The 288,358-nt window shown below is 39.2% G+C and overlaps 1 protein-coding gene, 1 non-coding gene and 1 pseudogene across 5 annotated transcripts; 2 read left to right on the top strand and 1 right to left on the bottom strand.

Annotated features, from left to right (window-relative positions):
* Nucleotides 1-69,337: 69,337 nt before the first annotated feature.
* Nucleotides 69,338-198,015, top strand: ERCC6L2 (ERCC excision repair 6 like 2). 4 transcript variants are annotated; one of them, XM_032840485.1, is made up of 19 exons: nucleotides 69,338-69,616; nucleotides 74,826-75,250; nucleotides 95,017-95,136; nucleotides 110,979-111,172; nucleotides 121,482-121,643; nucleotides 122,046-122,253; nucleotides 125,786-125,926; nucleotides 126,947-127,060; nucleotides 127,979-128,098; nucleotides 133,629-133,700; nucleotides 134,322-134,467; nucleotides 136,969-137,064; nucleotides 147,532-147,631; nucleotides 157,158-157,310; nucleotides 161,844-161,924; nucleotides 163,252-164,416; nucleotides 168,156-168,310; nucleotides 190,068-190,249; nucleotides 196,752-198,015. In XM_032840485.1, the coding sequence occupies exons 1-19, from the start codon at nucleotides 69,571-69,573 to the stop codon at nucleotides 197,716-197,718; spliced, it is 4,647 nt and encodes a 1,548-aa protein (XP_032696376.1). In that variant the 5' UTR covers nucleotides 69,338-69,570; the 3' UTR covers nucleotides 197,719-198,015. The 4 variants fall into 4 exon arrangements, 3 of the variants coding, with proteins under 3 accessions (XP_032696376.1, XP_032696375.1, XP_032696377.1); XR_004380637.1 differs by lacking the exon at nucleotides 196,752-198,015 and adding an exon at nucleotides 181,063-181,169 and having other exon boundaries at nucleotides 69,455-69,616; nucleotides 190,068-190,153; XM_032840484.1 differs by lacking the exon at nucleotides 157,158-157,310 and having other exon boundaries at nucleotides 69,455-69,616.
* Nucleotides 73,132-73,305, bottom strand: LOC116856881 (annotated as a pseudogene).
* Nucleotides 161,630-161,736, top strand: LOC116856883. The gene has a single exon (XR_004380644.1). It is a non-coding gene; the product is annotated as a U6 spliceosomal RNA (small nuclear RNA).
* Nucleotides 198,016-288,358: the final 90,343 nt, after the last annotated feature.

Below are 288,358 nucleotides of genomic sequence, written 5' to 3'. Positions count from 1 at the left end.
CCTTCAACTTGACAACAGCCCCAGATATTTTGGGTATGGTACTAAGGCATAGTTTTTTGGCCTTTGTCCAAGTTCAAGTATAACTCTTACCAAGAAGTCCTGGAATCTAAAAAACCAAGTTTAGAACTTCAGCAGAACCCCCTTCCTCGTGTTCTTTTGCTGCCAACACTGCTAATCACCCCCCCGCCCTGACCCCTCTGAGCCCCTGCCAGGGAATTCTGGGAAGTCAACTCACCTTGGCATATTTTATTATTACGAGATGAAAGCATTGCAGGGAGGTCATCTGCCCAAAAATGGGTGGACACTGGTCCACTATTGTCAGTCTCATTCTCCCCTCAGTTATCTTTCCTAAATTCTAGTACAGTTTTGGATGATTGAATAACCAGTGTGGTCTGATGAAAGCTTGTCACCTGAGAGTAGCCAAGGAGAGCAGAGTGAAGATCACTGCTTCTCACTGGGGCTGATATGAAGCTAAACCAGTCAGTGCTGCTTCCTAAAACACACACACACACACACACACACACACACACACGCACACCCCCAAACAGCAACACAAAATCCATATTTGATCATTTCAATCTGGCTATTGATAAAAATTTTGAAAAAAATTTAATGTAAGGAAATTAAGAGTTGAATTCCAGGGAATGTAGGCAGGCATTTCTAAACAGAAGTGTCTTTGAAATTTGTGCTTTTTAATTTGCAATTATCACCACACATTTCTGAACCCATGCTAGGTGTCAGCTGCCACATACACAGATGACTAATGACAAAACAAGGTAAAACACATTAGCCAACAGGAAGTGAGGGGGGACAGTAGAGAGGTAGGGAGTTTACTTATACCTTCAAGAAAGGATAGCTTATATACTGATAAAAAGGAGTAGGCGAGCAGCGTGTGCAAAGGGGTGCACTGATTCTAAATTGTGGTGGAGCTGGAAGGTCAACTTAAGGTATTTGGACATCTTGAAGGCATTGGGAAACCACAGGTTTCTGCTATTGTTTAGGTGTGTGAGTCTGCTTAGGGAGGAGGGGAAATGTGATAGACACATGATTCATCTGACCATGACGTGTGATGGATTAGAATGGAGAGGCCTGGGGGTCAGGGACCAGCAGGCTCAGCATGAGGAAATGAGAAAGGCCCTCAGTGATGAAGCACACTACAGGCCATGTGAGCTCACCACTCCACACTGTTGTTGAGTAATTCTCCCAGCACCCCATGGAGTAGGTATCTGGCTCCATCTTTCAGATCAGTAAAGTCCAAAGTCACGTAACGAGCAAACGACACAGAGGGGATTTGAACTCATTTGTTTTCTGACGTCAAAGTCTTTGTTCTTTCTATTCATCATAACACATCAGATTTGGTTTTTTGTTTCCATCAAAGATTTTATTTTTCAGTAATCTCCACACCCAACACGGGGCTCAAACTCACAACCTTGAGATCAAGAGGCGCGTGCTCTACTGACAGAGCCAGCCAGGCAACCCCAGCCTCTTGTTTTTAATAGTGGTTAAATATATAAATATAATTATAACCTAATTATAGGTGGTGACAGAGGACAGGGAAGGGGAACCTACCTATGACAGGGCTGTCCTCGCGGCCTCAGTGCCATGATTTCATAACTCAATATCCTCGTATTTCCCCTTAAGAGTTGTGTGTGGGGGAAATGTGGGGGGTTGTGGGAGGGAGCCATTCCATGGTGCAGGAGTCTCCCTGCCAGCCAATGGCTGGGATCACCCAGAGACGGAAAGCGAGCAGTGAAACACGCTTCAGGTTTGTGGGAAATTGCGAAGGACAAGACAGAAATCATAAAGGTGCAATTGAATTACGTTGTGTCGTGGCCCCTGGGATAACAGCTGTTTTCCAGGCCTACGATTGTTCTCATTAGGAAATTAAAAACGTGAAGCTCCGGGGCCCAGCCCTGCCAGCTCAGGCCACGTGGTGACAGGAAGCCCTGTGTTTGCACAGGTGGGGGAGTGAGCAGCCTCGCGAAGTGGGTGGCTGAAGGCCCTGCCCGGAGCGCAGGTGGGCTATTGGAAGAAAAGCAAACCCAGGAAGAGGCTTGTGTGTTCTGGTGTTGTCAGCTTCCCTCTGCGGAGGGAGGAGTGGTCCAGCAGGCCTCTCCACGTTGGTGGGTCAGCTCAGGGCCAGAGCCAACTGATGGTTTGGGGCCCCTCCAGCCCCCACCCAGGCCCCCGAGGCAGAAGGATTCTGTCCTGGCGCACAGTCAGTTCCCCTCTCTGCGCTGCTCCTTGGAAAATGACCTACAACTTGATACTTTTATCCACAAATAAGAACAACCCAAACTGTGTCTTTTGAGAACATACGAGGAATGTCGTCGATTGCAGAAAAGACGGCTGTTGCAGACAAAGGAACAAGCAGCAGAGGACTCAGGAGAGTGGCCACCGCAGGTCTGGGGCTCAGGGAGCCAAGGGGTTGGGATGGGCCAGCAAGCTAGATCTTTCTCTCTCTGTCTCTTTTTTTAAGATTTTATTTATTTATTTGAGAGAGAAATAGAGAACACAAGTAGGCAGAGGAGCAGGCAGAGGGAGAGGGAGAAGCAGGCTCTCCACTGAGCTGGGAACCCCATGTGGGGCTCAATCCCAGGACCCTGAGATCATGACCTGAGCCAAAGGCAGCCACTTAACCGATTGAGCCACCCAGGTGCCCCAGCAAGCTAGTTTCTGGGTGGGGTGGTGACGTCATGCAAGTTGATGCAATTATTATTATTTTTTTTTATTTATTTGACAGAGAGAGACAGCGAGAGAGGGAACACAAGCAGGGCCAGTGGTAGAGGGAGAAGCAGGTTTCCCGCTGAGCAGGGAGCCCAATGCAGGGCTCGATCACAGGACCCTGGGATCATGACCTGAGCTGAAGGCAGACGCTTAATGACTGAGCCACCCAGGCACCCAAGTTGATGCAAATTATTAAAACCACATCTACATACAGACCACAGAAGGGCAAGCGTGGACCAATGAGGAGAGTAGGTCAAGAACCGAAGATGTCTGTCCACCTGAGGTGCAGAGAGAACAAGAGTACAGCAGATGTGACATCACTACCACTCTGCCAAGACACCCCTAGGATGAGACACCTGGGCTCCCCTCTTACCTTGCTGAAGGCCCTGCTGTGCTGCCCAATGACCTGACACCTGACCTCTGCAGCCTTCCTGGTGTGCAGCGCCCCCTGATCTCCACGCACAGAAATACCACGGTCCTTGACTCCAAGACTGTGCAGTGAGCCATGGTAGAAAACGTCACTGAAAATGAACATGGAGGATGGTAATGATACCAGACTCTATTGGAAATTTAGATGTCAATCAGCATTTCTTCCAATTAAAGGATATTTTAATATCAGAGAGAAAGTAAAAAATGTTGAATTTTTACACCTGGCCTACAAGCAATCAGCTTTGTGACCTCAAGAGATTACTTTCCATGTCAGGGGCTAGAAGGACTCAAGTACACCTTTTATCATTCCCTTCCCCATTTCTCCTCCCCTTCCCCCATGCACCCTTCCCTCCTCTCTATTTCTAACCTGAAACATTCTTTCCTCCCTGAGAGAACAAAAGATCTTATGAGTTTGGCCCAGCTGATATCCAAGGTGCCTCTGGGTTTGACATCCCTCCTGCTGTATGGGTGTGACAAGGCACTGGGGTCAGGGGGCGGGACATGGGGCAGCTGCCACCTCCTCCAGCTGAAATGGTCCAGCCCAGTGTGAATTAGAGCATCACTCTGATACCTCCTAAGACTTGTTTCTCTCTCCAAAGTCAGAAAACTACCTTTAACTTCTTCCTACCTCGAATGCTTGAGGCCCAGAGTTGGAGTCATTGCAAAGTGGAGAGAAAGAGGGAAAAGAAGGCAGAGAGATTAAGCTTAATGGGAATGCATGGCTGTCTGAGAAAGGCTGAGTGACCACAGTGAAAACACAATGGTGTAGTTCCAAATGTGTTCTCTGAACTCTTCTCGAAATGGCATTCATAGAATTAAAACGTGCTCCTGGTGTGATGGACAGCATGTGTGGTATCGGTGAGGAATAAATTAACAAAAGTGTCCTGAGGAATAGCTATGTGCCCTCAAGTGTGTTAGGCCCCAAGGTCAAAGAAATGGCCACGCCCAGTGGTCCTCGCCCTGGAGGAACTTGTATGGGGACAACAACAAACACCTGCATCTAAGTGACTATACTCCATAACTTGGGTGGAGAGGGTGCTTTGAGGTGGAAAGTCTTCAGCATGTGGGGTGGCAGGGACTGTGTGGATTTGTTGGTCACAGAAGGCTTCTGCGGTGGGGAGACGGGAGACCTGAGTTAAGGAGAGAGGCAGTCGAGTGAATGGGTCACGGGGCGCCTTCTTGGAAGCAGGAATGGGTAGCACCTGGCCTATGGCTGCAGCCTGAGTGGGCTTGTGCCTGGCCCATGTGCAGACCAGAGGAGGCTCGTATGCCTGCTGTGAGAGTGCTACATGATTTGGGAGACCCAGTGCAAAATGAAAATGCAGGGCCCCTGGTTCAAAAATTATTAAAACGTCCCAAACAGCAATAGCAGAGCGCTGAACCAAGTGTGGGGCCCTTCAAAGCTCAGGGCCTGGGCACCTGCACACGGCAGCCCTGCTGGCCCTGCCTGAAGAGGGAAAGGAAGTTTGAGAAATATTTGAGCTGGCTGTGGATGGTCTTGGAAGCTGTTGTAGGGACCTTAGATGTTACTCCAAGTATAACAGGAAACCAATGCAGGTTCTGAGTAGGACAGCAGTGTGGCCTGGCTGTTTCCAGAAGGATTTCTGACACTTTTATGAAGGTGAATCTCAGGAGCCCACATGTGACAGTAAGGAGGCCAGGGAGTTGGCCAAGGAATTGGAACGATGACAATAAATGAAGAACTAACTCAGCATGCCCATCTTTTGTCATAACTGGATACAATATTGTCTTCACCAACTCCCCCATTTGGAATATTCTGTGTTCTTTGGCTCCAGTAATGAATGAAACTGCTCTGGTGCCTGGAGCAGATTCGAGTAATGTGCTCAGAGAACTTAGGCAGAAAGAGAAGTCAGGCTGAACGTGTCCTCTACCTTCTCTGGATGCCTTTCCTCAATTGATTTGACATCAGGTGGGGACGGGAAGTAGAAAGAACAGAAACACATACTTCAGAAAAATTCCATCCCGTGGGTCCCTGATCTGGAATTCCATTTCACTTTATTTAAAGGAAAAGGAAATTCCTGAGGGCTTAAAGAATGTCTGTCAATGGCTTCCACAGGTGTCACCAGAAGGGAGTGTTGGAATTCTAACAGAGCCAGAAAGGAGGGGCCGGCTCTTAGGCATGATGGAGTTGGTGGCCTCTGCAAGGGGCAATGGCGATGGGCATCCTCTTTTTCTTCCCCAAGCCATTGAGGAGCATCCTGGAGAGTCCACTTTCTGAATGATGGCTTTAGGAGCAGAGATTGATGGAATTATGGCAGGGGGATTGAGGGTGATCCTGACCCCCTCAATTACCTCCCTGAGAAAGGAGGTAAAGGTAGCTAAGAAAACAAGGAAGAGGATTAAAACTAGCCACCTGTTTATGAACACTGATGCACTCTAACATGGATGAGTGCCTACCCATAGCAACCTGTGGTGCGGTGAGGAAGAGGTCAGGTTGGTTGCCTAAGGTCAGCCATTTAGAAATGGAGGAATGAGGATTCAAAACCCAGCTCATATTTTTCCCTTCTTGCCAAAACCCTAATAGTGGTAGTTCTCAAAAGCAGTCACTCACTGACTCCTCCCCTTGAATCTGTGTGGGCTTACGAGGGTTTTACACAATACGTATGGCAGAAATGATGCTATATGACTTCCAAGACTAGATCAGAAAAGGCCAGGCAGCTTCCATCTGATTCTCTTGGAACCCTTGCTCTGGGAATGCTTGTGTTTGCAATGTTCCCTTTTGGATCCTATCGGCTATGCTGTGAGAAGTCATGGCACATGGAGGAGCAACATAAAGCACCTGGGTCAAGACCCCAGGGAGCCTAGCTCTGAGCAGCCCAGCCCCAGAGCCAGACAGGGATGCAAAGAAGCAATCTTGGAGTTGAACCCTTCGGGCGAGGCTCTTACAGTCTTCCCTGCTGAGGTCACAGACATCGTAAAGCCCTCATATGCCCATGATTTTCTGGGCCCTTTCCATATTTTCAACCCATAGAATTCATAAACATAATCTAAGGATGGTTGTTTTCTGCCATTAAGTTTGGGATAGTTGGTTATGCAGAGAAAGACAACGTACCTAATGGTTTGGCTGTGGGCTAACTTGATGGTATAAATGGACCTAAGATCACAAGTCGAATAGGAATGAGCACTATGTGCCATGGTTCTGAAATATACGGACTACAGAAACAACAAATTAATTCTTTATTTCTTATCACCTGTGGTCCAGGTCCCGAGGAATGTTATGCATTCTCTTAAATCCTGTCATTTAAGTGACAGGTGTCTGAAATGAGAGGTTCTTGGACCAAACAATCAATATATCTCTCTATATAAAGTTTAAATAAAGTCTTTCTGGTTTACATAAGATCATTAAAGTCTCCTTTATCCCAATAGTTCCATGCTCTGTAATCTGTAGAGTTATTTGGAATAGCATGGCAAATGACATTCATAAATCAATCTCTGGTGGGAGCTATTTTAAATCAAAGTACTTGAATAACTTCATTTTTTTTTCAAAAGTAGTATGTTTTAGGCTACATCTCATATATGAGGAGGCTTTGTCAAATTTGTATTTATTCATGTACCCAAACCATATCCAGATTACACTCGAGCCCCCTCCGAGACCCCTATGTACTATTTAATTGCTTTTGACAGGCATGATAGCCCATAAAAGATATGACTTTCCTCTGAAAACCTCCTTCAGCTAAAAATACATTGTATTGAAAATAAAGTGGTTACGTCATCTAAATTTGATTCTCTGTAGCATTTTGTAAAATCTCATGACCATAGAGAATGAGCTCTTAAACCTGATTTCAGGGTGTCTGGAACAAGACATGGGCATGAGGACAGGAGTGCACTGCCCTCATGCCTGGGAACCAGGAAGCACTTTCAAGTCCCTTTTTCCAGGCTCCAAGCACACCAATGTTTGGGCTTTCTGAAGGAAAATCATTCCTGAGGAACAACTTTTGGGGGGGGGAAACTGAAGTTCTTGGAGCAGAGCGTGGGCAAACATCTGGGGCAGAACCAAGAGATAGGAGAACATGTCGTAGCTAAAAAGAAGGCATTTGTCAAGAGCTAAGAATGGGGACCGGAGAAGAAAGCAGTGGGTGACTGAAGTCACGCCAGGAGCTCTGAATATTCTTGTCACCAGGGCACCTATCTTTTGCCTGATGGTGAAAACTGCATGGTTTTCCTGGCCGTCCATCTGCCTCCCGGGGCCTGCTTGTTGCCCGGATCCCGCGAACTCCAGATTCCTTCTGGGAGTGTGCAGGAAGGACTGTGGCAGAAACCACATGAAAGACTTGGGTTTTGGCAGTGATAAATCTTCTGAAAGATGAAATGGCTCTGATGACTTGCATGCTGCCATCTGGACTGTGGTCATTTGGGAGGTTAACTCTTTCCTTGTTGCAGTTGATGTGGCCAGCACTGCTTGTGTTGTTCGATTAAAGATAAAACAAGGGAACCCACCTCACCGCCACAAAGTTATGGCCTGAACACAGCTAGAGGTCTGCCTGTGAGCTTGTCAGGAATGACTCATCAGGCTCCTTGAAGCCAGAGGCTCCAGTAAATCTAAACATTTGATAATGGTTGTTTTTGTTTAATTTATGAGGCAAGGCCAAATAGTCAAACCTACTGCCAGGCATGAGGGCAGGAAGCTTTTTGTAAAAACAGAGGGTGTGTCCTCAGGATTCCAAGAACACCTGTGTCATCTTGCTGTTTCTAGACTTCTGGAGGTTTACTTCGCAATGGGAAACACGTATAGAGCTTCAAATCACGTTCAGCTTGGTTGAAAGGGCGTTGAGAATTGATGCTGAGTTTTATACATGTTCATACACCCACAGAGTAAATATGCTTGTAAGGTCAGGCTCTCCAGAAGTCACTCTCTGAGGTGAGGATTTGAATGCGAGGGGTTTATTAAGGAAGTACTTGTGGGAAGACCCATCTGGAGAGAGGGAAGCAGAACATTAAAGGGAGGGAGCCAAATGGGGGAGCTATTTCAGGCTGAGGTCTGAGGGCGTGGCATCAGCCTGATGCAGTAGGGGACTTTAGTGCATGGTCCATCATGTTTGCCCCAACTGACAGCAAAGAAATGGAGCAGTCCCACTCTCTAGGTATAGAGCCCCTGGGAAATAAGACCAATAAAAATTTTCTAGTGCGAATATAATTTGGTGAGACTAGGATTTGGTGAGCCCATTTTTTTGTCAGCTGCCATAGAATATAGATGTTCCAATATGGTAAAGTGTGAGTGAGCGTCTTAGTTTCTGTTATGAATCAACGGTCTGCAATGCTAAGGCCCTCTCTTCTCACAGGAAGTTGAGGAATAATTTGAGATCAGACTGAGAAGGTTCGACATGGCCTCGTTTTCCCAGAAAATGGCACTTCTCACATTTCCAGTTATTATTAGTGCTTTCCATGGCAACAATCCTGCCTTCCATAGTACAAGGGAATCAAAAGAAACAAGATCCAGTCTATACGGAATGACTAGGTTTCCACTCGTTTGGCCACCAGTTCAACAAATATATATTGTGTGCCTGCTATGGTCCACGACTCGTGGTAAGTTTTGGAGATACAAAGCAACAAAAGATATATCTGTAAATGGGTCAACATCCTTGGAACAGAGGCTAGGAAGGACGGAGGGAGATACGAAACTGGAAAGGTAAGCAGGAACTATTTCAGGGAGCTTCTTGAAAACTATGTTAAATGCAATGAATTTTTATTGGTCATATTTCCTGGAGCTCATCTGCTTTGAAAAATATTATCAGCTTTCTAATTTCCCCCTCTCCCCATTCTAGGAAAATCAGAGACCACATGATGCAAATATATCCAGATGCCCCCCCCTCCAGTTCCAAATCAAGATTTCCATGTAAACTACCCCTCCAGGGCACAGATTTTACAGAGTATAGATGATTATATTCTTTCATGTTTCTGTCTTCTTTTCTGCCTCTTTTCCTGAATACTTTAAGCTTCTGGGCATGTGACACATAAAATAATCAGAAAACAGATTAAAATTTTAAACTATTTTAGGAATCTTCTTCCTCTTCTAACTTGAATCATGTAAACTTTTGTATTGGCATGGACAGTCTTAAACTTCTTAATTAGCTACATGTTGGCATTTCATTATTGATATGCAAAAGAAGTATTTTGTAATTATAAGAATGCAATCCCTAAAAAAGAGAGAGAATAGTTGTAAGAATGACATTCCTGAATTGAATTAAGAGCCCCTACTTGGGTTTGGCACTATAGAAACAGGTTTTTTTCAGTCTCCTTATCTCTCTAGAATTCTAATTACCTGAGTGGTATGAATCTTAACTCCTTTTTTTTTTTTTTTGATGAGTTTAAATTTTCTGGTTCAAACTAACACCCACCAGATCTCCTGGTGGGGGGAGGGGAGGATGGCCGAACTATGGAAAGCCAGTTAAAGAGCCCAGCCATATTTTTGCATCACCTATGAGCCCAGAATGTGCTCCCACTGACTGTATCCTTCACTGATGGGACACTGTGAGGCACCAGCTTGTTCAGGTATGTTTGAGGTGTGTTATCTACTAAGGATCCCCACATGAAAGAGTGAACTCTACATCCTGGATGGTAAAAAAGAGGGATCATAAATAGGCCCCAAGCAAAAGGTGATTGTAAGAATGAATAATAGCCCAAATTTATCACACTCAGCTATATGGTACTATTTCTACAACGTAAGAGAGATAATGAATGACTTAACAAAACTATCAATAACTTAACACACTAAAAAAAAATCCAAACTGAAACATTGATGCCACCACTTAAGAATATGTAACTTAAAATCAAAATATCAAGGTTTGAGTCTAACTGTATGATTCTGAGCAAGTTGTTTAGTCTTTGTTTTGTAAAATGTAAATAACAGACAAAACAGGAATAATAATAATAATAATAATAATGAGAGGGGGGAAGAGGAGGAGGAGGAGGAGAAGATGATGATATGTTGGAGTCTTCACCCCCAGCACTTGTGGATTTGACAATCTTTGGAAATAAGGTCCTTGCAGATATAATCAAGTTAGGATGAAGTCATCAAGGTGGGTCTAATTCAATATTACTGGTATTCTTATTCAAAGAGGAGAATAGACCCAGGGACAGACACACAAGGAGACTGCCATGTGAAAACAGAACAGAAATGACAATGAAACATCCACAAGTCAAGGCAAGGACAAGCAGGGATTTCTGGTGACATCAGAAGCTAGCAAAAGGCATGGCCAAGATTCTTTCCTAGAAGCAACAGAGAAAGCATGGCTCTGCTCTCAGAGAGATGGTTTGGATGAACCAGAGAGGTGGTTTAGATCCAAAATCATGGATCCAAAATCCATGATTTTGGATGTCTAGTTTCCAGAACCATGAGAGAATAAATTTGTCCTGTTTTAAGCCCCTTGTCTGTGGTACTCTGTTACAGCAGCCCTAGGAAACCAATACAATTAATATCTGTCCCACCTTTCTTCATGCAAACTGTATATGGGTGCCCTTTGTAAAGTTTGTAAGTTACTGGTCAGGACACTTTCTTTTTCAAGAAAACAGAAAATTAAACTAGAAAGTGAAAAATGGAAATTTCCTGACTCAAGGAGTAGAACTCAGGGAAAGGACTCTTATATCTCAGTTCAGAATATTTCATCTTTTTCTAAGAAATCCTGTAATGGTACTTCTAGTCCCAGACACATATCTTCTCAGGTCAAGTTCAGGTGAAAAAGGAGGTGACTTCCTGTAGCTTCCAAAGAAGCTCTGGGTGTACCAACTCAAGGCACGTGCCCATTTCTAAACCAATCAGTGTATGATGTTCCATTTGGTCAAGTTGGGTCATAGCCCCCTTGCCATGCCCCCCCTACCCCCTGCCAAAATAAGGGTTGAGCCTCTCTTGAACCACATGTGGTGAGATGGGACAAGAATGGTTTCTTGAAAAAAGTTAATGGCGTTACTAGAAGAAAAGAAATGTCCCATGTTTTCCTCCAGCTTCTGTCCTATTTCTTTGCTCATCTTCAGCAAAATGTCTCAAAAGAATTGCCTATTATCACAGCCTCAGCCTCTTATAATCTACTGGGTGGGCTTCTGCTCCATTGCCCCACAGATGGGCATCTCTAAGGTTACCAATGGCTTCTGATGGATTCCAGCATGCAAAGCCAGATCACAGTCTGTCCTTGAGGGTCTCAGCATCTCACCAGATGACCTAGAACCACTCCCTCCTCCATAAGCATGGGCATCTTATCTGTCAATCACTGCTTGCTCCTGCCTTCCTTGCTTGCTCCTCTCTGTCTATAAGGAGGCCACCATCCATCCTTTAGCTGTACTTTCCCTGGATGATTGAGGCATTAAATACAAAATGCTTGCCAAGGGCTCCCAAATGGAAACCCCCCAATACTGATTTCTCCCCTGGGCTCCAGATCTGCTTTTCACTCTTGTGGATTTTACCTTTACTGGCTTGGCTCTCCAGGCTCTGTCTGATACCTTGACCTCATCTCAGCCACTGCAATGGTTCACCTGGCCTCCTGCTTCAGCCTCTCACTCAACTCCCTGCTTCTACTGCTGCTAACATGACTGTGTTAGAAACCACAATGAAATTGAAGGTACTCTTCTTCTCCATCCCCTCCACTGGCTTTCCTCAGCACTTGACATTAAAGTAAAATAAAATCCCAAATCCTTACCCCAAGCTTCCAAAGTTGTATATGCTCCAATCCTGCCTGCCCCAAGGACCAAGTGAGGGGAGTAGTCAGCTTTGGATGTGGACAGGAAGAGGATGCATTTGCCACAGAAGACCTAAAAATCATGGTAAAACGCAGTTACTCTGCCTTCTAATATCAGCATGAACTAGCAATTCCAAAGTATCTAAATGCTAAAAATACTCTTGTGAAAAAAGCACTTGTTGGTCTGAGTTCCAAACAACTGTAGAAAGGATGTAGAGTTTTGATGACATATAGGTAATCTGTAAATGAGCATATTTTCATCCCTTATTCTTTAATGAACTTTGTATTTTACATGGAAGTTAATTGGGAGTTCTCCCAGATATAGTAGTTAGGGAAGACTCAGCCACACACATATGCTTGTTCCAAGAGTGAATTTTTAACAGTTTGAGATCATTCAAGCTCTCTTTGGACAATGTATGTAGCCAACCCAATGAGACATAAATGCTTATAAAGATGAAAACTAGGCATTGACTTGCTTCAGTTCTGTTTTCTACTGCGTCTACTTGAAGCTTTTATTTGTATTCAAAATGTAAAATCAAAATTTCTTCTTCTTTAATTGCCAATGATTTAATAACTTAAGAATGAATAAAATGATTCTTCTGGATTGCTGCATAATTCTTATAGAAAACCATTTGTCATATAGAGGGAGCAAGTGTTAAAAACATCTCTTGACCTGGCTTCGGTAGGTTGGACCCTGTAAGCTTGATCATAACTGAGCCTTTACTCCTGCTCAGTGGCTCTCAAACACAATTCTGCCCCCAGGGGACATTTGGCAAAGTCTGGAGACATTCTGATTGCCCTAAGTGCGGGTAGGGTGAGGAAGCTGCTACGAGTATTTAGTAGGTAGTACGGGGGGATGCTGCTAAGTAAGCATCCTACCGCGCATAGGACAGTCGCCCAAAAGAAAGAATTATCCAGACCAAAATGTCAACAGTGCCATGATTGAGTCACCTGCTGTTCTCTCTGCCTCAAAATGCCCTTCCCTCAGAGCTTCTCATGGCTCATTCCGTGGCACTCAAGTCTCTGAATAAGAGTCACCTCCTTGTGGAGCCTTCTTCTGACCACCCATCTGGAATATAGCCTCTCTGATCACTCACCCTCATATCACCTTATTTTATTTTCTTCATAACACTTTTCACCACCCAAGATTAACTTTCTTGCTCATGAGTTTGCTGTTCGTTGCTCATTTCTCTTCTGTGAATGGAAGCACACTTCTCTAAGCACAAGGCCTTGCTCACTGTTGTATCCCCTGAGCTTAGAGAAGTAAATGACACTGAATATGAGCTCAATAACAATGTGTATAGTGAACGAATGGACAAGAATAAGACAACAGATGTCTACTAAATTCATACAGAAATGCAAGTTATAGCTTCACTGTTTTTCTCTATTTATTGGGGGCTTCTCACTTTGCTTTACTCAACAGGCATTCACATACCTACAGATCAGAATCACACTTCTGATTGTCCCAAGTCAGGATGGAAATACGCTTTTTGACATAGACACTCAGTGTTCTTTTTTTTTTTTTTTTCATGTCAATATTCCAGTCAAGGGAGGAGTCAAGATGGCGGAGAAGTAGCAGGCTGAGACTACTTCTAGCAGGAGATCAGCTAGATAGCTTATCTAAAGATTGCAAACACCTACAAATCCAATGGGCGATCGAAGAGAAGAAGAACAGCAATTCTAGAAACAGAAAATCAACCACTTTCTGAAAGGTAGGACTGGCGGAGAAGTGAATCCAAAGCGACGGGAAGATAGACCGTGGGGGGAGGGGCCGGCTCCCGGCAAGCGGCGGAGCAATGGAACACAAAATCAGGACTTTTAAAAGTCTGTTCCGCTGAGGGACATCGCTCCACAGGCTTAACCGGGGTGAAGCCCATGCGGGGTCAGCGTGGCCTCAGGTCCCGCAGGGTCATGGAAGGATCGGGGGTGTCTGAGTGTCGCAGAGCTTACAGGTATTAGAATGGGAAAGCCGGCTACAGAGACAGAGCCGAGGAGTGAGCTCTAAGCTCGGGGTTACCTTGAACCGGTCGCAGGCTCGGTCAGCGCGGAGCGCGGCCGGAGGTCAGGCAGACGGGAGTAAATCGGCGCTGTTCTCTGAGGGCGCAGTGAGGAGTGGGGCCCTGAGCTCTCAGCTCCTCCGGGCCGGAGACCGGGAGGCCGCCATTTTCATTCCTGTCCTAAACTCTACGGAAAGCGCTCAGGGAACAAAAATCCCGAAAGCAAACTCGAGAGGATTACTCAGCCCAGCCCCTGGTAAGGGCGGTGCAATTCTGCCTGGGGCAAAGACACTTGAGAATCACTACAACAGGCCCCTCCCCCAGAAGATCAACAAGAAATCCAGCCAGAACCAAGTTCACCTACCAAGGAGTGCAGGTTCAATACCAAGGAGAGAGGCGGAATTCCAGAGGAGGAGAAAGCAAAGCACGGAACTCATGGCTTTCTCCCCATGATTCTTTAGTCTTGCAGTTAATTTAATTTTTTTTTCTTTTTCAATTTTTTTTCTCTTCTAATGCTAAATTTTTTAAACTTTTACCCTATTCTTTTTTTAACGTTTTTAACTAGTTTATCTAATGTGTGTGTATATATATATATACACACACACACACATATATATATATATATTCTTTTCTTTTTTATCTTTTTTCTTTATTCGTTTTCTTTTTTAAATTGTTTTTTTTTTTTTTTTTTTCTTTCTGAACCTCTTTTTATCCCCTTTCTCCCCCCTCATGATTTGGGATCTCTTCTGATTTGGTTAAAGCATATTTTCCTGGGGTCTTTGCCACCCTTTTAGTATTTTACTTGCTTTTTCATATACTCTTATCTGGACAAAATGACAAGGCGGAAAAATTCACCACAAAAAAAAGAACAAGAGGCAGTACCAAAGGCTAGGGACCTAATCAATACAGACATTGGTAATATGTCAGATCTAGAGTTCAGAATGACGATTCTCAAGATTCTAGCCAGGCTCGAAAAAGGCATGGAAGATATTAGAGAAACCCTCTCGGGAGATATAAAAGCCCCTTCTGGAGAAATAAAAGAACTAACATCTAACCAAGCTGAAATCAAAAAAGCTATTAATGAGGTGCAATAAAAAATGGAGGCTCTCACTGATAGGATAAATGAGGCAGAAGAAAGAATTAGCGATATAGAAGACCAAATGACAGAGAATAAAGAAGCTGAGCAAAAGAGGGACAAACAGCTACTGGACCATGAGGGCAGAATTCGAGAGATAAGTGACACCATAAGATGAAACAGCATTAGAATAATTGGGATTCCAGAAGAAGAAGGAGAGAGGGGAGCAGAAGGTATATTGAAGAGAATTATTGGAGAGAATTTCCTCAATATGGCAAAAGGAACAAGCATCAAAATCCAGGAGGTGCAGAGAATCCCCCTCAAAATCAATAAGAATAGGTCCACACCCCGTCACCTAATAGTAAAATTTACAAGTCTTAGTGACAAAGAGAAAATCCTGAAAGTAGCCCCGGAAAAGATGTCTGTAACATACAATGGTAAAAATATTAGATTGGCAGCAGACTTATCCACAGAGACCTGGCAGGCCAGAAAGAGCTGGCATGATATATTCAGAGCACTAAACGAGAAAAACATGCAGCCAAGAATACTATATCCAGCTAGGCTATCATTGAAAATAGAAGGAGAGATTAAAAGCTTCCAGGACAAACAAAAACTGAAAGAATTTGCAAACACCAAACCAGCTCTGCAGGAAATATTGAAAGGGGTCCTCTAAGCAAAGAGAGAGCCTAAAAGTAGTAGATCAGAAAGGAACAGAGACAATATACAGTAACAGTCACCTTACAGGCAATACAATGGCACTAAATTCATCTCTCTCAATAGTTACCCCGAATGTTAATGGACTAAATGCCCCAATCAAAAGACACAGGGTATCAGAATGGTTAAAAAAACAAAACCCATCTATATGTTGCTTACAAGAAACTCATTTTAGACCCGAAGACACCTCCAGAATTAAAGTGAGGGGGTGGAAAACAATGTACCATGCTAATGGACATCAGAAGAAAGCAGGAGTGGCAATCCTTATATCAGATCAATTAGATTTTAAGCCAAAGACTATAATAAGAGATGAGGAAGGACACTATATCATACTGAAAGGATCTGTGCAACAAGAAGATCTAACAATTTTAAATATCTATGCCCCTAACGTGGGAGCAGCCAATTATATAAACCAATTAATAACAAAATCAAAGAAACACATCAACAATAATACAATAATAGTAGGGGACTTTAACACTCCCCTCACTGAAATGGACAGATCATCCAAGCAAAAGATCAACAAGGAAATAAAGGCCTTGAATGACACACTGGACCAGATGGACATCACAGATATATTCAGAACATTTCATCCCAAAGCAACAGAATACACATTCTTCTCTAGTGCACATGGAACATTCCCCAGAATAGATCACATCCTGGGTCCTAAATCAGGTCTCAACTGGTATCAAAAGATTGGGATCATTCCTTGCATATTTTCAGACCACAATGCTATGAAGCTAGAGCTCAATAACAAGAGGAAATTTGGAAAGAACCCAAATACATTAGCATCCTTCTAAAGAATGAATGGGTCAACCAGGAAATTAAAGAAGAATTGAAAAAAATTCATGGAAACAAATGATAATGAAAACACAATGGTTCAAAATCTGTGGGACACAACAAAGGCAGTCCTGAGAAGAAAATATATAGCGGTACAAGCCTTTCTCAAGAAACAAGAAAGGTCTCAGGTACACAACCTAACCCTACACCTAAAGGAGCTGGAGAAAGAACAAGAAAGAAACCCTAAACCCAGCAGGAGAAGAGAAATCATAAAGATCCGAGCAGAAATCAATGAAATAGAAACCAAAAAAAACAATAGAACAAATCAACGAAACTAGGAGCTGGTTCTCTGAAAGAATTAATAAGATTGATAAACCCCTGGCCAGACTTATCAAAAAGAAAAGAGAAAGGACCCAAATAAATAAAATCATGAATGAAAGAGGAGAGATTACAACTAACACCAAAGATATACAGACAATTATAAGAACATACTATGAGCAACTCTACGCCAACAAATTTGACAATCTGGAAGAAATGGATACATTCCTAGAGACATATAAACTACCACAACTGAACCAGGAAGAAATCGAAAACCTGAACAGACCCATAACCAGTAAGGAGATTGAAACAGTCATCAAAAAACTCCAAACAAACAAAAGCCCAGGGCCAGACGGCTTCCCGGGGGAATTCTACCAAACATTTAAAGAAGAACTAATTCCTATTCTCCTGAAACTGTTTCAAAAAATAGAAATGGAAGGAAAACTTCCACACTCATTTTATGAGGCCAGCATCACCTTGATCCCAAAACCAGACAAGGATCCCATCAAAAAAGAGAACTACAGACCAATATCCTTGATGAACACAGATGCAAAAATTCTCACCAAAATACTAGCCAATAGGATTCAACAGTACATTAAAAGGATTATTCACCACGACCAAGTGGGATTTATTCCAGGGCTGCAAGGTTGGTTCAACATCCGCAAATCAATCAATGTGATACAACACATTAATAAAAGAAAGAACAAGAACCGTATGATACTCTCAATAGATGCTGAAAAAGCATTTAACAAAGTACAGCATCCCTTCCTGATCAAAACTCTTCAAAGTGTAGGGATAGAGGGTACGTACCTCAATATTATCAAAGCCATCTATGAAAAACCCACCGCAAATATCATTCTCAATGGAGAAAAACTGAAAGCTTTTCCGCTAAGGTCAGGAACACGGCAGGGATGTCCGTTATCACCACTGCTATTCAACATAGCACTAGAAGTCCTAGCCTCAGCAATCAGACAACAAAAAGAAATTAAAGGCATCCAAATCGGCAAAGAAGAAGTCAAACTATCACTCTTCGCAGATGATATGATACTATATCTGGAAAACCCAAAAGACTCCACTCCAAAACTGCTAGAACTTGTCCAGGAATTCAGTAAAGTGTCAGGATATAAAATCAATGCACAGAAATCAGTTGCATTTCTCTACACCAACAACAAGACAGAAGAAAGAGAAATTAAGGAGTCCATCCCATTTACAATTGCACCCAAAACTATAAGATACCTAGGAATAAACCTAACCAAAGAGGCTAAGAATCTATACACAGAAAACTATAAAGTACTCATGAAAGAAATTGAGGAAGACACAAAGAAATGGAAAAATGTTCCATGCTCCTGGATTGGAAGAATAAATATTGTGAAAATGTCTATGCTACCTAAAGCAATCTACACATTTAATGCAATTCCTATCAAAATCCCATCCATTTTTTTCAAAGAAATGGAACAAATAATCCTAAAATTTATATGCAACCAGGAAAGACCTCGAATAGCCAAAGGAATATTGAAAAAGAAAGCCAAAGTTGGTGGCATCACAATTCCGCACTTCAAGCTCTATTACAAAGCTGTCATCATCAAGACAGCATGGTACTGGCACAAAAACAGACACATAGATCAAATGAACAGAATAGAGAGCCCAGAAATAGAACCTCAACTCTATGGTCAACTAATCTTCGACAAAGCAGGAAAGAATGTCCAATGGAAAAAAGACAGCCTCTTCAATAAATGGTGTGGGGAAAATTGGACAGCCACATGCAGAAAAATGAAATTGGACCACTTCCTTACACCACACACGAAAATAGACTCAAAATGGATGAAGGACCTCAATGTGAGAAAGGAATCTATTAAAATCCTTGGAAGAGAACACAGGCAGCAACCTCTTCGACCTCAGCCACAGCAACATCTTCCTAGGAACATCGCCAAAGGCAAGGGAAGCAAGGGCAAAAATGAACTATTGGGATTTTATCAAGATCAAAAGCTTTTGCACAGCAAAGGAAAGAGTTACCAAAACCAAAAGACAACTCACAGAATGGGAGAAGATATTTGCAAATGCCATATCAGATAAAGGGCTAGTGTCCAAAATCTATAAAGAACTTAGCAAACTCAACACCCAAAGAACAAATAATCCAATCAAGAAATGGGCAGAAGACATGAACAGACATTTCTGCAAAGAAGACATCCAGATGGCCAACAGACACATGAAAAAGTGCTCTATATCACTCGGCATCAGGGAAATACAAATCAAAACCACAATGAGATACCACCTTACACCAGTCAGAATGGCTAAAATTAACAAGTCAGGAAATGACAGATGCTGTTGAGGATGTGGAGAAAGGGGAACCCTTCTAGACTGTTGGTGGGAATGAAAGCTGGTGCAACCACTCTGGAAAACAGCATGGAGGTTCCTCAAAATGTTGAAAATAGAATTACCCTATGACCCAGCAATTGCACTACTGGGTATTTACTCTAAAGATACAAACGTAGTGATCCGAAGGGGCACGTGCACCCGAATGTTTATAGCAGCAATGTCTACAATAGCCAAACTATGGAAAGAACCTAGATGTCCATCAACAGATGAATGGATAAAGAAGATGTGGTATATATACACAATGGAATACTATGCAGCCATCAAAAGAAATGAAATCTTGCCATTTGTGACAACGTGGATGGAACTAGAGAGTATCATGTTAGCGAAATAAGTCAATCAGAGAAAGAGAACTATCATATGATCTCCCTGATATGAGGAAGTGGAGATGCAACATGGGGGGTTAAGGGGGTAGGAGAAGAATAAATGAAACAAGATGGGATTGGGAGGGAGACAAACCATAAGTGACTCTTAATCTCACAAAACAAACTGAGGGTTGCTGTGGGGAGGAAGGTTGGGAGAAGGGGGGTGGGGTTATGGACATTGGGGAGGGTATGTGCTATGGTGAGTGCTGTGAAGTGTGTAAACCTGGCGATTCACAGAACTGTACCCCTGGGGATAAAAATATATGTTTATAAAAAATAAAAATAAATTTAAAAAAAATACTCTAGTCAACTGGGTAGTTCTTTCTTGACCATATTGAACTGCTTCTCTACCCCTTTTGGGCATATAGTTTTAGACCTGAGCAAGAGTGATAAATACTAAATGCAAGAAGGTAATTTTCTCATTGATCTCTCAGACATCCTGCAATCCTTGATTATGCCTATGATTATATCTGCTTTTTAAATGATATTCATATATTATTTGGGCAAGTTACATTGTTATTCACTATGATAAACTTATTTTGGTGGTAGAAGAGGGAGAATTATACAGAGTCATTTCTTCTAAATATTTATTTTTAAAGATTTTTAAAAATTTATTTGATAGAGAAAGAGGAGAAGCAGGGGGAGCAGCAGAGGGAGAGGGAAAAGCAGGCTCCCTACTGGGAGGCAGGGAGCCCAACACAGGGCTCAATTCCAGGACCCTGGGTTCATGACCCGTACCAAAGGCAAACACTTAATTGATTGAACCATGCAGGTGCCCCTTAAATATTTTTTAATTGTCAACATTCCTCCCATAGTAGGAGTGAGATGCCATACAAATACTGGTGTAGATGGGTACCAGGAAGTAAAGCATGGCCCCTGGGGGAGCTTCCAAGAATTGACAGTCCTATTACAGGGAGGATATCAATCAGCTATGACACAACCTATACAACATTCCATCCCTTGGGAGTGGTGTAGCTGAAATGTCCCTGAAGTCCAGCTGTTAGATTGGTAGAACATGGAAGACTCTGTGGAGAGGGTGGAAGGGAGTTGGGCTGTGAAGGCGGGGATGGATTCAGATGTGGAATGCAGGGGTGGGGTGAGGGGGAAAAGGACCAAGAGCAATGTAACCTGAGTGTGTTTCATGAGCCAAGCCACAAAACCCAATGCACATAGTGTACAGCAAACAGCAAGTATTTTGATTTGATCAGAATAGGGATACAGAGGAGGAGTAACAGAAAAGAAAGTTAAAATGGTGGTGGGGGACACTGTAGAACTCCCTGATGAGGCACTGGTTGAGCTGTGAGTGGGAAATCCACGGAGGTTGGGAACATGATGGTGAGATGACAAGAACTTTGGGAGATGCAGTCTTGCAAGGCTGGATAAGAAGAGTCAGAGCAGGCTGGTGGCAAGCCATAGCTGGCCTCTGGAGGAGAGGCTGGAGGGGCCAGAATCAGCTTGGCCTGGTAGATTGGGGGTTGAGGTGAGAGTGGGCAAGCCCACGGCATCCATCTTACTTGCTTTTCAGTAGTTGCTCCTCTACATTTATCTAACGGAGAATCAAAGTGCTCTGTGGTGGAAGAAGAGAGAAGGTGATGTGGTGGCAGAGCTAGAGTTCTTCAGGGAATGCTAGGGCCTTTTAGAAGGCAAATTACTGACCATCTTTTTCTCCTTGAGCTTACCTGTGGTTGGGTCTCCCCTGGTCCACCCTACATCCTGGCCATGCATCATAGCATCCTTGAGGAGTCCGGACAAGTACACTGGTCCATTGGGATATTTCCAAAGTAGTTCAGTGCCTTTATCTCTTGGCAGCTTGCACTTCGCACACCTCTCCAAGTGTCCCACGTCTTGATCCAGATCTGGAATGAGAGGATGAAATATTATGGAACGGTCTGCTTCACCCCTAAATAGCACTTGTTCTTGGGTATGACTTTGAGTAAATTCAACCAGTTACTGCTAATGCCCATCTCCTTTTGACTATGAAATTCCTTTAAAAAAAAAAAAAAGAATTGTTTCTCCATGTCAGTATCCTCTGAACCTCTTTTCAAATAGCTGGGAATTATCTGAAAATGTAATGAATCTGTGCTATTTCTTCAGTGTCTCTGACTAATAAGGTCAATGCTAAGATAAGGCCAAATCATGCAGAAACTGCACTACAAGAAGGTCAAAGAAGAGAAACAGGGATTTGACATGTTGAAATTTAAATCCATATTTCTTGTCGATGCTGAATTTACTTGTCAGTTAAAGATCTAATTTCTGGGAGGAAGAATGGATCTGGGTTGCTGGGGTCAAGAGAGCTCTTCCTGATTCACCCTAATAGATCCATTCCTTGATAGCAAGATGCAAAATCCTTCTTCCACTGGGTAGAACTACCCTGTTGAAGGGTCAAGTATCGTGAGGACACCAGTCAGTCTCCCTTGCAGAGTGCTCCATCCACTCGGGTCCCCCACCCAATCAGACTCACCACAGCTCTGTCTCATGCAGTCCCAGTCTAGAGCAGCCATGCCACCCAGACTGCCACAGCTCCAGCCCTGGTGGCTGACACACAGGCCTTCTCCAGCAAGGAGACTAATTCATGTCTCCTGTCAAAGTCACGGTAGTCAATCCCCAGGCACTGTCTGCTACTGCTGCTAACCCTGCTGTTACTATCTTCAGAGACTGCAGAACCAGCAACCAGGCGTCGCGGTCATGGCTCCAGGGGTACTTCTAAATGCTGCTGGGCCACTGGGGCCAATGCTCGTGATGCCCATAGCAGCCTTAGTGGACAGCTTCTTGTTTTCCTACTCTTTTCATACAGCACCTGCTTAATATTACTCAGGCCTGAGCCCAGGGAACCGATGAGAGGAAAATCTGTGAGACAGACACCATGCTATACTTGGGATCATCGTTCTCACCAAGCCCTGCTTCTCCAGCTTCCCTTGACCCTGTCTGCTCCCTAGTCTTGCTGGATAGAAAGCCCCATGCATCCTCACCTCATCTCTAGCACCAACAAGTGGCTGCCTGGCAAATTCAAGCACTGAGAAAGAAGAGGTAGAAAGAGGGAATAAATTTAACCAAGGAGGTTAAAGACCCGTATTCTGAAAACTTATGGACATTGATGAAAGACATTGAAAGTCATAAATAAATGGAAAGATATTCCATGCTCATGGATTGGAAAAAATAGTATTGTTGAAATGTCCCTACTACCCAAAGCAATGTACAAATTCAATGCAATTGTTATCAAAATTCCAATGGCATTTTTCACAAAAATAAAACAATCCTAAATTGTGTATAGAACCATAAAAGATCCCAAATAGTGCAAGCAATCTTGAGAAAGAACAAACCTGGAGACATCACTCTCCCTGTTTCCAAACTATGTTACAAACTATAGTAATCAAAACAGTATGGTATTGTCATAAAAACAGGTACATAAATCAATGGAACAGAATAGAGTGCCCAGGAATAAGCCCATGCATATATGCTCAACTGATTTACAACAAAGGAACCAAGAATCTTATAAATGGGGAAAGGGTGTTCTCCTCAATAAATGATATTGGGAAAACTGGACATTTGCATACAGAATGGAACTGGACCACTTTCTTACACCATACTAAAAATAATTTCAAAATGGGTTAGAGACCTAAGTGTGAGACATGCAACTATAAAAATCTTAGAAGAGAACACAGGTAGCAACCTCATTTGCATTTTTTCCAATAACACTCATTCAACAGATTCATTTTTTCTCATCATATGTACTAGATATTATTAAAAACCATGACATTAGCATGTTGCATTAGTATATGGATTTAGGCTTAACAGAAAGGAGAGTTAGGAGAGTGTCCTAATTTTATACCACTTAAGATTAGAATCGAATTTTTATTTTTTCTGATCTGCAGGCTTCTACTGGGGTTTAATCATAAAGGCTTTGACAGAATATTTGTAATCTGGAATCTTCTAAAATCATATGACTTAGCCTATGGCATCAGACTAATAAACACTGAAAAACATTTCAAGTACCTTCTCAGTAAGAAAAAGCTGAGTATAGAAAAGGTCTGTTGGTAACTTGGTGTCACTAAATAAAGTCTGCTGGGTCTCCTACAAAAACATCAGATGGAGACCCCTCCAGCATGGGGATGTGGATGGGCTGTGTCGTGTGCCTGAGGAAGACGGAGGGTGGCTCTTCTGAAAATAAGATGGGGGTACCTGCTAAGGTCACCTTGAAGGAATGATACCTGCTGTTTCATTACAATAAACAGTTACGGAAGATTCAGGCCCATAGCAGGATTTAAACATCTGAAGGCATAAAGATCTTTCCGGAATGGCATTTCCCGAACTACCACTAATAACCATTTGTAATCACATGGAGGAGAAAGTTACCAGATTCTAATGGTGAAACACTGAATCTCATGTTGGATCCCTATCATGCAGCCCTGTGGTGCCATGTCTTCATTTATTGGTTGCCTATGCAGCTGTCTCCCGCTGAGATTTAATTTATTTCTATTTTTTAAAGACCAGTTTATTTTCCAAATTAAGTGGATATTTGTTTGTTTTTGAGAATTTTAGTTAAGATGCTGTCTTTCTTATTTGGTCAGACTATTTGTCCCAGCAGTGTCTTAAACCAAAGGCAGGGCTGCTAGGCATGGGGTAGTCACAGCTGTTTCAAACTGTCTCTTAAGCTGTCCATTACCATGGCTTGTAAGGAAATTGTTCCAACAAAATAGCTGAGTCAAGGCTCATGAATTCTTTGTTCCACCAAATAAGTTTTATGAACTTCATGACATCCTCACTTTATTTTGGTTTCATTAACACTTGTATTTATTCAACATACATGATTAGTTAGACTTAGGAACCTGAATGTCCTGGGTTATTTTAAGTAGGAATTGATGCTTTTGCTGTCTTGTTTATTGGTTAATTATAAATCATCCCTAAATCTGTTCTCTTAATGAGAGATGACAGAAGTCCCCTTGCACTTCTCCGCCAATGAACAGTATTACTTGTGATTACACATGAATTGGTAGTGTTCTCTTGCCTGACTTGTCCTTTTCTGACTCTTAACTTAGTTTTTCAATTTAGATTATTTGTTGGTAGATGAGCAGAACCATTGCCCAAATTAGTAAGGTTTAGAAGATTGCTTGCCCAGGATGCCTCCAACCCGATGTGAGCATGGTATTTCTGCAGTTTCAGTGTCTTAACTCCAAGAAGACACAGAAATGAAAGATAGTCACTAACTTCAAATTGTTATTGAAAGATATGTTACAGATAATTTTATAAAAGTCAACTAGGTAACGTGCAGTTGCTCTCCAGGCAATGGCTAAGATTAAAGTGTATTCTTTGAAGTCTGTTAGCATTTCAACTTTTTGTCTTTTACGTTTAACTGGGAGGAGTGAAGTAATAAAAGTATGTGTCTCCAGGGGTGATTAGAAAAGAGTAAACATGTTTCTTTGTTGGAGAAGGGCCAACAGTTTTACTTTCCTAGGAAATCCAAAGCTTGAGCAATCAAATCAATAAGATATTTTAAATAAAATAACAGAAAAATACTTGGATGGGAAACTCCAGTTGGTGGTTAGTTTTACCCCAAATTGTTAAGTATGTGGATGTTGTCTTTGAGGTCCCCTTGCTTTCCACCCCCTCCAAATGATGATAATTAGAATGTCTGCAATTGACCACAAAACACTTGCCGAGAGCCTAGCACTCCCAGTTGCTCTAACCAAAACCCCCCATCTAGGATGGTGAGCTTGCATCCTACCAGAGAGGACTTGCTCAGAGGCCATTCCTGGACCAACATGTGGAGCTTTTCTAATTAGCATAGTGAATGTCAAAAATGAGATTTTATTGATGAAAATAGTAGTCTGTTGACTGTCGTGAAAATCACTAGAAACTTCAAATGTTAAATTTAAAGGTATTCAAGATGCATGGATTAACTAAAAGTTGTTTTTGGTTTTGTTTTTTAATTTCAATGTTTCCCCCCATTGAATGTAAAGGATGTAAGACTCTAGTGAGTCTGTAGCTTGTGCCCTATGCCATGGTCTTCATGCTTGATCCCTAAACAGTCCTATGTCCAGGCATTGGTTAAGGGTCTGATGAGGTTAACTAGTAAGGTTAATAGAATCCTGCTTCTGGAATACTGTTGCATTTTTCTCAGATGAGCCCCTCATGAAAGGCAGTGGTCAGAGCGCCTAAAAGGGTAGGAGGCTGGGACCTTGTGGGGCCAACGAAACAGGTGGTAAGAAATGTTTGGGGTCTCCTTGCCTGCATATGTGTGTTTGATAAATATTTGGAAGGCAGCAGAATTTGTGAGACTTGCTTTCATTATAACCTGACAGTGAGTTTGTGGGGGGAAGTCACTAACCCTTACCGCAGAAAACTTCTTCCTCACCGCTTTCACCAAAATCCAAAGGGAACCTAAGAGTGGTACATGGCCAGACTGGCTTGGGTTATTTTGGAACACATCTTTTCTTCTCTTCCAATAGCCTTTCCTTTTATCCCTCTGTGTATCTTCTTCAAACCATACAGGTTTTGCAAGGATCCTGTGCTCTCCGTGCTCACCTCTCTTGGTCCTCTCCTTTCCTCTGTCTTCTCCCATCACCCACACACCCAAGAACAAACTATTAGCTTATTGTTAAGACTCAGTTGCTGAAAGTCTCCAGGGAATTCTCTTTTAAGCCCAAGAAACGAAATTTAACAACAGAATTTCAGGCAGCAAGAAGAGAATAAAGGAGGGGTTTTAGGTCTGTTGTCATCCAGCTACTTTTATCCAGTACATTAAGTTCAGCCCCAGGCAGTGGCAGGCAATTATTGGAGAGCGCCAAGGGGAGATGGGGACAGTTCTGGGAAAAGCTGGCACTGGAGTGCCATTTGTATTCTGTCCTCTGTGTACCGCACTCAGAATTCCAGGCTCAGAACTTCTCCAATTTCTTGTACTGTGAAACCTCCTTTTACTTACTGACTCCTTAGCATCCAATGTCCTGAAAACTCATCACTGCACCAATATCAGGGATATTTGTGGGCTCATGTAGTATTTTTAACTAATCTACTTGATCATCATCACAGCCTTGCAGGTTCCAAATCCAGAGGGAGAACCAATGCGGGAGATGTTAGGGATCAGAAAGTCCAGAGGAGAAGGTGATTTTAAGTAGAGGTCTTTGCCTGTCTCCCTAGTTGTTTAATGTGCCTACCTGTCAGCTTCAGTTTCACAGACTGCTGGTCTCCCGCAGTGACATTCTACTTAAAAAAAAAAAAAACTATTTTTCCGCTAAGGAAGTGTTTTTTTCTTTTGCTCCTCTTGCTCTCCAAATTCACGGGTTGCAATTGTTCATAATCATTTTAACAGTGATAACAATAATACAATGAGTGAATATCTTGCCTGCATTGGAATGTCAAACATTTATATATAAAAAAATATAATTACATGTTCACCTGAAATTAATGTAACATTGTGTGTCAGCTAAAAATTAGAAAACAGATATATAATTAATAAATAGACATATGTCAACATTTATATATTTACATGAGAACATTTCCATGAAGTTAAAGTGAAATGAGATGGTAGATGTTTTTATTTTTATTTTATAAAGCAACTAGCAGGTGCTGTTGGTGCCCCACCTATATTCCTGGGTCCTGGGGCTTCAGCACCAATGGTGATCTCCTCCCTGAGGATAGACAATGTTTCTCTTCCCTGCTTACTAGAAGCAGAAGCATCATGGGAAATCATCCACCCCCCACCCAGACACCTTTCCAATGATTGACTGAATGGATATATAAATGTCCCAGCTCACTCCACTCTGTAGCTATACCTCTGTAGTGTATTATACCTTTGCGGTGTGTCCTGTACCATTGCCTACAGTTTCTTCCCAGAATTAAGTTCCAGCTTTAGTCCAGGAGACAACAGGCATATATGAACGTGCCCTTAACAATGTGTCTGTGGCGCGCTTGTGTGGCTCCTTCCGTGAAGCGTCTGCCTTTGGCATCTGCCTTTGGCTCAGGTCATGATCCACCGTCTGGGATTGAGTCCCAAGTAAGGCTCCTTGATACAACCCTGCTTTTCCCTCTCCGGCTCTCTTTGTCTCTCCCTACGCTAGTGCATGCTCGCTGGCTTTCTTCTGTTTGCTCTACCTCCTCTCTCAAATAGACAAATAAAATCTTTAAAAAAAATAATAATAATGTGTCTCTTGCCTGTCTTACTGCTCCCCTCTACTGTGTATCCTATACTAATGGTGCTCACTCACAGCATAAAAGAAACAGAAAACAGCCCTGATGTTTAGCACTTGCTGATTTCCTTGGTGTAAATGCTCCTGCCACCGCCTATCTCAAGCTCTCTGTATGCTGTCACCAAACTCGGACGTGAGAAGAGATGTGTCTGGGCAGCTCTCCCAGCCAGTAGGAGCTGCCTCCTGCATCCCACCCACTGTGAGTCCAAAGTAAGGGCTTCCCCTCAGATCTGAGCTTTTCCTTAAAAAAAAAAAAAAAAAAAAAAAAGTCACTAAAACACATTTAGAACTTCATAACTTTTGAGAACACTGCCTTGAAGTCACTTCTCTAAATGTTTTCCACTGCCAAGAAATTCCAAGCAACACAAATCCTTTTGCTTTTCCTTTGCAACATGGGTTCCATATTGCCAAGCACATGAAGCCTGATCTGCAAGCATCTCTAGTGTGCAAAATAAAAGGATTTCAACTCTCAGGCACATTCCGTCTTGGCCTCCTGCAAAAATGGGTCAGTGTGCCAAATATGATATGTGATATGAATTGGATGCTAAGAGAAACTTGCATGACTGATTCATACATGGCTCTTGGTATTTCTACCAGTCTTAAGAACTGTTCCACACTCCTTGGGTAGAGTCAGACAGGAGTTTCGGAGGTCAACAGTATGGAAGCAATTCCTTCAACTCTACTGACCCTACCTGCAGATCTTAACGTCTCCTTTACTGTGTGTGTATTCATGGCTCTATCAATATCCTCTTTGATTTAAATAGCTCTTTGAATTATATTCTACTTAGTAGATTGTACCAACATTGCTTACCTTCCACCTGAAGAGCACAGGACTAAAAAGACTTCATGATTATTAATGCACTGATCTACGTGTGATTTTGGGGCACAGAAAAAATACTGGGTCTAATTATGCAAATTATGAGTGAATAAATTGCAGACCATGCCATTAGAAGACTGCTTAGGCCTGGGAAGAGACATGATCTTTTAGTTCATTCAGAAAACCATCTATCAACTTGTACTGGGTACTGGACATGCTAAGAGCATTCTAATGGATCCAGAGAAGCTGACAACTTACTGCTTTTGTTTGTGTGTTTGTTTGTTTGTTTGCTGAAAATTAGTCAATGTTTTGCTTGTATCTCTCACATAACATTTTATTTCCATGTCTTGCATTTATTAATTTGTGTATTTATCTTTCCCCCTTCATTGGATTGTAAGCACTTTCACGACAACGCTTGGTCTTATTTATATACCATTTGCCTAAGTGCCTCGTTAAAAAAAAAAATACTCAAGGAAAATTGCTAACCTGAACTGAGAGGTCAATGCCTTCTTTTTTAGCCTGTGCTTGAGCTAGCAACACAATTTAGGACTCCTGACTTCACATTCTTAGCTTCTTTCCCCTCTATTTATAATTCATACATAATTTGTGATATAAATGCCTTGGTGTCTGAAGAGTTTATTATTAATGGGACCACATGAGTGGTCCATATGAATGGACCATATGAATGCCTATTTGGATAATATTTTTTAAATTGTTAGAATTTATTCTGACTCAGCAGATTATCTCTTTCACTGGCTTCTATAAATGGGGCACAAGGTTGTGGGTGGCAAAAATGCAGCCTGTGGACCACATGTGTTCTCTAGGCCATATTCAAAACATGGAGAATTCTTGAATTCTAGATGCAACCCAGGCTTTGGGTACAACTGAGGCATGGCCTTAAAACAGCCATGCCTCAGAGATTCTGAGCCAGTGATGGCTTCAGTCCCTGAAAAATACATTGCGCCCCCAGCCCCACCTCCGCCCCCACACAGAGTCTTTAACTTTCAACCCAGTTCTCAAGCTTTGGCCTGCTTTTAATTGAATCCTTGGGAATTCACAAGAAATCTTAGCACACACTTTTCTATTTGTCACTCTTCTCTCCAACTTGATCCTGTCAGCTTTTGCCCTTGTCTTTATTCTGATCCTCTTCTCTCCTCCCCCATTCTACCACCTCAACACCCTCCTCCAACCCCCACAAGGGAAAAACCTACACCCTGGCCTGGTTGAACAACATCAACTTGAACAACAACAACTTTGGCTGAAGCCTAGCACCAAATAGTTCTAATCCTGTGATATGGATTGAATTCAAGTGCAAGAATGAGATTGTACTATAAAATGGATATAACAAGAAAGAGATCAAAACCATTCAACCTTGTGGATGATAAACATGTGACATTTACGCTTTCAGCTGACCCTCCAGTGTCGATGATGTGCACTGGTACTTTCCTAAAGTTCTTTCCCACTGAGCCTGGACATGATTAAAGAATCCTGAACACCATATCTACCACCTTCAAACAGAACTGGTCCACAATTTGGAATATATATATATATTTTTTTTTTAAAGATTTTTTATTTATTTGACAGAGAGATCACAAGTAGGCAGAGAGGCAGGCAGATAGAAATGGGGAAGCAGGCTCCCCGCTGAGCAGAGAACCCAACGTGGGGCTCGATCCCAAGACCCTGAGATCATGACCTGAGCTGAAGGCAAAGGCTTAACCCTCTGAGCCACCCAGGTGCCCCTGGAATATATATTTTTAAATCCTCCTTTGAATACCTTTTCTTGTTGGGTGAGAAGAATTCATCTTTAAAGGAAGGTTACTTCAAGTGTGGTTTCTAAGCCAGCAGCATGAACATCACCTGGGAGTTTGTTAGAAATGAAAGTTCTCTGACTCTCACCCAGATCTAGTCAAATCCTCTGGGGATAGAGCCTAGGAACCCATGAGTTGTTGTTGTTTTTATTGTCGCAAAATATGCATAATATAAATATACCCTTTAACAATTTGTATAGTATACAATTCAGTAGCATTAAATGCAGTGTTACTGTAGTGTAGCTATTACCATGATCCATTTCTAGAACCTTTTCATCGTCCTAAACAGGAACTCTGTAACCGTTAAATAGTAACTCCCCATTACTCCCACCCATTTCCAGTCCCTGGTTACTTCTACTTTCTATCTCTCTGTATTTGCCTATTCTTTATACCTCATATAATGCAATCATATGACATTTTTCTTTCTGTATCTGGCTTATTTCCCTTAGCATAATGCTTTTAAGGTTCATCAATGTTATAGCATGTACCTGAATTTCATTGGTTTTTTATTTTTTACAGCTGGATAATATTCCATTGCATGTATAGACCACATTTTGTTTAGTTTTTGCTCTACTGATGAATATCTGAGTTGTTTCAAACTTTTAGCTTTTATGGGTAATACTGCTATAAACATTGGTGAACAGCATACCTTTGAGTCCTTGTTTTTATTTATTTTTAGATTTTACTTATTTATTCTGAGAGAGAGAGAGAGAGATCGATCCTGTGTGAGAGAGAGTCAAGGGAGGGGCAGAGGCAGAAGGAGAGAAAGAATCTCAAGCAGGCTCTATGGAGCCTGACTTGGGGCTTGATCCCATGACCCTGAGATCATGATCAGAGCTAAAATCAAGAGCCAGATGCTTAACTGACTGAGCCACACAGTCCTTTTAATTCCTGTGAGTATTAGTAAGTGGACTTACTGGATCATTTGGTAATTCTATGTTAACTCTCTAAGGAACTGCCAAACTGTTTTCCATAGTGGTTGCACTATTTTGCATTCTTACCAGCAACATACAAGGTTCTAATTTCTCCACATCATTGCTAACACTTGCTGCTTATATATATATATTTTTTTTTAAATTAAATTTAATTTATTTATTTGACAGTGAGAGAGAGATCACAAGTAGGCAGAGAGGCAGCCAGAGAGAGAGGAGGAAGCAGGCCCCCTGCTGAGCAAAGAGCCCGATGTGGGACTCGATCCCAGGACCCTGAGATCATGACCTGAGCCGAAGGCAGAGGCTTTAACCCACTGAGCCACCCAGGCGTCCCTCTTTTAATTTTTTATTTCTTATTAACATATAATGTATTATTAGCCCCAGGGGTACAGGTCTGTGAATTGTCAACCCAAGACTAAAATTTTTAAAAGCTTACCTATATTTTATATTAAAGCTTGGCTTGATCCATGCTAAACTGGTACTTAGTTTTCATGTATTAATGAAAAAAGAGACTAGCACATTATAAATAAATCTATTTACAGTATAGTTAATTTTTTTTTTTTTTTTGTATAGTTGGCTTATATACAGCCAAGCTAAACCAGCCGCATTTAAATGTACCCATGAGGGATGCCTGCGTAGCTCAATGGGTTAAGTGTCTGCCTTTGGCTCAGGTCATGATCCCAGGTTCTGGGATCGAGTCCTGCATCAGGTTTCTTTCTCAGCAGGGAGCCTGCTTCTCCCTTGGGTTGCTGCACTCCCTGCTTGTGCTCTCTCTCTTTCTCTCTGACAAACAAATAAATAAATAATCTTAAAAAAGTAAAATAAATGTACCCATGATATACATGTCCAAGCTTTGTAGCAGTCCCTAGAAATTTATCTTCAATACAGTCCTAGAAGAAAAATAGTTACATGAAGCTGCCAAACATTTTAAAATTCAGTGACACAGATTGATTTCTACTTATTACTTAGATATCCAGGCTTATTTAATTGACAAATTAGACTTTATATCTTAGTTAACTGTATCTTTCAGTGATCGGTCATCATCCAACCCTGCAATAAATGTTAGTTGATTAAAGTAGTAAAGGTTAAAACGTTAAAACCACATGCTGCGGTTCTCAAAAACCAAGTCAACATGTGTAAAGGGAAGAATTATTAGAGGATTTATGAAATCTGGCCTGAACAAATTAATTCATCAGTTTAGCCAAAGGTCTGTCAATGAATTCAATAATCTTTTCAAAAAGGGAAACATCTGTTGCAATTTAAGTTTCTGTTTTTAAGTGAATGTTGTGGATTATTCTTTCTGAAAAAGGATACAACAGTTCATACAAATGTATTTGAAAGTTAATTTGAAATTACTCTTGTGTCTTTGGGGATCATGGGGTAGTCTTAGGGGATTTGTACTATTACGGTATTCTCCAGCCTTTCTTGGTTATAGAAGGTAATGTGAACCTCATTGGGACCGAAAGATGTTGCAACAAATCATGATTCCAACTGTCCAGGAAGAGATCATTGTCTAGATGAGTCCACAAAGCCTCTACCTACCTGTGTGGGATCTATTGCAATGATGTACATAATGGGAGATTTAAAGGTACTTCCAAACATATACACATATATCATATTATACACCGTATATACATATATATATTTCTGCCTTACGCATTTACTTAGAACATAGACTTCAAGTTAGAAGGGCCCCACCATATTTTGAACTGGGTATGACAGGAATTATGCACACATAATAGATAAGAAAACTAAAGCTCACAATCATTGCATGAATTTGTTCCAGAATGCACATCAAGCAAGTGGCAGGACTTCAACTTACACTAATGTCATTTGATACTGGGGCATGGCTCTTCCTGTTGCAACATATTACCTTCCCAGCTGTTTTCATAAATAATGAGGGTTCATCGGAGGTCCCCTACCCCTGCTACTTAAACTGTCATCTGTAGACCAGCAGTACAGCATGTCTTGAGAGCTTGTGAAAATGCAGAATCTCAGGCCCCTCTCAGACCTAATGGATCAGAATCTACATTTTTATAAGATCCCCAGGTACAGTTTTAGAACTCTTTTTGGGAAATCAATGTTACAATTTACACACTAATAAAGACTTGCTGAAACCCTTAAGATTTAATTTCAAATTTTCAAAACAATAATTTTCTATATTTCAAAGATGCATAATGATTTATTTTTGTGGAATTTATTCCAGACTTATTAAAAGACAGAAGATTCACTAACTATTATGGGTTTGAGACTAATTCTTTAATTTTTATTTAGGAATCAGTTCAATGCTACACGGAAAGAAGTTGAGCAATTTCCTATTGAAAACAGTCTTTAAATCATGAATAAAGCTTTAAAAAAGATATTCTTACTTAAGTTTAAAACTCATGATATTCCCTTTAGCTATTTGTTATATACTCTGTGTGTTCTTGATAAGACTTATAGTTTTTCATAATTAACTGCGGAAAATTCATAGTTTTAATTTGCCCAAAGAATGGGGGGGGGGTCTCAGTTCAATATACTGATCAGCAGTATGCATGAGTACTTCACTTGGAAAAAACTTCATTTCAAATTAAGCCAATTCTCTCTATAATTAACTTTTATTACCTTCCTAAAACTGAAATCATCCCTAGGCAAAAGTATATTTTTATAAGCACAAAGTTGCAAGACAACTTCTCTTATCAAAAGGTCTTCATGAAGTCTGTGGCTTCACAATAACCAGTTTCAATAGCAGAGGTTGATGTCAGATAACCACTCAATAGTTAAATTTTGGTCTTGGAGGTTGTTGTGAACTGCAAATTCTAACTGGCTTTTAGAAGAAACCCATAGCCATGTCAAAGAGGAGTTAATTCCTATCTCTGGTATTTTCTGTTCAATGAAAACCCACAGGATCATATCTCAAAACTTTTTAATTGTGCCTCTGCCTTACCTAAAGTGTAGCAGAGTCCCAGCCTGAGACAGGGCCATACTCACTATGCAACTTGGGCATAACTAATATATCAAGAAGCCTTGCTGGGCTCCCAGGGGTCTGTTCACACAGGAACCCAAGGTACTTTGGCGGGAAGTTGAGTGTTGGCATTTAGTTCTTTCTTGACTACCTTCCCAGGTAGCTGGAGCAGAAGGATACAGTGTTGAGTACCCTGAAAGCTGGAGTGGGATTTCCTTGATAGACCTGGCAAAGAGCAACAGGCATAAAGTAGAGGGAAAATATAAGCCAAATGCCTTCAGAAAGCAAGAATTATATAGTTGAGTGTCTCTTATGGTTTGCCTCCATTAATAATATACTTTATGTTAACTAAATTGAATTTAAGTAAAAAATTTAGAAAGACACAGAAAGAGAGAGAGAGAGAGAAAGAAAGAAGAATTTTAGATTAATAAATCCAAAATGAAGGGACTTAAATAGAAGATAAATACAGCATGGAATGAAGATGTGCTCAGTATCATTGATCATCTGACATGATGTAATACCATCACACACAAAGCAGAATGGCTAAAATGAAAAGATTAGCAGCTCCAAGAGCTAGTGAGCATGTGAATCAACCAGAACTCTGAAGGTAGTGTATATTGGTACAAGCACTTTGGAAAACTCTCCATCAGTGTCAGCATACATGAATGTTTCACGACACAACAATTCCATTCCTGGGTGACAAAAATAAGTGCATATCCCAGTTTCCAGTCTAGAATATAAGAAGCATGGAAGTCATCACTCCATCCTAACAAGGTAAACAAGCAGAAAAATCAACAACTCTTCTTAGATCTGTCAGAGAAGTGAAATCATAGGGGTAAGTGCTGCCCCACAAATTGGAGAGGCAAATAAGCAAATAAGAGTCACAATTTTTATTGCAGCTGAAACCCATGAGCAAAAATCTCTATGGGAACCAGTACCAAGGTAGGAAAACCCGAAATGTAACCAACAAATAGCTGGAAACTCAGCGTGGACATGTGTGTGACTTAAAACCTCGGGAGGGGGAGTTCTGGAAGGAGGGATACTTTTGTGAGTTTTGGCTCTAGGACTCTAACAGATTCTCATGGTGAACATCAGAGAAAAATCCTTTCATGCTTTTCAGCAAGGGAGAGGAGAAAAGAAACCATTTTGAAATAACCCAGAACATTCCATTCTTCTTAGAAAAGTCTGACCTCAAGAGCAACTGTTTTACCAGGACCCTAACCTGTTGAGTTTTGTCAGAGCCTAACTGATTTGGAAGAAGAGAAATATGCAACTCCAACTCATTCTAGACATCTCAGCCTGCCTTAGGAAGGTCAGGGGAGAACTGAGAAACACTTGTGAAGTTCACAGCCCAGGGACACTGCTCACTAAAACACTCAGACATAATCACAAGATGGTAAGTAGAATGCTTCCCTTCCTTTGACACCACAACACTAATGCCCTGTTTGCTGAGGTTCCTTATATCTAGCACATCATGTCCCGCTATCAAGAAAAAATTACAAAGCATACCAAAAGGAAAAAAAAAAAAAACAGTTTGAAGAAATAGAGCAAGCAACAGAACCAGATTCAGCTACGGCAGGGATGTTGGAAATATCAGACGATGAATTTAAAACAATTGTGATTAATATGCTAAAGGCTTAAAGGAAAATTATTTCTCTACTTTCAATATTTCTAACACCACATGTGTAGATTTACACACTGACCAATTCTCCAATTCTCTGTGGACACCAACTGGGCATCCTGCAATTGAATTCAATTCTGACCTTGACTACCCAGAGTTAGCACAGACGGTCATAGGTTAAGGACCCAGTCCCACAAGATTGTTCTCCACTTCACATGCTAATTGCAAGCAGTGGGTCCAAGGTTGTCTGACTCCCATACAAATCGGGAGTTCCCACAACCCTCTCCTTCAGCTTGGTTATTTGCTGTAACAGCTCACAGAACTCAGGGGAACACTTTACTTACATTTACTGGTTTATTTTGAAGGATACAAATTAATAGCCAAATGAAGAGGTACATAGAGTGATGTTCAGAAGGGTCCCAAGCACAGGAGTTTCTGTGCCAATAGCGTTTGGGATGTGTCACACTGCCAGCATGCAGATACATTTACTGATCTGGAAGCTCTTCAAATCACATCATTTAGGATTCTTATGGAGTTTCCATTAGGTAGGCATGATTGACTAAGTCATTAGTCATTGGTGATTAACTGAGTCTCCAGCCCCTCTCCCTTCCCTGGAGTTCAGGGCAGGGTGGGGGTAGGGAGAGTGGAAGGGTATTGAAATTCCAGCCTTCTAATCACATAGGGGTTCCTCTGACAGCCAGTCCTCATCTTCCAAGAGTTACCTTATTTCCCTAAACTCCTGTATGGTTGAAAGGGGCTTGTTATTAATAATAAAAGATGTTGCTATCACCCCTATCATTCTAGAATTTATAAGTTTCAGAAACTCTACCAGGAACAAGATGTGAAGATAAAATATGTATTTCTTATTGTATAACAGTATTGCAGTGTTCTGTTGGAAAAGTAAACAGCATAGAGGAGCAGATGAGTAATGTGAGCAGACAGATGAAAATTCTAAAAACCAACACGTAATGCTAAAGATAGGAAAACAAGAATCACTATAACAGAAATGAAGAATGCCTTTGACAGACTTATTAGTAGACTGGACATGACTAAGGAAAGAATCTCTGAGCTTGAGGATAGATTGATAGAAACTTTCAAAACTTTCAAAACAGGAGAGACTGAAAAAAAAAAAAAATCAGAATATCCAAGAACTGTGGGGCAACTAAAAAAGATGTAACATATGCGCAACAGGAATACAAGAAGAAAAAGAGAAAGAAACAGAATTAATCAGACACCAAACCACAGATACAGATACAGAAAGCCCAGAGAACACCAAATAGGATAAATGCCAAAAACAAACAAACAAAAAACACACATGAAAACAAACACAAAACCCAACACCTATGCATATCACATTCAAACTTCAGAAAATCAAAGGTAAAGAAAACATTCTGAAAAAAGCTAGAGGAAAAATACACCTTACCTATAAAGTAACAAAGATAAAAACTGTAATGATAACTAACTAACTAGAGAACTAATTATTCCTATCAGATACAATGCAAGCAAGAAGAAAGTGGAGTGAAATATTTTATGTTTTGAGAGAAAAAACCCACCAACTCAATTCTATATCCTGTGAAATTATCTTTCAGAAGTGAGAGAAAAATAAAGACTTTTCCACACATAAATCATATAGGAAATATGATACCAGTAGATCTTACAAGAAATGTTAAAACAAATTCTTTAGAGAGAAGGAAAATAATATATGTCACATATTGGAATCTACATAAAGTAAGGAGAAGTACTGGAGAAGAAATAAGTGAAGGTAAAAAAAAAATCTCTCATTTTCTGATTTTTTATTGATCTAACAGATAGTAGTTTGTTCAAAATAGTAATAGCAACAATGTATTCAATAATGTATGCTTATATGTATATGTGTGTGTATATAAGTGAAATGAATAACAGCAATGATACAAGAAGTGGGAGAGGGAATTACTACTATTTTGATATTAAAATGTATTTTCACTATACCTTGGGTGATATAGTGTTATTTGAAAGTAGACTTGGATTAGTTGTAAATATATATTCCAAACTCTAGAGCACCAATTAAAAAAGTTAAAAAGAGTGATAATCAATACACTAAGAAAGGAGAGAAAATGAAACCATGTAAAATACTCAATTACAACAACAAAATGTGGAAAAATAATGGAATGTAAAGATAGGAACAAAGTGAAAGTTGCTAAGATAGTAGATCTTAGAAGTCCTCATCACAAGAAAAGAAAATGCAACTATTTATGGGGACAGATATTAACTAGACTTATTGTGGTGATCATTTTGCAACATAAACAAATCAAATCATTATGTGTACACCTGAAACCAATATAATGTTAAATGTTAACTATACCTCGATAAAAAAATAGAAACAAAGAACAAGGCAACAAATTGAGAATAGTAACAAATATGGTAGATATTAATCCAGCTATGTCAATAACTCTAAAACCAATATCCTAAACATACTATTTTTTTTTGTAAATGTGACCTTATTTTTATTTTTTACAGTGTTATATTAGTTTCAGGTATACAAAATAGTGATTCATATACTATTATGAATAGTAATATGGATCAAAAAACAACACTCAACTAAATATTGTGTACAAGAAAACCACCTTAAATACAAAGACATTTATAGATAAAAAGTAAATGGATGGAGAAAGATATACTATCCTAACACTAATCAAGAGGAGTAGCTATATTAATGTCACACAGAGCAGATTTCAGAGCAAAGGAATGTATCAGGAATTAAAAAAGGCATTCCATAATAATAAAGGGATCAATTCCCCAAGAAGACATATGATCCTTAATGTGTATGCACCTAACAACAGGGTTGCAAAATACATGAGGCAAAAACTGGTAGACACACAAGGAGAAATAAGTGACTCCATTATTATGTTTGGAGATTTCAGTACTCTCTATCAGAAATGGACAGATCTAGCAGGCAGAAAACAGTGAAGGACAGAGCTGAATTCAATAGAACCATCAATCAAATGTATATAATTAACATCTTTAGGCTACTTTGTCAACAACAAAAGAATAAGCTCACATGGAACATCCACTAAGACAGACCACATTATGGGACATGAAAATCACCTTAATAAGTTTAAAAGAAGAGAGATCATTTAATGTCTGCTCTCAGACCACAGAATTAAACTGGAAATCAGTAATAGAAAGGTAGCTAGAAAATCTCCAAATACTTGGAGATTAAGCAATACTCCTTTAAATAAAACACAGGTCAAAGAAGAAGTCTCAAGAGAACTTAAAAAATAATTTTAATTAAATGAAAGTGAAAATAGGACTTACCAAATTAGTGGGATTCAGCAAAAAATGTACTTAGAGGAAAATTTATAGCATTGGATTGCATACATTAGAAAAAGAAGAAAGATCCAAAATCAATAATCTATGCTTACATCTTAGGAAACTAGAATGAAAGAGCAAATTAAATCTAAAGTAAGCAGAAGAAAAGAAATAATAAAAATTAAAGCAGAAATCAATGACATTTAAATAGGAAAACAATACAGAAGATCAATGAAACCAAAAACTGATTCTTTGAAAAGATCAGTGAAATTGATAAGCCTCCAGTTGTGCTAAGAAAACACGAGAGAAGATATAAATCACTAATATCAGAAATAGGAGACATCACTGCTGATCCCATGGAAATTAAAAAATAATGAAGAAATATTTATGAACAACTGTATGCAATCAAATATGATTACCTAGATTTAATGAGCCAGTTCCTTTAAAGACACAATTTGTCAAATATACACAATAAAAAATAGACTATCTGAATAGGCCTACATATATGAAATAAATTAAATCAATAATAACCTTCTAAAACCGAAAGCATCAGGCCTGGAAGGATTCACTGGTGAATTTTACTAAACATGTAAAGAGGAATTATACCAACTCTGTATAATCTTTTCCAGAATGTAAAAGCAAAAGTAATACTTCCTAAATTATTCTATGAGGCTAGCATTACACTAACACCCAAAGCAGACAAAGGCATTATAATGAAACTATAGACCAATAACCCTCATAAACATAGATGCAAACAGCCTCAAGAAATTATTAGCAAATTTAATCCAACAATATATAAAAAAAATTATATACCACAACTACATGGTATTTATCCCACATATGCAAGACTGTTTCAACATTTAAAATCTCATTAAAGTAATTCATCACATCACCAGGCTAAAAAGAAAAATTACATGATCATATCAGTAGATTCAGAAAAAGCATTTGACAAAATCCAACACCAGTTTATGATAAAAACTCTCAGCAAACTAGGAATAGAGTGAATCTTCCCCAACTTGGTAAGGAACACCTACAAAAACCACACTGCTAACATCATACTGAATGGTGAAAAACTAGAAACTCCTGCTACGAACAAGACCAAGGCAAGAATGTTGCCTCTCAAACTCCTTTATAACACTGTACTTGAAGTATCAACTAATGTGATAAGAAAAGAAAAGGAAATACCAGTTATACAGATTGGGAAGGAAAAATAAAACTGTCTTTTTTGTAGACATGATGGTCTATGAAGAAAATCTGAAAGAACTGACAAAAGCACTCCTGAAACTAATAAGTAGTTGTAACAAGGTGGGAGGATACAATGTTGATACACAAAAGTTGATCACTTTCCTATATCCCACCATGAACAAATAGAATTTGAAATTAAAAATAATACCATTAACATTAGAACCCTCCAAATGAAATACTTAAGTACCAGTCTAATATATATGTACAAGATCTATATGAGGAGAACTATAAAACTCTGATGAAAGAAATCAAACAAGAACTAAACAGATACTTTTCATGTTCACATGTTCACAGATAGGAAAATTTAATGTCATCAAGATGCCAGTTCTTCCCAACTCAGTCTAATAGAGTCAACACAACCATAGTCAAGATCCTAGCAAATTATTTCATGGATATCAACAAACTGACTCTAAAGTGTTTATTAAGATCAAAACATGCAGAATAACCAACATGATATTGAAGGAGAGGAATAAAGTCACAGAACTGACACTACTAGACTTCAGGACCTCCTGTAAAGCTCTAGTAATCAAGTGTGGTACTGGTGAGTAGACAGATAGAATTGACAAACAGATCAATAGAACAGAATAGAAACCTCAGAAATAGTCCCACACAAATATAAAAAACTGACCTTTGACAAAGGAGCAAAGGCAATACAATAGAGAAAAAGATAGTCTTTTCAACAAATGGAATATCTAGATAACTAGAACAAATGGACATCCACATGAAGAAAAATCTAGACACAGACTTTGCCCTTCACAAAAATTAAAAACTGGATCATAGAACTAAATTTAAAATGAAAAACTATACAATCCTAGAAAATAACATATGAGAAAATGTGAGTGACCTTAGGTATGATGATGACTTTTTAGATACAAGGCACAATCTGTGAAAGAAACAGAACTCCCTAAAATAAAACTTGAGATGAACACTGCTTACCATAAACAAGTTTAAGATCAGTTTGGTAAAAATATTTTAAGAGTATTTGTTAGGAAACTGTATTAAAATTAAAAATGTCAGGGGCTCCTGGTTAAGCACCCAACTCTTGATTTTAGCTCAGGTCATGATCTCAGGGTTGTGAGATGTCAGACTCCATGCGTGGAGCCTGCTTAAGATTCTCTCTCTCCCCATCCTTCTCCCCCGCCAACAACACGAGTGCTCTCTCTCTCAAAAAAAAAAAAAAAAAAAAAAAATTAAATTAAAAACTTCTGTTCTGTAAAAGACACTCTTAAGAGAATGAAGAGATAAGCAACAGACTGTGAAAATGTATTTGTAAAAGACTCATCTGGTAAATATACAAAGAATTCTCAAAAATCAACAATAAGAAAACAAACAACCTGATTTAAAAATAGGCCGCAGACTCTGACACTTTGCCAAGGAAGACATATAGATGGTAAATGAGCATATAGAAGATGTAGAAGATGGTCTAAAACATATATCATTAGAAAAATGCAAATTAAAAATAACAAGTTACCACTACACACATATTAGAATGGCCAAAATCCAGAACACCAACACCACCAAATGTTGATGAGGAGCAGCAGAAGACCTCATTCATTGCTGGTGGGAATGCAAAATTGTACAACCATTTTGGAAGACAGTTGGCAGTTTCTTACAAAACTAAACATACTCTCACCATACAATCCGGCTATTGTGCTTTATAGAATGTACCCAAATGAGCTGAAAACTCTGTTCTCACAAACAACTGCACATAAATGTGTAGAGCAGCCTTATTCATAAATGCCAAAAGTTAGAAGTAAGCAAGACGTCCTTCAGTAGGTGACTGGGGAAATAAAGTGGAACATTCCGACAATGGGATAATATTCAGTCCTGAAAAGTTCTAAGTTAGTTATCAATTCATAAGAAAACGTGGACGAAATTTACATGCATATTACTATGTAAAAGAAGTTAATCTGAAATGGCTCTATATGGTTCTATATGGTTCCAACCATATGACATTCTAGAAAAAGCAAAAGTAAGGAGATAGTAAGAACCAGTGGTTGCCCGGGATTAGTGGGGGAGGAGGAGATGAATAAGCAGAGCACAGAGGAATTTTAGAGTAGGGAAAATATTCTGTATGATATTATGACGGTGGATACATGTCACTATACACTTGTTAAAACCCATAGAATGTAAAACACCAGGACAAAAAGCTAATATAAACTATGGATTTAGGATGATTATGTATCAGTATAGGTTCATTGATTATAACAAACTACCACCCTAGTGGGGGACGTTGATAGTGGAATGGCTGAACATATGTGGGGGCAGGGTATATATGGGAAATCTCTATACCTTCTGTCCAGCTTTGCTGTGAACCTAAAACTACTCTATAAAAAAAAAATCCAATAAAACAAAACAAAGTGCTTTGTTCATCAAAAGACCTATTTTGCAACAATCAAAGCAGCAGAATGGAAATATGAATGATGCCATTTTCATACACTATATAGGGCAATGAAAAAGAACAACAAGGTAGACAATTTGCATTTTATGTCTCACATAATAGGCAGGAGAGAGTACATATTTTATTGTTATATTTACATGAAGTCATTTCTAAGGTGATAGAAATTAGGATCATGACTATCTTTCGGTGGGGGTGTATCTTGAACTAGGAGGAAGCATGAAAGAATCTTCTGAGTACTGAAAATATTCTATATTTTAGATCTTTGCACTTTGTGGGGTGCGTGAGTAGCTCAGTCTTTAAGCATCTGCCTTCAGCTCATGTCATGACCCCAGGGTCCTGGGATTAAGCCCCGCATTGGGTTCCCTGTTCAGCAGGAAGCCTTCGTCTCTCTTTCCCACTCCCACTTCTTGTGTTCCCTCTCTGTGTTTCTGTCAAAAAAAAAAAAAAAAAAAAAGATTTGTGCACTTTGCTATACAGCAATGAATCTTTCCTTCAGATTGTCCTTCAGGTTAGTCCCCATGTCTTCATGCCTGGGTCCCAGGATGAAGGATATATGGAGCTCATCAGTTGAAATTGTGTGGGACATTGAGAGCTGAAGGTGGTGGCAGCTTTGGTAATAACAAGGTGTAGTACCACCAGCAGCGATGGAGAGGAGGATCCTTTGTATGGAAAGGAATATCCTCCACAGCTTTGGTTCCCACATCAACAGCAGGAGCAGTACCTTCCATTATAGCTGTTGTACCATTGGGGCATCTCAACTGTTTTTTATATTTTCTGCGACTGGAGATTTTAGCACTGAGGTGGAAGGGGAAAATGGAGGCAACTTTGTAGGAGCCAAGAGAACCAGTTTGTGGAGTCTACTTCTCCTGGAGACTGCTGACACACAAAGAGACCAATGCATTAACACCCTTGTCTTCCACTACAGTTCTGAGCCATTTGAGATAGAAAGTGGAACCAGAGAGATGACAAAGAAAATGTCAGCTTCATTTTTGATAGAGCATGGGGAGAAGGTATACAAACAATGGAAGAATGAGATTCCTGATACTTAACTTCAGGATGAGACAGGTTTACTCATCCACTGGAAAACCACAGTCCCTTGGTCCCCCACAATAGCTCATAGTTACCTCATGGTCAAGAACAGCCTAAAGCACATGACTTCTGCATGCAAACAGACTCCAGTTAATAAAGGAGGGAGGACTAAGCTGTAAGTGTTCATTTCATTATCCCAAGCTCCCTACTCAGATAAGTACTACCTTCCAAAGGAGAAAGTCAGGGAGCACTATGCAACATGAACAGATGTTCTCTACCTGGAAACGTCCGGAATGGAATGAGTGCCTTCCAACAACTGCCCCAAATATCTAGCAGGAATATGAGAATCTTGAGTTCCCAGACAAGGATTTGTGATTACCACTATGATCTATTTTTAGCGAGATGGTGTGGCCTTGGAATTATGTTGCAAAGGAATGGCATACCCTGAATTTAGGGTATTTTATGATGACATCTGGAGGTCATCATCTTATGTCAGGGTCCTGAGAGAGTATCAGGAGACAACAGGAGAAAGATGATATTTTTTGGTCTGCTTATGAGAATGAAAATAAAGCAGCTTCAGATTTGAGTCAGAATGTAATTATCATAATTCCAAATTCCTCTTGCACCAAGGTGACCTGAAAAGGAGTATTCTTCTTCACAGGTGGGCCTGTGGGGAATAGGAGATCTATCTCTGGAGGTCTTTCCTCTGGACAGCCAGAGGCCCCATGAAGAGGTCAAACCCAACCTCTCTCTATTCTAAAATAGGAGGAGTCTGTTCAGATTTCTGGGGCAGGGCTCCAGTTATAAGGAAGGGAAAATCTCAGTGTGTTCATAAAGTTGCACATTTTCATACAAAAAATAAATTTAAGTTCAAGATCATTTCGAGTTGAGAGAAAGTGAACTAAATTGCTATAGTTTAAAAAGTAAAGATAAAGAATTGCCACAATTATGTGAACAATGTGTAGAAAGTACCAAAGTTCAAGTACTTTACAAAAATTGGGCCTAAGACATCTTATTTTCAGTTATCACGATCTAGTATTTTCTTAATGTTTTGGAAATTATTAATATTTTTTAGAATCATTCATATTTTTACCTATAAGAGTTCATTTAAATATATGATTTTAACAGCTGCTGCAGTAAGCCTTATCTAGACACTAAAATTACTTTCAGGATAATATATGTCTAATTTTATAATGAAAGTCAACAACCACATCACAAAATAGAATTCACTGGAAAGATATGCTTTAATTTTTTTTTAAACCAAAATTCTAGGACTCCCTAAGCAACTGCTCCATGAAAGAAAAATACAGGGTTTCAAATCATCTGCTGGGCGGATTATCAAGCCAGACATTAAGTGCATCCTTGAGACAGCAGAGAAATTGTGAAGGAATCAGAGAAGATTCTGGGGATCACAGAGGGGATATTACCCAAAGGGACATCAGCCAGGGAGGGAAAGGAATGACAAGAGCAACCACAAGGAAGGAAGGAGGCAAAGTTGTTACAAACTGCCCCTATTTCATAATTTTGCAAAAGAATTGGGTCTAAACTTCTAGCAAATCAGGATAGAAGATATGTAAAACCATAATTGTATACGTAAGGGCAATTCTTCAAGTTTGACTTTAATCTTTGGCATAATCTCCTCTATTTTCTGGATTATTAGAATCTGCAGACAGAAGACAGTCTTGTAGAAACAAGGAAATAAATGATTCTCTTTTATATTGGCACTATATTTTTCTCCCTGATACATTCCTTTGTGGGCTTCTTCAGCTGTCCTGAGTCTGTGGGAAAGGACATTTACCAGAAAGTCATTGAATACTTATTTATACCCCTCTCTGCTCTACTGATCAGGAGAAGAAAACTTTTCAACTTCTTAAAAATCCATTTTAGATGTTCCTTAAATGACTCAGTTGACATGTTCCTTGGTGATAAGCAATCTCGTGATGACTAAACCAGCTTCTACTTTTGACATTGTCCAGTAGAAGAAATGAGTTGCTGTGTAGAAGTTTCCCTTCAGGTGGCCTTTACCTCAATTTTAACAAATAACCACTTCTATATTAGGAAACTTTCTTTTCAAGAGATGAGAATGTTATATTAATGCAAAGTGCTTATTGCTGCCTTTCTGCTGCTGTAGAGCTCTTTTTAAAGAGTTCTTTATTTGGAACCCAAGAATAATACTTTTTTTCTTGTGCTTCAGATTTTTAGAAAAATAAGAACATTCCTCCTAAGAAACAGGCACCAGCAGTCTCTGAATGCAGCTGATTGAAAAGTGGGCTTCTGCATGCAAGGCGGAAATCTACATTCAGTTTAAGGTAACTAGAAAGCTAATATTTAATATTAGGTTGCTGTGAGAGGCAGGTCCTCTCTTCCTAACATTCCTGAAAACCTTCTTTATTATTCATGGTGGGTTTAAAAAGCATACTTGGGTTATCAAGGCACTTGAGAAGGGTTGGCAGGGACACTGTAGGGGGTAGACTGGGTTTGAGAAAAGAAAGGAGGGACCATGACTCAGTACTTATCAATGTACTCAGCTTGTTGGAAACAACAGGATATCATGATAGATTTTCCAAACATATTTAAAGTGAAGAGAAAAATCAAAGAAAACCGAAAGGTATGCAGGGTAGTAGAATAAGATGAACAGAAAAAAAAAAAAAGGAGTAATTGAGTATTAATTGCAGAGTGAATAGCAAGGACAATTAAAATTATGTGGCATCAATTATTTAATGATAGATCTTTCATGCTAATTTAGATCACAGTGTATGATGTAGTTTGTGCATGAACTTTATTTTAAATTATATAATTATTATTACATTTTGTCAACAGCCCCTAAATTAATAAATAACTTACCCCCGATCCCACTGCTTAGTATTGTCTCAATGTCAATGCCAGATATTAAGGGAGTAATTTTTATCACCATTGTATAACACTAACAGATATTTCTTTAGCGTAATGTTTCACTTTTATATTTAACAGGTAGACTGGTTTGCTACTCAGTTTGTTTCTCCAGCCTGGGCTGTAAAAAAAAAAAAAAAAAAAAAGCATCCTCTGGGGAAGTCCTTTCCACTTAATCCAGTAATTCAGAGATGCCAAGAAACAATTTCAGCGAGAACCACGCTTACTCTGGTAAACTCACTCATTCATGTGCTATGTTAGCTAAATAGTATAATATTCACCTAGTTGTTATGCTTACAAAGATTGTTAGATTTTATACTAAGAATTTCATCTGACTCTTACATAAAATTTCTGTAAAGTTTAGATATCTATCATAGCAAAGATAATTAATATGCTGACTTCTCTGAGCTTAAAGTTATGTAGCGCTCTAAGCCATAGGCATATTTCTTTATCCTGAGAACATACTTAATATTTAGAAACAGATAATTGATATTGTAAGGCCAACTGCCTATGTCTTAAGGATGATTACCATTATTTTCTTGGCATTTTATTTAGTAACAAACCAATTGCATTCTTTGTAAAGAGTGCTTGTTCACTCTTGAGCTTAGCTTTCTATATTTCATAGAGAATTCCTTTAGATCCTTTTTTAAAAATTCCAAAAGGAACTTCTATTATAAATGCTTAAATAATCTTTGTTTTTTTAACTTTTTATTATGAATATTTTTAAGCATATAGAAAGTTTGAATGAAAATTACAACAAACACTCATATCACTCATATACCTACCATCTAGATTCAACAGTTGTTAACATTTTGCCATAGAGGCTTGTGTGCATATTGTGTGTATATTTGTTGAATCCATTTCAAAATAAGTTGCAGACTTCACAATACTCTTCCCTAAATATTTCAGCTGTGTCTCTTAAAAATTGGCATTCCACTGCATGATCATATCATTAACACAACTCAAAAAAATTAACAGTAATTGTATATTATCCAATACCCAGACCATATGCCAATTTCTTCATTTCTTGCCCAAATATATTTTATGTAATATATTGTATAGCTGTTTTTTTTTGGTGTCTCTTTAATCTCTTTTAATTTAGAACAGAGCTTTCCCCAGTACTCCCCACTCAACACACGTTTTCTTTTCTTTGCCATTGAACTTGTAAAGTGTCCAGGCCAGTTGTTTTGTGCAACGCTCTACATTCCAGATCTGTTTGATTATTTCTTCTTAGTGTTAAACTTGTTTACCTCTCCTGTGTATTTCTTGTGAATTGTGAGTCTTTAGATCCATTTTAAACATTTTATCCAAGTTACAGCCACTCAGATTGGCTTTTTTTTTTTAAATCATTGTTTGTACATAGATAGGACTTGGCTTTACTCAATAGACTAAAGGTTATCTGATTTCATAAAATATAAGCGGCATTAAGTAAGACCTCTTTCCTATGACTTATAATTTCTTAGCGAAATATATACTACACATTTGCCAGTTGAATCATGTCATTCATATTCAAGTCCTTTGCATTCTTGTAAGTCATCCAAACATTTTCATTGAGAATGTGGTGTATTATACTAAAAATTAGTCTTTTTCTGTCAGTGTGCGATCTTTTTTTCTCAGTAATCTGTGACTTTTAATTAAATAAACTTTTCTGTCCTGATAGGCAGTAGGTCCTAGAATTATCTAGACTGCAGGTTATCTGCTTCTGGAGTAATAATACATAATGTGAATATATGAAAAATACAATTTATAAAAATAACTGTTTAGTGTTCCAACTAAGTGTGAGGGAAGCTATATGGTACATCTATAACATGTAATGGCTAACATGAAGTCTCTAAAGAATTGTGACATTTTAATTAATCCAAGTACCTGGAAAACTTATGTCTGGAAGGTTTCAGAGTGACTGCACATTAAACCAATTATGAATCTATTACAATTGATGTTAGTTCTTCAAGCTCTTCTCAAATAAGATGAAAGCAGAATTTTTATTTATGACTGAGTGACTTTTTATGCACAATACCTCTTTTAGGGCCACATTTCAGTCTTTTCAAAATTTCCTCTTAACGAGATACTGAGAGGAAATTAGCCTTTTATAGATAAATATATATCTTGCTGGTCCAGAGGGCATAAATTCAGTTATAAAAAGACATAGCAAATTGTACAGTATGAATTACCATTCAGCATCTTGCATCCCAAAATCATTATATATAGTGTAGAAAAGACTTATAACCAGAAAAGGAGATATTTTTTATCTGTTCAATTAGTCATTTAAGTTGAAAATTAAATAGACAGCTAATATGACCTTGAGGTATATTATCTGATGATAGAGGAGGGCAGTATTTTAAAAATCAGTTTATTAAAAGTTAATTTACTAATTTGCCAAAAATCAATTTTAATTGATGTTCTTCTTGAATATATTTGCCCACTAGAAATAAATTATTCTTGTACATATTCAAGTGATTCATTCAACAAATATTTATTGAGTGCCTACTATGTCCAAGAGTGTTGTATGTGCTGTGCCCATAACAGGGAGCATCAATAGCAAGAAGTCACTGCCCTCATGGTGCTTAAAGGAGATGGACAATGAACACATAAAACATAAAATGTAATATCAGGTAAAGTTAGGTGCTGTAAAGTCCCACCCATACCTCCTCTTCCTTTCATTACTGATTAGATGTTAATGGTCTGGATCTGGTATCCAACCCCTGGTAAAGAGCCAAGAAAGCGAAGAAAGTGACCCTGCCAAAGTCACTTAAGGATCCATGGTCCCTACCCTGGATGAGTGATGGGAGTGTTCTTTTTAAACAGATGGATTCAGTGAAGCATCTGACAATGTGGCATTTCAACAGAAATCAGAATAAACTTGGACTGTGAGCCCTGAGACTATCTAGGGGAAAAATAGTCAAGCTGAAGGAAGGGCAAATACAGAGTCTAAGGACAAATTCCTTGATCAATACTTAAAAATCTAGATTAGAAGAAAATGATTGTAAGTACACTAGACTGCCTATAGCCTCACTTGCTGCGACAAGTTGAATATTCCTTAAAATGATCCCATGAACACATATATTCATGAATATGTGTATTCAATATAATCAAGTATTTTTGAATGTCAAGTGATCTTATCACTATTTCTCCATTTATTTCTACCTTTGTATCTTATCACTGGGCTTGAAAACTTTGCCATAGAGAGCTTGCATATTATTTTAAAAGTTTATTACCAGACACTAGCATAGTTTCTATTATGTTTTCTAGATACTCATTGCTGGTACAGAGAAATACTACTGACTTTTAAAAATTGACCTTGTGCCCAGCATCTTCGCTAAACATCCTGATTTGCTTTACTTTATTGATCTTTATATCTATCTATCATCTATCTATATAATGTTGCTCTTTGCTTTTTATAATATTTTGCCTTGAATTCTCTTCTGATAGATAAGATTGGTAGTTTAGTCTTTTTTATGATCATTTTTTATATTTCCCTACTAGTATATTTTCCCACCAGTATATTCCCTACTAGTATATTTTTTCAATTCCACCTTGTAAATTCCACCTTTCTGTATCTTTTTGTTTTAGATGTCTCTTATTTTTACATCTAGCATTTTGTTTTGTAATCCAGTATTTTGTTTTGTAATCCAGCATTTTGTTTTGTAATCCATCTTTTACATTTCCTGTAATTACTGTTATACCAGGATTTATTTCTGCATTTCATACTTCCTCTTTGTATTCTTTCCTTCTTCTGAACAGATAAAAATTTCTTTTGCTGGTTTGAGATTGACATTCTAACTTTATTCTTCTAATGTGTTATCCCTAACTTAGTAAGACCTATTGTTATATTTTTTCTAATTTTTCTATTTCCTAAGTTTATCAGTATCTATACCTTTCCCCAAACACTACAAATCATTTAGTGTTCTCTCATCTCTTTCCAGCCCCTCTCTGAAATGTTTTAGTTTATATTATCTAGAAATTCAGTTTTGGACTGTTATGTGTTTTTCCCCATTTTTCCCCTCTTTTTTTCCTTTTCATTCTTTATTTTTTATTCTAACAAAAAATTTATTTTTTTAGGCAATAATGAATTTTAAAAATTACTTGCTCACTCTTTCTTCCCATATTTATTAACACTATGCTGAATTTCTCTTTTTAGAGTTCTTCCAGAAGTTTTATATATATTTTAATTGTGGTAAAATATACATGACATAAAATTTATCATTTTAACAATTTTTATTTTTAGTTGTGAAAAAGTACACATAACACAAAATTTACCAGGTAACCATTTTTAGGTGTACAATTCAGTAGTGTTAAGTATATTCTCATTTTTGTGCAACCATTTCTACTCTCCCACTCAGGAACATTTTTCATCTTCTTAATCTGAAACTCTGTACCCATTAAATAGTTCCTATTCCCTCCTGCCACCAGCCCCTGTCTAACACTATTCTAATTTCTGTCTCCACAGATTTGGCTACTCTAACTGTCTCATCTAAGTGGAGTCATATACTATTTGTTCTTTTGTGTCTGGCTTATTTCATTTAGTAAAATGTCTTCAAAGTTCATCCATGTTACAGCATGCATCAGAATTTCCTTCCTTTTTAAGGCTGAATAATATCCTATGGTGTATATACCACATTTTGTTTATCCATTCATGCAATGATGGACACTTGGATTGCTTCACCTTCTGGCTATTTTGAATGATGTTGCCATGAACATGAGTACACAAATATCTGAGTTTGTACTTTTAATTCTTTTGGGAATATACACAGAACTGGAATTGCTGGATCTATGATAATTCTAGAATCTAGAAGTCTAGAATCTTACAATAATTCTATGTTTAAGTTTTTGAGGAACTGATAAACTGTTTTACATAGTATTTGTACCACTTTACATCTATAGTCCCACCACCAATGCACAGGCTTCCAATTTCTCCACATCCTAACACTTGATGTCTTCTAGGTTTTTTTAAATTTGTTTTTAATAGCCTTTCTAAAGGGTGTCATGTGAAGTAGCTCATTGTGGTTTTGACTTGTCTTTCCCTAATGATTAGTGCTGTTGAGCATCTTTTCATTATTTACTGGACATTTGCATCCTGTCTTTGGGGAGATATCTATAAAAATCCTTTGACCATTTTTGAATTGCTTTGTTTATTCAGACTGTCCACTGCTTGTGTACATATATGCAACTGATTTTTGCATTTTGACTTTGTATCCTGCTACCTTGCTGAATTCATTTATTAGTTGTTGTTGCTATTGTTGTTGTTTTAAGTAGGCTCTCTGCCCAGCGTGGAGTCCAATGTGGGGCTTGAACTCAACACCTTGAGATCAAGACCAGAGCTGAGATCAAGAGTCAGGTGCTCAACTGAATGAGGCACCCAGGCACCCCTTCATTCATTGTTCTAACACCTTTTTTGAGTGTGTATGTAGTCTTTAGGAGTTTCTACATATAAAATTATATCATCTACAAATAGAGATAATCTTACTTCTTCTCTTCCAATTTGGATTCACTTTATTTCTTTTTCATACCTAATTCCTCTGGCTAGGACTTCCAGTACTATGTTAAATTCCTATTTAACATGCTAGATATACATGCTTTATTCCTGATCTTAGAGGAAAAGCACTCAGTCTTTCACCATTAAATATGATTTTTGGTGTAGGTTTTCCATAAAGGAGCTTTATTATGTTAAAATACTTTCTTTCTGTCCCTAGTTTGTGTTTTTCATCATAAAAGGGTAATGAATTTTGTCAGATGCTTTTCTGCATCAGTTGATCATGTTTTGTTTTACTTTTTCCTTCATTTTGCTTATATGGTCTGCTACATTGATTATTGTATGTTGAGCCACCCTTGCACTCAAGATTAAGTCTCATTTAGTCATAGTATATAATCTTTTGAATATATTGTTGAATTTATGGGGTGCCTGGGTGGCTCAGTCAGTTGGGTGGCTGACTTTTGATTTCAGCTCCAGTCATGATCTAGGGTCCTGGGATGGAACCATGTGTTCACACTCTGCATTCAATGGGGAGCCTGCTTCAGTATTCTCTCTCTTCCTCTGTCCCTTCCCTTGTTCTCTCTAAAATAAATAAATCTTTAAAAAAAAAATATGCTACTGAAATGGTTTGCTAGTACTTTGTTGAGGCCTTTATTTCTAAGAAATATTGATGGATCGTTTTCTTAGTTTAATGTAGTTCAGGATAATGCTGGCCTCATAAAATGAGTTAGGAAGTGTTCCTCCTCTTCAAAATTTTGGAAATGTTTGAGATGGATTGATACTAATTCTTCTTTAAATATTTAGTAGAATTCATCACCAGTGAAGCCATCTGGTCCTGGGTTTTTGTTTGTTGACCCCTGTGATTTCTGATTCAATTTCCTTAACTAGACTATTCAGATTTTCTGCTTCTTCATCATTCGGTCTTGGTAGGGTATAGGTGTGTTGGAATTTTCCATCTTATCTAGGTTATTGAATTCATTGGTGTACAGTTGTTTATAGCACTCTCTCAAAATTCTTTTTATTTCTGTAATGTCAGTAGTAATATCTTCCTTTTCATTTCTGATTTTAGTTATTTCTGTCTACATTTTTTTTAGTCAAAATAAGATAAATCAATTTTGTTGATTTTTTTTTAAAGAACTCTTGGTTTCATTTTCTCTATTGTTTTTCTATTCTCTATTTATTCTGCTCTAGTCTTTGTTATTTCCTTTCTTTTGCTAGCTTTGGATTTAATTTGTTCTTCTTGTTTTAGTTCCTTAAGTTGTAAAGTTAGGCTGTTGATTTGAGATCTTTTGTCTTTAATATGTTTACAGCTATAAATTTCCTACTTGGTACTACTTTTGCTGCAACACATAAGTTTCTGTTGTGTTTTCATTTTCATTTTTCTCAGATTTCAATTTCCCTTATGATTTCTTCTTTGGCCTATGGGTTATTTAAGAGTTTGTTGTTTAATGTCTATATATTTATGAATTTTCTAGTTTCCCTCCTGCTGTTGATTTCTTGTTTCATTTCATTATGATTGGAAAAGACACTTTGTATGATTTCAGTCTTTTAATATTTATTAGGTCTTGTTTTGTGGCCTAACATATGGTCTATATTGGAGAAATTCCTTGTGTACTTGAGAAAAACGTGTATTATATTGTAGCTGGAAGGAGAGTTCTCTGTATGTTTGTTAGGTCCAGTTTGTCCACAGTGTTGTTCAGGTATAATCTTTTTTTTTTATTGGTCTTCCATCTAGTTATTCTATCCATTATTGAAAGTGGTGACCTAAAGTCTCCTACTATTATTGTTCTCAAGAGTGTTTTTTTTCTTATTTAAAGAGGTTGTTTGTGTAGCAAAGTTTCTGAGGCCTTAAATGGTAGAGTGTTGTTGTTTTTTTTTTTTTTATAATTGCACTCTCTTCTTTATATGACAGTCTAGATAAGTGTGCAAAATACTAGCTTTGGAGATTTGCCTCCCCTTCAGTAGTAAAAATGTATATACAACTTAGTTGTCCTCTTACAGAAGTTTTTGAAGTATCTAAAATGAATATTATCTATTCACATGTGAGTGATCTGCTATCTCTCTCTAGAAGTTTTTCTTTATTTTGATATTCTTAAATTTTACTGTAAGGGGTCTGATTATAAAATTTTTCCAAAAATAGCAATCTGTGTTAATTAACTATGTGGGAGTCTATGCGATCTTCATTTTAGCTTACAATTTTGGAGAGGTTGTCGACTTTTAATTTTATGAGGGCAGGGACCATGTCTTTGTGGTTCATGGGTATATATTCAGTGCCTAGCAAGGTTTCTGACATATGGTAGGTGTTCTATATAAATATGTGCTGAAAGAATGACTAAATAAATAGACACTAAGGGAACTGCCAACTTTTCTAAGATTTTATAAAATTTACTAATATTTCTTTTGTCATCTCTCTCAATAGTTAGAGAATTTTTTAAAGATTTTTATTATTTTTAAAATTTATTTGAGAGAGAGAGAGAAAGTGAATGGGGGAAGGAGCAGAGGGAGAGAGGGACAAGCAGACTACATGCTAAGGATGGAGCCTGGCACAAGGCTCAGTCTCACAGCCCTGAGATCATAACCTGAGCTGAAATAAAAAGTTGGGCACTCAACTGATTGAGCCACCCACATGCCCCAATAGCTAGAGAGTTTTTATGGCAGAAAAGAAATAGGCATTTAATAGAATTTAAACTGAGTTAGTCCATTAAAATGGTCTACGGATTATATATGATGTAAAAAAAAACACATAGTTAGGAAAAGAATCATTCAAGTTATCATTAGTCTATATATTTATATTTGGAGCCTGAAAGACATTAGTTTCAGTAGAAAATGTAGCAACCCTTTGTACACATCATTTATCACATTATAGTTCGTCTACAGACATTTCTCCCCTATTAAACTATGATCAGCTTGGAGGGATGACGTGTTTTGAATAATGTAGATGGAAAGATTTGCACTATACTCCATTAGACTAGTAATATTTATCACTATATAATAATTAAAATTCTTAAAAGTGGAAAGAAGTGATAGTTTTCTTTTTTTTCCTTCAAGAATATCCATTTGGGATGTAGTGTACAACACGGTGATCATAGTTAATAGTACCATATTGTATATTTACAAGTTGCTAAAAGGGTAGATCTTAAAAGCTTTCATCACAAGAAAAGAAATTTTATAGCTACACATAGATGACAGATGTTAACCATACTGTGGTGATCATTTCACAATATATACAAATATTGTGTCATTATGTTGTACACCTGAAACTAACAGAATGTTACATGTCAATTATATCTCAATAAACAAAAAAAGAATATCCATGCATATGAATGAATGCTAAGTTTTTTAAGACGTGGAGGAGAGAATGGGGGCTTTGTTGGCTTAAATCACCTTTGTTCTGGTTTTAGGCTTATTTTGCTTAGTCATATAATTTTTTTCTAATAATAAACAACCATGTATGAGCCCAAAATCATATTCTCTGCTTCTCCTAATTGCCTTCTGAAATAACAGGAATAATGTCCCACTTTAACAGATATGTAAATTGTCACAGACTTAGGAACTGATACAATCTTTCTTGAAGAAATGCAATAAAAAGGTTGATAGAAAAAAAAAGATCCTGTCATGATTGTGAATATGGAAAGACTCAGGACAATTCACAGCTACAAGAGGCATTATTGTAACAACAATGATAAATGCAAGAAAACCTTAAGAAAATGCAATTATTGCAGGCTGTTAGATATTGAGAATATGTTTGTAAAAATGAACTATATAAATAACTAACAGTAAGAAAAATAAAGCCCATGTTTTTCTACAGAAATTGAATGAAATCTTGAAATTTGAGAAGGTGCTAACAGTCTTGAAAATATGAATTCTTTGGGTTTTTCATTTCTACTGTGCAAAAGTGGAATGGAATATTTCAACCAGTCTGTCAAATAACCTATGCATAAATTGGAGAGAGCAGTTCCCCTGAAAGAGTTGCTTTATATTAACAAAAATAGTATCCAGTTTAAAAATAAACTCATTTAACTTTTACACGCTTTTCATATTTCCCTGTTTTAATTAGTTCCTCGGGTAAATTTCTTACTAACCAAACACTGTCAATTCCCAGATCATGCTATCTCATTCAAATATATTGATGAATATAGGGCAATGTGCTAAAATGATACTTACGAAGGAAGCACAGTATTATTTGCTTTCGGAATAAATTCCCATTCAAGTCTACACATCCTGTAATGACCACAGAATTCCCTTTTACCATTGTTTCATGATTCCTAAGGTGTCACTCCCTTCGGAAACATATTTGAAGAGTTAAACTTTTGCAACCCTCTTTATTAAGTACATAGGCATACTTTAAAAAATGTGATTTTTTATATTTTAAACCATGTATATAGATTCTCTTTTGAAACGGTTGCCTTGTTTAAAGAATTTAAGCAATGAAATCCAGGTAAAGTAAAAAATAATGAAGCGATGTGGTCTAAAGTAACTTAGGGAAAAATTTTCTTTTACAGAAATCACATTGAATTTTAGACTTGAAATGAACCCCACAAAGCATATAATCTGAAAATATTTTTCATCCTAGGGTAAAAACTGGAAACATTTTTCAACCTACAATTTTTAATGTAAGCCAGATATTTAAAATTTCTATCTTGCTTTGTGAAAGTAAATCTACATTTTTTGCATTATCTAGACATTATTCAAATGTAATTCCCATTACTTTAATTGGAATCTTTTGGGAAAAAAGATTCTATTATGAATATGTAATGGATTTTTAGAGTTTACTTAATTCCTTGGAATAATACATCTTCATTAGTATTTTTCTGGTTGGGCAAAAAGTTTTCTATGGTACTTCTATCAGCTAATTTACTATGCTGCCACACTTGGGTAAATGAGTGAAGGGAGATAGTCTAAATATTAATGAGATCTTATTAATATATAATGTCCTTTGTCTCTTGTAACTTTTTTGATTTTAAGTCTATTTTGTCAGATATTAGCATAACCTTTCCTTCCCCAACCTTCTGTTTACTGTTTGCATAGAATATCTTTTTCTATCCTTTAGCTTTTAACCCGTGCCTTTGTTTTTTGTTTTATTTATTTATTTATTTATTTGACAGAGAGAGGGAGAGAAAGGGAGAGAGCAAGGACAAGCATGGGGGATCGCAGGCAAGAAGCAGGCTCCCTGCTCACTAAAGAGCCTGATGTGGGCTTGATCCCAGCACCTGGGATTATGACCTGAGCTGAAGGCAGTCACTTAACCAGCTGAGCAACCCAGGCACCCCTTAACTTGTGTCTTTGAATATCACATGAGTCTACTGCAGACAGCATATGGTTGGTTCATGTGTTTTTTTTTTATTAATCATTTTTTTAAATTTATTTTCAGCATAACAGTATTCATTGTTTTTGTACCACACCCAGTGCTCCATGCAGTCCGTGCCCTCTCTAATACCCACCACCTGGTTCCCCCAACCTCCCACCCCCCACCTCTTCAAACCCTTCAGATTGTTTTTCAGAGTCCATAGTCTCTCATTGTTCACCTCCCCTTCCAATTTCCCCCAACTGCCTTCTCCTAACTCCCCATGTCCTCCATGCTATTTGTTATGCTCCACAAATAAGTGAAACCATATGATAATTGACTCTCTCTGCTTGACTTATTTCACTCAGCATAATCTCTTCCAGTCCCGTCCATGTTGCTACAAAACTTGGGTATTCATCCTTTCTGATGGAGGCATAATACTCCATAGTGTATATGAACCACATCTTCCTTATCCATTCGTCCATTGAAGGGCATCTTGGTTCTTTCCACAGTTTGGCAACCGTGACCATTGCTGCTATAAACATTGGGGTACAGATGGCCCTTCTTTTCACTACATCTGTATCTTTGGGGTAAATACCCAGTAGTGCAATTGCAGGGTCACAGGGAAGTTCTATTTTTAATTTCTTGAGGAATCTCCACACTGTTCTCCACACTGTTCTCTCCAAAGAGGCTGCGCCAACTTGCATTCCCACCAACAGTGTAAGAGGGTTCCCCTTTCTCCATATCCCCTCCAACACATGTTGTTTCCTATCTTGCTAATTTTGGTTCATGTGTTTTTCTCCATTCTACCAATCTCTGCCTTTTAACTGGAGTTTAATTCATTTACATTAAAATAGTTAATGACAAGGAGGGACTTATTCTGCCATTGTGCTATTTATTTTCCATATGCCAATAGCTTTTTTTTGTCCCTCATTTCCTGCATTACTGTCTTCTTTTGTGTTTAAATGACTTTTTTTTTTTTTGAAATGAAATGTTTAAATTCCTTTCTCATATCCTTTTGTTTATACTCTACAGCTATTTTCTTTGTTGGTTACTATGGGTATTACATTTAACATCCTTAAGTTATAATACTTTAATTTGAATTGATACAAGCTTAATTTCAATAATATAAAAAACTTCTTCTTTATAGCTCTGTCCACACTCCTTTTATTTTTTGATGTCACAAAATTATACACTGATACATTGTGTGCCCACACATATAAATAATTCTTTTAAATGAATTAGTCTCCTCAATTATGTAGAAAATACAACTTGGACTTATAAACAAAGGTTACAGTAAAACTAGCATTTATAACTAATGATTTTTTCTTTAAATATATTAGTTTCCTCAATCATGTAGAAAACAAACAAAACATAATTATGAACTATTGTTACAATAATACTAGCTTCTATAATTTCCCCTGTACACACCTTTATTGATAACTTTATTTTGCCATAAGCCTTTGAGTTACTGTCTTATGCCCTTTCATTTCATCTTGCAAGATTCCATTAAGCATTTATAGCAGAGCAGGTCTAATGGTTATAAACCTGCTTTTCTTTATCTGGGATTGTCATTTCTTCACTTTTGAAGGATAGTTTTGGCAGTTTTTGTCAACAGTTTTTTTTTTTTTTCTTTTTGCACTTTGAATATATGGGCTCAGTGTCTTCTGGCCTCCAAGCTTTCCGATGAGAAATCTGCTAAAGATCTTGAGGATCCCTTGTATGTCATGATTTACTTCTCTCTTGTTGCTTTCAAGAGTCTCTCTTTACCTTTGGCTTTTGAAAGTTTGATTATGATAAGTCTTGGTGTAGGTCTCTTTGAGTTCACCTTCTTAGAGTTCACTGAGCTTCTTGGATGTTTATATTTATGTTTTTCATCAAATTTGGGACATTTTCAACCATTAGTTCTTCAAATATTCTTTCTGCCCTTTCTCTCTCTCACTCTTCCTCTGGGACTCCCACTATGTATATACTGGTCCACTTTATTGTGTCCCCAGGCCCCTCAGGTTCTGCTCAATTTTCTTCAATCTTTTTATCTTTCTGTTCCTCAGTCTCAATAATTTCCATTCTCCTATCTACAAATTCACTTATTCTTCTGCCTGCTCAAATTTGTTTTTGAATTCTTCTGGTGAGTTTTTGATTTTAGTTATTATGCTTTTCAGCTCCAGCATTTCGTTTTGCATTTTCTTTCTAGTTTTTCTGTCTCTTTAATTTCCATTTTGTTCCACATCATTTTCTTGACTTTCTCCATATCTTCCTACAGTTCCTTGAGCATTTTTAAAGACAGTTTTAAAAAAGTCTGTATCTAGTATATCTGCCATTATTTTTTTCAGGTACAGTTATTGCAGATTTGTTTTTTCTTTTGAGTGGGTCATACTTTCCTGTTTCTTTGTATGTCTTGTGGTCTTTTTGACTGGACATTGGACATTTGAATTTAATAATGCAGTAACTAAGGATATCAGATTCTTACCTTCACCAGAACTTGCTGTTTTTGTTAATTGCTTTTGTTTTTATTTGTTGTAGGCTGTCTCTGTGCCTAGGAACACCTTGAAGTGTAAATGTAGTGTTTTCTTATGTCTCTTCTGAGACTTTCTCTGGGCATGTGTGGTCACTTTCTAATTTTCCCCATGTATGCAGTTTTTTCCCCAAATGTCCTACTCTTTAATGTCTGGCTCCCAAATGAAAAAAAGGCAAAAAATATAGAAGGGGAAAAAGGGTGGCTGTCCCTTTAAATACCCTGGTTATCACTTCAGCCAGAGAGGGAAGGGCTTGCAACAATAGGGGTAGGCCCAACAATGGCTGCTTCCTCTTTGTGTTTCTGTGATTGGAAGCAGTAATCAGCAATGGGAACACAGATTCTTTCTGTCCACTCTATAGTTTACACAGCTTTGTGCAAGCTACTTGAGGGACACACCCACAACTACCAATTAGTGGCTGGGGGTGGTGGATAGGTTGCTGCTACTGTGCCTCCATCTGAAATTAACCAAAATTAACCACAAGTCACTGTCTCAAGTCTTCTCCTAGAAATTGCAAGCCTTCAACAAACTCTGGAGTTCCAAAACAGTTATATTAGACAGGTTCTACCAGTTCAATTATTGCCTAGGTGGGGAGACAGATTCCTGGTGCTTCCTATCCCACCATTTACTCAGAATCTTTTCCTAAATAATAGCAGTTTTGATTCTTCCTTTCTAATATCTATAATTTGTATCTAGTTTTCTTTTATTATTGAAATGACTAGGATCAATGTTGAACAGATGTGGTAATAAGAGATATCTTTGTGTTCATGGTTTTAAAAGGAGTGTTGTGTACCATTTTGCCATTTAGTGTTTCCTACAGGTTTGGAATTGACACCTTTATTAAGTTAAGAAAGTTTACTTCTATCGCTATTTTGCAACATTAATATTTGGTTGAATATTATAAAATGAGTTTTTCATCTCTTGAGATTATCTTACAATTTTTCTCCTTTAATCTGTTGATCAATTACACTATTAGATTTTCCTATTTGAAACTATACTTGCATTCCTGAGATAAACTTAACTTGGTCATGATGCATTATGATTAATGTTATAGTTGTTATTCAAAGTTAGATTTGATTCACTAGTATTTCATTTAGAATTTTTGCATCAGTCATCATAACTACAGTGGGCTTGTAATTTTCAATTGTCATGCTGTCCTTATTAGATTTTGCTGTCAAGATTTCACTAAGTTGATAAAATAAGTTGGGGAGATTTTCCTCCATTCTCTGTAAGAGTTTATTTATTACTGAATGTATCTATTCTCTTAACTATTTGGTAGAATTTGCCTATCTAACCATGTGGATCTGGTCTTTCCTTGGAGGGACATTTTCAACTACTGACTCAAGTTATTTCTTAACAGTTATAGTCTCATTCGGGGCCTCTTCCTTTTTGACATATTTTTAAGGAAATATGCATTTACAATTTTGGCATGAAATTGATTAGCGTATATTCCCATATTTTTCTAATCTTTGAATTGGCTTTAGTTTTGCCCCATTTTTCATTCCTAATATTTATTTGTATTTTTTCTTCTTTTTCTTGATGCATTTTACCAGTGTCTTGCCTACTTTATTTTTCTTTTCAGAGTTGACTTATCGCTTTGTTTATTACTACTATTGTATTTTTAAAATTACTCTTTCATTAATTTCTGTTCATTATTTTTCTTCTATTTTCTTTAGGACTAATTGTTCTTTTGTAAGTTACATTGGAAATATAGATCATTTAGCCTTTCTTCTTTCTCATATAAGTATTTTCTTACTCCCTAAGTACTAATTTCTTACTAACTTTGATGTGCAGTATTTCTATTATTCCATCCTAATGGATGTTGAAAAAGTAGAACCCATGAGATGAAATTAGAATAGAAATTCATTTACTTGCTGCACTGTCCATTCAAACCCACTTTGAGGGCTAGTTTTTCTCCATACTCTTGAAAGGAAATTAGGAAAAATCACAAGTCTTCTTCCATAAAAAAACCTATGGTCACTTTGAGCAACTAGACAAATATAGCAGAAAGTCTCAGTTTAGCAGTTAAGCTAAAGTGATATTAAAATTAAGATTTCAAAACTCATTCAAACTTAAAGTTCTTCCTCTACCAGAGTTCATATCTGCTACAGGTGAGTTGTGTGCAGTGAAAAAAGTAGGAATGACTGCTTCTTTTTAAAAAAATTAAGCCTCTGCCTTCCTCTCCCACTTACTAGGCTGTTTCTAACTTTTCCAGGATTAATCTTGGGAAAAAGAGATAAAGTAAGGAACAGGAAAGGTCTTATTTAACTGTAATGAAGTTGCAAAGGCTCTCCTTAAACATCTTTCTCTCACAGGGTGCTTTCCTGTGGTCTTCAGTCAGTACTTTACTCCTAGGCATCCAGCTATCCAGGTCCCTGATTAGGGTCATCTTGAAATGGCTGCTGGCTTCCTCTCACCTAACATCTACATCTGCTCCAGGGAGAAGTGCATCCTTTTGTCATCCTTTGTAAGGTGGTCCCCAATGCATCAACTTGTCTTACTCAACTTCAGAGCAGTTAGCCAGGCATAGAATTTGTCCTTCAGATTTCTAAGGTTTGAGGCAAATGGCCCATGATGTCCCACAAATTCCAAGGGTTGCATATTAAACTTTCCAAGTGATCCTTCTAAAGCCTCTTGCTTGTCTAGAAGTGTGGGATTTAGCACTACTATAGCTTTATCAGTCTCTTCTTCTAATCTCCCATTCTCAGTCCTCTAATCCTGCTCATTCCACCCTTTTTATCCTCAATGTAGATGAGGAGTTAGGAACCTAAAATCTATGTTGTTGACTTCCTTTGGAAATATTATATGGAAGACTATCTTATATTAAAACATGAGGTTTGTCATTTTAGGACTGCAAGCTGAAAGAGCCTAAAAACATATTTTTAACTCTGCTTCACAATTATTTTCTAATTTCCATCATGATTTCTTAAACTCTGACCCCTAAGTTATTTAGAAGTGTTTCTAAATTTCCAAATATATAATCTTTTATTTTTTTAAAAGAATTTATTTATTTATTTGACAGAGATCACAAGTAGGCAGAGAGGCAGGCAGAGAGAGAGAGTGGAGGAAGCAGGCTTCCTGCTGAGCAGAGAGCCTGATGTGGGGCTTGATCCCAGGATGCTGGGATCATGACCTGGGCCCAAGGCAGAGGCTTTAACCCACTGAGCCACCCAGGTGCCCCAGTAATCTTTTAAAAATAATTTTAAAATGTTGACTTCTAACTTAATTCATGGTATCAGAGAACATCATCTGTATGAATCAGATTGCTGGAAAGCTGTTGAGAATTGCTTTATGACACAGATCATGGTCAATTTTTTTAATGTTCCCTATGTACTTGTGAAGATGTTTATTCTCTAACAATGGAATGGAGTAGTCTACGTATGTCTACTAGATCAAGACTGCTAATTGTGTGGCTCAATTCCACTTTTCTTCTTAGTCTTACAATTCCTGTGAAGAATATTAAAAATTCCTATCATGTTTGTGGACTTATCATTTACCCCTTGAAATTCTGACAACTTTCATAAATATTTGGGACTGTTACTAGTGGTGGTAAGTAGAAAACTTTTTACCTCCCTGGCAACCTAAGACTTTTATCATTTATGTGGTTAATTTCTTTACACTTACTGCATTTTACATTAAAGCTTGTTTTGTCTGATGTTAATATTCTTAGCATTTCTATTAAGAACTTACACATTCTTTCAATATTCCATTTACATATACTGACAGTTAATGAGAATACTCTGCTTAGTAAAGGTTATCTCTGCTCTTCTCTTTCCAACAGAAATATCTCAAATACCTTAAAGTCTTCCACTATTATCACATTTTTTAAGTTATTTCTGTCCAGTGTTTTAATTGCCCTTACATTTTTTATATTCCTGAATTACATCATTGTTGTTAAAGTTTTATACAGTCAATGGTTATTTTTTCATTTTTTAAGGCTTACTCATTCTTACATTTCACTTTTTTTTGCTAGTTCAAAATCCTTAAAAAGGTCTTGTGAACCCATTGGTGTTATGTTTTTAGTTTTGTCTGAAAATATTCTTATTTTGCTCTTATTATAGTTCAGCTGATTATAAAATTTTAGGTTGGTAGTTATTTTCTCTGATAGTTATTTTCTTTGCACTTGGAAGTTACTATCCAAGTTCTTCTGACTTTCCTGTTACTATTAACCATTATCAGTTAACTTTTACCAGTTAAATTGTTATTCTATTCTACACAGGTAATCTGTCTTAGAAAATGGCTGCTTTCAAGATTCTTTGTTGCTTCTGTAATTTTACTTCAACATGTCCAAATACTGATATATATTATTATATATTGCTATTATTTTAAATGATTTTATTATTTTTTATTATTTATTTATTATTATTATTTTTTGTATTATACTTAATTCATTATGATTTCTGAATCTGAGATTTCAGGTATCATTTCTTTCAACATTTTTACCCTCAGTGGCTCTATTCATTATTTCTGGAAATTCAATTCTACCCTCCATTTCTCTTAACCTTTCTTTTATATTTTCCATCCACTTGACTTTCTGCTCTCATTTGGAGTTATTTCTTTAGATATTTCAGTTTATGAATTCTCTGTTAGGGTGTATTTAATCTGCTGTTTAACTTACCAGAGTTTTTAATTTCAATAATTAAGGTTTTCTTTTCCAGAAGTTCTGGTTCTTTTAACAAATCTATTTGCTGTTTTCTGACAGTGTCTTTCTTTCTCATATTTTCAGTTCCACTTAAAAAAAAAATCAGTAAATATTTAACCACACACAAACACTTTTATCTAATACTTCTGTTAACAGAAATCACTAAGAGTCTATTTCTCTTGCATGTTTTCCCTGCTTGCTTTTGTTCATGGTGGCTTGTTTTAAGCATTTTTTTTTCTTTTTATAGTTTGGGAATTATGAATTGTTTGGGATTTATTTCTGGAAACTTTGGGGAATCTTTGTTTTAACATGTTTTCCTTTAGAGAAGATGAGCTTGCTTCCTTCTTCCAACCTGGATGCAATTATTCTGACACTACATTATGTTATTATCTTGGCTTGGGGTTTCCCAGACCCTCACATCCCAAGTCCATTTGAGGATATGGTAGTGGTTTCAAAATGTTAAAGGAAACTGACACATATACATACATACACACAATACACACACACAATACATACACACACAGGCACAACCCTGTCCATAGAGCCCAAGCCACACCAGACAAAGTCTCTCTTCTTCATCCTCCCCCTTTTCTGCTTTCCAGATTTTTATCTACCCAGTAATTTCACTGAGGGTGTTGCCTTTCAGGATTTCTGATTTCAGATGAGGGTCTCAGTTCCAATTTGTGACCTTGTAAGAGCTTAATACCATGTCTTCTGTCCCCATAAGACAGACAAAACTCAGACCTTTCTGTAACTGAGATGGACAAATACCTCCAGTACAGTAGTAGAAGGTTAGTAAGCTGTTTTTCAGTTTTCTCCTTATTTTTGGCCTGTGAGTATTTTAACTTTTTTTTTTTTTTTTTTGCTTAGCGATTCATTTTGGATATTTTTATAATAGTATTTCAACCTGCAGATCTTGGTGTTTTGTTGCAGGATTTTTAGGCTTATAATATGACATGAGATGGAATATTACAAGAAGTAGAATCATAGGTTTTAATTTTTCAAATTTAAAAATATCTTCTATGAAATAATATTTTTATACATCTATCACATTGGACTGAGAATGAGAAATCGTATTCTAATCCTGGTTTTGTTATTTTCTATTTGTGACCTTGGGAAAATAAGCTAATATTTCTCAAACTATCTTAATTATCTTTAGAGCATTGGATTGCGGACCTCTGAGATTTCTTCAAGTTTTAATGTTCAGTGAGTCTGTGAAGTAAAAATAGCATTGATGAAGGTTCAAGATGTAATTAATCACACAGTCCTAGCACTAAACTGCCATTCACTATGTATCTTTCACTACACTTGGCTCAAGCTTTAAACAGTCCTTTTGTTGACCCTTCTTGGTTTGTTTTTTAACTGTAGTAAACACACACACACACACACACACACACACACAATTTACCTTCTTAATTATTTTTAAGTGTACAGTTCAGAAATGTTAAATATATTCATACTGTTGAATAATGCTGCCTTTTAAACTATAGATTGATAAAAGACACATCTATTTCTACCATGTCTACCTTGCTCTTACTCATCTATTCTTCCTTTCTTTCCCTTGACACAGTGGCTGGTACATTTTATCAAGGGAGAAATGCTACAACCTAAAATTATCTAACTAAGAAGTTTTCAAAGTTCAAAGTTTTCATATTGCTATGATCTGAATGTTCGTGTCCTCTCAAAATTAATATGCTGAAATCCTAGTGCCCAAAGTGATGACATACACACATGTGGAGCCCTCATGAACAGAATTAGTGTTCTTAAAGACATACCACAGAGTTCTCTAGTCCCTTGCACTGTATGAGGACACATCAAGAAGGTGCCAGCTATGAATCAGGAAGAGGGGTCTCACCAGAACACAACCATGCTGATGCCTTGATCTTGGATTTCCCAGCCTCCAGAACTATGAGAAAGATTACTGTTGTTTATAAATTACCCATTCTGTGGTATTATTATAGAAGCCCAAATGAACTGAAATACATACCTATTTTTTTTCTTGAGCTTTCCTGTTGAATTACCATACAACTTTGGAGGTCTATGAACCACATATAAATATATATTTGATTTTTGCAGTGCATACACAAAAAAATTTCTTTGGTAAAATATAAGAATCATTTTTCTCAAGGGTCTCCTTGATATTTAAGTAATATTCTTTGAAATGTCTATGCTATCATCCTCTGTGTTTCTTGTCTTTTTGTAGTTTTAATAATTTAATTTTGCTAGCTTTTCTTTTGCCAATGGTTTTGCACATGTTCTAGTTATCCAAGATCATTTATATTGACTTTAGGAATTCCCAACCTTCATTCAATTCCCATCCTTCAACCAGATGACCTCTTTCATTTAAATAAAATTTACTTCTAATTTTGTTTTATCACTTCTATTTAGATTTCAGCCCTTAAAGATCAAGGTCTTGGGGTGCCTGGGTGGTTCAGTCAGTTAAGCATCTGCTTTAGGCGTAGGTGATGATTCCAGGTTCCCTGCTAAGTGGGGAGCCTGCTTCTTCCTCTCCCTCTGTCCCCTACCTCAAGCTCACTCTCTTAAACAAAAACAAAAACAAAAAACAAACAAACAAACAAAACTTTAAAAAAATAAAAATCAAGGTCTTAAATTAGACCTCTGGAAAAATAAGACAATATTACAGAACTAGTTATTTTAGTGTGTGTGTGGGGAAATAATCAAACCTTTCTGGTAGTTGTAAAAAAGTAAGCTTGGTTGAAATTTCCAACTGCCATTAATTTTGGAGACAATGTGAAAAGAGTTTATGTAAAACAGATATATTTCATCAATTCCAAGAAGCAGATTTTTTCTCCCATACATTTAAAAATTTCCTGTATCAGGATGCATGTTAAAAATCAGAAGTTGCAATTTATATAATGAGCAGTTTTTCCTTTTTTTCAGTTGTACCTAAATAATATGCCAAACAATCTATAGTGTTTTAAGTTAGAATGTAGTCTAAAATCCTAATCTAAGTAATAATGTACTATCAACTAGCCAAAATATTAAAAAATGAAGCAATGGTTATATAGAATGCAACTTTCAAGTGGATGCATTCCATTGATAACAACAGTAATAGCAATCCACATATTTCTTCCTACAACCAGGTACTGTTTTAGATGTTTTACTTAACCTATTTAATTCTTACAACAACACTTTTTTATGTAGGTTACTGTTACTTGCTTCTTTGTTGTCATGGTTGAGGACACTGAAGCAATGAGGTTAAATGACATAACCTCTCAACCATGTGTGAGGGCCAACATCGCACACATAGTGAGTGAATTAGATGTTTTTCTTAGATACGGAGTTTCTACCTGTTGGTAAACAGAAACAAGTACTATTCTAGACAAAGGATTTTATGAAAGCATACTGCTAATTGTTCGTTTCTCTCAAAGAATAGATACCCATTGGCAGCAAACAGATATAGTTTTCCTCATTTAGACCAGTTGGTAGGTTGAATAAGCCCCTAAAGATATTCACATCCTAATCCTTGGAACCCATGAATATATTACTTTACCTGGCAAAGGGACTTTGCTGATATAATTGAGGGCACAGACCTTCAAATGGGAAGGTTATCCTGGATTATTCAAGTAGACCCAATCTGGTAAGATCAAAGTATCCTACCCAGCTGCAATCTGAGGAAGATGTGACTATGGAAGTCTCAGAGAGAGGCAAGGCTGGCTTTGAAGACAGAGGGAAGGTGGCCATGAGCCAAGGAATATGTAGAAAGGCAAGGAAATGGATTCTACTGGAGAGCCTTCAGAAAAGAATGTAGCCCAGCTGATTCCTTGGTTTTAGCCTAATGAGACCCACGTAAGAATTCGGACTTACAGAACTGTGCGATAATAAATTTGTGTTATCCCTAATACTTTTGTGTTCTAAGCCACTAAAATTTGTGGTAATTTGTTACAGCAGCAATAGGAAACCAGTACAAGCCCATTCAAGCAATCCAGTTCAATGAAATATCCCACAGTACATGAAAACATTTCAACAAGTGCAGAAACCATTTTTGGATGAATCAATGTATGAGGCCTGGCGAAGTATTAGATAAGTAATGTCTATTAAGTTGTGAGTAGTGTGTTCTGATGATGCTTGAACAAAAACAGCCCGACCACCTGCATAGTGTTTTCCCGTAATGTCACACAAACCACTGTTAACCGTAGATGGTACACGGAAAAACACTTTAAATTTTCGTAGTATTTTTACCTTTATCTTCCATTTATGGCACGTATTGCTGGTTTGCACTCACAGGAGTCGTTTTTGACTGTATTTTAGTGTGTGACCACTGTTTCCTCAGCCACCCGTTGAGCGTCGTGAAGCGCTGGCTTCCGGGTGGGTGTCCCACCCCGCTGAGACAGCGCTCCAGGAGGGAGTCATTGGACTCAAGTTCCTGGGCAGGCGCTACACGAGGGACACGAGAAGTACCAAATATAAACCAGCAGGCCGTGAGCCCACGGGTATCCTCGCGCCTCCACGTTGTCTGCAATATCGGCACCAGGCAGGCCGGCGACATCAAACTTCGCGACATTTGTAAGTGCCGCAGACCTTTGTGTTACCGGCATCTGGGGCGAAGATGGCAGGAACACGACTCCGCCCATGTGAACCAAGATTTTGTTATCGCGAGATCGCAATGACAGTTCAGGCGGCGGATCTCGCGGGATTTTCCGAGACAGGGCTGAAAGTTGCAGGGAAGGTAGGAGTAGGGTCTGCTCTGAAAGAGAGGGGAAGGGGTCCGTCCATTTGCAGGCTTGCTTCCTCCCCTGGCGATCGCGGGATGACTAGGTGAGCGCCGTCTTGCCAGTCTCCACAGCGCTCTCCAGCTCTGCCGCTGCCTGAGACGCCGCCTCCCTTCTCCCTGGATCCTCTCGGGCTCCACCTGGGTTCCCCTCGGCCGCTGGCGTCGCGCTTCAGGGGGGCGATGTACGCAGGGCTGCAGGAAGTGGCGTTGGCCTCAGTCTTCCCGCCCGCCTCGTCCTCCAGGTCCTCGGCCGCCTGTCGAGTGTCGTACGCAGCCAGGCTGCCCGGCCCCTCCCCCTGGCCAGATGGATCCCTCTGCCCCCAAGCCTCGCGCGGAAACCGCCGGCAAAGGTACAAGCTCGGTGCTCGTCTGTCAGCCCAGGGAGCTGTCTACTACGCTGGGTTGGACCCATTCCTGCCAGTTCTCTTGGGGTTGGGGTTTTACCTTGTGGGCTCTTCTGAATGACAGCTGGAGTCTGGGCGCAAGTTCTTTGGGATTCAATGTTGAGAACTTGGATTCTGGAGTCAGACTGGATCTAGTGCTGGCTCTGACAGTTACTTGCTGAGAAACTGGGCAGTTTCCTCATCTGTAAAACTGAGACCATTGCTGAGTTTTTGTGATTACGAAATGTGACGGTGGATGCAAAGCACTTATGTGACCCAGCTTCTGGTCCATATTAAGCCCTCACTAAATGTATAGTATGTTTATTCTTTATCCTTCTATGCCCCAGTTCTTAGCGAATGGTAGAAGTTTGTTGTTACATAGGTGAATAAAGGTTAGATATTCAGTTCACATTATTTGATGGCACAAAGACCTTAGCATATGATGTCCTGAATCAGGGCCTTACAGTCAACCTTTATTGGCTCCTCAAGACGGGGTTTAAGGAGTGTGTGGTTGTCTAACACAAGTCAAGTGGAATGCCTTCTTGCCCCCAAATTAATAGCTTCCATTATTAAAAGTGATATAATAACAATTCCCAGATATTGAGTGCTTGTTCTGTGCCCAGAAATATGCTGCTTGTTTATCTCCATGCTTTCCTTTGAGGAAGGTATCCATCTCATTAAATAGATGAAGAATTCAGAGCTAAAATTTAGAGAAGTCATGTAATAAGACTCAACTCTGAAGGCTAGGAATTGATGACACTCTAACTCAGGGATCATGAATATAACTACCCATAGAAGGCTGGCAGGTGAAATAAGTAGTGAAGCTGCTGAGTGGGGATTGTAGTGGCTGTGGTGCTCAGACCTCAGTTAAAAGGAAGAGGGACTACTCAGTTTCCGGGACTTGTTTATTCCTGTGTGCATGGTACAGTAGTGTAGCTATAAGGTCAGATAGCTTGGTTCAAATCCTGGATCTGCCATTTGTAACCATGGGCAAGCTGGTTAACCTTTCTCTGTTTCACCATTTGTTTTGTTTTGTTTTTTAAAGATTTTATTTATTTATTTATTTGATGGACAGGTCACAAGTAGGCAGAGAGGCAGGCAGAGAGAGAGGAAGGGAAGCAGGTTCCCCGCTGAGCAGAGAGCCCGAAGTGGGGCTCCATCCCAGGACCCTGAGATCATGACCTGAGCCGAAGGCAAAGGCTTTAACCCACTGAGCCACCCAGGCCCCCTGTTTCACCATTTGTAAAATGGAACTAATAATATTACATGAAGTCATGAAAGGATGGTGGCAAGGCTTACATGAAATTAAGCACATGCCTGGCACACATAAGTCTTCAAATATTAGCTCTATATAAATATTTGTTAGTCCTACAAGTATTTGAGTTTCAATCATTGTTCTAGGTTCCCAGGATATAAGAGCGAACAAAGTAAGTCCTTGCTCTAGGGAGCTAAGTTGAGATAAACAGTAACAGATATTTCATATTTTTCTTTGAAAGTGGAATTAAGCAGGGTAAAGGAAGAGTGGCAGGGAGTGCTATTTTAGACTGAGTGGTCAGAGAAAACACCTCTGAGAAGATGCCATTGGAGCAGAGACCTGAATGAAGTGCAAGGATCAGTCATTTGGGTGTTTAGGGAGAGTGTTGATGGAAGGAATAGAAAACTCAGGGACCCTTAGGTGGGAGCATGCTTGCCATGGTTGACCAATAGCAAGGAAGCCAGTCTGGAATGAAGGAGGAAAGGAAGTGACATTAAAGAGGACATGCCATTCAACCCCAGAGGAAATCCTCCCAATTTAAGATATTTGTTCTAGAATTCGATACAGAGACATTCCAGCCTTTGCTCAAACTTAACTGAATCTCTTTAGTTCTAGAAATTATTCAAACTTAAGGAACCAAATAGATTTCCAGAATTGTTGTGTGAAGCCCATAGGGCTTTTGCACATGCTGTGTGCTTAGAGATCCTCTTCTTAGATCTTCTTCCCCTTTAAATTACGTTTCTTCAATACTTTTTTTCGTAGTACTCTGTTCTTATCTTCTGAAGCACTTTTTACAATTTTGTGTTTGTGAACTTTTTAGTATCTGTCTCCCTCACTAGATATCTAGGATCTCTGAGATAAAGGATGTGTTTGTTAATAAATTCAGCACATTTATTGAGTGCCTATCGAGTGCTGATGCTGGGGATAAAACTTGAAAAATACAGACATTTTTCTGGAAAGGAAATTACTCTCTAGTGGGAAAGACAGATAAAAACAAATAAATGTAGTTATTAAACATTGTGATATGAGTTATGGAGGCAGTAAAATACTGAGATACAGAATAAAAGGGTACGCTACTTTAAATAAGGTGAGAAGATGACAAAAACAGCTGAGAGAAGACTTGCTTAGCATGTTTGAGTACAGGGGAAAAGTGAGATTGAGTTGGAGAGGTAAGTATTGGCAGATCATGCTGGGACTTAAAGGCCATAGTAAGGAGTTTATACTTTATTCTTTATGTAATGATAACTATTGAAAAGTTTTAAATTAAAGATTTACTAGTAATTTTTAATTTTTTAAAAAATATTTATTTATTTTAAAGAGAGAACAGGCAGGCAGGGGGAGGGGTAGAGAGAGGGGAAGAGAATCCTCAAGCAGATACCCCACTGAGCATGGAGCCTGACGCAAGGCTGGATCCCAGGACCCAGAGATCATGACCTGAGCTGAAATCAAGAGTTGGATGCATAACTGACTGAGCCCAGTAGGCACCCAGTAATTTATATTTTGAAATAGTATTGCTGCTATGTGTAAAATGGATTGTAGGGATGGCAGCAGAGAGAATGGTTAAGAGTTTATAGTGGTAATTTAGGAGAAAGCCATAGGTGGTATACTTTAGGGCAGAGAACAGCAAACTACGGGCCCGGGCCAAATTCAGCCTGATACTTATTGTAGATAAAGTTTTATTGGAACACAGCCATGCCCATTTGTTTATGTGTTCTCTGTCCCTTCTCTTGTGTTACAAGGGTAAGAGACTGTATAGCCTGCAAAACTAAAATAATAAATAGCTAAAATCTGACTCTTTGCAGAAAAAGTTTGCCAACAGTTGTTTTGGAAAGATGGTAGCATAATGGAGGGAGAATGAGCAGGACTTTCTGATGGATTGGATGTAGGGAGGAATATAAAACGAGGAATAAGGGCTGGCTAAAGGTTTTCTATCGTGAAAAGTGGCTAGATGATGATGCCATTTAATGAGATTTGGAAAGACTAGTTCAGAGCAAGTTTTAATCATTATCATTTTTACTTTTTTTTTTCATTTTATACCTATTGTGGTACATACAATATTTGGTAGGTAAAAACATATATGTTGAATAATAGCACATTAGTGACTTAAGTGTTTAAAAATTGGAAGGCATTTTCTGGATAGGCAAACAGATCATGTGAAACAGAAATAATGTATTAAGAATTGCTATAAGGGTTAATTCAGGTCCTAAGGCTCAAATGGTACGGTTATGAAAATAGGGCCCACTGATCTGTTATCCCTGTACAGTGGATCAAGTTTTTAGTTTCTTGTTAATACTTTGTCTTTTAGAATTGTGTGACAGTTCTTGAACAGTTTGGATCCAATTAGCAATAATCGCGCCTCGGATAAACCTCATTGGCTATGATACTGCCACTGCGCAAAGCTAACAGTTTGGATCCAAAGATTAGAGTAGGAGAATAGATTTTTCTTGGCGTACTTCTAATTGTTATGCAAAATAACCTTACCATAGTTAGTGGGAATAATGGTTTTACTTTTGAGGCACAACTGCTGAGAAATAGCACAATGAGTTATTTGTGCTTAAGACAGTATAGATACACTAGTCATATTATAATCACAAATGTTATAAAAACCTAATGAGGAATCATTGGAAAGATCCTAAGAAAGTACCAGTGGTCACCTGATCTCAATAAGAAATATGTGAGAAAAATAATTCCTAGTATTCTTATATCTGTAGCCATATAACTCTTCTGTAATTCTTGCTATATGAAATTCCATATAGCAAATATTTTTATTTAATATCCTCTATTTGGTATCTTTTAATTATACTAGTTGTATGCTATAAAGATATTCCCCTCCCTATTCGTAGTGCTATATTTTCTGAATAGAAAATAAAACAGATAGGGTGCCCAGGTGGCTCAGTGGGTTAAGCTGCCCTCAGCTCCGGTCATGATCCCAGGGTCCTGGGGTTCATCCTTGCATCGGGCTCCCTGTTCAGTGGGGGGCCTGCTTGTCTCCCTCCCTCTGCTGCTCCCCTGCTTGTGTTTTTGCTCTCACTGTCAAATAAATTTAAAAAATCTTTAAAAAAAAAGAAAATAAAATAGAAAGCTATACAATTAAGCACTTAATAAATACATATAGAGAAAGGGGTCAGACTTTTCAAATAATAGAATATTAGCAGAAAGAGATCTTAGAATTCATTTCTTTTTTAAGAACTGCAACCCTTTAAAAACTGGAGGGGAAAAAAGCTATGACAGAGCTGACACACGTTACTCTGTGGTTGAATTAGAGATTCCCTTGGTTAGTTGTATACAAATTCAAGAAACAGTTTAGAAGCAGCAATACTAAAAAAAAAAATTTTTCAAGTTAAAAAAAATAGTAGCGGTATTGACAAGAAGGAACAGCTGTCTATAGAGAAAGGAGATAAAAGCAGACAGGAGAATCACAAAAGCATTGCTGTCTAGAGGATTTTAGCTTACTTATTATCAAGTCCCATTTACTATTACTCTACCATATCATGAATAATATACATAATGTTCATGAATCATCATGACTATCTAAATCAGTAGTTCTCAGCCGTGGCTGTGAATCAGAATGGCCGTTTGAATTCAACAATATCCACCAAACAAAGTAATAAAACCAGATGCCTATGGCCCGTAGCCACTGAACCACAATCAACAGAGATAGTGTCCAAGCATGAATGAGGAGATTATGACACACAGCCAGGGTGAGAACAACTGGAAGTAAATTATATACCCTTTATTCTGCTTATTAATCTGACAATATGTTTTAGGAGAATATCTATACATGTTATAATTTATCTTGTTTCAGTAATTTGGAAAGGGTATTCGTGTGAGATACATTTTTTTTTCTCATTGCAGTGGATAAATGGGGGGTTACTTTATAAGTTAGATTTGGAAATTTTATTATCTTCTTTATTATTACAGACATATGGCATCCAGGAGAAAGATGTCTTGCCCCTTCTCCAGATAATGGGACACTTTGTGAAGCAAGCGTAAAATCTGTCACAGTGGATGAAAATGGGAAGTCCTTTGCAATCATCTTATATTCAGATTTTCAAGAAAGAAAAGTACCTCTTAAAAGACTTCAAGAAATAAAATCCATTAAAGATTGCTCCAGGAATTTTATATTTGATGATGAAGATTTGGAAAAACCTTATTTCCCAGACCGAAAATTTCCATCATCTGCTGTTGCTTTTCCATTATCTGAAGATGGGGACTCTATTCCTTATACTATTAATAGGTATTTGAGAGACTACCAAAGGGAAGGAGCCCAGTTTCTCTATGCACACTTCATTCAAGGAAAAGGATGTATTCTTGGTGATGACATGGGACTTGGAAAAACAGTACAGGTATTTCTTTTAATTACTTTACAATTGAAATTCATTAAAGTCATTTTATTATGTACATGAATGGATACCATATACAAATCTCTATTTGTACGCCCAACTCTTACAGTAGCTATTTTGTGTGTGTGTATGTGTGTTTTGCACCCACTGAACAGGAAAGTCCTCAAAATTAGGATGGTGTATAGTCATTATTTTATCCTCAGTACTTATTTAGTATCTGAAATATGTTATTCAGAGTAATATTTTGGTATAACTTGGCTTGACTTTACTTTTGGTAATACTAGTACTAAGATATCAGGTATATTTAAAGTAGTTTAACTTTCTTAGCAATACTGTATGGAAGGAAAGTATTCTGCCATTTGTTAAGCTACATAGCATGGTTAAATTGATTTCTTGCGGGCATTTTGTGTATATTGTTTAGGATTTATCATATCAGAAGTTTCTTAATCTGGGATCCCTGAACCACTAGGAATTCTACTGATGGACTTCAGAGAGGTTTCCTATTTCCCTAAAATGTGTGCCAGAAGTCTTGAGAGGAAGTGCTAGTTATCTATTGCTGTATAAGAAATTATTCCAAACTTAAGCAGCTTACAACAGAATGCATTTATCATATTACAGTTTCTGTGGGTCAGAAATCCAGGTACAGATTAGCTGGGTCGTCTGGCTCAGGCTCTCACAAGGCAGCAGTCCTCTCAAGGTTGGACTAGGGTGGATTCCCTTCCTGGCCACATGATTGTTGGCAAGATTCAGTTCCTTGTGGGATGTTAGACTGAGGCCTCAGTTTCTCGTGAGCTATTTATTGGTGAAGGGCTCCCTTGGTTCCTTGCTGTAGGAGCCTCTTAATGGAGTTTCTTATAATATGGCAGCATACTTTCTCAGGGAGAGCAAGTGAGAGGGTAGGAGAGAGCACAAGTAAGAGGGAACTCATGGCCTTTGGTAACCTAATCACAGAAGAGACAGCCCTTCACTTTTGCCATATTTGCTTCTTTAGAAGCAAGTTTCTAGGGGCACCTGGGTGGCTCAGTGGGTTAAAGCCTCTGCCTTCGGCTCAGGTCATGATCCCAGGGTTCTGGGATCGAGCCCCACATCGGGCTCTCTGCTCAGCAGGGAGACTGCTTCCTCCTCTCTCTCTGCCTGCCTCTCTGCCTACTTTGCGATCTCTGTCAAATAAATAAATAAAATCTTTAAAAAAAAAAAAAGAAGAAGCAAGTTTCTAGGTTCAGCTCTTACTCAAAGGGGAAGATTAAACAGGGCTATGGATACCAATAGGTGGGGATTATTGGGAGCCCTGTCAGAAGCTGCTTATCACAAAGTTTTGTGATCTAAAAAGATTAGAGTTCAGAAACCAGACTTTATACCATACAATCACTCTGGATTTTCAGGAGTGTTTGTCTAGTTTCTGATTACCTTCTGTGTTTCCTTCATTATAATTGAATTTAAGCCATTTTATTCTTCATGACACCTCAATTGTTAGTGGAACGCAAAGGTAAGTGAAAAACTAATTTTAACATTTAAAAATTGTCTAGGTGCGCCTGGGTGGCTCAGTGGGTTAAGGGTCATACTCTTGGTTTCCGCTCAGGTCATGATCTCAGGGTTGGGAGATTGAATCCCACATCAGGGCTCCCTGCCCAGAGTCTGCTTCGGATTCTCTTTCTCCATCTCCTCCTCTCTCCACCCTTCTCCTTGCTCACCGGTGTGTGTGCTCTCACTCTCTCAAATAAATAAATAAAATCTTAAAAAAATAGTCGAGAAGTGCAATTATGTATAGGCTCTGATGTAAAAATCTAGAGTGAAACTTAATCATTCAATAATCATGGTCTATCACCATTAGCCATACTGTTTGTCCCTTTAAGCCTAGGCAATGCACATAGTTCGAAACTTGCACACTGAAGGTGCTAAATAATTGCTTATGGAGTAAATAAATTTACTTTCTCAGGAGAATAGGTGGCAAGAATATAGAAAGGAGCCTTTAGGAAACTATCATCTGTGACCAAGGTATATGGATGAATACTAGAGGAAAATAAATAACTATCTATAACTATAAATAACTAATATGACTATATTTACATATAGTTTTATTGCTTTTGCCTATGCTAGAATGTCCTCCCACCAATGCCTGCTAATCTGCAAAATCAGAAAAATCAGGGTGCTACAAAAAGTGACCTTTTTGGGAACTAGTTGGGAGTCTCCTCCCATCAAAACTACCAAATACAATTCAAATTCTTATGCATGTTGTAGGCTCAAATATAGCTTTCATCTCTGAAGTCCATGTATAAAATTATTCCCTTTATTTTGTGTTGTATTTTTTAAAGTGATTTTACTGCACAATTTTATAATACCTGACACAGTGAAATCCTTGGAACACTTTTAATTGTGTTACGAATGTGCTTTGAAAGTCCTGAGAGCTTATCTAACGAAGGTTAGGACATAGTTTCTACACTAGTTTTGATACTTGGCTGGATTTTTCTGATCCTTGGGGACCTACATCTCTAGTTATTATTCTTATAGCTCAGAGAATAAGTTCTACATAAATAGGGGGTTTGGGAGATCCATTTAAGGTGGAACTTCTATAAATACAGTGACTAAACCAATTAAAGAAATGTGGACAATAGTTAATAAGTTTAATAGAATTTCAAAATACAGTAGAATTAGGTAAAAATGGTCTATGAAAATTTACTTTTGGCATTTATTACCATTGGCATTTACCATTTGGACTGTAGTATAATTTTTTTTTTAAAGATTTTATTTATTTATTTGACAGAGAGAGACACAGAGAGGGAACACAAGCAGGGGTGGAGCAGGAGAGGGAGAAGCAGGCTCCCCTTGGAGCAGGGAGCCTGATGTGGGCCTCGATCCCAGGACCTGGGATCATGACCCGAGCCGAAGGCAGCTGCTTAATGACTGAGCCATCCAGGTGCCCCTATAATCTTACTAATTTTTTTCCTTTTTTCTGATAACATCCCTTAAGTTTTCCCCGTCTCACATTCTGACTTGACCGTAGTATGAAATTGAGCTTTTCTTTTTAAAAAAGCTTCAGTTACATACCAAATGAAGTTTGTTTCTCTCATTTCAAATTTTAAAATGTCAGTTTAATATTTTACATTCTTCAAGGGATGAGGATTTTAAAATGTACATTTGATCTAGTGACATTGGAAATTTTTATTTATTTATTTATTTATTTGACAGACAGGGATCACAAATAGGCAGAGAGAGAGAGAGGAGGAAGCAGGCTCCTTGCTTAGCAGAGTGCCTGATGTGGGGCTCGATCCCAGGACCCTGGGACCATGACCCAAGCCGAAGGCAGAGGCTTTAACCCACTGAGCCACCCAGGTGCCCTAGAAATTATTGGTTTCTTGAACAGGAGCTATTTTGCTGGAATTTGTGGGGGCACAAGCCAGACGAAGTAGGTGAAGGCATAGACAAGGGAAGTATGCTTACCTCTTTAAGAAATGTGGCTTTGAAAGGAACAAAAGTGACCTAGTAGCTGAAGGAGGTTGGAATTTTGAGGAAGTTTCTTTTTTGTTTGTTTGTATCATTTGGGAATAGGAGGAACTTGAGTATTCTTTTTTTTTTTTTTTAAAGATTTTTTATTTATTTATTTGACAGAGAGAGATCACAAGTAGGCAGAGAGGCAGGCAGAGAGAGAGGAGGAAGCAGGCTCCCTGCCGAGAAGAGAGCCCGATACGGGGCTCGATCCCAGAACCCTGAGATCATGACCTGAGCCGAAGGCAGAGGCTTTAACCCACTGAGCCACCCAGGTGCCCCAGAACTTGAGTATTCTTTAAGTGAATTGGAAGGATCTATCTTATTGAGAGGGAGCAGTTGAATATACAACATACATAAACATATGTATGCATATATTTTATATATGTCGGTCCACGAATATACAGACATAAATAAATGTGCAAAAATGGAGTCACTGCTGTCTTACAAACTGATTTTTCCCCAAGATCTTACTATAAAACTTTTCAAATATATAGAAGAGCTGGAAGAATTATAAAATGAATACCCATTTATCCACCACCTAGATTCTTTCAACATGTCATTATACATGGGTTTATCACTTATCTATCCATCCATCAAACCATGTTTTGTTGCATTTTAAAGTAGCAGACATTAATATATCCTATCCCCAAACACTTGAACATATGTGCCATTAGCTAATTAGTATTTATTTACAATTCTTTTTTTTTTTTTTTTCATTTTGAAGTAAAATTTAAAGTGAAATGCACAAGTCTTAAGGGTACCCATCATTCCATGAGCTTTGACATCAGTGAAAGCCAAATAAACCCTTTCAAGATACAGGACATTGTCATCACTCCAGAAGAGGTCATTCTGTTTCTTCCTGGTCTTCCACCACCCCAAGAGGCAATCACTGTTCTGCTTTTTTATATCATAGATTAGTTTTGTATTTACATATAAGTAAGATCATACATGTGTACTCTGTGTCAAGCTTCTTTCACTTAGCATAATATTTTGAGTTTCATCTATGTTATTAATTGCATAAGTAGTTTGTTCCTTTTTATCACTGGTAGTTATTCCATTCTATAGATGCTGCATTTTGTATATTCTCCAGCTGGTGGGCATATGAGCTGTTTCCAGTTTTTAATTGTCATGAATAAAACTGCTAGAACTCTCTTGAACAATTTTTTATGTATTCACTTTTCTTGAGTAAATAATTAGGAATGGAATTGCTTGGTCATAAACTAACCTATGCTTACTTTTTGAAGAAATTGCCAAACCTTTTCCAAAATGTTTGTACCATTCTGCATTCCTGCCAACAATGTATGAAATTATGGTTGCTTCATGTTCTTACAAAATTTGATTTTGTCAGTCTTACTAGTTTTAGCAGACTTACTGGTTGTATGTGTATATATACATTTGTGTGTGTGTATGTACTTTTTAAAGATAAAATTGATATACAGTGAAGTGCATAAATTTACAGTATATGGTTTGGTAAGTTTTACATATATATGCACCCAACAAATGATACCTACAATACCACAATCAAGATAATGAATATATCTATCACCCCAGAGGTCTCCTTGTGTACATTTGTGCCCAAGATGTGTTCAACACCAATAATTCATCTATTTTCACTTTTAGTTTTTAGTTGGACTAAGAATTTAAAATTGGGAATGAATACAAAATCCTAGATTTTTATTAAAATTTCCTAATATTTTATAGAATTCTCAAATTCATGGAATTTGACAAATTAAGTTAAAATTAAGATTTTCATCATCTTGGGTAAATGAACAGATTGAATTATGAACTATCATAATTAAGAATATAGTTTTCTTGGGGCGCCTGGGTGGCTCCGTGGGTTAAAGCCTCTGCCTTTGGCTCAGCTCATGATCCCGGGTCCTGGGATCGAGCCCCACATCGGGCTCTCTGCTCAGCAGGGAGCCTGCTTCTTCCTCTCTCTCTGCCTGGCTCTCTGCCTACTTGTGATCTCTGTCTGTCAAATAAATAAATAAACAAAATCTTAAAAAAAAAAAAAGAATATAGTTTTCTTATAATGAAACAATCCATAGATGAATTTAGAGGAAAGCAGTGGATTGATATCTTTTGGTATCTTTTCTGCCTTTTTAGTAGCCTTTGAGGACCAGTTTCCCTGTAATTCAAAAGAATATATGTATCTGTGTGTGTGTATGTGTGTGTGTGATTCTGTCTTTAATTACAAACAGTAAAATGCATGGATCAAAAGTATACAGTTATGCATATTCAACTCATATATATGTATACATATAACCACCACTCTAATAAGATATAGAACATTTCCCTCACTGTATAGTCTCCTCATGTCCCATTGTAGTCAATATCCAGTTGCCTAAACTTTTCGTTATTGACCTCTGTCATTTGTGAAACATTCTTTCCACCTCCTTTAGTCTGAGTTCTGCATCAGCCATTTTACTCATATTCATCTCTTCTGAATTTAATAACTATTTTCTGCTCCTCAGTTTTTTTCTCAGCCATGCTTCCTCAACTCATCTCCTTTCCCACTGCGCCCCACCCTCAAGTGAACTGGATTTTGAACTGCTGGCAGCTAGGAATAAGCATTTCATTTAAAGTTTTCTAGCGCCTAGCACAGCACCTGGCATGTATTAGGTAGTGAATATATTTTTATTGAATAGACTAATGAATTTTAAGTTGGATTAGGTAATCATGTGTTATAGCTTATGTTTAACGATCCCTGTATTGTTAGGCTCTATGACAGGCATTTTCTGTTAAGCATACATGTTAATTAGGCATTATTGCCCCCATTTTATTGATGAAAAAATTGAAATCTATTGACACATTATGTAAATTGCCCAAGTTCACATAGTTAGTATAAAACTGGTTGGTCAGACTCCAAACTCCTGCATTACACTGCCTTATATAATATGGGTTAGGAATGCAAATTTTGTTAGAATATTTTAAAACGCAGCACAAATTTTGACCATTCTTATATATCAGTATTTTATAATCTTTTAGATAACATAATTTGCTGAAAAATCTACTTTATTTATTGTGATATATGAGATTGTGTACAAATCTCCTTATCTCAGTAGAATGATGCTGACAATAACAGCTCCTGCTTATTAAATCATTGATGTGTATTAACTTGACATTTCACATTTTTTTCAACTTTTTAAAGAATGAAAATAATGCTGATTATATCTTAAATGTACAAACGTCTCTCATAAAAATGTAAAGTATAATTTAAAAAATTTTTTTAAAAGATTATTTATTTATTTGACAGAGAGAGAGAGAGGTCACAAGTAGGCAGAGAGGCAGGCAGAGAGAGAGGGGGAAGCAGGCTCCCCGCCGAGTGGAGAGCCCGATGCGGGGTTCGATCCCAGGACCCTGAGACCATGACCTGAGCTGAAGGCAGAGGCTTAAACCACTGAGCCACCCAGGTGCCCCCATAATTTAAAATTTTTTTATTGAGGCAAAATTCACATAACATAAATTAACCATTTTATTTTATTTTTAAGAGATTTTTAAAATTTATTTGCTAGAGAGAGAGAGAGAGCGAGCATGAGCACACAAGCGGGCAGAGTGGCAGGCAGAGATGGAGAGAGAAGCAGGCTCCCTGACAAGCAAGGAGCGCAGTGCGGGTCTGGATCATGACCTGAGCCGAAGGCAGCGGCTTAACCAACTGAGCCACCCAGGCATCCCTAAATTAACCATTTTAAAATATACAAGTCATTTAGTGCATTCACAATGTTATGCAACCCCATCTCTCTCTGTTTTAAAATTTTCATCAGCACAGAACACCCCAGAAGTAATTACCCTCATTTCCCTGACAACCACTAATTGGCCTTTTGTCTATGTGGATTTGCCTTTCCTGAATATTTCATGTAAAAGGAATCATAAAATTGTGACCATTTGAACCTGGCTTCTTTCATTCATCTAGTATGATGTTATCAAGGCTCAACCAAGCTGTAGCATATATCAGTACTTCGTTCCTTTTATGGCTAAGGAATATTCTATTGTATGTAAATACCACAATTTGCTTTTCTATTCATCCTTTGGTAGACATTTGGATTGTTTCCACTTTTTGGCTGTTATGAAAAATGCTGCTATCATGTACAGGATTCTGTGATGGCTTTCATTTGTTTATTTACCTAGTAGTAGAATTACTAGATCACATGATATTTCTTTGTTTATTTTTCTGGGGAACTGCTGTACCATTTTCCACAGTGGCTATACCATTTTACATTCCCATCAGCAATGTGTAAGTTTTCCTATTTTTGCACATTCTTGTCAATACTTTAATTAGACTTTCTTCATTATAGCCATTCTAGTGCATGTGAAGTGGTATCTCATTGTGCTTTTGATTTGCATTTTTATAATGACCAGTGATGTTGAACAACTTTCCATGTGCTTTTTGGCCATATCTATCTATCTATCTAGTTAGCTAGCTAGCTATCTTCTTTGGAGAAGTATATATTCAAGTTGATATGTAGACTGAATATTTGTGTCCCCCCAGAATGTATGTGTTGAGACTCTAATCCCCAATGTGATAGTATTATTTGGAGGTGGGGTCTTTGAGGAGTAATTCAGGTTGATATTAGTGACATTGTAAGAAGAGATAGGAGAAAGGTTGCTTCCTGTCTCTGTTTTCTGTCATCTGAGGTTACAAGAAGAAGACTGCAAGTCATCTGTAAACCAGAAATAGGTCTCTCACCAGACCAGATCTGCCAGAACTTTGATCCTGAACTTCCTAGACTGTAGAACTGTGAGAATGTTGTTTAAGCCATGCAGTCTATGATAATTTGCTATAGTGCTCCAAAGCAATTAAGACGCAAGTCCTTTGTCCATCTTTAAACTGAGTTGTTTGTCTATGTATGTAAGTAATTAACACAAAATTGAGTATGAGGATAGTCAGACTGAACAATGGTATAGAACAAAATGATGACAATGGTCTTGTTTGGTTTGACTAATCTAATACTCAATTTTGTGTTATTACTTTCTTTTTATATCTTGTGTATCTTTATGTAATCCTTTATATTTTGAAGTAAAGTTCTAATCAATGTGTCAAGTTCCCTGAACATATCTTTTTAGGATTTTATTAGGGTTATGGAGTTCAATTATGTTGAATTTATGGAACACTTTGGGGAGAATTAACATGGAACGATAGCTCCATTAATTTAGGTCTTTAATTTAAATTGTCTCAGCAGGGCTTTATAGTTGTGTATATATACACATATTTTGTTATATGTAATTATATATTTTTGATCTATTGTTAGTGGAACTTTTAAATTTAATATCCTGATTTTTTGCTGGTAGTATATAAAAGTCAAATTTATTTTTATATATTGAGCTCATATCCTGCTACCTTGCTAAATTCATCACTTGCTAGTTCAAGTAGTTGTTTGTTAGATGCCTTAGGATTTTCTATGTAAGCAGTATATGTCATCCTACTTCTTTAATTTTTATCTTTTATTTCTATTTCTTGCCTTATTTCACTGGCTAGGTAGGATTCTAGGACAATGTGAATAGAAGCAGTGACATCCTTATCTCATTCCTATTTTAGAAAAAATTCAATATTTTAACATTAAGTATATTAGCTGTAGGATTTTCATACTATCTTTTATCAGATGCAGGATATTTCCTTCTATTCCTAATTTCTAAGGTTTTTTTTTTTCATAGTTACTATGTATTGAATTTTATCAAATACGTTTTCTGCATTCATTGAGATCAATTTTTCTCCTTTTCTCTGTTAACATACTATATGAATCAATGTGATTTATATTCATTGTTTTTTTTTAATCTTAAACTAGTTTTGTATTTTTGAGATAAACTCAATTTGATCATGAGGTGTTGTTTTTATATTTGCTGGATTTAATTGGCTAATATTTTAAGAATTTTTGCCTCTATATTATGTATATTGGTCTATAGTTTTCTCATATTATGTTTGTCTGGTTTTGGTTTTGAAGTTATGCAGACCTCATAAAATAAATTGAGAAATGTTTCTTCCTCCTCTTTTTTTCTAAAATAATCGCGTAAAGTTTCTGTTATTTTATACTTGAATATTTGATAGAATTTACTAGTAATGTCTTTTGGACCTGGAGTTTTCTTTGAGGGAAGGTTTTTGATAATGGTTTCAGTTCCATTAATAGATATGAAGCTATTAAGATTTTTTGCTTCTTGCTGTGTAAGTTTGGTAAATTGTATTTTTCAAGGAATTTATCCATTTCATCTAAGTTGTCAAATTGATAAAGATTTCCATGATACTCCTTTTCACTCTTTCAGTGTTCGTAGGATCTGAGTGATACCTCTGCATTTTTAATGTGAATATCTTATATTCTGTTTTATTATGTTTTTTAAAAAGATTTTATTTATTTCATAGAGACAGAGTGCGTGTGTGCATGAGTTGGGGGAAGGGTAGAGGCAGAGGGAGAAGCAGACTCCCTGCTGAGCTGCGATCCCTATGCCTGGATTTGATCCCAGAATTCTGGGATGATGACCCAAGTCCAAGGCAGACTCATAACTGACTGAGCCACCCAGGCACCCCTCTGTTTTATTCTTGATAGCCTAACAAGGTTTATTGATCTTGTTGATCTTTTCAAAGAACCAACTTTTAGCTTTGTTAATTTTATCTGTTGTTTCTTTGGTATTTCATTGATTTCTGCAATTATTTCTATTGTTTTGCTTCTACTTATTTTGGATGTATTTCACTCTTCAGTTTCTAGCTTGTTAAAGTAGAACCTTAGGTCATTAATTTCATACCTATCTTCTGATGCCCTATTTTTGTGTTTGAACTTTGCTTTATCTGTGTTCTATAAATTTTGATGTGTTACATTTTCATTTTCATATAATTCAAATTATTTTCTAATTTTTCCTGAGATTTTTTTTTCCTTTGGTTCTTGAGTTAGTTACAAGCATGCTTGATTTGCCAATATTTATTTTTTTCCTAGATATTTCATCATTAATGATTTCTAATTCCATAGTGGTTAGAGAATACATTTTATAAGACTTCAATATTTTGAAAAATTTATTGATTTTTTTTCTATGGCCCATTTTATTGAACATTCTATATGTACATCTTAAAAGAATATGTATTCTGCAATTGGTTGTAGTGTTCTATAAATATCAATTAGTAGATCAAGTTAATTGATAATGTTCAGATTTTCTATGTTCTTAGTATTACTGAAAGAAGGAAGTTAAAGTCTACTGTGTTTGGGGGTTTATCTATTTCTCCCTTTAATTTTGTCGGTTTCACTTTCATGTATTTTGAGATTCTGTTATTATAGTCATAAATATTTATAATCACTATGTCTTCAATGAGGAATTGACCCTGCTATTATTATGAAATGCTCTCTATTTCTGGTATAATACTTGAAATCTACTTTATCTGATATTAAGATAGTCACTCTGATATTCTTATACTTGCTGTTTGCAAGGTATGCTTTTTTGCATTCCTTTATTTCAAGCTCTGTGTCTTAATACTTAAAGTGTGTCTTGTGTAGCAGAAATAAACAAAATGGAAAGTAAACAAACAAACAAAAATCAATAGAACAGATCAGTGAAACCAGAAGTTGGTTCTTTGAAAAGACCAACAAAATTGAAACACCTTTAATCAGATACATTAAAAAAAAAAAAAAGAAAGAAAGAAAAGAAAAAAGAGGACTCAATCAGAAATGAAAGCAGAGAAATAACAGCTAATACCACAGAAATGCAAAGGATTGTAAGAGATTATTATGAACTAGAAAAAAATGGATAAATTCCTAGAAATATAATCTCCCAAAGCTGAATCAGGAAGGAATAGAAAATTTGAACAGACTGATTATCAGCAATGAAATTGAATCAGTAATGAAAAAACTCCCAACAAACAAAGGTTCAGGACTGAACAGCTTCACAGTTGAATTCAACCAAACATTTAAAAAAGAGTTAATACCCATTCTTCTCAAACTATTCCAAAAAATAGAAGAGGAAGGAAAACTTCCAGATCCATTCTATGAAGCCAGGATTACTGTGATACTAGAATGAGGTAAAAACACTACAGAAATGAGAACTATAGGCCAGTATCTCTGATGAACTTGGATGCAAAAAATTCTAAAAGAAACTAGCAAACCACATTTAACAATACATTTAAAAAAACCACAATCAAGTGGGATTTATTCCCAGGATGCAAGTGGTTCCATATTTACAAATCAACCATGATACATCATATCAATAAGAGAAAGGATAAAAGTCATATGATCATTTAATAGACACAGTAAAAGTATTTAACAAAGTAGAACATCCATTCATGGTAAAAACCCTCAACAAAATAGTTCTGAAGGGAACATACCTCAACATAATAAAGGCCATATGTGAAAAACCCACAACTAACAGCAGACTCAATGGTGAAAAACTGAGAGCTTTTCCCCTAAGGTCAAGAACAAGACAAGGATGTCCATATTCACCACTTTTATTCAACATCATTACCAGAAGTTCTAACCAGAACAATGAGACAAGAAAAAGGATTAAAAGACTTCCAAATTGGTAAGAGGAAGTAAAATTTTCACTATTTGCAGATGACATGATACATAAAAAAACCCTAAAGATTCCACCAAAAACTACTAGAATTGATAAAGGAATTCAATAAGGTTGCAGGATACAAAATCAATATACAGAAATCTGTCACATTTCTATACACTAATAATGAAGCAACAGAAAAAGAAATTAAGAAAATGAACCAATTTATAACTGCACCAAAAATAATAGAATATCTAGGAATAAGCTTAACCAAGGAGGTGGAAGGATGTGTACTCTGAAAACTATAAAACATAGATGGAAGAAATTGAAGATGATATAAACAAATGGAAAGACATTCCATGCTCATGGACTGGAAGAAAAAAATTGTTAAAATGTCCATACTACCTGGGGCGCCTGGGTGGCTCAGTGGAATAAGCCTCTACCTTTAGCTCAGGTCATGGTCTCAGGGTTCTGGGATCAAGCTCTTTGCCCAATGGGAAGCCTGCCCCCTTCCCCACGCCTACCTCTCTGCCTACTTGTGATCTCTCTCTCTCTGTCAAATAAATTAAAAAAAAAAAAAAAAAGTCCATACTACCCAAAGCAATAAACAGATTTAATGCAATCCCTATCAAAATACCAACAGCATTTTTCACAAAACTAGAACAAACAATCCCAAAATTTGTATGGAATGACAAAAGACCCCAAATAGCCAAAGCAACCTTGAAAAATAAAAATAAAGCTGTAGGCATCACAATTCCATATTTCAAGTAATACTACAAAGCTATAGTAATCAAACAGTATGGTGCTGGAACAAAAATAGACAGATCAATGGAACAGGATAGAAAACCCAGAAACAAACTCACAGTTATGTGGTCAATTAACCTTTCACAAAGGAGGCAAGAACATACAATGTGAAAAAGTCTCTTCAACAAATAGTGCTGGGAATCTGGACAGCTATGTGCAAAACTGGACCAGTTTTTTACACTATATACAAACATAAACTCAATGAATTAAAGACCTATGAAGCCATAAAAACTCTAGAAGACAGCACAGATAGTAATTTCTCTGATACTGGTTGTAACAATATTTTTCTAGATATACCTCCTGAGGCAAGGGAAACAAGCAAAAATAAAATAGTGGGACTACATAAAAATAAAAAAACTTCTGCACAGCAAAGGAAATAGTCAACAAAAGTAAAAGACAATCACTTAATGGGAGGAGAAGATATTTGCAAATGACATTTGATAAAAGGTCTGTATCCAAAATATATAAACTTACAGGAACACACACATACACAAAAAAATATGATTAAAATGGTCAGAAGATATGAACAGACATTTCTCCAAAGAAGACATTCAAATGGCCAACAAACACATAAAATATGCTCAACATCACTCATCATCAGGGAAATCAAATCCTCATCGGTGGCTCAAGTAAAAAACACAAAAGTAAACAAGTGTTAGCGAGAATGTGGAGAAAAAGGAACCCTTGTGCACCATTGATGGGAATGAAAACTGGTACAGCCATTGTGGAAAGCAGTATGGAGGTTCCTCAAAAAATTAAACATGGAATTACCCTATGATCTAGTAATTGCACTACTGGGTATTTACCTAAAGAATACAAAAACACTAATTCAAAAGACTATATGCACCCCTATTTTTATTGCACCATTATTTACAATAGCCAAATTATGGAAGCAGCCCAAATGTCTGTCAATAGATAAATGGATGAAGAAGATATGGTATCTATATCTATATAGATATGTATAGATATATCTACACACACACACACACACACATACACACACACACACACACACTGGAATTTTATTCAGCCATAAAGAAAAATGCAGTCTTGACATTTGCAACAACATGGCAATCAAAGTAATCAGCCAGAGAAAGATAAATACCATACGATTTCACTCACATGCGGAATTTAAGAAACAAAGGGGGAATAAAAAGAGAGAGAGAGAGACAAAACAAAAAACAGACTCTTAACTATAGAGAACAAACAAGTGGGTTACCAGAGGGGAAGTGGGTGGGCAGATGAGTGGAATAGGTGAAGATTAAGAAGACACTCATCTTGATGATCACTGAATAATACATAGAATTGTTGAATCACTATGTTATACACCTGAAAATAATACAACACTGTATGGGAGCTATACTGGAATTAAAATTTAAAAAAAAAAAAAGTAGACAAACCATAAGTGACTCTTAATCTCACAAAACAAACTGAGGGTTGCTGGGCAGAGGGGGGTTGGGGGGGGTTATGGACATTGGGTAGGGTATGTGCTATGGTGAGTGCTGTGAAGTTTGTAAACGTGGAGATTCACAGACCTGTACCCCTGGGGGGAAAAAAATATATATATATATATATATGTTTATAAAAAATAAAGTTATTAAAAAAAAAAAAAAAAAAAAATCCAAAAAACAGAAAAAAAAAAAAAGTATGTCTCTTGTAGAAAACTCTTTATCCATTTTGCCAATCTTGATATTTAATTGGAGTGTTTAGTCCATTTACATTTAATGTAATTTCTTTTATATTTGAATTTGTACATACCATTTTATTATTTGGTTTTTTGTTTGTTTGTTTGTTTGAACAGACTGTTTTCTGTCTTATTCTTCCTCCATTCCTGCTTGCTTTTGGGTTGCTAGGATATTTTTAAAAATTTCAGTTCTCCTATTGGCTTTTTAACTATTTACATTTTTTTTTATTGGTTGCTCTAGTGATAAAAAAAATACATTCCCAACTTTTCACAGTGTGCTTAAATTTAATAATGTAGCACTTCATGTAAAATGTATCATGATGAAATGGGTTGTCCTATTATTTTAAGGAAACTAATGTTAGGAAAGTTACGTATAATACCTAATATCCATACAATATCTAAATTTTGAAAATTAAACCAAACTTACATGCCCAGAATCAGCCCAACTTGATTTTAGTATATATTTCTTTTTTATATTTCTGTGTTATATTTGCTAATATTTTAAGGGATTTAATTTAATATTTGCTTCTGAGTAAGAAAAATTGGCCTATAAATCTCCTGCCTATAATATGCTTGTCATATTTTCTTATCAAGATTATGTCAAACTCATAAAATGAGTTGAGACCATTTCGCCCTTTCGTAAAATCTGAAACAGTTTAAGACTGGCATTATATCTTATCTTATCTTATCTTATCTTATCTTATCTTATCTTATCTTACCTGACCTTACCTTACCTTACCTTATCATCATTTCCTTTCCTCTCTCCTCTCTTCTCCTCTCCTCTCCTCTCCTTTCCTTTCCCTCTCCTTTTCTTTTTTCTTTTGTCTTTTTTCTTTCATCTTTTTTTAAAAAGATTTTATTTATTTATTTGACAGAGAGAGACACAGCAAGGGAAGGAACACAAGCAGGGGAGTGGGAGAGGGAGAAGCACACTCCCCACTGAACCGGGAGCCCAATGTGGGGCTCGATCCCAGGACCCTGGGATCAGGACCTGAGCCGAAGGCAGATGCCCAATTAGTGAGCCACCCAGATGCCCTGGTTTTGTTTGTTTGTTTTGTTTTGTTTTTTAAGTAGGCTCCAAACCTAGTGTGGAGCCCAACATGGGGCTTGAATTCAAACCCTGAGATCAAGACCTGAGGTGAGATCAAGAGTTGGATGCTTAACTCAGTGAGCCACCCAGGCACTCCAAGACTGGCATTATATCTTTCTTAAGCATTGGTAGACTTTATTGGTGAAGCCATTTGACTTTTAGTTTTCTTTGTGTAAGATCTATAATTATGTATTGAGATTTAATATTTTATGAAAATGTAAATTTTATGGGTTTTTTTTTGTGTCAGTATAGATAAGTTCTGTTCTACATTTCTTCCAAATTTTTAGTTATTGGCATGACATTATTTATTATGTCCTTTGTGTGTATGTGTGTGTGAGTATTTACCTCTTCTTGTAGTTTTTCTTCTTCATTAATTACCTAGGGGCTTTATCACTTTTTAAAACCCTCACTAGAATGATCATTTGGCTTTGTTGATCCTTCTTATTATATGCTTTTCCACTTATACATTTTGTTTATAATTCTGTTTTTTTGTGTTTTCTGTATTTTTATTAATTTTTGAAATAGATTCTTAGATACTTTATTAGCAGCTTCTTTTCTTCCTAATATAGGCATTAAGTCCCTAAAACATGATCTTAGGTATAGTCCACAAGTTTAATATGTAATTATTACTTATTATTGTTAATCTCAAAATATATTCTAATCTTAATACTGAAATTAGAAGTATATTCTAATATACTTTATTTTATATATGTATTTTTATTTATTTTTTATTTATTATTGTTTTTAAAGATTTTATTTATTTGACAGAGATCACAAGTAGGCAGAAAGGCAGGCAGAGAGAGAGAGAGGAGGAAGCAGGCTCCCCGCTGAGCAGAGAGCCAGATGTGGGGCTCGATCCCAGGACCCTGGGATCATGACCTGAGCCGAAAGCAGAGGCTTTAACCCACTGAGCCACCGAGGTGCCCCTATATATGTATTTTTAAAGATTTTATTTATTTGAGAGAAAGAGAGAGAGGATGGGAGGTGGGTCGGGGCACAGGGAGAGGGAGAGGGAGAAGCAGAGGTTTGATCCCAGGACCCTGAGATCATGACCTGAGCTGAAGGTAGTTACTTAACCAACTGAGCCACCGAGTCACCCGTTATTCTAATATGCTTTAAAATATATTTCTTATTTGGGTCACCTGAGTGGCTCAGTCCTTGGGCACCTGAGTGGCTCAGTCGTTAGGTGTCTGCCTTTGGCTGAGGTCATGATCCCAGGGTCCTGGGACTGAGCCCGGCATCAAGCTCTCTGCTCACCTGGAAGCCTGCTTCTCCCTCCCTGCCCTGCCCGCCCCCCCCCCACAACCCCAGCTTGTGTTCCCTCTCTTACTGTCTCTATGTCAAATAAATAAAATCTTTAAAAAAAAATTAAAAAAATTATTTCTTCTTTGAACTATATCTCTTACTTTATAAATATTTGTGGATTTTCTTCTTAAACTTTTGTTATTTCTAGTTTCTCACATTAAAGAACATATTCTATATTTCTGCTGAACCATATTGAGATTTGCTCCATGACCTTATATGGTGCTTTGATAAATATTTCATGTTTATGTTATTAGTTTTTTAAAAGATTTTATTTATTTATTTGAGAGAAAGCATAACTAGGGAGGGTGCGTAGGGGTAGAAGGAGAGGGAGAGGTGACTCCCTACTGAGTAGGGAACCCACGCAAGGCTCATTCCCAGGATCCTGAGATCATGACCTGAGTGAAGGCAGACGTTAAACTGACTGAGCCAGCTAGGCACCCCTCTTATGTATTTTAAATGAAACTATGTTTTGCAGTAGTGTGCAGTGTTTAATCAAATGTTCATTAGGTCAAGTTTGCTAACCATGTGATTCAAATATTCTGCTTCTTTACTGATTATTTTGTTTCTTACTGAGTCATTATGCTATGGATTTGTCTACTTTTATTTCAGTAAGCTGTTTTTTCTTTGCTTAACAATTTACACTAGTTATAACTTCCACATGAAGTAATTTTTTAATCAATATCAAGCTTGAGGTGTATCTTTTTAATTTAGTAATGTTTTTGCCTTAGAGTTTAATAAGACAGCTATGTCAACTTTCTTTTGGTTTTTGTTCATATGTCTTTTCATTTTTTTACTTAACAACTTTTCCTATTCCTTGTTTTAAATGTTTGTGTGTGTGTGTGTGTGTGTGTGTAAATGGCATACATATTTTATGGACCTGTTGATCTTTGTCTTTTAATTGTAACATTTAGTCCCCTCCATGGAATGTGCTTTCTAATATATATGGATTTAAATCTACTATTTTATTATTGCTCTTTATTTGTTGTATGTTACCTCTGTTTATTTTCTTCTTCTTTTTTGCCTCCTTTTGGATAGATTATTTCATATTATTCTGTTACCTCTTACTTAATAGGTTACTACTTACACATTGATGTATTTTCCTTCTAGTGGTTACCCAAGAGATTACAACAAACATTCTTGACTTATCAAAAATTCTAATATAAACTAGTACTTTTATTCCCTCCTGGACAGTGTAAGGACACCAGAATATTATAATTACACTGGGCCCTTTCAGACTCAACTGCATGTGTTGTCATATCTTTTAATGCTTTTATTTAATTTCAAGAAGATAGTTTTGTTCAATAATGTTTACATATTTATATTTTCTGTATATTTACCATTTTTGTTGCTCTTAAGTTTTTCCTGCATCACTGAGCATCTACATCATATAATTTTCCTTGTGCCTGAAAACATTCATTAATTATTTCCTATACTGTGCTCTTTTGATGAGGATTTTGTTCAGTTTTTGTTTGTCTGAAAATATCCCCATCTTTATTCTTGAATAGTATCTTTACTGGGTATAAAACTAGGTTACTTTTATTTTCTTTACCATCTTGAAAATATCATTCGACATATAGTGTCTTTGTTGTTTTTGCTGCCAGATTAGCTATTTGTCCAGTTGTTGCTTTTTGGTAGGTAATCTATTGTGTTTTCCTTGTGCTACTTTTAAGATTTTCTTTTTGGTCTCTGGTTTTGAGCAGTTTTTCTATGCAACACCTACTTGTGGGTTGATAATTTATTTATTTACTTATTTATTGGTTTGATGTTCTTAGTGGATCGGGAATATATGGCTTGACTCTTTTTTTTAAATCAGCTTTTAGAAGTTTTCAGCTTTTATCTCTTCAAATACTTCTCTTACACCATTCTTTGACATTTGGGATTGAGATTGTAGGTAACCATTCTTTTTTAATTTAATTTATTTTTTTTTAAGATTTTATTCATTTATTCATGAGAGACAGAGAGAGGGAGAGGCAGAGGGAAAAGCAGGCTCTTCACTGAGCAGGTAGCCTGATGCTGGACTTGATCCCAGGATCCCAGGATCATGACCTGAGCTGAAGGCAGATGCTTAACCATCTGAGTCACCCAGTTGACCCCATTCTCATTTTAAAAACACTGTTTGTTTGTTTTTTTTAATTTTTCCAATCTCATATTTTTTTCTTTAGGTTTTAATATTTATATGATTTATTTTTCTAAAGTAATGATTCTTCCCCAATATGGATACCTCAAATACTTTCCCCAATCTTTAAAATAACTCTGCAAATATTTATTTTTGCTATTTTCATGTATTTTTACAGTTATTCAAAAAGGTTAACTCACCTAAGTTTACATAACTGCCAAGCAACTAAGGCGGAAATTTGAACCAAAGTCCAATTGATTAAATATTTCTTGCTCTGCATTATGTGAGGTTATATTTCCTTTATTATGTCTCTTTGTCTTTCTTACTTGGTATTTAGACAGTAGCTGTTATTCCAAGTGGTGTGTGTATTGATGAATTGTCTTAGTCTATCTTTAAATAACATTCTATCATTCCATCTATAATTATTAGATGAACCGAAGTATACAACAGGGAAAAAAGAATGCATATAGTTTCTTCTAATAGAATATATGAAGAAATAGTTTCTGTGGAGAGAGACAAATAAGAAGGTAATGTCCCAACTGATGAGATCAAGAAAGAATTCATTGAGTAGGTAAACTTACCATGGAAGTGATAGCCATGTGAGAATTCTTTTTCACTGTGCTCAGGGGTAAGGTGTACCGTACATTTGTTAATATATATAAAGAAAACCAATACTACTATTTCTTGTTGTTTATCCCTGTAACGAATCTATTTGTATATACTCAAATTTTCACTAATTGGGTAGTCAATCATGTAAGCCATAACATTTTGTCCATCTTGAAACATTTACACAGTAACTAAAAAGTTTTTTTTTCTCCCAGGTTATTTCATTTTTGGCTGCAGTTTTGCATAAAAAGGGAACTCGTGAAGATATTGAAAACAACATGCCGGAATTTTTACTAAGAAGTATGAAAAAGGAGCCTCCTTCTATAGCAAAAAAAGTAAGATGTTTAGGAATATAAAGCTCATGAAGCTGGTATTGGAAATTTATATAGGAACTTGTACACAGCATACATTATAGTATAAATTCAAAACACATAAATTAAAGACACTATTAAAATATTTGTTTTGTAGACCTAATTTTTAAAGGATTATCAGTTTCATCCTCAAATTAAGTATGATTGACTCAAAATGGCAAAATACAATTTTAGCTTGAATTTTTTTGGAGGTTTTCAGTCTTTTTCTTGGCTGGATTTATATGACTTACTTTCATTAATTTGTTAAATTTCCATAAATGTGTATGTAAAGTTAATCAAAGTCCATTACATTGTTTTTTTATTTATGTGAGAATGAAAGGGAGACATTGATATTAATAAAAAAGGTATGTCATTGATAAGGTTGTTCAGGAGAATAATTACATCCTCAAACTCTGAAACAAATTCTTCCTACATGAGGACTGTTGAAGTTGGAATTAGAAAGACTAAGGTCTAGGCGTGTCTTTGTTTCTGCTCCTGTCATTATGAATGCTATTCATGTCTATATTTCAGCTTTCTCTGTTGTAAATACATGTTTATAAATATCTCATGTATGACTCATAAAAAATAAGAGATTTCTAATAAAATAATGAAATGCAAGAAAAAGTATACTTTTGTGTCTGATTTTTATATCCTCAGAAAACTGGATAGAAATAAAGATGAAGTGATTTTATGAAATCTTTATTTTCTTATGGTAATGAAATCACTTTCTACAAGTCAAGTTTTAAATAGTCTCATCTATACTAGAGTCTTATACATAAGATTGGTGAGGCCAATTTACTATTGTCAATCATTGGGGCATTTTAGTGCAAAATTTTGAGAATTATTGGCTTATAAAATTATTATTGCTTTAAAATTTTTTATAATTTTTAATATTATAAACATATCCTATATCAAATTTAATTTGATCCTAAAGAAGTATTTAATTCTTTTTTAAGCATTTTTTTGACCCGAGTCATTTTATTTTATTTTTATTTTATTATTTTTTTTGAAATTCAGTTAACATATAGTATATTATTAGTTTCACAGGTAGAGTTCAATGATTGATCAGTCTTATACCCAGTGCTCATTACATCATATGCCCTCCTTAATGTCCATCATTCAGTTACCATGTCCCCCATCTCACTTCCTCCCCAGCAACCCTCAGTTTGTTTCCTATAATTAAGAGTCTCTTGTGGTTTGTCTCCTCTCTGGTTTTGTCTTGTTTTATCTTTCCTTCCCTTCCCCTTTAAAGGATATTCTTAATGTATCTTTAAATCTTCTCAAGTTCAAGGACTGTTTGTAGTCCTATTTTCAGTTGTTATTTGATTCTAAATGTCACTGCAGAATTTATTAATATTTTATGTCAGTTCTGGTAATTAACAGGGCAGAGAAAGCAGGGAAAATTAATATTTTAAATAGGTAAAGATATTAATATATAATATATATTTATAATATATATTTATTTACATTTATATATGTATATGGGCACATATGCATATATATGTATAATTTCTTGTCATAATAAACAGTGCAATTTTTCTATCTCTTTCAGTTCAATTCTATTTATTTATTTATTTATGATTTTATCTATTAATTTAATTGATAAAGATGGAGACAGCAAGAGAGGGAACACAAGTAGGGGGAGTGGGAGAGGGATAGAAGCAGGCTTTCAGCCTAGCATGAAGCCCTATGTAGGGCTCCATCCCAGGACTCTTGGGATCATGACCTGAGCCAAAGCAGATGCTTAAGGACTGAGCCACCCAGGCGCCCCCTTCAGTTCAATTCTTAAGTATTTATTTATTTATTTATTTATTTTTATTAATAAATTTTATTTTTTTTAAAACATATAATATATTTTTATCCCCAGGGGTACAGGTCTGTGAATTGCCAGGTTTACACATTTCACAGCACTCACCATAGCACATACCCTCCCCAATGTCCATAACCCTACCCCCCCTCTCCCAACCCCCCTCCCCCCATCAACCCTCAGTTTGTTTTGTGAGATTAAGAGTCACTTATGGTTTGTCTCCCTCCCAATCCCATCTTGTTTCATTTACTCTTCTCCTACCCCCTTAACCCCCCATGTTGCATCTCCTCTCCCTCTTATCAGGGAGATCATATAATTGTCTTTCTCCGATTGACTTACTTCGCTAAGCATGATACCCTCTAGTTCCATCCACATCGTTGCAAATGGCAAGATTTCATTTCTTTTGATGGCTGCATAGTATTCCATTGTGTATATATACCACATTTTCTTTATCCATTCGTCTGTTGATGGACATCTAGGTTCTTTCCATAGTTTGGCTATTGTAGACATTGCTGCTATAAACATTCGGGTGCACGTGCCCCTTCGGATCACTACGTTTGTATCTTTAGGGTAAATACCCAGTAGTGCAATTGCTGGGTCATAGGGTAGTTCTATTTTCAACATTTTGAGGAACCGCTAAGGTTAAGTATTTATTTTTAATCTTTCTTATATTCTAATAAATTTCACTTAAGTTGTATATGTTTTTTTGAGTACCACTGTGGCTGCATTTCATAGTTTTCATTAGGTGGGCTTTTCATTATTGTTTTCTAAATTATCTGTGGCTCTACAGTTTTTCTCTTATACTCAAGTACTATTAAAAGTGAAGTTTAAAATTTCCAAGTGAATAGATATTATTGGGGTATGGAGAATAATAGGAGTATTTCGCCTTTGTTGTTGATTTCTACTTTGTTGTTCAGGTAATACTGGCTTTATTTTTATTTTTACTTCTATTTTATTTTATTTTTTTGTGGCTAAATCCCTGGTCAGGTATTTTTATTTTTATTTTTTTTTTTTAAAGATTTTATTTATTGATTTGACAGAGATCACAAGTAGACAGAGAGGCAGGCAGAGAGAGAGAGAGAGAGAGAGGGAAGCAGGCTCCCTGCTGAGCAGAGAGCCTGATGCGGGACTCGATCCCAGGACCCTGAGATCATGACCCGAGCCGAAGGCAGCAGCTTAACCCACTGAGCCACCCAGGCGCCCTGGTCAGGTATTTTTAATGCTGTGGTGTTACATAGTCTCAGTTATTTAAAAAATTTTGCAAGGATTTTGCACATTATTTGTTATTATGGCCATATAGATTTAAATATATATCTGTTTAATCAGGATAATTTGATAATTGTAGTGTTCAAATTCTTAATAATATTTTGTTTTGTTTTTGTTCTATTTGAGCAATTAAATTCTGAGAGAATATATTACATTTTCCTACTATGTCTTTTCAGTTTTCTCATTTCTTCTTGTGTTTGTACCACTTTTTGCTAATTTTAACAACTTCAATTAATTGTGTCTAAAGTTTTATGTACTTCTATATTACTGTCATACTGGGTTGATAGTTTATCGGTATGTAGAATTCTAAGTTAAAAATCTTCTTTCAAACTTCACCAAAATAATTTTATTTTCTTCTGTCACTCCATATTGTAGATGAGGTTCCAATACTTAACTGATATTTTCCTTGGATAGGAAATTTTCTTTTTGTTTCAAAGTGATTGGGACTTTTTCTTCAACCTTGAAATTTATAAATTTCCTCAGCCCCAACACTCACTATGATTTCTGAAGAAATTGTGCTTTGGAAAAGTATACATAGTACTTATATAGGGGAAGTGGAGTGCTGCTTCTCTGAAGCAGATGATGGGCCTAATTGTTTCCCCTTTAATTACTCTGCCATTACTTTGCATTGTTTTCTTAATTTCCTTTTCTTATAAGTCATGCTAATATATTAAAACACAGCTGATTTTAATATATTGATTTTGTGTCCTGCATATTTACTGACTTTATTTTACTGAGTTCTAAGAGGTATTTGTTTTCATTTATGGCACCTTCAGGGTTTTCTACCTGTAATGTCATGTCATCTGCAAACAGTTTTATGTTTACCTTTCCAATTTTACCTTTCCAATTCCAAATACCTTTCCAATTTCCAATGTATTTCCAATTCTTTTATTTCTTTATTTACCTAATTGCTCTGACGAGGACTTCCAGTCCTATGTGGAATAAGCTTGTTACTGATCTGAGAGGAAAAGTATGAAACTTTTGACTGTTGAATGTGATATTAACTGTGCGTTTGTCATATGTGGTCTTTATTATGTTGAAGTATGTATTCTCTATGTCCAGTTTGTTGGAAGTTTTTTATATAAAAGGATGTTAAATTTTGTCAAAATTTTTTTTGCATCTATTGAGATATGATTTTTACCCTTCATTTTGTTAATATGATTTATCACATTTTTTGATTTGCATATGTTGAACTATCAATTCATCTAAGGAATAAATCCCACTTTGATCATGGTATATGGTCCTTTTACTGTTGAATCTGTTTGTTCCATATTTTGTTGAAGATATTTGTGTTTCTATTCATCAAGGATATTAACCTTTAATTTTCTTTTCTTGTGATACCCTTGTCTTTGATACCAGGGTAACATTGGCCTTGAAAAATGAGATTGGGATTGTTGAGAAGGATTGACATTATTTTTCACATGTTTGGTAGAATTCACTAGTGATGCTGTCTGGCCCTGGACTTTTCTGTGCTGGGGGGTGTGTTACTGATTCAGTCTCTTTACTACTGATTTGTTCAGATCTTCTTTCTTCATGATTCAGTCTTGTTGGGTTATATTTTTCTGTTACTGTATCCATTTCTTTTAGGTTATCTAATTTCTTGGTATAGAATTACATAATTTCATATGGTCCTTTGTATTTCTTATCACTTGTTATGTCTCCTCTTTCATTTCTAATTTTATTTGAATGTTTTCTCTTTTTTTTTCCTATTCTAGTTAAACGTTTGCCAACTTTATCTATTCAAAGAACCAGCTCTTAATCTCAGTGATCTTTTCTAGTGTTTTTCTAGTCTCTATTTCTTTCATTTCCACTACGATATTTGTGATTGCCTTCTACTAACTTTGGGCTTAATTTGTTCTTCTTCTTTTTTTTTTTTTTCTTAAGGTTTATTTATTTTAGAGAGAGAGAGAGAGAGCATGCATGAACAGGGGTGGGGATGGGCAGAGGGATAATGAGAGTCAGTCCCAAGCAGACTCCACACTGTGTGTGGAGCCTGACTGGGGGCTTGATCTCACAACCCAGAGATCACAACCCGAGCCAAAACCAAGAATTGGACACTCCATTGACTGCACCACCCAGGTGTTCCTTGTTCTTTTTATAGTTTCTTGAGGTATAAAGTTAGGCTGTTTATTTGTGATTTTTCTTTTTTCTTAATGTGAGTCTTTGTCACTAAAAATTTCTTTTTAGAACTCCTTTTGTTACATCCTGTAAGTTTTGGTTTGTTGTGTTTCAATTTTTATTTGTCTCAAGATATTTTTTTGGTTTCCTTTTTGATTCCATCTCTGACACCTTTGGTTGTCAGGAGCATATTGTTTAATATCCACATATATGTGGATTTTTTAGTTTTCCTCTTGTCATTGATTTCTAGTTTCACACCATTGTGGTCAGAAAATATGTTTGATATGATTTAGATCAAACATTTATTAAGACTTGTTTTGTGGCCTAAAATATTATCTGTTCTAGAGAAAGTTCTATACGTGCTTAAGAAGAATATGTATTCTACTGCTATTAGGTGAAATCTTGTATATATGTCTCTTAGGTCCATCTGGTCTAATGTGTAGTTTAAGTCCGATATTTCTTTACTGATTTTCTATCTGGATGAGCTATCTGTTGTTGAAAGTAGGGTGTTGGAGGTCCCCCATTATTATTATATTGCTGTCATTTTCTCTCTTCATATCTGTTAAGTTTTATAGTTAGATGTTCTGATGTTGAATATAATATTTATATTTGTTATATTCTGTTAATGAATTGATCCCTTTATTATGATCTGATGACTTTCTTTGTCTCTTGTTACAGTGTTTGGCTTAAAGTCTATTTCTAGGAAAATTTGCATTTTTGTTTTTTGGAGAAGTTTTCTTTTACATAGGTATAGGATGGATTCCTCAGTTCTTCAAGTATGTCCGTTTTCATCTACTCTTACACAGTTCTGGTTATCTGGCAGCACCACTTCCAAGCATTTTACACTATTATGATTTATTTTTATATTTGTTCTTTTGTTTCAGTTGGCATCAATAAATATATTTGTTTAGTTAATCATTTGAACTGGAATTTCATAAAGCTTTTGATAGGATTACCAGTGACATCCTAAATTAATTCCTCAGAAGGAAATTCAAACAAATACTCTATTTTTATGTGATGAAATTCTTAAAAGATAAATTTGTATTCATCCAGTTAAAATTTTGTGCATTTTTAAAAGATAGCCTATGAAATAGCTAGAAAGGAAATAAATTCCTTTATATTTATTGTTAATGCCAGAATCGCAATGGAATCCTGAAAAATTAATGTTGGAACTCCTTGAAAAACAAATCCTTTTAATGAATCAAATGTTACAAATTAAGGATTGGTGGATTTGAGGTATGTGCATGTTATATGATACATCTTACATATATTTTGAAACTTTTCAAGTGTGAACAAATCATCTAAAAATGCATGCAATAGATGTTTCTTGCCAGGAATAAATTCCGAAAAGACACAAAGTATGCATTTCAAATATTAAATCTTGGAATGAGTCTTTGGATTTAGGCCTTTAGGATTGGAATTCAGTCTTTAAGAAAATCAAAGTAAATTAATGTTAAAATATTGCTCTCTCATATGATAAAGCTTTAAAGAGTCTATGAAAATTCATAATCAGTATTAATGCATAGGAGAATTTTTCTAGTATTCATATTATCAGTTTCAGTGGTGATTGAACAAAAATATGTTTCTAGCATCTTATTTACTATATACTATTTAGTTTCTGATGTATACCAAGAGTATTATCTTGCAAATGATGCTCCTGTGAAAATCCTCATGCATATATCTTGCAACTTTTGCCATTATAACTATAGGATAAATTCTTGGTACTGGAATCACACAGTCTGTGGTACTAAAATTATGGGCATATTACATCTGACAGATACAAATTGCCTTTCAAGAGCTTGTGTCAGTTTGTATCCTCACCAATAGTGTAAAATTATGTCTGTTTCCCACCTTTTCATTTATCCTAGGCGTTAAAAAATAAAAATTATGTCAGAGATGTAGAAAAAGTATACCTTGCTTTGCTTTCTATTGCTTTATTATGAGTGAGGTCAAATATCTTTTAAAAGACTTTTAATAGCTTTTTAAAACATCAAGTTCTAGTTTTAATCATTTCTTAATAGTCCTTAATCATATGTTCTACATACTGATCTTTTGTTCATTATATATTCTGTAAATATTTCTTTCCTACTTTTTTCAGGGTCAGCTTTTGATTTATTTATTATATTTTTAAAAAATTTAGGTAGTTAAAAATATCTATATTTATAGGTTCTAAGTTTTATGCCTGCCTAGAAAAATCTTCTGTACCTAAGACTGTAAGTTCACCCATGATTCTTTTATAATGTGTATGACTTTATTTTACACCTTTACATCTCTGTATCAGCCTAAATTTATTTTTCTATAAGGAATGATCAATTAAACTGGCATTATTTTTTCAACTGGTTAGCCAATTATTTTATTGTCATATATTGAGTAAGCCTTTTTTCCCACAGTATTAGAAGGGTCACTTTTGATTAAAATGAAGCTCATTTATATATGTGTGGGTATATTTCTAGATATATTGTTCTGTCCTATTGATTTATTTGTTCATTTATCTTTCAGTGCTAAACAGTTCTAATTTTTTTGGATTTATAATATGTTTTAATATTTGGTAGGGTTAGTTTGTCTTCAAATTTCTCAATTTTCTCCTAAAAGGCTATTGATATTTTAGTTAATATTACATTGAATTTATTGACTTATGTAGGGAGAATGAACATATTTACACTGTAAATACTGCATATCCAAGAGTAGTTGTATCATTTGCTTAAATCTTATTTCTTGCCCTTCAGAATTTCTAGCTTTCTTCATGTGACCTAGTTTCTTATTCATTAAGTTTAACTAGGTATTCTTTCTTTTCGGTTGCTATTACAAATGGAACTTTTAAAATTTTATGTTGTAACTGGTCATGTTTTTATATATATTAAAGCTACATGCTTTTTTAGGCCTTTTCTGAAGTATTAATGACATAATAGTTTCAGGTGTGTAACATAATGACTTGATATCTGTATACATTGCAAAATGGTCACTACAGTAAATAAATCTAGTTAACATCTATCACCATACCTAGTTAGAAAAAAAATTTTTTTCTTGTAATGAGGACTTTTAAGATCTACTGTATTAGCAACTTTAAAATATGCAATACAGTATTAACTGTAGTCACCATGGTGTACATTACATCTTCATGAATTATTTATTTTATAACTGGATGCATGTTACATACCATACTAATGCTCTAGCAACCATCAATTTGTTCTCTGTAGTGATGAGCTTATTTTTTTGGTTTATTTTATTTAGTAGATTCCAAATATAAGTGAAATCAAATATTTCTCTTTCTTGGTATGACTTGTTTCACTTAGCATGATGCCCTCAAGGTCCATCCGTGTTATCACAAATGGCAGGATTTCATTCTTTTTTATGGCTGAATAGTATTCCATGTATGTGTTTGTGTGTGTGATATATATAGAGATGTATATCACATCTTCTTTATCACCCGTTACTGGACACTTAAGTTGTTCCCATATCTTGGCTATTGTAAATAATGCTGCAATGAATATGGGGGTACATAAATCTTTTCAAATTAGTGTTTTTTGTTTCCTTCAGATAAATACCCTGAAGTGGAAATCCTGGATCATATGGTAGTTCTATTTTTTTAAATTTAACTTAATTTTTTCTTCACTGTTCCAAGATTCATTGTTTATGCACCACACCCAGTGCTCCATGTAATACGTGCCCTCCTTAATACCCACCACCAGGCTCACCCAACCCCCTCCAAAACCCTGTTTGTTTCTCAGAGTCCACAGTCTCTCATGGTTCATCTCCCCCTCTGATTTCCCCCAGTAATTGTTTGTTTTTCATAGTGGCTGCACTAATTTAAATTCCTATCAATAGTGCATAAGGGTTTTCTTTTCTTCAGATTGTGGCTAGCACTTGTTATTTCTTGCCGTTTTGAATATAGGCAGTCTAACAGATGTGAGGTGATATCTCATTATGGTTTTGATTAGCATTTCCCTGATGATCAGTGGTATTTTTCATGTGCCTGTTGGCTGTCTCCTTTTCTTCTTTAGAAAAACGTCTATCCAGATTCTCTATCCATTTTTAAATTTGGATTTTTTTTTGTCTATTAAATTGTATGTGTTTGTTAATATTTTGGATATTAAACACTTAACAGAAACTTTTTAGTTTGTTGTAGTCCCGTCTGTATGGCAAATGATATCATCAACAAAATGAAAAGAAACCAACTAAATAGGTGAAAATATTTGCAAATCATACATCTGATAATGGGTTAATATCCAAAAATAAATAAGTTTTTGTTTTTATTGCCTTTGCTCTTGGAGTTACATTAAAAAAAAAAAATCACCAAGACCATAGTCAAGGAGCTTACTTGTATTCTTGTATACTTCTTACTTGTATACAGGAGCCTATATATTCTTCTAGGAGCTTTATAGTTTCAGGTCTTACATTCAAGTCTTTAATCCATTTTGAGTTTTGTGTGTTGTGTAAAATAGTAGTTTCATTCTTTTGCTGTGGTTGTATAGTTTCCCCAACACCATTCATTGACATGACTGTCCTTTCTCATTGGATATTTTTGCCTCCTGTATCATAAATAAATTGGCCATGTAAGTATGGATTACTCATATTTTGTTCAAGTGATCTATGTGTCTCTTGTTATGTAGTAGCATAGGTTTGATTACTATAGCTATGTAAAACAGTTTCAAATCAGGGAGTATAATTCAGCTTTGTTGTTCTTTCTCAAGACTGCTTTGACTATTTTTGGTCTTTTATGGTTCTATCTATACAAATTTTAGGATTGTTATATTTCTATGAAAAATGTCATTGGAATTTTATAGGGATTGAATTGAATCTGTAGATTGCTTCGGGTAGTATGTACATTTTAACAATATTTGTTCTTCCAAACCATAGAATGGAGTATTTTTCCATTTTTTGTGTCTTCTGTAGTTTCTTTCTAAAAAAGATTTATTTATTTAATACACTGAGCCTGGAGTCTGATGCTGGGCTCAGTCTCAGGACCCTGAGATCATGACCTGAGCCAAAATCAAATTGTTCACTCCACTAACTGAGCTACCCAGGTGCCCCTTCTGTGGTTTAGCAGTGGCTTGTAGTTTTCAGTGTCCAGGTCTTTTACCTCCTTGGTTAATTTATCCCTAGGTATTTTACTCATTTTGATGTAATTATAAGTGAGATTATTTTTTCGTTGCTGTTTCTGATAGTTTGTTGTTAGTATATAGAAAAGTAACAGATTTTTGTATATTAATATTGTTTCTTGCAACTGTACTGAACTTGCTTATTCTAACAGGTTTGTTTGTTTGTTTTTGTGGAGTCCTTAGTGTTCTCTATATGCAATATCATCTCATAAGCAAAAATTGACAGTTTTCTTATTTTGCAACTTGGATTTCCTTCCTTTCTTCCTTTCCCCCTTCCCTCCCTTCTTCCTTCCTTCCTTCCTTCCTTCCCTTCTTCCTTCCTTTCTTCCTTCCTCCCTCCCTTCCTCCTTTCCTCCCTCCCTCCCTTCCTCCCTTCGTAATTGGTCTTCCTAGGACTTCCAAGATTATGTTGAATAAAAGTGGTAAGAGTGAGCATTCTTGTCTTGTTCTTGATCTTAGAGGAAAAGTTTTTATCGTTCACCATTGAGTATAATATTAGTTGTGGCTTGTTATATGGCTTTTATTATGTTGAAGAACTCTCCCTCTATACTTACTTTGTTGAGAGTTTTTAATCATAAATGGTTGTTGAATTTTGTCATCTATTAAGATGATCATGTGATCTTTATTCTTCATTTTGTTAATGTGGTGTATCATGTGATTGATTTGCAGATGTTGAACAATATTAACATTCCATCCTTGCATCCCTGGAACAAAAACCACTTGATCATGGTGTATGATCCTTTCGATTATTTCTGAATTGACTTTGTTGATATTTTGTTGAGGATTTTTGCACCTATGTTCATCAAGGATATTGACTTTTAGTTTTCCTTTGTTGTGGTGTCCTTGTCTGGTTTTGGTATCAGGGTAACGATGGACTTGTAAAATGAATTTTCTCCTATTTTTTAGAAAAGTTTGAGGAGAAAAAAAAAAAGAAAAGTTTGAGGAGGATTTGTATTGACTCTTCTTTGAATATTTGGTAGAATTTTCTATTGAACCACCTGTTACAGGATTTTGTTTGTGTTTTGTTTTGATTACTGATCAAAAACAAAACACAAACAAAAAAATCAGTAGTAATTCATCTTACTAGTAATTGGTATATTCAGATTCTCTTTTTCTTTATGATTCACTCAGGGAGTGAATTTTAGAAAATAGCCATTACTTTTAGGTTTTCCAATTTGTTAGCACATAATGGTTCATAGTACTCTCTTTTGAGTCTTTGTATGTATGTAATATCAGTCAGTAATATCTCCTTCATTTCTGATTTTATTTATTTGAGCCCTCTCTCCTTTTTCTTGGTGAGTCTAGCTAAAGTTTTATCAGTTTTATATTTTCAAAGAAGCAGCTCCTAGTTTTACTGATTTTTTAAATGTCTTTTTAGTTTCTATTTTATTTATTTCCATTCTGATCTTTTTCTTTCTTCTACCAAATTTGGGCTTTGATATTCTTCCTAGTTCTTTGAGATGTAAAGCCAGGTTGTTTATTTGAGATTTTCTTATTTTTGGGGGGTAGGCATAGATTGCTGTGAAATTCTCTTACAGAACTACTTTTCTACATCCTATATATTTGCTATGTTTTATTTCCATTTTCATTTGTCTCAAGATATTTTTTTATTTCTCTGTTGACCTTTTGGTTGTTCAATAGCATATTGTTTGTTTTTTAAAATCTTTATTTAAATTCTTTTTAGTTAACATACAGTGTAATGCTGATTTCAGGTGTATAGTATAGTAATTCAACACTTCCATACAATACCCTGTGCTTATTACAGCAAGTGCTCTCCTTCTCTATCACCTGTTTACTGTTCAGTTTATTGTTTTACTTATATTTTCTACAAATTTGTTTACTTGTCATTTCCATTTTCATCCCTTATTTACTTTTCTTGTTTAATTGAAAGGTTTTATATTTATTGGTTTTCTGTCCATTAATTTAACTGATATTGGCCTATAATTTTCTATTTTTGAAGAATGTCTGGGTTTGGTATAATTTTTATGCTGCTTTTCTAAAAAAATGATTTAGATAAATCCATAACTAGAATGGATTCTAAACTTCAATTCCCATATGTTAAATAGCCACAGCATTCCAAAAGGAAAAGTTACCAGTTATACATATTAGTGTTTAAATTAATTACTTTTGGCATTTTTAAAAGAATTAACATTATAGAGGTAATTATGGGAATATTTTTTAGAACTTTGAGTTATATAGCAAAAATTTCAATTTTATAGTCTATAATTTCTCTCTATATAAAGATACATATTATTTTTCACTTTAATATCTCACTTCCTCCTGTGTGAGACCTTTGCTTTCATCCTGCTTGTCTGTTGTTATTCTCTGAATATACACTGTTGTTCCTAACCTGGCACTGACATGCATGGTTGCATTTATTATTTAATTTATCACTTGAATTTTGAGCCACGAATGTATAAATCAGGAATGTACATCAGACCAGCGTCAAAACCCACAACTTCTTTTTCATAGGTGGGCTGCTCCTATGATAGCTAGGCTTATCCCCCAATAAAGTTTTTTGAAGGCTTTGGTGTTTCAGTTTCTTATTTTACGTTTTCAGACTAAAAGCAGCCTGCCAGGAGCAGTGTTGAGTGGGCGCCGTACTTGGAGTCTGCTAGAAAGGCTTTGAACATTTTGACTGGTTTCTTCTCAGGAAACTCTGTGCTCTAACAGTATGCCCCTACTTTGCCCCCACCCCCCAAGCGGTAGTGATGTGTGTTCTACCAGGAACTGGGGATTTGAAAACAGCTTGTTTTTAATAAAAGTTTGTGTGTACCTCTCCATATTTAATTTATATGATCAAATAGGAGGCGGAGAGAATCTGAACCGTTAACTGTCGTATGTTTTTGTTGTTGACCTGTGGCCACAATAAAATTCACTTGTAAAAAAAAAAATTGTTTTCTAAATGTGATACAAAGGTCTGGAATTGCAGTGGTAAATGAGAGCTATATTTCTCAGTCATGTACTTTCTGAATTATATAGTACCAACATGATAAATAATGGTGGTTACAGGTTTTGGAATTAGACAGACATGGGTTTGAATACTTATTTTGCCACCTAATAGCAATATGATCTTGGGTGTGTTATTTAACATCTCTACATCTCAGTTTTTTCATCTCATCTCATCCTCTAGAAAGGAAATACTAAATATTTCTACTAGAATGCATTTCTTTGTAAAGTCCTTGAATTAATATTTGTCAACTACTTTGCCCAGCCCTTGGCACACAGCAAGTACTCAATAATGGTATGATAATTATTGTGAATACTATAACTTTTCTACCATAAAAATCATTGCATGTGAAAACCATCTTTAGGTATTTTGTACAGTCCACATCACATCATCCTCCTAAGACCATAGTGCATGAAGAATCAAACTTTAAAATCATGGCTTTCAGTAATTGAGATAGATTTGTTGAAAGAGATAAAAGTAATTCAGTATTCTCTAGTTGAACAATTAAATGTGGCCTCTGTTGATTTTACTAACATTTAAGTGAGAAATTTTTAATTATGTTTGTATTAAATTTTAGATCTAGTTTTATAAAATTGTTTCTTAGCTTCAGAATAACAAATACAGTTGCTTTGTGTGCAGTGATTTAGCAACTGGACACTGCTTTCCATTTTATTGTTTTGGCATCTTTTGCTTAAATAAAGCTTGTTAAATGAAATATTCACAGCATGGTAGTGAATACTTTACATTCTTCTTCTTATACACTTTCTCTGGACTTTGTACATGGCAAACTCAGTTCTCTGACTTTTTCTAGTATTAAAACAAGTTACTGAACCATTTTATTTATGTTTTGCAATTTCAAAGACCAATAATAAGAAATGTCTTAATTTTAAAACTTTTTGAATCTTAGGGCTGATTCTAGAGTCTTTAGATTCATTGCCAACTTTGATGAATGATACCTGAAGTGGGAAACAGCTCAAAGTGAGCAATGGAGTTTGGACCCATCATTTTCATCTTGAGGGGAGGGAATGAGACTATACTTGGATTAAGTACTTGGATCTCAAATTTTGTATTTTTGAAGGTAGGGGAGTAATGGAATTCATAGGATAAACTCCAAGCCAAAAGGCAGAAGTATTTGAGGTGAATCAAGTATGACAAGAAGTATTCATGTGTGTTTGATGATAGGGTGGAAAAAGGAACTTTCACACCGAGTCCATTAATCTTTTGTTCTTTTTTTTTTTTCCTCTTTCTCTTTCCAAAAGAGTCAGATTTGACTTCTTACAGCTGTCAAATGGCCTACCTGAAATATTTCACAGAAGCAAGAGCAGTATTTAGACTAGTATTGTGTTATTTAATTTTTTCCTAAACTGAAAATTTTCGGTGTATTTAATTGGTTCATCTTTATCAAGTAGGACAAATATAAAGCTTTAAGGAAGAAACTTGTAACATTATTAAATATAATAGCTCAGAAGTAGTGATAACAGTGAGAAATAAAAACATTAAAAAATTAAAATGGGTAATGACCACAGGATTTGGGGTTAGTTTACGGGGAAGATCACTGGAACCCCAACATTCATTCAAGACTAAACAGATACATATAGTTAATCTTGATAAGGACTACTTTGATTGGAGGGATTAGGACAGAAGTCATTTATATGAATTCAATAGAGAACAGGAGGAAAGGAGCAATTAAGTATTGATAATTCCTGAGTATCATTGCTAGAAAGGCAATAAGGTTAATGGGGAATAGCTAAAGAGAGATGTAAGGTTAAGGAAGGGGATTTGGGTATTGTTTTGTTTTTTTTTTTAACCCTGGAAATATTAGGACTTACTAGCTTGTAGATGGATATGGTTCATTAAAAGGGGAAAGTTAGATACATAAGGGAGATTCGAGCAATTTTTCCAGCATTAACTTTAGATTGACAAGAAGTGATGGCAGCCACTGTATAAGTTTAGGGTTTGTCTTTAGATAAGAACATGGTTAGTTGATCCATGGTAATGTGTAGGAGAGCAGAATGTTTGCAAATAAATATAGATAGATTACTGATCTAATGAGAAAAGAGGTAGGGGATTTCTTTGAATTGCTTTAATTTTTTAATGAGTTTTCGAGGTCTTCAACTGACAGTATCTGAGAAAAGGAGAGAGGAATTGTACTAAGGGTGTACAAAGGAAAGAGAGCTTCAGAAAACCTTATATTTCAAGAAAAAAACCTGGCCTGCTTTACATATTTGTATTACCCACTTGGCTCTTGAAGTTATTATTTGGGTCCTGATTAAACTCTTTTCTCTGTTTTGGTGAATTGTTTCTCTCTAACCTCTCAGCTCCTTTTTCCGGGGGGGTGGAGGAGGGGAATAAAAAGTTTTTTCTTTGGACAAAGTTAGATATCTGTTTTATTCTAATAAAAAGATAAACAACAAAATATTTTTTGATGTTTTTTTTTATATTCACATATATCCAGTCACTAAGTTGTATTTATTTTTATTAATTGCAGTGTCAAAAATGAAAGAAAAGGACTGTTGATATTCCAGATTTCACTTTTTTCCATTTTTTACAAAAATATATCATAATTTTGTTTTTCTTCTTCATTTAGATGTTCTTAATAGTTGCTCCTCTTTCTGTCCTCTACAACTGGAGGGATGAATTGGACACCTGGGGATATTTCAGAGTCACTATTTTACATGGTAACAAAAAAGACAATGAACTGATTCGTGTAAAGCAAAGGAAATGTGAAATTGCTCTAACAACTTATGAAACACTACGTTTATGTCTGGAGGAACTTAACAGGTAATGGGAATAATGGAAATAAGTGCATTAATATTCTGTTTATACCCATTGTATTTATACCTTTATATAGTGATTTTTTAAAAAGTTCTAAATATTCCTTAGTATAATTTCATTCATTTCAGAATTACTGAAATACTTTATAATAACTTATTCTCTAAAAGGGAAAAACCTGTGGGGTGCCTGGGTGGTTCAGTCAAATAAGCATCCCACTCTTGAATTTGGCTCAGATCATGATCTCAGAGTCGTGGGATTGAGCCCCATGTCATGCTCTATGTGGGTGTGGAGCCTGCTTAATATTCTTTCTGTCTCTCTCCAGCCATCTCCCACCCTGTCTCAAAACAAAACAAAACAAAACAAAACCTGCATCAGATTTTATACAGTCTGTTCTATTTCCTTTATTCTATCTCCAAATAATGCATGTTAAAGAGGGGTAATACTGTCCTAAATTTTATGCATATGTTACCTCTAGACTAAGACAGCAATTTTCATGAATGATTTTAATTATGGGAATCTGTTGTGAATGTTGAGTGGCAAAAAATACATATACATATTGAGAATCAGGGTTCCAGGACTATAAGTACCCAAAAGAAATGAACTGGCTTATGTCCACCTGAGTCTTGAGATTTTAATGAGGCATCTAGAGCTGCAACTATAAAGCCATGTGAGTGTTATAATATGTAACAGAGGATGTTGTGGGAGCACATAAGGGACCTAACTTTGTTGCAGTGAGTAGAGTTGTCAGGGAGCTTCCCAGAGAAGATGACCTATGAGCTGAGTAAGAATTGAATTATGGTAAGAGTTGAAGAGTAGAAGGGTAATGCAGGAAGAAGGAGCAAAGAGCATTTGCAGAGGCCTTCAGCCCACAAACATCATGGCCCACTTTTGAATAAATGAAAGCAGTTCTGATGCTTTCTGTATCTCATGGCTGCAGCATACGTGTAAGAGGGAAGTGGCTGGGAGACAACAACTGTGTGGTAAGCAAGAACAGATTATAAAAGATATTGAAAGCTGTCTGGAAATTAGAGGTCTTTATTCTTAGTAGTAAAATGTCCTAGAGATGTTTCCAATGAATTACTAATAAAAATGGTCAGATTTGCATTTTGTAACCTATCTGCTGTGTGTGCAGACAGAGGAGAACCAAACTAAATGGATCAAGTTAATTTAGGAGGCTTATGATGAGCTAAATTGTGTCCCCTCCAAACGTGCATGTGCAAGTCCCAACCCCAAGGACATCAGAATGTAACTGTATTTGGAGATAATATTTTTAAAGAAGGTATTATGTTAAAATGAGGCCATTAAGGTAGCCTAGTCCAATCTCTCTGGGGTCCTTAGAAGAGAAACAGATACTAAGAATTTGAGTGCATAGAGGACGGGATACATAGGGACACAACAAGAAGGCAGCCATCTATAAGCCAAGGAGAGAGGCCTCAGAAGAAACCAAAGCTCCCAACACTTTTGTCTAGAGACTGGAATTGTTGTGTCTGGCACATCATAATATTTTTGTTCATCATAGTATTTTTGAGATTCATCCATGATATCGGATGCATCTGTGATTGTTCTTTTTTAATGCTGAGGTGTATTGCATTTTATGAATATATCACATTTTGTTACCCATTAATTTGAGGATACATATTTATATTTGGGTTTTCCAGTTTTTGGTTATTATAAGTAAAACTAAGGACTATTATTGTAGAAGCCTTTTTTAAAGCATACATTTTCATTTATCTTGGGTAGACATATTTGCATTTTCTGGGAGTAGAATTGTTGGGTTATATAAGTGTAGGTTTAACTTAGAAGAAACTGCCAAACCACTTTCCTGAGTAGTTGTACCATTCTATTCCAACTAGCAATCTATGGAACTTCAGTTGCTTCATATATTCACCAGCATTTGGCATTGTCAGTCTTTTAGTTTTTAGATAATTTAGTGTGTCTGTAATAGTACTTTGTTGTATAATTTGCATTTTTCTGAATGATGTCTACATGAAAAAATATTTATTCTACAGTTATTCTATAATCTATAAATATCAATAAAGTCAAGTTGGTTAGGAGTCGTTCTTAAGTGTTTTTTGTCTTTACTAATTTTCCGTGGTTTTATAATTTCTGAGAGAAAAGTGTTGTAATATTCAATTATGCTTATATATTTTTAAATTCTTTTGAGTTCTGTCAGCTTTTAGTTCATATATTTTGAAGCTCTTATTGGGTATACACACATTTAAGATTAATATTTTTTCTTATGATTAATCCTTTTATTTTAAAAAATGTTCCTTTTTACATCTTGAAGTTTTATCTGATATCAATGTAGATAATACAGTCTTCTTATACTTAATGAATGTTTATCATTTTCTGTCTTTCTATTTGAATATATTGGTTCTTTATATTTAAAGTGATCCATTGTGGTTAATGATAGCTCTTGCTTTTTTATCCATTCTGATAACCTCCCTTTTATTTGGAGTATTTAGTCCATTTACATTTTATATAATTATTAGTAAGGGGGGCTTCCATTTTTCTCAGCTCTAGAATTTGATTTCACCTCACTTAGAAGCTAATAGCCTGCTCATGTTTTATGGATGTGATCAGAAAGATAAGTGTAATCTGAGGTGTGGAGAAGTAGCATAGCTCACCAAAGCCTACATGACATGAAATTTAAACTTTGACTAATTAACTCCAGAACTTATGCTCTTATTTAATATTTTATATGACCCCCAAAAGATGTTCTGCACTTACATAAATGTCAGTGAGATATTCATTCATCATAACATCAATCATATTTTAATTTTTAATTGCCCTTTTAGACTGTGAGGACTTTGGTGTAGGATAATTTCTGTATTTCAGTGCTTATTATACTTCCAACACATAATACTTGTTGCATAAATATTTGTTAAGTAGTTATTTTCTGTGATTGTTACAAATATTAAATAAGAATTCTGAAGTGGCGTTTTCTGGGTATGTGTCCCAGATTTCTGTGTAAAATTGAAAAATTAAATGTTACAGTGTTTATTATATATAGCATTCTGTTATTTGTTCAAATGGCTTCATTTTGACAAATGTTCAAAATAATTTATATTTCATTTGAGTAAATATTAAGTAATCCTGTTTTAGAGTTGCTGAAGTCTGGTTTCTTCTTTTTTTTTTTTTTTTCTTTCTGAAACTTTTTATCCCCTTTCTCCCCCCTCACGATTTGGGATCTCTTCTGATTTGGTTAAAGCATATTTTCCTGGGGTTGTTGCCACCCTTTTAGTATTTTACTTGCTCCTTCATATACTCTTATCTGGACAAAATGACAAGGTGGAAAAATTCACCACAAAAAAAAGAACAAGAGGCAGTACCAAAGGCTAGGGACCTAATCAATACAGACATTGGTAATATGTCAGATCTAGAGTTCAGAATGACGATTCTCAAGGTTCTAGCTGGGCTCGAAAAAGGCATGGAAGATATTAGAGAAACCCTCTCGGGAGATATAAAAGCCCTTTCTGGAGAAATAAAAGAACTAACATCTAACCAAGTTGAAATAAAAAAAGCTATTAATGAGGTGCAATAAAAAATGGAGGCTCTCACTGCTAGGATAAATGAGGCAGAAGAAAGAATTAGCGATATAGAAGACCAAATGACAGAGAATAAAGAAGCTGAGCAAAAGAGGGACAAACAGCTACTGGACCACGAGGGGAGAATTTGAGAGATAAGTGACACCATAAGATGAAACAACATTAGAATAATTGGGATTCCAGAAGAAGAAGAAAGAGAGAGGGGAGCAGAAGGTATATTGGAGAGAATTATTAGAATTTCCCCAATATGGCAAAGGGAACAAGCATCAAAATCCAGGAGGTTCAGAGAACCCCCCTCAAAATCAATAAGAATAGGTCCATACCCCGTCACCTAATAGTAAAATTTTCGAGTCTTAGTGACAAAGACAAAATCCTGAAAGCAGCCCGGGAAAAGAATTCTGTAACATACAATGGTAAAAATATTAGATTGGCAGCAGACTTATCCACAGAGACCTGGCAGGCCAGAAAGAGCTGGCATGATATATTCAGAGCACTAAACGAGAAGAACATGCAGCCAAAAATATTATATCCAGCTAGGCTATCATTGAAAATAGAAGGAGAGATTAAAAGCTTCCAGGACAAACAAAAACTGAAAGAATTTGCAAACACCAAACCAGCTCTGCAGGAAATATTGAAAGGGGTCCTCTAAGCAAAGAGAGACCCTAAAAGTAATAGATCAGAAAGGAACAGAGACAATATACAATAACAGTCACCTTACAGGCAATACAATGGCACTAAATTCATATCTCTCAATAGTTACCCTGAATGTTAATGGGCTAAATGCCCCCAATCAAAAGACACAGGGTATCAGAATGGATAAGAAAACAAAACTCATCTATATGTTGCCTACAAGAAACTCATTTTAAACCTGAAGACCCCTCCAGATTTAAAGTGAGGGGGTGGAAAACAATGTACCATGCTAATGGACATCAGAAGAAAGCACGAGTGGCAATCCTTATATCAGATCAATTAGATTTTAAGCCAAAGACTGTAATAAGAGATGAGGAAGGACACTATATCATACTGAAAGGATCTGTACAACAAGAAGATCTAACAATTTTAAATATCTATGCCCCTAACGTGGGAGCAGCCAATTATATAAACCAATTAATAACAAAATCAAAGAAACACATCAACAATAATACAATAATAGTAGGGGACTTTAACACTCCTCTCACTGAAATGGACAGATCATCCAAGCAAAAGATCAACAAGGAAATAAAGGCCTTGAATGACACACTGGACCAGATGGACATCACAGATATATTCAGAACATTTCATCCCAAAGCAACAGAATACACATTCTTCTCTAGTGCACATGGAACATTCCCCAGAATAGATCACATCCTGGGTCCTAAATCAGGTCTCAACCGGTATCAAAAGATAGGGATCATTCCCTGCATATTTTCAGACCACAATGCTCTGAAGCTAGAACTTAATCACAAGAGGAAATTTGGAAAGAACCCAAATACATGGAGACTAAGCAGCATCCTTCTAAAGAATGAATGGGTCAACCAGGAAATTAAAGAAGAATTGAAAAAAATTCATGGAAACAAATGATAATGAAAACACAACAGTTCAAAATCTGTGGGACACAACAAAGGCAGTCCTGAGAAGAAAATATATAGCGGTACAAGCCTTTTTCAAGAAACAAGAAAGGTCTCAGGTACACAACCTAACCCTACACCTAAAGGAGCTGGAGAAAGAACAAGAAAGAAACCCTAAACCCAGCAGGAGAAGAGAAATCATAAAGATCAGAGCAGAAATCAATGAAATAGAAACCAAAAAAACAATAGAACAAATCAATGAAACTAGGAGCTGGTTCTTTAAAAGAATTAATAACATTGATAAACCCCTGGCCAGACTTATCAAAAAGAAAAGAGAAAGGACCCAAATAAATAAAATCATGAATGAAAGAGGAGAGATCACGACTAACACCAAAGAAATACAGACAATTATAAGAACACTATGAGCAACTCTACACCAACAAATTTGACAATCTGGAAGAAATGGATGCATTCCTAGAGACATAAAAACTAGCACAACTGAACCAGGAAGAAATCGAAAGCCTGAACAGACCCATAACCAGTAAGGAGATTGAAACAGTCATCAAAAATTTCCAAACAAACAAAAGCCCAGGGCCAGACGGCTTCCCGGGGGAATTCTACCAAACATTTAAAGAAGAACTAATTCCTATTCTCCTGAAACTGTTTCAAAAAATAGAAATGGAAGGAAAACTTCCACACTCATTTTATGAGGCCAGCATCACCTTGATCCCAAAACCAGACAAGGATCCCATCAAAAAAGAGAACTACAGACCAATATCCTTGATGAACACAGATGCAAAAATTCTCACCAAAATACTAGCCAATAGGATTCAACAGTACATTAAAAGGATTATTCACCACGACCAAGTGGGATTTATTCCAGGGCTGCAAGGTTGGTTCAACATCCGCAAATCAATCAATGTGATACAACACATTAATAAAAGAAAGAACAAGAACCGTATGATACTCTCAATAGATGCTGAAAAAGCATTTAACAAAGTACAGCATCCCTTCCTGATCAAAACTCTTCAAAGTGTAGGGATAGAGGGCACATACCTCAATATTATCAAAGCCATCTATGAAAAACCCACCGCAAATATCATTCTCACTGGTTTCTTTTTTTTGAAGTATAGTTGGCATACATGTTATATTAGTTTCAGGTGTACAACATAGTGATTCAACACGTTTATATATTATGCTATGCTCAAGTATTAAATACTTTTGTGAGAATAGCACTTTGTGATAGAATAGGATTAAACATTGATCATAGGTAATCCAGAGTAAACACACTATATGAGTGAGCTGTATCTCTTTTTATTATTATTATTATATTTTGCTTTACTTTTATTTTTATCAGTTATATATGTATATTATTTAAAGAGCCAAATATGAAAAAACTGCAATTTATTCTTTCTGCCACCTCTATAAACCCTTCTTCAGACACAACTAACTTCAATTCTTTTACTTATCTTCCTCCTTTTACCTCCATATCTCTAAAGAACATTTTTATACTATAACTTTTAATTTTAATTTAATTTAATTTTAATTTTAATTTTAGTTTTCAGCACACCTGCTGATTTCTTCTTAAGAAAATGAGGATTTTGCCCTCTTTTGCTTACTGTTTTATGGAGTAGGGACTACTATCTAGGAGATCCAATTGCTTCTTAGACTTGAACATTTACATAACTCCAATTTCCAGAGGCATCTGGTACCACCAATTCCTAGCTTTTTAAGACCTCAATAATATGAATCAGATTGCTTTATGGCTCTCTCCACTACTGACATAGGCTACTGCTCTCTCTGCTTTTGTAAGTCATCTTGTACATCTTCTTCCCAGGCACTAAAATTTTGTGGTCATTTTTTCCTTTTTCTTTGTTCTTTTGTTCTTTTTCAAACTTTATATTAAGAAATTATCAAACCTATAGAAAAATTGAAGTAACAGAATACGAACATCTATATACTTACCACCTATATTCACCAGTTGTGTGTGTGTGTGTGTGTGTGTGTGTATTCAAATGTTGGCAAAATATGTTAATACATGTGTTTCTAAGTCTATGTACAGTGGTGGTACTGAGTCATTTCAGGAAGTTGTATATAACATGACAATATTATCTCTAAATATTTTAGCATAGATTTCCTAAAACTAGTTATATTTTTTCTTGTACCACATTGTCATTGTCACGCCTAAGAAAATTAACAGCAATTTAAAATTCCTTACTGATCTTCAAAATATTATTAAAATCTAGTATTTCCAGGTGCCTATGTGGTTTAGTGGGTTAAAGCCTCTGCCTTCAGCTCAGGTCATGATCCCAGGATCCTGGGATCAAGCCCCACATTGGGCTCTCTGCTCCGTGGGGAGCCTGCTTCCTCCTCTCTCTGCCTGCCTCTCTGCCTACGTGCGATCTCTGTCTGTCAGATAAATAAATAAAATCTTAAAGTAAAATAAAATCCAGTATTTCCAAAGCAGGGTTTAATAAATGTTCAAATGATGGATTTGTTGATTAAGTCTATTTAGTCCCTTCTAATCTGGGACATTCCCCCAACTTCACTTTTTTATTATACAATATTTTGAGGGGATTAGGCCAGTTGTCTTTTAGGGTATCCCAAATATTAGCTTCATCTATTTACTTTCTCAAGGAATAGTGTATTCCTTTAGCATCTGTGTTTCTATAAGCTGATTTTGGTCAAGTCTTAATTAGATTCAGATTAAACATTTTTTTTAAAGATTTTATTTATTTATTTGACAGACAGAGATCACAAGTAGGCAGAGCAGCAGGCAGAGAGAGAGGGGGTAGCAGGCTCCCTGCTGAGCAGAGAGCCCAATGCGGGGCTCAATCCCAGGACCCTGAGATCATGACCTGAGCCGAAGGCAGAGGCTTCAACCCACTGAGCCACCCAGGCGCCCCAAGGTTAAACATTTTTGATAAGAATACTTCATAAGTGAGGCTGTGGGCTTCATGTTACATTACTTCAGGAGATATTAATGTCAGCTTGTTTCACTATTAATGGTGCCAAGTTTGTCCTACAGGCTAAAGAAATGGTCATCAGAGATTATAAAGTTATGTTTTTCCTTTTACAATTAGAAGTAATTTGTGTGGTGATACTTTGCCAGTATTTGAATATTCTGATCCTTCAGTCCTTTTGTTTAGTGGTATTAGCATACAAAAATTATTCTTGCTTCAATCAGTTATTTTATTGGGTTTTGCAAAATAATGTTTTCCTAAATTTATAATTTCTTCTACACTTATTAACTGGCAGTCTCCTTTAATAAGGAATTAACTATAATATCAACAAAAAAGCAAGGCAAATGCTTGATTCTTTGGCCAACTTTCAGACTAAGATATTGCTGTAATGGTCATCTGTAATAATACCAAAGTTTTCCTTCCATCTCCCCCTTTTTTGAGTGTCACTGTGGATTAATGGATTAATGAAGTAGATTTGACATACCATAGAATATACCCAGTCTAAGTATAGAATAATTTTTAGTAAATTTATATGGTTGCGATTATCACCACTGTCCAGTTTTAGAACATCTCTATCACCCCAAAACGTTTTTTGGTTCGAGTCAATCTGTGTTCCCATTTCCAGTTTCAAGCAATGCAATCTGTTTCCTGTCTCTGTAATAGATTTGCCTTTTCTGGAAATCTGATATAAATGGAATCACTCACTATGTAGTCTTCTGTGTTTGGTTTCCTTCACTTAACATCATAGGTCCATCATGTTGTAGCATGTTTCAATAGTTTGTTGCTTTTTATTGCTTAAGAGTACTATTATATGTATATACCTCATTTTGTTTATCTGTTCATCAGTGCATGGACATTTGGATTGTTTCCAATTTTTGGCTGTCATGAATAATGCTGCTGTGAACATTTATGTACAAGTCTTTGTGTGGATATAAATTTTCTGTCTTTTTTTTTTTTTTACACATACTTAGGAATGGAATTGCTGGGTGTTAGGAGATATTTAATTTTTTAAGAAACTGTCAAATTGTTTTAGAAAAGTAGCTGCACCAAAAAAAAAAAAAAAAAAAGAAAAGAAAAAAGTAACTACACTTTACCAAAAACAGTGTATGAGGTTTCATTTCTCCATATCCTTGTCAACACTTGATATTGTCAATCTTTTTTTGATTATAGCCATTCAAATGGGTTTTTAGCAGTATCTTATGATTTTAATTTGCATTTTTCTAATGACCAAAGAAGTTGAGAATCTTTTATGTACTTATATGTCCTTTGTATTTCTTCTTTGGTTAGCTATTAAAATATCTTGCTCATTTTTAAAATTGGATTGTTTTAACTTGTGTTGAGTTGTAATAATTTTATATATTATGTGTATAAACTCTTTACCAGATTATGATTTGCGAATATTTTCTCCCAGTCTGTAGCATGTCTTTCATTTTCCTGTGGTTTCTTGAGAAGAACAGAGGTTTTTAACTTTAATAAAGTCCAACTTATCAAAAATTTTTTGTTGGTGTAATATATAAGAAACTTATGCCTAACCCAGAATCCACAAGATTTTTTCCCTCTGTTTTATAAGTTTTAAAGTTTTGACTTTTGTTTTGACTTTGTTTTTTGACTTTGTACAAACTTTTGTACTTTGACTTGTACAAAGTTTTGACTTTGTGTTCTGTTTTGAGTTTATTTTTGTTTATAGTGTGAGGTTAGGATCTAAATTAATTTTTTTTCCTAGAATTTTGGGGGTTTTATTTATTCAGTGTTTTATATTGAGTTACAATAGTTATTCTTAATGATGCTCAAATTTTCCAATTAGTTTGGCTTTTGTGTCCTTTGGACATTCCCTCATTTGTCTATGGATACATCTGTGTTTTCTGGCTCTTCACTATTTCCTCTGCTGCATGTCTGAAATCAATCATTTCTCCATGGGGCTTTGTTTTGTTTTGTTTTAGTGGACTCACTACTATGGAAGCTCATTGCTACTGGGGTAACAATTGATTCTAAACATTCATTTTAGTGATGTTTAAATGACTTTTTCGTTCCACCATCATTAAACAGAATCTATGCCCTTTTGTCTCCCTACACATTTTATTTTTATGGGCTGTCCAAACCCACAACCGTTGCCCTAATGGAGAATCCTATGGAGTCATCACAGAGTGAATAGGGAAAAAACTCTACAGCTTTGGTAGAGAAGCTGCTCTCTAAAAATGATACAGAGTAAGAAAGAGAAATTTTCTCAACATTTCCCCACTTTTTTCTCACCTTGCAGTTTGGAATGGTCGGCTGTTATTGTAGATGAAGCTCACAGAATCAAGAATCCAAAGGCTCGAATAACAGAAGTTATGAAAGCTTTGAAATGTAATGTCCGCATTGGTCTCACTGGAACCATTCTTCAGAACAACATGAAAGAACTGTGGTGTGTTATGGACTGGTGAGTGAAAAGTAATTTGTCCATTTTGGAAAATTTTTCATATTTCTTTAACTTAATATTACCTTGTTTGCTAATTAATAGTTTCTAAAAAAATTGTGTTTGTTTATGGATGTGTTTATCCCAAACACAGTATACAGAGTAGAGTGTCCTATGAATGCCTATCTTTATATATTATTCTTTGTCCCTGAGGTAAATAGCTGAACTTATTTACCAATTCTGTCATCTTAAAGTTATTTTCTGAAATGTCATAAAGAAAAAACATTCTCTTTCCTTACATTTTGTTATTGTTATCACTCATGAACAAGTGACTTAGTATATTTCTTAGAAGCAAAAAGAAGTCATTGTGTGTCTTTTTAGATAATTTAATAAAGCTGTCATATTTTTTTAATTGTCTTTATAAAGGGCTGTGCCAGGACTTTTAGGTAGTAGGATCCACTTCAAGAAGCAGTTTTCTGACCCAGTAGAACATGGTCAGAGACACACAGCAACAAAAAGAGAACTAGCCACTGGCCGAAAGGCCATGCAAAGGCTTGCGCAAAAGATGTCTGGGTGGTTTCTCAGGCGTACCAAGGCTCTAATCAAGGATCAGTTGCCTAAGAAGGAAGACCGGGTGAGAATTGCATTTGTTTAAATTATTAACTTATCATCATTTAATTATTAATTTCTCATGTTTTATTTTTTTCTGAAAAAAAATTTAAGAGGAAATCTATCTCCTGTGGTATTTTACGAATATAGTTTTTTGCCTTTTACTCAGTGTGGAAAAAAATTATTATATGCAAATTCAGCCCCATCTAACAGGTTAGCTAACAGGTTTTTTGTTAGTATACATTAAATTCATTTCTCTTATTTTATAAGAATGCTTTTGGTATAATTCTTTCTCACTGAAGAAAGAAGAACTCTCTCCCTAATTTATTTTCTGTTCATATTTTGCCCTTCATATATTTTGACCAGTGAATTTTTTGAGACCTTAATAATAGCTATAGGACTGCAGTGATTAAAAACTTTTATGGGTTTGTTTCTTTTAGAATGTTATCTATAGTTATACAATTAACTTAATTTGAAGAATTTTAGGAAAGTTACAATTAAATTCTGTCAATTGTTTAAAAATATAGTGGTCCTCTTTTATAGTTTTTAATCTTGTGGTTCTTCTAACTCAGGTAATGGAATAAAGGTTCTATAAATTACTATGAACAAAGCTTAATTAATGTCCCAAATATGGGCAATACTATTAGAGACTCTCTAATCCAAGGGTATCCCATTTATTATTACTTTAAAAAGTAGATTTGAAAGGAAAATATACTGATATACAAGTTGGGGAAGTTGACTCTTTGATCTAAAGAAAATGTTACTATTTAATTAGAGTCCTTAATGAACACCCATTTTAAAAAATATTTTGTATAACTTTACATATATTATTTAGTTATCTGTCCAGTAGGAGCAATAACTATAAATATATGAAGAGAGAATTGTATTCAAAGTGTTTAGAACTTGGGCTCTGAAATGAAATAATGTAGACTTGAATCCTGGCTCCCCTACTTAGGAGTTTTGTGACCTTGAGCAATTTGCTAAGTCTCCCAAACCTTGGTTTCTTTACCTGTTAAATAAGAATAATGACGGGTGCCTGGGTGGCTCAGTGGGTTAAAGCCTCTGCCTTTGGCTGGTCATGATCTCAGGGTCCTGGCATCGAGCCCTGTATCGGGCTCTCTGCTCAGCAGGGAGCCTGCTTCCTTCCCCTCTCTCTCTCTGCCTGCCTCTCTGCCTACTTGTGATCTCTCTCTCTGTTAAATAAATAAATAAAATATTTTTTTAAAATGATGATAGCAGTGTCTGCCTTACGTGGTTGCTCTGAAGTGTGTGGCATGTGAGAATTGTTTAGTAAATGTTACTACATGTTTTAAGGTACTTAGGAATAAATTTAACCAAGGAGGTGAAAGACCTAAACACTGAAAACTGTGAAGATGAAAGAAATTGAAAAAGACACCAAAAAATGAAAGGATACCCATGTTCATGGATTGGAAGAATTAATATTGCTAAAATATCCATCTACCCAAAGCCATGTATAGATTCGGTGCAATCCCTGTCAAAATTCCTGTGGCATATTTTTACAGGAATAGAAAAAACTTTCCTAAAATGTGTATGGAAGCACAGTAGATCCCAAAAGAGACAGAGCAATCCTGAGAAAGGACAGCAAAGTTGGCAGGCATCACATTTCCTGATTTCACACTATGTTACAAAGCTATAATAATCAAAACAGTATGGTACTGGCATAAATACAGACACATAAATCAGCAGAGTAGAATAGAGAACCCAGAAACAAACCCACACATATACAGTCAACTAATATTTGACAAGGGAGCCAAGAATACTCAGTGAGTGAGACAGGAGGATACTCTTTTCAATAAGTGGTGGGAAAATTGGATATTCATATGCAAAAGAATGCAGTTGGACACCAGTCTTATACCACTTACAAAATTAACTGGAAATGCATTAAAGATTAAAACACAAGTCATAATCGTATAAAACTCCTAGAAGAAAACAAGGAAGGAGCTCCTTGACACTGGTCTTGGTCATGAGTTTTTGAATATGACATAAAAAGTATAAGCAACAAAACCAAAATTAAGAAGTGAGACTATGGAGCGCTCGGATGGTGCCGTTGGTTAAGTGTCCGACTCTTGGTTTCAGCTCAGGTCATGATCTCAGGGTCATGATACCGAGCTGAGCTGAACTGTGTCAGCCTCAGTGCTCAGTGTGGAGTCTGTTTAACACTCTTTATCTCTCTCCCTTTGCCCCTCACTATCCCCCAGCCCTGCTCTCTCTTTCTCTAAAATAATTAATCTTTTTTTTTAAAGTGAGACTACATCAAACTTCAAAGCTTCTGTTACCTGAGGGTGCTCAGTCGTTAAGCGTCTGCCTTCAGCTCTGGTCATGATCCCATGGTCTTGGGATTGAGTCCTGCATCAGGCTCACTGCTTAGTGGAGAGCCTGCCTCTCCCTCTCCCTCTGCTGTTCCCCTGCTTGTGCGCATGTGCGCTCTCTCTCTCTCTCTCTCTCTCTCTCTCGCTGTCTCTCTTTGTCAAATAAATAAATAAATAAAATCTTAAAAAAAAAAAAGCTCCTGTACACCAAAAGAAACAATCAAAAGAATTTGTCATTTTTTTTTACAATAGCCTGTTTTAGTGATATAAACATAAAAATATTTATAAAAAGAAGGCTTTTCCTTTTTATTCACATTTTTCAAAATCTTATTATGGGTTTTATGACCTGGTTACATACAGCTACATCTAGAAGACTTTTACCAATTTCTGGTGCTACTAGAAATGTAAGGTAAATTATATCCTGTATAACTTAGTGGCATGATTTTATCAAATTTTCTTTTTTTTTGAATTTCGGTACAAAATAGAAACTCATAGTTGCTTTTATGTGTATTTTCCTAATTCTTACCTTTATTAATCTTAGGAATTTATAGTAGGATATCAAATACAAATTATAGTACAAATGGTAATAATTAAGTTTTAAATTTTTTTCTAAGTTTTTAAGGAATTGAGTAAGTACTATTTATACTGTTCTAAAGTTTTCCCTTTTCTTCTTATCCAGGTTTTTTTTTTTTTTAAGAGATATTTTATTTATTTATTTATTTGAGGGAGAGAGAGAGAGCACAAGTAGAGGAGAGAGGTAAAGGGGGAGGGAAAGCAGACTTCCCGCTAAGCAGGGAGCCTGGGGGCTCTATCCCAGGACCCTATGATCATGACCTGAGCTGAAGGCAGACATGCTTAACCAATTGAGCCCCCAGGCACCCCTCCCTATCTAGTTTTTTTATTTGACCTTAACCGTAGTAATTTACTTGCATTATGGGCTAATAGTATGAAGCCCTGAAAAGACCCAGAATATATTTAGAAATTTGTAAGGAAAACACTTGTTTTTTCATATTTTGATTCTTTCAATTGAAAAGCAAACTCTATGAGATTTATTTGAAAATAGAGTTATTTATATAGTTTAGGGTAGGGTGTCATAATAATATATCTAAAAGAATAATAGTTTATAAGCAGTTTTCACTCTTACAGTCTTTAAAATCTGGTGTACATTGTGATTATTAACTGCTATTTAAAAAAGTACCAATAATTCTTTGTGTTTCATCTTGGCAGATGGTATACTGTTCTCTGACAGATTTTCAGAAAGCTGTCTATCAAACAGTATTAGAAACAAAAGATATGACTTTGATACTTCAGTCTTCTGAGCCTTGTAGCTGCAGCAGTGGCCGGAAAAGGAGAAATTGTTGTTATAAGGCAAGCATTTCTGGGTGGTTATCTTCACATCTTGCTTTTGATTACATTGTTCTCTATTCCAGTGTCAGAGGTAAGGAGCAGATAAAATAACTTTCCCTCAGTTCTTTATCTTTAGAAGCCACAAGTTAATAAAAAGGAATAGTTTTCAAAAGTATTTTGCAATATCAAATAGTAGTCATAGCAAAATATAATATTCAAATATCTTCCCAATAAACTGGTTTTTCAGTAGCTCTCAGAAACTAGTACCTTCAATTTGATATCCTCCCTTTCAGCTTTTATTGAGAAGTAGCCTACTTCATTTTGAGATTTCATCTTATTCCCAGAAGTTTCTCAATAATAAACTTAATCTTTGACATCAGGCTTAAAATACTGTTCTGATAGATTGTTAATTAATCAAAATTGTGTATTAGTATAATAAAGTTTTATTTTTATTTAGCAACAAATATTAGTTTATATTTTTTTAACTTTCTATCTGTATTTCCTGCCCTTTTTTCCACCTCTCTGTTTTAGTATCAAGATATCTATCAAATATCCATGTACATCGAGGGACCCTGAATAAATATTTATCTAGATTGATATTTATTTCATCTCTCATTTGCTTTGCTGTTTTTTAACCACGTCACTTTTTCATAATAGCACAGTTTCTTCGGACACCTTGGAATATAAAGAAGAGGATAGAGAAGGGACAGTGAAGTATGACCCTGCCCCTGTGCCATTTTTTATTACCAGGAACCTCTTATGGCAGCATTCTCTATCACTGTGTATCATGAGGGTAGATGCTTTCTGGAATGAGGACTTTCTCCCCTCTTTTATTAAAAATATCACCAAAAGTATGAGTCTACATGAAGTGATTCATTAATTTTTTTACATAATGGCAGACCATCATTTTCTCAGAAGGTGTTGTGCCAGTAGTGACCAGATGATAAACATTAGTGTGAGCGATAGAGTTTATGAAGTCACTTGTTACATAGCCATGTTAGTCTCTTGCCTGTTTTTATTTTCTCTTTTTTCTGGTTACAGACCAATTCACATGGTGAAACAGTGAAAACCTTGTATTTCAGTTACCTTGCCGTCCTTCAGAAGGTAGCCAACCATGTTGCACTACTGCAGTCTACTGGCACCTCCAAACACCAGGTTTGAGTGGGCTTTGTACATTTCTTTATGATGCTATTTGGTATAAGGATTTTGTATTTGCTATAAAATGCCGTAGCCAAGTATCTTTAAGTTATTTTTGTATGCAGTTGAAGAGGAAACTAACTTGCTCATGTTTTAATTTAGGTGTCAAAGAAGTATATGCTCTTAAGTTTTTTAAAGAGAAAACTGAAGCCTAAGTCAAAATAATAACCGTTTTTTATTCCTCTGTTAGTGTTGCTGTATTTGTTTTCCTAACATGTTTTGATACAATTACTAAGTAAGCTATTTGATGAGTCAGTCACATTCCATTAATAGTGTATCTAACTTCATTTATCCAACCTACTGGATTAAAATGCGTTTACAGTAATCTGTATATTAAATATTAAGAATATATCCCAAGTTGGCGAAAATTAGCAATTTCAAAGTTTAGAAATAAATACAATCATATACTTTGATCATTTCAATTGTATCTTATTCTAGAGCACACGTAAATAAAAAGAAATCTTTAAGGCTTATTTTTTATTGTTTTTTAAGTCTTTTTAAATATAATTTTATATTTTCTTTTTGTGTTACAGTTTTCATGCTGTTCAAATATAATTTTAAAATCTAATAAACATTTAATATTGTTCTTTGATAGTACTGTTTGCTCTTTGGGAAGTATTTGAGTCCTTGACTTAGAGATTATAAAAGAATAATGATAAAATTATTAGTCCTATCATTTCAGAACTCATCAAAGCCATATATAATTAACATTATCACTTTAAGTTTTTCTAAATTATTAGTCTGACTTAGAGAAGATAATATCTTCAAAGTAATATATTCCTTCTAAATCGAATGTTTTCATAAACAATCTCAATTTATATATATATATAAATGTGTTCGGTTGAAATTTCTTTTCTTCTATCTTTTCCTCCTAAGGAAACACTTATCAAAAGAATATGTGATCAGGTATTTTCCAAGTTCCCAGATTTTGTGCAGAAAAGCAAAGATGCAGCTTTTGAAACCCTATCTGATCCAAAATACAGTGGGAAAATGAAGGTAAGTACTCTTCTTTCAGGCTGCACACACATAAGCGTGATACACAAAATATTTATCAGTGGTATGATGGAGACACTAACTAATCAGAACAGATACCCAATCAATCAGAAGAGACTGTGGCCAAAGACAACTGATGTAGCCGTATCAGCATTTACTAGCTTACAATGAACCATGCATGCAGTAGGTTCTCAATTAGTACTTACATCAAATATACTTCAGACTTTCCTTATTGATTTATGAGATGTACGCCCTCCTAAAAATGTATGTTGTTTGCCACATATATAATAGCTTAGCTTCAAATGTTTAAGGAGATTATCTATCAGAAATATAAATTCTCATTCCAAATACAAGGATGAGGATAGGCAATAGCTCAGAATTAGAGAAAGAAACTTCTTAAGAGTTCAAGGTAGACAAGACCTCTATGTCTAGACTGAATTTTCTGCCAATCTGTATTGGAAAGTTGCTAAGTGTCAGTTGTAGCAAGGGAGCATTTATTGTACACTAGGAAACTGACCTGTAGATGCTGTTCTACTGAGGGAGGGTGGGAAAAATAAGGCTAGGTTCTCCAGTCATGACCCAGGCCTTGGGACATTGCCTGTGACAGCTGCATGAATTGCTGATAGCTTCCAGCCTTTTTGCAGTCACTTTGTTTAACTCTTTAGTAACTATAAAGAATCTTTATTTATGGATTCAGAGATTATTACCAAACAATTCCCAGCATTATAGTTTAATTAAGAAGAAAGTAAGTTATTTCTTTTGGCTAAATAAATAAGCGATTTTAAGTAGTCAGGTGGTCATTTTCTTAGAATCTTGGAAATATTTTTAGCAGTTAATCTATATAAACTCATAGTTTAGTTTGCTTGGACCTCTAAATTCAATGAAATAAAATAAAAACCAAGATTACCTTAAAAACTTGCGTATGTATTTTTTTATTGAGATAAAATTGACATATAACTATGTTAGTTTTAGGTGTATAGCATAATGATTTGATATGAGTATATGGCAAAATGATTATCACAATACATTTAGTTAATATCCATCTCCACACATAGTCTTTTTTATTGTGATGAGAGCTTTTAAGATCTACTCTCAGTAACATCCAAATATGTAATACAGCGTTGTACATTCAAATATGTAATACAGTTGCTGTACATTACATCCCCAGGACTTACAACTGGAAATTTGTACCTTTTGACCACCTTCACCCATTTGCCCGCCTTCACCCCTGCTTCTGGCAACCGCCAATCTATTCTCTGTACTTATAAATACAAGCATTTTTTTTTTTTTAAGATTCCACATATAAGTGAGATCATAGGGTATTTGTTTTTCTTTCTTCTATTTCATTTAGCATAAATGCCCTTCATGTTGTTGCAAATGCCAGGATTTCCTTCCTTTTTATGTCTCAATATTCCATTATATATGTATATATCACATTTTCTTCATCCGTTTATCTGTCAACAGGCATTTAACAATTTTTTCCACGTCTTGGCTGTTATAAACAATGTGCAGTAAATATGGGGGTGCAGATGTCTTACTGAGACCTGTTTCATTCTTTTGCATAAGGCTTCCCAGTACCATTTATTGAAGAGACTGTCTTTTCCCCCATTGTATATTCTTAGTTCCTTTGTCATTAATTAGTTGACTATATATATGTGAGTTTATTTCTGGGCTTTCTATTTTGTTTCATTGATCTGTATCTGTTCTATAATAGCATACTGTTTTGATTACAATAACTTTGTGGTATAGTTTGAAATTGGGAAGTGTGATGCCTCCAGTTTTTTGCTGTTTCTCAAGATTGCTTTGACTATTTGGGTTTTTTTGTGGTTCCATGCAAATTTTAGTATTGTTTGTCATATTTCTGTGGAAAATGCTGTTGGAATTTTGATGGTGATTATACTGAATCTATAGAAGCTTTGAACAGTGTGGACATTTTACAACATTAGTTCCCAACCTATGAACACTGAATACCTTTTTATTTAATTGTGTCTTCTTTAATGTCTTATAATTTTCAGTGTACAGGTCTTTCACCTCCTTGGTTAAATGTATTCTTAGTTACTTTATTCTTTTTGATACAGTTGTAAATGGGATTGTTTTCTTAATTTCTTCTTCTGATATTTCCTTATTAGTATGCAATGAATTTTTGTAGACTGATTTTGTATTGTACAACTTCATTGAATTTATTAGTTCTAACAGTTTTTTTGGTGGAGTCTTGAGGGTTTTCTGTATATAAGATCATGCTATTTATAAATAGGAAGAGTTTTTCTTCTTCCTTTCCCATTTGAATGCTTTTATTTCTTTTTCTTGCCTAATTGCTCTGGCTGGGACTTCTAGTACTATGTTGAATAATAGCAGTAAGAGGAGGCATCCTTGATTTGTTCCTGAGCTTGGAGGGAAAGCTTTCAGTTTTTGTCAGTGGGTGTTATGTTAGCTGTAGGCTTGTCATATATGGCCTTTATTATGTTGAGGTGTATTTTCTCTATACCCACTTAGTTAAAGAGTTGTATATTTTTAAAATAAGTCTGTGTTAGTGAGAATATTCTATGATTTATTATCATAATAAATAATTCAAACCTAACAATAGTAAATTTCCTAACAATCTTTCCTAAGAATAGTTAATCTATTTTTATCATCCATTTTGCTGACTTTATTTTTAAATAAAACAATGTAAAAAGCTCAATTAATTTGGATCTGAGCACTTATTATCCCCTTGTTTCCCAGGCCAGAAATCATGGCCTCCTATGAAAACTGTATTATCTGTTGTTATATATTTAAATTGCATTTTTTATGACTCTTCACTAAAAAGTTACTCTTGATATTAAATGAATTTTATAACTCTAATTTTATATTCTTATACTCAACATATGATTTAAAATGTACTATTGGAGTTGTCTGATTAAAATAATTATTACATTTAATTTTTGTTATGCTTTTTAGAAAGGAAAAAGCAAGCATGAATTGTTGCTAGAGGCTGGGTGGGTGTCTGTATATGTGAAAGAAGCCTGTAATTTATTTGTTTGTGAGAGAACACCAACAAGATGGAGACTGATAGTAATAATCTAGGGTTATATTCTTAAGATTGTGTATCATCATCTGATTGTCAACATCATCTGATGATTTAGTGATACAAAATGTTAAAGCATATAACCTATTGCCTGTGGGGAGGGTTAAAAAATCCAAGTTGCATGTATGTCTTGAATTCAGGTGATACTAGTTCTGCTTTTCTTATTATTCATCAGCCTGCAGCTGATGAATAATAAGATTTATTACATTTGTTGATGTAATGCTTATTGTACCCTTCATGCCCTCAAAGCTACACTCATGAACTCAACCTCTTTCTCTTATATGTGAAGGTCTTTTTTCTTTTTCTTTTTTTAATCTCAACTACTATTCCAATGGATGGTCACAAGTTGAACTTACTCCCCTGATAAGAATCCTCATTTTCCCTTCCCTTGGGAAATACCACAGGGCCACTTACTGTGAGGGAGTGGGGAAAAAGACTCAGGAAACCCAATTTAGTGCTGTTGAGATCATATAGGGGTCATGTTCATCTCTAGGCCTGACTAATTTGAGAAGAGTTAGGCCCAAGATTTCTTAGCTGTGAACATTGTTATTTACAACACTCCTTGGTATTTACCCAAATGAGTTAAAAATCTCACGCAAGAGCCTATACCCAGATATTTATAGCAGTTTTATTTATAACTGCCAAAACTTGGAAGCAAACAAGATGTACTTCAGTAGGTAAATAGATAAATTGCGGTATATTCAGACAATAGAATACTATTCAGTAATAGAAAGAAATGAACTATCAAGCTACAAAAAGACACGAGGCACTTTAATTGCATATTGCTAAATGAAAGAAGCCAGTCTAAAAGGCTACTACATACTGTATGATTCCAACTATATGACATTCTGGAAAATGCAAAACTGTAGAAAAAGTAAAATGATAAGTGGTTGCCGGGGGTTTGAAAGGAGGGATGCATAGAGAGAGTACAGGGAATTTTTAGGGCAGTGAAACTGTTCTGTGTAATACTGTAATGATGAATACATGTCATTGTATATTTGTAAAAAATCATGAAATGTACAACACAATGAATGAACCCTAATGTAGGTAAATAGACTTTAGTTAATAATAATAGTTAATGATTTAATAATAATAATTAATGATTATATATTAATAATAATTTATTCATTCATCAGTTGTTAACAAATGTACCACCCTAATGCAAAATGTTAATAATAGGAAAAGCTGGGTTCAGGGGAGGGGCAGAAGTGCAAGATGGGGGAATGGAGTCTGTGGGAGTTCTCTACTCCATTCTTCTGTAAATCCAAAGTTGCTCTAAAAAGTAAAGTTTTTTAATTTTAAAAAGCTAATGTATTATGTGAAACTCTAATGCACATACTTTATATAGAATCAGTTGTTTTATTAAAAAATAAAGTAAATGCAAAGCTTATTTTGTAAATAAATGCAAAGCTTACTTTGTAAGTTCTGTGAGTATTTAAATTATGTTTACCTGATCTGTGACATTTTTATTCACCATTTGATTAGTTATCTGAGTACCTTTCTTTTTAACTCTATGGCTTTTTCCGAGGGATTGGACGGCGGGGGTCAGAGTTAGCACAGTGTCTTCTCTTAGTCGACTATTGAGTGTTTCTTATATTGCTTATAATTTTTATGTTTCTTATGTTTCTTATATTGCTTATAATTTTTTATTTTAAGTTTAAATGCTTATCAGTGAATAAACAAAATTACTGAAGTGTTTGTTGCATAATTCAGAAAAATTTTAAGTTCAGTTCAGAAAATTCCTTTTCTTTCCTTTGTGGATTACTTTTCCACAGTGTTCTGGAACTGTCATTGCCAGACGTGGAAATGCCTGTTTTAAAAATAACAGTATTACTATTATAAATAGGCTTTGGATTATTTGCTCCATCCCTAAAAGCACTGTGTATGGGGGCAAATTATTGACATTTTGAGGTCAAAATCAAATCTGGAATTCAGGGCTTACTGTAAATAGAGAAGCAGAAGGGATAAAATGAGAAGAGGTGTATATGTGACTGATTATTTTAAGAAAATAAATATCAAGACTTTTAGAACTTAAATGTAATTAAACACATTTTATTACATCTATCTAGAAAAAACTTAAATATTTCCTAAAAGGAATGCTGTTCTGTAATTTAGTTTCTGAACATATTGTAGGTATAAAGAAAGTGTGCTTTAGAAATTAAATTAATTCATTTAAATGCATCCCATAATCTAAAATGCTTCCTTTTTATTAAAACCAGATGAGATGAAACAAAAGTCTTTGGGAACCTTACCTCATTATTGACAATATGATGATGAATAACATCTCATGTAATATCTAATACTTTATTTCTCTAAGTTGGCAAAAATGAAGGAAATTAGGAAAGAGGAGTGAGGTTATATTGTATAAAAATAATTTTTAAGAAATTCTCAAGTGATGTTTATATGTATAAAGTGTGCTTTTAGTTGGAACTGTTTCACTGGTGGTTGATTTCTGTGGTTCATTTGCAGGTCCTTCAGCAGCTTTTAAATCATTGCAGGAAAAACAAAGATAAAATACTTCTTTTCTCCTTTTCCACCAAGGTGAGTTTCTTCTGAAGTATATTCGTGATTGGCCCAGCACTAACTCTGAGGCACAAAGCCCAAGAGACATATGTGTCCAGCCACATTTTCTCTCGTATACATACTATAGGAAATGATAGTGAGATAAGCAACTTTTAAAACAGAAGACGCTTAAATCTCAAAGATATCAAGGTTATTATCAAATAGCAGATTCAAAGATAGATTTTTAATTCTCTGTTGATGTTTTTGCTATAATTAAAATATACAAGACATTTAAGAGATTTTAGAACCTGGAAAATAGCACAAATAATGAAAGTCATTTACATAAATTGGCCAATATTTTTCTTTTTATTTAGTTTTAGTTTAAAAAAATAAAGTTTGATTTCTTTTTGTTCCTAAAAGGTTGATTTTTTTCTTTCTTTTATTTTTTAAGACAAGCATTGGTGAACTTTAGAGTCAGTTTCAGGATAATAGGAAGAAATACATGAGCCAGAAGCCAGGAAAATATTTGTTGCTCTTATAATTGTAAGAAAGAATTTGTAAGCAGCAATTATTAATACTTAGTAAATCTTATCTCTATAATTGTACGAAACTTATTACACCATGAATTTGTCTTTGCCTTTCTTCATATCTTTTCTGTAGTTGCTTGATGTTCTGCAGCAATACTGTATGGCGGCTGGACTTGATTACCGACGACTTGATGGAAGTACGAAATCAGAGGAAAGACTCAAGATTGTGAAAGAGTTCAACAGTACACAAGACGTTAACATTTGCCTAGTATCCACAATGTAAGAAAATAAAATTTGATAACTTGATTTTTATCTAATTGCTTTTAAGATTTAGGGTAATTTAAAAATCATTACTGGATTAATTTTCAGTGGTTATGCTTGTATTGCTTTGTTTTATTTGGCTTTAAGGAGAAGCAGCAAAAATGCTGTTAATTATGACTGAAATAACAGTATCTTGAGTTTTACCTAAACTTTTCTCTCAATTTTCTTATCATCACTGAATTCTCCTTATATGTCTAGGTTTATAAAGATAACAATCAAAAGAAATGGATGTTTCCTCCCAGGAATTTTCTGTGATAGTGTTTTTATTCATGTCTTGTGGTCAGAACAGCCAGACTTAATTGAATAATCAAGTTATTAATCATATAACTGAGAATCATGTGTAGCAGTATTTTTAAACTGTGCTCAAGGAGCCCTAGAGAGCCCACTGGGCTTAGTGGGCCTGGTACTTCCTCCCTCTGTCTACCTCATCTCAACCACGGCAACTCCACATTAATAGGTTTTATAGAAGTTAAGTCAGTTCTAACACCTATTTATGAATCTCTCAATAAAACCTTTTAAAGAACATATACACTTTAGAGAAAGAGTTAAGCCAATATAAATACCTAAGAAGATTAATCCCTTTTTGGGGGTAACAAATCCTTACTTTGACATCTAATATGTAAGTATTTTATAGATCTGCCCCCACTGTCTTTCAAAAAGAATTTCAGAGGACTTTAAAAACAAACACGTAAAATGTAAAAAGTCAACACAGTAATTACTTAAAATGAGGAATAAAATTATGTATACGATGAGTGAGCTGTTGAGATCTAAGTTATTCTCATATTCTTGCAATGAAGTCATAAGGAGAGAAGTTCTGGATTCTCATTTTCCTATGAATGAATCAAGAAATACTTTCTCACATGAGCCCTTCCTTACCCACAGAGCATTAAATTACATAGAATATTGTTTTCAGCTAAGTTTTATAAAGTACACACAAGCATTCTTAATTTCCTATATAATAAACATTTTTAATTTCTTAAATAATGTTTTTCAGAGTCATAAATGCCTTCAACAACAGTTCAAATAGTACAGAACTTCCCATGACAAGCAGTCATCTCTCACTCCTTTTCTGCTCACACCATCTAATTTGATGAGGTTTGCCAGAAAGCTCCTAATTATCTCTTTATATTAGAAATTGTTATTTAACCCATTCATTGAATTTTTAAAGACCGCATTTTTCATGTTTAAAAGTCCTAGTGATATTTTTCAGATCTGCCTGATTATTTTTACTTATATTTTGTTCTTTATGGTTTCTAGCCTTCCTTTTATTTCTTTAGTAATTTTAATTATTTTTTTTTAAATCTCTTTTTGAATGGCATTTTTTGCTCTACCAACTCCTGTACTTGGGGCTGCTAATCCTTCTGTTTATTTTTCTCTCGGCTCTTGCTTATAGGAGATGGTTTCTTCACACATTTTGTAATTTTTTATTTTGAGCTTGTTTACCGTGGGGCTTTTTCCCTCTGTTTTAGGCAGACGCCATGCCAGCCGCATAGGGATGGGAATCCATGTTTCTTGCTTGGCTTCTGTTGACATCCTAAGAGTGAGGCACGTCATTAATGTTCGGTACAGCCTCCACTGACATCACAGAGGGGATTTGGTTATAGCTGAGTGTAAATGAACGTCCCCAGCTCCTCAGTCTGTTTTCTCTGACACCCTCTGGGTGTGGATGAGAGGCACCCCATTAAGGCAAGGGTGGAGATCTAATCTCCTCACTCAGCCTTTACTGACCAGTTTGGGAGTGGGACCATAGATTTTTTTTCCCATGGTGTTTACAATAGGCTGGTTATTATCTAACATTTTGCGGTCTTAAAAAGCTATACCTTTCCTGATTCTTTGGCTAAAGGAAGAAGGCTTTTCTTGGGGCTTTTTTGTCTCAACTGTTGGCATTTCCAGTATACTGGTTTCTTCAGAACCCGGTCTAGGATTTTTAGGCAAAAAGACAGCTGGAGAACTCATTGCTGTATCATTCCTTAGTTCATATACTCACTAGCGTGTCTTTGTTCTCTCTACTTTTCTGAGTCTTATGTTTATTTTATATATGATGTCCAGGGATTTTTAGCTACACTTAGAAGGAAGAATAAGAAGTGTATCTACTCCTGTATTGACTTTTAAAAATGTGTATATTGATTTATTTAGCTGGACTATACTTAGAATTTTTAGAATGCATGTTAGGAAAATCGTATAGCATAGTATTTGAATAGCCAAAAAATGACAAAAACCAGCACAACCTACTTACGTGGGCTTTAATGGTCAATTTTTTTAAAGGGATATTCTAGAATGGTAGAAAAATGATATTCCATAGCTATTTCGGTTTTGGCGTGTTTGTGTTGTAATCTTCTTATTTTTATGATGCTAATGCAGTATTGTATTGATTTTGTTACAGAAACCTGGCACAATTGAATTAGAGGGCAACAATCATGTTTTTGCTATTTTAATATGCCCTTTTCTGGTTCCTCTAGGGCTGGTGGACTAGGCCTCAATTTTGTTGGTGCCAATGTTGTTGTATTATTTGATCCTACTTGGAATCCAGCCAATGATCTTCAGGCAATTGACAGGTATAATACTGACAAAATTTAACAAGTACTTTTTAACCTAAAATTACTCCTTTTTGACTCTTTTAGATTGCTCCTATGATTACAAGACAGAGAAAACCTTATGAAAAAAAAATTGTGTTTAAGATAACTCCGAATCTGAATCCAAATGGCAGCCTGATAATAGCAGTTGATTTTCTGTCCATCCCAAGATTCCATTATTATGACAGGATTGGTTTAAGAAGGAACAAACCCATAATACTGCAGGAAGAGAGGGAAGGTCACTACTAGTAGATCAGAAGTTTTGAGAAACTCCTAGAAGACAGAAGGTAAACAGAATCTGTATGATCAAGAAACCAACAGAGAAGAGCCACAGTCCGAAGTCGGTAGGAGAGCACAGAGAAATTTCAAGCTTGGGGTCAGCAACTATAGGATGTAGAAAGAGACCAGATGGAATTGTTGTGGGAAATTAATTAATGTGCTAATCCTAAAAGCATTTCCTCTCCTACCCTCCACATATAAAGAGGGCTTGGCCTACAACAGATGCCCCTTGATCAAAGGTGAAAGATTTATTTCATAAATTTTATAAATAAGTGGGGAATTAGACTGACAGAAGGTTTTTGCAGTGAACATTAGGACCAGTTCATAAAGCAGAGCTGAACCTAAAGTAATCTCAGATCTCTGTGGAACAGAAAAAGGGGGAATTATTAAATAGACCTGTGTAGCCATTTGGAAATCCAGACCAGCTTTCCTATGCAGTCCATCCAGTTCCTCATTTGTAATTATGAATGAAAAATTAAGAATTATGAGATGGGGGTGCCTGGGTGGCTCAGTTGGTTAGGTGACTACCTTCGGCTCATGATCCCAGGGTCCTAGAATCGAGCCCCATGTCAGGCTCCCTGTTCAGCAGGTGAGTCTGCTTCTCCTCCTCTCTCTCTTGCTCATACTCTCTCTTTCAAATAAATAAAATCTTTTAAAAAAAAGAATTATAAAATAGTTTAATAAAAATAGTTTAATAAAACCAGCAGTATGAAAGAAAAAGGCCAAGATGAGAAACAGACCCTGAAGGAAATAAAATAAGAATGGGACACCATGTAAAGAAGTGCATAGAAGAGAAAAATAGAAATTCTTAGATATTAGGGGCACCTGGATGGTTCAGTCCATTAAGCATCTGCCTTCAGCTCAGGTCATGATCCCCACATCAGGCTCTCTGCTCGGTGGGGAGTCTGCTCTTCCCTCTCCCTTTGCCCCTCCCCCTGCTCTCTCTCTCTCTCTCTTTCTCTCTAGCTCTCTCTCAAGTAAATAAATAAATAAAATCTTTAAAAAAAATAAATTCTTAGAAATTACAACTATGGCCAAATAATTCAGTTCAAGGTCTAAGTAATAAAGTGGAGAGGACTGAAAGTGGAGATTGATATGGAAAATAAAAGGAATGATTATTTTAGAACACAATGACAGGGCAGGAGAGAAAAAAATACACATAGTGGTGATATTTCTAAATTCCAGAGATAAAGAAGGGGGCTAAATGATGCCAGTGTGAAAGAGGGAGAGAAAATTATTTATAAAACAAAGACAAAAAGAAAAGAACAGGTTACCAATAAAGAAATAAAATCACATTCATTTCAGCAGAACAGTTTGAAGAACAGACTTTTCATCTGCATTATGGAATTCTGGAACACAACTGAAGTTGTCAAAGTGACAAAATTCATATGATGATATCTGCAAGAAAATAATTTTGACTTTGTAATCAGTAGCTAAAATATCAGTGTGTGAAGGAAAATAAAGCAACTCTCGACATCTAGGAACAAAGAAATTTATATTTAAGTCTAAATGTTGATGGTTTAGTTGAGAGGCTTAATGCAGTTTTAAAGAAAGAATTCTCAAAAATATGAAAGGATGGTATGAGAAAATTAATAAGAGGGGTGCCTGGGTGGTTCAGTCAGTTTAATGTCTGACTTTGGCTCAGGTAATGATCTCAGGGTCCTGAGTCGAGCCCTTCATCAGGCTCTGCTCAGCAGGGAATCTGCTTGAGATTCTCTCTCCCTCTGCCCCTCTCCTGGCTTGTGCTCCCTCTCTCTCTCAAGTAAAAAATAAATAAATAAATAAATAAATAAATAAGAATCAAAAACTAAAATTCCATAAAATTTCAATAAAACACTGGAGGTGGGGATAATTGTGTTAGAATTTATATTTCATCAAAAAAGAATTAGAATATCTTAGTTTTCAGATTTATGCCAAAAATTGTTTTTAAATTTTAGCAAAAAATTTAAGGGCAACAACTAGGAGAGTTGGGCATAATAATCACTTGGTTCAATTTTTAAACACAGATGTTCAAGCTCCATCCTTCTGGTATTCGAATTCTGTAGGTCTAGTGTGGGAATCTACAGTTTCCACTTTAAGAAATTCCTCAGCTTGTACATCAAAGGACAATAGCAACAGAGTAAAAAACAACCCACAGGAGAAAGCACTTGCAAATTATACATGATAAGGACTTAACATTTAGAATATATAAAGAACTTCTAAAATTCGGTAACAAGAACCAGAAAATAAAAACCCAATTTAAAAATAGGAAAAGGACTTGAATAGACATTTCTCCGTAAAAGATATACAAATGGCCAATAAGAACATGAAAAGGTGCTCAATATTACCAATCATTAGGGAAAAGCAAATCAAAACTACAATGAGATATTAGTTCAACCCATTAGGATAATTTTTTTTTTTTTTTTTTTTTTTTAAAGAGAGCTTGTGTGTGTGAGCAGGTTTGGGGAGCGGCTAGGGAGGGGGAGAATCTTAAGCAGGCTCCATGCCCAGCCCAGAGCCTAGGCAGGGCTCAATCTCATGACCATTAGGATAACTATTACCAAAAACAGATCAGGGCACCCAGGTGGCTCAGTAGGTTAAGCATCTGCCTTCATCTCAGGTCATGATCCTGGGGTCCTGGGATCAAGCTCCACATTAGGCTCCTTGCTCAGTGGAGAATCTGCTTCTCCCTCTTCCTCTGCCTGCTGCTCCCCTTGCTTGTGCACCCTCTCTCTCTCTCTCTCTCCTCTTCAAATAAATGTGTAGAATCTTAAAAAAAAAAAAATAGAAAACAAGTCTTGGTGAGGATATGAAAAAATTAGAACCCCGTGCATTGCTGCTGGAAATATAAAATGATGCAGCTGCTATGGAAACAATAGGGTGATTTTTTAAAGATTAAATATAGAATTTCCACATTTTGAATTGAAAGCAAAAACCCAAAAAGATGTTTGTACAACCATGTTTATAGCAGTATTATTCACTGTAGCCAAAAGGTAGAAGTAACCCAAATGTTCACTGATAGATGAATGGATAAACAAAATGTATTCTGTACATAAAATGAAATATTCAGCCTTAAAAAGGAATGAAATTCTTTGTTTATATTATAGAGTTACAGTTGACATACAGCACTCTATAAATTTAAGCTATACCATAATGGCTTGACTTACGTGTATTATACGATGAGTACCACAGTTAGTTTAATTAATACCCACCATCTCATGTAGCTTCTAAAAAACAAAAAAAAAAAAATGAAATTCTGTTAAACATGCTACAACATGGATGAAACTTTAAGACATTATGCTAATTGAAATAAGCCAGATATATAAAGACAAATATGGTATATTTCCACTTACATGATTATATCTGGTATAGTCAAATTCATAGAGACAGAAAATAGAATGGTGTTTATAAGTGGCTGGGGAAAGGAGGAAATGGGGAGTTACTGTGTAATGGGTACAAAGTTTTTGTCTGGGATGATAAAGTTGTGGACATGGATGATGGTAATGTTGCAAAACAATGTGGATTTTCTTAATCCCCCTAAACTGTATGTTTAAAAATGGTTAAAATGGGGAGAGCATGGGCGGCTCAGTTGGTTAAACATCTGACTCTTCATTTTGGCTCAGGTCATGATCTGAGGCTTTTGAGATTGAGCCCTGTGTCAGGCTTGCTCACACTGGCATGAAGCCTGCTTAAGATTTTCTCTGTCCTTGCCTCTGCCCCTCTACACCCCACTTCAGTGCATTCTCGCTCTCTCAAAAACAAAACAAAACAAAAGAAAAAACAAACAAAAAACCCCCACATGATTAAAATGGTAAATATTACATGTATTTCGCCACAGTTCTTTAAAAACTACCCATGGGCATCTGGTGCTCAGTTAGTTAGGCATTTGACTCCTGATTTAGGCTAAAGTCATGATCTCCAGGTGGTGGGATTGAGGCCTCCATCAGGCTTTGCACTCAGCATGGAGTCTGCTTGTGCCTCTCCCTCTGCTTTGCACCCACCTCCCCACCCCTCACCACTCATTTTTGTGCACGTGTACTCTCTCAAATAAATAAAATCTTAAGAAAAAAAACCAACCAAGGTGATTGTGATACAATTGATCCCCAAATCCACTTAGAGAAACATTGGAAATTAGAAGTAAAACCAAACAGAACTTCCAAAATAATTTTTTTTTAAAGTCGCTGAGAAAATGTGATTATTTCAGTAAATGATTAGAAATATGAGTGAGAGGGATGTGCAGTGAGATATGTGCAGTGAGAGGGAACGAAACTAAAAAAGCATGGCAAATACAAAACATAAAATAAACTGTAAGAAATAAGGCCAAATATAAATATGAATGGGCTAAAACTTCCTTATTTAAACAAACAAAAAAAGAAAGTTAAAATGAAAAGTTAGATTCAGGTCTATGCTTATTACTACTATATATAAAATTGAAAAATACATAGAAAGTTAAAAATGAAAATATACTTAAAAATCTAATTAGAGAGAAAGTAACAAAAAGTAAGAGTGGCAATATTAATATTAAGCCATCAAGCTTCAAAGCAAGATGCATTAAGGAAAAAAATAGGGAACAATCCAAGAGGAAAGTATAATAGCATTACATTACAAAGCCAAAAAACTCTTTTATGATGAGAAATGGACAAATCCACAATCATGATGGGAAACTTAATATCCCTCTCTCAAAAATTAATGGATTAGGCAAAAAAAAAGAAAATACATAAATTATTTAAATAACAGTTATTTAGCCTTGAATTTAATAAATGTATATAACCAGATTACAACTGAAAATACCCATTCTTTCATTTTAGAGCATACTTTTAAATGACTATATATCTTAATATAAATCACAAGGACTAGATTACATGGCTCCAGTCAAAAGACCCTAGAAAATAACAATGAACTTGTAGCTAATAAAAGTCTAGCCATATGGATGTTTTTAAATATATTTTTAAATAACTCTTGTATTAAAGAGGAAATCAAAAAGTGATGCCAGCAAGATGGCAGAATAAGAAGCTCTAGGTACATGTTTCCCTATGGGTGGATTAAAAAAAAAACAGAGACTGATTAAAATAACTTCATTGGATCTCTTTAATTTAGTCAGAGAACTGTAGTAGTTAAACAAATTCCCAATGAAGAAGAAGCTATATTCAAAACTGGGAAATTTCATGGCATCTTTACTCATTTTTATCTCAGCTCCATTCTCTAATGCAGTACAACCAGAAGGAAGCAAACAATTCCCAGTTCCCTCCCTCTCAGGTATGGAACACCTTTGTAACTTTCTAACCTGTCTGTAAGCTGCCAAAGGGAATTGTTTCAATTTCACCTGACAGTGCTTAGAGGAGGAATGGTGGCACAGTTTGGATCTCAGACTAGCAGAAGCTATTGAAAGCAGTGATAGGCCCCATGGTGCATGAAAGCTGCAGTGGGATTCTATCCCTGGTACATGATATTACAGTAGAAGATTATGATAGAATATGTTTAAGGCCCTGAGAAGACACTGAAATGAGACTCTTTGGGAAATTAAGACATTTAAAAGCACACACATATACACAGACCCAGGCAGGACATATGACCAGAAATGACCAAAGTAGGTTTTAATCCTTACCCTGATCTTCTCCCAAGACTTAAGATATACCCTGCTAATTAATGTGTGTTTTCCATACTAGCTTGCAAAGACTAGAAGTGGCTATTTTATCAAGTGGCCAATTTTTTTTTTTTTTACAACAAAACAAAACAAAAACATCAGACATTTAAAGAAAGAGGAAAACCTAGTACAGTCAGAGGAACAAAATCTCCAGAAACTATCCCTGAAGAAACATGGGCATAGGACTTAGGTGACAAATAGTTTAAAACAACTGTCCTAACTCTAAGAGCTGAATGGAAACTATGGACAAAGACATAAAGAAAATCAGGGAAACAATATATAAACAAAATTAGAATATCAGCAAAGAGATAGAAATTATATATAAAAAAATAACAAAGCAAAAACTCGGAACCTGACAAATACAATTACTGAATGTAAGCAACAACAACAACAAAATCACTGGAAAGACTGATCATATTCAAACAGTCAGAACAAGGATCAGGAAACTTGAAGACAGATCTGAGGACAAATAACAACAACAACAACAACAATGAAACAAGCAAAACAAACAAAACAAAACAAAACCAAAAAACCCACCAAAACAACAACAGCAAAAACCAAAACCAAAACATCAAAGAAAAATGAACATAGCTAAAGGAATTTATGGGACATATCAAATAGACTGAAATACATATTATAGGAATCCAAAAGAAGAGAGAGTAAAGGACAGTTACTTGAAGACATAATGACTGAAATAATAACGACCCAAATTTGGGAAAAGACATGAATATACAAATACAAGAAGCTTCACAAACTCCAGGTAGGATAAACCCAAAGTGACTTATGCTGAGACATGTTACCAAGTTTTAGAAAGTTAAAGACAAAGGGAATGAGAACCTTGAAAGCAGCAAGAAAAAAAATGACTTGTAATGTACAAGGGATCCCCAGTAAGAATACCAGCAGATTCTCAACAGAAACTTTATAGGCCAAAAGGCTGTGGAATGATAGATTTAAAGTACCAAAAGGAAAAAAAAATCAACCAAGAGTTCTGTATCAGGCAAAACCGTCGTTTAGAAATGAGGGAGAAATTAAGACAACAGAAGCTGAGTTTGTTATCACTAGACCTGCCCTACGAGAAATGCTAAAAAGAGACTTTCAAGTTCAAATTAAAGGACTCTTAACAGTAACTCAAAGCCATATGAGAATATAAAATTCTTAAATATAAAAACCAGTATTACTTTAATTTTGGTTTGTAAGTCTACTTTTTATAGGATTTAAAACACAGGGGTGCATGGATGGCTCCATTGGTACAATATGCAGTTCTTGCTCTTGGGGTGTGTAGAGATAACTTGAAAATGAATCTTTAAAAAAGAAAAAAAAATCTTTAAAAAAGAAATAAAAGACAAATGCATAAAACTATAAATCTATGTTAATGAATAAATGATATGTAAAGGTTTAATTTTTGACATCAGTCACACTGGAAAATCCACAGATATGTTGAAATTAAATGGGGCCCCTAGGCAGTTCAGTCATTTAGGTGTCTGACTTTTGATTTCAGCTGAGATCATGATCTTGGGGTTTTGAGATGAAGCCCTGAGTTGGCTCCACTCTGGGCATAAAGCCTGCTTGGGATTCTCTCTCTCCTTCTTCTGACCCTCCTCCCCCTCTTGGCTCCCTCACCATCATCTAGCCCCACTTGTGCATGCTCTCTCTTCAAAAAAAAAAAAAAAAAAATGATGGGTGCCTGGGTGGCTCAGTTGGCTAAGTGCCCCAACTCTTGATTTCAGCTCAGGTCATGATATCTGGGCTGTGAGATTGAACCCCAAGTAGGGCTCCACATGGGTGTGGAGTCTGCTTGGGATTCTCTCTCTCCCTCCCTTTGCCTCTCCCCCACTTCACTTCATACTCTCTCTCTCTAAAGTAAATAATTTTAAAAAATTACACTCTCAAACAACCACTCCTAAACAGTACACTCTTAAACAACCAATGGGTTATGAAAGAAATCACAAGAGAAATTAGCAAATATCTTGGGAAAAATGAAAATGAAAACACAGTGTATTAAAACTTATGGTAAAAAGTGAAAGAAGTGCAAAGAGAAATTTATAGCAGTAAACACATTTCAAAAAAAGGGTCTGAAATCAACACTCAAACCTTATACCTTAAGGAACTAGAAAAAGAAGAACAAACTAAACCCAAAGCTAGCAAAAGGAAGTTAATAAAGATTAGATCAGAGATAAATGAGGGAGTAAAAGACAGGGGGAAAAAAATTAACAAAACCAAGAGATTTTTTTTTCAAAATGATCAACAAACTTGACAAACCCTTAGCTAGATTGACTAGGAAAAAAAGAAGACTGAAATAACTAAAATCTGAAGGAAAGGGGGACATTACTATTGATTTTACAGAAATAGAAAGGATTGTAAGACAGTACTATAAACAGTTGTACACCAACAAATTGGATGACCTAGATGAAATGGACAAATGCCAAGAAACATAACTTACCAAGACTGAATCACGAAGAAGTAGAAAATATGAATAAACCTTACAACTAATAAAAAGATTGAATCAGTCATCAAAATGCCAACAAACAAAAACCAGGACCAGATGGCTTCACGGAGGGATTCTACCAAGCACTTAAAAAAGAATTAATACCAAACCTTCTGAAGCTCTTACTAAAACTTGAAGAGAAAGAAACACTTCCCAGCTTATTCTGTGAGGCCAGCATTACCCTGACACCAAAACCTTTATGGGGTAAGCACTATTATCATACCCACTTTACATGTGAGAAAGGTGCGGCACAACAAATTGAAGTAACTTGTTCAAGGTCAGAGCCAATGATTTCAAGATCTGAATTCACATACCCTGACTTGCAGAGCCCACACATTAACCAGCCTCTCTCCACTGACAGCTGTAAAGGAAAATAATCAAATGAAAGCCACAGAGAAATCTCTCTCTCTCTCTCTCTTTTTTTTTTTTTTTTGAATCTTAGCAACATTTGTCTTAATTTTTTTCTTTTTCATCTGGGCCATTAAGACCTAATATCCTATTTATCCCAGGGTACTATGTTTTCATACTCAAGTTTAAGTTAGTTGCCAATAAAACTAAATGAACAGCATTTCTCTTTCCCTCCCTGCCCTTCACTTGACGCTGGCAGGAGGAATCAAGGAGAGAAACGAAGGTCTAGACCTCCATACTGTAACAGTTCCCCAACACTTGTTTTCGTAGTAAGAAGACCATCACTTAACATATCTCTTCTTAATGGACCTAGAAACTGATGAAGCATAGGTCCAAAGTAACATGTGATAAGGTTTTTATCTGTGTAGATTAAAGAATATGTATTCTAACAGAATCTGTCCTATTCACCAGTTGACTGAGCACACATCCAAAAGCCGTTTCCTTAGATCCATTAAAAGAAAGTTTTAAGACTCCATTCCACTGTGAGAGAGAAAGGGATTGTGAGTCCCTCTGTATTTGGGCTGCAGGATGAAAGTGAGAAGGAAGTAACTTACCCTGGCTGTGCTGAGCTGCAGGATCCCCCATTCCCCTCTGCAGGTGCAAGGTTTTCGGGGCCCCGGGATACTCTTTAGTAAAGCCCTTTTCTATGAGGAGCAGTGAGTGAAGGAGGCAGAGAGAGAACGAGATACAACAACACAGAGTGACTTTACAAGGTCAAATTAAATTTCCCCCAAGTTTTATCAGTTTCAAGCATGAGGCGGTATGGCCTTGCCCCTGATCCTCACTGCCCAGCCCATGACTGTAACAAATGTTTAGAAACAGGTGACTTGGGGCACCTGGGTGGTTCGGTCAGTTAAGCATCTGCCTTCAGCTCAGGTCAGGATCCAAGGATGCTGTGATCCAGTCCTGATGGGGCTCTCTGCTCAGTGGGAAGTCTGCTTCTCCCTCTGCCTGCCCCCTCCTCCTGCTCATACTCTCTCTCTCTCTCTCTCTCTCTCTCTCAAATAAATAAATAAAATCTTAAAAACAAACAAACAAACAGGTAACTTCATTCATAGCATCCAATAAAGCCTTTACCTGAGAGAAGCTCCCAGGCCTAGACCTACATTAACCAGTATGGTAAATCAGGTTATTGTTTTAAATAGCACTATGGTCCATGTCAAAATACCTGGGGTGCTAGTCAACTGAATGATTCAGTCAGACAGGAATCTCTGTGAAATTAAGGCTGCAAATTTGCACTTTCCCCTCCCCCATTTTAAACAATTTCATTGAGATACATATAATTAACATACAATGAACTGTGCCTACATTTCTTTCTAAATTAAAATTTTAGTAACAGCGGTGCCTTCGTGGCTCAGTCTGTTAAGCTTCTGCCTTCAGCTCAGTTCATGATCCCAGGTGGGATTGAGCCCCACATGGGGCTCCCTGCTCAGTACTTGTCCCTCTCCCTCTGTCCCTCCCTCTCTACCTCCTCCCCCTGCTTTCTCTCCTCTGTCTCTCACTCTCTCTCTCTCTCTCTCTCTCTCTCAAATAAATAAATAAATAATCTTAAAAAATATTTTAGTAACATTCCATTTTTCTATCCTAGAGCTATCTCCTGAACCCAAGTTGTTTCATTTGATTTTTGTTGGTTTTGTTTTTAATCTTTTTACAGAGCATATAGGATTGGGCAGTGCAGGGATGTGAAAGTATTTAGGCTGATATCTTTGGGAACTGTGGAGGAAATCATGTACTTACGACAGGTATACAAACAGGTAAATATATTTCCCTTTTCCTAATTAAGAAGTAAACATTTATCTATTTCAAAAATTTCAGAAATTTGTGTAAAAATATGTTTCTCATTTTATTCTAACTATAATATGGAATTTAATATTATGAAATATATTTCCAAATATATTCTGTAAAACAGATGGATTCTTACATTCATTGAAATTCAGAGCTGAAATTTTCTTTGAGTAGTACTTCTTAAGTTTTAATGTGTACATAAATTATGTAGGGATCTTTAAACTATGGATTCTGATTTAGTAGCTCTGGGTGCAGCCCAGGATTTTTAACAAGCTCCCAAGAGTACCAACACTACTATAGATCACAATTTGTTTAGCAAGGTCACAGCTTCCCTCCCTGTGGGTCAAGACGTGACTATATGCCACAGATGGGAGACAGGTGCACTGACACATTGATCTCACAGCTCTCTGGGCAGCAAGATTACCTAAACCAACTTCCAGCCTTAAGAAACCTTTCCAGGTAAGTGTTCATTTTACTGTTTTCTGTAGGTACCATTGCATGAAGACGACTAAGGGGAAAATCCCTTACACATATCTAATGCAACCATTTCATGTCGTACATAATGAAACTGGGACTCAGGGACACCCAAGTAAATGGAATAACAGGAATAGCCCTCAAGTGTACTAACTGCTCTGCTGCTGCTTTTAGTGTTCATCTGAAATTCTATTAACTCTTTAGTATCTTTAGGGTATCAATTACCTCACCATTTATGGCTCTAAATAAACAAAATGTATTTAGTTTATAATTGCTCACTTGAGAAGATCTGGAATGAGTTTCAAGTTTAATTATAAATGTTAAATTTGAGTTACTCCCTATATATTCCCGTTGGCATCTATTTAAGAGCAAACATCTGCCACATGTGGTGGTAGTTAACCTAAGAATGATCCAATCTTAAATTCATGCTGTTTTCTTAATTCTAAAAATAGAATTGTACACAGCAGTTTTTGTTTTTTCTTAAGGCAACTTAGCTGTATAAGAAACCTTTCATCTTTTTGTTCTTTGGTATAGCACAACTACTTGAACCTTATTTTGTTCAGATATATTTAACCAGTGTTGGAAAAAAGTAGAACATGACTCTCTTCATCTTAGGAGCAGTTTTTTAGAATACTGTCTTAGACTTGTCACAATCCAGTGTGATTTTTGTCCCTTTTCTATATATATGTAGTAATTTTCTCTCTTTATATATATATGTGTATATATATATACATACATATATAATACTATTACTTCAGAAGATGAGGATAATGTCCATTATCAGAAGTTTGTATGCTCTACTTGGTTATTAAAATATTTTTAAGCATGAGCCCTTTAGGAAAGATTCAGCCATACAATTTAGTAGGCACAGATCAGGATAATAATGGCAGTTGTGTGAGGAAAAGGCAAGAGATGTGATTTAAAGGTTGATTGGCATTTGAACAAAGAGTGTATATGATATACACATTCTAGCTAGCTTTCTGAGTATTCCTCAAATTCCTTGGGGAAAAAGAAATCCAAAAGTGATTTTTAAAAATTTTATTTATTTATTTAAGAGAGTGAGAGCAAGTGTGCAGGAGTGAGGGGAGGGCCAGAGGGAGAGGGAGAGAGGAAATCTCAGGCAGACTCTGCTCAGAGCATGGAACCCCATGTGGGGCTCAATCCCACGCCCCTGAGATCGTGACCTGAGCTGAAACCAAGAGTCAGACACTAAACCAACTGAACCACACTAAACCAACTTAAACACCAAAAATGATGTTTAAAAAAACTATAAAAATTTTAGAAAGTAAGAAGAGTTCTATTTGTGGCCCAGAAGTTATAAGGAACCCTAAAAGACAAAAGGCATTTGGACATCAGATTGAAGGAAGAAGCCAAGCTAAACTCAGAAAGAAACTATTAAAAAAGGTAGGTACAGCTTCTGGATATTCCAAGTTAGAGCCAGCAGATACTAAAAAAAAGGGCAGGGAGTCCTAGGGTGACTATGATGCCCCCTCTTTGGGTTATAATTGATGATCTAACAAGATGGGTTAGCTCCGTACAATCATACCCCAATTGCAGCAAATTATAGCCAACAGTGGTGTCTGCTCTCAAGTAGAAACAATAAATAGAAATACTAGAAGCAAAGAAGCAAGACAGCGCTCCATATTTTGCTGAAATTGAGAAGAAAGTCCCTCCTGTTGCCCAGCAGTTTAAATACTTGCATTTCCCCTGCTCTGAATGATCACTGCAATAGGCTGAGATAAGAATGTAGGGTATTTGAAGACAGATGAATACCCAACAAAAAAATAATTGTTGAACAGTTTAAGAAAAGAAACACTATGAAAATGTTCCTTAAAGATACCAAGTCCTAATCTCTGGAATCTGTAAATGTTACTTTATGTGGGAAAAAAAGGGTCTTTGCAGATGTGATTAAGGATTTTGCAATGGGGGGGATTAGCCTGGATTAGCCAGGTAGGTTCTTAAAAGGTTCTTATATAAGGTTCTTATAAGAAAGAAGCAAGGGGAAATCTGACACAGGAGAAAACAATGTTACCACAGAGGCAGAGAATGGAGTGATGTGGTCACTTGCTAAGTGACCCCCAGCTGCCAGCATTCCTTAGCAAGTGACCACATCACTCCATTCTAGAAGAGGCAAGGAATGGATTCTCCAATAGAGTACCTGCAAAGAGCATGGCCCTGCCAAAACCTGGATTTCAGCCGGTGATACTGATAACAGACTTCTGGACTTCAGAACTGTAAGAGTAAATTTCTTTTAATTTAAGCCACCAAGTTTATAATTTGTTACAAGAGCCATCAGAACTATCTTAGGCATTCAAAAAGGAGAAGAGGAAGAGGAAGAATTAACATCAGAGAAGACAAAAATTAATAGAAAAGAATAAAATAAATGTTTAAAAATATATAAGTAATATTTTCAAAACATGACTGAGGGGATGCCTGCATGGCTTAGTCAGTAAAGTGTCTGACACTTGAGTTTGGCTCAGGTTGTGATCTCATTGGTCATGGTATCAATCAAGCCCCAAGACTGCTCTGCACTCAGCAGGCAGTCTGCTTGGGGATCGTCTCCCTCTGCCCCTCCACTCTCTCAAATAAATAGATATTTAAAACAACAACAAAAAGGTGAGTGAGGTTGTTGGATGTTAGAAATAAGAACAGACTAATAGAAAAAGAATCCATTAACATCCAGAAAATGAAGAACTCCCAAATGTTTTCATCTAAAAGAGAGAACTAAACAATTGTTCTAGATTACAGAGCAAAAAGACAAAGAATACATGTAAGAAACGTTAGGAGAAATGAATTCTAGGTCCAGAAGTTCTAATATCAGTCTTATAGTTGAAGAGGGGAATAAAAGGAAGGGAAAGAAAGAAACTCAAAATAAAGGAAGAAGCATATAAAAAGTGGAAAACAAGAGTCCAGGAATTATATAGGTCCATATAATTACATGAGTGCTAAACAGGATGGATGAAAATGGATCCACACTTACACCATCTTTCTATTATTATAAAACACCAAGGATAAAGTGAAAAGTCCTTTAAATTTCCAGAGATGAACCTTCTGCAGAGAAAAAAACATTACCTATAATACTACTAGGATAAGATAAATATCTAACTTCTTATTAGTGATTCTGGATACTTAGGAGCAGTGATTTCAAATGAGGGAAAATGATGCCTTATATTGTCAGAGAAAGTGAATTTTTAATTCAAACCTTTCTCATAGAACAAGATCCTAACCTAGATAACTTCCACAGTGAATTCTATCAAACAATATTCTTTTTGAAAACAAAGGAGGAGGGAACACTTATAACTTTAGAAAGATAAAAAATTGTTGATACCAACATTTGGCAAAGATATTACAAGAACAGAAAATTATAGACCAATATCTCTTATGAGCATGAATGTAAAAATCTTTAACAAAGTCTCTGTTAGAAGTTGAATTATGTGCTCCCTCCAAAAAAAAAAAAAAAAATATGTTAAAGCCCTACCCCTATGTGTAACCATGAAGGGGTCTTATTTGGAAGTAGGATCTTTGCAGATGTAATCAAGTTAAAAAGAGGTCATACTTGATTAGGGTGGGCCCTAATCCATGACTGATATACTTACAAGAGGGAAATTTGGATACAAACTGACACTGAGGGAGAATGACTTTGATGAAGGAGGCAAAGATTGGAGTGATGCAGTTTGAGACCAAGAATGCCAAGGATTGCCAGGAACCAAGGGTCTTCACTTGGAACCTTCAGAGAGAGTGTGGTCCTGCCACCATCTTGATTTCAGACTTTAGCCTCCAGAACTGTGAGAGAATCAATTTCTGTTGTTTTAAACCATCCAGATTGTGGCAATTTGTTACAGCAGCCATAGGGAACTAATACAGCCTCAAAGGCCAATATTGTAAATTTAACTACATTTTTATGTGAAACTTCTGTATGACAAAGGACCTAGAAGCCAAATTAAAAAATGTCTAGGACATCATTAGTTTTTGATGTAGTGTTCAGCAATTCATTATTTGCACCCAGTGCTCCTCAGCACACATTGCCTCCTTAATAATTATATGCTGGATAATTGAACATAATAATAAAAAAATTAAAATAATTTTTAGAAACAAGAAATCAGAAAATACCACATGCATATTATTAAAGACAGAACTAAGAAATAGAATAAAATACATGAGTATGAACCAAGAAATGATCTTGTATATGCCCTTTTTAAATGTCTAGATAATCAATATAAAGAGATTTTTGGGGGGAGGCTGGGTGGCACAGTGGGTTAAGTGTCTGACTGTTGGTTTCAGTTCAGGTTGTGATCTCAGGGTCTTAGGATCACGCCCTGCATTGGGCTCCACAGTCAGGGTAGAGTCTCTCTTTCTCTTTCTCTCTTTCTCAAATAAATAAATCTTTAAAAGAAAAAAAAAAGTGTCTAGAAGGAAAATTTCCATGTATAAGGTAAACAAAGGATCAGCATCTTTAGTACATAAAGAACTTCCACAAACCTATAAAAAGACAATGATCAGGCATTTTACTTAAGGTAAAATACAAATGGTTAATGCATATATGAAAAGATGCCTAACCACAGTTATAATCTAGAAATATAAAATAAAACAATGCTGTGTTATGCACATTCTGCTAAAACTTTCTTGTGTATGGGTTTTGTTTGGGGGGCGATTAGGGATATAGGGAGATTGGCACTTTTCATTGTTGGTGGGAGTATTTGTGAAGAGGTACTCATATTATTTTTGAGAATATAACTTGGTCCTTTTATTTTATAGGCAAAGTTATCATTTTAAAATACATAGCACCTTCTCCTTATTTGTCTGACAGAAATACTCTCATATACAAACAGTGAAGGATGACAAGGATTATATTCAGCAGTTAGTATTTGTTTAAAAAAATAAAAAAAAAAAAAGAAACCGCCTAAATGTCCTGTAGTAGCAGAATGATAACATCAGTTCTGATGCATGCAACAGAAAAAAATTATAGAGCAGATGTACTGACCTGGCAAGACTGCTAAGACATTCTTAGATGGGACCAAAAAACCTGACTTGCAGAACAAGTAAACCAATTATGTTGATGCATGAAGTTATTTCTGTGTGTATATATAAACAGCTCTTATTGCATTGAGAAAGATCTAGAAGGATATACCTAAACATTACAGTGTTTCTAAGACTGATAGAGGATGATCTGTATTATTCAAGGGGGACTTTAACTTTGATATTTTGTTTGCATTTGTTGTGATAATGCATTAAGACATTTTATACTTTTAAAAAATAAGACACTTACAAAAAAACTGTACTCCTTCATGTTTGGAGCATTTCATGTATTCTAAATTCACGTTAATTTCTGAATACCACATTTTAGGTTACATGAAATCCTCTAAACAAGAAGAAGTATGAGTGTGTGTGTGTATGTGTGTGTATGATGTGTGTGTATATATCCACATCCATACAAAATATGTATATGTATGTATAGATACAGAAATATATACATATACAGAAATATATACATACAAATATATATATGTATGCATGTATATGTATATATACACAAAGATGAAGAAGTACATATATATATATGAAAGGTGACTAGATACATATAATTTAGACATACATTTGTAGATGCAGAAGAATTGTAAAAATAGCTCAAAGAACATCCAATTAGGGGCACCTGGGTGGCTCAGTCATTAAGCGTCTGCCTTCGGCTCAGGTCATGATCCCAGGGTCCTGGGATCAAGCCTCACATCAGGCTCCCTGCTACTCCCTCTCCCCCTCCCCCTGCTTGTGTTCCCTCTCTCACTGTGTCTCTCTCTGTCAAATAAATGAATAAAATCTTAAAAAAAAAAAACACCCAATTAACATCACCTAATTTCCCCAGTTGTTAACATTTTATCATATTTGCTTTTCTCTTTCCTTCAGTCATGATCTTTATTTTTCTTAACCATTTGAGAGAAAGTTGCAGATTTATCACTTCTAGTTCTCTAGTGTGTATTTCCTTCAAAGAAGGACACTCTTCTATTTATATGCACATAAAGAAATAGTTCTATGCATATAAATACTCAGTTCTATGTGCTGTTCTGCACTTGCTTTTCCCCCTCTCCTCTCCAGAATGTAGTTATCCCAATCAAAAAACTAACATTGATACAACATTATCTTGTAATCCACAAAACTCATTCAGATTTCACCAATTTTCCTGGCAATTTCTTGTCTCCTTTTTCTTTTATGGTTCAGGATCCAAACCAGGATCGTGGTTATAGAGTATTTCTTTTCATGTCTCTTTAGTTTTCTTTAACCTAGAGTAGTTAGTTACCCAAGCTTGCCCTATCTTTCATGACCTTCACAGTGTTAAAGAGTAAGGCCTTTCCTTGTGTTAGCTCACCTTTAAAGTAGGTCCACTTGATGTTTCCTCATGTCCAGACTCAAGCAAGAATAGTTCAGAAACAATTCTGTGCTGTTCTCATTGTATTGGTCAAAAGGCACCTGGTGGTGACATTTATTTCCATTCAGTTTCATGTCTGTTAGCTTTCTTCACTGCACTCACCATTTTTTCCCTTTATAATTTATAAATATTTTATGGGAACATCCTCTGAGACTTTGCCAGTATTTCTGTTCCTTGTTAAGCCTGTACCCATCAGCCTTAGCGTTCATTGCTAATTCCCACCTGAATCAGCTACACTATGATGATTGTCAGATAGTGACTTAAATTTCCATTATTCCTTCTTCTTTGTTCCTATTCTACCGTAAAAAAAAGAGTTTCCCTTTTTGTCTATATATTTATTTAACCTATATGGACTCATAGGATCCTGTATTAGTAATAGCTTACAACCTGTTGAATTTCACTGTATATTTTGATGTTAAAACAGTCTCACTTTGGTCCAATGAGAACCCCTTCAAGGTGGGTTCTGTGCCATTTTGTCAAGCATCCGTCATTCTTTTTACACATCCTTCCTATGATCGGCTGAATGATGTTCCCCCAAGGATGTCTATATCCTAATTCCACAAACCCACCTGGATTCTCTGGGTGAGCCAATGTAATCACTGAAGGAAGCAGTTGGGAGGAGGTTAAGAAAAAGGAGAGAAGGAGGAGATGTGATGGCAGAAGCAGAGGGTCAGGATGATATGAAGATGCCACGCTACTAGCCTTGAAGATGGAAGAAAGAGTGATGGTTCCTTAGCATGGTGAACGTGACTTCTTTTCTTTCTACCTCTTGTACATCCTGTACATTGTTATGAGGAAATCCAAACATTTTCTAGCCTCAAATGGGTTTTTCTTAAGCCAGAAACTGAGCTACATTTTCCAATTACTGATTTTTTATCTCCTCACCTCTTTAATTCTAACATTATTTTCTTAGAGCAGCCTATAGATGGTTGTATCTGACCTTCACTTTTAACTGGAGCCACTTTGAAAAACTTATTTTACATACAAAATAGTGTGCCTTTTATAAATTTTGTGGTAAAACTATGGTAGGGAATTTTTTTTTTGCATAAATGATGAGATTTTATTCTGCAAGTCAAATATTTCAACAATTTTCTTCTTCTTTTTTTTAAATTTCTTTTCAGCGTAACACTATTTATTGTTTTTGCACCACACCCAGTGCTCCATGCAATACGTGCCCTCCCTAATACCCACCACCTGGTTCCCCCAACCTCCCACCCCCTGCCCCTTCAAAACCCTCGGGTTGTTTTTCAGAGTCCATAGTCTCTCATGGTTCATCTCCCCTTCCAATTTCCCTCTACTCCCTTCTATGGTAGGGAATTTATAAAGATGCATATTAATGCTTAAAAGTTACTTTGGCAATTCTATTTAGTAGTTTGCAGTCTGACAATACAGTGTTTAAGGGAGAATCAGTACTAAAGTATAAAATCATCAACCAGACCATAAGGAACATCAGTTGCTATGGCAATTCATTTTTCCCAAACTATAGCCTATGTTTCTGGAATACTGATACCAACTGATCCAACTTGGATACTGATCCAAAGCTTCCTCAAACTAAGTTCCTAAGGGTCTTGTTTTAAAAGGGACATCCTGGAGATGGGAAGTTGTTACAAGTATAAATTTTGAATTTAGCCAAATCAGGTATAAATTCTAGAAATGACACTTCCTATCTGAGCAGCTATGAGAAGACACTTAATTTCTCTAAACTTAAGTCTTTATTTCTAAAAGGGAGATCATAATGTCTTATAGGTAGATATTAAATGAGAGAATGTACAAATATTACACAGGTAGTAAGTATTCAATAAATAACAGCTATTATTAATAAGAATTATTTTAGTTGCCTAGAGTAATGTATTACAGTACAAATTAACTTAAATCACAATATGGTATCACTTCTTACTAATCCTTACATCAATGATAGACTGAAGTTCTTTTCTGCTCTTTGTTTCTGTCTTTGTTTCTTCCAAGAAATTTTAAAGGTGTATACGGAGTTAATCTGATTATATTTACATTGCATTTAGTAAAATATCTAGCAAATAAAGAAATACACTATTGTTGTTACTAAAGTGTGGTATATGTCCATCAGGGTTCCTTCTATATTCAAAAGTGTTTCAAAGATGCAATGTTCTAAACACGATTGGGTTTTGCTGTTAGTTGACAATATAACGATGGCCAATTAGTTAGACAGCAGCATAGTTATCATGTAGTTACTTAGGTTGAATTTAACTTTGGTGAATTAGTGATATTTTTGTCAGTCTTAGTAGTTCCTGTTGTAATGAGCCTGGAAAGGTGAAAAGTATATTCAAATGTATGATTTTATCATTAAACATTTTACATCAAGTGAATATTACATAGTGATGGGTTCTCGACTCAGTTGGTAGAAAACAGATAAATTGGAAATGTAGGATCTCTTCAATAAGACTGGCCCAATTACTATTATTTCACCATAATGGCAACATCTGCCAGGGAAATTAAAATAAAATTTCCTCCCTAAGGAGACTCTGCCTGCTCCAGCTAAAGCTGTGTATATACAGGGAATGCCAGGAAATTCTGACATATTGTTGGAGCAAACACTTCAAAAATATCTTGTGTTTTTTCTGTTTTAGCAACTTCACTGTGTGGTGGTTGGAAGTGAAAACGCCAAGCGATATTTTGAAGCAGTTCAAGGATCAAAAGAGCATCGAGGAGAGCTTTTTGGGGTCTATAATCTCTTCAAACTAAGGTCCCAAGGGTCTTGTCTTACAAGGGACATCCTTGAGGTGTGAAATTGTTCCCTGACCTTTTCAGTAATATTTTAAATACAGTTTTCTCCCTCAGCAAATTTGAAATACAATTGCTGGTACCTTTTCAGAGGAATTTGGGGTTTTCTTAGTAAAAAATGCCTTGTGTTTAGAATTTTGACTTTTAGAAAAATAGGAAGTGAATTATTGTACCTCTAAGCTAAGATTTCCCCATGCGTAGTTGTAAATAAGGTATACACACACAGATACATACAGTAGATAATATGATCTCCAAGACCATTTTCAGACTGGCAAAGAGAAATATATTATTTTGAAAACAGCTGCTAAAGTCAGAAACTAAAAAAAAAAAAAAAGAGAGAGAGAGAGAGAGAAAGACACTTTCCTAAATAAACAAAAATATAAAATGTGTTTTGATTAAAAGTTACCAAATACTCCCTGAGATGCACTCTCATGTCTCATGGACATTTTTGTTTTCTGTTCCCAATAAAAATTCCACACCAATATTTCAAACTCTTCAGTTGTGTTCATCCTCAGCATACAGATGTTTCTTATTCTTCAAACAGAAATTTCTATCTTTTTTTTTTAAATCGCTTAAATTCTTTGATATGTCAGGATACTAAGGGTATTAGTCTGTTTTCTAGTTGATACTGATAGGAGTATTATAAAATCCTGGAATAGCATCTTTTTCAATCCCCTAATCATATAGATGAGGAAAATGAGCCTCAGAAAACTCAAAGATATTTCCCTTAACCTCCAAGACTTTGTAGTAAGACCTTCATGTACTTCACTGATTTAGTCAGTTTCATAAAAACAGGTCAAGAACAATTGGTCCCTGCCCTTAAAGAACTTAGATCATCTTGATGAGAGGTGGACGAGAACACTTACATAATGAACATGTAATATCAGTAAGTATGTTAAGCAAGATGGCTAAGAGGAAGACATGTATTGTGTATATCCTGTGAATATTGCAACTATTATACAGTGTCTGATGTATACTGCTGAATTTTTATTTTATAGTAACTATTTGGTTTGAATTGAGTGGCCCATTTGAAGTTCCCCTGTCCTGGGACGCCTGTCTGGGTTAGTTGCAAGAGCATGCAACTTTTGATCTCAGGGTTGTGAGTTCAAGTCCCATGTTGGGTGTAGAGATTACTTAAAAATAAATTTAAAAAAATAAAATTAGATCCCCCTGTCTTTTCCTTGAATATGCCATCTCTTTCAGGGACTTGTTCTTTCCCATTCCTTTTTTATAATCAGTAACCTTGTTAGTATTCCAGGCTCCCCTCAAATCCTACTTCCTTCTCAGAGTAATACCTAATATACCAACTATATTGGTGTTTCTCATTTGAAATTATTATCTATAAAGCATGTTAGCAATATATGACTTATCCCTTTTTCTCTCATTTATCAAATATTTGAGTCTATATTAGAATAGCAGCCTATTGGGGCGCCTGGGTGGCTCAGTGGGTTAAAGCCTCTGCCTTGGGCTCAGGTCATGATCCCAGGGTCCTGGGATCAAGCCCCGCATTGGGCTCTCTGCTCAGCGGGAAGCCTGCTTCCATTCCTTTCTCTCTCTGCCTGCCTCTCTGCCTACTTGTGATCTCTGCCTGTCAAATAAATAAATAAAATCTTAAAAAGAAAAAAAACAATAGCAGCCTATTTCTTAAGCAAATGTTAGGTAGGACACTCAGTATGACAAGTTATTAAGTGGAAAGTTCTTTTCTGGTTGTCCTAAGTATATCTTGTTTCTCCTCCAGGACTGTTTATTAATGACAGGACTCTCCATGTCTTATATCTTGTTTGTGGTAAAATATGCTTCTTACTAGGCACATTACCAGCATCCCAATATTAAATTAAATTTTGAATTAAAATTGCTCATTTGTTATCAGCCAGAATTTAAAATTATTCAAGCCAGGTGCTTACAGGCTAGAATAAATATCTCTTCCCCTAAAAAAATAAAGAATAATAATAATTATTATCATTATTATTATTATTCAGGCATGGTTAGATTCATGCTGCTTTTGGCCAAACAATGTTTAAAATACTATTATTCCAAGTCCTATATAATGGAAGCATATATCACAAAGTAAAAGAATTATTTCACTTCCTATAATACATTTTTAATTTTTAAAGGTTATAGAAAATTCCTTTTAAAATGTTTTAAGACATAGACATTTTCATATAGAGCACTTTTAATCTGATGATTTCCAGGCTATTTGGTTTTACTTTGCACTGACTTGATTATCTATATTTATATCATGGTCTCCCTTTAGAGAGTTAATTTCACAAATGTCTACTGAGTATATGCTAAATGTCAGCTAGCACACATCATAGAGCTAGGCATACAAAAATGTAAAAATAGACAAAAAGCCCTACCTACAAAAAATTTACCTTCTATTTTGGGGAAACAAATAATAAACCAAAAAAAAAAAAATGATATAGCCTATTATGACAATAGGCTCTAAGGATAAAAATAAAGCAGGTAGAAGATGAATGACTTCTGGAGATCTAATGCCCAGTGTCATGATTGTTGTCAAAACTGCTAATGGAGTGGATCTTAAATGTTCTCACTACCCAAAAAAAAAAAAAAAAAAAAAAAAAAAATCATTCTGTGGCATGATAGAGATGTTAGCTAAAGCTATGGTGGTGACCATATTGAGATATATAAATGTATCAAAACATGCTGTACACCTTAGGTGTACATAATGTCATATGTAAATTATATTCTAATAAAAAAGAGAATAGAGCAGGGAAGGGAAACAGGAGGACTGTCATGGAAAGAGCATTGCAGTTTTAGCTGGAGTAGCCAAGGAAGGGCTCACTAGGAGGTTCCAATTGATTCTTTGAAGAGGTGAAGGAGGAAGATGTGTTTTACACAGAAGTACAAATACAAAAGCCCCGCAGAAGGAGCATGCCCAGCAGAATTTCCAAATGGCAGGAAAGCCAGAGTGGCTGGAGTGGAGTGAGCAAGAGAGCAAGAGAGGGGGCCAGAGAGATGACAGGAAGCCAGGTCACAGGGGCACTCTGATTTTGACTCTGAGTGAGACGAAAAGCAAGTAGAGGGTTCTGAACAGAAGAGAAACATAGTCTGACCTCTACAATCGAGATTAAATATGAAGAATTAGACTATAGAGGAAACATGAAAGCAGAAGGAAAATGCCAGGTAGGCCAATACTGCAATAATCCAGCCAAGAGATGATGGTGGTTCAGACCAGAGCGACAGTGGTGGATGGTGTGAGAACTGGCCGGATCCTGTATGTTACCTAGGTGGTGCTGGCAGGATTTGCTGGTGGATTAGATACAGGGTATGAGGAAAAAAGAGGCATTAAGGATGACTCCAAGGTGTTCGGCCTGAGAAACAGAAGACCAGAATGGCTGTTTACCTCTCACAAAGGGGTTCTGACAGGATTGAGGATTTCTGGCGCTGCCTGTTCCATCCGTAGTAGCCATCTGGCTTCAGAAAGGATAGATACAGTACTGGGATGGAGACCTCCCTGCCTCTGCCCACCCCCGCAGTAATTGCCTCTAAGCTCTGAAAGAAAAGATCTCAAAGAACTATTTATCATTCTCCACAGTTCTGGAAGGGAGATTCTGACCTGTTGCCCTGGATACCAGGTGGCTGGAACCATGCCATTGGTAGATATGTGTATTTGTAAGTTGGGCATCTGTAACTCTGGTGATGATAGTAGTATTTCCCCTTGTTCAGTCCATGAATAAAGTCTTAAAGGAGAAATAATTTGACTTCTTTTTGAAGGAGAATTTAATGGTCTAGAATCTAGGCCATTAAGTACCTTTGCGGAATGGTATATCAAAAGCTTTAAAAGAATAAATACTTTCCCAAATTATCTAACAAGGCTGTTACACAATTAGGATTGTTTTTTAGTTTTATATTAAATGGACCTTTTCATTTGATGCTTATTGACCAAAGGGATCAATAAGCATATTTTAGTGAATATGTACACTAGCAGTGTAGGCTAGAATATCGAGTTCCCAATATTCAACATTACCTGTAATACTTGATATGGTAATAATATGTCCTTACTATAATTATTATGTAGACATAGTTACTAGGGATATTGTTATTGGGTAAATATGTAACACTTCTTTCATTCTCTCTCCCCTATTAGAACTGTTAGTGGAGTTGGCTGAAAAATACTATTTTCTACCTGAAAAAGACATTTTAAGACAAGAAATAAGAGTACTTTCTGGGCCCAGCACACTTCCACCATACCTCTCTATTACCTAAGAATTATGAACATTTTAAAATGTTATGTAAACTGTATATAAGTTTATAGTAATTAACAAAATTGAAAAATAACATTAAGAAAGCTAAAACAGTGCTCACTTTGGCAGCACATAGACTAAAACTGGAACAACCCGGAGAAGATTAGCATGGCCCCTATATAAGGATGCCTTGCAAAGTCCCGAAGCACTCCCTATTTTTAAAAAAAAGACTAAAGCAAGCCGCTCTCAGTTTGCCTTTCTTAGTTCCAAGTTTTAGCCTGCCACTGCTATTGTAAAATATTTTACAGTTATTTGCATTCTTTATAGAGAGAAGGCAAAGTGGAAGCAGGGATCATGACGGCCACATCATGGTTGAAAGAGGAGCCTCTGGCACACAAACAAGAAACGGTAAGCAATTTTTGAATCTGTAGCCTAGGACTCCTAGAAAACATGTATTGGGACAATTTTAAGTTACTTTTCCTTTATCTTCATTTTTCAATGTGTAAAGAAAAAGGTTTTTAAAAAAGTCAAGGACGCAAAGTCAGAGGACTGTCAGTTAAATGAACAATTTAGGCTAATTTCACATTTCATATCATAAGAACAAAGTCAAGAGCAATCAGCAGTCATTTACATCCAAACTGGAATTTTAACTATACCAAACTATAAATCCAAAATTAAATACACTGTATGGGTGAACAATCCAACCTAACTAAACAGTTTTTCACTAACCAAAAACTTAAATGGAAAGATAGTAACCAGTGTGTGTTTAAGATTATTAAATCCAAACATCAGAATTATTCTCTGACTCAAACTTATTTTATTTTATTTGAGTCCTTGATCTTGTGATCTTTTTGGTAGTTGGTCTTCTCACATACTACAAAATCTATATTGTCATCATAAGGCCTCTTTAAAAGTAAAGAATCTACATGTGGAAGGTTTTTGTTGTCATTTTTGCTGGGTTTTTTTTTATTGCTTTTAGAGATTTAACTATACATTTAAACTAGCTTAATGATTTGGAACATGGAGTGAATATTTTTCTAACTTTATAGAAATACATGAGTAGCAATGTTGGCAGAAGTATTACTGGATTAAAAAAAAAAAGTATTACTGGATAATACTTTACCCAAATCTTTTCCTAATAAAGCCTTGGTCTTAAGAAACTAAAGGATATATTTAGCTCTAATTGATGTAAAAAGAATAAATACTGGATTTAAATTTGTAGCAAATTTTACTTTAGAATATCTAAAATATTTTCTTTATTTCTGATGGTCAGGATTCTATCAAATATTATTCTTATTTTTAATCTATTAGAACCATTTTCCAGTTGTGAATTCTTTACTTGGTTAATGCCTACAAATTTGGTTTTTTTCTTAAAGTGTGGTTGGAAATATGTGCTGGACTACAGTAAGGAAGTTGTGTACTTTTCATTTCTAGACCAGAATCAGTCCCTACACTTTAGAAGCTGACTGCTCTGCTCTGTGTTCTCCTTACACATAAATTGATTACGTGGTATTCTGTTTAAACTTCTAGTTATTTTGGAAGGTTATTCAACTTGGAAAAAACAGTGTACTAGACTGTAATATTGAATCCTTTACATTTGTTTATAAAATGCTGTACTTTCAGAAAATGCCAAATGATATATTAGTTATCTGCCCAAATTTAATTCCCTTCCAGTGTGATAGATTTGATATTATCTTGACATTTTCTAATGTTTCTGTTACTGCTTCTTACATAGTCTAGAGAGACTGACTGTCAAGAACACAGAAGTCTAGAACAACCTGCTGAGTTGCCAACAAATGAAGCATGTGATCTCTGCAGTGATTTTAGTGATGATGAATCAGTGGGAAGCTCAAGAACAAAGACTGCTAAAAACAAAGCATCTGACTCAAGTAAAGCTTCGGGTTCTCCTGGACAGCTTACCCTACTCCACTGTGGTTTCTCTAAATTGTTTGAAACAAAATACAAAGCAGTTGATGATAGTGATGGAAATACTGCCTCTGATGATGAAAGCTCTGATGAACAGCCCATGTGTCTTTCAACAGAAGCCAAAGATATTGGTTATCAGAAATGTCATGACTCTCTTGGTACTTCAAAACACCAGAAATTAGCGAGTATCCTAAATCCAAATGAAAAATGTATTTTTGATAAAAGTGAGAAAATTTTCAAACAAAATATTTCTTCAGAGTCTGGTGATGAGAAACATTTTAAAAATACAACTGACCACCATTGCACTTTACCAAATGTCACAGAATCAGAAGATAGTGATGTCATCTTTCCTACACAATATACGACTCAGAGATGCCCTAAGAATGGTATAAAGTTTAAGCCACTTGTGGATGGACCTCAAGATTCTGAAACAGATAATCCTGTAAAAATAAGAAATAATGGTGATGATAGAAAGACTGATGTCAAAGAAAATAGACAAATTTCAAAACAATTAAATCCTGAGAACATGACCCTGAAATCTATTATGAAAAGAAAAGGCAGTAGTGATATTAGTGATGAGTCTGATGACATTGAAATTTCCTCTGAGTCAAGAGTAAGAAAGCGAAGAACTACCAGTTCTTTGAGGTTTAAGAGAAAAAAGGAAAATAAAAAGGAACCTCTCACTTTTCCTAAAACAATGAAGAAAACAAATCAACTGTATGAAGCAAATGGAGATTGTAACTCTCAGGCTATTGATGATTTTTCATCCTCAGATGATGATATAACTGTTCGCCACATCAGTTTCTCTAAACAGAGCCATCCACCAAAAACTATAAAAGATAGAATCAGTTTCTCTTCAAAATTGCCTAACCATAAGGAAAATGGCACTTGTATGCCAAGAAAATCAATGAAATTTTCAAATGAGAAAATTGTCAATCAAGAGCAGGTGTATGAGTCAATGGATAAATTTTTAGGTAACTATAGATATATTTTGAAAACTTTATGTTACATTATTTGTTTTGTGCATTCAGATAGCTCTGTAAGATACAGATGCTTGAATTGGCTTGTAAAATAGTTCTATAGTCAAGATGCTACATTGAGGCACAAATGAGGAAGTGGGTGGAAGGTAGGTAAAGGGAAGACCACCTAGGTCAACATAGTGAACTTGTTATCCACCCCAGAACCCGCTCCACGTACCCCATCTGAGTCACAGCCCCCACCAGACTTCATTTAGTTTTGACCTATAGGTAACTTTAAATTTAATGGTCCTCTTCCGTCCTTATGTGAGTGTTTCACCAGTCTGTGTGATTGTCAGAAGCTTATTTTCTAGTAGATCCCTCAAGAAGTGCTCCTGAGCATAACACTCCCTGAGATTCCTGTTGGTAACAGTCTGTGCCCTTTATACTTAAAAGTCATTTTGCCAGATATAAAAATCATTGACTCACACTTTCTTTTCTTAAGTATTTTAAATATGAGGCTTCATTTTCTTTTGGCATAAAGTGTTGTATTACATGTTCTTTTCCTTCCCCTGTGATGTCCAAAGAATTTCTTTTCTTTTCATTTTTGTCCAGTAAATGCACTACATTGTGTTTGAACGTTTGTCTTAGTTTGACTTGCTTTAACAAACTCCTGTGGACTGCATGGCTTAAACATTTATTTCTCATAGTTCTAGAGACTGGAAGTCCAAGATCAGGATGCCAACATAGTTGGGTTCTTGGTTAGGGCCTCATCCTGGCCTACAGAAGGCTGCTGTCTTGCTGTGTCCTCACATGGTGGAGACAGGAATCACCTCTCTTGGGCGCCTGGGTGGCTCAGTCCATTAAGTGTCTGCCTTCGGCTCAAGTCATGACCCTGGAGTCCTAGTACCAATCCCCACATTGGGCTCCCTGCTCAATGGGGAGTCTGCTTCTCCCTCTGGCCCTCTCCCCTCTCATGCTCTCTCTCTCACTCACTCTTTCTCTCTCAAAATAAAAAAGAAAGAAAGAAAGAATCTCTCTTGGGTCTCTTTTTTTAAGGGCAGTAGTCCCATTCTTTAGAACTTCACCTTCATGACCTAATTATCTCCCGTATCCTAACCTTCAAATACCATCTCACTAGGGGTTAGGGCTTGAACATACAAATTTTGGAGGGACACAAACATTCAGCCCATACCAGTGTTGGTTATTCTGGGTCAGTAGTGTCATAATAGAGTTTCAACTCGGTTTTTCTTTTGGGAAAGCATTCTTGTACTAGTATTTTTAGTTACTTTTCGTATCCCTTTGCTTTGGTTTTCTTCTTCAGAGACTCCTATTACTCAAATATTCAGTTTTCTTTGCCTGTCTTCAGTATTTGTCACGTTGTCTCAAATCTTTTATCTTTTCCATTTCTTTTTGCTTTTTAAAAATATCCTTCCATTTTTCTTAAAGCATTAGTTATTGTTTGTTCCCTCTTATGTTCCTGCAGTTTAGTCTTCATTTTTGAATTTTTTTTAAATTTCCAAAATTTTCCTGAGTCCTGTCCATCCATTTCTGAGTTACTCTAATTCTGACTGATGTCAGAATTAGTATCTTACCATTTTCTTAATGTTTTTTACCTCATTTTGAAATCAGTTACAATTTTAATCTGCTTTGTGAGCACATGTTTATGGCATATTTTCATTCTGCTGCTTATCCTTTCTTCTCATAATAATTTTTATGAGATTGACCCTCTTGCTCATTCTTATAGAAATTATTTTCCCTGAATTTTTTAAGTGAGGCAAAGTTTAGGGTATTTTTTTACTAAGTTCACAAAGATCCGTATCTGTTTTTTTGCACAGTGTTCAAAACTATTGTGGGATTTCCTGCCTCTATCTGTACCCACTGCTTTGCTTTAGACCTGCTCTTTCCCTCATTCCCAATCTTCCTATCCTGTTCTTTTTGACTCCCTCCCAGCAGTTTTTCTTCATCATGTGGCCCTGACTTGGGAGCCCCAGTGGATCAGTTTGGAGAGTTCCTAAGAGCTAGTTTGTTTTGTTCTCTCAGACCTTCTTATTGTAAGCCCCCTGCACCCACTTAGCTTTGGAGGACGGAAAACCTTCCCAAATTTAGCTGCTCATCTCCAAGTGGCCCACTATGCTCTCCAGGACATACTTGTCGACTGTTCTAGGCTCTTCTGTTCTCAGATCCATCAGATGCCACCTTGTTGCTCCCTTGTTGCACCCATGCCGTGCACAGTGTGCTATTGGTGGACTGTCCCCATCTATTTGTATTTTAGGATGTCTTATTATCTTAATTTGTTGTATGTGTTGTCCCGTGACCTTTCGTTTTGCTCACTAATCGCTCGCTATTTTTTGTAGGGAATCAGAGATTGAAAAATCGCTTCCCCTGCTACCAGCTACCACCATCTGCTGAGAATCTGTTTAGTTATTTTAAGAGTTAGCATCATTTCTAAAAGTATCTGACTCATTCCTGAGGGGGAAAAAAATAAAAGAAAAAGAAAACTATGTGAAAGAAGCTGATGTATAAGTGAGCATAGTTTGATATAGGAACTTTAATCATTGTGTTTGACTTATTTACATATAAAGTTTTCTTTTGTAGTTATTCAAAAGTTCATTATGATATATATTTTGATACCCTTGTAACTCAGTGCTGGACTATCCTTTGGTTTGATTTAGGTTTGAGAAATTGTTGCATAAACTGTTCTTTAAAAGATCAGCTGAGCTGTTTTTGTTTTTTACTGTGTAAAAGATGTCAGTGGTGTGGAACTAAAGCTATTTTGAATAATACATAAAACATGTCATCAAAATTAAGAAAAATCTGACTGAATTTTCTGCCAGAAGAATCCTTGATCCTTCTAAAGGTTTAAAACTTTTGCCTTGCACACTACTTGGCATTTTGAGATTTAAGGAGAATATTATCTTGCTTGTTCTTTTTGTTACTTAATATTTGTTTTCTCACGATTATCAGTTTTGGTTGAGAGAGGTTCAGGACTGAAACAGCACAAGTGTTGAAGGTCATAATAATTAAGGTTCATTGCTAGAGATGTTTGAGGGAGCTTTTACAGACCTCAGTTCTAGCCTTCTCTTTTATGGCCACAATTTAAAAGTAAATTATAGGTGCCTAGAAGCAAAGCAATAAAAAATGTAGCTATTTTTTAGACTTCTTTCAGATAAAAACTGTAAGTTAATTTTTTTCATTTCCTAAAAAGCTCCCAGTCTTGATGTTCTCTGGGCATATGTACAAAAAAGACAAAATACAAACAGTAAAATTGAACAAAGCCAACCAAACGAAACTCCCCGGTCATAAACCCCAGCTCCCACTCCATTGTTGTAATCAAGTACATGTTTAAAGGAACAGATAGATGAGGTCAGCACTGCTGTTTAAATTAGTAGACAAATTTTTTTAAATCAATAGGAACACAAATCCATAGAGATGACTCTTCACCGTGACTTTTTTCTTAGCCAAAACCCTCATTTCAGCTTGAAATCTAAAGGTTGATATCCAATCTCAGAAATTCTCATATTGATGAGAAGGAAAAGTCATTTCCAAGTTAACCTAGACCAATATGTTTGAATTCTTTTCATTTTTTTTTAAATAGAATATTATGATGTTAACATTCAAACTCAATGTTTTTCTTGAGGATTAAGAATAAAGCATAACTTCTTTTTTAGTATATTGCTGATAATTTTTAAAGTATACATGGAACCCTATTGCTTGACAACGAAACATCACTTAATAAACACCAATTGCCTCCCAGATGGTGTTCAGGAAGTGGCTTATATTCACTCCAACCAGACTGTGATTGGATCCAGCAAAGCTGAAAATCACATGAGCCGATGGGCAGCATGGGATGTGTTTGAATTGAAGCAGTTTTCCCAGCTTCCCGCCAATGTAGCTGTTTGCACTTCTAAGGTAAGAGAACACAGGGTCCTGACATCTTTAGTATTTAGAAGTTACTCAATAGGATCTTCTCTAAATACTTCCTCAAAAAAAGTGGCTACTGAGACTATAAGTGACATACAAACAAGTATAAAAAACAGAATGCCATTTGGAGCACTGTTGTGCTAAAATGTTTTATATTAAAAGACACATCTATATTTAAATGCCTAATAGTGTTGAGTTGCTTAATAATTCCTCTTAATAAAAGTTTGCCAAAAAATGAGAAATCTGAGGGAATCATTCAGTTAAATCAGAATCAAAACCACTTACACTGATACAGAAAAGGGAAGTGTATGATTAGATTTCCTTCAGAATTTTTCATCTAACATGAAGGCATGCACAAAAATTAACTTCATATAGAATTTATATATGTATGTGTATATACATATGTATATATATATATATATATATTTTTTTTTTTTTTTTTGAGAGAGAGTATGCATGGGGACGAGTAGGGGTTGGGGGCTGAGGGACAGAGGGAGAGAAAGAGAGAGAATCTTCAACAGACTCTACACCCAGCATGGAGTCCAATGTGGGGCTCTGTCTCATGATCCTGAAATCATGACCTGAGGCAAAATCAAGAGCTGGACACTTAACCCACTGAGCCACTGAGATGCCCCTAGAATTTATATTTTTAAAAAGGATTCATATAATGTTATAAGTAATAAGTAGATCCTCTATGCTTTTCTTATTTAAAATTGCTATTATATAAAAATAAGGATTTATGTTAATGTGGTATTTTATTTACACATAGTCACTTTCATCAAATGTTTTCAAAAATGTTTTCTTCTCTTTGGCTTATTATTCTTTATTCCTAAGAGCTGATTGTCTGAGAAGTTTTTCTATCACTTTATGTGTAGGAGTTAAAAACGGGTACTGTATATAACAATGATACTTTGTTTCTAGTTAGTACTACTTTTTTAAGAATGAAGCGAGGGAAATGCCTTTGTACTGTCAAGCTGTCTTTATTTATTTGTACCTCCTCTGGTTCCACAAAGGATTTGGATTGTCCTAACAATAAAATCAGAATACAAAATGAAATTCAAAAACAAGGAAAATATAAATTAAACTAGAAGTTCAGGACTGAGAGAAAGTTAAATGCAAATATATAAGACATAATGTTCTTAGCCAGATATTTTTTTAAATGACAAGTTTGAGTTTCCTGGTAGACAAAACAAAGGAAGTAAACAATTTATTTAGTGTTTTCTCAACTACCGCATTTGGAAATGTGTGTGGGCACTTTGGGTGGTCACAGTGACTGAGTGCCCGAGTGGCATTAATGTCTGAAGGCCAGGGAGACTAAATGGCTGTCATGGGGGAGGGGGGACCATCCCACATGCCAAGAATTGTTCTGCTCAAAATGCCATAACACCCCGCTGAGAAGCACTGAGCTAAATTGTTGTCCTTAAGGAAAAGAAAAAGAAAAAAAAAATGCTGGCTCTTCTAAGGAGGAAGAAAGCTCTTCCTAGCACTTAATTTGAGGGAAATTTGTCACCTGGGATTTTAAATGGTGACTACCGAATGATCTAGTGAGCAGTCAGTTGTCTGATAATATCCTTAGAGTAAATGAAATAATGGACTTTGAAAGGCTGTGCTTTTAGCATTTTTCATTCTAATCCAAAGGCACAATGCCACAATATAACACATGAAAGTATGCTGCCTTTTTAATATATTCTCATTTGATCTAGGAATATACCATATCTCAACCAACACTGTAGAGAGCTATTTCTATAGCTGGTCTACCTTGTAAACGAGCTATCTGAAAAAGGTAAACAGAAATATGCTGGGTTTGCCAGAAATTTGCTATATTAGAAAGAAGAGCCTATCAGAATCTCTTAAATAGACAACAAATTTTTTCTTAGGGTTGTATTTTTTCAACCATACCCCCCTTTTTTTTTAACCATGCCCTTATCCAAACAAACAAATTTTAATGTGAAAACATCAGCTAATTTGGCAAACCCCTGTAGTAGATGTTAATGAAATCATTTAACTGGATATTGGTTGTTGGTTTATTTAAATATTTCTCAGAAAACAAATTTGCAGTCTCATGTAATTCTTTCCAAAGCGGATCTGAGAAGCAACCACCTAAATATAAAAGAAATAAAGGTCCCTTCGAAACCTTCTTAAGGCAAGTTGTAAAAAATTAAAATGGTAGAAATACACTTTGCCCTTAATTAGGCCAAACAGGGGCAAGGGAGTTCCTTTATCCTTACGTTAGCAATCCCAGTAGTTCTCAATCTTTTTTAGCCCTAACATTCTTGAGGTAGACAGCACAATCTTGTCAGAAATTTTGTCTCTTCAGTGATTTTTGGAGTGAGGGACATTTCTTACCAAGAGCCAAGTTGAAATATTCATCCCCTAAGATTTCTAAAATGCCCTTTGAGGCTGTATGTCTCCCCATCACACACAGACCAACTTAGTAAACTTTTTTGCAGGGTGTATGAAGAAATGTGTTGTTTAATGACTAAATCATAGTGGGTGTAAAATATTCAGGCAAGTTTTAAAGCCACTAAGCAGGAGGTCCCATCCCATGCCACCAGTGCTAGCAGGCCAAGAACAGCCTGTACAAACATGCTCATCTCAGCAGCCAACCTCTTTAAATCAATACTTGATACAGCAAAATTCCAACAGAATAAGATTCAGTCCCTCAGATTTTACCTCTACCATTTAATACATCAGGTTAATAATACCGCTATAATTTCTTGAAAGTTGTACTCTATTACCTATATACAAAAGTCACTTGGGGACAGTACATGACTTAGGATTAAAAAAGAAAATTCTTACTTGTTATAAGAAAATCAGAACTACAACTCCTGAGACATGTCTCACGCTTTCCTCCTTTTAGTTTGGTTAGTAATAAAGGCCTTATGTAATGAGTTTCATTTTCAATTTGTTGAACTCTGTAATCTTCCAGGAGCCAAAGTTATAACTAGCCTATGGCGTGAACTCTATTCAGAATGTCATAGTTTAGATTGTAGCTCTACTTCATACTTCCTGTGTGACCCTGAGAAAGGCACTTACCTTCTCTGTGCTTCAATTTCTTTGTGTTTAAAATACAAAATAATTATATTTCTTACCTCAAAAAGTTGTTGTGAAAACTAAATGTGGTAAAACACCCTGGACGGTACCTGACACAAAGTAAGCACTCAGTGAGAAATAGGTATTGTCATCACTGGGTAAGACTAATGTCCAGTCTCTAATTCCCCTGGAAGGGAGGTATCAATGAGGAAAAATAATCCATAAATAGCTGTATGCAACCATATTTAATTATAAATAAAAGAATGGGTAATATTAGCAAATCTGGGGCTTTAGACTCCCTTAAAAAGAAAAACAAGAATATTCATGGTAGAATATCCTTCAGAAGTTTATATGTGACTACTGAGATTTTGCTTATGAAAACAGAAAGCCATCAGTACTTTATAATTTATATTAGTTTATTCTAAATATTCTGTATTAGAATTGGAGATATTAGTAACTTTCCTGCGTAAAGCTTAGATTTACTTTATTTTGATTCACTGATTGAAGTGACTGCTTTTAATTCAAGATATCTCTAAAGCTGCTGACATTCAAATGAGTGAGACATCACTCTGCCATCAGACTAGCCCTTCATATTATCTCTGCATATCATATTCTTGGTTCTCATCATTATAAATCTTCTGGAAACTAAATACCACCTCAGTAAGGTCAGGGAGATGGAACTATGGTAGTACCCTTTTTCTCTTTTTACTAAAACTATTTATAAAGATGGTTAAATTAGGATATCTGGAGAGACTTTTTAAAATAATATTACTTTACATAGATGAGATATTGATGACATTTCAGAGTCATCTCGCAGAAGTTCCAAGTAAAAAAATTCATAATCACCAATTTCATCATATCTGGTCAAAATTACTTAAACACCTTTAATGAGTAAATCACTGAAACACACCATCATCTTTGGTTAGAGATAATGTATGTCACTCAGTGAGAGAACTGTAGAGCGGTGGTGGTGATAGCATGTAGTGGCAATAGTGAATTTGCAGCTTTCAAAAAAATTGAAAGTTGTTATGGGAAGAAAGGAGAATAAACTAAGGTAAAGGAAAACAAAGCAAAAGAGGCTCAGCCATAGTGTCAGAAAATATCTGCAAACCTCTTGCTTCTAAAGTCTCCAGAAATCCCCAGACCTCCCACCTACAGTACAGTATCTTTCATCTTGGGGCTCACATCCAGAATCTTTATTACTGAGAATTCTTCTGAGTGCTTCTTGTCTGTCACCAAAGTTTTATTAGAGACCTTTATTTGTGTTTGAAAAGATTGTGTGTGCGTGTGTGTGTGCATATGCTTGCGTGTGGTCTGTGTGTGTGTGTCTGTGTGTCTGCAGCCAGATGCAGATGTGTTGTCTCACTTCCTAAGAAAATGAAACAAATCCTATTTACTTGTATGAAGGCAACACACATTTAACAGTAGTCACAATATGCAAGTGTTTCACTCTCCAAGGAATACTATAGTTGAGTGTAAGTAGGAGCTTTTAACTAAATTGCAAAGGAGTATACTAACTAAATGGAAAAGTTACAAAAAAGAAGTAATGTACACCACAATCCTAGATGAACTCCTATGATCCTTTTAGAGCTTCTCAGTCCTTTTGATGTAATTATTGATAACCAAAATGACAAGAGCTCAGAACCTGCTTTTCAAATTCAACCATATATTAGAAGGTCTCAAATATACTATCTTTTCCGTGTTTCTTATAGTTCAGACTTTTATAAATCAGTTTCAACTTATATATTATATAGATGTCTTGAATGAAAACCTGTCTCTCCTAAAATAAATTTCTAATCAAACTTGGTTATTTAGTAATACAAACTATATAAAATAAGAACTCGTTTTGTCTTAAGTTTAGATATTTTAGAGCCGTTTCTGAAGACAGCTTATCTTAAAAGATGAGATGTCTGATAACAAGAGGGAAAATGTGGGTGGTTTCGGTTTAAACTCAGACCAGAAAGAAATGTTTTTAAGCATCTGAAAGGACTGACTGATAATACCTTTATTAAAGTTAATTTGTTCTTTTAATATATGGAAGTATGTAACAGAATTTAGCGATACCTGTTTGTGGTGTGGGGCCTCGTTTTTTCAATCAACTGCATGTTTTCAACTTAAGTATACTTAAAGTTTTCTGAAAAGAAATGTACAAAGACAGCATTCAGTTAAGGATTAATCACTATGGCAACTGAGATGTGGTGACCGAGAGGAGGGGATGTATTCTCCCCTCCGTTTCCTGCCAGCTGTCATGGTCAACCTCTGTGCCTGAATCCACGCCAAAATATAGACTGTGACCAACTCTAAGAAACTATATCTGTATTTTTATAAATTGGTACAAGTATCAGACTATAAAAGAAGACTTAATCCCCTGAATTGGATGACAGACACTTGGCACTCTTGCCAGTGTTTGACAGAGAAATAACGGGTCGCTTTGTAGTAAAACCTGGATTAATAGTAAACCCTTCTTTATGTTATTGCAGTGTGGTGTAAATGAGAGGCCTAAGCACCCTGTCAGCCCAGGCCCTGGGGAGCGTGGGGAAGGGTGCCTTTTATAACCCGTGCAGGTTTAAGCACTGCTCAGAATACTGTAAATACAAAATGTTGTGTTAGTAAGAACTCCTCTTTCTTGTATTCGCATTAGATTGGCGTTTTGTAGATTTCTTAAAGAAAGGATTTCTATGAGCTATGGTGGATTTGATTGCAGTAAGTTTATACAGCTTTTGGAGTCAGCAAGGAGGGATGGACTGTTTACAATGAAGTCGACTTTGGGGAGATATAGCATTCCATTATCCTATTTTTCAGGATAGTGAATGGTATGATGGTTTAAAGTAATCGTTCACAAATGACTGGTTTATGAAGTAGTTGAGTAAAGAAGGTTTATGGTTTCAGCATGTAACAAAATTAACTCTTACTGGGTGAGATTTCTTATGGTTTTATCATTTTTCTTTCTATAGCTAGATGCTAATTTTATGGTATTTGTATCAGAAAGTTATTTTTTCAAGTAATTTGAGTAGAGATCAAGATTTTTCTAATTTTGTGTGTGTATTTATGTCATTATATAACTGGTGTTGGCATGAAGACTTTCTATCTTTGGAACTAGGATTGATTCAGAAAGATAGTAATAATTCATGAAGAACACCTGTTACCTAGGCAGAGGAAGGAGACTCTGATATTAACTTTAAATATACACACCTAGTCCCCTCCTAGCTGGTGGCTGTGAGTAGACATGAAATCCTTCCTCACAGTGGTGTTACCAGGATTAAAGGAGTAACTTGACTGCTGAGCTTATGTACAAAACACATTCAGCTTCTTGCAAGAAAGACATTGAAATTACTCAGAATATAATATAAATTTTTATTCTTGTAATTATGATTATTGCTGATCAGTAAAGGCTATGAGTGAGACTCCCTACAATGTCCTAATATGATTTTTATTGTTAATAGTACCAATAATAGCATGTGTTAGAAAACCATAGAAGAGGTCTAGTTCTCTAATTTTATAGATGAAGGACCCACCCGAGCTATGGCTCATTTTTCATGAAGAATTCTATAGGAAAAATGCATTTGAAAGGAATTATAAACTAATTTAACAATGAATTGGACTGACACCAATAATCTTTGCTTAACAAGAAGTAGTTGGATTCTAACTCTTCTTCTAGTCAGTCATTGTTCCAATTACATAGAAGATAGATGTTGCTTCTTAAAACAATTTCTCCATTTAGAATAGTTGGAAGATTCTAAATGGTTAAAAAATGCTATTTCTTCAAATAATGCTTTTTCATTAACAATACAAAAACTTAAAGATATATGATCTCATTGAACTGTGATTGACTCTACCTAGTGACTTTAAAGTTAAACACATAACATCCCTTTTCAAATTATATTTTATCCCTCTGTGAAAACCGTGGTATCAATTGGACATGGCCACTTAATAGAAACACCTATTGCCTTGTCATCTGAGACTCTTGTCTCTATGCATATGAATTCTGAATTTTTATAGGATGAATAAAACAAAATTTTAAGACGAGAGAATCATAACATTTCAGAATTTGGAGGATTCTTGGAGAATATTTAATGCAAATGAATTGTTTTTACTGATTTTTAAAAATGAGATGGTAAGTGATTTCCCTCAGGCCCAATAATATCAGTAAGCTTAGATCCCTATAGTCTTTCAACACTTCTATCTTCTGTTGTGTTTTTTCCCTCATTTCCTTTGGCTTCTATTTTGGTTTGGAGGTTTTACTTTTTTTTTTTTTTTTTAATTCCATTTTACTTTTCCAGTATGAAAAATCAGTCTAATTTTCCAAAATAACTTGCCTGTGAAGAACACCCTCACTTTAGCAGTTGAACAAAAAATTCAGGTGGACTGAATGTATCCTTTACTTAAAAAAATTTTTTTTAGATACTTAAAACTATCTGGTATACACTTTCATAAACACAATGACTTAGCAACAGGCAGCACAGAGTGAAAGTTCAGAAAATGCTGGTCATTGGGAATTCCTGTCCATCTTCACTATGACATCAAGGCTCCTGCACTTTTAGCTCCACAAGTTAATGTTAAACTAGGTACGCTGGCAGATCATATAAGGATATTAGTCATTTTAGAGGAGCATAAAGGCTGGTATTCATTTTCACTCACTCTTTGTCATCCGTTGGCCATAGTGCTGGAATAGGAAACCACTCAAGACTGGAGAACATAGGTAACAGCGTCAGAAAAGATATCCCTACCCATGCATGACTTTATGAGCTTCCTCATTTAGCAGTAATAATACATCTAAACAGTCACTTTGGGCCTTAATTTTCTGTCTTCCAAAGCTCTGTGAAATGTCTTTTTGTGCTTCTTTTCCATGGCACACAAAGCCTATCTCAATTGGGCCCCAGCCTGCTTTTTCAGCCTCATTCTGCTACACTCATTCAAAGTTACTGATACTCTGTATAAATCACTGTGCTAGACCCTGGGGATATAAAGATAAACAGGCTCTTCTGGTCAGCCTTCAGCTTATAAACCAATCTCCAAGCACACCATGGACTTTTACCCTGCCATGCCTTTGCTCCTGTGATTCTTTTGTTTAAAATTCCATTTCTGGGTACCTGGGTGTCTCAGTTGGTTAAGCGTCTGCCTTTGGCTCAGGTCATGATCCCAAAGTCTTGGGATTGAGCCCCATATCGGGCTCCCTGCTCAGCGAAGAGCTTGCTTCTCCCTCTCCTTCTGCCTGCTGCTCCCCTTCTTGCTTGTGCTCACTCTCTCTCTCTCTCTCTCTGTCAATAAATAAATAAATAAATAAAATCTTTAAAAAATAAAATAAAATTCGATTTCATCTGTGTTTGCCTATTGAACTCCTGGCCCTTGGATCATCAATGATGGCTGCCCCTCAGGCTTCTTCAAAGCAATGTGAATGTCTTCCTCGTCTTCATTTTTATGTGTGTGTGTGTGTGTGTGTGTGTGTGTGTGTGTGTTGTAGCATTTATCACTGTAGTATGTGTTATTATAGTATGTCTACAGAATGCTTTCAGCTGCAAAGAATAGAATAACCATCTAAAAGTGGCCTATACAAACAGACACATGAAGAGATGCTCAACATCACTAATTGTAAGGCAATTGCAAATCAAAACCACAATAAGATATCACCTAACATCTGTCATAAGGGCTAAAATAAAAAACATAAGAAACAAGTGTTGGATGTGGAGAAAAAAGAACCCTTGTGCCCTGCTGGTGGGGATGCAAACTGGTGCACCCACTACAGAAAACAGTATGGAGGCTTCTTAAAAAATTAAAAATAGAAATACCATATGATCCAGTAATTCCACTACTGGGTATTTACCCAAAGAAAGTGAAAACACTAATTAAAAAAAAATATATATATATATATGTATATATATACATATATATATACATAAATAATATATATATGTATATATATATGTATATATATATACATATATATATATCACTCCTATGCTTATTGTAGCATTATTTACAATACCCAAGATATGGAAGCAACCCAAGTGTCCATCAATAGATGAATGGATAAAGAAGATGTGGTATATTACACAATGGAATTTTACTCAGCCACAAACACACACACACACACACACACACACACACAAACCAAAAAACAACAAAAACAAAAAAAACCCAGAAAGAGAGACCTTGACATTTGCAACAACATGAATGAACCTAGAGGATATTATGCCAAGTAAAAGAAGTCAGACAGAGAAAGACAAATACCATGGGATTTAACTTATATGCAGAATCTAAAAAAACAAAACAAGTGAATAAATAAACAAAAAGCAGAAACAGACCCATAAATACAGAGAACAAGCCGATGATTGCCAGAGGGGAGAGGGGTGAAATGGATGGGCAAAATGGGTGAGGGGGAGTGGGAGATGCAGGCTTCCCGTTACGGGATGAGCAAATCACAGGAATAAAAGGTGCAGCACAGAGGATATAGTCAATGGTGCTGTAGTAGTGCCGAATGGTGGCAGGTGGTGGCTTGCATAACACGGAGACTTGTCAAATCACTGTGAAACTAATGTAACGTTGTAGGTCAACTCTACTTCAATTAATTAATTGATTAATTAATAAAAGTAACCTATACGATGGACTATTGAGCTAATTCACATAACAGCCAGTCTGTTGGGGGCTATGTCCAGGTTTAGTGCTACAGATCAGTGACACTATAAGGATTCAGGCTCTCTCATCTTCTGCCCCAATTTCCTTAGTAAGTTACCATTTAGTCCCTGGGCCTTTTGCCTCATGTTGTAGAATAATTACTGCATCTCAAGAACTCATTTTCTCATATAAATGTATCTAAAGACAGAAAGGTGTGGTTCTTTTCATATTTGTCTCCCTTTATTGGGGAGAATGGTCTTTCCTGCAAAACATGCCTACTAGCTTGCCTAACCTCAGTTTATCCCCCGCAAAACTGAGAGAGCAATCCATCTTCCCCCAACACATCTCTAAGAGAACTCTACTTTTGTTCAGAAAACAAAGAGTAACAGTGGCTGTTGGTAAGGCCATCAATAATGTTTGCCACTGTATTCCTGGTTAGCTTGTGAAACTCTTTTGTGTTAGGAACCGAGTCTTACTCTTTTATTCCCAGAAACTAGGTACCTAGTACCTAGATATTCAATCAGAGCTTACTAATTTTAATTGAGTTTCTAATAGACACTAAATAAAACCTTCTCAAAGAGATTCTACAAATAAAAAATGGGAAGAATTTTTAACATAAACATGAATTCTTGTGTGGTGGATTGGTTTTAGGCAGGATAAATAGGTTTGAACTGTGGTCCTTGATCTAATACGAAATTTGAGACTCTTTTGCAAATTTCTTGTGGAATTTGTAATATTTTTGCCAATTTCCTGATGAGGCTGATATCCCTGTTAACGTAACCAGAGTCAGCTCTCACAGATTTTATGTCAAGATTGTTGGTACGTTGATGTTTTATTTTAAAGGTATCATCATCTCGTAGCCAAGTTACTATCAGAATCAACTTTCAATTAATCTGTAAAAATTTTCATGACTCTGGCAGCCATTGCTTAAAAATGGAATTGGAAAGACATATCCTACTTTTATTCAGTATTTAAGGTTATGCTGTTATTGTTGCCAGGTGAAGTAATGAATACCTTCAGAGGAAGAAATTTTGCTTTTGGTAAATTGTCTTCCAAAAATTTTTCTTACTTGTGTTATGTTTGTGTAAGTTTATATTCATCCAGCATTCATTTATTGGAAGTCTGTTGGGTACATGACTCAGGACTCTCCCTCTCCTTCTCACTTTCCCTGTCTCTCTCTCTATATATATACACATATACCTATACCTACACATACACACACACACACACACACACACACATATGGTTGTTCTCTGTTAGAGGCATGTATAGATCCAGTTACACAGGTAAGATCTAAGCAATCAAAATAGTTTCCAATAGTATAAGGGTCCTACCTATTCAAAGAGGGCCCCTTGATTTTGCTGTATTCCCTTGGTATGTGAAATTAGGATTTTTGGTCTACATGCAACATTGTTGCTGTGTGTGATTACATTAACTCTTAAGTCAAGGTAGATTCCATTTATGAGACTGACGTGCTACCTACTGCACTAATGAGGCACCTGGTAGATTCCATTTATATAGTAAAGCTATCAAGTGAGAAATTGAAATAGCAATGCAAGAAAAAAAAAAAAAAGATGCAAGGAAAGTCTCATGCACCTGGACCTTCAAGAATGGATAGGACTATGCTGGGCAGAAGGCAGGGCTGGGGAAATTTGACTCCAAAAGTGAACATCATGATGTGTCTGGCAGTACCAAGAAGACTAGCCTAACCAGACCAGCCTATATTGGACATCAGAAAGAGTAAGGCTGTATAGGGGGAATGGATCATGAAAAGCCTTGAATGTAGAAAAATAATCAAAAGATACTAAACTAACCTGAACAGACCAAAATGTAAGATTTTATACTCTGACAAGTAACTTTCAACATGTGCAGAATATCTTACTATTCTTTGGTGAAGAAGGCCAAGAGCCAGGGCTGGAGCTGCTAATCATTTTCCTAGACAGAAAGACTCTTCTGTTTTCCCTCGCTAAGCTGGGAGCCTTTTCCCGTGTGTAGACATAAAGCTGGGTGAAACCAAAACCCATTCTGGATCAGCCTGGTCTGTTTTCCAGCATGGAGGTAGCAAGTATGTGCTGAATGAAGGCATGTCAGTTTCTGGTAGATGAGTGGTTCTCAAAAGTGTCATCCATGGGATGGACCCCTAAGATACGGGAGGCTCTTGTAGGGGTCTGCAAGGTCAGAACTTTTTTCAGAATAATTCTAAGTAAGCTTTCCACTTGTTAACATTTGTACAAATGGTGCAAAAGCAATGGTGAGCAAAGTGCTGGCAGCTCAGTGTGAATTGAGCTGTGGCCCCCATGATGCCTCATGGCCTTTAGGTTCTGTACTGTTACATATTTGCAGGAAAAGAAAACTAGCTTCTCTATGGATATCCTTGATGAATTTATATCTTTGATAAAAAAATGGATAATTTTATCAAATCTCAACCCTTTCATACTCATCTTTTTTTCTATTCTGTTTGCTATAATAGGAAATGTACATAAGCATTTGTTTAATTGGCTGGAAATGGAACTAGCCACTTTTTTTTTTTTTATAAAACATCATTTGTACTGGCATACTGGTTATTTAAATTTGTATATTTGGTAGATAATGTCTTAAAAATGAACCTAGTGAGTTCTATTTGTACTTCAAGGAAAACAACGGGCAGTACGTGTTGTCAGGAATAAAAGTCAGGATTTTGAGTGAAAACTAAAATGTTGAAAAACCATGACCATGACACTTTCCCTATACTTAAAAGATTTTTTTTTTCTGATGCAGTAGGTGATGATAACAACACATATGGTTTTCCAGTGTTGTACAGTTGAATGTATCGTTTTGAAGATCCGCATAGCTCAGTTAATTGATATTTTCAAATGACCAGTGAATGATACCACAAAATCATGCTGGGGAAAAAAGCCAGCCAAAGTACAAGATATCTCATGAATTTTAATTTTAACAATATAAAAAATTTACTGATACAGTTTCAGGTTTTACATGAAATTAACCTTGAGTTTTGATACAGTATAAAAAAAGAATATCTCCAGTTATCTGAAAGGGCTATTAAAATAGTCTTCCCTTTTCTAACTACATATCTCTATGATACTGATTTTCTTCAGATACTCCAACCAAAAGTTACCTTGTTGCAACAGATTGAATGCAAAAGCCAGATATGAGAATCCAGCTGTGCTTTATGAATCCAGATTTTAAAGACATTTACAGAAATGTAAAACGTAGACACTCAGGGAGCCTGGGTGGCTCAGATGGTTAAGTGTCTGCTTTCGGCTCAGGTCATGTTCTCCAGGTCCTGGGATCGAGCCCCACGTCAGGCTCCCTGCTGAGCAGGGAGTTTGCTTCTCCCTCTCCTTCTGTCTCTTCCCTCTGTTTCCACTCTTTCTCTTGAATAAAATCTTAAAAAAAAAAAAACTATAAAAATATGTTATTGACTTTTTAACAGACTAATAAATATTTTAAATATTTAATAGGTAAAACCCACACAAAATCTCTTTGGGGTCCTTCATAATTTTTAAAGTGTAAAAATGGGGTGCCTGCATTGCACAGTCAGATAAGCGTCTGTCTGACTCTTGATTTCGGCTCAGGTCATGATCTCAGGGTCCTGAGATCGAGCCCTGGGTTGAGACCTACATTGGACTTGCACTGGGTATGGAACCACTGAAGGTTCTCCCTCTGCCCCTTCCCCTGCTGTCAAGCACTCACTCTCTTGTGTGCTCGCTCTCTCTCTCTCTAAAATAAGTAAATCTTAAAAAAGAAAGAAAGTAAGTAAGTAAGTGTAGGGCAGCCTGGGTGTCTCAGTCAGTTAAGCATCTCCCTGTGGCCTAGGTCATGATTCCAGGCTCCTGGGATCAAATCCCATATTGGGCTCCCTGCTCAAATAGTCTTTAGAGAAAGTTTTACAGTACTGTAATTAAGACATATAAAAATTCAAAAGTGTGTCAGGGCTATAAGATTCTAAGGACTTATTCGTTACTTTCTGAAATCCTATAAGAAATGGTAGAATTGCGAATTTTAAATATGGAAGAGACTGATGGGAGTCCCTGATCCAGATTCCTACCCCCTAGATCCTGATCCCCAAATCAGTAATTATCTCCCAGGGTAGTGAGGCTCAAAAAGATACAAAAACTTCCGAGTTTCCCCTGAACCCTAGGGACTGAGTCCAGTGTTCCCACTTTTATCCCAGGAGCCCCCAGATCCTGCTCTAGCCTTTTTCTGCAGGAGGTAATAAAGGGAATTTATGCCCTGGCCACGCTGCCACATAGGACTGAGGGTGTTCGTGAACACTCCCTTTTACTGGGCTGCAGACTTTGGTGATTGCCACTGTCTCATCTGGCCTTTTCCACAGATGACTGCCATGGCAGTCCCTTCAGGGTCACAGATCCCAAGGAGATGGGGCTTTTATATTTCTTCTTGTAGTCTGCTCCACAGTATTCACCTGCTCTCCCAAGGCTGTCACTTTGTTCTTTTAAATCGGTGGATCTGTCAGACAATGAGAAATGGCCTCTTGTGGATAGAAAAGGAACCTAGGCTCAGGACAGCCAATATAAACTTGTCCTGTTGTGACTCTTCTAGAAAGCAAAGCACTATTAAAAATATATAGATATAGGGGCACCTGGGTGGCTCAGTCATTAAGTGTCTGCCTTCGCCTCAGGTCATGATCCCAGTGTTCTGGGATTGAGCCCCGAGCCCCTAGCCCCTCATCAAGCTCCCTGCTCAGTGGGAAGCCTGCTTCTCCCTCTCTCACTCCCCTTGCTTGTGTTCCCTCTTGTGATGTCTCTCTCCCTCTGTCAAATAAATAAATAATATCTTTTTAAAAACTAGATAGACAGATAGATATAGAGATATATAAATAGAGATGTGTCATTTCTTTCAGTAAAAAAGCAGACCAAAACCAAAAAAGATTTGGAATTTGCATCTAAGTGTTTTTTTCAGATTGAATGTCATTTTTAAACATGCGGAAAATTTGACTTTAATATGTATTTGTGGTGACTCCTCTGACAGTTGGCTTCTCTCCAGAGGATGAGTAAAGACGATTCAGGGCTCAGAGTTGCCTTAGGCTTTCCTGAATATTGGAAAACTGCATTTACAGTAATATTGCCTACCTCCAGGCAAAAATCTTGAATGCTTACTTTAAGGATGAGAGATTTTTCACACCTGTACAAAGATCCTTGAAAGTTTTTTTGTCCTTTTAGAAACTCAGATGCCATTGAATGAATATATTTACATGTGCTATATGTTTTTATAGTACTCCGGATTCCCTGCTTTGCCAAGACAAGGAAGTTTATTACTTTTTAGAGTTTTTTTAAGAGTTCAGCCCTTACCCAAAGGGAGATTTCAATTTTCATCTTTCATTTGAACAGATGTATAAACAAAAGCTGCCTCTCAGACTTCACTATTTAAGATTTAATGAAAGAAAATGAAAGAGCACTTTATTTATTTATTTATTTATTTATTTATTTATTTATAGTCTCTATGGCAAAGTTGGTGTGAACAGGACAGTGGGAGGACCTGTGACTACATGGTACGCCCACAGGTGGCCATGACCATAGAGCACCTTGTGAGGCTCTGTGCTTTTCTCAGGAACAAGGTGTAGACCAAGAGCTTCCTGTAATGGGCAGATCCTTTGGTAATCTTGGAATCCACTTTAATTAATCTTTCTGTTCAGGCTTCTCAGGGGGTCCAAGCGATCAGGACCTTCCAATGCCTTTGAAAATATCCTCCCTGATTTCAGTTTTCTCAGTGATGAATCAAGCCTAAACATCTGGTTAAGGGAGAAAAATAGTGAATGTGTCTGTTAAATATGCATTGCTCTTTGTTCTGGTGTATGTTTTACAGGGTGTTTTCTGGAGAAACCAGCTTAGCAGACAGATCTATTCCAAAATTGCTTGATAAAACATTTCAGTAACTCCCAGTAGCCTACCATGGAAGAGAGGAGCTTATCAGGCTGTTCTGCTTCATTGTGCCCTCTCCAAGCCTACGTGTAGGGTACAGATGAGCAGGGAAGAAAGAATCAGCAGTATCTGCACTGGCTATGGGTGTGTCTCTAGGAATTGGTCCCAAGGAGCTTTAGAAAGATGGCAGAGATTACAGTAGTATTTCTCCTGCCAGAATGGGAATTGAAAGCTATTCATGATTGCTTTTGAAACTCACTCTCCTAGATTGTAATGTTTCTTGCTCATTTGTTATAGGTGGGTGGCTACAGGCAAGATTGATCTCTATCAACTTTTTTATTGCCTTGCCATTCTCATCTAGGTGCTCTCTGCAGTTCTTTTGATAATTTACCTCCAAAGTTATTTTTTACCTTCAAGACTATTGAAGAAAGTTTTAGACTATTAGGAGAAAAAAAAATTTTTTTTTAACTTAAACATTCTCTGTACTATTCCCAATAAAGTTTCCTAGTATATGAAGATAGATTTCCTACATAGCAGAGTAAATAGAAAAATGTTAATGTAATCATATGGCTGTGAGGTAGGGGCATATGTCTTTTTTTCTTTTCTCATTACACTAATGCCAAAGAATGCTATCTTTAAACTTTTAAGAGTCAGGTTTTTTCCTTACTTTCATATTGAAGACCTATATATACTTTATCACCTTTTTTTAAAGCTGTGCCTTTTAAAAAATAACTATTGGCTCAGTTAAAGTAATGTAGTTTGGTTTAGATCTAATGTCTTGAAATACAGACAATGCAATGCACTTTTGGTTCAAAGGAAAAATAAAGTATTATCAGAAGTTATCTGAATGTTTCCTAATATGGCCTGAAGATAAGGAACTTTCCTGGTAGAACCAATATAAACCTAAAACTTTCCAGGAAGAAATAAATTGCATAGAATTATATACAGTTGTTTAGGTCTAGTGTAGATTCATTGTGACTACTCCAGAAGACAGAATTTTTCCCTACAAAAGTGCCCTCTTATTTATTATAATCCTAATGTATATCTTTTACAACTTAAAATAAGTATAGCTTTTACTTCATAGAATGTAGACACTGTACATTTTTAAATAGTAGTTTTTATGATATATTTTCAAACACATTTTACAGATACAGCAGAAAAATCAATAATGAATTTATAACTTCATCAAAATTAAATTGAAGCTGATAGTCATGAAGTCTTTAAAGTGAGCTATTTCCAAGTTAAACATTTAGTTCTGAAAGATGAGGAGACTGTTTTGGCCAAAATATATTAGAACAATTGTCATTTATAGGAATAAAGTGTTTAATGTTTTAGCTGAATTGAACAAATTTTTATATTATGAATTTTAGTTTTAACAACAATTACCTTTGTAAAGACAACACATCATGTGTTTAAATTATTAATTATATAAATCAGATTAGGACTTGGAGAATCAGACATAGCCTTTTATCTTTTTAGCCCTGTTTAACTGTGGTCTGAAGGGAGACAGTTTTTCCTTCACTTTTTCAATTCTCAACTAACTGCTTCATATAGTATGTATATGCCCATAGCACATTACTACTCATAGAATAAAATTATTACTTTAGGATTCTCTGATAAACCCACCTTCTTAAGTAGCCCCCCGTTTCCATTCAACTAATTTCATTGTCAAATGGATTCTTAACTGCATTCTTACATTTCCTAGAAACAATTACTATGTTCCTTATGCTCACTAAGTTTTGTTTCTAATAAAGATTCCACAAATTAAATTTAACTTTTCATACAAACACTATAGTAGAAACACTTAACAATACTCAGTAATTAAGCAAATAATCATGAATTTAGCAATAATAAGTTATAAATTATATTCTAATAGTGTCAAACTTTCCAAAATACTTATTAGCAGAAATATTTATACTATATAAATACTGTACAAAGTCCTTATCTTTGTAATTTCTTATCATTATAATCATAAATTATCATATGAAGATAAGCTTCATCCGAATCACAGAATATAGATGTACTTTCTTAAGGCAAATCTTGATGGATAGTTTCAAAGAAACTTTTTAAGAAAACATTAGGAACAGTTAGGGGCTTTTGCAGAAACTGGCATTTCTGCTTTATTCATGTCATGATTGCAAAATTTCTTTTTAAATACAGACATAGTGTTCTGGTAATTGGCCATTCTACTCTCTAGGGGGAAAAAGGAGTGGATTCATTTTGCTTTCTTTAGCAAGCAACCTCACGCTCTTTCCTAGTGTTAAAAAGGGATAGTATTGTCTTTTCAGTTCCTAATCTAGTTCATTTTACTGAACTAGATTTTTTATTTTTATTACTCAAGCCTTTGTTACTATTGCTACTTCTTCGTGTTGCCTCAGTGTCATATGACTTCACAGCTTTGACATAGTGGTAATGAATAAGCTTGAGTCCAATCAGCATAATCTGGAATCTTTTCATCTTGGCCATAGGCCTTGAACTTTGCTTTATAATAAATTATAACTATCACTACAATTGCAACTGCACTTTGGCACTGTTTTCCTTGTATCAGCTAGTGTAAAGGATACTATTTTACTGGAATGAAACCAGCTTTATAACAAGGTCACCAAAATGTTTGTTAAGTTAATTAATAAAATTTTTTTTCATAACCTTGTTTCAGTAGTTTCAAAGGACTCTACCAAAATGGAAATCTGAACCTGGATATATTTAAAAAAAAAAAAAAAAAGAAGGATATGGTACTGAGCCCATGTGGGAAAAGAATGTTCTTCCTATTTTTATGATTGTCTAACACAATCAGGTTTTTAAATATGGAATATTTGGCAAAAATTAGAGATCCACATGTTTGATACCTGTTGTTAGAAAAGCTGAATTTCCCTGAAGAATTTATAAAACTGACTTTAAAAAAAAATGTATCCACACAAAATGTGAGCTCTGTAATCCTGCCAAGGTCAGAAAGACCCAGAGTAATCATATAAATTATTGAAAATTGCCATTGTCTGGCATGATTTCTCTATGGCTTAAGAAATTGCAATATATAAGGATGGCGTGTTCTTGGTTGGCCCAGTTCCTTCTTTTTCTGTTTATTCCCTTTATCTTCATGTAAACATCCCATCTCTCCTTATAGTAATAGATCATTATTTCTTGGGGACCATCTAAGATGATGAGCCTTTTTATTGGAAACTTTCAACCATCATCTGTTTTCTTGTGATGTAAAATAAATGCATCAAATCTCTTTCAAATTTATCTTTAAAGATCAGCTTTCCTTTCTGTTAATGTTTTAAGAGTCAAGAAATTATGTCTTTAAGGAAAATACTTTCAACATTTTGTGTCCGTCCATCTGCTTCACAAGAGATATTTAAGAAGTCAATTTATTTTCATTAGAAATGGTTTGTTACTACAAAACATACAGTTACAGGGTCTCTGGCTGGTGCAGTTGGTAGGGCGTGTGACTCTTGATCTTGGGGTCATAATTTTGGTACCCATATTGGATATAGAGATTATGGAAGAAAGGAAGAAAGGAAAGGAGAGAGAGGGAGGGGAGAGGGAAGGTAAAAGAAGGGAAGGGGAAGAAGGAAGGAAGGAAAAGGGAAGGGGAGGAAGGAAGGAAAGAAGGAAAAGAAAAGAAAAGAAAAGAAAGAAAATAGTTATATGTGTTATCTTATATTCAGTTTATTTCAATAAAATGAACTTGAATATAAGTTGAAGAGATAAATGATTTATTTTTTAAAATAAAACTAAATGTTCCATCTTTAAAATAAAATAAAAAATGGGCTTGTCACTTTTAAGTCCCTTAAGGGTTGGGGACTCTTTGTATATGTAAATATCTTTGTTCTCAACTGCATAGTGTGGTGGCAGGAAGATAACAGTAAATATTTGTGGAATGAAAAACTATCCCCTACCCATATTCATTTATATGTGCCATTTCAATCCCATCTAACTCCTATAAAAGAAAAATAATTATGTCATTAGCAAGAATCTGTATCTAGTACACTCTTATAGTCTTTGTTTGTCTGAAAGTAATTTAATGATAGTTAAACTGGGTATAGAATTCTAAGTTTATAGTTTTTTCCTTCTCTGCATGTGGAAGGTATTATCTAATTATCTTCTGGTGGTGATGGTATTAATGAGAAGTCTTTCTTCAGGTTGATTGTCATTTCTTTGTGGGATATCTTTTTTTTCTCCCTGCTAGTTTTTAAGATGCCCTCTGTGATATAACAAAGTACAAGATTTATTATTATTTTTCCCACTAGAGATTCTCTCTCCTTTTTTGTTTTGAGGATTCATGCCTTCTTCAGTTACCTGCCATTATGTTTTTGCATTATCTCTTCTATTTTCTTTATTCTCTTCTTCTAGTATTTTAGAAATTTTGGTATGTCTTCTTACTCTACCACTTTCCCAACTATCGTAGTAAGGTTGTTTAGTCTGCTGCTTTAACTCATATTTTGAGCTTGTTGCTATCTCTGTTTTTTTATTTCAAAACTATATTTCCTTTTAAGAGTTTGTGTTTGGTTCTTTTTCAGATCTGCCTATATAATACTCAGTTCTTGCTGGCAAATTCTATTCCTTCCTTTGTCTTTCTGGACTTGCTAATGATTTAAAGCCTCTTTCAGGTTGCTTCATTATCTATAATTCCAATTGCATATTCTCAAGCTTGTTGCATCTGCCCATTTTCATGGTGGTGGGTTTTATTTGTTTCTTCATAATTTTTGCCTCAGCTCCTCCCCACACCCCCACACTGGAATCAAAAGCATTCTCTGGGTTATAGAAGTCTTCCTAGGGTATGTTTTTGTATTCATTTCTCATTGAGAGTCATAGTTTTCAGTGATTCTGGGCCAGTTTTTTATGTTGGTTTTTAGCTTAGATTTACCATACCACTCAGGTGCTACAAAATCAGATTCCACAACTGGCATAGCCTGGGCAGTCCACATTTCATCAGTGGTTCTTCCTATCTAGAGTAGGAAAGTAGCCTGCTTCTCTCCTACGTTCCCAATTTGGGCTTTCCTAGCTTTAATATGCAAACTGGATATCCTCCTTTGTTTTTGGTTTGTTTATTTTTTAATGCAGGGAGTTCAGTAATTTTCATCTCCCCTTTAGACATGGGGTCCTGCAGACTATAACTTAAGTCATTAGCTCCCATTCATCACTACATTACTTCTTGGCTTTTTGGCACCTAGTGATTTACCTTTCTTACTTCTGAGCTCAAATATAATTCTCCTGTTGTTGTCAAATTGTATACAGTATTTCTCTTTTTGGAATGCGACAGGACTTTCCACATATTCCCTATACCATCATTTCAGGGAAATTGGAACCATGGAGTTTAAAGTTTTTTTTTTTCCTTGACCCAGCATTTTTAACAATTTATGTTAAATAAGCAACCCATATAGTCTGTAAAATAAATATAATTTTATGTATAATTTTAACCAACTGTAACTAGCATCTTAAAACTATTAAATATCCTGGCAATCCAGTAGAGATTAAAAAGTAGGATTTAGGGGCGCCTGGGTGGCACAGTGGGTTAAAGCCTCTGCCTTCGGCTTAGGTCATGATCCAGGGGTTCTGGGAGCGAGCCCCACATCAGGCTCTCTGCTCAGCAGGGAGCCTGCTTCCCCCTTTCTCTCTGCCTGCCTCTCTGCCTACTTGTGATCTCTGTCAAATAAAAAAATAAAATCTTTAAAAAAAAGTAGGATTTATGAAAATAGTTTCTTATTTAATTCTCACATAAAGATTATTATTTTTTTAAAGTTTGGCTACTTACATAAAACTAAATACTTGAAAATCTTGACTCATAATATTGAGAAAAGTTACTGAATTTAAGAATTTTAAATAGCTCATTTTTATGCCATGATTTTTATAATCATTAACTTTTATCCTCAGTATTGTGGATATGGTATGCAATCAGTCTTGACAATGAAGGCATCATCTTATTGTTATTACTTTTATTCTATCTTTAAGAAAGATATATCTTTAAGATATATATTAAACCATAGATACCATGGAAACATCATAGGATTTCCATTAGTTTTATATATTTCAGAAAGATATAAAATATAACTTTTCCCTATATCTTCTTTTTAAAAATCTAGTTAACATCTCTAACAGTGCTTTCAGTTGGGGAATTTGATATACTTGATTATAAAGAGTTTGGGGGAAAAATAAGGACATCTTCTCATTTAACCAAAAATAACTGTTTTTTCAGACTTTGTTTTTGCTTTCCTTTTCAGACACATAAAGAAAAAGTGAAAACAGATACATTGACACATACAAAGAAAGGTCACCAACTAAGTGAAGGAAGTATTTCATTTCCCCTTTACATTTCACACCCTGTAACCCAGAAGAAGAAAAAAGTCTACCGCACAGACCAGACCACCTTCATAATTGGGGAAACACCAAAGGGAATCCGCAGGTATGTCTATAACAACATTGGACTTCAAGAATTATTCTCAAAAGAAATATAGCTACTTAATAAAATATACAAATTATTTGAATCTTAACCATACCTGGCATCTCAATTTGTATACTTTAAAAAATAAATTCCAGATGTTTTAAATGTTTTTAGAAAGCTAATTCCTGAATTGATAAAAAAAAAAAAAAAAAAACCAAAATCATTTTATACGGACACATGAAATACTTAAGTGCATTATATTCATTCATTGAATATTTATTGAGCACCTGAGGCATTGTGCTGTGTGCTGAACATACAGGGTGTAAAAAAGGACATAGAGCTTACAGTGTAGTTGTAATTGGCATTAAACCATAAGAATTTTCAAAAGTAAAAAAAAAAAAACTTATAAAATGATATAAGAAAGAAATGGACAGGCCTCCTTGATAGAGAATAAGGGGATTTGGAGGGGGTGCAGATAGCTTTCTATGAGGTAGTCAGGGAAGACCTCACAAAAGAGTTGACATCTGAGACCTGAGGGATAACCAGGCAAAGAACTAGAGTAAGAACATCCCTGAGGACGGAAGAGGTTGGTACAGTCAAGGAACTGAGAGCTTAGTGCATGATAAACCAAGCAGGGTGCCATGAGGTGCAAGCCGAGACACAGATGGGGCTGGAGCATACAAAGCCCTGTAGGTTGCGGACAAGAGTTTGGATTTTATTCCAAGTGCAGCCAGAAGCTTTTGAAGCATGAACGTGATCTGATGTATGGTTCTAAAAGATTGTTCTAGTTTCTGCGTGGAAGAGAGCAGACAAGGCAGGACTGTAAGGAACTAGTTAATGGTGGTTGGCAATAGAGTGGTTGCCATGGAGACAGTGAAGTGGATGAATTCAGTTTGGTGCTGGACTGGTTGTTGGAACAACAGACTGGGTTGACTAAATGGGGAAAACTAGCAGAGAAAAGAGTTTTGAGTGAAAAAAATCAAGAATCCTCTTTTCATTCATATTAAATTTGAGGTTCTATGGAAATGCAAAATAGGCAATGGATATGCTACTCTGGGGTATGGGGACTGGAGATCTAAATGTGGAAATCATCAGCATTGAGAATATAAATGACTTTAGAGCCACAGACTGTGTGAACAGCCTAGGAGTCCAGCACAGAGGGGAGAAGAAAAGCCGCCAAACTAAGTCTTCAGGTGACAGTAGCCCACTGGGTAGGAGGCACAAAATAAGGTCCTGAAGTCCAAGAGGAGTGAAAGTTTCAAAGAGGAGGGAGCACTTCACTTTATTAAATGCCTCTGAGAACCTGAATCAGATGAAGTGGGAAGGTGCCTCCTGGAACTGGCTGCAGAGAACTCATTGGCTGCCTTGATTGGGAGCTGCCTGCAAATCTCTGAGCAGATGCTGGGGTGAGGTGGGCAAGCAGGGGATGGGCGGGTAGATCCTGTGACAGCTCTTGGAGAGTGAAAAGTAGCAGGAGCTAGAGGGCATTGTCAAAGATAAGCTTTTTTAAAGTTGGGAAGATAATAGAACCAGTTTGTGTATGGAACAGGGGAAAAAGAGAACATGGCCAAGATGTGCTAACAGAAGCCCTGGAGGCAGGAGAGAGTGAGGTCAAGACCCATGAAGAAGGTCTAACTCCTAGATGAAGGGATGAAGACAGGAATTGTGTACAGTGGTATTTCCTCAATTAATTGAGAATTGAAGTATCAATTCAGAGGGAGAGAAATTTTGAGAGAGAAAAATCATTAAATAAATCACTTATAAAATAGGACAGCAGTTTAGTGGGACCAGAATTCATGACTCATGTTAAGTCCCTGTTTGAGAGTAATTCTAGTAGAAGCTTTCATGCAAGTGCGCAGACTTTGTTCAGCAAGCTTCAATTGCTCAGTTACAGTCACAGAATAGAGAGATGTTCAGGGGTTAGAATGGAGGGAAAGAGAAGCAAGGAAGCTGAAGGATGTTTGCAAAGGAGTAATTATAAAATTGAACCTAAGCTAGACAAGGGGAGGCTTGATGAGGTCAGAAGTATCTTCCGGCATTATGGTCATAGAGGATTGAACAGTTGGGCTGTTGTATAAGGTGCCTGAATTCAGGGATTTGCAGGTTGTACAGTTAATGGTATGACAGTGGCAGTCTATGGTCTTGGGAATAGGGACCTGACATGCAGTTGATTCTTGGATCAGGAGCGGTAAAGAAATTGGTGGGCCAGGAGTTGGAATTGGGTGGGACATCCACATGGATATTGGTGTTATCAAGAATGATGGCAGGAGATAGGAAAGGAGGCAGGATTAATCTCCAGTGTTCAGTCACTAGCAGGAAGCAATTAAGAGGTCACTTAACAAGTTGCGGGAGAGAATGGTTTAGTGAGATAGCATAAACTTAAAAGAGGGGAAGGAGTCTCCAAGAAAATAATCATCTGGAAGCAGCAACGTGAACCATGAACCCTGAGATTTAGGGTGTGGGTCATAAGAGCTTTAGCGTGTGAGGGCTGCATGGGAAGAGGCGGTATGAGGGGACAGAGGGACCTTTCTGGGAGAAGAACAGGGAGTTGGTAGATCATGGCCTTGTTCTGGGGGCACTGCAAGAATGGTCTGGAAGGGTGAGGGTTTGCATTAGATTGGGAAAGGAGAGAGACAAGGAGGGGATGAGAGGCCAGTGGTTCCAGGTAAGAGAGGAATAGTGGCTGAGGTAAGTGGGGATGGGAGGTCTGGTTGAATTGGCCCCAAAGGCTCAGCAGGCAAATGATGATGGCTCTCTAGGTTCCAAATTCTCTCCTCAGGGTTTGGCAGCTCCTCGGCCGTTGGGTGCTGGTGTGATAGGTTAGAGCATGGCTCTTAGTGGCCCACCATTGCCCAAAAAGGTGAACACCCCACATGCTACAGCCCTATATCTCCTCTTAAACAGACTTATAACTATGATTCTGGGCAAACTTGGGGCAGTTTATTTTGTGCAATTATTTTGTTCAGAGACCGACCATATGCATTTTACCAGTTTTTGAGGAGCACAAGAGTCGTTACTCCCTCTAGCACTGTATATTAACAATGCTTAGTTTTTGCCTCTCTTCCTTCTTTCTCTGCCTAGCCTAGGGAATAAATACCTCAAGCTAAGTGAAAGGCAAACATTAGGATACCAACATTTGAGCCAGGGAACAGTATTAGAACTGCTGATACAACTTTCCCGCCAACCCCCGCTTTGTGAGAATCACAGCTCTGTACCAGCTGCTGCCCTCAGGTCACTGGAATGAAGTTTCTGTCTCCCTTCACTTCAGAAAGCTCAGGTGAAGAGAAGATGGTTTAGCTGTGTTCTACCCCTTTCCCCCAGTTCCTCAAGAAAAGGGGAGAGAATGTGAATTATATCCATGGCACACAACTTCTCTGGATATATTGGCTGAAAGATACCTATCTTTGGTTTTCTATTTTTTTTTCTTTCTCTGTAGTGGCTCATGAGTGTCTATTCTCATTTATTAAATTGTCCTTACAAAGTGGCTAGCTTATATCTCCTGATTGTACCTTGTACTTCCTTCAATACTTGGAGAATATTTTTTTAAAAACCAAGAATTATGGAAGCCAGGTAGAAGGCAAAAATAAAACAATTATAATCATAACTTATCCTGTGAGGGGGCTTCCACACAGCCGAATTTACTTGCATATTACTGACATGACAGGGGTCAGAAGCAGGTCTCCTCCCAGAAGTGACAGAATCATGGGGATTGTGAGTGAGGTCAGCATAGCAAAGGTGAAAGTTTGGCAGCTTTGAAACTTTGAAACTTGGGCAGCTGCTGAGATACCACCAAGTCTTGGATAAATAAGAAGACATCAGCCCATAACTTGGCCATTAACCTAATCTTTGCAGCACAAATATTTATTAGAAAGGCCATGAAAATGGATTTGGAGATGATTAATAAACAAAATAATAATACCTCATTACTTCATATGAAGTGAAAACTGGAACCTTTTAAGAACGTGCTTGTTGCTTTCCAACAAGAACATTGGCAATTTCCAGGACAGAAATTTGGAAGCTTGTATTTGTGTTATTAAATATTCTGTTGGCAGGAAGAGTGGCTGTTGATCAAGCATAGATAATATCTGGACTTGGAACAGTTAATAGGACCAGTGTGGTGAGGACTGGAAGCCAGTGTGTTCATCTGGAACCACGAAAGAAAGTCGTGAGCACATGGGATGGATTGCCACTCAAATCACAGGAAACACAAACTTTATGTAACCTGGTCTGAGCAGCAAAAATCATAGTGGCTTTAGAGCTCCTACATACATACATTATAAATAAATCATTATTTTACCTTCAGGAGTCTCTGTTGTGTGCAGGAGAAAATGCAACTTCTGAAATTGGCATACGGACCCCTCATGATTTTCACCCTCTTCCCTGGCTGTTCCTCCTGCCCCACTGTATGCCGGGTCCTCTCAGAAGTGGGCCTGTGCGTGTTCCCTCTCTCCTTGGAATGTTTCCTCATTCATCCTTATCTGACTGGTGACACCAGGGAAGCCTGCCCTGCTACCTTACCCATGACCCATCGCTGGCTTCAGTATCTGTGGGCACCCACAGGGCCCTGTATTTATACTGTAGTGGGCTTTATCAGTCTCTTCTGGTTTGATTTACATGCATCTGTCTCCCCTAGCTCAACTATAAACTCCTTGAAGAATATGGTATAGGGCTGTTCACCGTGCCTAGCACATAGAGGGTCTATAAATATTTCTTAAATGCATAAATGACTGTTTTAAGAAAGTATTATATAGGGGCGCCTGGGTGGCTCAGTGGGTTAAAGCCTCTGCCTTCGACTCAGGTCATGATCTCAGGGTCCTGGGATCGAGCCCCGCATCGGGCTCTCTGTTCAGCAGAGAGCCTGCTTCCCTCTCTCTCTCTCTCTGCCTGCCTCTCTGCCTACTTGTGATCTCTGTCTGTCAAATAAATAAATAAAATCTTAAAAAAAAAGAAAGTATTATATAAAATATAACTATAATTCTAAAACTTTGGGCTACAAAACCATCTCTGGCTTTTGTCTGAAAGAATGTTTGGGAACACTGAGCTCTCCTGATTCATGGCCCAAACTCAGTATCAGCAAAGCAGTACCCTCTGTCTCAATCTACTCTGTCTCCTGTAACGAAATCCCACAGACTGGGGCTTAAACAACAGAAAGTTATTTCTTACTCTAGAGTCTGGGAAGTTCAAGATCAGTGTGCCAGCTGATTTGGCTTCTGTTGAGGGCTCTCTTCCTGGCTTGCAGATGGTGACCTTCTCACCTTGTCCTCTCATGTGTAGAAAGATCTCTCTGGTGGCTTCTTATGACCTTATTTAGCCTTAATTACTTTATAAAGGCCGTATTTCCAAATACAGTCACACTGAGGATCAGGGCTTCAACATATGAATTTCAGGGGGACGCAGTTCAGTGCATAAGACCCTCATCTGGGGAAAGGAGCAGAGTCTGGTATCCAGGATTCTGAAACAATCTTTCTTTCTGCATCTGTCTTACAAGGATTCTGGAAGGCCCGTTTCCTCACATGTGCACAAAATAGCTTTTATTAGTGTCTTACACTAAGAGTGAAACTCACTGCTTTAAATAGCATCTTACTTCTTAGTTTACCTGTCTAGACCCAAGTTAGACCAGTTGGGGGAAGAAAGAATCTAGGTTTATCAATTTAGAATTTTCCTTTAGGATCTTCAAAAAATTGTGTGAAATTTCTACATTGTATTTGTGGAAGAAGGGAAAAAAGGCGAGAGAAGAAAAAAATTCCTTTATTTTTCAGAATTTTCTCTCTTCCATTCATTAAGACCTTTCTTTGATAATTCAATTGTCAGACTTAAACGCAATATAGATTTTCAAATACAGATTATATAAATTATGATTCTCATGTCAGTCATAAATTGGCTGACTGGAGGAGTAACATGCTGGGATCCCTCAATTCCCAGGAGATAGCTAATAGTATAAATCATAATAACTTAAAAAGTTGGTTATTTCATGGGCTAAAAGTTTTTTTCAGTAGCATGAAGAAAGAGGTCACATCCTGCTAGTGTAAAATGCATTTTCATTATGGAATGAAGGTAATATATACTAAATGAATAAAATTATAGTTGACTTGAGTAATACGGGTTTCAACAGTGTAAATGCACTTATAGGCAGACTTTTTTTTTTTTTGTAAATACAGTCCTGTAAATGTAAAATCTCTTCTTTATGATTTTCTTAATAACATTTTCCTTTCCTCTAGCTTACTTTATTGTAAAAATATAGCACATAATACAGCATATTATATATAATGCATATAACATACAAAATATGTATTACTTGACTGTTTTGTTATTGGTAAAGGTTTCCAGTCAACAGTAGGCTAATTTGGGGGACAGTGAAAAGTTATACTCGTATTTCCAACTGCATGGAGAAACCTGACACCCTTGTTATACAAGAGTCAAATATACATAACTTTGTCTCCTTAAAAAAATATCACTGATGATGAGGTCTTTAAAAATAAAATGTAATAAAAATAACCACTGCTTTTGTTCATTGAATTTTCAGAAAACAATTTGAAGAAATGGCTTCTTATTTTAACTTGCCTTCTGTAAAGGAATTTGCTGAACATATAACTAATGCCACATCAGAAGAACGACAGAAAATGCTAAAAGACTTTTATGCTTCTCAGTATCCAGAGGTAAAAGAATTTTTTGTGGATTCTGCTGCAGAACTCATTAAATCTTCCCATCAGAAAAAAGAGAGAGTCAGGAATAAGTCTGAAAAAAGAGAATCTCTTAAGAAAGAAAGGCTGTCAGATTCTGAAACTTTGTCATTTAAAGATTCTCCCAAAAAAGTTTCTCAAATTTGCAGCCCCCAGAAATATAAAGAAAAATCAATTAAGTTTCAAAATCATGGTTTCCATAGAGAAGAAGTGCTTCCTAATGATGGAGAAACTAACAAGTCACCTATGAACTCTACCCAAGAGACTGACAATGGGAAAAACAGCCAAGCCTCCAAAGACACTGTAGCATCCCATTCCCTGAACACTGAAGTATATGAGTTAGAAAAATTTGAATATACCATGAAAGACCAGCAGGACCTAACAAGAACAGGCATTTCAAGAAATGAACCCCTTTTCAAAGTGGAGAACAAAAAGCTAGAAAATCCAGAGTTAGGAAACACTTCCGTGGTAGGCTTACTTGGTGACACATCTATTCTTGATGACCTCTTTAAAAGTCATGGGAACAGTCCCACACAGCTGCCAAAGAAAGTTCTTTCAGGGCCCATGGAAAAAGCAAAACAGAGACCAAAAGATTTCTGGGACATCTTGAATGAACAGAATGACGACAGTCTTAGCAAACTCACCGACTTGGCAGTGATAGAGACTCTATGCGAAAAAGTCCCCCTTGCTGCCTCCTCCAAAAAGAAAGAGGAGCTGGAAACTTCACTTTGGAAATCAAATGACAAATTTTTGTGGAAAAAATTTAGCACAAGTGATACAGATGAAAACATAACTAATGCACAAAAGTAACGCATAAACATACAATGAACTACTCTAACCAGTGAGCTTCTACCCTCCCAAGATCACAACACTGTGTTCCACACTAATAATGATGTTCCCTTGAACACCGTTGTCAACATATGTTTTTTATTCAACTCTTGCTCTAGGGTTGTTTTAGCCTAAAAGGTTATCGTGTATTTTTTCCTTGATATCTGATTTGATCTTTTAAAAGTATGATTGTATTATAGCGTAAACATCTTTATGAAATAGAAAAGGTCTGAATTTATTATCAGGAGACCTGGGGCATCTCCCTCACTGAGTAATTATGTCCCTCACTGAGTAATTACCTTGGTGCACAGGTATTTCCTAATATGAAAGGTGAAGGGCTTGAACTCAAGCAACATTTGTGTCCTTCTGGATTAAAAAGGCTTTGGTTTACTTTTCTGGATTCCATTAAGTCGCAGGGCAAATTATGGTCATCCCCAAATATGGTGTACATTGATGTGTTTCTCACTAGCATCTAGAAAATTCAGTTAACTGTCTTCCTCTTCCCAAAGTATCATGTATTATTACTAAATTATGATAAAATGTTAACTAGTACTGAATATACAATATATTAAAATAATAAGTTTATAACTGCTCAAATACGAAGGGTCAGTGTTGTATAACTGTACTATTTGAGGTTTGACACTGAAGTAATAGAACTACTACGGATAGCCACAGAAGGCAATGCCTCCACTGCTTAGGCAACAGTTAGGATTTAATCAGTATCCATTAAACTTGGTGTAGTACTTTTATATGAAGTATAGAGAAATGAAGAGACAGTTCATTTAAAACTGTTCTATTTTGTTGAATTTAATGTATGTGGTTTATAATCAGCGGAATGTGCTTACTGTTGAATTCGTTTCTGTGGAAACACTCACTCGGTCCCCGTGTGTACCATGCCAGCGGCTCAAGGTGTGCAGAGGAGGTACGGCTATGGGTAAAAGGCGGGAGACCGCATCTGTGAAGTGTGCTGGCTGTGAAGGCCGGGGGTTCATGCCAGGCCCAGGGCAGCGGAGACCTGAGGTTTCCACTGACTCCATTCAGACGCGCTGTAGCAGCTGTGCTTCTGTTGAGCTCCGGATCTACAGGTCAGGAAGAAAAATAGGAAACAGCGGTGACCCGGAAGTGGTGGCGCGCAGACCGCTGTGGACCCTTGTTGGGTTGAGGGGGCGGGGCCTCCCGATTACCGGTCTCCGCAGCGCAAAATCATGGCAGGGAGATGGGAAAACCAAACAAAAACAAAGACAGAAATCTTTTCTCAAGGGACTGAGTGGCCAAATATGACTTTCTCTGGGGTGTTGTTGTGGGCTGCAAAATCTATGACTCAGTACATATGTGTTAATACAGATTGAAACAAAATATTCATGAAATAATATTTATCCATGAGGCATGCAGTGTCCTTTGATATCTCCATTTCTGTTGTACTTTTTGGCTCTTATGTCTCTGTGTTTTTTCATGCTGTCATAACCCACTAAATTGATTTTATGACCCGTTAATGATTAGAAATCACAGTTTGCAAATCATTGTCTCCATGAATTAGTCCTTTTTTTTTTTTTTTTTTTTTTTTTTCTATTTTCATTTGAGTTGTATCCAGACTTAGCAGATGACGAGTTTCACCACTGGGGTGGTTGCTACAAAATCAATGTATTGTGTATTTGTGGTAGACATACCAATATTGTTCGCCTGCTCTGGGCCTAGCTGTAGGAGGAGCCCAGAAAAGCAAGTAGAAACCCCTTCATCTCAGTTTATATACCAGATGGGAGAGTTCAGTCATTTTAATAAAAGTGGATATTTCATAAAATAAAATACCTTTAAAATTTTTAATATAGTTATGACCTTTGAATCATAAAATGATATTTATACAATAAAATGAAATACTATTAAAGAGATTTTTATCAGTAAAAGTCAAAGTGGAAGCACAAATACAGACCTGGAATTTAAAAACTAGTTTTCAGCAGTTGCCCATGAAACTCATCATGCAGGAACAGAGTCAAGCAGAGTACGAGGTGCAGCACGACCAGAGTACAGGTGCAGCACGACCAGAGTACAGGGTCAGTCGGAAATTTCCCAGAGGGGAGCTCTAGGGGTCAACTTGCCCTGCCCCAGAGCAATGGGAAGAGTTGTATCAGCCATCAATGAAGCTGGGAACAGACACTGTGAGGGGGGCTGACAGTGAGAATCCTGCCTAGCCCACCGCCACAAGGTTCTTCAGGATAAAAAGGTGGCCGCAGACAAATCCCAAAGCTTCTTTCAGCCTGTTTCCCCCTCTAAATTTGAGGTGGGCTGAATCAGTGGTGTTCAAGCTTTTTTTTTTTTTTTTTTTTTTTTTTTTTTTTAAAGCAATTGAACTCTGCTCTGTCTTAATTAGAAGATCAATTGTTGAAAATAATTAAAATGGAGGTCTGCTGGTTCCAGCAGCACTGCCGTGCCTCCATGGAGCACTGGTATGAAAAACCACAGGGGTGATGTCACTGCTAAGAAGCCTTCCAGCTTCAAGTTTCCAAGATTCTATTTGCCACAGTCTGTCTTGTTCACTTCTCTTTAAAGCACTCAACACACAGTTATTAATATTGGAAACTGAGGCAAAATACTGAGAGGCTTTTGCACTTGAATTCCTTGGAGTTCCCTTAAAGCCCTGCAACCACTTCTCAGAGTAAATTAACATCATTGGCAAGCCATATGGCTGCCCCTGAGTGGTCAAGGCAAAGGAGCCTTAGTTTGCAGAGAGGAGCTGGTGATAAACTTTCTGGCAGTCCACAGAGAGTGAGAAAGCCAAGGACAGTATAGTTCAAAGGTTTTAAAAGTACAATGTGTGCAGTTTTTAAATTCTGAAGTTTCCCTTCCTTATATTAAAATTGTCCTCTTTGTATGCAACAACAGATAGTGGTTTTTAGTCTTTTTTCCGTTGTCCTTAGTTGATACAAAGTTGATAACCATATGTCAATTCCCAAAAGTTTTATTTGACATTTACTAGTCTATAAAATCCCTATGAATGGGAGTCACTGCCTGCCTGAACATTCACGAATGGCTACCTCCATGGCCACTGTCATAAATCCAATTAACGGTAGGTCTAGGACCCACCAAGGATGTCATCGAACGCATATGATCCTGTTAGACTCATCTGCCTTCACAGAGCCCAGAGTACAGAGCATGTTAAGCTCCCCACGGAATTCTCATCCGGTCATCAATGATGTAATCTTGCCCCCCAGTTCCATCCCCGCCTGCGTTTGCAAAGCATCCTCCACCCAGTGCTTCTGGGAGTGTTAGAGAGAAGGCTCATAAGTTCAGGAACACATCTTGTCACTGGTGCCACTGCATTTGCCCTGGGTGACAGCCTTGTGTACTATGCGCCCCCCTCCCCCACTCCACATGGTGTTTGTGGCAGATGGGAGGAACATCGCACTTTTCTCTCTATTAATGGGCAACCACAGGAGGGCTGTCTTGCCTCACAAGGTCTTACAGAGTTTTAAATGAAAACAGCCCTTTGGGGATTGACCCTCTGGAGGGAAGTGCAAGGCTGTGAGGTTCCCAGCCCTCAAGTGGCAAGTCAGAACCACCTGCAGAGGCATTCAGGGGATCGAGGGGTCAGCACAAGCACCTATTTTATTTTTAAAGTTTCACACTATGATATGACATGCTAATATTTTGTCTGAGACCGTTGCTGGGCAGGATAGTCTCTCCAGTGAGCCCTTTTACTCATGGATATGCAGCAGAGCTCATCCTGGAGCCCCAGAGTTGTCCTTAGCATGTGTTTCAACTTGGTCAATATGTACTTGATTTGCTTTGCTGCAGGTTAACAAGTGGCAGTGGTTATATCCCCTCAATTTCCAAATTTAGTCTGAATTATGTGAGTACGATGCCTTTCACTGACACAGATAATGCCCACTTGACTCCTGGGTTTGTACTGCTCTTTCATGGTGAAGAACCAACAATGGCTCTTTTGGGGTGCCTGAGCAGCTCAGTTGGTTAAGTGTCTGACTTCGGTTTAGGTCATGATCTCAGGGTCCTGGGATCCAGCCAGGGACATAGCTCTTGTGCTCAGCCAAGAGTCTGCTTCTCCCTCTTCTCCCTTACCCTCTGCTCCTCCCCCACCCCACGCTCGCTCGCACTCTCTCAAATAAATAAAATCTTTTTTAAAATTCTTAAAAAAAATGCCTCTTTCTACAGATGTCTTTTTGGTTAGCTAAATGGGCCCCCTCCGTCTTGTTGAAAAAAATAACTGTAACTCACTTTATATTCTTTTAGTTTATGTAAACAAGGGGGGAAATGTGCATCTCTGAATGTCTTATAGGTCTCTAAGGAAATTCTAGTGAGTCATCTTGTCAAATTAAAATATGAATTAGTCTCCCCCTCGCCCCACATATATCTTTTAACTTTGATTGTATTTTTTCGTAAAGGGAGACATGCTTCCAGACTGAAAGAGTTCAAAAGAAGGCTCATAATAGCTAATGCATATATTTTTCTTTCCTAAAACTATTATAAAAAGCATTGATGAGAAGAAGAGGTTGTAATTCTTTGAGACAAAAATGCCAACATGTATTCCATGAGAACTGATTTCACATGACCAGATCATGCCTGCTCTGCCCTCCAGCCACCTGCCAGCGCCATCCCTGTGCTGCCCATAGTTGACTCTCTCTTTCTCCCCAGCCAGTACTCACTGTCTCCTTGACCACTACCATAAGTCGCCTTCCTTCAGCGCCACCTGGCAGAGCCCCAAGTTCATTTCGGGACAGTGTCTGACCTCAGCCTTCCCTGCTCTTTCCAAACACCTCGTCCTACTCAGACCACTTCACAACCTAATTTCCCCAACCTCTCCTCCACAAGACGGGAAATGCATCCGCAAAGCTGAGCAAGCTGAGCGACCTAGGAGGAGCGCTGAATGTCATACTTGGGACCCTCCTGAAGCCAGATCACCAGGCAAGTCATCTCTGGGGGCAGTAATTCGCTGACCTACCCAGAGAAGGCAAAACCAGCCAGTCTGTAGAGTTGCGGCTAAGGTGCCATTATGCCCCTCCCAACATGGCCCACAGTGGCCACATTGCCGGGAAAGGCACAACAGCTCCTAAAAGACAGCTTAGGGCACAGCAGTGTGCTAGGGCATGTTGGGGTGGACAAGCAGATCTCAGGAAGCCTGGAGTGTCCCCTAGGAGGGTGTGAGAGGACAGAACAAACCAAGGAAACCAAGTGCAAAATGTGTGCTGAGTGGTGGAAACAGGGTGGCTTCCAGAGTCCAAAAGCGAAAAAACATGTTTTGGGGATGAGTGATCAGGAAAGGCCACCCCAAATTCTGGGAACGGGGTGTGGGGGCCAGGCCTGAAAGAACGGGAAGGCCAGAACATCACTTCCTCCACTCACCCTTGGCCTTTAAAACCCCAAACGACCAGGAATGTGGGCTTTGTAGAGAAGTTTGAGTTTGGGACTGGCCAAATACAAAAACGCTTCTGACAGTGAATCTAACGTCCAAGATACACAAAGGCGGCGGGAGACCCAAGTGCCCAAGAAAAGTGAGACAGAGTCAGGTGGGGTTAACTGCAAGTCCTGAGCGCGGGGCACAGGCAGCACCACCCGCGGGAGCCCCGGCCCTGGGGCACCTGCGGAGTCCGGGCAAGGAGAGGCCGTTTGGCCTTTCCTCCCGCGCGTGTGGCGACAGGGTGGTGCCGGCCCGGGGCGTGGGGGGGAGGGCGCGTTGTGCCGCCGCCCTGCCGGACCCAGGCGTGGAGTGTGCGCTCGGCTCTGTCCGCTTCCCGGGAGCGCCGCCGCCAGAGAGGCCGCCTACCCCTCCCGCCCCGCAGGCCACTATTAGAAGGTACATGTGGCTAGAAGCAGCTTCAGATACTGTTCCTCTGAAGTTTCCAGGAGGCCACCGCTGCCGCTGAGAACCGTCCCCGGAAACCCCGGCTGCGGAGGCCACCGCACCCGAGCCCGGGATTCACGGCCTCCGGGCAGAGGAGACAATCGGCTCCTCCCACTCAGGTTCCTTTTCTCCCTTGGGGAAACGAAAAAGAAGCTAATTAAGTTACGCTCCGGCTGTAGTGATGGAAAACATGAAAGCCGACTCCAGGGTCTTGTGCCTCGAGGGCGCGGTATCTGCCACGAGCCGCAAAACTCAGGAAAGTCCCAAGTCCGGGCGTTCGCAGGAATCCCTGGGTGGGCGGACGAGCCCCCGGGCGCAGCTGAGAGCTGCAGCCGCGCCCGGGGGCTCGTCCGCCTCGAAACGCTAGGCCGGGAGGAGAGGCAGCGCTGGGTGGGGTACTGCCTCCCCTTGAGCTGGGGAGCGCGGGCAGCGCGAGATAATCCCCAACCCGCGCCCCTCCCCGCCCCCAGTCTGGGGATTGAGGCCGGAGTTGGGACCCCGCCGGGGACAGGCGGGATCGGGCGTGCGATGGGCTGCGGATGGAAGGGGATCCTAAACTGGTGGGGCGGGGTGGGGGCGAGTGCAGGAGGGATCCCCGGCTTGCGGCGAGCGAGGACACAGAGAGATTCTCGGGCTTGCCGTGCCCCGGGTGACGAGGGAGATCCCGGGCCTGCGTGGAGCGGGGAAGGCGGGAGTCTGAGACTGGCTGGGGGTGGGAGGGCAGTGACCTCTAGTTTGCAGTGGGCTGTTTTGTGTGTGTGGGGGGGAATCCTGGGCCTGCGGTGGGTTTTGTGGCGGGGTGGCGGGTGGGGGGGAATCCTGAGCTTGCGGGGAGCAGGGCGGAGACTCCCAGCTTGCGGGGGGGGCGGGGGGAATCCCGGACAGGCAGTGAGAGCGAGTTCCTCAGGGCGCACCCGCCCCAGTTTGGGGCGCGCAGCGGCCGATCGTCCCCAGCGCGCCGACCCTTGGGGCCCCGCCGGCTTAGAATTCAGCGGATGGTGAAAGGCGAACCTCTCCGACAGCCGCCACCGGTCCTGGGGGCCCAGCTAAAGGGTCCAGACCCCCGCCGCCCGCGCCCGTCCCGCCCTGGCCGCGGGAGGGCCGCGGCCGCCGGGTGTGAACGGCGGCGGTTTCTGCGGTCTGGCCGGCGGCCCGCTGGAAAACCAGCCTAAACTTGATCCCGAGCGCGTCTCACTGAGGTCATGGGAAGCAGGAGGGCGGAGGCGCCGGGGGCCTCGCGGAATGGGAGTTCAGAGGCGGCTAGAGGCGGAGGGAGGGAGGAAGGGAGGCAGGGAGGTGGCAGGAGGGAACTCCCGGCAGGTCCCCCGCGCAGGCTCAGCCGGTGCCTCGACGGCTCCTCCAGGCCCGCCCGACTGCAGTGCAGCCGAGGGTCCGAGGAGGAAATCGGGCTTAGCGCCTCCGCACACAGCACCTAGACAAGCGCCAGCTGCGCGGGAGAATAGCCCTGTTCCCCGCCCCGCGCCCAAATTCTCCACCTCCAGCTCGAACCCCACCCCTGCACTCACAGCAGCCTCTGGGCCAGCTGCTTCTGTCTCCTGTCCCAAGCCGCGCTTCTCCAGTCACGCCTCTAAGATCTTCCCTGCAGCTGCCTCCCTACCTTCCACCTTCCTCCAGCCATCAAGGTCGGTGCCCTCCGCCGAGCATCCGTGCCCAGCCTGTTACCAAGTCTTAAAGAGAATTTCTCCAAAATATTTCCCGAATGCCACTGCCAAGGGCCCGAGTTCCCGCCCCTCCACCTCCCATCTGGATGCCTGCAGACTTTTCTGGATTTTTAGCCTTTAGCCTCCTCCTTTCCTAATCTATTTTCCACACCAATTCCCCCCAAAGCGTGTTAAAGCACACGGGGACCTCGGTGGTTATAAACTTCGTATTTCCCCTGTTAAATAGGTTAAGGGTACTTCGACTGGGGAATAAAAACTGAAGGCTTGGGCGCACGTTTATTGAGCATTTACTATATGTCATTGTTAGACACATCGAGCGGATTTTCTCATTCAACTGCCCAGCAGTCCTTCGGGCTAGGTATTATTAGGTATTATTATTATTGTTAACCTCTGCTTTATGGAAGAAGAAATTGAAACAGATGAAGAGCAGACAAACTGCCCTTTGTTCTGTTTCTCCACCACTGCAATGAACTTCTGCAGGGAACCCTGACTTCCTAAGAGGGATGGAATGACCCACAGCACCTGATCACAGGGCCAGGAGGCAGCAACCATCTGTGAGTAGCAGAATTAAGTGCATGGGTGGGTGGATGTCAGGTCAGGTTTGATCTGGAATGCCTCAGAGGCCCTGTTGCCCTTCCACCTGCCTTTAGTGTATTAGCAGTCTGAATTTCTGGGCAGGGGAAAGTTAGAACAGCCACCACATTTATCTCCTCCTGTGCTCCCCCAACAGCTTTCTCTACTGTCCTCAGCGAGTTCCTCTTGCTTGGCAGCATGCTGGAGACACCACAGGTGTCCTACCCACAAGGAGGATTTAGGACAGTCTCCTCATTCTCCCACAAACACAGACCCCTTAGAGCCCTCCACACCACTAGCATCCTCCCAACCCTAGCCCCTGCCAAGCCTCAGCCTCTGGCCACTTCCTTTGCATGTAGATGAGGCCCTATCTGGGCTGCCTTTGTCCTGGCAGGGGGTGGGATTTTGATCACTTATTAGTGGCTGGGAGATCAGGAGTCAGCAGTGGCCCTCCTTTCCAGGACCCACAAATAATACTGATGTAGGAAACAAAGGCAAAAGGAAAAAATCAAATTTCCTTACTGCCTACAGCCCACTGACAAGCCTTGGAATAGGCAGATTGACATTCCTCTAGGAATTCAGCTGTCATGATGTTAATGCTTTGTTAAGGGCAAAAGGCAATCTTAGCTTAACATTATCCCAGCCCCCACCCCGCAGGATGCTGTAAGTATAGTTTAACATATAAAAATTCCTTTGGGGGGGCACCTGGGTGGCTCAGTGGGTTAAAGCCTCTGCCTTCGGCTCAGGTCATGGTCTCAGGGTCCTGGGATGGAGCCCCGCATAGGGTTCTCTGCTCAGCAGGGAGCCTGCTTCCCCCTCTCTCTCTGCCTGCCTCTCTACTTGTGATCTCTCTGTCAAATAAATAAATAAAATCTTTAAAAATAAATAAATAAATAAATAAATAAAATTTAAAAAATAATAAAAATTCCTTTGGAAACTCCTTTTGTCTCTACTCCCCAAGATATATGTTAGCAATCATCCTCCAAGCATATGACCCACTGATATACATTTGAAGTGTCTCATGACTGAGTTTTTGCTAAACAGTAATGAATGACCTTTTCCTAACAACAGCCAGCCCCCTGGAATCCTTGTTTCCAAAATACCTGTCCTTAACCCCCTCCCAACTTGACTGTATATGATCAGCCACTATTTATGACCCCACGGCAACTCTTTCTCCTCACTGGTCTTGTCCTGTGTTTTCATAAAACCACCTTTTTGCACAGAAGACGTCTCAAGAATTCTTTCTTGACTGTCATCCCCAAACCCTCACACTTCAGACCCCATCAATACCACAAGGGTTCATGCCTCCACTTCCTGCCTGGGATTTAGGGTAATTCCTCCCTGCCTGTCCTTCCTTCCGTGATCTGAGTAAGATGGACAGAGGCTGCCAGGCAGCAGTGAACTGAGACTGTGTGATTAACGTTTGCTCTAGTGAATCCCTGTTGTTTATTTCTATGAATGCACCTGTTATGTAGTACTTATACTGTCCTTTTCCTCCTGGAATGCATACCCTACCAGCAGCTTTATTGCTTTTTTGTAGGATTTTAAGTTAATTTTTTGGTAGGTCCATAAAATGAAATTCAAAGGCTACAAAAGAGCACCCAGTGTGCCTCCTTCTCACCCAGGGGCAAGCTCTTCCATCCCTCGTTGTTGGCAGCTTCCTGTGTACCTATCCACACATTTATAAACATCCGTCATTTCTTTTAACTGTGTTTTTGATGTCTTTTGTATTAACACCTAAAAAGTATACTATTATGCTTTGAAAAAAAATCAGCACAGTTTCAGGATGCAGCGGGAGATCAAGTACAGGACGGCTTGTAAACTACAAGACTTGGTAAGACTTACAAGAATCGGGAGAGGAGAGGTTACTGGGTGCTGGAATCTGAGACCCCTTGGATGTCCATCAGGTGAAACAGTAACCAGCGATCCTAACCAAACAAGGGTGGGATGAATTTTTCCAAGTTTCTGGTGAGGGATGTTTTAGGATCAGCATTCTTCTATATAGATGTCCAAATCTCAGGTGTCCTTGGTAACTTTACATCTTTTAAACACAAATTACTTCCCAGTAAATGCTACTAACTATTGCCCTGGTAACCAACGTGGTTCCGCTCCAGAGCCTGGCCACAGTCCTACACAGAGGCAGGGCTGCAGACACTGTGCATCCCAAAGCTTTCCTTTTCCTGGTCAGAGTCCCTGTCTTGGTATTTTTTCCCTTCTATCCTTTGGTGGAAGCACTGGTGATGAGGAGGAAAAGATAGGAGCAGAGCGGATAAAGGGAAGTCAGGGACATAGATTATTTGAAATCTGCCCCATCAGCCCCAAGTGCATTCAGGAGAGAACTCATCTGGCTTTCCTAGATGGGATGGGGTGGCCTGTGACACCACGCAGCAAATCATGACCTCCTTTTTGAGTGTTTTGCCTCCTTTCTCAAAGGCTGTGCTCCTGCCTGTCCTTGCATGTCTGTCAGCTTTGACCTGGCAGGCTCCCATCTCTCAGTGGGTCCCTTCTGTTTCCTACCAGTCCGCCTACAATCTGGGGTTAGTCTCATACCGGACCATCTCCAATCACCAGCATGCTGTGATCAGCCTGGATGGGAGTGATTGCAAATCTTTGGCACCACCGCTGACCTCTCTTCTGAGTTTCCCACTCATACCCAGTTGCTCTGGCATGACTGTCTTGGGTGATCCACGGACACACTGATGTTCAAAGTGGACTTCATCTCCAACTCTCCACTCATCCTCCTCCTGTTTAATTCAACTCAATGATTTCACTTTATTTTCCAAATTTGATCACCACCTTTTCACTGGATGCCTCCATTTCTCTCACTCACTATGGTTACTCAGTAACCAAGTCTTGATATTTCTTGACCCTACCTCCTAATTTTCAATTTCCTAGCACCGTCCTAATGCTTCAACCACCACAGTGGCTTCAAGTCTTCCACTTAACTCTTCTAGAGAAATCTGTAGATACTTCTGGTAGAACTCTTGATTCAGTGACATAAACTGACTAAATTACAAAAAAACTATGGGTAAAAGGCTGGTTTCAGGAGGGGCTTGCTCTAGAAACTCAGCGGCCATCACTGAGACCCAGTCCTCCATCTTGCCACTCGGCTCTATCCTTCTGCAAAAGTTGGCTTCATCCTCAGGCTGCACATGTGGCAGAATGAGAGGAGAAGCTCCAGCTCACATGCTTCCAACTCCAAGTTCTACAGGAAAGTGTCAGGCCTGAGTTATGTGTTCCCCCTGAGCTGGGGAGAGTGGTCCCCTCCAAACCTCACCGACTGAAAATGGTGGAGGGTTGGAATGGAGCTGGTTGATAGGAATAGTCTGAGTGGACAGAAGTCTGTCACACATCCAACACTGTTACTCCTCTGCCTAGAATTCTCCAACAGCTCCCTAAGTCAGTCAAAATTTTGTGAACATGATTTAATGCACAATTTTCACCATTGTTGAGCTTTTTCATTTTGTTTGCATTGATATTTGCACCAGTCATCTTGGATAAGGGTTGAAAAAAATTTTTTAAAGATTTTAAATAATCTCTCTGCCCAACATGGGGCTCATACAACCCTGAGATCAAGAGTCACATGCTCTACCAACCGAGCCAGTTGGTAGTAAAATTCAGCTCAAGAGTTGAATTTTTAAAAGTGATCATTTGGACTTCTCTCTTGACTTGCAAGGGAACCATGAGCAATGCCTGAGCCCATGCATTTGGGAGCCCTGGGGAGAGGGAGAGCCTTCTTCCAGGTAGAGGCCAGTCAGGAAGACAGACCCCACCCCTCAGTTTAGTAGAAAATAAACTGAACATGGTGAATTGGTTGAACAGATGTTGGAGGGCTGAAAGGCAAAAAGGGACACAGAGTCCTTGAAAAAAAAGCCACTAGCATTCCCAAGGGGAAGAAGGCAGCATCTTAGAAGCCCAGATGCCCGAGAAAGGGCCCCCACAAGTTGGAACCAGACCCCAATGCCAGTGGGCACTGGGGCCTCAGAAGCCGGAAGTGGGTCTCCCCAGGGCTGAGCTCACTTCTCTGAGGGGGACGAGTCTGCCCGCAGGTGCTGATGTCCCTGAGGGAGGGGATGAGGCTGGCCCCAGGAGTGAGGGAAGCAAACCCCAAAACTGGAAACCACAGCCACTGTTGGGGTCCCAGTCCACTCTTGTGGGGTGATGCTGTCAAGAACAGGAAGGAACAGAAGGACTACATCCAGAAGGGCAGCCTCCCTCTAGTGCCCCCTATTGGCAGAACGGAAAAGACAGCAGCAGACAGAGAGGGTTGGGAGTCTGTGATGGTCCCACCCACCACAGAGCAGAGCAGATGGGGTGGGTGGGAGGTAAATAAGTGGTTTGAGGGAGAAGGGGGGAGACTGGGAGAAGGATAGTGAGGTGCGGACTGTGGGAAAGTGGGGGAGAGTTCTCCCACGGTCACCTCTTCTGGAGTGTAGAAAGCCCAGAAGATAAAATACCCTCAAGACACAGGGCAGCGTGAGAGCCCTTCTCCTTCCACTTCACGCCCTGGACTTAGTGACACCACACACACACACACACACACCACGCACAAACACCACACACACAAACGCAACTCACACGCGCACACCATGCTTTTACTCATGAGCTTCTTCAGCTCAGCTCCAGTTCCCCAGGAGCAGTCCTGGGACAGGATTTGGTCCACACATGATGTATTAAAGTACATCAGGGGAGATGCATGAGGGAGGGAGGGAAGCCTGGGGAAGGGGAGGAAGCCAATCAAGGAGACGCTAGGTCCCGTGACAGCAGGTTCAGCCTGATTCTTCGGACTCTGGAGGGTAGGTTATACCCAGCATTATCCCAACCTGATGCCAGGGACACTGGATTTCATATTCTCACACCTGGGAGTCCGAGTCAGAAGTGCCAGGTTGTTCCTGGGACACCACACAGCCACCACCCTCCCCCTGCCTTGGTGACTTGGTGACTTGGTGACTTGGTGAACTTGGCCAATCCTGCAATCCCATCCCAGCTCCGGATGGGTGGTCACTCAGAGTTGCCACTGTTAGAAGGTCTTCCTTCCTTCTTTATCACCTGACTTTCCTAACATTTCTGAGGGCCTGGGAGATTAATTGCATATGGCGCCCCCAACAGGCAGCCTACCCTCCTACTCTCCCTGGTCATGGCTCCACCTTACTTGCCGGGGTGTGGACCTCCCAGATGTGTGGGAGTGACTGCACACCTCCACCAAATACCTGCGCCTTGGCCGCCCTGCGAGCTTAGGAGCCCGTGTACCAGGTGCACACTCTAGAAGAAGACACCCACCTCTAGCTTCCCCTCCCAATTTATATGCTTTTTTAAAAATTATGCTTGATCCCTTTAAAGAGTCATTATTGTACAGGACATTATTGTTGCGTTTTATACAGATAATTCTCTTTGCACCTTATGTCCATATTTTTACCCTCTTGTTCATCAATCCTTACTGCTTCTCGAATTGCCCATCAGGGGCCTTTTCCCTACTATTTGAAGTGCATCCCAGAATTTCCTTTAGTGGTTTTGGAAAAAATTTACCTTTCGTTGAAAAGCACTGATTTCAGCACTTTATTAACTCTTTGAGATACTGAAGGGTTTTCAGACAACTTTTGTATCATCTGGTGATGGTGGTAAAGAATGTGAGAAATTGATGATTATCCAATAAATGGAGAAGAGGAGGCAATGTTAATCGACTAGTTTTTTTTGGGGGGGGTGGTTTCCTTTATACAGAGACATCAAAAAGAAACACAGCTTTGAGAAAGAGGTATCCACCAAAGAGAAAAATGACTACTCATCATTACTTTGATTTTCTTTTATATAGTGCACATCTCTTTCTGGGGACTATGGGATACTTACCTGTCTGTTCTCAAGCGGCCAAAAGCATTTGGGCCATCTGAGCCTCCTCAAAGGAATTGTTTATACTTGCTGGCTCCATTTTATCAAATCCTACTCATTTTTAATTACATGGCACCCCCCGCCCCCCGCTGCCCCCGGTCTGGATTCTAGCCCCATAATCCTGCCTAATCATCTCTCAGTGAGGTCACCGGGGGCCGCCATGCCAATCCAGGTTCTCTGGAAGCCGACTCTGAGAGTTAGAGGTCTGAGAGACTCAGGAGGGGTAACAGCCATGAAAGAGAGTGTGGGTGCAGACCAGCCACCTGCCGGAGAGGGAGCAGGATGGGGTAGGGAGAGCACGTGGGGCGCCCAGGTGGGGCTGCAGTGCCGAATTTACCCACAGCTGCCAGGGGTATGCGAGCACTTCCACCACCACTCCGCTCACTCACTGGCTGAGGGCTGCTGGGGTGGAGGATGCTTTGTCAGATGCCGAGACCGTTCCTGGAGGCACCTGTAGCTGGAGGCTGTCTGATGGGCTCCTTGGGGCAGGGTCTCTCCTGCAAAGGGGGCTCTGGGTGGCATGCCTCCATGCCGCCTTGCTCACCCGGCTTCTCGGAAGCATCAGGACTGTTGACCTGTCCTTTCTTCTGAGATGCTGTCTTGTGTTGGCATCTGAATCTCAGTATTTTCTTGATTTGCCTCACATGCACTGGCTGAGAGTTCTTTCCACGTTCCTCTTCATCATGTGGCCTCTCTACATCGCTATCGCCCAAGCCTTATTTATTCCTAGGTCTCTACCCTACCTTCCCTCCCAGGTGATCCCGGCCACGCCCATGACCGCAATTAACAATCCCCATCTGGAAACGAGTCACATCGGCAGCCCTCTGAGTTAGTGGACAGCGTCATCAGGTTTTGCACATGACCCTGTGTCTGGGTCTTCCTTTGTTTCTGTGGCCCCCAGCTCCTAAGAGCACAGGGCATCAGTGGTCAGATCTGTAATCTGGGCTAGTAACTCCCACTCTCAGAACTGACCTACCTAATGTACTTAAAGGTGCTCTGTAAACTGCAAAACTTAAACTTAAGTTTGGTGTTGTTGTAACATTTGCCAGATGGTTATCCCTGAAGTAAGTAACACTGATCATCTATTTTCAAAGTTCCCTCTTTCCTAGAAAAAACATCCCAACCCCACTCTTTGCATTAAAAACTCAGCCCAAAGCATGTTTTCCTCTATTTTCCTTTCATCAGCACTCTGTTGTGGATCAGTGTTTCCTAAAGCTGTGTTCCTTGGAACACTAGTGCTCCTTGAGATAAAAGTTGATGCTCCATTAAAAAGTCATTTAGGGGGCGCCTGGGTGGCTCAGTGGATTAAGCTGCTGCCTTCAGCTCAGGTCATGATCTCAGGGTCCTGGGATCGAGTCCCGCATCGGGCTCTCTGCTCAGCAGGGAGCCTGCTTCTCTCTCTCTCTCTCTCTCTCTCTCTCTGCCTGCCTCTCCATCTACTTGTGATCTCTCTCTGTCAAATAAATAAATAAAATCTTAAAAAAAAAAAAAGTCATTTAGGGGGCCATCTGGGTGGCTCGCTGGGTTAAGCCTCTGTCTTCTGCTCAGGTCATGATCTCAGGGTCCTGGGATTGAGCCCCACATCGTGCTCTCTGTTCAGCAGGGAGCCTGCTTACCCCCCCCCCCGCCTACTTATGATCTCTCTCTCTCTGTCAAATAAATAAATAAAAATTTTTTAAAAAGTCATTAAGGAAATACTGCCCTCCTCAAGGTTAAAATAAAGTCTCTCCTAGTAAAGGTGCTGAAAAGTATGACCTTTTTAAACCAGTTATCCCAAATGACTTAGCCACAGGCTCTTCTCACGCCACAATGTAGAATTCTTGCAGGCCCCTAGTGTTCCACCCCAAGAGACAGGAACCCCTGTTCTAGGCAGGGGGAGAAAATTACCAGTTCATCTAAAGAGATCGTCCACAAATTCTTGATCCATTAGTTTGGGGATCCCTGATTCACATCATTTCCCAAACCTAGCTGTTCCATCTTTTTCTTCTGTGAGCTACTTAGAACAGTTCCAGTAAACCTACCTTTCTGAGTCAAGTAGTCTGCAAGACTGGCTGACACATCAGTGGGCAAAAAGTCCATGGAGGGGGGTCATAGTCTCAAACTGGAAATTTCCCAAATGGCCCTTAACATTTGAATGGGTAAATAAATTGCAGAGCATCTGCACGTGGCATAATGTCCAGCGGCAAGAATCGAGTCTCTTCAACCATATGCAATGAATGATATGCATGAATTTCACAGATATAATTAGAAAAAAAAAAACTAGACACAATATGAATCCATATATGTGAAGGTAAAAAAGCAGACAAAACTAACCAGGGCTATTAGACATCACGACAGTGGTTACCATAGGAAATGGAGGGACCACGAAAGGGCGTCCAACTGCTGGTAATGTTCTCTTTTTGGATCTGGCTGCTGGCTGCCTGGATGTATTCAGTTGTGAGCATCGTGACTGCACTTTCTGTAATTCTCTGAATGCATGTGATACTTCAGTAAAAGTCTGGGAGAGGTGGTATCAGACAAGATCATTCTGCACCAGGTATCCCATTAGCAAAACCACCCTTAGGAAGCATGGTGATTTTAGGACCCATAGAAATAGAACAATACCATAGTTGTCTCCAAAGTATGTGTGGTTCTCACATTTGTGTAACCTTCTACATTTCTACGCATATCAAAGAGTCCTTCTGTATTGATGATGTTTGTGGGGTTTTTTGTTTTGGGGGATTTTTTTGGTCTTTATTTTGGTACTGTGACAGGCTGGGAACTTGGGGACAGAGCAAGAGATTGTCCCTCCCAGTTAGCTATTTCCTACAAATAGCAAGCAACTTATGTGTATGTCTTTCATGCGCAAACACCCCCATCTAGAACCCCTACTCTAAACCACCTCCTCTCTCCACTTTTACAGTCCAGGAGGCGATATCCTTCCTCTCAAAGCACCAAGTACTAGGCAAGGAGGGACCACCCCTCTAGCTGAGAGCCTATGGAAATTATTCATACTAGTCAATCCTAAACCTGCTCAGCTCCTTACCCGGCGCTGACGCCCTCCCGGGAAGACCTCTATCAAGGGTCATGCCTGGGCCTTTCTCCTCTCCCAATCTGCCCCCTGTTGGGCCCTGCTGCTCCCCCCAAGGGCCCTGCATGCTGTGTGGTGCCTCCTGTTTCTAGCGACCTGTGAATGTAGACTTATTCCTTCATGGTAGGCGTTTCTGCATGTCTTACCAACCCGATAAAGACAAATCCTGTGGACCTTCTAAAGTACAGTCATTCATTCCACTATGTGTGTGTACTGTATTTCAGGCACTGTTTGAGATGCCAGGGATAGAGCCATGACCATGCAAATAAGATCCCTGTTCTCGTGGACCCCATGTCTAGAGGGACAAACATAATAAACAAGCAAAGAAATAAAATATTGCCCAATAGAGTTAAGTGGTATGAATGAAGGGGGCCAGGATGGGTCATTTTATGTTGTCTTGCTCTATTTGTTTTGTTTTTTGTATTTTTTTTTTTAAGCAAAACTGTTCAGGGAAGGTCTCCCTCACAAGGTGACACTCAGGCCAAGACCTGAATTGTTGCTTGTACACCCAGGGCACCCAGAGATCTGTGCTGGATGTCTGGAAGCAACCAGAATAACCAGAATGATGTATCTCCTGCCAATGGTCCTCCAGAACTAACTCTCTCCCTTTCTCGACAAGCAAAGCAGGGTTTGAATCCAAGAGAAAATAAGTTCCTGGCATCACAGCTTGCTCCAATCAAGTTGCCTTCTAAATGCTAGAAAGTCTGAGGTGTCCAAGTGCTAGGAGCCAGGGGATGGGTTGGCTGCATTCTAGAACTCTTAGGGCCCCAACCAGCTTGCATATGTATTTGTGTAACTTTGCAAATAAAAAGTAAGTATGCAGATTCTTGAGCCTTCTTTGCTCCCCATCCCTGGGGACCCACTGCCCAGTTCAGCTTTGCAGTAACACAAGCCTTCCCTGGTCACTGCAGACCTGACCCACTGCCTCTGCCCCAAGACCTGGTCTGGGAGGACTTCATCTGGGCCTTTCCCACAAGGGGCAGGCTGGTCATCCTCTATCCACACTGACAGCACACAGACATTCCACCATTTTATTTTGATTAGATCCAGCTTGCGGTGGACAAGATTAGAATCAAACAAGGGAAGAGAAAGTAAATCTCTGGCCCCAGCTGGTCGGCGGCAGTCATGGGTCACTGGTGTGGCACGGGTCTGACTGGAGGCCCGCCCCTGAGCTCTGCGTATGCCTGGAGGCAGGGAGGGAGTGGCAGCGGGCACAGTCCCTTCCCTTGGAGCTCCCAGGCTAGGCCTAGGGATCCCACACTGGGGGATCTTCGACACACACCTCGAGCCCCCAGGCCAGCTCTCTGAGTACTTTCCTTCATCAAGGAAAGACCAGAGACCCCAGATCTGAAAAATCACTCCCATGGCCCACCCCCTTGCCCCGTACCCTTCAGGAAAGAGCAGATCCATCTCATTTGGTGCAACTGGAGCTGAGCTGAGCACGTTCTGCTTTGCTCAAACGGAAGTTACACTGAGCGTTGACTCAGGCTCTTTTCCTCAGCCTTGTCTCTCCTCACAGGGTGTGTGCCAGCGACAGCTCCTTGGGAGAACATGTCTGGCGAACCCGGGGACGATTTGGCTCTGTCATTGCCACCGGCTTGTTTATCTTTGCCTCAGCGCCTCTGAGAGCTTGTCTCTCCCATATATCTCCCTGATGGGTCTGTTTGGGTATTTACACAAATGCAGCCATTCAGCTTTGATCGTGGTCCTGTGGGAGTCTTTTTATCTGTCAGTAATGTCATGTTCCAGGGCAATGAAAAGCCAGAAAGACTCTCTCAGACCTTGCAGCAGCTAAAACCAGCAGAGATCTCACCAAGAACCTGGGGCTGGCAGAGCCAGAGAGAACTTCTGTGCAGCCAAGAGACAATGCTGGCCATCTCTGAAATGCCTCTGTCCTCCACAGACTCCATCAGGCACTTGACGGCCTGTGAACAAGTCCATTCCCCTCTATGTAGGTCAAATCTCAAATTCTCAAGGCTCCCAGCTGGCTTCAAAACATCAACAAAGAATTTTTCTACTTATCATTTTATTTCCCCATTTAAGCAGGAAGTCTGCAGAGACCAAGCCCAAGCTGCTGTTTAATCTAAGAACCAGGATGCAAGGGTTGTATGTTGGCAATTTAGTAAGCTGTATGCACAGACGCTTCTCTGGATAAACCAAAGCTTCCGTGGAAAGTGCCTAATTCCTATAAAAGTAATTTATTTGCTTATCCACCAAATTATAATATTTGTTTTGTTTGTGTAAACCCGCTAGTCACCAATCATTAATAGGAACCACAAGAAACTGTTTCAAGTAGGATTTCGTTCCAGACATAGTTTCCAGTTTGAATCTGACATATTATACCTGGGAGGATTGCAGGAAACTATAAATAATTCCTAATTCCTACATTGGATCTACGTATAATACAGATTTTTTTTTTTTTTTTTCTGCCTAAAAACACCACCACCACCACCAGCAGCTGGGAACGAGGTGCCCAGACAGGAAGGCTGGCCTTAGAGTGACGATGCCCCTTCTCGTAGCCATCATAAAACAAGAGCTTCCCTTTCTGTCTGCAGTCCCTGGCCAGGCCCATTGCAGAAACTCATTTCGCGTAAGGCACATGGTTCGAATCCAGAGCCCCAGAGCAGGATCTGGGCCAGCACCAGCAGGCAACATGTGGGTTTCTCCCACAGCATGGGGCAGGGAGGCCAAGGCCACCTTGAGACCTGCCCAGGAAGGAGCCCAGGAAGGGCTGGCTGTCTCTCAGCCGAGCCGCTCAGGGTCATGGTGACCAGCTTGGCCCAGCCCACGGTCTGCCTGTCAGGAAGCGCATCAGAAACCTGGCCTGAAGCCTTCCTTGGTTCTCCTGAGTTGAAAGGAGAGACAGAATCTTCAGCACCTTTCATGACGGGCTCAAGCCGCAAGTCCGGCTGGCAGCTGCCACTACCTGCCAGCTTTCCAGAATGCCTGGATTGCTCCAGCAGCCCCAGAAACACATGGCGGCAGCCCAAGGGCCTTCCAGGCACGTTTGGCCAGTGTCAAGTAGCCGAATGCCTAAAGCTTCCCTCCTCTGGCTCATTCAAGGGCCTGACCTCTTACTTCACAGCTTCTTATGCTTCCGTCAATGCTGAGCAGGCTCATTTTCCCCTCAGTCACTATGCAATGTGGGAATAGTGAGGCCTCGACCTCCAGAGGAGGCTCCTTGGCCTTAGACATACAAGCAAGAGTTAGGTGGGTGGGACACGGCAAAGATACTGTGATCAAGGGGACAGCCAGTGCTCTGGTGGGGAGGTGCAGAAGCTGGGGGGCACTGGAAGGAGTGGCAGAGCCATCCCAGGGCAAGGGACTGTGAGCCCGGGCAGAGGCGCCACTGGAGCCAGGGGGCTCTGTGTGCCCAGCTGGAGGTTTGAGGATTCCCCTGAAGCAAGTTTAGAATGACTGAAAATCTTTGCCCAAGACAGACAGACACAAAGTTAGACTCGCTCTTTGAAAAGGTCACTATGGCCAAGGTTGAGAATGGATGGGGATGGGGTTAGAGTGCAGGCAGGCAAACCAGGAAGGAATGGAGGTGAACCTGCTCCAGGGCAAGTGGTTCTAGAAGCATCTGTGGTGTGCAGCATTTTGGTTCCAATTCTTGGATACTTTTGTAAAACAAATTATCAGAAAAATGTAGTTTGAAAAAAATAAAAAAGGGGCACCTAGATGGCTCAGTTCGTGAAGCGTACAACTCTTGATTTTGGCTCAGGTCATTATCTCAGGGTGGTGAAACTGAATCCTGCTTTGGGTTCCACGCTCAGTGGGGAGTCTGCTTGGGATTCTCTCTCTCCCTCTGACTTTCCCTCCACTCATGCATGTGGGCATGTGCACGTGCTCTCACTCAAATAAATTACCTTTTCAAAATAAATAAATATATAAATAAATAATAAAAATAAAAAGACAAACAAAATGCAAGCCCTAATCTTTTATCCAAAATTTTTTAATTGAGATAAAACATACATAACATAAAGTTTGCCATCTTAACCATATTTTATAAAAAGATTTTATTTATTTGACAGAGAGAGAAAGATCACAAGCAGGCAGAGAGGCAGGCAGAGAGAGGAGGAAGCAGGCTCCCTGCTGAGCAGAGAGCTCAATGCAGGGCTTGATCCCAGGACCACAGGATCATGACCCAATCCAAGCAGAAGGCAAAGGCCCAACCCAGTGAGCCACCCAGATGCCCCCATCTTAACCATTTTTAAGTATACTGTTCAGCAGTGTTAAGTACAGTCATATTGCTAGCCAGCCCTTCTCCAGAAATTTTCCATCTTGCCAAAGTGAAACTACCCATTAAACAGCAACTTCCCTTCTGCTTTCCCCAGCCCCAACCAGCCCCCATCCTTCTCTGTCCCTGTGAGTTTGAGTACTCTAGCTGAGGACCTCCTCTAAGTGGAAGGATACAGTTTTGCATTAGCTTGTTTCGCTTAGCATCATGTCGTCAAATGTCACTCATGTTGTAGCGCGTGGCAGATTTCCTTCCTTTTTCAGGCTGAATACTACTCCACATTTGGTTTAGCCTTTTATCCTAAAACGGATACTTGGGTCTGTTCTACCTTTTTGGCTATGAATAATGCTGCTATGAAGACGGGTGTACAAATGTTTCTTCACATCCCTGCTTTCAATTCTTTAGGGTGTGTGCCCGCAAGTACAATGGCTAGATCACACAGTAATATGTAAAAAATTTTTTGAGGAGACTCCATACTGTTTTCCACTGCAGCTGCACCATTTTACAGTCCCACTAACAAGACACGAGGGTTCCATACCCTTGCTAATACTTGCTACCTTCCGTTTTTTGTTTTGTTTTGTTTTGTTAAGATTATTTATTTATTATTTATATAAGTGTGTGTGTTTGTGTGTGTGTGTGTGAGAGAGAGAGAGTGCACGCGCACAAGAATGAGCAGGAATAGGGGCATAGGGAGAGGGAGAAGTGGACTTCCTGCTCAGCAGCGAGCTGGACGTGGGGCTCCAGCACAACCCGAGCTGAAGGCAGACAGACGCTTAACTGCCTGAGCCACCCAGACACCCCTACCTTCTGGTGTTTTGATAGTAGACACCCTGTTGTGAAATGAAGCCCCAACTTTTTACTATGAGATTTAACGTCTATAAAATTATCCACTGGACCCTATATTCATTTAAAACACTTTAGGGTTATAATGTTTAAACCACCTCCTCTCAACCTCTGCACTTATCCCATTACAGACCAATAACAAACATTTCCCAGACTGGCTCCAGTCCGGACCTGAGCCTGGTCAAATTCCATTGCGGGGGGAGGGGTGGGGGGAGAGGACAGCATGGTCAGAGCCACCCTTCCCGAGCTCGTACTCCCTGGCCCTCTGTGGATTCACCATTTAACAGCACAACAAGCCTGCAAAGTAGATATTTATTATGCCCACTTTACTGATGAGAAAACAGGTGCCCGGAGGCTAAGGGCCTTGCCCAATAGATGTCAGGAGCTTGGCAGGTGGCAGAGGACATGGGAACCCAGCAATATGGCCTCAGCTGGGTTTTTTTTGTTGTGGTGGTGGTGCTTTGTTTCTCAAGATTACTTAATTGATTGGTCATATGGGGGGAAGATGCAGGCTCCTGGGTTCTGGCTTGAGTGACCAGGTGGACAGGGATGCCATGTTGAGAGGAACCACTACCAGTCTAGTTTTGAATGTGTTAAGGTTAAGGATCTCAAGTGATATCCAGGTGGAATGATGCTAAGGGCAGCTGGGCAGTAAGTTCTGAGCTCCTGAGCAAAGACTGATCTAGAAGTTCAGTTGAGAAAGGCCAGGGAGGGGGTGGATCATGAGTTGGTGAGATGACTCAGAGACACCAAGAATATTCCAGGAGGAAGCAGGGAGCCAGAGAGAGAGTGAGGAACTGGGGGGGCGGGGGGGCGGGATGGGGAAAGAGGGTGTCAGCAGAAAGGAAGTTTCAACAAGAGTCCAGGGCTATGTGGAGGTCACACAAGATAGAACAGTCTGGGGCATCCCCGTCGGTATCACAGAGGCTGGGGGAGGGAGGCTAGATTGCAGTGGGTTGACAGGTGGGCAGTGGTGAAAAAGGTGGGAGAACTGACCAAAAGTGCTGCTCGCTCTTTCTAGAAGCCTGACTGTGAAGTGGAAGAGACATGGGGCAGTTCCTGAAGGAAGCTGTGGGTGTGTTGTTGGGGTAGGGGAGACATAAGGCCAAGAATGGACTGTTATTTGGTTTTGTCTTTAAAAAAAAAAAAAGTCTGGAACAAACACAGGTTTTTTTCGTATTTAGTCAGGGAACCCAGTACAAAGGTGAGAGATTAAGAGGAATTTGTGCCAACTGCTGGAAGGATGGAAATCTGATCTGGAATGATCAGGCTTTAAGAGAGAAGGAGAGAAGCCCCTCTTCCCCTGAGATGGGAGGGGAAATAAGTTGATGAAGTAGATGCATTTTTGCAAGCGGAGAGGAAGCAGTTGGGTCAGAGACAAACTGGCTGCTGAAAGGAGCAATGTCAGGTACAGAAGACAGAGGTGAACTCTGGAGCATGTACATCAGCCCCCATGACCTGCTTGTGGAATTTTTCTCCAATGGGGCTCACCTGCCCATGCACAGAAGCAGAGAAGGTGGATGAAATTTCTCCGCAGAGTTAAGAGTTCACCGGTTGGCTCTGGCTGCAGGCAAGGGGGCAGGAAAGCATCATTATTGTGCTCCTGAGAGGAAGAGAATCAGGTGAACTGGGGTGGTTTTAAACTATGCCACTCCCCCTTCCAGGCTGGGCCCCATTTCCCCTAACCATGAATGTGGGCAGGTCTTAGGGACTTGGCAGCAGAAGTCACAATGACATGTGAGACTTCCAATGCAGCTCACAAAAGCCCATGTGGCTTTGGTTTTGCCCATTTTCCTTCTTGGATCACTTGCTTTGGGGTCTTGAAGACAGCTGCCATGTCATAAGAATGCTCAAGCAGCCCTGAGGGGTGGCCCTCAAGGCCAGGAGCTGAGGCCCCTGCCAACAGCCCTGTGTGGGGTTACCTTGACAGCAAACCCTTTTGTCCCAGCCGAGCCTCCCCATCCTGTGGCCCTGGCCAGCATCTCCTCTGCAACCTCGTGAGATACTCTGAACCACAGACAGCAGCCACGTGCACAGAAATCATGTGTGACAGTTAGTGTTCATTGTGTTCCACCATTAAGATTTGGGGTAACCTGTTATGAGCAATGGAGCAGAAAAGGGGTCTGATTTAGAGTTCAGCTTTGGCAGGCGGGACCTGGGAGAAGTCCGAGGGGCGGGGGGTCGAGGGATTGGTGGCACAAGAAGAAGAGAATCAGATGGGGCCAGAAGGCACCGTGGAGAAGGCCACGAAGAAAGTCAGGAGCCTAGAGGCGTTGGTGAAATCAAGGTGCCTACGCCTGGGAGTAGAGGTGAGTAGGAGAGATGCAGAAGAGTCAGAGTGGGTTTTCCTGTCTGGGGGAATGAGTAGGGAGGAGGAGGCTAAGGAAAGGTGAGGCCCAGTGAAGTGGAGGCTCACGGCCAGTGGAACCAGCCAGGACAGGGGTGGACTCAGGCCGCTGAGGCCATAGGTCTACACCCCTGTTGGGGCAGTGCTGGAGTTCAGGCCAACAGATGACAGGGTGGACAGGGGTGGGGGGACATGTCTTATCTCTGTGGCTTGGATTTTCAGGGAGGTTTTTCCTGAGAGTGGAGGCCTGTGCGGGCAGAAGGAGCACTGAAGTCTGGCCGCCCTGAGCCAAGCAGCCCACAGGGAGCAGGGCGGGCTGGTGACCATGTGCTGGGGCTGGCCGGGGGTCACTCCGTGGACCGGATCCCACCTACGGCGGGACACCAACACACCTAAATCAAGACGGGGGCCCCATCTGCAGAAGACACGAGCCGCAGAGGGAGAAAACCTGAGAGGGAAACGGCTTTTCAGGAAACAAAGTCCCCCCCCATCCAACCCCCTCAACCCCAGCCTATCTCCTTCGGTTCTTGGATCTCGGTGCCATGCTGGGGCGTACTCTTTCATTCGATCGTTCGTTCATTCGTTTTTTTCTCTCCCTCACCTTCTGAGGCAAGATCCTCATCTTCCTCTTGTCCTGGTCCAACCCCCCCGCCCTACCCCCACCCCCGGCCCAATGCAACCACAATGACTGCTGCTCTTCCTTCCTGCCACACCCCCTTGGGGGGTCGCTGTGTTCCCCAGCCACCTCCTCTCTTGCTGAGGGGCCTCTGCAGCTGCATCACCAAGCAGGGCCTGGAGTCCCCCTCGCTATGGGGCTGGCTTGACTGCTGGATTCTGTCTTTGCTTAGGTGAGCCTTCCCTCCAAGGCTCTGTAGCCACTCATGGGAATAAGTCTCAGCGAGGCCTTGTCACCAATGCCAAGCAAGGCACTCTCACTCCCAGAGCAGGCAGAGCTCATCACCACCCTCCTCACATTTACCCTGAAAGCCGGATATCTGTGTCTCTATCCTTAAATTCACTAAGGTTCCCAAGTCTAGGCTTCTCCCCAGGCAGAATGCTTTCCAGAAGACAAGGGTAGCCCTTCAGGGGGTCCCCCGCCCCTTCCTGCCTTCTATATGGATGCCCAGCTCACAGCCACACAGTCCTGTGAAGTGACAGGAATGACAGCATTTGCCAAGAAGAGAACATTGCTGCCTGACAAAGCCAAAAACACCCTCTGCAAAAACAATAATAATAATTAGAAGTTAAAAGGACAGGCTCGTATGCCTTGGACACCAGTTCTTATCCCTCGGCTTTTGTAGCTCTTTAATGTTGGAACAAGTCAACTTGAAGCTGTGGAATGGATTCCATCAAGCCTTGGCGGGATGTGTTTTGCTTGAGGGAAGTTGTTTACGCTAACGCGTGCCCCCCACCCCCATAGAGTTCGATTTGTGTTATACAGAGCCTTGTCCATCATCTGGATGCTGCTGTAAACAAGATAATCTTTGTCTACCAGGAATGAGTCCCAAGCCAATAACTTTAAATAAACGCAAGCACCAGTTTTGCATTTACATTGTCTGAGGGAATGGCTGCCAGGAGTTTTTAATGGCGCCGTTGGCCCCTCCCTGGCTAAGGTAGTGTGGGCTTCTGGGACTGACCTGGTTTGTGGAGGATTCACTGGGTGGAAGATTTCAGACTTAGCAAGTGAGTGCCGCTCCCAGGCCCATATTCTTTTGTGTGGTTTTAGCATTTTTTAATTCCGTCAAGTTAGCATTGCCCTTTTCTGTGCTGGGTGGAGCAGAACAGGGGTGGAGGGGAAGGCGTTAGACGGGTTCAGTGAAATTGGGAGCTCAAGCTACTTGACATCAGCAGTGGCGAGGCTCTGGGTGTGAGTGGGGTCCGAGGACTGTGTTATTAATGGGGCTGTGACTCGTGACTCGTGTATGGAAGACATGGGTGCATCGAGCTGCGTTCCATGCAGAAAATAAATGAAATTTTGCAGAACTCAGAGTGTCTGTTGCAATTCCAAAGCAAGCAAACACAGAATATACAACTCCTCAAACAGTGATAGATTATCTCTGTGGAGGAGTGACGAGAAAAGCAATCTTCCCTGCTAATTTTCCCTACAAAGAAAGCAAGACCCATGTAGTGTGTGTGATTCATACTCTTTAGGAACAGACTGAAAATATGTTATTAACTTGGTTAATAGTCCAGACTTCAAATGCAGGACATAAGAAATCAGTTTTTTAAGAGCTAAACAGGCTTCTTATGGAATATCCTTCTGCTGAGGGATGGTTTTAGGGGAGGTGGGAAAGCGAGTCTGAATACCCCACGGGGGAAAACATAGTAGGAGTGAGATCTCTGTGGTCTCTTGTTTGAGTTCAGATTTGAAAATCTCTCAGGTCTGATTTATAAACCCACAAATTAAGATAAACAAAGTCGAAGAGTCAAAAAAACAGTCCACCTCTTAATTGTGTACCTTATGGTGCTTAGTTTTAGTCCTTGCAAAAGAGCAGACGCATTAGACCAACCATCAGACTGTCTAGACTGTAGGCATATGAGAGGCTGGGTGGCATGAAGACCGTCTGTCCTGCAGCCACACTGCTCGGGGACAGAGCTTGCTTTGCCTCTTTCCCCCAGGCAAATAATGGAATCTATCTGTGACTCGGTTTCCTCTTCTGGATGATAGGAGGAATATTGGTTCACAGCTCATGGACTATTGAGAGAATTAACTTAGGGTTAGTTCACCACATCGGAAGCCATCAAAATACCTCTCTGAGGGACCTCGTCTTGCCTCATACAATGCAGACTCGCAGCAGAGGCTCAAGGTAGACCTAACACAACAACAGTATCCTTGGGGGCTCGGTGACAGAGAATAGAAGCCACACAAGCTAGTGCCAGTGAGTCGGGCTTAATTTAGCAAAATGGCTAACAGAATCAGTGAGAGGGCTGAAAAGCCATCTGTAGGCTGAGCTTTCAGGGATGAGTCCCAAACCACCTGCTGGACTGAACCAGCAGGGAGCTGCCGCCTCTTCTGGAAAGTCAAGAAACAGCCACCACCACTGCAGGCCTCAGAAAACACTCCTGCTTAAAGTCATCCATTCCCAGCTAAGTGGAAGGCCCTGGGCCTCCGGATGTCCACAAGCTCACCGGGGTACCACAGACGCTGGCCCCACTTCACTCCTATCTTCCAAGCCTGTCACAAATCTATCTGAGTGGCTGACTCAAACTTGTGTGCAAAAGCTCAGGTGCAAGAGAGTTTGGTAAAATTGTGTAGCGTTCCAGCCCCAGCGGATCAAGAGGGTGAGTGGAAGGTGGTGGGACAAAGGCTGGGACCCAACCACCATCTTACCACAGGGGCCATGATGTAAACACCTAAGTGCACGGCATGTGAAACGGGACTCACATTCCCCTTCTCTCCCTACCTTCCTTGTCCTTGGGCTCCTCAGCCTCTGTGGCCAAGAATGAATCCCAGTGTGGTTCTGAAAGCTGTGTTCTTTTAGAGCAGTGAGGTAGAGAGGACTGGAAGTTTCTAGGAATTTCTAAAAGAAAGAAAAAAAATGGAAAATATGGATGAAGTCAAAGCAGATATTGCTGGACAACGAGAGATATTGGAAGATATATATATATATCTTCCAATATATACATATACATATATGTTTTTAACATACTTATATATATGTTTAAAAAGCCCTAAAATGACTTCTAATGTTAACTAAAGTTCATTGTCTACTTTGGTAGGTGTCTGCAGGATACCAGCACAGTATGAAAATTGCTTTGTTTTTGCTGGTTAAAAGTGAAACAGCAGGAGGAAATGCAAAAAAAAAAAAAAATTAGTGGTGTTTACTTCTGGGCAGTGGAAAAAAGAGATTATTATTTTTTGTCTATTTCTTTATATATCCATCAATATCTATGTAGTAATTTTACAACCTATAAAAAAGCAATTCATATGATTTTTCAAACCAATCAATCAGAACCAAAACTTTTTTCCTCCTTCTCCCTTCCTTCCTTTCTTTCTTTCTATCTTTTAAATCATCTGCTGATACTTAAAAAGACCTCACCAGTAGGTAAATCCTTACTCATGAAACTAACAGACCATTAGACATTTTCAAAGTATTATAAACATACAACTTTTGAACTAAATTAATCTGTTTGTCAATGGCTGGATTTTGTCCCATCTTTTGAGTGAATTTCTCTATCAACATCTTAAAACTGAAATGCAGGCTTAGAAGCTATTTAAAGTTGCTTCTGGTTTAACTTGTTCCTCTAAAAACAATGTCAATGGCAAAACCCAAGAAGCAGACTGTATTAAAGATTAATGTAATTTTTAACCCTCAATAATGTGAAGCATAGTGTCCATAAGGTAAGGTTAAAACTGGTCTTTGTTTATTTAAAATACAGTATATGTGTGTGGACCACACAAAGTTCTTCTCATGAAGGATCTCATGTAGCCCTCATAAGACCCTGGAGGAAGGTGCTGCATTTTTTATTTTAGTGATGACAAGGAAACAAGTTCAGAGAGGTTGAGTGATTGGTCAAAGACCACACAGCCCTCTAATTCCATCCATGGAAACCCATCAGCCTCACACAAGCCCGTGTGTATTTGCATCCCTCTTTCTCAAGCTGTTCTAAAAGCACATCGCCCTTGTCTCACTTGTCAGTGAAGGATGGTAACTCATGTTACATCAGCTTGCCTCCTGTAGCTATCCCATGACTGCTCACAGCCTGGCTCCCACTCCTCAGCCCAATGTGCTTACTGATCAGGGAGCTGATCTGAGTGGGGTGGTAAGCACCTGTCCCATCTCCATGATGCTCACCAGGTCAAGAACCCCTACCCTGCACGATCCCTGAAACCTGAGGTTGTCAGTGTCTGGCAGCTGCTCAGGTGAGACTCTGGGGGAACACACAATGGAACAATTTGCTCCAAAGCATTATTTCCCACAGGTTGGAATTTCACAGACTAGGAACACTACAGTTTGCCCACTTTTCTTTTTTTTTTAAATTTCCTCAAAAGGGCATTTATTACTATTTAACACCTCTGCCTCCAAACTGAGAAGGCATACTTTCAGAATTATAATTTTAAAAACAAATTAGCTCCATGAGAAGATCATTATGCCACCATTTTTCTCATTTTGCTGTGAACCTGTGTGGTAGGTGTGACGACCCCTCTTAACCCTGGAACCTGTGAGTTTATCGCCTTACACAGCCAGAGGGAATTCAGGCAGCAGAGAGAATTAAGGTAACTTATGAACACACCTTCCAATGGGCAGATTATCTTGGGTTATCCAGGCGGGCCCAGTGTCATCGCCAGTGACAGAACAGGAATTGAAGGGGTGTGACATCATGAAGACTTGCTCTACTGTTGCAACTGTGAAGATGGAAGGGGCCATGTGCCCAGTGCATGTCATACTAGAGCTCCCAGTGGCCAGTCCCCACCTACTCCCTGTTTGTAAGGTCAGAGCCTCAAATGAGGGACATGCTGCCCGAAGAGCTGGGCATGGAGGACCCAGGTGAAGGAGAGCAGCCTCGTAGAGAATCACTTGCCCAGGAGGCTTGGGGAAAGAGCAATGCAGAAGATACTGGGCCTGGAAATGCCAGCATAAGCCCAGAGGTAAAGACGGGTTATTTACAATTGTTACTAGGAACACAGCTGGTGCTTGATAGATGACAGTTATTATTATTATTAATAATAGCATTATTGCTGTTTAGTCATTGTCATTATTGTCATTTTTAAACCCAGGTTAACTGATCTGGTCTGCTCTCAAGGAAGGTCATCCTGGGGCTAAGACAGAGAATAACTCAGGCCAGAAGGGTTGGATTATGAGGAGAACAATAGGGAGACTACTGGTCACACAACTCCCCCATATTGTCATGCACCAAGTCCTTTCCTATATGCGCACTTCTCTTCCTTGTGAGTCTTACAACAGGGGAGAATGAAGCTTAGAGAAACCCAGTGACTTGAACTGGAAAAGTTAGCATGTGCCGAAGGTGGGAGTTGATCCCAGGTTCCTGATCCAGGAAGTGGAATGATTTCTTCGCACTAGAAACCAAAATAGTTTGCAACCTGAACTTGAGTTTAAACTTCAGACACTAACGGTGTGCCGTTAGTCAGGAAAAGTAGAAGTGACTGCAGTAACAAACAAATCCCAGACACATCAGTGGTTTAACATAAGAAAAGGTTTGTGGGTTTGCATCCCAGTCCAGTGTGGGAAAGAAAGGGAAGGACTTTACTCCACACAGCCATTCAGGGATCCAGACTCCCTCCCTCTGATGACTTGCCTTCCTCTTGGTCCTGATAGTGTCCCATCTATCCAGTGGACAGGGAGGAAGGCCCAAGATCATGTGAGGGGTAATAATCAGGGGTAGTAATAAATCAGGGGTAGTAATCAAACTCTTGAGGCAATTGTAGATTTACATGAAATTATAAGAAATCCAAAAAAGATCATATAGACCCTTCACCCAGTTTCTCCCAGTGGTAACATCTTACAAAACTCCAGATCAATATCACAGCCAATGCCAATATCAACATAGTCAAGATGGAGAACAGTTCTTTCCCCACAAGAATCCCTCACGTTGCCCTTCTATAGCCACACCCCCTTCCTTCCCATCTACACCCCCTCCTCAACCCCTGGCAACTACTAATCTATTCCCCGTTTGTATAATTTTGTCATTTCAATAATATTTATATGGAATCATACAGTATGTAGACTTTTGAGGCTGGTATTTTTCACCACATAATTCCTTAGAGATTCTTCCAGGTTTCTCATCTAGCATAGCTTGTTCTTTCTGTGGCTGCATAGTATTCTGTGCTTTGGATGGACCCCATGTGTGTAACCATGTACCCATGGAAGAAGAGCTAATTGTTTCCAGTGTGCAAACATTTTTATAGAGGTTATTGTGGGAACCAAGTCTTCATTTCTCTGAGATAAGTGCTCAAGACTGTAGTTGCTGGAGTGGAAGATAGTTGTGTGTTTGACTTTTTTATTAAGGCACTGCTGAACTGTTTTCCAGAACCGCTGTACCATTTGGTACTTGCACCAGAAAGACTCACCATCATTTAGTGTTGTCGTTAGCTTTTATTTCAACCAACTTGGAAGGTACGAGATGGTATCTCATTTGATACTCATTTCCCTAAAGATTAATGAATGATATCAAACCCCTTTTCACATGCTGATATGTTTCTCTATATCCTCTTCAGTGAAATACGCCTTCATGGTTTTCTGCTCATTTTTGTAATTAGACTGTTTGCTTTTTGACTATTGAGTTTTTTTTATTTTTTATTTTTTGTTTTTATTTTTTTTATAAACATATAATATGTTTTTATCCCCAGGGGTACAGGTCTTTGAATCGCCAGGTTTACACACTTTGCAGCACTCACCATAGCACATATCCTCCCCAATGTCCATAACTCCACCCCCAACCCCCCTCCCCCCAGCAACCCTCAGTTTGTTTTGTGAGATTAAGAGTCATTTATGGTTTGTCTCCCTCCCAATCCCATCTTGTTCCATTTACTCTTCTTCTACCCCCTTAACCCCCCATGCTGCATCTCCTCTCCCTCATATCAGGGAGATCATATGATAGTTGTCTTTCTCCAATTGACTTATTTCGCTAAGCATGATACCCTCTAGTTCCATCCAGGTCGTCGCAAATGGCAAGATTTCATTTCTTTTGATGGCTGCATAGTATTCCACTGTGTATACATACCACATCTTCTTTATCCATTCATCTGTTGATGGACATCTAGGTTCTTTCCATAGTTTGGCTATTGTAGACATTGCTGCTATAAACATTCTGGTGCACGTGCCCCTTCGGATCACTATGTTTCTATCTTTAGGGTAAATACCCAGTAGTACTATTGAGTTTTGAGAGTTCTTTATGTCTTTTAGGTACATGGTTATATGGTTTGCAGATATTTTCTCCCAGTCCATGGATTTTCTTCTCATCCTTTTAACTTCTCAGCCTTTCTCAGAGCGAAAGTTTTTTTTTAAATTTTGATCATTTATCTTTTTTTTTTTTTTTAATGGATTGTGATTTTATGTCGAGCCTAAGAACTCTGCTTAGCCCTGGGTCCCAAAGATCTATGTTTTTCTAAAAGTTTCATATTTTCATATTTAACACTGAGGTCTGTGATCCATTTTGAGTTAACTTCTGTATTGTGCGAGAGGTTTCTATGGGCTAGGCGTGGATGTGGCCTGTGTCACCTCTGCTCACATTTCATTGACCAGAACCTGGTCACATGGCTACACAGACCGCAAGGGAGGCTGGGAATCTACTCCAAAGATGTGTGCAGGAGGAAGAGAGGAGCATGGGTATCAGGTATCAGGGAACACTACAGTTCACATCACTTCATAATGTCCAAAAAATTTACTCCTTTCTTTGGTACTGTGTTCCAGAATATTTGCCAAACACCTGGGAGTTGGCAGTTTTTCTGGGCCTGGAACATAATAGACATTTGAGAAAGAAATATTTGTTGATGTAAAGGAAAGGAGGAAATCTCACATTATCCTCACCCTATCCTATAAGATCAAAATCGCCTTATCCTATAAGATCAAAAGCCTCTGGGAGGCTTGTGGAGTAGGGCTGACCTGAGAGTGGCCCAGAGGGGCCACAGATGAGAAGCTGTGGAGGGGATGTGTTGGCTCTCATGCCAGCCCTCCGTTCCCCTGGTGCCCTGGGACCAGCAGCAGCTTGCATGGGAGGGTTAGAGGAGCAGGAGCAGGTATGCCTGGGAGGCAGAAGTTTGTCACATGAATTGTGGACAAATTCCTGAGGGCAAAGGGATTGACAAGCAGCTCTCGGGTTAGAATGAGTGAGTTTATTGTGGGAGGTGACATCATCAGAGCTGGCGCCAACCCAGGAAAGGAATGGAGGGAGGAAACCTTCCAGAATGTGTAGTGGCCTCTCAGCCAGGAGCCCCTGAGTTTGGCTCTTGTTCCATCTCTGCAGTTCGCACTCTGGACGGGAGAAGCCAGGGTCAACGGTCTCACCTGCACGGTCACAGACTACAAGGAAGCTTCAGGAAAACCTTAAGAAAGCTCAGGAGAGAGAACTCATTCTGCTGGTCTGCACTGCCTGAGGTCGAGAACTTGGGTGACCTATCGAGACATCCTGGGACTGTGTGGGTTCTTCATTCCAAACCAAACCAGAACCCTGGGGTTTTCAACTCAGTATTTATTTCTGGAAAATCATCTTCTCATTTCAAAATAGGGAGCATAAGAAGAAAGAAGGAACACAAGTCTTCTGTCCAGGTCACTCTCCTTGAAGCACCCTGCTGAGAGGCAAGTGAGGACAGCCCGAAAAGGTGCTGGCAATTCCCCTCCACCACCTTCCCAGGGACAGTCAAGCCACAGGGCGAAGGAGTGGATGGTGACGGGGAGGAACGGGAGCCATGGGAAACCTCGTGGGCTTTGCCAGGCCAAATACAACAGTGATGTCCACCTGGGCCGAGGCTTTGGGGAGCACACCCCTTTACTCAGGAGCAGCCTGCAGAATCTGACGAGGACCCTGGGGCTGTAGGGGACGGGTCTGTGCTCCTTCTCCCTGCGCTCATCCCATATACCCACCCCCACTCATTGTGCCTGGGAAGCACTATAAGTATTTCTTAAAGGAACTGCCTCACTCTCTCTTGGAGCCTATATTTAAATAAAAATTCAAAAAGGGAAAAAAGAAAACCCAAGATCTTCCAAACCTCACAGGGGACCCCAATCAGATTCTGCTCAGTCCTTTTGAAGTGTGCAGTCAAGGAGTGAGTCAATAATTTTGCCCCAGTGTCTCCTAGAACTGGTCACCTCCTGTTGGTGCAGCCCCATGTGCCCGTGGCCACCAGTGACTTGTCTAATGTTAAAAAAGGCTGTGTCCAGTCAGGCCACCTGATTCCTGTGACTGGTGCCTGGGGAACAGTGCCTCCAGAGGCGCTTAGGGGAAAGTTGCCACAAAATCAGCCTGGTTCTTGGGGAGACCGTGTGCGCGAGAGTGGTTTTCCTGCCTCCCCACACAAAGGTGATTTCAGTCATTCCATTTGGCTCCAACTTTTCCTTCTGAAACAGCTGGGTTTAGGTGGCACTCATTTGCGTGTGTGTGTGTGTGTGTGTGTGTGTGTGCGCTCTCTCTTCAGGGTGGGGTGCACACTGTACTAATCCATTTTCTCATCAGCTTGTTGCTAACAAAGGGCCACATAAGCCCAGGAAGGCCCCCTCAGCCTTTGGCCACAGATGCCAGTAAGGGCTTTCCTGCTGTCAGTCACAGCATGTTTGCCAGGGTGGGAAGAGGTGTGAGTGTGTGTGAGAGAAAGAGAGAGAGAGGCAGCCTGAGTTCAGAAATGTCTCTGTGTGTGGTCTGAGGCGATTCCTCGTTTCATGAAATCTGTGCTTCGTTCTTGGCTCTGGTCACACTTGCGTGTCACTGAATTGAGTCCCTTATCCACTTTCCAAAACACTGAAGAGGTTTGAAAGGGCTCTGTGGGTAGACGGTTACTATCAGCAAAAGCAAACAAGCCAACCTATTTAACTAAGCACTTTTTCATATTTAAACATAAGAACCTTCAAGCTAGTCCTGACAGTTGTGGCCAACAAGGAAGGCAGGAGGGAGAAGCTGCAAATGTTGCTTACACTGGGGTCTGCTTTCCCTGTGAGGGGCCAGCCCTGGGCAGCTGGGTCTTTTACTGTCTGGGGGCTTAGCTGCCCTGGGGGACTGGAAATGAAGACCTGTCTGACTCCCAAGGCTGGGAGACCCCAGGGCGAGGGGGACAGTTTGGGCGGCAGCCGGCTTTGGAATTCATTTACAGCCCTGTCAGAATCAGATGTGGTTTGAGCCTAAGGTAAGGTAGTATTTCCCAACCTTGGAAAAGGAAAAAGGCCTGGGTTATCCCCTCCTTGGATACAAAGAAAGCTCTCTGACAGCAGCATAATTAAGGGGCTAAGCTGGGAAGCTGTGGGTGTCCAAAGCCCGGGACAGGTACAGCAAATATTCTCCCTGTGTGCACAGCCCTGGCACCCGCTCTGGGCTGCTGCCGGCCCTAGCCCCGCCTTCCCTGCAGCGAGCACACACCGCAGCCCCGCCCGCGGCAGGATGGCACCAGACACCCGCCCACCAGATCTCCTTCCACCAGCTGGAAGTGGCTTTGGGGTTTATGGAGCAAGACGGAACTGTAAAGTCAGTCATTCTCAGGGGCCAGAATAAAGTCAGCACCCCGCCCCCACCCCAGCCAAAGGAGCCTTCTAGAGAGCCCCCGACCCCTCCCGCACCCCACCCCCCAACCAGACGTGGCCTGGCCAGGCTCCCGGGCTAGACTCTGCCTGTGCCACCCCAGGGCTCTGAATGGGCTCCCTGTCTGCCAGAGCAAACACGATCCCCGTGGGTGGGGCCGGAGGTTACGAGGGACGCGGAGGAGGACAGGGGACTTTTTCTCTCTGGATGTTCCATTAGGGAGAGCCTGCCAAGGGCTTTGCCAAGGGATTTGCCAAGGAGCCCAATCTGCTCCAACATTATGGATTCACCACTAAATAGCCCCATTCAAGGAAGACAAGGCCCAAAGAGCTTTTATAATGCAACTGCTTCCCTGTGCCCCAGCCAGAGGCACCTCTCGTCCATTCCAGCCTGCCGCCCAGATTTCCTCCCTGCATCAGCCTCCCTCCCGCCACCGCACTTTGTCTGCCTAGTTCCTAAGTGCTCTGTGCGCTGGGACACTCTGTTTCCCAGCTCTTAGCTTCCTGTTTCCTATCTGTAAAATGTGGGAACTGATATCTGGCTTGATGGCCGTCCTGGGGTTTCGAAAAGGGCTCGGCTTCGATAGTGTCTGGCCTTAGTCACTTCTCCATGAATGGCCATCGTTGTTGTTATTCAAACCTTGAAGCAGTCTTGGGGGCGGGGGGGAGGTGGGGGGGGTCGTTCCCACTGCCTTGCTGACAGCCCAGGGGCTGGATGGCAGCGGGAGGCCTGAGGCCCGGCTACTTGCTGTCAATTCACTCCTCCCAGCCCACTTCCCACGGGGCCTGCTGGGTTGGGCGGTGGGGAGAGGGCAGGTGTCTGGCATTTTCCGACTGCATACACCTCTTCCTTTGGTCTCCAAACCTGGAGAAGCATGCTGTCTGTCCTCACTCCCACCTTGCCGGCCTCTAACCACCCCCAAAAACCCAGCTGGTGGTCTTTAGGAACCTTTAAGGTCCCTCCCCTCCAGGTCCCAGCCGGAGCCCTGGCTCAGCCTCTGATACCCAGGCTTAAACACGCTCAGAGCTGGAGCTCACAGAACAGTCTGGAGCTCCTCGTGTTGGCAGGAGAGGCGGAAGGCAGGGGGGACCCACTTCCTTCCCAGCCCTTTCCCTCACACCCGTTCAGGAGGGCATGCTGTGATTTGACACCTTGGAATTCCACGTGACAACTGTGCCTGCCATTTGGTAATCTACAGGAAAGGGAAAAAAAGTGTCCTATGAGGAGTCAGGGCTCGGTACATACTTGCTGGCTTCGTTGAGTTCATCCTGAAAGGAAAGGGCAGGAAAAATGACAAAGGGGTGACTGAAAGGAGGCCAGAGGAAAGAATTTCAAACTCAGAATTGCCTGAGAAGTGACAGAGCACACACTGCAAGACGGGAGTAGTGTTGATTTGGGACAAGCAACGGTGCGTTGGCTCTTCAGTCGCTCCACCTGCAAGAGGCTGGTGACACCCATCCCTGTGACGGGGAGGAAAGGCCATGCGTGTCCCTGGTGTTTGGCTCTGAGTTGGGGCACAGACAATGGCCCTTGTGTTCTTTACTCTTCTGTAGGCTGGGACTGGAGTCCCGTGTCTCAGACTCCCAGAGAATGTTCTCCCCACTCCCTCCAGAGGCCCTGTGTGCTGGCATCCCCACGGGGGACCCCGGGGCCCAAGTATCTTTATCTGTACCTCTTTGGCTTTTAGTTTCTGGGGCCGGTTCCCTCTCATGGTGGGGCCTCACTGCCAGATGGAGCATCTCCAAGAGGCCTCAGACTTGACCGTTGGCTGGTGGATGCCTTCAGCAAGACCAACACACAGATGACCACTAGACCCCACATTCCAGCCAGGAGACTTCTATCCCCACAGCCACCACGTGAAAACCTGCAAGCCACCAAAACCACCATCAATAGAAAATCAACTGAAACAAATATAACCATAGGGTGAAACACAAGGCGGCCATTGAAAAAAGTGAACCAGAGTGGATTTGAATGATCTGTCATAGGTAGTAAGTAAAGTCAGCGAGAGCCAGAGTTGTGGTCTTAGAGAAATTCCTTTTATGTAAATGGAAAGTACATACTCTCCCCTGATTTCGAAGTTAACATTTTTCTTCAAGTGTTCAGTTTCTTTGGGAAAGGGACACCTGGGATTTCATTGTACCTTTCTCCTTACGGTATTTTTTAAAGAATTCTGAGTGCATCGTGCATTCCATTTAAATGAGAAGAACTGCATCTGCTGGTTACCTAAGATTCAGGACACCCGAGGGGGTTTTGTTTAAAACAGAGCAGGAGCTGATGGGTGGAAGGAGGCAAGACATCTCTGATAAGCCCAGTTCAGCCCATTCGTGTCCCTAGAGGCAGCTTCAGCTCAAGCTGTTTTGGATTCCTCTCCGCGCCCTCCAGATGAAAGGGATGTAAACCACACACCAGTTAAGAGAATCTCAAGAAGGAAAGTCTCTTCTGTCTGTCTAGCCACCCACTCATCCGCTCACCCACCCACAGTACTGTAGTGTCCCCCACCATCCCCAAAAGAGGGAGGATAGAGAAAGCAAAGCTGCTGCTACTAAGTAAATAACCCTGCAGACAAAGCCACTCTGGGTCATTCTCCTGTCCCCCCACCGTGTCACTGCCCCCCACCCCCTCAGCGGAGGGAGATTTACAAAATGCAGAAGAGCCTCTTGCTCATGTGACTGGCAATGACAAGAGTCATTTTTCCTAGCGATCAAACAGAATGCACACAGCAGAGCTCCCCGAGCGCTCTCAGTGCACTGAAAGGTAAAACGGCTACTGTGAAAGACATCTTCTGGGAAGACTCCCTTTGGAGGTGTGGTCCTCGGTTCTTCCAAAGCAGCTCCCACCTCTTATGGTTTCCCTGCCTTCTGCTTTGAAAGAAACGGCAGGGTTCAAGTCAACCGTTTTTTTCCTGACTGCTTCTTGCATCCAGCTCTCTGTGGTAGATATAAATAGGAAGTAGCCCCTCACCTTGTGGGGCTTCCAGTTCACTGGGGGTGTGTCCTACTAAACAGGTTGAAAAGTAACCGTAACGATTGCCCAGCTGATTGGGTCCAGACAACAGGCCAGTCCTATGGTCTAACAGCATCCGCCCTGGGTTGGGACCCCTAATTTTACTCCTGGAGTGGCAAAGAGCTAAAGGCTAATTTAAGGCAAGTCACTTTTCCTCTTATGGTCTGTTTCCCCACCCACAGCATGTGGGGAGCTTATACGAAGGGAAAATATTGTGCATGTAGATGAAACAACCAATAAACCTCTATCTCGCATATTTGCGTGGGTCAACAGGTATGTGTTTGTTTCGGGAGGTTGCTTTTGGGACAGTAGGAAAAAGTGACGTCTACTAAATCAAGGTAGGTAGGTAGGAACAGGAGGTACAAGTGAATTTGGAGGAGAGTGGGCTTGCTGAATGGAAAAGGAGAAATCATTTTGCATGTCAGGTGCTGTGAGAGAAAAAGGAACGTGGGTGGGTACAAGAAGAAAGGAAGTTCCCAGAGACTTTCGCTTCGTTGTGGTAAAAAGATGGATCTGAAAGTTTGGAGTGTGTGGGGAGTGGGAGAGGGGTGGGGAAAGACGACTGACAGGAAAGGATCCTTGAGATCTAAAATCTCTCAGACCCTAGGAAGAGAGAAGGATACGCAATCTGGGCAAAACCGTGGAATGACACTTGAGGAACTGAATGCTGTGTTTCTGAGAGACGCAGAGCTGGAAGGTGCTCTTCTCTGGAGTCCCATGTGCTATGGTTCCTGACGCTCTGCTGGCCTCTAGAGGGATGCATTATCCTAAGTGCCATTAGACAGATATCCAGATTTGTGCTCTGCTCCCAGGCTGTCTGCGAGTTAGCCAAGCTGTGTTTTAGTTGGTTTTCTAAGTAATTCAGAGATAGCAGTGGAAGAGAGCCCACAGAAAGGATGACAGAAGGGGTGACCGAGAATCTCAGAAAAGGTTTGGGGCAGTACTCTCATGCTTTAGGGCTCTGCAAGGTGCTTTCTGCTCTGTAGAAACCTGTTTTGGAAAGCCACACTTACCAAAGAGACAAATGAGGGGCGAAAGTTGGGTTGAATACAGGGGGCAGGAGCAGAGAAAGAAGGGTTAACCAAATCTTATGATCAGAGAAGGTGGTATAGCCCTGAAGAGACTAGAGTCTGCTCTAAAAATATTAGCCCACTTTGATGTGTGATGAGTCATTTCTGTGACAGGTGCTTTAAGCATATTAATTACCTAATTTTGTCCTCCTCTCAGTCCTACAAAGCAGAAGTATATGATTGTTATGTTAATTCTGGTCCTAGAGATAAGGAAACTAAGACACAAATCATGTTAGTGACTTCCTTGCAGATAGTAAGTATATTATTTATCTTTCGTTGCCTAACAAATTACCACAAACTTAGTGGCTTAAAACAAAGCACATTTATGATCTCACAGCTCCTGTGGGTCAGGAAGCCAGGCACAGCATAGCCGAGTGATATGGGTAGGGTCCCTCATGAGTCTAACAGTCAGGCTTCATCTGGAGATTCAACTTCCAAGTTTTATGGGGTTGTTGGCCAGTGGCCATTTCTTGAGTGCGGTTAGGGTCCCCCCCGACTGTGGGCCAAAGACCAACTCGGTTCCTTGCTTCATGGGCCTTTTTAAATGATAACTCACAGCATGGCAGTTGGCATCTCCAGCTGGGGAGAGGGTCGGCAAGCAAGGAAGTTATAATCTTATGCAGCGTAACCATGGAAGTGACATCTCATCACCTTTGTGATAGTCTGTTGGCTAGAAATCACAAGTTCCCACCCCCACTCAAAGAGCGTGATTACACAAGGGCAAAATACAGGAGGCAGGATCATTAGTGGCCATATTCAAGTTGGCTGCCATAGTAAGTGGTGTGCTATATCTGAAACCAGGCAGCATGGCACCAAAACTTAGACCTAAACACGATGCTCTTCTTTTCACGGATGGTTTTGAAATTTGTTTAACTCCCAGATCCTTGATGTTTGACCCTGTGCCCATCCCTCTATTGCATGCCCTTATCTTTAACTCACAGGACCCTTGTGAACCATAGCAAAGCCTTCACTGGGTTCTAACCATTAAATTAAGGAAGGATGCAATCTGCTACAATGGGTTTCTAAACTCTCCAGACTTTACCAAATAGAATCCCAACAGGAAACAGAGAGCACAGTCCAATTAGGATAACAGAGGAGAGTTTCTTTACAAAGGGGCTACTTACAAGGTATGGGCTAGGGCAGCAGAACTATTGCCACCACTGGACTCAACCGGATGAGGGAGGGGGACGTTATGGGAACCTGGAAGGAGAGAGAGTGAGGAGGATGCCTCCTTCAGAGATGACTTTGCAGAAAGGAAGTCAGAGCAATGAACATCCTGGCCTCATTCTTCCCTTCTTCTGATCTGCTCCCACTGGCCACATTGACCCAGAAGGCAGATGGCCCATAGCTATAGAATACAGTCCACTGTGTGAAGCTGGGCGAGGAGAAGCAGAGAGGGGAGGGTCGGTGGGGGCGGCGATGATAAACAAGAGGCCCTGCTCAGAGACCTTTTAGCAGGTTCTTCTAGAAGGTTTAAGTATTTGCCTGCTTTTAACCTCTGGTGGGAAGGGGGGAGGTGCTTAAAACTAAAGTTCTAAAGGAAACTAAAGTTTAAGGGACAGCTAGAGGTTTAAAGGGAAAATTGAACACAGTCAGAGAGGGAAATAAAGCCATTTTCAAATTTAGGTGTGAATGTATGATTTCATTCATTAAGTGTTTAGTTTATCCCAGACTTTTAGGAGCACATCTATGGCTAAGGTGAGGCAAGCTATTGCTTTGTGTAATTCCAACGATTCTATAGGTTTCCACTCTAAACTCTAAATCAAGAGCTTGATCTATAATAACAATATTGTTACTATTATACAATAATTAGATAACAATTTTATATCTTATAGATCATCTTAAATGTATCATCTCACTTAAATATTATCTGTTCCAGAGAAGTTATCAATTCCATTGGGGCTTAAGGAAAGAAAGCACCAGAAATAAGGAATCCTTAAACAGGATTCAGTGTTTGCCTGGGATGGGGTCACTAATTTCCCTGGTTCTCCTATTTATAGACTCTTGTTTCTTTAAGAAAAGTTAAGAGATACCAGAGGGACATACCACAGAGAGCCCTGTTCTGGTTGTGCTCAGGAAAGGCAATAATGTGCTGTTCTTATTATGATTACTGATCTAAATTAGTATTCACTAGAGGGGCACCTGGGTGGCTCAGTCAGTTAAGCATCCGACTCTTGATCTTGGCTCAGGTCATGCTCTCAGGGTTGTGGGATCAAGCCCTGCATCAATCAATCCCTGGGCATGGAGTCTGCTTATAATTCTCTAGATTGATAAATAAAATAAAATAAATATAAAATAAAATACTATCCACTGGAAAGCCATAATACATATACAAATACATAATATACATAATACAAATACATAATACATAATACATCCATAGGTAGAAATCACTAAAAAATAATGTGAAAGATTTCAGTTGACAAGGGAAGATATTCATCATACACAGTTGAGTGAAAAAATAAAAAACTTACAAAAGAATATTGTACAGTGAAACTCAATTTTTAAAGAAATCAAATATGCGTGCATGTGCATGTTTTTTTTTTTGTATGGGTTTTTTTTTTATGTTTTTTTTGTTTGTTTGTTTGTTTTTAAGTCCTAAAGAGTAGAGATGAAAATATTGTCAATGGTTATCTTATCAGCTGAGGTTCCAGGTAATTATTATCCTTCTGCTTACTTGCATTTTTTAAATCAACATGTATTTATTATGTAAAAAAGTTGTTAAGGCATGAAAAAACCATCCCTACTTCTAACACCTTGGAGAGAGACCAAAACCCCAGGGTTCCCAGGGAACCCTGTTCATACTGTATTCTTTTTTGCTCAGGCACAGGGGGCCCCTTAGAGTTTTGAATCTACCCCCTTGGCTATCCTGGTGTTTATTAAAAATACACCAGACAATAAACAAAGCAAGAAGACCAGCCCTGTGTCCCAGTGGTGGAGGACAAGAGACCCAAGACAAGCTTCTCTGGATACTATCATCTAGTCAAAGCCAGACCTTTTTTTTTTTTTTTTTTAACATCTTTTCCATTTTTCCTTCCTTTGCCCTCGGGGGTCAAGCTCTAGTGGTTATAGTGTGGTCATAGACTCCGGAACTTTGATCATGCCACTTGAATCTCACCTCAGTCTCTTCCTTATTTCTGTCTCACTTCCTATTCGCAAATGATGATGCTGTTTTCTCATCGAGGAAACAAAGAGGCTCTTCTAGATGTCCCTGGATTCCTTCCCACATCTCATCCCCTTCCAGCTGGGCTCCAGATGAGAAATATTAACCAACATTTCTTCTGTCTAAAATAATTGCTGGTGATGCTTTCACTGAAGATATTCCCAGGTCATATAAGGTCTTCTCAGTTCCCAGCAAAGCACCTGAAGTGACCTCATTCTGGAGACGTACTATCTCAGCTCTCCACATGTCACTCTTTGACTTGAAAACATTCTTTTGGGAGGTCTCCTTTCCCCAATACTTCTCTGCTGAAGCAATGATGTTTGCTTCTTTTCAGTTGCCTTTCCAGTTCTAGATTCTGTTATGTTCCTTAGTGAATCTGCAAAGTTTTCCTTTTTGGAAATGTTTCAGGTTGGGAAAGGTTTTTAAAGCCACGGTATTCCTGATGATAAATGCATTCACTTCTCAGCATTTTTTTTTTTTTTACCTCCCTTCAAAGGGACAGAAGGCTAAAGAACATTTGATAGCTAAAAACCTAAATATTGAAGAATTGGGCCCTGTTCTTTCCTTTCCAGGATTATTTCCTTACTTCTGGAATATTTTTCCCAGTTCTCATTAGTCTATTTCATATCTTGGGTTGAACTTCATTATTTTAGACCAGAGCTACTAAAATGAAGTATAGTCAATCTCCAAAGACCCATGTCAGTGGGAGTTGGGGAACACAGAGGAAGCCCCCCACCTCCTATAGACAGTGAGCTTCACCATTACCCTCTTCCAGGTCCAAGTCATGAGCCACTGCCCCAGTCTGAGGGGAAAACTCCTGAGTGATGGAATGATCAACAAAGACAACAGAAAGGCTGGAAAGAAGGTGAAACAAAGGACAAGGACAGGGTACAGCCAAGTCCTAATACCTACAACAGCAGCACCCTTAAAAGACCCCACACCTTTAGGTGCAAGACACAGGGCTTGGGGTGAATGCTGACCTGAGCAGCTCATTAGTTGGGGAAATGAGTTGCATAAAAGGCTTCATCTCCAAGCATTGAGGCATTGTTGTCTTGGCACAAGGATAAACTTACAGATGCATAGAATAGAATTGAGAGTCCAGAAAGAAATCCGTGTACCTATGCTCAACTGATTTTGGACAAGGTTGCCAATGTAACTCAACAGAAGAGAATTGCATTTTAAACAAATGGTGTTGAGACATGTGGATGGCCACATGCAAAAGAACCTACACTACATTAAAAAATTAACCATAAATGGAAGTGTTAAAATGATCCTTAGCAAAAGCAACTCAAGAAAAAAGTACATGAATTGGATATCACCAAAATTATAAACTTTTGTACTTTAAAGGACACCACCAAGAAAGTGAAAAGACAACCCTCAGAAAGGAGAAAACATTTGAAAATCATGTATCAGATAAGGGACTTGTTCCTAGAATGTGTAAAAAATCTTAACAATTCAATAATAAAAATCCAAATAAACCAATTTAAAAATGAGCAAATGATCTGAGTAGGCATTTCTCCAAGGAAGATATGCAAATGGCCAACAGCACATGAAAAGACACTTGACATCATTAGCCATCAGGAAAACACAAATCAAAAGCACAACGAGACACTACTTCACTTCCGCAAGGGTGTCTATCATCAAAAAGTCAGATAATAACAGATGTTGGCAAGGATATGGGGAAATTGGTACACTCAGACATTGCTGGTAGGAAGGTAAATTGGTGCAGCTGCTTTGGAAACCAGTCTGGCAGTTCCTCAAAGGTTTAAACATAGAGTTACCATATGACCCAGCAATTGTACCCCTACACCCAAGAAAAGTGAAGAGAGGCCTTCTTACAAGCTTACACAGGAATATTCAAAGAAGCAACCCAAGTGTCCATCAAGGGATGAATTGGTAAACAAAAGGTGGTATATCCATGCAGTAGAATGCTATTCATCAATAAAAAGGAATCATAGGAGTTCTGAGAGATTTGTGGAGGTGATCAAGGAAAATGGAATGGCCATGAGTGACAGAAACACACAACAAACTCTCTTGGGCAGCACTTGGACAGGGTGGCAAGCAGGAGGAAATTCCTCCCAACATGAGACTTGCAGAAGCTTAAGGCAAGGTGTCCACCATCCTGAAACGGAAGAGGGCAAAGGCAATGGTGGGTGAGAGAGCCAGAAAGGGGGCATATGTTTCCAAGTGATGTCATTCATCAGCATGGCAGACAGTCTTCACGACAGAGAGCTCTGAAGGGCCTGAATACCTTTGGGCCTTAAAACCACAAGGCTCTATCTAATCAATGGCCAAAAGAGGCTGGGTATAGTTTCCCAGGGCATACAAGGCGGGCGGGCCCCAAATGGCTAAAAATCTGCTTGTTTGAGCTCTTCTTAAAACAACTGGATGTGCACAATTTGACTGTGGCACGAGTGGCTTTGAGCTGAGGGGTCTCAGCTCGCTGTGAGGAAATAACCGAGGGCCATTTGGCTCATTTGCATAATAGGAATGAGGTACTGATATATGCTCCAACATGAACGAAATTTTTAAAATATTATGCCAACGTGAAAGAAGCCAGACACAGACCACATGCTATATGGTTCCAAATGAAAGGCACAGAACAGACAGCTCTACAGAGACAGAAAGTAGCTTAGTGGTTGCCTTGGACTGGGGTGAGGGTTGGGGATGGGGGCTCCCTTTTCTCCACATCCTCGCCGACACTTGTTGTGTCTTATCTTTTTGGTACCAGCCATTCTGATAATGGTGTGAGGTGATACCTCCCTGTGGTTTTGATTTGCATTTCCCTGAGGACTGGGGGTGTTGGATCGCTGACACTGATTTCAGACATCTGGCCTCCAGAGCTATGACAGAACACATTTCTGTTATTTTAAGCCACCAAGTTTGTGGTAATTTTTGACAGCCGCCATAAGACACGAATACGCGGAATAGCCCAGAAATGCTGCTGTGTCCTTCCTGCATCCTGCGAGGAGGCACATGATGTCACTTTGTTCCATTTGTCATTTTGTGAACAATGAGCACTTAGTCGAGGTGATGTCCCTCAGGTTTCTGTACTGTAAAGTTACTATTTTTCCCTTGGAAGCGAATACATAAGCTGTGAGAAGAGACTCGGAGACGATATAAATACCTCTTTGCTATCATCCTTCCCTCAGTGGTGTATGCTTCCGATAATGATTCTCACCTGAGTCATTTTTATGGTGATGGTCACCAATGGTGATTTTCTAAAGCTAACTCATTGTAAAAATGTCAGTTGGCATTAGGCTATAAGAAAGCGCATTCCCTTCGCCATGTTTGTTTCTTTCTGTATTCATTCATTTCTATCAATAGGGACTCAAATTGCTGTTTTGTTTGAAAGGTTATAATCAGTTGCGAGCACAACTTATTTTGCTGTTCATACTATCCTGGATTTGCCGGTGGGGCCCCTTTCAGGCAGGCTTCTGTGTCCTTTTTTCTTCTCCTTTTTTTCTCTTGTCTCCCTCTCTGCTCTCCACCCCTGCCCCCTGCAGTCTCGCATCATTACTTCCTAGCCCAGTAACCTATGTCAGACTCGGCTCTTACTTCTCTACCCCAGTCCTGGAACCTGCCCTTTCCTCAAGGAGCCTGGGCTTCACTTGGTGTGAATGGTATTTTAAAAAACCAAGAGCCGGGCACCAAGTGAACACACATGTTCTCATGGGGTTTCGCTGAGCAAAGGCGCATGCCTATGTAGGCTGTTCCAGCTGGGGGAAGGGGCCGACCAGGCTCTCTACACACCACACAGCTTTGCGATGTGTCTGGACCTCTGTGTTTCCATGGTATTGAGAAGGGGGTGGGTCAGAGCGGGAAAGGTTCTGTTCTGGGTTGAATTTTCCTCCCTTCCGAATTCACATAAGCCCTTACCCCCAGGACTTGAGAATATGAATTTATTTGGAGACAGGATCCTTACAGAGGTAATCAAGCCAAGGTGTGGTGTTAGGATAGGTGGGTCCTATCCCACCAAAACGGATGTCCTTCTAAAATGGGGAAGTGTGGACACCGAGATGTTTAGAGGAAAGACAATGTGAAGAGAGAAGGTGCCGTCTACAAGCCAGAAGGCGAGGCCCAGAACAGATCCCTCCCGGCAGTGTCCATAGGAACAAGCCCGACCCACACTCAGTTTGGGGTGTCTGGTCTCCAGAAATGGGAGACAATATGTCTCTGTTGTTGTGGTACTTCCCTATGGCAGCTCTACCAGGCTTCTTGTCCCCTGCCCCAACTGTTCCCAACACAAAGTTTCCACTTGGCTTTGATCAACGTTTTGTTTGAAAAACAGCATCTATTGGTTTAAAATAAAAGTTTGGAAATTCATCGTTCTACCCTACGCCCATCTCATTTCACATGTGAGGCTGCTAAGGCCAATGATTTCTTTGTAGTCTCAGGGCTCCTTCTGGAGACACGTTTTACTTTCTGGGAGGTTGAAGGCGAAAGCAAGGGAAGACGAGGGGGCAGGGGTCCAGAGGGGCTGGGAGGTCGCCTTACAGCTCCTGTAGAAGGTCCCAGCCACGTTGGTTCTGAACAGCAGCAGGGACAGTGGAGTCCTGTTTGGCTGCATCGTCAGGGGCCAGACAGCCCCGTGAGGCTGCCACAAGGCCACCAGCCTCCCAGGTCCGAGGCCATCCTCCTCTCCCCAGTCCCCTGCGCAGCCCTGCACTGCCGGCGTCTGGGGGCTTCCAGGCCTGTCTGGGAGGATTGATTGCTGGGTGTCTGGGGATCGTCAGCCTCCAGATGTTGGGGAGCAGCCACTTGAAGACTATATAAAGTTTCTTTCCGCAATTTCCCTCCTCCCCTCTCTTCCTCTAGATCCTGGTGCTCTGGCACGTCTGTGATGCGTTTGTTGAGTCCAAGCCATTGTTCCAGCATGGGTGCCAAGGCCTCTCCCGCCCTCAATGCTGCTGTTGACATAGGATATAAAATCATTTGCTCCAAGATGCCCTCATTCTGGTCCCATCTATTCAGAATCACCATTGAATTCCCTCCCCTTGTCCTTACTCTATGTTCATGATGGAGAGAGTGGGGATGCCTCCTCTTCTGAAACACGGCTCATGATGGTACCCTATGCCACCCTTCCCTCCTCTGCATCCTGAATGGGGATGGCTGGTCCCAGGTCAGCTTTATCTGCAAAAACAGGCCTGGACCATGAGTGGCCTGTGATCTCTATAGTCTTGTCTCTTGTTGACAAGTCATTTTACCTCTCTGAGCCCTAAAGTCTTCATCTGGAAGTTGTCCAGAGGGCCTTGTGACCTTCCAACTTATAGGTCTGAGGCAGACTCATTGGAACAATTTGACTGGAATTCCCACTTGTTCTGAGATGGGACATCAGCCCTCTCTTACTGTGTGTCCTGGAATCCAAAAGTAGACGTGTGTGTGTGTGTGTGTGTGTGTACATGTACATACATACGTCATATATGCATATCCATACTATTTAGAAATCAAGATCCCTCCAATCCCTCTGCTATGTGTGACACCCCAGATCCACCCACCGAGCTATCTGCGCTCACCTTACCCGCCCACATTAAGGACACAAAGGACCCGCTGCTGAAACTCTACACAGGCATTCGCGGTCACTGTGGCTGAATTTCTCAATGCACGTCCCAACCACAGTGCCCTGCACAGCCCACACCACCTGCCCTTGATCTGTGACTGCCCCATCCCCGGAGAGCCCATCTCCCCAGCAGGCATGGAAGTGTCTCTCCTGCAGCAATGTTGCTTGGTCCTGAAACTGTAGTTATATTCCCATGGGATGGAGATACCTAGCAAAGAGGCCTTGGTGTCACTGGGGACAGAGAAGGTGTATTCCAGCCTGGGCCCCAATCCTTCCTCACACCATACCTGACCTGCATCCTGCAGCATGCTGAATGCTTTCCTCATGCAGGGAAACTGTCCGCTTGGCATTTTCTCTGCAATTTTCTTCCCAGAGATTTCCCCACAAGCTCCTTCTCTCTTGTCCTCGGACATTTAAGTAACACTTGTGGCTTAAGTTCTTTTTAGTGGGATCCCAGGAAACCCAAGAGATCTGGCTGGATACCAGTTTATGCGACCCTGAGAACTGGGTCATAATGAAGGCACTTTTCTCTGCCCTGAGCACACAGATTCCCTGAGAGCCAACATCCAACTCCACACCACGATGAATCTGTCTTGAGTCATCAGAGATGCCCCCGACCTCTTAGAAAACGAGGAGCTTCACTCCAATATATCCCAAGACCCTGTGGCTCTATGCTCCATGGTTTTCTAGCAACAACTAGGAGAAAAAATAGCAAAGTTTTGAAAAGACTTTTCCGGAACTAACTGGTATAATCAGAGAAGATGTATAAAGCTCATTAAATTTGTAAACATTCTGGCTGAGTCAAGAACTCCAGGTTCGGAAGCTTTGGCTTCCCTAGTAAATAGACCTGGAGCAGGTTCTCCTGAAGCACAAGTATTACGGGGCCCAAAAGAGTGAATGCAGAGTCACGTGATCTGGGGACTCCAAGTGCAAACATACTCAGTGCTAACCCAGAATATTCTTTTCTAGCGAGGACACTTTGCTAGACCAGCCCTTGAATGACACCTAGGGATTTATCCACATGGATTAACATTGCCCAGCTAACATACCCATGGTGGGCAGGGGGGACCTTGCACAGTTCCTCCTTATGCATCTGTTAGGGTGTCTGATTCTTGAGTGCTCAGACTTAATGCCAGGTAGCAAGAACACTTTCTTACCTTTCTATGTGCCAAGGCACTCACTCTTTAGGCCACAAGTAAATACAGTCAAACTCTCTGCCTTGTAAGACATTACTCCTTTCCTGTCGCACTTTCTGTTCCCATACCTTTCCACCAAGCAACAAAACCCAGGAACCCAGGGAGATGCCATTCCGAGGCTTCCTGCTGGCTGCCAGCTGTGTTCGTTCTCATTAGGAATACTAGCCAAAAATTTGAAAAATCACAACGTGGAAACTAGCTGTATCACTCACCTGTTGCAGTGAAACAAATCTAAGACTTAGTGGCTTAAAATGACCCTATTTGTTATTTCTTTTGATTCTGAAAGGTGGTTTCTCTGCTGGCTCACCTGAGCTCACTCACATGGCTTCATTCAGCTGGAGGGTTAGCTGGGCCAGAAGGTCCAACAGTGACTCACACTCAGCTCGCACTCATTGGCAGACACCACTGGCTCTTAGCTGGGACATATCCATTTTCCTCCACATGGTCCCTTTTCTTCCAGGAGGCTGGACTGACCTCCTTACATGGGGGTCTCAGGGTGGTGTCCCAGGATGGCAAGAGCAGGATCTGCAAGGTCTTTTAAGGCCTGATCTTGAAGGTCACATAACCCACTCTGGTACAATTGCTCAAAGCAAGTCATGTGTCATGCCCAAATTTAAGAGGAAGGGAAATAGACTCCACCTCTTGATGGAAGGAATGACAAGGTCCCTTCACAAGAGATCATGGGACAAATTGCTAAAGCATCTTTGAAAATATCTGGAGGAGCAATGCAGGCATGAAGTCCTCCTGAGCAGTTGCCATCTTGTAAGGAAGGCCATGTGGGAGAGGCTCACAACCCTCTCTAGACAAAGGCCTTCTTTGCTACAAAGAGGCAAAAGGCTCTGAAATCTTGAGTTTAGAGCTCAGAATTGAGCTTCTGCCTCTGCTGGTTAGAACTCTCTAGGTTGTTAGTGCCAGAAACCCCATTCAAACTAGCTTCAACCAAAAGGGAAATGTTGTAGAGACTGTGGATCCCATGGCAGGAACATGGCAGGTCTCAGGGACATCAGGAACCAGAGGCTTGCTGCTCTTTGTCTCCCCTTCCTGTTTTTCTGAGCACCTGGCTTCCTTCTGCTCACTCTCTGGTTACAGAGAGCTTTCTTCTTAGGGTGACAGATATGGCTGTTCCAGAAGGAAGGAGTGGGATGTTGGGTAGACAAAATGATGGGTCTACCAGACCTCTACTAGAAGGCGTCTACTAGATTCTGGCCTGTACAACACTTGGCGAGCCCTAGACACAGGGCAGGGCAATGGTTATGAGAACAAGGTCCAGAGACAGAGTGTCTGTTATGGGGTCCCAATCCTTGCTACTCATTAACTGAGTATCCCTAAGTAAGCTACTAAATCCTCTGTGCCTCCATTTCCTCATCTGTGAAATGGGCATAGCTATTTCTCCTATAGAGTTGTGAGGTTAACAACTTAAGAAAATGGGTTAAAAAGCACAAACCTCCTTGAACAATGCCTGACTCCACAGTATGTGCTCACAAAATGTTCATTATTATAAATAGGATAAACAGATTTTATTTACATTAATTACATTTATGTGACATGAGACGATATATAGATGATCAGAGAAGGTTTTGTTTCCCAGGAACTAAAATGATGAATCTTGGAGAAAATATGTATTAAGGGTCTTTGTCTACTTTAGAAACGCTTCCTGGAAGTTCAGAAGGGAGACATTTACTTTTTCATTTGTCCAACAAATATATTTGTATAAGCTGCCCGCTGCGGCAGCCACTGGTCCACACGGGGCAGTGGACCAGAGTGCCTGCCCTCACGGAGCTGACATCTTGTGGCAGACCGTAGCCCCCATTCCACATGGAAATGTGTGTTTCTAGGTAAACCCAGTACCATTAGGCCAAAAAAAGTTTGTGTCAAATCAGAGCCATTTCCAAAAACGCCACCAAGGAAAGCCTCTACTTGATTCTGGGCCGCACACGACAGCAAATCTTCACTTCTGGTCTATTAAGAAGGAGTTACTTTCTACAATTTCCCCAAATCCCCTCAACCTCCATCCCCAAACAGCCACCCAGAAACCCCCCGAATCAACCCAGTCCATTCTATGGTCGAAGGAAGAGAGAAAAAGGTCCAAAGCAAACCCCACAGACTTCTAGCTTACTTAGGTATGAATTTCATAGGAATTCTGGCCCCTCGACTTTTTCACTAACTTTTGCATAGCTTGTGTCCATGTCTTCCCTCCAGTACCAAAACGAACTGTTATTGAATCATCGTGGTTGAAGAAAAATGACCTCTAACTGGATAGCTTTTCTACCAGCTACCATACCAGGTCACAGAGGCCTCAGAAGGGGCACGGAGGCCTGTCCAAGCACAGGCGAGACCCACACAGCCCCTTCAGGCCCTCCGGAGGGACAGCTGAATGAGGTCGGGTGTTCATCCCTTCAGAAAAATATTTGAGCACAGCTGTTACCCTCCTTCCTGCCACCCATGTGGTTGTGTTTTTAAATATGGCTTGAACTTGAAGCAGTTTCCATTTATAAAAATTCTTCACCAAATGCTCTTTCCAATAACAATATTCCCATGTGTGCCTTTTGCTTCTGATATTTTTCCTTATAAATGAATCTGCTAAAACAGAGTCCTCTTGTCCTTTGGATTTTTGTGTCCACAAACCAGCTGGCCCCCACGTTGTGGTTCTGGGACCTCTTGCTTTGGCACAAGAACCCAAAAAAGGAAAGCTGCCCTCCTTTTCATTCCAGGGAGCATATCTTACCCCATTATGACAGTCTGGGCAGGGCTCCGGGCCTGTCCACACAGCCAGGCTCCCCTCAGGAACGCCCAAGCCCTGGTGTCCATGCAGCTCCGCACATCCCCTGTCCTACTCCTCTCCACGACCTTCCACCCTGGAAAGAGAGAGAGAGAAAACACAGGCCACCTTGGTAGTCTCAGCCCGAGAATATCAGGAGCCTCAAGGTCAACAACGCTATCATAGAGGCTCCCAACCTTGGCGGGACTTGAGAACTACCCTTGGAGACTCCTGTGCACGGCCCCACCCATCCCAATCAGGGAAGACTCTGGGCAGGTAGCACTCCTGCTGGAGTAGCTTTGGAATGTCCTCAGGTTATCCTAGTGGGCCAGTGAAGCTGAGACCCGCTGCCCTGGGGAACACCCACAGCACCCCTCCCCAGGATACAGGGTACCAGATGGGAGCACAGTGGAATGGGTGTTTGCCAACAGCTGTTTCCATAACACTGATAAGTCCTGTAGGGATTCGGCTGTCAAGATAAGCATCTCCCCCTTGCAGATGTTTCCTGTCTGCCACATGGGGATTTGGGTCAAGATAACTCTAAATGGCCTTATTAACTGCAATTGCATATTATCACTCACTTCCAAAGGGCGACTCCCTCTCAGGCCTAGGGATGGGGATATCACAGGGACAACGCCTCTTTCGATCATTACAAAATTCCTTCCATTCACCGAGCTGTGAAGTCTAGAGCCATAATCCAATAAAGGTTTTAATTTCTTTGTTCATATTGCAGTCTTTCTAGTATGAAGAAAAAAGAGACAAAAACAGAAATGTAAATATATACATGCATATGCATATACACAATATATTGCACATACGTACCCAAGTATATATACATTAATACATATACGCACATACCTAGAAAGGATTGCAGAATGACATTGGATTGAGTTAGAATTCTGGAATGGGAGCCGGGGGCAGTTGACATTCTTTTCCAGAAGCTAGGAGAGTCCTCCGTGGCAACATTGAGATTTTCAAGCCAAGAAAATCCTATTAAAGTAGGTTGAACCCAAAGAAAATCATCTGTACTGGAGCAATGACCAGAAAGCCTTAAAATTTTTTTGAAGACATTTTATAATAGTGGAATTTGTTGACTTGAACAAGGATGTCGTTTCAGTTGCAGAGATGAAATCTGAAAATGTGAGCGCAGTAGTGGGGGCGGAAGGCTCTAGCTCCCCCACCCCCAGCACTGGCCATGCTGTGTGTCTGAATGTCCTCCTGATCTACCAGCCCGGGGACTACTAAGGTCCTTGAGGGTAGGCTCTCCTTGTTCATTGTCCAGCACGTGCGTGGGATCCAACTAGAGACATCTTCAATCTTAGTTGGAAAAATAAATGAATGACACCACACTTTTAAATGTTCAAACCAAAACTTATGAATTAATTGGGTTTTATAAAAAGGTTTAGGAGTAAATTGCAAAATATTATCAGTATAATCTGCCCCTCTACACACACACACCTTTCCACAATTCCCCCAACCACAAAGTGACAACTTTCTTCTCTGACTCTCCTGAAGAGCCATTATAGCAGAATCACTGAAATGCTTTGATCTATAAAGGCAAAAAATAATTTGAAAAGGGAGTAACCACGAAGTACCTTATGGTGGGTTTTACCATTAAGGAGTGTGAAGGTCCAGGTATGAGTCTCTTCATAAAACAGTTGTTTTATGAGCAAAGTAGATTGGCTACTTCCTACCTATAATGTACGGATTGCAGGGAAATAGGGAAGTTATATCCACATGCATTTATGGAGGAAAGATATTTTAAATGGTTTTCAACCAATAATCTTGTAAAAATACCCAGGAGACTTGCGATGTGGAGCCAGAAGGAGTCTACGAGGTGAGGTTATGTCTGCCCCAGTACCCTTTGAAGCACTTAGAAATGTTGCAAATATAGAATCTACCCAATACTCTGCAAAGGTGGAAAGGGGAGGTCCTTATTGTCTGTGACTTAGTTCAGCTCTGTCTTTTGAAGGGAAAGCAAAGTATGCATGGAAGTAAGAAACATTTTAGCATTTTTAAAGCAGGGAAAACTTGGAGTGCAGGAGAGATCTGTAATTGTTTTGAATCCTAACATTTTATAGTGCCATAGGAACACCAAAGATTTTGCATACTAGATTAACTCAACCAATTTTTCTCTTTTACATTCTAATAAAACTCTCTCTTGAGAAACTTTAAGCAATCTGTGAGTGAGGGCTGTATAAGCCTGATAGAAGCAGTTCAGCCTCCTCTCTCTGAATTGGGACTGAAAAACCAACAACCAGAATTGAAGAGACTTTATTTCTTGTACAGAAATGTTTGGGGCTTTCAATGCCCTCCCTACATTTATAGATCTGCTTGCAAATAAGTCATACTCATAAATTTATAAAGGGGTTGTTGGAAACTTGGAAAGCATCCTAGGTCCTGTATCTTCTGCCCGTAGCCTACCTCACCAGCCTGACTACCTTATGTGTTTTATGCTTCAGTATCCCTGACTTTGCATTCCTCTAAGTGGCTTTGGCTTCTGTGCCTCCGTGAATTTGCCCATGCTATTGCCTCTGCCTGGAATTCCCTCCCTTCGCTTCTCTATTAAGCACACACTTAGTCTTCTTTCAGAACCTGGTGCGACCTTATCTATGAATCTTTTCTTGATTCTACAAATACATTTCATTCCTCCTGCTCATGTGCTCCCTCACACTTCAGCTACTAGAACATGGACGTGCACTAAGTATTATTACTTGTTCTTTCCACCAGTAACTCTCCACCATTAGTCTGTGAAGACCTTGAGGACAGATTACATTACATTGATCTCCGTATGTCTGGTGCATAGTCCAGCACTTCTTTGGTTCCTGATTTAGGATAATCCGTCAGAAAAGTTCTAACAAAATGTAGGAATGAACGAAGAAAGAGGATATGGAACCCCAGACATGATGCCTCTAACCCATAGAGCCATAATGGCAAGTCCAAGGATGACAGTTGTGCTGCAGACTGAAATCAACCAGTAGGGGGTGAGACTGAAGAATGGGAGGTCCTAGGAGAAGGCACTTTGTGAGGAAGAAGAAAGACAGAATAGCTGATATGATGGAGATTCCAGGGCAGAGTAGGGATGGAAGGAATCTGAAGCTATAATAATCACAGGTAGTACATAAAAGAAGAGCCTAGTCAAAACTCTAGGAAAAACCAAACACTTTACAAGAATTTTTCTTTATAAGGAAAAGCAATGGCTCATTTCTTGGAGCTGAAACAATATTTATATAGTGATAAAAATAGAAATTTTGATTGTTAATTTAACTACAAATAGTGACGTATCTGTATCAGGACAGAGATGGAGAGAAGATGTAACTAAGGGCTAGTGAAATCTGAGCCTAAATTGTTAGTAGGACTTACGGAAAAGCTCCTTCAAAGGTCCAAAAGCATGTGGGCATTCCCCTTCTCCTTTCTCTTGTCTCCTTCTTGCCAGATGTAGAGAGTCCAGAGTTTCTACGCTATCTCTGTAATCATTTAGGATCCAGCTTCCTTCTATCTTTCCGCTCCCTGTGTCCAGTTTCTCTTATGTGAGAGATAAACAAATCTTTATCTTATTTAAGCAGCTTTTTCTGGATCTCTGTACTGGCACAATTCCTATCTGATACAAGAGATACACAATTCCTATCTGATACAAGAAATACAGCATTTTATTTAGAGATGCGGAACGAACCATCCAAAGAAAGACAGCCTTCTCCAGCTCTGTCAGACAAGTTGGGGCATGTGCAGGTGGAAGGGGTATGGGGAAGGATATGCACATTATTGACTGCATGTGCACCCCCATGTCAAGGGGTTAAGAGTGAGCATGTGGGGGAGCTGAGTCAAGGGTGATTCCTCACAGCGGTAGCTTTGCCTAATTCCTAATAAGATACATATGTTTGGCCATTGATTTCAAATGCAGTTTGAATTATGGAATCACTGTTTGGGTCAACCTGCACCGGATGCTGCTGGTTAAACTCCAGGGCTGATATTCTTGCTATTCCCTTACCCCCATGCACTCCCACTTACGTATCTCAGCTACTACAGTGAGCTTCGTTCCCTGATATTCCTAGCATGGATGCTATGAATGGTTGTTCAAATCGTGCACTGAACTAGTCATTAACAGGACTTTTCTAAATCACTGACAGCCCCTGTAGGGACTAATGGTGCCTTTTAAATCTAAAGTGCTTGCCATGGCTAACAGTGGCCTCCATGGTCTGTCCCCACCTATCTCACCAACCTTACAATGACTTTGCTTGCTTGTGCCACTCTAGCCAGAGTGTGCTTCTCTCTCCTTCATATTCCTGAAGCCCAGTGCCACCTCAGGACCCTTGCACTTGCACTGTCTGCCTGGATCAGTAGCTGGGTGTGGGCTGCTCTCAAAATCAGACATGACCTTGAGGGAGACAGCTTCCTGTGACTGAGGCCGTGCCCAGAGGGCTGACAACTGAGGGTCATCTGCCATTAGCACTCCCAACAGCTTCATTCCTGAAGGAGGACCAGGCTGGCCCCTCACAGGATCCACCACGTCTGTCTTGCTCATCACTGTATCTCAAGAGCCTACAACGGTACCTGGGTCCATAGGAAAGAACTTGAAATGTTTTCAGTAAATGAACCTTAGTGGATTGAGAGTCAGGCTGCGTCCTTCAAACAGCATTTCATACTTGTACTCCAAACCATTATGTTTAATCTTAAATTTCAGTCCCTAAAGGACATGTTACTTCATTAATCTTGGAGCCGATAAGTGAACAGGAGACAGATCTTATCTTCACTGTCCCAAGGGTCTTACTGCCAAAACAGAGAGCCTGACAGAAACACACATTTATCAAGCACTCCTTGACCTCACTCACCCAGGGGTGTACTGTTAGCCTTCACTGGTCACTACTCCGTTGGCAGGCTCTGCCCCCCAGCTCTGATACATCATTGGCTTTGGACCTGCTCTTGCATAATGCAAAGCAAAAGTCCTTCTATTCAGGGAATTCCTCTTGGCCAGTCTTCACTTAACCATGTCAGCCTCCCAACCTGAAACCTCCACCTCCCAAAGAATGTTCTATTGTAGCAAGGCCCTTCATTCAGCATCCAAGATGACTCCTCACAGGACACAATCTAGGCCTTCTTCATTTATTATAACTTCTTTATTCACAGATACTAAAATAAATTCAAATGAAGATTGACTTGAAATTTAAAAAAAGAGAGAGAGAGAGAGTGGTGAGCTTGAGAATCTGAAGCATGTTTTACTAGGAAATTAAACTAAAAGGAGATGATCAAAAACTTTGAAGTTAGGGCTGGCCATGTGACTTGTTCTGGCCACTGAAATATGAGAAGAGATTTGTGTCATTTCTGGACACAAGCTTTAAGAACTAGTGCAGAATATAAACTAAATATAAAATGGTGCAGCACGGTAAAGAGTCCCGGGGAATAATACTTGGAGTTCCTCGATAAATATTTCTGAGGGGGGGTGACAGTGTTACTTACAACATAAAAAGGATTTCGACTTCAAAGAGGAATTTATAGTGATAAAACTACATTGGTTAAACAACAACAACAACAACAAACAAACAAAGAAACAAATAAAAAACCAGTCTAGAAGATGCCACAACCTCCCTTTCTCCTGTTTTATCAATGGTGGTCACATGTGTCAAGATGGAGTTCCATCAGTCTGGCTGCTTCCGACTTTGATGCTGACCAGAAGTGTCAGCAAGAAGCAGACTTTTTTATTTGAACCACAGAGATGTGGGAATTGTTTGTTACTGAAGCATAGCCTAGGCTCTACTGACCAGTCAGTTCTCTCTCTCTCTCTCTCTCTCTCTCTCTCGTTTTTTCTTTGTTTGTTTCATCCTATTCACCCCTATAAATCCTGGGTGGTGCTTGGACTCCCCTTTCAATGTGCCTTTTGCCTACCATGTATTTTGTTGCCCCTTCTGGTTACCTGGATGTCTCTGCCCAACCCTGTCCCCCCTCACCCCTTGCCCTGTGATTATCTCTGCTGTTTTGAGAGAGGCCAAGTTTCACAGCCTGTCAGCATCCTGCAAGTGTTCAAACTCCAGCTACTCTCCCCAACTCCTCATTTCCCCCTCCTGGTGCCGACCTCTCACAGAGATCCTGCTTCTAGAAACAGCCAAGAGGGAGGAGGGGGCCATGGAGCGACTGCCCACCATGTCCCCCATCTGATCTCACACCCCACCTCCCTTCCCCTCATTCATCTCAGAGGTAATATATTTTCCTAAGGACAGGGAGAAAGAGATCCATCTGTCTTGTTTTAAAATTCATGTTTGTGACTAGATAATTCCTTTTTCCAGTTTCCTGTCCCCACTCCTCATTTCAATGCATGGTTCTAACTTCCTTTAAAATATGACTCCAACTCACCTCGTTCAGGAAACATTTCAGGACTGATTGCACATGAATTGATTCATTCCTTTGCTGGTTGCCCCCCGGAACTTAGCTATTCAAGGGCACTGTGTTAATGTTCCCTTGCTGATGAGATCTTTTGTAAATGTGTTCTTTGGATTTCCAAGCTGCCTTTTCAGACTCGATTTTACATGTAGGATTAGCAAAAACAGCTCAGAGTTGAAATACAAGGGGATAAACTAATCTTTCGCTGGGAAATATTAAAATAGCTTACTTTACACACAAGAAGAAGTCATTTAATTGGAACCCTTTCAGAAGCCAGATCTTCTATTTCTTCAGGAAGTGTGCCAAACTCATGGATCTGTACATCTTCGTCATCCACCAAGTATGTGTAACTGACTTAGGAGACACGTTTAATTTTCAATTACTTTCAGTGAGTTGCTTTTATTTTATTTTATTTTTTATTTGTTAGAGGCTTTATTGAAGTCATCTCTATACCCAACGTGGGGCTCAAACTCACAACCCCAAGATCAAGAGCTGCTCCTACTGAGTTGACCAGGCGCCCAAATTTACTTTTAGAGGAAACGTTTTGACGCAGCTGGCAACATGGCTGACGTTGGATGATGTTACTTGCTCACCCACTTGTTTGTTCACGCGATTATTAAAAAAGCACTCAGTAAGCACTTACTGGGAACATGGCACTCTGTGGGTAAGGCAGGAGACACAAAGAAAACAGAAGACAGGGTGACTACTTCTGTGGGACTTGACATTTATTTATTCCAACAGGAGGAAGCAGCTCCAAGTTGCGAGTCCCCTTGAACGTGGCTGGCGGATAAACCAAATTTGAACACTGATATTTACGTAGTGCCCTGTGTGGCTTCCAATTTTTTGAGCTGTCAGGTAATAGAGTAGGGACCAAGGTGCAAAGCCTGACGGGGCCATATTACTGAACTAAGGACGGAATGGAAAAACTGAAGGAAAAGGTTATTTCCTCTCCTTCGCTTCCTTTGCTGCGTTTTATTATGACTGCTCCTTCCATTAATAGCATTCATATACTGGATATCAGAGACAGATTATGATGAGTTCCTGGGTGATACTGAGTTCTCCAATGCTTTAGCCTCCCTTTTGGAAGGTGAGATGTGACCCAGAGGAGGCTATCCCTAATGTGTCAGGCTCTGGAGCATGGTGTGGAGCCTAGGAGGTGAGGCACAACTGGAGTGGACTCGCCACAGACCTTCCTGGACATTGAATTGGGTCCAGCAAGTGAAGCCCCTTTTCCCTCTTTATCTGTGGAATTGTTGACATGAGTCTGGAGCTGCTGGTGGCCACAGTGGCAGGTTTGTGGAGACAGCTGGGATTGGAAAGGAGGAGTCAAACACAGCAATGGAACCTAGGGTTTGCCATAGTACTCACACTGCCCCCTCCCTGACTTCCTCTTGGCTTGGGTACGTGAAGCCAGTAAAGCAACCTCCCCTTTCTTTCTCATAAATAACTTCCAACTGGGCTTCCATCGCTTTCAACCTAATAGATTAAATCATAGAGGCCAGTGAATACTCAACACTTTACACACAGTGTCATTTGACTTTACAAAAAGGAGGTGGTGACAATTAACTTTATTTTATAAAGAAAGCAAAATTCTAGATCATATCCCATTATCTTTACTATCATAGCATCCTTTCCTACTTTTCACTAAAAAGCCTTTATTTATTTATTTATTTGTTTTTTTCAAATTAAATTTCTTCATTCAGAGGTGCCTAAACATCTTTTCATGCCCTTGGTCATTTTAAAAACAAATTTCCATATTTCTTCATGAGATTCTTCCTTTAACTTTGGTCTCATTCAAAATAATAGGGGTCCCTGGGTGGCTCAGTCAGTTAAGGGTCTACCTTCAGGTCAGGGCCGTGATCCAGGGGTCCTGGGACTGAGCTCAGCAGGGAGTCTGTTTCTCCCTCTTCCTCTGCCCCTCCGCCTGCACAAGCTCTCTCTTGTACATGTTCTCTCTCTCTCAAATCAGTAATAATAAAATCTTTTAAAAAATAATGTATATCAGGGCGCTTGGGTGGCTCAATGGGTTAAAGCCTCTGCCTTCGGCTCAGGTCCTGATCCCAGGGTCCTGGGATCGAGCCCCACATCGGGATCTCTGCTCAGTGGGGAGCCTGCTTCCTCCTTTTTCTCTGCCTGCCTCTCTGCCTACTTGTGATCTCTGTCAAATAAATAAATAAAATCTTTAAAAAAATAATAATGTATATCAAACAACTACAATAAGCCAGGCACTGTGCTAGATTCTGGTACACCATAATGAGCCAGATGGGCACACTCGCCATCTGCTCCAAGTTTAAAGTCCACTGAGGAAGAGAAACAGGCAGGCACAGACCAAGTGACCTCACACCGCAGTGAATGAAGAAAGGGCGTGGTGCTAGGGTCATACACAGGAGGGGTACTCCATTCTAGAAGGGTCGAGAACAATCCAAAATAACACCTGAAATGTGTCAATGTGTCTCTTTCCTTTTGTCCCTTGCTATTATTTTTCATCATCTCTATCTCGTACAACATCTTTTCCTTGTGCTTGTTCTTCCACTCATGGCTCTTAGACCTGAGTCCAACAAGTGTTTATGGACCATCTACTATGCCGTAGAAACTGCCCTAGGGATAAACTGAGAGACTAGTGGGGAGACAGAAGCCAAAAGAGCATTTCACTGAATGTGGATCATGCTGATGAACGTCGCTGCGGACACTGGACAGCGCAGACAGGGCTCCTTCCTCTCTGCCACGCTATGCCCTGTGGAGCCTCTCTCTGTGGTTTCCTCCCCTTGCCCCGCTCTCAGAGCTGTCACCTGTTCATCTGATTCCCACCCCTTGCCAATTCCCTTCATTTCCTCATCTACAGCGTTTACCACCCTTATTTCCTAATCCCTCCGCTATTTACATGGAAGTGAGGAATATGGAAATAAGCAAAGAGGTTGCTTTTATCCTTTTTTTTTTAGCAAGTGAAAACCATAAGGCAACAACCAGATTGACTCTGGGATTTGATTGTATTGAACTGGAAAGAACAATGTTCCTTTGTCTAACTCCTCTGTTAGCTTCATGCTTTCATTTGCCTCCCGTTTATTCCCCTCGTTTATTCCATTCACGCTGTTGTTTTATTTTTGATGATCCTTTGTCTCTAGATCTTTCCTAAGAGTGATGATGGAGGGGAGAGTGGCATGAGTGAATGAGTGAATGAATGAATGATGTACTGAGTAGCACATTTGCAAGAAGGGCTTGAGAGGGTCACAAGTCACCTTTGGCCGATATATTCTATCATTCTGTGTCCTTGCTTTCTATTAGTTTGGCTCCTCCTGGGCCTCCATTGTTTCATTGTTTCATTAGGTTTTGCCCTCTTTGGGAGGGCCCCTGCTTGCACCCAGTTCTGTCTGGTTTTTCTGCCGCAACTGACTCTCCAAATCTGCAGCCAGACTGACAAGGGCCAGAGGACAGCTCATTTCACTGCGGTTCGGGAGCCTACATAACCTCAGCTTCCCCCGTCAACTCTTCCTGGAATTTCAGACATGTGTGAGCTGAGATAAGATTCTGAAAATACCAACAAAACCCAGGCTTCCGCACAAAATAATCCAACAGCAATGATATTCATAGCAACAGCACCCACCAGGGTTCACAAGCCACGACCGAAATGTTCTTCTTGTGCAAAAGAATCTGTGGGCTCCCGGCTGTGGAAGCAAAGCACGAGATTTAACTAAATCACACTGTGTTTCTCAAGCCTGCGGGCAGCCCAATCACACTAGGACTCACTATTTTATTTTATTATTTTATTTTGTTCTATTTTACTTTGTGAAAATAAAACTCGTTAGCTTCAAATTCAAAGTATGACAGCAAAAATAAATAAATAAATAAAATTATTCTTAGATCTTGTCTTCCTTAGTAGAAGATGCTTGTCTTTGCTATGCTTCACTGTGCACGGCCACCAGTTGAGTGTGAAAAGTGTCATTAAATCACACTTAACAGGGCACCTGGGTGGCTCAGATGGTTGAGCATCTGCCTTTGGCTCAGGTCATGATCTCTAGGTCCTGGGATCAAGCCCCACATCAGGATCCCTGCTTAGTGGGAAGTCTGCTTCTCCCTCTCCCCCTCCCCCTGCTTATGTGCTCTTTCTCTCTCTATTGAATAAATAAAATCTTGGGGGGAAAAATCACATTTAACAGTTTCTAATCCAGGTCATTTGCTTTTTATCCTCCTGGAATTAAATGGTCCCGGTAGCCAGAAATCTGACCAGGGAGTGTGGAGGAAAAGGAAAAGGAACGGAAGGGAAGAGGAGGGAGAAACAGTGGCAGAATGGAAGAAAAGAACTCCTCGAGCAATCTTGGGACCGCAAGGGGTGGTAGGATTCAGCTGGTGTGGAAACTATCCAGAAATAGTCTACCTCCCAGTCAGATGGAACAGCTGCTATTTTGAGCGGAGGAAATCCTGGTCACCTGTGGGGTGTTGATAGCATTGAACCCAACTCCCCACCTCACCCTGGTATCTCTCTGCTTCAACTTCCATCAAAACCTGGAAATCAACTCATTTGGTTCACTTCTTTTTTCAGGGTTTGGAACCCGATACTTTCTCTCTTCTGGGATTTTTTTTCCCCCCTGAGTGTTCCTGATAACTTTGTTCTCCGATAGCTACAATATTTGATGTTGCCTGTTTTTCTTGATTTCTACTTTTCCTGGATTTTTTTTAGATGATCCCCTTACCTCCCAAAGTTGACACCTTCTTTCTTAAAGAACCAAGACACATGCTCCAGAATCCTGGAAAGCACATTCTTGTTCGTAATCATGGAAAAGACTACCCACTGAAGGTGAGCGCCCAGAAGACAATTCCAAGTGAATCATTCCTAAACTATCGCTAGCAGTCATGGGGATTGCCCAGACCACAATGCTGGAGAGATGCCTGGAAGACTTGCTTCAAGCTCACCTGGCAAAACAATCATTTCCCCTCCTCCACATCTCCTCCCATATTCCACTGGGAAGCCAAGATTTTAATTGCATGGCATCTCCAAGATTGTAATCATCATTGTTTTATCTTAAGGAAAATGCCTAGGGCACCACACCGACCGTACAGGACATAAGAAAATCAGGAGCAGAAGTGAATCTGCTGGTCATCCCATGGTTAGAGGAATCATGGCATAAGCCTGGAGAGGGAATCCCTTGAAAGTCACCCTAGCAAAGCAGTTAGTCAGGCTCTGTGCTCAGACTGTTTGGGTTCAAATCCAAGTTCTACTGCTGACTAACCAGGTGACCTGGGCAAGTTACCCAGACTTCTTGAGCTTCCATTACTTCATGCATAAAGTGTTTCAAAGAGTATCTGGAAGATAGCAAGTGATCAGTAAATACTGGCTCTTCTTATCATTGCTGCCTTCACCATGTTTGGGTCAGATTATGAACTTTGTTAAATGAATAACTAATTAAACTGCACATTTAGTTCCACCAAATATAATTATTAAAATAACAACTAGCTTACATCTGTAGAGCTCCAGCTATGTGCCCATGTGTTGCATACTGGAATAAGGGCCCAGGGACATCGATGTCATTTAATATTTTCAGTGATGCTGTGATGTAGGGACCAGGATTCACCACCTTTTATATGGGGACAATGGGGATTCAGGGATGTGATGAACTACCCATGGTCAATCACTAATGTGAAGAGAGGCCATTTATGCATATCCAGTTCTCTGATTCCATAGCTCATGGAGACTATAAAGATATTAGGAGATACTGTCTTCCTATCCAACAGCTTATACAAAGCCAAGGTCAATATGTCAGATGTGAAATGAAATTCAGCCTGGACCAAATTTTGTCTGTATTTGCATGTGTATGTTTGCTTAAGTCAGATTTAACAATTAGGAAAAAAAACCTTGAACATTTCTTTCCCAGACACTGCCCCAGGCCTAAAAGACAAAGACACCTGAGGAGAAAATACTTCTATGCCAGCAAATTTACCCATGAATGAAAGTAGACTCCCCAGTTGGGTCTCAGGCTATCCCCTTTGTTTGTCTTTGCTGGTTCTTGACCTTGGCTCTCATATGCAAGGCTTATTTGTTCTGATTGTTAGAGTAGCTACTGAGTCTGTTCTCAGACAACAAATTCTTTACTCTCAGCCCTCAATTCTTCACCTCTCACATGTTCAGAATTTTTCAGAATCCCACTGGTGTCAAATCACAGGAGGACCCAAGAGTCTGTATGAGGAGAAACAAGTCCTTTTTAAAAGTGAGTTTAACACATGGAAAGACACAAAAGTGATAAGCATACTTGTTTCCTGTTGCTTGTCCCAAGTTTGTTACTGCAAAATTAGAAGTTTGAAACAACACAAATTTATTATCTTGCAGTTTTGGACACCAGAAGTACAAAAGGAGTTGTACTAGCCTAAAATCAAGGTGTTGGCAGGGCTGTGTTCCTTTCGAAGGCTCTAGGGGAGAATCCATTTCCTTGGTTTTCCAGCTTCTAGAGGCTGCCACATTCCTTGGCTCTTAGCCCCTTCGGCCAGCAATCATATCACTGCCACCTCTGCTTCCACTGTCACACCTCCTCTGACTCTCCTGCCTCCTCTCTCCCTTTTAAGGTCTCAGGTGATTACACTGGGCCCACCAGGATAATGTCCCCATCTTGAGAGCCTTAACTTCATCACACCTGCAAAGCCCCTTCTGTCATGTGGGTAACATATTCCCAGGTTCCAAGGATTAGGACATGGACAACTTTGGGGGCCATCCTTCTGCCTACCATTATGGGGCTTTTATCTATTCAGGTTCCCGGGACTCTCACTATGGCCGCCATATTGGTGCCTGTGGTGTGGGACCTTCCCTCATGGTGGGAAGGAGCTTGCAGTGCTCTGCACTCCCCAGAAAGTGTAATAAAAGCATGTGGGTCATATGTGGGAAATCCTTCCTGAAAGCTTTACATTGGGATGTCGAAACAGCCCTGGTCAGAGCAGTTGAATTGTGGCGGAGTAAACAATGTCTGCCTCTGTTTGCATCCTCCACTGCCTCTGCTTAGGTGGGCCCAGAAGAAGGAAGGGATGAAGACAGGGTCTCACCACCATTTTTACATCATGAGACAAAAGCCCATCTCTCAGGTGTCTCAGAAAGCCAAAAGTCCCAACTCTGAGAGAAGAATCCATAACACGACCCATGCGTCTGCTTCCCTGCCTGCTGTGTCAGTCAGAAAGCTCTAATCTGTGGCCTGACCCCCTTGTCAACAACACTTGGGCCCTTCCCTGATTGGTCTGGGGAGAAGCAGAGCACCTGTCCTTTGGGGAAAACATCTGAATGGCTTTTTTCGAGCCAGCCCGTCTTGAATATGCCCTGTACTGGTAAACTGTCCCTGAGGCTGTTTCAGCAATTTTCCTTCTTGAACAAGCAGGGCCTCTAGAGATGATGAGAGTTGTGGTCGTCAGATCCACTGGCCTATAGACAATCCCAAATAGGAATGGAACTGTGGTCCACTTGCACATCTGTGATTAGACTCAGAACTTGAGAAGGGGACATTTGGCTGCAGGCTAAATCCCATGGCAGCAAATATTATCACAGCCTAGAGTCTCCATGGACCCACGGTGTTTCTAAGAACCCAGATGTCCCCTGGAACTTTCTGCATGTGGTTTCTTGGGTATGTCGGCTTTATCTGTAAGCTTAGTGTCCCTATGGTCTGAGGCTAGCTTCAAGCACTACAGAAATAAATAAGTAGATGCACTCTTCTGTGCTATAAACCACTTTGGCTGCCTCTGGGATTCTATTACTATCTCCTCTGGGCTTCTGTTTGGTGTTGGCCACACAGCCCTTCCCTGTGGCCGGCTCTGTTCTTGCTGGGAGGTTGCGTCTGCTGGAAGCAGGCTGTTGGACCACACAAGGACTGTTAATAAACTGTTTACTCCACGCTGGTGTTGGGGCCGGTATACCCACTGTGGTCCTACTCCACCTTAATGACCGGATCTCTGCAGCTAACACCCCCTAATCAGGTACCTCACAACAGGCTGGGGTTTCTTTCTTTAGTCTGGCAAGCTCTTTTACCCTTACATCCTTCCTGAATTTTCTATCCACTCACTCGGGAAAAGCAAAAAAAAAAAAAAAAAAAAAATCCAAATGTCGGACCCACCAAGCAGCTTTAAGTGATTGCTTTTATTTCTATAAAAAAAGGCATTGGGGGAAGCAAGACTGTGTTTTAAGAAATGAATGAGTTTTAGACAGTACTCCACAGAAAGGGCGGCTCATCTTTCCGGTAAGGTGATGCTCAGGGTCTGTGTACCAACGACAAAGAGGAGCTGACGACCATTTTCCTGTCTAGAAGGCATTTACCTATGTTTAGGTTTGCCACTTGCACACTCTAAGAAACTTCTTCAAGAAACATACTGTGAGGCCGAGCCTCCTGGCCAGGGAGGAAGAGAGAAAGACCTTTGTGGCTTGCCCCCTTGGGAGAAGAAAGTAGAGATCTAGAGCCACCGGGCCCCAGCCCCCTACCTCCCTGTGTGCCTCCCTCAGCCATTCCAAGGATGCTGACAGCCATAAAAAATCGGGCCTGTTAGCAACAGGAAAGATCACAGGCCTTGATTCCTGTTGAGCTCCTCCAACAACAGCTGCCATCTGGCTCGCCATCACAGACGAATGCAGGCCCTGATTTATGGGGCGGCTCGGGTCAGGGAGTGGGCCATGCACATTGCCCTTTCCCCAACAAACACCCCAGTGGGCCGGGGCCTGGGAGAGGGCTACTGCAGGTCATCGATAAATCCTGGGGATAAAACAATGCAGAGGTTATTAAAGGGAGCAGAGAGGGGACCGATGTGAGTTATTCCAATTACAGGCTTGGTTATCTTCTTCTGTGCAGTTCAAAGCGCGTGCACCCTAATGCATTTCAGCGGCTAATAAAAGTACTGGAGGGTTTCTTTCTTTTTTTTTTTTTCTTTTTCTTGAAACCCACGGTGCTTATAAATTATAGGGTAGAGGGGTGTGAAAGATACATGATAGCTTTGAAGCAGCGCTGACAGCCTCAAACTAATCGATCATAAAAGGAAGTCCACAGCAATAGGGGATGAACCATTTATCTAAACCAAAAATAGATGGTCACCTTTGGGAGTAGGATGGGGAAAAAAAACCTAAAACAAGGGGTGGGCATCGGGGAGCAAATGTAACATTTCTAGTGCCTCCGTTGCAGGCTCTCAAAGCAGAGTCACCGCAGATATGGCTGTGGCTTAGCTCAAGAGGACCAGGACACGAGGGCCATTCCTATAAACGCAGAGTCAGTCCAGACCACCACAGCCACCTGCAGGCGAAGGCATGCTCAAAGACGATCAAAAGCTTTATCTTATGCATCTTTTCCCAGACAATACTTTCCGCAGAACCCTCAATGGCCATTAAGTCTTGTTACTTTTTATTGTGCTAAAGTGAAATTGGCCAGAGATTAGAATTAAATTGCATTATATGGACTGGGGAGGGTGCACGCAAAGATTTAGCGAAATGATTATGCCCTACAAAATCTGTTAGAAGATGTAGCCACGAGGTCTTGTAGTTTCCAAACCCAGTGGTCCACAGAGAGTTGCCGGGGGCACCCAGGACAAGCCGACTGTAATAAACACGGAAAGTCCTTCCGGACTCCCCTGTTGCTTTCACCCAGGAAATTGAAGCACTCAGAAATAGTCTGCTCTTTCAAATAGGTTAAGCACTCCCAAGCCATTTGTACATTTCCTTAAAGACAATCAGTATTTTTTAAACACCAAAAAAAAAAAAAAAAAGAAAGAAAGAAAAAAGAAAGCTGTAGTCTGGTATTGAAATCCAATCCCTAGTTACACTTTATCAGCATTTTACTAGATGTGGGTTTATATGTGAGGGGGCTGGGAAAGAATTGTCTCAGCTCTCCCACTCTTTGTGTTTCTCTCCAGGCCCCTGCAGCATTTGTATGCTGCCGTGAGTTAGCCATAATCCCACCCTGGTGTGTTTTGCTTCTCTGCTGTGATTCCCTGACCATAGGCTCTTCACAGACACCTTGGCCAAGCCCTGGACATGGCATTCAAGGCCTCTCCCTGACATGCCCTTAGTCTCTAGCCTCACTGCTAGGAGTGCCAACATTCTCACCGCCCTGTGGCCACACTGCACAACAGGGGTGGTCCTTCCCTGGCATGCCTCCCAGCCTCCCTGACTCCAGTGGCATCTGCCTAGAGGGCCCTGGCTTCTTCCTGAAGAGTTCTCTGACATTCATCCTTCTAGATGCAGCCCAGGGGATCACCAGTTCACTCCTTCTGTTGGTTGGCACATTCTGTTGTCTCAGGGGACTTCAAGTCTTCGCTCTCAACCCCAGACCCCACTGGGGTGCTGCTCTTGGGGCTTGACCTTGCCGCACTCACCTTGCTGCCTCCAAACCATGTACGTGCATACCCACCCAGCAGGCCGCCTTGGCTGGTGTGCAGTAAGCGGCGCTTCTGCCAAGTGGGAGAAAGATGCCCAGTGAATGAATGAGAGGGACCTGGTCTGTGGGGCAGGGAGCAGACTTGGTCCACATCACCCATTCACAAGCTGTAACAGGGGACTCGGAGCGGGCTGCGCTGCCTCCAAGCCCAGGCTTTAGCACAGTGGGCTGTCATTTACCTTCTCCAGACCCTATCAGTGGCCTGCTTCCATAAATTAAAACAGTGAAGCAGATTTCCCAAGTTCGGTTTTAGGTTCTGCCAGTCACAAACCGGGAAGCTCTGGGGGAGTGTCTTAACTCTGGGGCTGATAGGAGTGCCCATCCCAGATGGTTGCTGCAAGAATTAAAGACAATATATACAAAGTGATTAAGATAACATCTGGCACAGAGTAGGAATTCAATAAATGTCAGATATTATTAGTTATTAGTTACTTCAACTAATGCTCATACACAAAATACTGTCAATTTTTCTATCCGGCAATGAATATGCTATGTAAATATTACAAAAAAGGATTCTGTCCCTAGAATTACAATTATTCTTTCTAATGCTCTTCCCATAAGAATTTTATTCAAAATAACAAGGAATTTGCTAATAGCCAAACTATGGAAAGAACCTAGATGTCCATCAACAGATGAATGGATAAAGAAGATGTGGTATGTATACACAGTGGAATACTATGCAGCCATCAAAAGAAATGAAATCTTGCCATTTGCGACGACCTGGATGGAACTAGAGGGTATCGTGCTTAGCGAAATAAGTTAATTGGAGAAAGACAACTATCATATGATCTCCCTGATATGAGGAAGTGGAGATGCAACATGGGGGGTTAAGGGGGTAGGAGAAGAATAAATGAAACAAGATGGGATTGGGAGGGAGACAAACCATAAGTGACTCTTAATCTCAGAAAACAAACTGAGGGTTGCTGGGGGAAGGGGGCTTGGGAGAGAGGGGTGGGGTTATGGACATTGGGGAGGGTATATGCTATGGTGAGTGCTGTGAAGTATGTAAACCTGGCGATTCACAGACCTGTACCCCTGGGGATAAAAATACATTATATGTTTATAAAAAAAAACTCTAATAAAAAAAATAAGGAATTTGCTAGAGGGTCCTAATTTCAAATATCCTCACCAACAGTCCTCGTAAACCATCCAAACATTTGGAAAACAAAATACTTTCATCACCCAAACTACATCTCCCAGACTTCCTCTTTCACCTAAAAGTGGAGCCTAAAATATACATATCTTAATATACTCTATATATTATTATCTGATGACATCAGATAATTACATGATAAATTAACAATAAATATCTGATAATAATTATCTGATGATTTATTATTAATTATCTGACCATATTAATAATTTATAATATATTTTTAGCTTAAACCTTAACTCCTTTTCTCACTTGGAAAACATGACCTACATCCTTATGGCCCTCCAGCTCACTGAGGTCATGGGGGCAACAGCCCCATTCCTTATCCATCTGGCAGTCAGGGAGCAGCAACCTGACAGACAACCCCATCCTCCCGTGCTGTGGGGCCCAGGTCCTGCCACCAGCCTGGAAAAGGCTGCAGTATCACCCAGCTCATTCAGGCAAAAACCCTGACTGAACGACCACACAGAGTGAATGCGTGCGTGCGCGCAGGGCCTGACCCAGGCACGCCTACCTGTATGAGCTCTGTGTTGGGGTGGCAGGCAAGGACAGGTCCCTGGCTCCTGCTCCCACCCCAAAAACCCCTCAAGCCGACCCTTGGAAGAGTGTGTCGTCCCTGCTGTGGCTACTGTCCCCTGTAGGCCATCAGAAGTCTTCAGTCGCCCCGTGGCTTCATGTGCTGTGAACTGTTGGGTGCGTGTGGTGCCCTGGGATTCGGATTTCAAAACCCTCTCTCCACCACCACCGTAGCCAGTGTCTGTCTAGGGAGCTTTCAACAGGGGTGTCTCTTCACCATACTGCTGGAAGGATTTTTTTTTCCATTGATGAACTGAATGTTGTTTGGTTTCCATGGTGAGAAAAGACCCTGGCCTTGGGAGTGGGCTGGGGAAGGTAGAAGGACCTCCTGCCCAGGTCAGTAGTCCACCTCCGGTGGCTGGGGTTCTGGGTACTTCTTGAGCTGGGGTGAACCTCTTCTGCCTATTCCTTCCTGTTCCAGGTGGCAGTTCTTCTCTCCAGGGGCTGAGGCATCTCCCTCATGTTCCCCTCCCTCATTCTGCCCTTCACATCCCTTCCACAATCTTCTCCAGCCTGGAAATCAGAGAAGAGTTGCAGGAAATAATTGGAAAGCAACCTCCCCAGGTGTTTATCATATAAAAAAGATGGCGCCGTCTGGCACAGCTGTTGCCACTGCTGCTTCTCCTGGTCGACTTGAGACTTTGATTTTATTATCCAAAAGTAAATACTACTAAACAAATAACAGAAATGTCGTTTTCCCCCTGGCGACTACCCAGCCTCATGATAATTGCTCTTTTCTCCTCCCTTTCTCACCAACCACAAGGCAGTGATGTTCTCCGGGAAATGGGTTGCTCTCGACTGTTAACAACAAGTGTTTCACATAAAGGACAAGCTGTCCCATGGAGATGATAGGCAGATGCCGAAGACTAGAAGCTCACAGGTCAACTTGCCCCATGCAATTCGATTTTAAAGGTGGAGCTTACATTGAAAAAGTAGAGACTTCACATGAAAATTTATATATTTTGACCCTCTCTTGGAAAATGGGAGAGTTTTTGGAAATGGTGGGCCTTCATTCCCACTTCGCTGTAGTCACCTGGGCAGGCCTGCCCCTCAGCGTCATGGTCTCACACTTCCTCATATCTCTTGAGACCATGGCTGAATGTCAGATGTAATTTATCATTATATTTGTTCTGCTATTTTCCTTATGGTAGAGACATATTTTTTTCTGGGCCCATATGTTGTGAATTGAAGATGGCTAAAAATTCATTATCATTCCTCCCATCTAAAAGTGAAGTCAGTTTCCCCCTTTTGAATCAGGGATGGCCTGTAACTTGCTCTGTCCAACAGAATGTGGCAGAAGTGATGCTGCATACCTTCTTAAATGGGGCCATAAGACATTCACAGTTTCTGCTTTCACATACTTGGAACACTCCATCTTGGAATTCAGCCATCCCACTGTGAGAAGCCCACGCCACTTATAGAGGCCATCTGGAAAGAACTAGAACATTCCATTCCACAACCCCAGTTGAGCTCCCAGCCAACAGCCAGCCCAACCGTCAGCCATATAAGTGAGCAATCCTGGACATTCTGGCCTGGTTGAGCCTCCAAATGACCGCCGCCCTGGCTAACACACCATGCAAAAAAGCCACCCAGCAAAGCTTGGTCCACCCACAAAATCATGAGAAGTAGGAAATGGCCATGGTTACTTTATGTCACTAAGTTTTGGGGTGGCTTCTTCTGTAGCAATCACTAATCAAAACACCTTATCATGATCAAATTTGGGGAGGAAAGAAAGGTAGATAAGAAGGAGACATGTCTCAGGAAAAATGGAAGAAAGTAAACGTTTCTGGAACTGAAGACTCTTCCTACTAAATTTGTACAAAAATACCCAGCTTGCTTCAAAAATCTACACTGCCAGTTCTCTGAAGCATGTTCATCGAGGACTCTGGCTCTAATGGAAAGTGGCCACAGATGCCTCCAGACCAGGATCTAAGTTCTGCTTCTTTCTCACTAGCCTTCTAATGGTGGGCAATCATCAATTCTTTGACTTTCAACTTTCCCGTCTTTGAAAGTAGGAATACCTATATCTGCTCTGCCAACCTTATATGGATGTTTTATATATTGCAAAGGACTTTGTAAATGCAAAATATTACTATTTGCATTTTATGTCTCCAATTTTTTTAAAGACTCCTCAACTCTTGGGGGACCCCAAACGTATGCTATCTTTTTAATTTGATATGCTGAGAATGACTTCCATTGGAATATGTCTACCCAACTGATCTTGGATTCCAGGTCTATGGAGCAGGGATAACAAAGAGGTTTCAGCTCATGTGCCAAGTGCAGGTGTGTTTACTGCCTGGAGAACTGTGATGAGAATGATTTGAGTCCACACCTGGGAAGGGAGAGGATACATGCAGGCCCTGAATGGATCAGCTCAGCATGAACAAGCATTTTATTAAAGGGCCTTTTCTTTTGTTTTTAAAGAAAATTTGAATGAAATATCAAAGCATGAGTTATCAGGCTGGATTTGAGCTGTGTGACTGTGACTGTGGATCACTTTAAACTTCTATAAGCTCCAGTCTTGTCATCTACAAAATGACATGAGGATGATGATGATGATGAAGCGTTTATTGAATGGTGATTCTATGGTTGATATATACTGTTTCTCTTGATCCCTGCAACCACTTCTTGGAATAAAGTTTGCTTCTTCATTACCCCCATTCTACACATGAAGGCACACATAGATAGAGAAACTAGCCCAAGTCACACAGCTAGTAAATCTGAAAACCAAGATTTGAACCCTGATAGTCTAGACCAAATGTTGGCAAGCTTTTTCAATAAAGGACTAGATAGTAGATATTTCAGGCTTTATAAGCCACACCATCTCTGTGCAACTATTCAGCTCTGCTGTTGTAACCCAAAAATAGCCAGGGACAATATGTCAACAAATGGGTGTGACTGTGTACCAATAAAACTTTATTTGCAAAAACAGGCAGTGAACTAGATTTGGCCTGTGGGCTGTAGTTGGCCAACCTCTTGTCTAGAGAAGTGCTTTCCAATAGAAACAAGACAAATTACAAATTATAATAATTTAAAATTTTATGTCATTCACATTTGCTAGTCACTTTTAAAAAGTTCAAAGAGACAGGTGAAACTAATTTTAATACTATATTTTAAACATAATAAACCCCAAATATTATTTCAATGTGTTATCAATATTTTTAAAGTTATTAATGAGATATTTTACATTCTTTTTTTATATCTTTGAAATCCAGTGTGTATTTTATACTTAGAACCCATCAGAGCTGGGACCGTATGTGGCTGGGGCTGCATGGAGGAACACCAGGTCTAGAACCCAGGCTTTCTGTCTGCCTCAGAGGCTTCACCAGGACCTTAGAGCTAACACAGGAGAACACGTGATAGAAATGCCAATTGCTGTTTTTGATTCATTTGGGTCTCTTGGATGGGTCCCAGGTCCTACCTTGTATGAACCATTTCAAGAGTTTGATTTTAATTTAAATTTGATTTGGGACTCAGAATGCATTTTTCCTTAGAAACAACACTATAAATGGCCAATAGAGTGTTGGACCCTCCCACAAAACCCTAATTAATGGGCAATATACCTGTCAAACACAGTGTGGCTTGAATTACCCCTAATGATCATTCAAAAATGTGATTTTCTGCTAGCTCTAACTAAGGACACCAGGTACAAACTCTAGCCCCAGGCACTATGTCGAAACAGGTGTTCCCCCTGCCCCATCCCCAGTCTTTTGTGGCCAGACCACCCTCCGAGATCTGAGCCTTGGTCCAAGAAGTTGCTCCTTGTTGGTGAGAGCTCCAATGCCCATGTGCCTTGCCCAAATTCTGGGAAGGCTGCGTTCCTAAGTCAGAGGCTGCCCAGGCCAGATGCCTATCTTCATCAGTGTCCTATAAAGGGTCTAGTACATGCATTGCATTGTTTCTTTTGGCACAAGTTCAGGCCTGAACCAAGCAATAGAGCATCTAGCAGTGATTCCCAGACTGTGGAATTTAATGGATCAATAAAACTTCAGGAAAAAAAAAAAAAAGCCAAACCAAAACACAACTGGAGGACCGATATCAAGGTGCCGACTTGTATTTTTTCCAAGTAAACATGTTAAGAGGGGAAAGAAAAACCCTCCCATCCACTGGTACCATCATTTGAACACTAACTGTTACAATGGCATTTTAACGCCAAGTGAAGGGAGGGGAGGCCTCAGAATTAAAGACACTTTTTTTCAGTTGAATAAATTTGACTTTGTAGAAAATTGCCACTGCTTGGGGTTTATTTTTAACATTTTGTCAAGGACCTTAACAACTTTGCTTCCGGGGCACCGTCAGTCAGGCTAACATTTGAGAGCTCGCGGGGAATAAAATGGCTCAGGGCAGCTGCATGGGGTAATGAAAGGTCTGGACAGAAAGCAGAGGGAGGGGCGTGGCCGCAGCAGGCAGTCCCACCCAGCCCTGAGGTGAGCTCTCCTCCCCAGGAAGGTTCTGGGTAAGAGGAATTACCACAACAGAAATCACACCCTTTACTGGAACTAGTATGTTCTGTTTGCATCTTGTGGTAGACTTCCGAAGCTATTTACACATCCTTTCTACAGCTTTTGATCTTCTCCGAACCTCTACAAGTTAAGCAGAAAAGATACGCTGCACATCTTACAGATTAAACAGTAACCCAGATGGAATTCCAAAGACTGCTCCAAATTTCTTCCCCCTTTTTGGAGACCTTTTTACTACAGCCCATGTTCAACATCCCAGGAATGGATTTGGAGAATCGGAACTCCTAGAAAATAAGGATGATTCATTAATTTTATAACCTTAGATGTTACCCCATCTGTAGAACAGAAATTACAGACTCAGTGACAACGAGGGCCTCATTAATTTCTGTAGAAGGGTTTCTGAGCTTCTCTGATGAAAGGAAAAGCAAAGTAGAAAGAATTCTTATGATGTCTCCAGGCCTTGTTGGGTTTTCTTCTTAGTGGTGGGCAGGTCCCAACCATGTCTCTGCTCCCAGCAGGGCCTGAGCTCCTTGGCCCTGCCCACCCCCCCCCCCCCCCCCACCCCCGTGCTCAGGCTCCACTTCCTTCCTAAAAGACAGCTTCTGTCCTATCTACAATAAACCTCCTCGCTCATCACCACCATGGCCATGCAAATGATGCATGACAGGCATGGACCTGGGTTTTGAAAAGTTACTTAAGTGACATTTCCTACATTAACCCATTTTAGAAGAGTAATTGTCAATGGTAATCTCATACGGGGGGTTTCCTGATGGGCATGTGTTTGAATTATCCTCAGTTTTCAAAGGCTTCACACACACACACACACACACACACACAGCCAAATAAGGATGCCAAAAAGCCAGCTTCTACTTGTTCCAGCTCCATAAACAAGCTCAGTGTGGATATTCTGGGCATTATTGAAGTGGTCTGGGTCCATCCCATCTCTCCATCTCTGCCCTCCCTTCCCCACATATTCTTCTTAAAACCATGCTTCTGTTACTAATAGTTCTTTCTGAACCCACCATCCAGTGCTTTGAAGTAACTTTATAAAGCCATAGACAGACTGCAAGCAAATGGCAGAGTACGGAGTCTCTGAACACAAAATTATTTTCAGCTTACTCCTCTTCTGCTCTTCACAATCTCTGGAATTTTGCTCTGACTGGGAATCAGCGTTAGATGAAAAAGCTGCTCTTCTTCTGTGGGCAACTAGCAAATGCTCTGTCCTAAGTGCCCCGCCTACGATGCCACAGGGTCCTGTGTGCAAGGGCTTGCAACTTAATTTAGAGCACACCCAGCAAAAGGAGCATGAGAATCCAAGTCCGGGGCCACAGGCAGCTTCGGCAAAACAGTGTGTTGAAGGGAGCACAAGAGGCAGACACCTGGACCCCGAGTTGGTCCTCAGGTCAGAGGCTCCCCAAGGGGTTCCAGGATTGGGAAGGAGGAGGAGAAAACATATCTGCGTCTTCAACAAGCTTTCTTGCGGAAGGTGCCTGCGTTGAACATCCTCTCCAGCCTCTTTCCCCCCTCCACAACATTTCATTGCTTTTGTGTTTCTGCCCCCCCATCTTAGTTTTCATAACTTTTTTGGTTCTTCTGTCCCATCTCTCTTCTCCTGAAGGCAATCCTTTAAGGTGTTGACGTGAGTCCTTCTATTTTCCATGGCTGTGGGAAGAGCCTTGCATGCAGTGGACAATGCTTCTCCAACCTTCAGGTGCTCACCTGCGTGTCTTGGTAACGGGTCGGTCCAGCCTGGGGAGGTCTGGTCAGCACAGAGCCTGTGCGTGGAACAGGCAATCAGGTGATGTCTGTACGCTGGTCCCCACTCTCACCTTGAGCAGTGGGAACCCCTGGGAACCCCTGGGGCTGTTTCTACCTTTTCACTCCGAACCACTTTTAAGAACTTTCCTCCTTGCCAGCTGTGTACCTCTAGTGTGCCAGGACCCCCGCACTCTCTCTCCCAACTCTCCTGAGCCGCACAGTAGTGGAGGTCCACGACCCGTGGGAGGGTTTCTGGGGCACCTAGAAGCAGAATTGCTGGGTGCGGGTTTGGGTGAACTTAATCGGATTAAGGGCTGCCGGACTGCCCCTTGACGGCCCTTGCCTCATTTTAAAATGGTCTCATAGGGACTTTCCACTACTATCACAAACTCAAACTTCCACGGTAGTAAGTCATGTTCAAGGCAGGCAAACGTGAGGGAAGGGAAGTACCCATTGAGGGCAGCCTTGGGGAAACTTTGGGCAGAGGACAGAGGGGCTACAGCGGATTTTGGCAGTGGCAGATGACCTAAGCATAAACTCTTCATCTCCATGACATGGTAAAGAATTCTCTGCCGCTTCCCACAGGCTGGACTTGCTGGAGGTGCCAAGTCAGGAAACAGCTGAAGGGCACTCATGGCAGCCACCGTTTGAAGGCACTTTTCAGGTGTCGCCTCACCTCGTCCCACGTCCCCAGCTCCCTTTACAGATGAGAAAACAGAGGTCCCAGATCCCCCAGGGTCCTTACCTCTGTGGCATACTGGTTCTTGGGGGTAGTGAGATAGGAAAATGCAAACCTCCCAGGGAGTCCTATCTTGCAGGAGGAAGTAATTTATTAACACACAGTTGAGGAAACCAAGGCACGTAGGGACAAAGTCTCGCACCCTGAGCCAGGGCACACTCATTGTCCCCAGGCCTCCCAGGCCCCCCGGCTAAGGTTGCCTGCTTGCTTACTGAGGTGCAGGATGTCCATTCAAAGCAGGATGCAAGTGAGCCTTCGTCAATTTTGAGAACGTGAGAGCTTTTACTGGGGAAGGGCCATGGCTTTCTGCTGGGCCCCAGGCACTGCGAGAGTCACCTCCATGGCCCAGAGCACTGGAGAGCTGTTGGTGCATGAGGCCTGTGTGCTGCTGGGGTGTCAGCCACACTCTGCTGATCTGTTCCCTCCAAGGAAGCTTCCCGACTGGCACTGTGCGTGGCAACAAACTCATGCAAATGCACACCACTATCCTTTACGCTTGGGCCAGGCTACATGGGGGCTTCTCCACTCGGGCCCCCACCGTGACAACGAGAGTGTTTCCTCACATTTTTACCCATGGGGGTGGGGGTGATGCTGCTCCCAGCTCCCCGAGCCTAACTGCCTGTCCTGCCGTTCCCGCTCAACATTCACCAGGATTCTGGAAGAGCCTGGCCGAGCCTCTTAGAAATGAAGATTCTGGAGAGTAGCGGTGGTTTTCCTGAGAAGACTGAAAAGAGGGAGCACGTCAGTGCAAGCAAGAGTTGCTTCTCCCTGGGATCAGGTACCCAAGCCTTCACTTAGTGGTTAATACCTAGCTCCTTGGAGAAGGGGTTCACGGAGAAACTCCGCATTCTAGGCCATCAGCAAGGCCCCGGGCACTGTGCCTCCCAACGATACATGTGGCCTCTTCCCCCAACACCCCTTGTCTCCTCCACTGTTCATTGCATGGATGAGCTTTCTCAACATGCTAACTGTCTTGATCTTTCTCCTCCTCCTACTGCCTCTTCTTCTTCCCCTTCCCCTCATTCTCCTTCTTCTTCTTCTTCTATCTCCAAATGAAGTAAGACCTGTGTCATCATCAACATCATAAGCCTTCTTTTCCTCAGAGGTTGATATGTGATAAAACAGAAATTAAACTTTAGAATATGTTCACACTATACAGGAAAGATTTGTGTCTGGGGCAGAAAATATAGCTGATGCTTAAGAGTTCACATGCCCGTGAATGTCCAGAGCTCATACAGCCCAGGATGCTGATATGACATCCTGAGAGACAAAATAATTTCCTCACGTAAAAGTTACCATGTGACCCACTCTGTCTTCTGTCACCTACCTGCTTCTACTCATGGTAACATGAACAGAGCCAACTGCGGAAACCATAGAAACGAATTCTTGGATTTTCAGTGTTAAATAGACTCTTGAAAATCAGAATTAATGGCCTTGAAGCCTAGGTCCTAATTTGTGAAAGTTGAAAATTTTGAGAGAAGGCAGAAGGGTTGCATTTCAAAAGGCATCCCCTCCCAGAGCATGAAAACAGAATGCCTGTGTCATAACAGGACTGGAAAGAGAAGTAGACAAAGGGCACATGCCCTTCTTCAGCGAGACTGGATAAATGCTGTCTGAACAGGGGGCAGGGAGGAGCTGGGGAAGCAGGAGGGTGACTCCGTGTGTGGTGTTTCTGTTTGCCCTTCCTGTTCGCCAGCTTAGTCCAATGGAAGGAAAAATAATAGAATCTCTTAGAGAGAGAGAGAGAGAGAGAGAGAGAGAGAAAAGCAAATCTGCTTTTAAGACAGGGGGACGCTAGAGCCAGGGTTCACATAGGCTGTCCTCACATGTCTGCAGAACTGCTCCTGGACCAAAAGGTTGAATTCTGTCTCAGTTTAGGACCAAGACAGATCAAGATCAAGATGCAGAGCCCCTTTGAACCAATGCCCTCAGAACTCCCAGAGTTTGTGTGAACACCCAGAGTTTAGCATTCCTCCAGGAATGCACCCACTTACCCTCCCCTGGCAAAAGCACCAGGCTATCATTCACCCCTACTTGTGTATCCAACTGGGTGAGAGTGTCAATCACGTGTGCTCCAGCTCCTCAGTCAAGGGGATGGTTGGAGACCCAGCCTCAGCCAGTCAGACTTCTTCTTGGATGGGAGTGTGGGAATACAGGAAGTTGAGCTATCTTGGTGACTCTCCCTTAGGTCTTGCCCCCCTGACTTCAGGAAATGCTGGTTCCCATCCTTGTTGAGTTCTGGTTCTTCAGCTGGCCCTTCAATTCCCTCACTCATTTCTTATCCTTCCTAGAAATTACTTTTTAAGAAAATGATAACTTAAAAAAATCAATAAATGTATTATGTGTAGACACATGAGTGTATAAAAAGTGTTGATACCTGGGCGGAAATGATACCATAGGGATAGTTGGGGGTGGTGGCGGGGATGGAGTCAGGGAGAATTGAGAGGGGAACTTCATAGACCTCAAAATATTTATAATATTTTCTTTTTTAGAAAAAGGTTTAGAAGTAAATGTGTTCCAATATTAACATTTAATCTTTTGGGATGGCCAATTCTTGGATATCTATTAATTATCCTCTGTGCTTTTCTGCTTGTTTTCTTATTGATGTTTCAACAACAAAATTATACCCAAGGAGAGAAAACCCATACCTGCTTCCTCAGGGTCTAGAGGCAGAGAACTCCCTGCCAGGTGTCACTCCATGGGGGCCTCTAAGACCTCTTGTTCCATTACATGCAGTGGTGACATTTTCTGCTAAAAATAGAAATAACCCCCTTCCTAGGCCCTACAGTTTCTTCCCTTCCACCATTCCTTTTTCCATTTCTTGTATGCAAAAGCATCGCCACCACCAAAGACAAGAATATTCTTCCTTTCTTTTCCCACGGTAGAGAGTCCAGCTAAAGAAAATTTCAGTTTCAATAGCAAGATGATTCCCATGAATAATAAGTGGAATGGTGCAAAGAGAACGTGATATAAACGTGCACCATTGAATAAAAGAGAAGGCACAATTTCAAATATGTAAAGGGTTTACAAAGTTCAACATGGGTTCCCTCCTCCTTTTTAAATTTAAATTCTAGTTAATGAACATACAGTGCAGTATTGGTTTCAGGAATAGAATTCAGTGATTCATCACTTATATACAACACCCACTGCTCATCATGACAAGTGTCCTCCTTAATCCCCATCACCCATCTAGCCCATCCCCCTCCCACCTCCCTCCATAAATCCTCAGTTTGTTCTCTATCGTTAAGAGTCTTTATGACTTGTCTTCCCCCCTTTTTTTCTTTCCCTCTTCCCATATGTTCATCTGTTTTGTTTCTTAGGTTCCACATATGAGTGAGAGCATATGGTATTTGTCTTTCTCTGACTGACTTATTTCACTTAGCATAATATTCTCTAGCTCCATCCATGTCATTGCAAATGGCAAGATTCCATTTTTTCTGATGGCCGAAGAATATTCCACTGTATGCACATGCCACATCTTCTTTATCCATTCATCATTCGATGGACATTTGTGCTCTCTCATAATTTGTCTATTGTCGATAATGCTGCTCTAAACATTGGGGAGCATATACCCCTTCAAATCTGTATTTTTGTTTCCCTTGGGCAAATACCTCATAGTGCAATTGCTTGCTCATAGGGTTGTCCTATTTTTAACTTTTTGTGGAACCTCAAAACTGTTCTCCACGGGTTCCCCTCTCACATAAAATAAACATGAGTCTCCAATGACGGGAGTCCATAAAGTTTCAGATGTGCAAGGATTTCATTGCAGCCTAGATTAGCAGGAAATGAATTATTTATATCTCATATTTCTACATTTGTAATTGGTGACTCGTTTTATTGTGCTAGAGTCCTCAAAGCAAGAACAAAAACCCACATGAAATTAGGTCCAACCCAATGCTGCCCTTTTGCAGGTAGACCACACTTTCTATTTCTAGGATTTTCAGAGGTAGTCTCGCAAGTTTTTACTGAATCAGGCTGAGAAGTTATGACTTTAGTTGACAGAAACAATTTCAAGGAAGTGCTATGGGTTGTACATGTTTCTGAATGGGAAAAAGACACATCCCTCCCTAAAATGCCATCTTATCTGTCTAGTAGTTCTATTGTGAGAGAAACTGTCACAATAGATTAAATAGACAGAATGGCCATAAGGCCAGTCCCAGAAGGTAAATGTCTAAAACAGGGTTCCTGCACAGCTTCCTGTTACATCCGACCTCCTAATTCCCTCTCTCCCCAGAAACAGTGCCAAACTCAGAATCCCTGGCTTGAGAGAAGCTTGACTTGCTATCAGATACATCCTACTTGATAAAACTCCTGCCTTGACAGAGATGGAGAAGTGCAAGGAAGGACAAGGGAGGCTGCTTTGCCAGCCAACCTCCGTGAACTAAATTGGAATCCTGTGGAAAAGAAGGCACTTGTTTATGACTAAGGCTGAGATTGAAGAACTGGGTTGAGTAGTTGATGAGATGAGACTGCATAGGAACAGGGCTGACCTTGTTCCAGCCCTGCTTGGCTGAGCTACACATACTTATGGTCAATAGCCTAGACTTTGGCAAATATCTTAATGGTGATGTAATTCTTGTGGGCGCCACGCCTGAATACCACACCTGTAGGTGGTTCTATAAGGAACAGATGTCTCCAACCCGGGGAACAGCATGTTCTCATCTAAAGAATAGGGGCTCTGGGACTGGATCTTAGAGATAAGATTATGTATTTCCTCCCTCTGATGTTCTTAGGGTCATTTTTCAGAATTTGAAGTATGGAGATGTTCAGAGTACCTCCGATGATGGGATAAGGGAGCAGCCTGGTAAAGAAGCCTGGAGGGTCTGGGTCTATGTGCTCACTGTAAGATCTTCTCCTTGTTGTATTTCCATTTCAGGATCTTCAACGTTCAGAAAATTCTCGGGAATGTAGAGTCTGGTCTCTGCTGTGTGTGGAGAATGAAGGGGAAGGGCTGGTTGGTGGTACAAAGGAAAACATTCCTCACTCTGGTCATCACTGGGGACCGCCGTGCCCAGTGGTCAGTATTCTGAGGGTCATTGGCAGCAGGGGCTGAGACAGCACAGAGGTACAGCTGCTGAAGAACCTGCACAGGGTCCAGCTTTGAGGAGGCTCTCTAGCTATAGCAGGAATCCATCCAAGTTCTTGCTCCTCAGTGAGCCATGAGAACCCAATGCTAAACACCTCGGAAGACCTCTAATATTTCCAAGCAGCAGACTCGGGAGGTTCTGGACTTCCTGTTAGTTTGGTCAGTGGGGCTTGGAGTTGTTTTATATGAAATGTCATGTTTCCTAATATCCTAGTATCTCCTTCTTTCTTTAGTGACAGAACCGCTGAAACTGAGTTGGGTAGATGACCTTCTTGTGGTAACCAGCTTGAGCCTAAGCATTATTCATGTATAGATACATTTGACAGGATAAATTTCAGACCCAGTAAAGTATGGCAGCTTAACCCAGATAAAAGTCCATTTCTCTGTCATGTAAAAAGTAGCAAAATTAGTGGTGTGGACTGGAGCGTAACATATGCCAAAGGGAATAAGCCAAAATGAATGAGCAAGAGGTAGAAGAAGAAGCAAGATGTGCCTGGTGGTGAGTAACTCACATGATGAACAGGTGGACTTTCTTCTCTTAGTCTCCAGCAGCCCGTGAGAGTGTAATTGAGAAATCTTGATTAGAGCATAGAAAATGTTGCAAATAGAATCAACTCACAAATACATCAGTGGCGTATCCAGACCCAGAATCCAAGTCCTGCCTGCATGGCCTCCAACAGGCACGGCAGTGAGAAAGGTTAATACTCTAACTGCAAACTTATTTATACTAAAAATAGGAAATACAGACTCATTGTCTGAAAAGCACAGTAACTTGTTCTCAAGCTCTGTATTGAGGTCGGGGGAGGGGACATACCAGTGGACTTTAGCAAGAAGGACAGTGTGTGTGTCTGAGTCCAAGTGTGTTTGAAGTTTGTGAATTATTTAGTACAATAACGGCTAGGTATTTATTTATTACATTGAAGTGGAGCTTTTGTGTTTGAATCAAAAGCACACATAAAAGCCTATTGTAGAAAACCAGGCTCTATTGTAACATAAGTGTGCATTATATAAAGCAAAAAGGAAAGGAAAAAAGGGAACTAAAATTACAAATAAACTGTGGAACTTACAGATTATGGGAGAGTTGAGGGTAGGATCTCAGAAAAGGTCCAAGATGGCTCTTCTGTTCTTTTCCTGACCAGAGTCCCCATCACTACAACCAGCTCTTGCTTCAGTCAGACAAATGGGAAATGAAATTGTTCTTCTTTCTCCAGTCCTCAGAATTATGATGACTATGGAGCTAAAGGGAGGAAGAAAAATAAAATAGGAGGAAAACAAAGAGAAGGTAGGTGGAATTCCCTCAAAACATTCACACACATTCAATGAAGAGAAGTGGCATTAAAACAGTCCACAACCCCATCTCAAGCAAAACTCCAATTTATAGGGATTTCACAGATGGTTGCCCTGTGTGGGTCTGCCCTTACGTGGGAGGGTGCATTAAATTACTGGAGTTCTGGTGCTAGGCTGTATTTTCACTCTGGGTAGTTTTGTTTGTTTGTTTGTTTGTTTGTTTGTTTTAACAGCTTAAGATATGTTTCATATGTGATGCTATTTAAAGGAGGAAATTCGGTGTTTTTTTTTATTTACAGATACGCGCAACCATCACCACCGTCCATTTTAGAACATTTCATTGCCTCAAAAAGAGACCTGATATGCTTTCTCTATCACCTTCTATTCTCCAGACCTACTTTCCCACCTCTAGGCAACCACAAACGTGCCTTCTATCTCTGTATAGATTTCCCTCTTTTGGACATTTTCTATGAATGTAATCATATAATATGTGGTCTTTTGGAGCTGGCTTCTTTCAGTTAGAACGGTGTTTTCAAAATTTATCCATGTTGTAGCATACATCAGTCCTTCATTCCTTTTTATAGGTGAACAATATTCCATTGCATTGTTATAACACATTTCATTTCTGTATTTGTCACTGATGGACACTTAGGTTGTTTCCTCCTTTTGGCTCATATGAATAATATTCCCGTAAATATTTGTGTGCAAGATTTTGTGTGGATAGATGTTTTTATTTCTCTTGAATATATTCCTAAGTATAAGATTACTGGATTATATGGTAACTATATTTAACCATTTGAGGAACTACCAAACTGTTTTCCAAAGTGGCTGCACCACTTTATATTCCTACCAGCAGTGTATGAGGGTTTTAATTTCTCTACATCCTTATCAACACTTGTAATTATCTGATTGGTGTGAAATGGAATCTCATTGTTTTGTTGTGCATTTCTCTGATGACATATGCATGTCTATTGGCCATATGCGTGTCTTCTTTAATTTATTTTTATTTAAATTCAAGTTAGTTAACGTATAGTGTAATTTTGGTTTCAGGAATAGAATTTAGTGATTCATCGCTTACATAAACACCCAATGCTCATCCCAATAAGTGCCCATAACCCATTTCGCCCATTCCCCTCAACTGCCTCCCCTCCAGCCACCCTTAGTTTGTTTCTCTATAGCTTATGGTTTCCCTCCCTCTCTGTTTTCATCTTATTTTATTTTTCCTCCCCTTTCCCAATATTCACCTGTTTTTCCTAAATTTCCTAAGTATTTGTCTTTCTCTGACTATGCATGTCTTCTTTAAAGAAATATTCATTCAGATCTTTTCCTTATTTTTTAATTGGATTATTTGACTTTCTATTACTGGGTTGTAGGAGTTCTTTATATAATGTAGATCTAAAGTTCTTTCTCTCTCTCTCTTTTTCAAAGATTTTATTTATTTATTTGAGAGAGAGAGAGAGAGACAGCAAGAGCAGGAACACAAGCAGGGGGAGTGGGAAAGGGAAAGCAAGTTTCCTGCTGGGCAGAGAGCCCAATGCAGGGCTCAATCCCAGGACCCTGGGATCATGAACTGAGCTGAAGGCAGATGCTTAACCATCTGAGCCACCCAGGCGCCTCTCGATCTAAGTTTCTTATCTGATATATGATTTTAAAATATTTTCTGCCATTCTGTGGATTGTCTTCTCATTTTCTTCATTATGTCTTTGGAAGCACAAAAATTTATAATTTGGATGAGTCCAGTCTCATTTTTCTTTGTTGTTAGGGCTTTTGGCATTTATCGCATATCTTTTGCCAAATCCAAGGTCATACTTCTGTGGGGCTTTTTTTTCTAAAAGTTTTATAGTTTAAGCCTTACATTAAGTCTTTGATCCCTTTTGAGTTAATTTTTGTATATGGTGTGAGGTAAGAATCCAGACGCAAGCTTTTGTATGTTGCAATTCAATTGACCCAGCACTGTTTGTTGAAAAGACTATTCTTACAAGCAGAGGCTGCTGGGAAGATGGCAGAGTAGGCAGGCCCAGGGCTCACCTCTTGTGGAGTGGCCACTTAGAGAACACCCACATGGACATAAATAACCCAGAAAGCAACCTGAAGACTGGCAGAAGAGACCCTCCTCAGTTGGATATATACAAGAGACCACAGCAAAGTTGATCCACCTACTATGATATGCTCTTAGCAAGATCCCATCAAAGCAGTGCATAAGCCAGACTGTGTGCATGCAGCCCAGCCAAGCATCAGCACTACTCCAAAGTGAGTCCTGCTCCAGAGAGAGGGGAAGAGAACCACACCAGTCTGACTGGCCCCAGCAGTGGGCTAGGGGCAGGCACCTGGTCTGACTGCAGTCTCCACCCACTGATAAAAGTTTCTCAGGGGAAAACACAGGGAAAGTGCCCTGCAATTTGGTGCTTTTTCATCTTTGGCACCTGGTCTTATTCAACTCAGGCCCAGGGTACCACCAGACTGGCCCACTAACACCACAGGCACCAGACTCTGCTCACAACAGGTGGAGAGCCATCATGGGCTTGATTGAAGGTAAACACAGCTCTGCCACAACACCAGGACATCCCTATAGCAACACGCATAGGAGACACTCCTGAAGACCATTTTCTGGTGAAAAGGAGACATTGCACTGTGGGGCACTACAGGACCTCTTCTTCATAAAGCCACTACTTTCAAGTGCAGGAGACATAACTCTTTCTTCACACATAGAAACAGACATAGCAATAGACAAAATAAGGAGACAGAGAAATACGTCCCAAATGAAAGAGTGGAACAAAATCATAGCAAGAGACCTAAATAAAAGGGAGATGAGTAATATGTCTGATAACAAATTTGAAGTAATGCTCATGAAGTAACATTAGACTTAAGAAAGGAGTACAGGGCTTCCATGAGACCCTCCACAAAGAGATAGGAGACCTAAAAAAGAACCAGTTAGAGATAATGAACTCACTAAATGAAAATAAAAATAGACCACCTAAAATAAATAGCAAACAAGAGGAAGTAGAAGAACATATCAGCAACTTGGAGGACAGAGTAATGGAAAGTAATCAAGCTGAGCAGATAAGAGGGAAAAAATACACAAAATGAGAATAGATGCAGGGAAGTCAGCAACACTGTCAAGCATAATGGTCACATGATAGGGATCCCAGAAGAAGAGTGAGAAAAGGGGATAGAAGACTTATTTGAAGAAATAATAGCTGAAAACTTCCTGAATCTGGGGTAGGAAAGAGAAATCCAGATCCAGGAGGCACAGAGAGCCCCCCAAAAAACCAACCCAAAGAAGTCTGTACCAAGACACAAAGAAATTAAGATGGCCAAAAGTAGTGATAAAGAGAATTTTAAAAGAAGCAAGAGAAGGGAAAGCAGTTACATACAAGGGGAACCCCATAAGGCTGTCACTGGATTTTTCAGCAGAAACTTTTCAGACCAGAAGAAAGTGGCATGATATACTCAAAGTGCTAAAAGGAAAAAAAAAATTTACACCCAAGAATACTCTATCCAACAAGGCTTTCATTCAGAATAGAAGGAGAGCTAGAGTTTCCCAGACAAACAGAAGTTAAAGGAATTCATTACCAGGAGCAAAACAAGCCACATTCCCATCACACACAATGCCATCAGCCTGTGGGTCCCAAATCCACAGTCTAGCCATCCTCCAGCACTGCCTGCCACCTGCTCAATGCCAAGTCAATATGCCTTTATCTCAGGTCAACAAGGATTCAAACTGACACTCTTCCCCTCAAATTCCAACCTTTATGCCCAAGTTTGTGCACAGAAGTGGGCATAATTATAAGAGCAGAATGAAGCAACCCAAACAGTGACACTAATTCTGTGGAATATATAATGGATAAAAGGAGTGTGCTAGACTGAGAACATCTCCAACAAGCACATTAAAGAACAATACATACAGCATGATTCTGATTTACTAAAAGAAACAAACCCAGGAAAAATAAAATAAAACAAAAGCAGAGATGGAGACAAACCATAAGAGACTTTTAATCATAGAAAATAAACTGAGGGTTGCTGGAAGGGAAAGGGTGTAGGGGGATGGGGTAACTGGGTGATGGACATCCAAAAAGGCACATGATGTAATGAACACTGGATGTTATATATGACTGATGAATCAAGGAACTCTACCTCTGAAACTAATAATACATTATATGTTAATTAATCGAATTTAAATTTAAAAAAAAAAAAAACTGCCCACAAAAGAAAAGACTATTCCTACTCTATAGGCTAGTTTTGGCACCCTTGTGAAAAATCAGTTCATCATAGATGTATGGGCTTATTTCTAGAATCTCAACTCTATTCCACTTATCAACTTATCTATGCTTTTGACAGTGCCACACTGTCTTAATTAACATTACTTTGTAGTAAGTTTTGAATTAAAGAAGTGTGAACCCTTCTGCTTTGTTCTTCTCTTTCAGGATTATTTTGGCTATTCTAGGACCCTAGAAATTCCACATGAATTTTAGAATCAGCTTATCAACGTCTCCAAAGAAGACAGCTGGAGTTCTGACAGGAATTTCCTTGAATCTGTAGATCAGTTTGAGGAGTATTGTCACCTTAACAATGTTAAACTTTCTGATCCATGAACATGAAACATTTTTCCAGTCATTTGGATTATCTTTAATTTCTTTCAACAATATTTTGTAGTTTTCAAGGGATAAGTTATGCACTTCTTTCGTTAGATTTATTCCTAGGTACTTTTGGTGCTATTATAAATGGAATTATTTTCTTAATTTTATTTTTGGATTGTTCATACCTATAGAAATATAATTTATTGTTATATGTTCATCTCATCTCCTGCAAACATAATGAAATTGTTTATTAGTTTTAATAGTTTTTTGGTGGATTCCTTAAGTTTTTCTGTATACAAGATCATGCCATCTGTGAATAGAGACAGTTTTAGTTCTTCTTTTCTAATCTGTATGGCTTTTATTAACTTTCTCTTGCCTAATTGTCCTGGCTAGAACTTCAAGTTCAATGTTTAATAGAAACAACAAGAGCAAATATCTTTGTTTGGTTTCTGACCACAGTGGGAAAGTATTCAGTCTTTCACAATTAATTATGATGTTAGTTGTGGATTTTTCATAGATGCCCTTTATCAGTTTCAGAAAGTTACCTTTTATTCCTAATTTGTTTGCTCTTTTTATCATGAAAAGTGTTGGATTTTGTCAAATTCTTGTTCTGCATCCAGGAGGCAATCATGGGCTCTTTCTTTTTTATTCTATCAATATGATATTTTACATTAACTGATCATTGGGTGTTGAACCAACCTTGCATCTCTGGGATTAATCCCCCTTGGTCAGATTGTTTTTAGATATTGCTGGGTTTGTTCTGCTAATATCTTGTTGAGGAATTTTATGTCCATTTTCATAAGAGATATTAGTATGTAATTATGTTTTCTTATATGCCTTTGTCTGGTTTGGGCATTAGAGTAATTCTGGCCTCATGAAATGAGCTAAGAAGTATTTCTTCCTCTTCCATTTTTTAAAAAAAGATTTTATTTATTTATTTGAGAGAGATCACAAGTAGGCAGAGAGGCAGGCTCCCTGCCGAGCAGAGATCCTGATGCGGGGCTTGATCCCAGGACCCTGGGATCATGACCTGAGCCAAAGGCAAAGGCTTAACCCATGAGCCACCCAGGTACCCCTCCTCTTTCATTTTTTGAAAGAGTTTGTGGAGAATTGGTATTAATTCTTTAAATGTTTAGTAGAGTTCAGTGATGAACCCATCTAGGCATAAGCTGTTCTTTGTTAGTTTTATTATTGTTATTACTAATTCAATTTCTTCATGAGGCATAGTTCTATTTATACTGTCTGTTTTTTGTTTAGTCAGTTTTATCAGTTTCTGTCTTTCTAGGCATCGTCCATTTCACTTAAGTTATTTAATTTGTTAGACTACAACTGTTTAATAATATTCCTTTGTAATGCTTTTTGTTTCTATAAAATCAGTAGTGTCTTTTTTGGTTTCTGATTTTAGCAGTTTGAGTTTTCTCTCTTTTTAGTTTTATTGACAACCTAGTTAAGGGTTTGTCAATTTTGTTGATCTTTTCAAAGAGCCAGCTTTTGGTTTCAATGATTTTTCTCTATTGTATGTCATTAATTTCTGCTCGAATCTTTATTATTTCTTGTCTTCTATTTGCTTCAGGTTTAGTTTATTCTTACTTCCCCAGTGTCTTGAAGTGACAGGTTAGGTTATTGACTTAAGATCTTTCTTCTTTCTTGATATAGGCATATACACCTTTAGAGTTCCCTCTGAGCACTGTTTTAACTGATTAACTGAATCCCATGAGTTTTGGTATGTCGTATCTTCCTTTTCTTTCATTTCAGACATTTTTATAATTTCCCTTTTGATTTCTTAACTCCTTGGCTATTTATGAGTGTGTT

Source organism: Lontra canadensis, unplaced genomic scaffold, assembly GCF_010015895.1.
Source record: "Lontra canadensis isolate GAN:19392208 unplaced genomic scaffold, GSC_riverotter_1.0 scaffold113, whole genome shotgun sequence".
Classification (NCBI taxonomy): domain Eukaryota; kingdom Metazoa; phylum Chordata; class Mammalia; order Carnivora; family Mustelidae; genus Lontra; species Lontra canadensis.
Note: the sequence above shows the minus strand (reverse complement) of the source record. Positions and strands in the feature narration are given on the sequence as shown.

What these genes read in the sequence shown, in the direction of transcription:
- ERCC6L2 (XM_032840485.1), top strand. Translation starts at nt 69,571, where the DNA reads ATGGATCCCTCTGCCCCCAAGCCTCGCGCGGAAACCGCCGGCAAAG. An exon ending in GATCTTCAGGCAATTGACAG is followed by an intron (nt 137,065 to 147,531) that starts GTATAATACTGA and finishes ATCTTTTTACAG; the next exon opens with AGCATATAGGATTGGGCAGT. An exon ending in TACGACAGGTATACAAACAG is followed by an intron (nt 147,632 to 157,157) that starts GTAAATATATTT and finishes TTTCTGTTTTAG; the next exon opens with CAACTTCACTGTGTGGTGGT.